General features: G+C 39.4%; 3 protein-coding genes and 1 non-coding gene across 14 annotated transcripts in view; 1 reads left to right on the top strand and 3 right to left on the bottom strand.

The window, feature by feature from the left end:
• ENPP2 (ectonucleotide pyrophosphatase/phosphodiesterase 2) overlaps positions 1–103421 on the bottom strand; it is a 125177-nt gene extending 21756 nt beyond the window's left edge. For 2 of the 10 annotated variants that reach the window (XM_050802092.1, XM_050802094.1), the window contains exons 1-20: positions 103224–103421; positions 66246–66348; positions 55188–55343; positions 43493–43618; positions 41284–41344; positions 39481–39578; positions 39179–39258; positions 38287–38406; positions 29738–29793; positions 23144–23209; positions 22428–22500; positions 17664–17819; positions 15557–15665; positions 12318–12443; positions 8248–8279; positions 7392–7519; positions 5159–5246; positions 4914–5001; positions 3619–3803; positions 1306–1357 (exon numbers count right to left, since the gene is read on the bottom strand). In XM_050802092.1, coding sequence (XP_050658049.1) covers positions 1306–1357; positions 3619–3803; positions 4914–5001; positions 5159–5246; positions 7392–7519; positions 8248–8279; positions 12318–12443; positions 15557–15665; positions 17664–17819; positions 22428–22500; positions 23144–23209; positions 29738–29793; positions 38287–38406; positions 39179–39258; positions 39481–39578; positions 41284–41344; positions 43493–43618; positions 55188–55343; positions 66246–66348; positions 103224–103244 — 1924 coding nt within the window. In that variant the 5' untranslated portion in view covers positions 103245–103421. Of the gene's footprint in view, positions 1–1305; positions 1358–3618; positions 3804–4913; positions 5002–5158; positions 5247–7391; positions 7520–8247; positions 8280–12317; positions 12444–15556; positions 15666–17663; positions 17820–22427; positions 22501–23143; positions 23210–29737; positions 29794–38286; positions 38407–39178; positions 39259–39480; positions 39579–41283; positions 41345–43492; positions 43619–55187; positions 55344–66245; positions 66349–66568; positions 66720–103223 lie in introns of those variants that run through there. The other 8 variants (XM_050802093.1, XM_050802095.1, XM_050802096.1 and 5 more) reach the window with 6 other exon arrangements.
• On the top strand, positions 59345–59422 carry LOC126961916 (small nucleolar RNA SNORD55/SNORD39). The gene has a single exon (XR_007728496.1). It is a non-coding gene; the product is annotated as a small nucleolar RNA SNORD55/SNORD39 (small nucleolar RNA).
• Positions 103422–161237: 57816 nt separating the features above from the next.
• TAF2 (TATA-box binding protein associated factor 2) lies at positions 161238–264721 on the bottom strand. Of its 2 annotated transcripts, XM_050802381.1 has the most exons (27): positions 264339–264721; positions 263542–263596; positions 253129–253289; positions 241022–241140; positions 238619–238760; positions 236562–236793; positions 232656–232840; positions 231971–232084; positions 230618–230717; positions 227292–227377; positions 225266–225401; positions 222506–222660; positions 221711–221825; positions 221255–221364; positions 218311–218376; positions 216392–216644; positions 213721–213861; positions 210605–210715; positions 195112–195305; positions 193288–193427; positions 190807–190876; positions 188742–188851; positions 179228–179457; positions 177413–177568; positions 176828–176933; positions 173493–173615; positions 161238–162650 (listed from the first exon to the last, which is right to left on the bottom strand). In XM_050802381.1, exons 1-27 carry the CDS (start codon positions 264419–264421, stop codon positions 162388–162390), a joined length of 3756 nt encoding a protein of 1251 aa, XP_050658338.1. In that variant the 5' UTR covers positions 264422–264721; the 3' UTR covers positions 161238–162387. The 2 variants fall into 2 exon arrangements, with proteins under 2 accessions (XP_050658338.1, XP_050658339.1); XM_050802382.1 differs by lacking the exon at positions 177413–177568.
• Positions 264722–265827: 1106 nt separating this feature from the next.
• DSCC1 (DNA replication and sister chromatid cohesion 1) lies at positions 265828–288064 on the bottom strand. The gene is made up of 9 exons (XM_050802383.1): positions 287739–288064; positions 285187–285355; positions 282212–282346; positions 278843–278933; positions 275483–275621; positions 274655–274707; positions 273657–273811; positions 270165–270313; positions 265828–266880 (listed from the first exon to the last, which is right to left on the bottom strand). The coding sequence occupies exons 1-9, from the start codon at positions 287918–287920 to the stop codon at positions 266772–266774; spliced, it is 1182 nt and encodes a 393-aa protein (XP_050658340.1). The 5' UTR covers positions 287921–288064; the 3' UTR covers positions 265828–266771.
• Positions 288065–288358: the final 294 nt, after the last annotated feature.

The following is a 288358-nucleotide window of genomic DNA, read 5'->3' as shown; positions in this document are numbered from 1 at the left end:
TCAAAGGGAGAAGTGGGATGGAGATACAGAAAAGGAAGAAGGAGGCAGATGAAGATCTTTAAAAGAGGAAAAATAAGTCAAGTAAATCAAATCTTCTACTGGTTTCCTCAACTCTACTTAATCAGATTGGAAAGAGCGTATATGATAAACAGAACCATATGTAAGCTAATAACCCAAGCGATGCTCTCAGGAGAATTTGACCATGTGCATCTTTGCTGCATGACTTGTGGCTGCTATACTTGAGTTCTTTCTGCATTTTACATACACTTTTAGTCATTTCCTGGCTGTTTCAACATGCTGTCCCATCTACTCTAGTAACATGTATAGGAGGCTTCCGCTCCCCTTCTGTTTTCCTCCAATTTTGTGAAACTTCACAATCAGATAAAAAGAGACTGCATGGTAGATTGTGTTCTTGTTCCTCATTATTTACTGCCTCCACCCATTGCCATATGACTTGCAGGATAGAGTCCCCATGGAAAAAATACACTTCCCTACACCATTGGTTTCATGTGCTCAGCTTTGGCCAGCAAACTGTGAATGGAGTGACATATACCTCATAAAAGCAGAAGCACTGAGACCCAGTGCACAGTTCTGCCACTCTTTTCCCTCTGCCAAGAGCAAGACATGTCTCTGATGGAGGCTACTCCTTCAGCCTGGATTCCAGAATAAAGAACACACATGGGGCAAAGCTGCCCTTGGCCTACAGCCAGCATACTAAAATGTAAAATGGGAGCAAGAAACCATTTTAAAGTCACTGGGTTTTGTTTTGCTTTTTTTTGGTCATATCATAAGCTTGCAAAAGTTCACTAATATGTGCTTGTTATCACTGTACATAAAGTAAGAGTTAGGGCTCGAGATGATCTTTCATGTGGGAGGGAGTTCTGATTTGATTCCTTCTGTGTATCTCTCCCTTTCACAATATACACACTGACTCTTGAGGTAGATCGTTTTGGAATGGGCACCAGCTGCTATTATTTATCATTGTGACTATCATTCCCTTTAGAGGAGTGCCCCATAGCACCTTAACTTAGGACCCATCAGATACAAACCGCTTGTGTATTTTTCAGAGGGCTTGAAAGCTATTGAAGGGGGAGAAAAGCTATTGGAATTTTTCTATTACACAGCTGGCATCCTGTGTACATGGAATAAACCAATATCCTTTGCCAGACAGGTATAAAAGTCACTTTGCAATATAAATTTTAATTTTAAACAGTATCGTGCTTACACTATAATGTAAATAAGAAGCCTCTTAGATTTTTGAAAACTAGAAAAACCTTATCTGATTGTTTTGCATCAACCCCTTACCTTCTGTAGACCCTTTCGTATGAAGTCGTTTGTTGAGTTCATCCAACTTGTTCTTCATGTGTGAAAACCAGTTAAGGAAAAAAGAAAGCAAATCAGAAATGTTCTTTCTCTCCTATGCCCTGCTGTCTACTTAGCACCCTGCTAAATTCAAAAGCGAACTCTAAACTCCATCTATGTCATACATTCTTTTGAGGAATTACTCTTTTCTCTCAAACTGACATTCTGGGCTTCACTTCTAGCAGTTCTACGTTTGTAAGCACCTTCTTCAATCTCTGTTTCCTTTCCTTAAAACTATGGATAATCACGGTGCCAATTTCCCATGTCGGTACTGATGATGCTTTGGGCATATGTATGTATGTTAATTAGGATAATGCCTAAATGTTTCAGATTAATCTCTAGGCACACTGAAGTGATTCCCAAACTAACTTATGAAATCACTTTTCACCAAAGCTAAAAAGTAATGACTCAGCAATTCTGAAACATCATGAGTCAGCAACTCTACCCTTCACTATATATCCTAGCCTATGTGTACAAGAAGACATTTCCAGTAATGTCTGTGGTAACATCGTTGTAAGAGCTAATGTGTGCAAATTACTAAATGTTCTTAAGTAGGAAAATGAAAAAAAAATTCTTATGGTATATTTATACAATTAAACATTAACCACTGTATTAGTGGTAAAAATAAGTGAGCTAAAACTTCATGTATTAATATACATGTCTCAAAAACATAATGATAAACAAAATAATTGCAAGATACATATAAGAATATTTTTTAAAATTTTACAACATGCAAAACTATAGTATAGGTTATTTTAGGAAACTATACAAAAGATTACTTAATACATTATTTAATAGATATATACTGCCGGGCATGGAGGCTCACGCCTATAATCCCAGCACTTTGGGAGGCCAAGGAAAGCAGATCACCTGAGGTCAGGAGTTCAAGATCAGCCTGGCCAACATGGTGAAACCCTGTCTCTACTAAAACTACAAAAATTAGCTGGGAGTGATGGTGGGTGCCTGTAATCCCAGCTACTCTGGAGGCTGAGGCAGGAGAATCGCTTGAACTCAGGAGGCGGATGTTGCAGTGAGCCGAGATCGCGCCACTGCACTCCAGCCTCGGCAACGGAGCAAGACTCCATCTAAAAGAAAAAAAGAAAAACTGTCCAAACATAGTATGCAGGAGTAGTCTCTGTTTGCACCACTACCACATCCCTGTTGCACCCTCCCACACCCTGCTCTGTGTCCTGGGAGGCTGACCTCTAGGGATGGCATCAAAGAGCAAACTTGCCCTGTGGCTCGCTGTTGGGCGCTATCAAGGGGAAACATGTGAAAGGAAGTACAGGGGAGGAAGATGAGGGTAGTATTCCCCTTGCTGGGAGTGCTCCCTGCTGGGTTGCAATGCACAAGCTGCACTCATTGGCCAAAGACAATGGTTCCTTTCTATTCAGCTCTCTTTCCATATTCTGGAAATTTACTCCTTCCCCTCACCCTTCAAGCTTTGGAGGGTACCACGCAAACCCCAGGGCACTTCACCACTCCTCATTGACTTCTATCCATCTCGCTGCTCAGCCCTTGTAAATTACCCATTAAATATGACTGAAACAATTCCTTTAAAGTCTCTTTCTTTTTTTTTCCTTTTTTCTTTTTTATTGAGATAGAGTCTCGCTCTGTCACCCAGGCTGGAGTGCAGTGACACGATCCCAGTTCACTGCAACCTCTGCCTCCTGGGTTCAAGTGATTCTCCCGCCTCAGCCTCCCGAGTAGCTGGGATCAGAGGCGTGCGTCACTGTGCCTGGCTAATTGTTTTGTATTTTTAGTAGAGATAGATGTTGGCCAAGCTGGTCTAGAACTCCTGACCTCAAGTGATCCGCCTGCCTCGGCCTCCCAAAGTGCTGGGATTACAGGCATGAGCCACTGTACCAGGCCTAAACTCTTTTTCAAAATCTCTTCTATATGGGCCACCTGTTTCCCATTGGGACCATGACTAACGGACATGTGATCCACAGTTGAAGAAAATAGAAAAAGATTTTGGTTGAGAACTGTGACTCCACAGATTAGCAACATGAATTCTACTTTTTGTTTTTCATGGTCTATACCTGTTCTTTTCAATATGGTACCCACAAGCCACATAGGGCTCTTTAATTATAAAGTAATAAAATAAAAATTTAGTTCCTCAGTCACACTAGCCAGTAGCTACCATTTTGGACAGCACAATTATAGACCATGTCCATTGTCACAGAAAGTTCTACTGACCAGTACTGTTAGCCACCCAACACATTCCTCCATAATAAACATAAAGATTATTTCTACCTTTGGCTCTACCTTATCATCACAAGTGCAGCCCAGGTCAAAATCAGACTGAAGGTACATAATCCCTGGATAACTGGGTCTGGTAACTTCCTCTGGCATGGTTGGCCTGAAGGTATTAGTACGCAGGAGATGATTCAAACTTCCATGGGTCCCATTATTAGGAGCTGGCTTCAATCCCAGGAGATCTAATGAAAAGTAAGAAAAGGAGGCAGGTGCTTCTTACATCTTTTTGATGAGATATGGTAAGGTTTAAAAGCCTTCACCTTCTATGGGGTCTGAAAACTCTGAACACAAATCAGAATTGGACAAAACCCAATGTAGATGGCAGGCACCCCCTCCTTACCTCCTGAACAATTCTGGACTGAGTACATCTTGCCACAGCTTTCTGAAATAGCCAAGTTCATTGCTTGACCATGAATAGAGAGAGAGATTCCCAAAAGAAAGAGTGAAGGAACAAGACCTTGATTAACTATTGCCCGTATCTGTGATAGTTACAACCCAAGGACCATACATGTCAGTATCACTTTTTTCTGCACTTCTCTGGGACTGTTTAATTCCACCTTTTGAAATGAGAATTATAATCAATAGCTAACTAGAAGTCTGCCCTCTAATGACTCCACAGAAGTGTGGGGACGTGAGGAGGCTTTGGCCCTGTCCCCTGAAGTGCCACTGAGCCATGAACAGGCTGATTTCATAGCAAATGAATGGTTGCCAAGTGCATATTCAGTGACTTGCTTGAGCTCAGAGGCAGGACAGGGGAGAGCTAGCAGCCAAGATGGGAAAAGAACCCAGGAGACCCGACTTGCAGACTCCCCCTCTAACCACCAGACTGGCACTCCCTTACTAAATAGGAAAAGTTGTCCTCATTCAGCAACTAGAAGCTCAAGGAAGAAAAATAATTAAGAGCACATAAATAGCTGGCCAGGATGCAAGCTGGCAACATTTTTAACTGGGCTGCAATGCGAGAGATGGAGGTGGAGAGGGCTCTGTGCAGAACTCTTGCTTCATCAGGTCTCTGACCAGAGGTGTCAAACTGTAATGCTATGTTAGACCAGCCAGAGGCTGCCAACAGCAACACTATGAAAACGCCCCATTAGTCAACTGTTGAAGGAAGACAAAGAAGCCTTAGAAGGGGATAATATTCTGTCTTTGAACCAATGGGCAAGTTATAACCTTTTGTGGGGAAGAGGAGGTGGTCCCAGAAAATAGACACCTCATTTCTTTCTCTGACATTGAGAAAGATCGTATACTAACTAAAGATTGTTTCAATGGTTTTGATTAAATAAGTGACTTACCACACATAACATTGTAAAGTTCAATGTTTTCAAATGGAGGTACTTTAGTCTTGTACTTAAATGTTGGGCCATAACCTACAAAAACAGTCTTCCAAAAGAAAAGAAAAACAAAAACAGTTAAGTATTGTTGGGTAGGAACCCTTCCTCTATTTATGACTACCATACAACTTCACTCACACCATCATTACTTATTCTTTCAAAGAATCACTAAAACACAACTTCAATTCACAGTAGTGCCATCATACCTGCATACTGTTGACCTTGTTATCAAATCCGTGGTCTCCCTGGAAAAAGCATTTTCCTGATGGTTTCTTATAAACATCCAAAGGTTTCCTAAATTGAAACAATTTCATGATCAGTTAGGATTTCTAATGAAATTACTCTGCTAGAAAGGTAATTTCAGGGTACAAAGAAACTCTAAGAAGGGGCTTTTGAAAGTCTATTTGTCTCTATTTTAATTGCATCCTTCTTGTGACGATGAAAAGAGGATCCTATTCTTTTCTCCAAGTGACTTTCTTTGACAGTTATTGCAGGATAAATGGAGACCTGTGAACAGAAGTCATGATGCTTTCCTTGAACCTCGTGCTTATACCAAGTAGGACACCAAGTAGGGCGCTTGTCAAAAGTCATGCTCTGCCTGTCTAGGTGCTTCACTAGCTCCAAGACTGTAAGATTCTCGACTCTAGGACCATGTTTGTCTGTTTCATTTCTATGTACCCCTCCCTAGGCTCAGTGTCAAGACGTAGTAGGCACTTTAAAAAAATGTGATGTCTCACCTATTATATACTCATAATAATTTAAAATTTAAAATAAAATAAATATGTGATGTTTAAACAATGAATGGAGATCTATATTCTTTAAAAATGTTTGCATGCAACTTTATCTATCAATATACAATACAACTAGAGTACAACTAAGCAGCCAACTTAACGGTAATCGTGACATATCTGACAAAAGCATGGCTCACCTAGACAACATCTTCATTTAGAAACAGAAAACAGAAATACTCTAGACATCAAGACCATCTGATCTTTCCTTTTGTGACAGAAGACACCTTTTGCAAAAGTGTCATGTGACCCTTTTCCAAAATAACTTTCATGTTTATTTAATACAAACATTTCCTAGGTACCTATGTGTGCATAGCACTGAAAGTGCTTTGGGAAAACAAAAAATCTAACACATGGGTCTCCAACCTTGGAATAATAAGGGCTTGGGATAATAAGACATACGCATATAATACCTCAACAATGCAAGAAGAGTTCAATTTAAAAGATGTATTGTTAACCAACATGCCTGCTTTTGGGCTACAGTAATTTGCCCAACTGTCATCATCTTTCACTTAACTTCTACTCAGCTCCCATGTTTTTGCCATTTGAACCTACTACCTGCACCAGTGTGACCCCTTCCAAGCTGCCCCACACATAAAAGGGAGCACATACTCAGCCAATTAATTCTTCAGGAGCACATACTTAGCCAATTAATTTCAGTCACATCCCTGTAAATTCTCCATGAGGATTTCCCACAACTGTTTTAAAAGACTCCAATAATTCCTGTTCTTCATACATCTTTCTTCATAATCCCACATAGTTAACTCTAAGTACACCCCAGAAAATTACAGCATGATATTTATATATCTGTCCCATGCGTCTCTCTAAGCGTCCCATACTGATACACATTTCTAGAGTTCTAAGTTCTTCTTAGAACTTAGAGTTTTTAAATATTTTCTTGTTATCTTCTCTCTCTTGCAAACTAGTACCTAGCTGGAGTGCATGTGGCAGTTGTTCAATTATTGAGATAGACAAATTCACAGCACTTTTCTTAAGCAGAAAGTTGGAGTAAGAGTGAGTGGGAAACAGCTACTTCCAGGTCTCTGTGAAAATGGATAAATCCTTAATAATTAACTCATTGCAAGTTGTTAGAGCCTCCAGACATGTCCTAGACCACATTCAAAAGCAAGGAAACTTCTCTTCAGTATTGGAGAGTCTCTTGTAGTTCAATAGAAGGCAAACATCGGGAATATTTAAAGCAATGTAAAAAGTGCCCACAATAACAGAGTTTTTAACGTTAACATTTTCTGAAGTCCTCTATAAATACTGCTACAAGCAAAGTCTCAACAACTGAGATCAAATCAACCCAATATACTAGGGCAAGGTCCCATTTATACTTTTGACTTACCCAAGTAGTAAGAATAGAGGTTAGAATGTAAATTCAAAGAAAGAAAGACACACACACACACACACACACACACACACACAGATGCACTGACAGACCACAAAGACACACCACGACGCTGAGACCCAGAACATAGAGATATGTTGTCTCATCACTGATGGTTTACGTAGCCCACAAAATCTTTGGAAACAGTGAGATTTCCAACTGATATTTCTTTCAGCGATGACTAAGGATGATAAAATAGTTCCAGTTGCCAAAAGGGTGGTTGTGGAAATGAGAAACAGAAATAGCCCATATACCAGATACCTTGCAACATGCCATCTGCGTTCCACCAATAAATGGATATCCTCAATTCTTCTGTTGTTGGCATAGTGCAAACGTTTGGGAAGGTGCTGTTTCAAGTAAGGCTTAAAGTGCTGATCCGGTTTTTTACACTGAAATAGAAATGGAAATCAGACTTTAGATGGAATGCCTTTTGGAAAAATTCTCACAAATTCTTTCTCTAGAAAGCTGAAGGAGATTTTAAGCCTAACTAAAGGTTAGTTAGTGAATAAATGAAATTTGTTTCTATCAAATAATGTACGCTGAAAACAAATAGATTCGAAAGAGATTAAGTAACCTTGGAGATGATATGACAGGCTATCCGAGGAGAGTTAGGAATTTTAAGATGCATTCCTGGCTTGTGAGACCATCGCTAAGAGCAATTCACACTCCTAGGCCTTTCCCAACTCCTTCAAGTCAAGTGGTTGAGGGCAGGGTGTCAGTGGGAGGCGAGGAGCACATAGGTTTAGGCTTATCTGGTTAGATGCTCTTGAGCTATTAAGGTTGCTACCCAGCATCCGGGAACAATGGAGCAGAGTGGGTGGGCAGTTCTGGTTCAGAGAAAGTAAAGATTTGTTTAATCATGAATGAATACTTTTCAGTTCTAATGGAAGGATCAGATAGTCTCCGTTTGTATCATTGCCAAGACCATTAGGGAGCCTGCAGCTGACCACAGGCCAGAAGTTTTGAAAGCTCTTAAGGAAACAAATATACAGGATGGCAGGGCAGTGAGGAAAGTGTTCCTCCTGCCCCCCGCTGGGGGGAGTCACACACGGGAGGGAGGCTGCTCCAGGGGCAGAGGCCTGGGGAGGGCAGAGGCGGGACAACTGGCAACACTTACCGTGAGATTGGCAATAATGGCTTTGGGGTCATCTGTTCAAAGAGAGGAGAAAGATTTCAGAAGAAATAACAATCTTTACCAAGAGAAATCGTTTATGCAGCAAGATACTCAGTTCTTTCTCCTTCCATCCCACAGAAGACTAACACTTTAGTGTTTTGTTTGAAAGATAAATAATTGTGTGTGGGTATTCAACATTTCAGTTATTGGAATGCAGCTAAGCAAGTGGAACAAATCCTACAGTAAACTGCCCTCCTAGGTCCAGTTCAGCTCTTCTGGAGGGAATTCCTCCTTCCATAGCACCAGGATACTGCTAGGTAAATTGCTTCTTATTTTAAGTTCCCCTTAATGGTTCCCCTCAAGACATAGTTTATTTGCAGTTTGACCTCAGGAACTAAACTGGGCATTTGGGGCTTTTAATGTAACTTATTATTTATCTGCAGATTTTTGAAACAAGTCTTCACCCACTTTAAGAATAAACTTCTAATCCATTGAGTTATTTTTTAAAGGAGAGTTTTGTTTCCCTAGTTATATCCCGGGCGTAATTACATAGGTAGCCGCACCTCTCCAGTCATAGACGCACACGTGCGTGCACCTCCTTTGTTTTCTTTTTTTTTTTTTTTTTTTTTTTTTAATTTATTTATTATTATTATACTTTAAGTTGTAGGGTACATGTGCATAACGTGCAGGTTTGTTACATATGTATACTTGTGCCATGTTGCTGTGCTGCACCCATCAACTCGTCATTTACATCAGGTATAACTCCCAATGCAATCCCTCCCCCCTCCCCCCTCCCCATGATAGGCCCCGGTGTGTGATGTTCCCCTTCCTGAGTCCGAGTGATCTCATTGTTCAGTTCCCACCTATGAGTGAGAACATGCGGTGTTTGGTTTTCTGTTCTTGTGATAGTTTGCTAAGAATGATGGATTCCAGCTGCATCCAAGTCCCTACAAAGGACTCAAACTCATCCTTTTTTATGGCTGCATAGTATTCCATGGTGTATATGTGCCACATTTTCTTAATCCAATCTGTCACTGATGGACATTCGGGTTGATTCCAAGTCTTTGCTATTGTGAATAGTGCTGCAATAAACATACGTGTGCATGTGTCTTTATAGCAGCATAATTTATAATCCTTTGGGTATATACCCAGTAATGGGATGGCTGGGTTTTCAATAGCATCAAGTAAAAGATTTTAGTCAATACTCGGAACTAGCTGAAAGCAAAACTATGTAAATGATGGCTGTGCATAAACTGTGGACAGGATTATATTATCTGAAGCTCCCCTTTTGGGCGGAATGTGGGGAGAAAGAGGAGATTGTAGGTTGCTTGGATTTTGTTTTGTTTTCAGGAAGTTTGCTTCAGTATGTTATTACAGAATCAGCAGAAAACGAAAGTTGTGTTCAGAAGAGATAGCAACTATCACGAGGCAGCCCTCCCTGGCATCTAAATACCAGAGGAGTGGGCCTTATCTGTATCACGTGCTGCTGCATCCCTGGGCCTGTGCAGAGCAGACACTCAACACACATTTGTTAATAAATATTTGTTCATATTCATCAAAAATGCATGAATAAACTTGCCTTGGGGTATACATATACAGACTCCAAAGAGTATTTTCAGAATCTTAGTTCTAAAGCTTGAAAACCAAAACTAAAATGTGTATTCCATTGGCCTTAATTGCATCTCTTACTGGAAACCAAATAAGTAATAATGAAATAAAAATAGCCCAGATAGATTTCATACTATGTACCTGTCTTTCTATAAGAGCTTTGCAGGTACCCGGACGCAGTGGCTCACACCTGTAATCCCAGCACTTTGAGAGGCTGAGGTGGGCAGATCACAAGGTCAGGAGATGGAGACCATCCTGGCTAACACAGTGAAATTCCGTCTCTACTAAAAATACAAAAAAATTAGCCAGGCGTGGTGGCGGGCGCCTGTAGTCCCAGCTACTTGGGAAGCTGAGGCAGGAGAATTGCTTGAACCAGGGAGGCAGAGGTTGCAGTGAACCAAGATGGAGCCACTGCACTCTAGCCTGGGCAACTCAGCAAAACTCCGTCTCAAAAAAAAAAAAAGAGAGAGCTTTGCAGGCACTTTCTCTCTGGTCATTCACAGTAACCCTGGGAGGTAAACGCTGTTCAAATTCTCACTAAGCCAATGGGCTTTCAGAAGGAGGAGGAGTTGGCACTCTGGCACTCAAGCAATCTGACTGAGCAAGCCAGGCCTCATAAATCATATTCCTCAAAGGGACGAGACAGAGTAAGTTCATGGTCTTTGATAATGAAGAAAAGTAAATAGCATGTACTCAGATAAGTCCCAGAGAATTACTAGGAAATATCCAATGCCGGAGTCCATGCTGGGGACATCAATCCTTCAGTTCTGAAGAACTCATTCTTTTCAGGCTAACAGTCTTCATTTTGTGTGAACAAAGGGCAGTGGTTCAGCTATTCTGGCTTCAAATCTCAGACCTGCAACTTACTAACCACCATCCTTGAAGCTAGTACCTTCACCCCTCTCTGAGCCTTGATTTCTACTGTCTATAAAAGGGATAGTGACACTTATCACACAATGCTATTAAAATGATTAAATAAGTGTGTGTGTGTGTGTGTGTGTGTGTGTGTGTGTGTGTGTGTGTAAAGCTTACACTTTCCCATCTGGGATCAGCAGAGTCTCAGAAATAGTGGTATGACTAAGACACCATCATCATATCCAACCTTTATATAGCTTTGACTATGTGCTAAGCACTGATCTAAATTATGTAAACACAATCTCTTATTTAATCTTCCTAACAATCCTTACATTGTAAATGAGGAAGCAGAGGTACAGGGCGCTCACATGGTGAGTACCGAGCAGAGCTGAGATACGAGCCCAGACATCTGTGCCTGTCACCACCCCATGCTACTGTCTCCCACAAAATGAAACCACATTGGAAAGTGTCCTTGTAAGGTTCAAAGCTTTTCATCATTGATAGGTATGATTTCATGGGCCATGGGAAGTTTTTTTTTTCCCCCTCCAAACCAACCTCCCTATTACATGTACTAATGTCAGAAATACTGTTAAAAATAGAGAAAATCTTTTTTGCATAGCCCTGAAGTGCAAATACTAAAATCAAGGGGCGCCATAGTGACTGTGTCCTGTCTAAGTGAGGGCAGAAAACGGAGAACACAGGAGCAGGAAAGGTCATGGAGGAGAGAGGGCAGAAACACCCACATTTTGTTTATTTCACAACATTGCCTGGAGCTGACCTTGGAACAGTTCCATTTGTGTTGACTCAGGAACATAGTTAGGGAAAAACTTAATTTTCCAAAGCTGTAAGGTTGGTGTCAATGGTTTCTTAATCCCAAGGCTAAAAACCTTAAAGAATTTTTTTTTCAAAGTGTGACATAACCCCAAGAAAACTATGGACTTCTCAAAAGCTGGGTAGACAGCACCTAAAAATCTTAGTCCACAAATTAAGTTTGTATCAGTGGTAGATCATAACCGGAACATGTAAAACATAAGTGACAAGATTATTCCTGTTCATTTTTATTTCTAATCTTTCATCTGCCATTTCCCAAGGGCTTAATATATTTTCCTACTAGGTTCTACCGGTCATTTTTACAAAGAGAATGGGCTCTGTTCCACAAGGCTCCTAGGAACCCTCACAGTCCAAATGTGGTTCTTCCAACCCCTACACAGATCCTCTAGTTTTGGCTATAAAGGACCAGCCTGAACTTCTTATTGAAAAAATTCTTACCTTATAAACAGAAGTTTGCGGTCATGAACATGCTTCAAACTAAGTGCAATTTCCACATGATAAGAATAAGAGCAAATATTTATATAATGCTACTATGTGCCAGGAACCACTCTAAGCAATATGCATAGATTAATTTCTACAGATAGCTGCAGCATTTATCATTCCCATTTTTCAGAAGAAAAAACCGAGGCTTAGAGTTTAAATGACTTATTCAAGGTCACTCAGCTAAGTGGTAGCAGAGCCAGAATTTTTACCTAAGTATTTCAGCTTTAGAAAACAAGCCTTTACCTATTCCATTGTATTACCACTCTAACCACTTAATGTTTTAAGAATCAACTTACATTTAGCATTATTGCTAAATTTGGGTCGAATTCTTCCCAGAGTTCCAGGCACTAAAGTAATATCATCCACATTAGTTAAGTAATTACTCAAGAACTCAGTTCTATCACATGTGACATCTTCCATTCCTATAGGGAGGGAGAAAAGAGAGTATTTTCAGGTAATATTGAAATGAAAATCTTAACATAGACACTAAAGATAACATCAGGCATCTCTTTAGTTAGTTTTCAATAACTTAGTGGGAAGAGCCCTGACTTTTGAGATTTTTGTATTTGACTTTAAATGTTTTAAGGCTTCTCTGTATAATCTTTTCTCTAGACTTTTACTTAGCCATGTCATCTTGCAAGCACAGAAGGGTGAAAATGCATTACCTCAATTACATTTTAAGTCATGCAGCCAGAACAGCAAGACAAAGGAAGTCACCATGATTTAAACAACAACAACAACAATAAACACAACTATTTACAGAGTCTTTATGAAAAATATCTATTCTTTAAAAAAAAAAAAAAAAAAAAAAAAAACCCTAGATTGCTTCAAACTCTTCCCAGTTGGGGGAGGCATAAATGGAATATACAGTTCTGTGTCTCTCACAAAATGGCATTTTCCAACTCTCTAATATATCTCCTGTCTTGAGTACATAATCACCAGTCCTCACTGTCTCCACTGGTGGCCTTGGATGTTACTGACAAAACAATACTGGCAACAAGAGATGAGAAAGAAAAATGTCAGTTCCAATGACCACCCAAACTGAAAAACAAAATAACATTGAAAACAAGTTGTAAACAATGTAATTAGTCAGAACTGAAAGCTAGCAACTAAAGCACAAGAAGGTTCTAGGTAGGGAATTTTTTAAAACAACAAATATTTCTCCTCCACCCCAAGATTTGTTGCGTGTCCCCACCAAGGAAAATTCCTTTATCAAAATGCTTTTATTTAAAACATTGTTGTAAACTCAAATCTTAGCATCATAGACTATGGAGGCTACTAGAGACCTTATTGAAATGTATGAGATGACCTGGAACGTTTTAATATATTGCTCAGTACAATTCAACATATGAATATTCTCTAACAGGGAAAATAATCCTGTTGGAGAATATTCATATATTCATATCCTGTAAAGGATGCCCTAAGCTTTTAAAATAAGGAAATACAACCCAGAGTACCCCAGATCTGGTAAAATTCAAATAATCACCTCCTGGGATCCCAGATCCAGAACCTTCCCTTGTTTAATACAAATTGGAATGAAAAGCAAGAAAAAACACATAGCATAAAGATTATATATCTTGCACTTTAACGGTTAAACCCTTAGGAAGAAAAATAGAGCAACGAAGAGCTGCTATGTTTTAGTACAATGTTCGCCCAGGAAGGGAAAGTCCCCAAATACATATTAATAGAGGGCTGAAAGCCTCTCCCATTTGTTTTATTTCTAGGCAGTCCCTTATGGCACCCCAAATGTGAAAAATCTCCCTTACTTTTGAAGTCCATCAGGCACTGTGCTAAGTGCTCCTTAAGCATCATCAGTCTTCACTCTGCAGACTAACTTTGTGGAGGGGTGTTAATGTTCTCGCCTGACAGATGAGGAAACTGAGACTTGGAGAGGCCACAAAAGGTGTACAGTGTCATGTAGATGTTAAGTGACACAGTGCAATTTGAACTCCACTAAAATTCATTCTGACTCCAAAGACCATGCCCTAAAACACTAAACCATACCACCTTTTAAGAAAGAGGTGCTGTACACTTTGGGAGGCCAAGGTGGGCAGATCACCTGAGGCCAGGAGTTCGAGACCAGCCTGGCTAACATGGTGAAACCCCATCTCTACTAAAAATACAAAAATTAGCTGGGCCTGGTGGCAGGTGCCTGTAATCCCAGCTACTCAGGAGGCTGAGGCAGGAGAATCACTTGAACCCAGGAGGTGGAGGTTGCAGTGAGCCGAGATGGTACCATTGCACTCTACCTTGGACGATGAGAGTGAAACTCCATCTCAAAAAAAAAAAAAAAAAAAAGAAGTGCTGTAGTTGTCCCAAACCAAATGGATCTGCTCATCTTGGAAGCCTGCACACTGATAAGCCAAGGTTTTAACCTACCCATGACCTTTACAATGCCTCAGCACATGACTCATTGGGACCCTTCTACTAAGACATCTGGCTTCAGCATGTGAGCAAATGCTCTTGACACCTCTGGGCAACTTAAATTGGATCAGCTTTGAGGCATGCTCCAACTTCTCTGACCTGTGTGTAGCTCTCCACCAAGCCAAACGCATGGAGCGTGACTTTGCAAAGGGTTACATCTAGCCCACTCAAGAGGAGAAAGTTAATCCTTTTAGCTTTTTTTTTTTTTTTTTTTTTCCTAATTTCTCATAGATCTTCTAGGACATTCTAGAAAGACCTTCAGGACCAGAGCTAGGAAGATTTGCCTGCCATTCTTAATAGAACTGCCAAAGAGTCAGCCAATTTTCATCTTCCAAACTCCGCTAGAAGGGAGAAGCCCCAAATTCCAACGTTATTGTTTCAATCTAATAGTTCCGGAATACAGGAGACACTCTCTAGAACTGAGTCTGCATGTCTCTGAGTCCCACCCCCCACCCAGCTCTATAGTCACATAATGTTTATGATGCTCTTGATCTCCTCAAAGAATTGGTCATAAATTTTTCTACTTCATAAAGTGATTTAGAAGAACTACTTCCTATAATGCTTCTTCCTCTCTTTATCACTCATCTGAATCACAGCAGGGCCTTCTGGTTTGGAGCTTGACTTCCCTCGGTGGATTCAGGGAAATCATTTGACTTACATGCCACTTCTCTGACAAGAATCCTATGTCTCTGCTTCTTTATCATATTTGGATGTATTTTTTAACCATATAAACTCCATGGGCTCCTTTTGGGGATGTGGCTGGCAGGGATGGGGATTATCACCTGATATGTCACATTCACAGAAGAAGCTATTAATATCACAAGGAAACTGTCTGCATCACTTTAATAAGAGACAGATTTTTGTAGAAAGGTCTTTCCTGCAAATAACAGAAATATATAAGAAGTCCCAGCTTTTGATCAAAATGAACCCAGGGATCTCTCAGGTCATCTCATACTTTTGAATCATGACCTGATTTCTATCCCCATCTTAAAGAAAGGGGAAAGGAGGTTAAGAATGGAATCTCGGCTTCTAAGGGCAAGGATTCTTTTCCTCAATATGATCAGAAACATTATCCATCTATCCTATTAGCAAAGAAAAAACAAAGCTTTACCATGGTCTCCTACAAAGATGACATTGACACACCGATGCAGTTTTAGTTGTTTCAGTCCATCCATTAATTGCCCCACAATTTTGTCAATTTCCCTCAGAGGATTTGTCATCTGGGAAAAAGAAGCAAGTTAGTCCCCACAGGGTTTTCTTTCTTTCCCTTTCAGTCTCTCATAGATCTTCTACCCCTAGAACATTTTGGAAAGAAAACTTCCGGCCCAGAGGCAGAGCTTTGTCTGGGGAGATTTACCTGCCATTCTTAATGGAAATCTGATCTAAGCACATTATATTTGTATTCTTTTGAGAGAATTAAAACCTCTCCTCATCCAATCCCTTTAAAGATTCTTTGATATAAAAATGTCAAAAATATTGTTAATGAAAATTCTGTAAGAGATAAAATCACTTTCTAAAATGTGACAGCATCCTTTAAATCCAAGAGTTTTGATGACAGAAAGTCAGATGGACAGTTCCCTAAGTGAAATCACATTAGATTTTGAACCATGGCAAGAAGATAGACACTAAGTGAATGCAAAGCTGTCCTGAGGTTAAAATCATCACCTTCCACTGGATAATAAATTAGAATATCACTAATACAATGAGATCTATCTTGTTCTAAGTAATTTAAATGTTGGCGTCTGAAAGCAATAGATTCTTAACAAAAGAACCTATTCTAAGAAATAAATTATTACTTCTCACTTTAGTTCTTTTAAAGCTGATTTTGAGTGAAACAAGAATCTATAAGAGTCCTAACTTAAACAGAAATGAACCATGAGTTTGTTCTAGAAGGTTTCTTCTTTTTAACAAAATACGAAAACCCAATTCTTTCCTGAAGACCATTTCCAAAGCCTAAGAAACATTATCCATCTCTCATTTTCTTACTTCAAATGGAAGTTTCTAACAGCATGAATGTTCTCACATATTAGAGGCTCTCCGTCTCCCTTTCATCTTTAGCTGTGCAATGGAAAGATTTTTAAGAAACATCTCATCAGACAAAGAATAGAAAGATACAGGGAGTATATTTAGATGAAATTTTATAGCTTAGCTCACAGTCACATACATATACCCAAGATGATTAAGATAAGAACAGAAGGGATGTGAATATCATTTTTACTCAGACACATATCATCTTCCACTAGCATCTTCTCAGATGAATCAAGACCTTTCCTCTTATTATTTCATTAGGGAAATCAGGTGTAAACTTTTGTTTTATTCTTCATGACAGGAGTCAGTATTTCAAGTCCTATCCCAAGGAGGAAGTCACAGTTGAAAGTTTCAGAAAGAGATGTGTAATATAATCGGAAGGGACTAATAGGTGTGGAACAAAGTGGTATTTGCTTCCAAGAAAATCATGCTCTCCTCGAAGATCTCTGTCTAGATAAAGAAATAACAAATGCACAACATGTTTTGATCTTTGGCAATGACTTATTTTCCTTTACTCAGCAGGATGACTCAGGTAAAATCCAGAACCTACTTCTTAGGGATCAGTTCAGAGGATCACAAATAAGATACTGCCTCAGAGGTATTCAAAGGTTTTAGTAAAAGCAACAACTCTTCTGAACATACTGGGAAGAGTAGACATTACTTGTGGAAATTACATACAACTCTATCCGCCCATTATTTTCTCTTTCTTTCTGTCTTAGCTATTTCCTTCTCTACAATCTACACCTTTTCTGATCTCTGAAGTTGCAGACCCCTAATCTAAGCCAACTTCCTATTGAGTTCTAATCCACATTGGCTTTGAGAATACTCCCTTTTACCTTGCAGGGTTGTTCTCAAGAACCAGGGCCACAAACCATGTGACTGATTCTGTGAATAAGCACAAACAAAACCGATCTTAATAGTCACTCCAGCCTAAATGTTAATACTAGTTTTAGGGCAACTAACTCTTTAAAAAAAAGGATAAGACTTCTTTTTTTCTGTCATGTTGAGTTCAGGCAGTCTTCACATCACTGTTAACCTCTGAAGTACCACATTCTTCTGGACTCAAAGCCAAGGTCAACGCACCAGAGTTTTCTAAAACTTGCTCAGCCGATTTTCCAACCAAGGCACTGAAGGCAACCTTCAACTCAGACCTGCCCGCCACAAAGCTTTGGAACAATAGATAAACTTACTTTGTCCTGACGAGTTTCCGCAGCATAATGATCCATCCTATGTATTTTTCTTCTTCTTTTCTTTGGAGGAGCAACTGGTCTTTCCTGTCTCCTCTTAGGGGCAACTTTCCTCTTAGGTCTCTTAGCCGGAGTAAAAGGTGAGCCATAACTACTCTCCTGTACTGGCGGATAGAGATGGCTGGACTCAGAAGTCGTCTGTCCCTCTGAGTCAGATATAAAGCTTACACTTTCCCATCTGGGATGAGCAGAGTCTCAGTTAGAATAACTAAGTCTCCTTAAGTGAGAAAAAATTGGAATGAGGGATGGATGCTTAGAGGAACTCCATGGAGAGAAGCCTCCTAAATTGATGTTGATGCTGCTGTCACAGCTTCTTCGCTGAGAACAAGAATCCAATTCAAGAAAATCTAGTCATGTGGGTTTCTTTTGGCTGATATTTGTGGATGTATGTGAAGGTGACATTAGACAAGCTCTGTATTCCATAGCTCCTGCATTAGGGAGAGACTGGTTTTTGGTTATGAAAAGCTCTCCATTTATAAAGAACTAACTTAAAAGTAGGCCAGATACTAGCCACTTGGTCATTTCAAGATGACAATGAGGTTCATGTAAGTGTTTCCAATTCAGAATCTGACAGGCATCTTTCTGTTCACGCCAGCAAATATGTCAAAGCAACTGTCACCTTCATTGGCAAGGATCCAGTGAAAAATTTTAAAACCAAGGATGGAATGAAACATAAATAATAAGCAATCCTCCTTAATCATAAACGTACTCCCACAAATCAGGATTTTCAGCAGGAGAGAACTCACTGACAACTGAGGTTTTTAGTACAGAGGAACTTTAAGTTAAAGTCTCTTTTAAAATTAGGTAAAATCTAAAAAGTCATCAAAAAGTCATCTCTTTTTTGTCTTGGTATATACAGACCAAGAAAGAGTCTACTTATGCTCTTGCTATCAGAAACCTGCTTTTAAGGGGAGTTGCATGCTATGGATTTTGTTTTGAAAATCCAGAGAGCAGTAAAGTCGACACATAAACTGAAGATAACCTTTTGGGATTTCCAAATGCTGGAGGAAAAACAGGCCCCTGATTTGCTGATGGTGCAAAGGTGAATTAAAGCAGCAAGCCTTGCTGTCTACCTCACTGACTTCTCTCGGGAGGACTGTCTTGAGAGCCATTCAGATGCAGGAAGGGGCAGGAGGAGGAACAATGTTAGTGTATCCAAGAAGGGGAACATCTGCCATGCGATTTCACTGTTTCCAGGGCAAGCCACGGCAAAGGCACTTCTGTTTCTGTCTCATCCTCTCTCTCCGCTAGAGCGATCAAAAGACAGCCCCAAAGACTTTGGTTTTGTTTGTTTGTTTTTTAATGCTCCTAGTTTTAGGCAAATCTCCATAAGAAAAGCAGCAAAAGTAAAAGAAGATTTTCCATTTCATGGTCACTGAATACATTCTGCTAGCGTTCAAGTCGGCCCATCAAACTCTATGCCATTTGCAAGAGACCTCAACATTCCAAAGACTCCAAAGGTGAGCCCTTCCGATTGCAGCAGGTTAGAGGAGCAGAAGAGTAGGGTTTAGTCAAACTGGGTTTTCATCCAGTGATTATATTGCATGTATTTCCTTCTTCAAATGTTAGAGGTAGATGAGAGCTAAGTTTTCACTGACCAGCCATACTTTAGCCTGAATTTAGAAATTTTAGCCTGAGGTTATTAAGAGGATGGGAGGTACAGGTGCAAATTTCCCTGCATTTCAGGATACTTTGCCATCTGAAGGTAGAGACTAGCCAGCCAAAGCTCTGACTCTAGGCCCGGAAGAGCAGCCGAACAAGGGGTCACAGAAAAAGCATAGAAGGTCAAAAAGAAAAAGATTGCGCCAATAATCAAAAGCAAGCATATTTTTTAACATTCACCATTACACTCTGAAACCAGGAGCAATACACCATTTCTTGAAGCTATTAGCTCAATGTTTGGTCATCTCATTTAATAGCTTTTGAGAATCATCCTGAAAAAATGTGTACTCAAATATTTAGCAAATAAAGCACAAATTTCAACAGAATTCATCTTATTGTAGCATATAACATTTTGCTAGTGAAAATCATTTCAATGAAATTTCAAATATGTTATTTTCTTACATGTAAAAGATATGTTACTGATTTTAAAATAATCTTTCAACCAGTATGTTATAATCTTTTCATGTATAATAAGTGTAAATAATGATATATAGGTAGGCATATAGGATACATAGGTATATAAAACAATTAGCTTACAATAGAAGAGAACTTTTGCTGACTTGCTTTGGTTTCATGTTTTAAAAGTGTAAACAATTTTGTTTTTCTTTCAGTTAAAATAAGATTCCTAGAACTAGATGAGAAATAATTGAAATCTGAAAATATCCTTTCCCTTATGAGAAGAAAATGACCAGGTTATCAGATTACCATTACTGAAGATATACTCCAAGATACCCAATTGGAATGAGGGATGGATGAGTTTACCCAGTAGACATATGAAAATACCCTAGCTGCAAGAAGTAGTAATACTGAAAAAAAACATAACATGAGTACTTTCAACTCTTAATTCAAAGGTACTATAGGAAAAATCTCTGTTTATATATTTATGAGCAACCCTGGGCATAGAAAAATTATTATAGGAAATTAAAGCATCCTGTATCCTGCTTCATTTAGTGCTACTCAGTACTTTCAAAAAAACGTGTTTCTTAATTCACACAAACATATACTTTCATGCATGTAATTGTAACTGAACTACACGTATTAGAAACCTAAAGATGTTTATTGATTAAGAACATTTATCATCAAGCCATATAACTTTTAAAGTTTGAGTTATACCTCACTTGTATTATTAAAAGCCAACTTTTGCCATAAATAAAATGTTCTGTATAATTTGAACATAGTTATTAACTGACCACTTTGCTTATCTCCTGGACTGAAGGAGGGTTAAATGGTTCCATAGAAGGGACTGTGGTCTGGGAGTCAAAAGTTCTGTGGTGCTGTCTTCAAATTCTCTACTTAGCAGTCAAGCGAAAGTACCAGAGTCCTACTTTTAAAAGAATGGCTATACCAATCCCTGTTTTGCTTACCCCACAGGTTCTTTGACGGGATATTATTACCCAAGAAGTCAAACTTTTAAGTAGGGAACATGGAACTGCTTAGGTGTTTTGTTTTGTTTTGTGAACATTTTGATAAAATGTGGTTCCTTTTGTTCCCTTTAGGTGAATCTCCAAGAAAGTCATCCTAAAGATAAAACAGCCATTCTTCCTTAGGTGTTGTTTACTGGCATCGTGCATGCAGATGTTTATCTCATTTTATCATTTGTGTTTCACAATCATACAAGACGAGTTAAACTTCAAACGGACAGAAAAAGAGCATCTGACTTATATAAGTTTAATGATTTAAGACAAACTAAGAATGGTTTTACATAGCTATTAGTTACTAGTGCTTAAATAAATCACCTCTGTATTGATGTCAAAGCATTTAGAAACACTTATGACTCCTTGGTTACATGCTGCAATTTGTCAAAAATACTTAAAGCAAGATATGTTTACCTTATCTCTAATTCATCTGAAAACAATGAACGTAATTATAGTCAGCAGTATGCTATGGGTTACTAGGCTACTTAAATATTTAAAAATACGTAAAAGTTTAGATTTGCAAACTCCATCGTATTTTTTACTATCTATGCTGAAATGTGGGAACGTTTCTAGCCATTCCTTTCCCACCTTCTGAATTTGAAATTATACTGGATACTACCTTACAGATTGCCTTCCACGATGATGGCTGAGTCTTTGATAAAAATATGTCACCCTTGGCTGGGTGTGGTGGCTCATGCTTATAATCCCAGCACTTTGGGATGCCAAGGCAGGTGGATCACCTGAGGTCAGGAGTTCGAGACCAGCCTGGCCAACATGGCAGAAACCTGGCTCTACTGAAAATACAAAAATTAGCCGGGTATGGTGGTGCACGCCTGTAATCCCAGTTACTTGAGAGGCTGAGACAGGAGAATCACTTGAACCTGGGAGGCAGAGGTTGCAGTGAGTCAAGATCGCACCACTGCACTCCAGCCTAGGTGGTAGAGCAATACTCCATCTCAAAAAAAAATTAAAAAAAACTCACCCTGCTCTGAATAAGCAGATTCATTTAGCGGTATATTTCTCTCGAGAATTTACGTTACTTTGGGGGATGATGAATATGTTCATATCTCTTGAGTGTGGTGACAATTTCACAGTATATATATCTCTGCCAAAATGTATTAAATTCAAAAGAGTCCATTACCATAACTTATGCCAGATTGACTGGATTATATCTGCTAAGGTTATTGGAGCCGCTGAGCTGATCTACCCTCTCTAAATTGCCTAATCATTTAAGGGTGCTGAAATTCATTTACAATGTTCTGTATTGCAGGTTTCATCTCAAGATTTTTTTCCATGCCTATCCCATTGAAGGCAAATGCCAACCCTTCCTGACTGTTCACCCTCCAACTGACGCCCACAAGACTAGAATATACCCCATTTCCTGTTAACATCAAGTTCAGGATATATTATTATTTAAATATCAAAGCAATCTGAAATGAAGCTCCTATAAGAGAAACGGGTAGTTTTAAGATTTTCAAAAAATTATTTTTAGTCCTGTAGTTATTTGACTTTGCGTAAACCTTGTAGATACAAACATCAGTCCAGACTTTATACAAATCCTGAAATAAGGTCAGTAGGTCAGGTAGCCCAGGGCCAAAGGTTCTTCTCAGGCAGATGCTAAACCACTAACCTCAGGGCCGAAAGGGCCATATTTGTGTCCAGAGAAATCAGGTTGTTCAGAATAGAAGGCATAGACCGAAGGCCTATAAGAAAATTGGAAGGTTCAGAATCTCTCCTAAACCACATGTAACAAAAAATATCACATATTTTTAAAAAACACACTTTTAAAAAATGTTCTCAAATTTAATTTATCCTTTAACTACTATTCATATTAGCATGGAAAACTTTTTTTTTTCCTATTGCTTCTATGACCACCACCCCATCTGTGGTAACTGCCTGGAACCACCTTCAGGACTCAAAAGTCACAAAGGAAAACTTGAACATGTACTCGGGTCCTTGACCCTCAAGGTAACAGAGCCTGGTGGTAATTCACATGGGCTGTGCAATCCGAAGCCTGAAAGAACAACTAACTCCATTACAGACAAGCGTCTCTCTCGATACTTCTGCAATCCTTGGGATGCTGCTGGTTCATTTATCAAAGCCAGAAACTTCCTTCGGCTCTGCTGTAGTGGACAGAATTAATAGCTGCAGTAATCCAGTAATTAAATGGACCCAATAACCAAAGTCTATTGTATCCTTCTTAGGGAAGTAACACTTAAGGCTAAGAACCACAAAACTTTTAATTCCAAACATTGGGTGTGCTTCTATTCCACAGTCTAGTGTTTCATGCAATTCTAAGTTAAGATGGAAATGTACTGAAGAAAGAAGAAAGAGAGAAGCAAATACCTCTCACTGTCTGGCAGGGTGAGCCACTGCAATATGGTTAATATTCTCCGCTCGTGAGGGATGACACTGGAGGGTAAAAGCAAGCAAAGCATGTTGTTAGGTTTCATTTCCACAAATTCAAGCCTGATGAGTGCTTGCTCTTGCACCCAGGCCAAATGCTCTCTATTTACCACCATCTGTTTTCACTTCATTTGTAGTAAAAGGCCCTCTTTCGAATTAGCGTTTAAACTACTATTTCCATTTGCAACATATTACGTTGCTCAACCTCTTCCACAGAAGACTACACTGGAAACTCTGATTCACAGTCAAAATGAGGAACCTGTCTTGCTAATCAGAAACTCCACTACAAGCAGAGAGGACCCTGGTTTCAGAATCATTGTCATTTATTCTGTCGAGCCTTCAGCTGTGGCCATAAAGGGGTCAGTACTTACATCCCCAATCCGCCTCTTGTTGGCAGTGTGACCTCTCTTGACCTCTTGGTCTCAGTTTACTCATCGGTAAGATAAAGCTAACAACAAAGGATACTGTACAGCTTGGTTGTAAGGATGAAATGAAACAAGACAAGGAAAGGGCATGTCCAGTGCCTAAGACACAGTAAGTTCTTTAAAAACATATTTTTATTAATGATCATAATTGGTCATCATTCTCCCCCTAAATAACAGTATGACTTTAGAAATATTACCTAACCTGAAACTTGAAGTTCTTCCTCTATAAAATAATGGGTTAGGGAAGGTATTCTTGCCATTTTCTTGCAGCCCTATAAAAATCTACCAAGAATAGGCTGGGTGCAGTGGCTCATGCCTGTAATCCCAGCACTTTGGGAAGCCGAGGCAGGCAGATCACCTGAGGTCAGGAGTTCAAGACCTGCCTGACCAACATGGCAAAACCCCATCTCTACTAAAAATACAAAATTAACCAGGCATGATGACACATGCCTGTAATCCCAGCTACTTGGGAGGCTGAGGCAAGAGAATCGCTTGAATCTGGGAGGCAGAGGTTGCAGTGAGCCAATATTGCACCATTGCACTCCAGCCTGGGCAACAAGAGTGAAATTCTGTCTCAAAAAAAAAAAAAAAAAAAAAAAAGAATAGGCACATATAATTAAGAGACTGACAAAAAGGGTATAATCTTCATCCACAATGACTTTTGTGTTTAAGTTTCTTTCCTCTGTTGAAATATAATTACCCTAAGTCTGGCACTAGCTTTAAGGGCTCTAAGGGCTCGCAGCTAACATGACAGTACTGCATCCCAGGCTGAGTTATATTAAGATGCTCACAAGCTGAGAGATAGCTTTAGTCAGGGGAAATTCATCCACTCTTTCCCAACAGGGACCTCAAAATGCATTTTCACTCCCCCATCCAAGACCAGGCTTTAGAGGCATGTTTGTGATGAATTCAAACTAAAGCACAAGTTTAAATGTGGTCAGGAAAAATTATTGTGGAACATTGGTGAGCCATTTAAACTTTTACTCTCAGTGGACATGAGCAGTGAGAGAGCTGGGAGAACGATAAATCCTCAAGCAGGGGCTCTCATCAAGTGGTCTCTCTGCCTCCCCCATCACCATCCAGCTTACAGGGATTTGTCATTCCCCAGGCATCCTCTCTTTCTGGAACTATCACACAAGACCAGAAAATCATGTGTGCCATAAAATGAGTCCAAATTTAAACATATCCCAATGCTATTGGATAAATGTGACCCTGTCCATTATATCCTGTAATTGAATTAGAAATAGGCAGAGCAAAGCTAGGTTAATCACTTAAGGAATTTAATTCTTCAGCTTTAGAAATCCTTTGTATCTAAGCAAAATAATTGCATACTTTGAATTCTTTCCTAAGTTAAAAAAAAAAAAAAAGAGGGAATGCCAGAGCCTTTTCATTTTACCTTATTTCACTACCTGCCTAAAACCTGCTTTATTTTACGTAATTGGTGTTAAGCCACAGAAATGGGGCCCTAATGAATCCACTTTTAATACTAATGGAAAAATACAAACTAACAGAATCTGTGTCAAGCTCAGAATGCTCACCCCTGAATGCCCTCGTTGGATGGGGTACTTGAACAATGGTAGACAGGGAATTAAAAGCGCCAGCTATGAGGCCAGAGTGCTTGGGTTTGAATCCTGACTCCAGCAAATGCTGGTGATAAGACTAGGCAAGTTATCTAAACTTTTGATACCTCTGGAAAACGAGGACAATAATAGTAGTACCTATCTCATAAAGTTGTTGTGAAGTTGAAAAGAGAATACATCTAAAGCATTTAGAATAGTGCTGGGCACATAGAAAGGGTTTAGAAAAATGTTAGCTTTTATTGTTATATACTGAATTTATAGGTCCACGGAGATGATATCGTCATTCACAAAATATTTGTTAAGGGTATATTGGGTTTAAGGCATTTGTGTAAACATAAATAAAGATATTCCTACCAAAAACACTATTATGGAGGAGTCGCCGTTTTGCTTGGAGAAAGATAAGCAAGCTATTATTCTTTTCTGGGCAGGGGCTGATTGTGTTTGTGTTAAGAGAATACGATGAGGATGCTGGAGGTCTGAGTAGCCATTCTACCTCTGACCTTAGGTGCAACATTTAACGTCTCTAGGCCTTAGTGTTCTAATCTCTCTCTCTCTCTTTTTCTTTTTCTTTTTCTTTTTTTTTTTTTTTTTTTGTTGTTGTTGTTGTTGAGATAGAGTCTTGCTCTCTCGGCTCATTGCAACCTCCACCTCTCCGGTTCAAGTGATTCTCCTGCCTCAGCCTCCAAGTAGCTGGGATTAAAGGTGCCTGCCACCACGCCCGTCTAATTGTTATATTTTTAGTAGAGACAGGGTTTCAGCATGTTGGCCAGGCTGGTTTTGAACTCCAGACCTCAAGTGATCCACCCGCCTAGGTCTCCCAAAGTGCTGGGATTACAGGCATGAGCCACTACACCCGGCCTCTAATCTCTTAAATGAGGAGTTGGGCAAGGTCGTCCCTAAGTTTCCTAGGAGTTCTAGGTTATCTTTATGAAATAGCCTCAGAGACCAAAAGGACATGGCCCTTAGCCAACAGTGTTTCAAATATTCAAATACCATACACAGACAGCACAAATAAATCTGACCAAGAAAGAGCAAAAAAAGAAATAGGGTACATGTTGCTGTCTTCACCACCACTGATTGATGGAGAATTTGTCGTGAGACCAAGTATATTAGACATGGTCAAAAAAAAAAAAGACTAAATTAAGTATTTACTAGTAAAGGGGAGCAAATTACCTTAAGACACATATAGCCTTTGTCTAGTCAATGTTGAAAGACAGAATGTGAATAAGAAAACAAATACCATTTATTAGTTATTCTCTATGTACCAGTACCCTAATAAGCATTTTATTTGTTTTATTTATTTATTTATTTTTTGAGACGGAGTCTCGCTCTGTCGCCCAGGCTGGAGTGCAGTGGTGTGGTCTCGGCTCACTGCAAGCTCCGCATCCCGGGTTCACGCCATTCTCCCGCCTCAGCCTCCTCAGTAGCTGGGATTACAGGCACCCACCACCACCGGCTAATTTTTTGTATTTTTAGTAGAGACCGGATTTCACTGTGTCAGCCAAGAGGGTCTCAATCTTCTGACCTCGTGATCTACCCACCTCGGCCTCCCAAAGTACTTGGATTACAGGCGTGAGCCACCGCACCCAGCCTGTTTTATTTTTGAGACAGGGTCTCACTCTGTTGCCCAGGCTGGAGTGCAGTGGTGCCATCTCAGCTCACTGCAGCCTCAACCTCCTCGGGCTTGGTGATCCTCCCACCTCAGCCTCCCAAGTAGCTGGGACTATAGGCATGTGCCACCATGCCTGGCTAATTATCGTATATTTTGTAGAGACAGGGTTTTGCCATGTTACCCAGCTTGTTCTCAAACTCCTGTGCTCAAGCGATCCACCTGCCTCAGCCTTCCAAAGTGCTGAGACTACAGGCATGAGCCACCATGCCTGGCATAAGCATTTTAAATATGTTAGCTCATTGCATCTTTGCAACATCCCATGATGAAGATACTATATATATATATGTATTTTATATATACATATATAAATATATATACTATATATAATATGCATATATAAATATATATACTATATATATAAATATACATATATATATATATATATTTTTTTTTTTTTTTTGAGACAGAGTTTCACTTTTGTTGCCCAGGCTGGATTGCAATGGCATGATCTCAGCTCACCAAAACCTCTGCCTCCCAGGTTCAAGCCATTCTCCTGCCTCAGCCTCCCGAGTAGCTGGGATTACAGACATGCGCCCCAACACCGGGCTAATTTTTTTTTTTTTTTTAGGAGAGACTAGGTTTCTCCATGTTGGTCAGGCTGGTCTCGACTCCTAACCTCAGGTGATCTGCCTGCCTCAGCCTCCCAAAGTGCTGGGATTACAGGTGTGAGCCACCACACCCGGCCGAAGATACTATAACTTTTATTTGAAGATGAGGACATGGATTTGTTGAGAGATTAAATCACTAGTCCAAGGTCACCAATCTAATAAGCAGCCAAGCTGGGATGAGAATCAACGTAAACAATCATACATAGTGGGAATTACTGTCTTTGAACATGAATTGGCACAAAAGAATGGAGCATCAGCCGAAGATTATTTCGGAATGAAATACTATCATTAAAAAGCAAGACTAATTCTAGGTTGCAGTACAGAACCATGTTAAAAATATGGCCTTCAAAGTCTAAGTCTATGGTTTGAATCAGGTTCTAAATTTTTTTAAGTTTTCAGAATATACACTGTGTAGATTTCCTTGACATATATATTCTCCTAACTGAAAGTGTGATCTTATTTTTTAAAGTTGTAAAATGCTTCAAAAAAAAAGGGAAAAAAAATGAATCCAAGTCACTTTCAGGATACAGAGATAAAATAATAGTCTGAGAAGCAAATGAAAGCTACAGACATCTTTGGAGCATACAAAAGCCACCTTCTTATAAGTGGTTTCAGATGGGTGGAGAAAATTGCCATTCAAAACCAGAACACTGGACCTTTTCAATGAGGCTTTGCAGCAGTTTCAGGGGGGGCAAAGGTGGGGACTCAGTATTAATTATGTTGTTGGCTACTCTCCATTCTGCCAGGCAAATATGTTACAGAGCAGAAGAAATTACTTCTATAAGCATCTATGACAGTCAAGAGTTAAAGAAATGTCAGGCATAGGATAACATTGGTAAATCAACATGCTGTTTATATTAAGCAGTATCATTTCTAACCTACCTACACTTACTTTTCAACTCAGAAACCTCTTTAGAAAAAAAAAAAAAAAGAAAGAAATCTTTTAAAGAGACGCTCTGTGCTAGATTCAAATCACCAAATCCGATTTCAGTTTAGCCCTTCAAATCTGAAAAAGCTACTTTTATTTCTGATTTTAGAGAATATAGACAGTACCGTTCTGGATTAATTTGAGCCTGCGATGGCTCTCAGCACACTGCTATTATAGAATAGTCAGATTTTTGTTAGGCATAGAGGCAAATATGGAAACAGCTTTAGGTGGTTTAAAAAAAAAAAAAGATGGAAAGAACATCTCAGTGGGAACAAAATCCCCGTGAAAGTTGAAACAGATTCCTTTTCTTACTAAGGAACCTTAAAAATCATCAACATGTTGATACTTTTATTAGGTAAGATTCATCTTAAGGCTTATGAACATTAACTCCTTAATCCCCCATCACTTCTTTAGGGATGGGAAGGAGCCCCATTTTCTTATTAGAAAAATCCTGGAGTTCAGTGGGAAAATGAAGTGAAAATAGAGGCTTCCCCTCAGTCTCCTGTCTGGAACTTTCAATCTCTAGACCAGAGATTGAAAGGCTCCCCAGAGGCCTGAGATCGTCTAGATTTTTTTAAGTTGTGAACCAAAATAAATATAATATGTTCTCATATATTTATAGAAAATGATAAGGAAAGCCACTGCCATAAACAGTCTAAGAGAAATATGCATGTCCTAGATGGCAAGTTACCAAAAACCTACAGACAGGAATAGAAAAATCTAAAGGACATCCAGAAGGAGGAGAGACCATCTTACTTACATTCTGTTAAGAGAGGATGGGGCCGGGCACGGTGGCTCATGCCTATAATCCCAGCACTTTGGGAGACAGAGGCGGGCGGATCATGAGGTCAGGAGTTTGAGACCAGCCTGGCCAACATGGTGAAACCCTGTCTCTACTAAAGATACAAAAAATTAGCTGGGAGTGGTAGCAGGCACCTGTAATTCCAGTTACTCAGGAGGCTGAGGGGAGACCCGTTTGAACCCGGGAGGCCGAGGTTGCAATGAGCCGAAATCACGCCACTGCACTCCAGCCTGGGCAACAGGGCAAGACTCTGTCTCAAAAAAAAAAAAAAAGAGAGAGAGAGAGAGACAGGATGGAAAAAAGGAGAGCTAGAGGAGAAAGAGAAGGTAGGATGAGGCACAGAGAGAGGACCTCAGGGAAAAAAAAAAAAAAAACCTGGAAGGTTATTTTGAATTAGTAAATATTCAAAAATTCTATATTTTCACATTTAACTGAAACAAAATAAAAACTAAATTGATGTTTTATAAATGGAGTCACAGCTGTCATTTTACAAACATTGACAAAATAAAGGTAACTTACACAGACCAAAAGAATGTTCCAGCTTTCACCCCTTGCTTGGTGGCTGTAATCCATAGCTAATGAGGAAAATATAAGCGGCTTAAAATGTGTTCTGAGTTTTGGTCAAAAAAGAAAAAGTTTTTAAAACACATTAGATCAGATATCTTATACTCCACTCACACCCCAACATAAATTTCCCATTCTTTGCAACCATTTATTTTCACATCTGGAAGTCAGAATCATTATTTCCACAAATATTATTCAATATATTCTCTGCAAAAGCTCTCAAAAGCTCCTGCTATGATTCTAGTGACATATTTTTAAAACTCTTATTTTATCTCAAAAGCCTCTCTCCTGTACCTGTCTTTTCTGATCATCGTTTTGAACAATTAACTGACGCAGCAGAATTCTGCTCATCAAAGGACCCAAGAATGAGCCATATGTTTCCTTTACTATTGAAAGACTCAGGGACTGCCCCAATTTGGCACCCAGATGTCAGAATTTTGGAACCCTCTTTGTCTTGTTTTAGTTTAAACTAGATGAATGAGAAGGGGGAAGAAGGCTAATTTTTAATTTTGATTTTTCCTGTATCTTTTACCTAGCCTTTTAGTAAATATTATTTTAGACGAGAGTTCCTAGAATAAGTTAAGTGAACCAAGCACTTCATTAAGGTTTTTAAAATATTCTTTACACCGTGTGCTATTGGGGAGGCATAAGATATAGGAGTTTAGAACCGGGGCTCTGCAACCAGACAGCTTGGATTTTAAGCCTTGTTTCTGTCACTTACCAGCCATGTAGTCCTTTAGCAAGTTACTTAATATCTTTGTGTTTCTGTTTCCTTTACAATGTAAATAATATTATCTAGCACATAGGATTATTCTAAGCTTTAATGAGTTAATACATTTAAAGTCCTTAAACCAGTGTCTTAACATCTGGCAAACACTCGATAAATTTCCGTCTTTATTGTTATGCAATAATGGAAATAAATAATCCAGTTATTCTAGTAACATTAAAAACAGCCTAAGATGGCAAGTGTCCCACTGAACAGAAGTCTATGAGAAGAAACCCCCTCACTTAAGGAAAGAGAATAGAAGCAAATAAGAGAGAGAACTGTGGTTTGCCTCAAACCAAAACAAAAATGATTTGGGAACTATAGCCAATCCCTTTTCTGGTTTCATTGTCTCCAGCCTTTCAGAGTATCCTTAAAGAGTGACAACGTATTTTTTCAGGAAATGGGTAACTGGGAGGTGGAGAACATCCAGGAGCTTAGCCATTGTTTCACAATCATCTGGGATACCTGCCCTGGGAAAGCTTGAAAAGGGTTCCAGACCCCTTGGAGCCTCTAGAAATCCTCAGCCCCAAACTCACAGCTACTGTAGCTGGCAAATGAGGGATGGGGCAGGAGAATGTACAGAGCACTCTTCAGTCTGTGGGTTCTGAGCTGCTGGTAAATTTCATCAGCCTGGGAGAGGTAGGGACCTCATCCTATTCACATGGCTCTGAGGGACCAGACCTTCTTGGCCAGACTTTTGGTTCCCTGGGATGTTCGGAGATGTAAGAATCTCAGATTGCTCTGACAGCCCTTCACTCCATTTAGTCCAAAGCTCTTTCTACTTTAAAGACAAATTCTGGCATCCTCCAGGAACCCCAGCCCAACCAGGGTTCAGAATGTGTCCTGGACTTTCATTCATTCTTGTTCCAGCACCTCCACCAGCAAGAAGATGAGCTCAAATGAAATGCTGGACACACTGTAAAACCATGCCGGTTCCCAAAGAGGCCAGTTCCTTATATTAAGCGATCTATTTTCATACTTATTTTAATTGCACATACACAATCTTAGCACATTCAATATCCAAACAACTTCCTAGATGTACTGCCTTGCTATTTCCAAGGAGATTGTACTAGGCAATACTTGGCATCTATGAAATTTAAGATTAATGTGGAGTTTCCTAAAGGAAAACAATTGTTTAATACAAATTTGTCAAATAATGACCCTGCACTTTCAAATATTATACTGTAGAATACATGCTGATGGTGGCATTATCAGGGCGACAGGAAGCTCTGAGAGTTAATTTAACTCAGTAATCCTCAGGGAAAAAAGATCACTGAAGAGGTCTTAATAGTGTCAAAAGGAAGGAGCATTCAGAGTGAAAATGACAGGGTATGTTAAAATTATTATGATGGCAAAATTAAGATCATTTGTTCTTTATATTTTTCTGTACTTTCCAACAATTTTACAGTGACAATCAACTTATTTGTAATCAGAAAAAAAAAACTAACCAATTTTAAAAAGCAGTGTGTCTTAGAAGCATACAGTGTAAACCATGGAGGCAATTTAAAGGTAAAATTTGTATTTCTTCTAAAAAAAATCAAAAAGCAGAAAAATTCTGCCTGATTCCTGGTAAAAGTCAGGTTGACCACATTTTCAAAAAGAAAATTGAGAGCATGATCAGAAAAGTATAAAAAGTGAACAAAAAAGATAAAATACTTAAAATGAAAAGCACATTTTCTTCCCAAGGGGAGGAAAAAAAAAGGCACTAAAATATTGGTCCAGAAAAGAAAAGTGAATACAAGCCAATAAGGTTATGAAAAAGAGAGAGAGAAGCTTCCCGGTTCCTTGTTAATTCAGAGATATAAGTGTTAAAATTTCTCGAATTTGAATGCAATATAAATTTCTTCAAAGGGTGGTTTAAAAAAAAAAAAAAAAATCAGGCCAGGTGCAGTGGCTCATGCCTATAATCCCAGCACTTTGGGAGGCGGAGGAGGGTGGATCGCCTGAGGCCAGGAGTTTGAGACCAGCCTGGCCAACATGGTGAAATCTGTCTCTACTAAAGATACAAAAATCAGCCAGGCCTTGTGATGGGCACCTGTAATCCCAGCTACTCAGGAGACTGAGGCAGGAGAATCGCTTAAACCTGGGAGGCAGAGGTTGTAGTGAACTGAGATCGTACCACTGCACTCCAGCCTGGATGACAGAGCGAGATTCTGTCTTTAAAAAATAATAATAATAATAATCACACAGCTAAAAAAATAAGCTTAAGTAAACACTGGGTTTGGGCTTTCTCCCTCTAATCCCAAAACTCCCTGCATTGCTTTCCTTTATCAGGAGGCCCAGCTTTCGACATTTGTGTCCTAGATGCTGCTTTGTGAAAAGGGGACAAATGGGAATGATATTGTATCTTCTGATACGCTATTTATCAGGAATCAAAAAAGCTTCCTCTACAGGAACCAAGTGGGTTAAATATGAAATTCAACACTTTCTCAGATTCAGCATGTAGCTTTGGGAGAAAAGGAGAAGTTTGGAAAAAGAAAAATATTAGCCAAAAACATTTTTTCAAAAAACATAAACTACTAGTGTAGTCTTTCTAGCAGTTCCTCGAGGGAAAATCATTCCTTTGCATTCAAAAGCATTGAGCTAGGATAAACAGAATTCTAGGAGACCAGGGGATGGGTGGGGCACTTGGTTCAGCAGATCAATTGCTGAGAATCAGAACACATTAAGGATGTGAGGGTTGGGGGAAGCAGCAGAAGAGACTGGGGCCCGATGCAGCTGCTTTCCACGTGATTAGGGCCAGAAGGAGGTGAGTGAGGAAGCTGTTGGCATATGGCCAGGAGCTGCTGAGGCTGAGATGGAGGGCTGTCCTTAAGCCCACCTACCCTAGGGGAAGCATGGGCAAAACATGCCCCTGAAGGAAGCAAAGAACATTTCCATCCAAAACACAACAGCAGAGCCAGGCTCTGGATTGGGTCTTCAGAACAGAAATACACCAAGTCCCTATCTGCATGGGACCCACAGGGTAAAGCAGACCTGTGAGTAACCAACTTCAAAAGGAGGTGGTCAGGCCGGGCATGGTGGCTCACACCTGTAATCCCAGCACTTTGGGAGGCCAAGGCAGGCAGATCACTTGAGGCCGGGAGTTCGAGACCAGCCTGGCTGACATAGTGAAACCCCATCTCTACTAAAAACACAAAAAAATGTATCTGGGCATGATGGCACGTGCCTGTAATCCCAGCTACTCAGGAGGTTGAGGTATGAGAATCACCTGAACCCGGGAGGTGGAGGTTGCTGTGAACCAAGACTGTGCCACTGCCCTCCAGCCTCGGCAACAGAGCAAAACTCTGTCTCAAAAAAAAAAAAAAATAATAAGAGGTTGTCAAATTTATGATAGAAAAAATATAAAAGCCCAAAAGAGAGTCACTTTGCTTAGCCAGAGCTGGAAATGCTGAGGGAAGGAAGGCCTCCTGGGGACAGACACTTCAGCTGAAATTTGGAAGAAAAATAAGAGGCTGGTAAGCAAAGGCTCCAGGTAAGCAGATCTCGCCCTAACTAGGGACATTAGGATACAGTACAAGGAGAAAAAAACTGCAGGTCTACAGTAGTATATGGAAAAGAAACGACAGAATAAAGAATAGGTTAAATGTTCCTGAAAAGAAATGTCCCTTTATCAGGACAATAAAACAGATAAAAAGAGGTTAGCAATGACTTGTACTTTCCATCAAGTCAATCCCTTTTGGCCTGGAAAGTCACCCCTATTCTGTGTCATTCTTCTTCTCCTTGCTGTCTCTGTCTTAAACACACATTTCTTGCATTTTTACACTGCAGTCATTTACTAAAATGGTTTCTGTTCCAACTCATTGTATCACCGATACTGACAGAGAGCAATTCTAGAGGTCAAGCAACTTAAGTAATAAGAATGCATCTGCTGGACAGTTGCAGTTGGGATCACGCCTATAATCCCAAGACTTTGGGAGGCTGAGGCAGGCAGCTCGTTTGAGCTCAGAAGTTGGAAACAATCCTGGGCAACAAGGCGAAATGCTGTCTCTACCAAAGATACAAAAATTAGCCAGGCGTGGCAGTGTGAGCCTATAGTCCCAGCTGCTCAGGAGGCTGAGGTGGGAGAGTTGCTTGAGCCCAGGAGGCTGAGACTGCAGTGAGCCAAAATCATGCCACTGCACTCCAGCCTGGGTAACTATACTGAGACCTTGTCTCATTAAAAATAATAATAATACATTTAAAAAAATAACAATCTGCTTCTCTTAGAAACATCTTACTCCAGAAATGCTGACTTCAGAGGACTTGGATCATGATGGAGTATTAGACTTGTTTCTCAAATCTCCACATTTAGTCAGCTCCTAGGAATCCCATTCATTCCTCCCATTGCTGAGAATCCCGATTAAACTGAACAGGGAACAACCCCATGGAAGCATCTTTGTATTAGAAATTGCAGGACCGTAGCAGAGAGAATTTCCAAAGAAACCAAGCCACTTAAGGAACTGCATTAAACTACATATGAGAAATGTAGGGTCCTACAGCAAATGACTGCTTCTAGCAATGCATGCTGAGTATTAGCAAATTAAAAGCAGACTAGACTTTGCTTAATTGGCTATATCAAGGATAAAAAAAAGATTAAATCAAATTATGAAAGATTAAATTATTTTTGGAAGATGCCTGGTGAGATTCGAATTTTCAAATGGCCATTGTACAAATGCCTCATCCCATCTACTAGAGTTTATGCTAGGACAAGAAGTGGCTCTTATTCACAATGTAATCTGACCCCTATGCCATTTGGCTAAATGTCTTGCATGGTTTAGTCCCTCAGTAAAAATAAATTGAGTTTAATTTAATTATCAGTCTAAGATTTGTATAAATATTTTCTCTTATATGTATAAAATTTTGTAAGACTTTTATAAATATTTTTTCACTGGTGATTTTAAAATATAGAAGCCTCTGAGAGGATGGTATACATGCTTATAGAATATTCATTAATTATTTTCCTTATAGTACTTTTAGTTGCTTATATTCTTATACTTTGACTAAAGTTTCTTTTTAATTATTTTGTATTTATAACTGATATATAATAATTGTGTATATTTATGGGATACAGTGTGATGTTTCAATGTATGTGTACATTATATAATGATCAAATCAGGGTAATCACCATACCCATAACTTTAAACATTTATCATTTCTTTTCAGTAACATTTAAAATCTTCTACATTGTTATTTGCTATAGTCACCCTACTGTATAATAGAACACCCTACTGTATAATAGAAAACAATAATACTTTGTCTATATGTTTTTCCAATATGCCAAATTTCAATAAAATGTGCTTTTAAATTGTAGTTACTATGCTCCTGGGAATTCCATTTTTTTTTTTTTTTTTTTTTCTGAGACTGAGTCTTGCTCAGTCCCCAGGCTGGAGTGCAGTGGCACGATCTCGGCTCACTGCAAGCTCCACCTCCCAGGTTCACGCCATTCTCCTGCCTCAGCCTCCTGAGTAGCTGGGACTACAGGTGCCCACCACCTCACCCAGCTAATTTTTTTTGGATTTTTAGTAGAGACGGGGTTTCACCATGTTAGCCAGGATGGTCTCGATCTCCTGACCTTGTGATCCATCTGCCTTGGGAGATGGAATCTCGCACTGTCTCCCGGGCTAGAGTGCAATGGTGCGATCTCAACTCACTGCAACCTCCACCTCCCAGTTCAAGCAATTTTCCTGCCTCAGCTTCCCGAGTAGCTAGGATTACAGGCGTCCGCCACCACAACTGGATAATTTTTTGTATTTTTAGTAGAGATGGGGTTACACTATGTTGGCCAGGTTGGTCTCAAACTCCTGACTTCATGATCCACCCGCCTCAGCCTCCCAAAGTGCTGGGATTACAAGCATAAGCACCATGCCCGGCCCCTCCTAGGAATTCTTATGGTGGCCATCTTGCCCAAGATGACAGAAACATAAGTCAATTTCACCACAAATCTTGGTCAGCATGAGGAGAGTACTAAACTTGGTCAGATGCGTCAACTTTGGGAGTTAGTGAGGAAACAGGTAAACAGAGCTGAAACAGAGACTTCACTTCATTGGGCAGGTTAACAGCATTTCCTCTGCTCTGCTTTTGCAGAAGTTAATGAATATGTGGCCTCATCTTCTTCTGAGTCATCCTAACCCAGGGCAAACCTTATGTCAACAGTTGATGTAAGGTGATCCAATTTGATAAAATTACTATTTATCTCTAATCCGTTAAGGTTCTTCAGGTAAGTTTGTTTCCATGATCAAATTAATATAAAAGACCCACTAGTGAAATCTTAATGGAGCTCTAATTTCAATCATTTTGTTTACTCATAAAATATTCCCCTATCATAAACTTTGAAAAATCCAGCCTGTCAACAAATTTCACTATGATCACACCCTAGGCCATTATGGACTTCTGGGAGTCCAGCCTGAATAAAGACAGCAGAATCAGAACATCTATTATAAAGAAACTTTTCTGCAGATGTACAAGAAGTCTTCCAATGTTTATTTTTTTAATAAAAAGCTCATATTTATCCTTGCATACTGATTTACCTATTATGCAATATAAATATTTTGATCACAAATGACCTTTTCTTAAAGTGAGATACCTTAAGAAAAAATTTCTATTTGTAGTCCTTATTTTGTCCATAAATTGCAGCAAACATTTCCAGGTACAAGATCATTGAGGCATGGTGGATACATGGATGTGTGCAGACACTGCCCACCAGTCACGCCACGGTTGAGTGCACAAAGTTCTCCCAGCCCTCTTCTCTAACCAGTGCTCCAGGAAGCCACCGTCTCCAGTCAGAACTGGCATGAGATGGGACCACTTACCATCTTACTTCTACATGTTTCTGATTGCCTGTGTGCCCTGGGATATGTTCCGAGGTGATTCTGATCCTTCTGGCCAGAAGCTTGTACACTTCAGCCCAGCTCTGCACATTCAACAACTGTGGCTTTATGTTGCTTTGCTCATGTCTGACCAAAGCAAGTTGCGTAACCATACACACGGTCACAGGAAAAACATTAAGTAGAAAGCCACCTACAACCCTTTTTATTTTCTGCCCAGTCATTTGATCCGAAGTAAACAGGGTGATTTCTTTTCAAAGTATTAATTTGCTATTTCAGTATCAAGGTAGGATTCTGCTTTTTATATTTAACTTCCATGATTTTTAAAAAATAGATTAAATAAAAGAATTCATGAATTTACTGTGGATTTCAGGGAGTTCCCTTTTTTCAGCAAGTTTCCCTGTTTCTGTTATTATAGCATCGGGGCTAACATATTGGGGAAGTCATAGTCATGCACTTCTCTTTTTCATTATACCCTTCAATCTGGGAAATCAACGAGATCTATTCTTTGTCAAAATGGTTCTGAAATTCACCTCATCACCATTGTCACCACCATAATCCTAGGGAAGACATTCATCATCTCACACTTTTATAATCATAGCCTCACACACATGCATGCATATATACACACAGTGACACATACACATATGTATACATACATGTATATTCTATATGCACATGTGTATGTATACATACATATATAAATATACCATATATTCACATATATCCAGATACATATATACATATATAATGCATATATACACATATTTCATGTTTATATGTATATTAAAAGTATCAAAAGATGGAAACATTGCCAAGTATGAGGAAATTATATGCATTTTTTCCACATCTAACAAATTTGAGGATGAAATGTTTCAATACATGAACACACAAACACACACACACACACACAAAATAAATGCAAAACTTACCGGTTGACCTCCCCACCATCTATGATTAAATTTCTCTCGCCCTCGCAGATGAAAAGTGGCATCAAATACAGGATCATACATTGAATTGCCAACAATTCCATGTGATTCTGGATACAGCCCCTTTTTGTAAAAGCAAATTTATTGTTAAAATAACAATACAATAATCCACATACATTAGTTCTAGTATAAATTTTCTTAGCATAGAAGGTTTTATAGCAATACTTAATTTCCAAAATTATATAAGACATATATAACCTTCACTGTGTATCTGTTTGAGCAAATGTGAATAATATCTATGGGACAAATTATAAGCCATCTGAGAAACTTGATATAAGAAACTTAATATTGGGGTTTTTTACTGCTATAATTTAATAAAATGACAATAATTTTCATTATTATAAATTAACCTTTAGTTTGGAATGTATACATGTGCCTCCAAAGAAGCTTCTATTTCTAAATACACTTTTCCTTCTTTCTAAATTCTATTCCTCTCCAAATCAATTTTTAAAAAGATAAATAAATTATGTTTTAAAGAACGAGTGATAGAATTTGAAGTACCTGAAAACTAAAACATAGCCCTGAAGTCAACATTTTTATTTGCAAATTCAGAAAATAAACAATAGACCCTGTGGTATTTGAGAGAAGTTTAATGTATATGTTCAGATAGAACTGCACCTGAAAAAAGGTTTCAGCTTTAAAGTTGGAATGAAGTTCAATCGCCCACAAAGCTGTAAAAGGCATTTGCTGTGAACAAACGACCCAGATAAGATGGAAAACAGAAAGATTTTCTTTGAACACTAAGGAACACATTTTAAAAGTAAAGTCTCCCCTTTAAAGTCATTCCAGGATGAAATCAGCCCTTTGAACATATATCATTTGAAGAAATACTTACAGTGGCCAAAGTGTATAAGTTAGGAAAGGTTTTAGTTGGGTACACCGGCCTCATGTAGGGCGAATGTGTGCCACAAGACCCTGGAAAGAGAATTGCAAATATTAGAACAAGAGAACCAACAGGAATTGCTTATAGAAAATCCATTTTATAAACACTCAGACACGTGTTGCCTTCGCTTTTGTATTTCAAATAATAAAACACATTTAAAACTACGGGCTCATAGATCTCAAAGCCCACAGCCCACTGGTTACTGTGGAGATCCTGGATTACAGATGAGAACACAGAGTATGGAAATTACTTACTTAGTTTTTCAATATTAGGCATGACTTTGCTGCCTTTCTTCATGTATGATGCACGGAAGCCGTCCACAGAGAATATGATTAATGGAGGGCGCACAAACCTTAAACAGTAACACATTAAGCTTTTAGAAACGTTATTGCCACAGAGTTGCCATTACGCCTAGTGATTCTCAATAATGGGAGCAATCATTTCCAAGAAAAAATTTCGGCCGGGTGCAGTGGCTTACGCCTATAATCCCAGCACTTTGAGAGGCCGAGGCGGGCCGATCACCTGAGTTCAAGAGTTTGAGACCGGCCCCGTCTCTATTACAAATACAAAAATTAGCTGGGTGTGGTGGCGGGCACCTGTAATCCCAGCTACTTGGGATGCTGAAGCAGGAGAATCACTTGAACAGGGGAGACAGATATTGCAGTGAGCTGAGATCGCACCATTGCACTCCAGCCTGGGCAACAAGAGTGAAACTCCATCTCAAAAAAATAAAATTAAATTTAAAAACCGAACATATTCATTTAACCATTTAACCACAAGCCAGTCGTGGTTAAATCTAGACTGCCCAACAAAAATATTCTGTCAGTCATTCATTATCTGAATTCTTGTGTATGAGATCTGTGAAGTTATGGTACGAATTAAAAAGTCTTGAAACATTTCTGTTTTGTAACAAATAACACAGTGACCTGTTATTATTCATTGGTAGCTTTTTCTGAGATGAACTCTCAAGGCTGCCCTTTCTGCCTTGTTCTTCGTGTCTGTGAAGATCATTTGTATGCCAGGGATGTGCTTCTTGGGATTCTCTAAATACCCCATGAGTGTATTCTCTCCCCAGGTGATGCTTTTGTTCTTAGGGGCCTCTGTATAAGATAATCCAATGGCCTGATCTATCTTCCCTGCAAGCAGACCACAGAGATTTGACCCAGCCATGTGTTTGCCTCCCTTTTCAACAGTGTGGAAACTGGGCACACTTCTGAACAAAAATTCTCTTGCCTTTTTCAACATCACCCATATTTAATTCTCTCTTTGGTCATTGGTGCTATAAAGGTTCCCATTTGGAAGCCGGATGTTCCACTGTCTCAGATGACTTCTTTTTTTGAGAGGGGGTCTCTTTCATCCAGGCTGGAGTCCAGTGGCACTACCTTGGCTCACTGCAACCCCCGCCTCCTGGGTTCAAGCAATTCTCATGCCTCTGTCTCCCAAGTAGCTGGAATTACAAATGCGCTCCACCATGCCTGGCTAATTTTTGTGTGTGTGTTTTTTTTTTTTTTTTTTTTTTTTTTTTTTTTTTAGTAGAGACGGGGTGTTGCCATGTTGGCCAGGCTGGTCTCAAACTCCTGACCTCAAGTGATCTGCCCACCTCGGCCTCCCAAAGTGCTGGGATTACAGGTGTGTAATCAAAAAGTAATAATTACTTATTGGATAACATAGTTTTAAAGGTTCTCTAGACTTCCTGTTTCATTCCCCACTCCCCCCAAAATAGGCAAAACAAGAACTCCAGAAAAAACAATACTGAAAAAAGTCTTAGCCAGAATATTCAGATGCACTTTGTAAAATCTTCAGCTGAGGTGGAATATAGGGGATATTCAGACCCCATAGTATGTGCAGAGATGATTGGAGAAAACTGGGGGAAAGAAAACTGTCACCATTTCAAGACGTACCTTCAACCTTTCGACTGATGAATTCCTCCTAAGTACTCATAAGTTTGCCTGTTTAAGAGGATTTCAGCTTCACGTTGTTTCTAAACACTTTTCATTTCCTGTGAGAGTTTATCAGCTAATACATAAAACTTCAAAATAGTCATAAAATACACTTACCCTGCCGGACATTCTGGAGCTTTTATTTCCTCGCAGTCATCATCAACCCAATGGGACTCTCCTATAAGGAAAAACAGGTAAATGTATTGTTGAATCTAATTACAAATGCCATGCCTTGAAGCTCGCAATTCTGGGATCTGTGTCCTGTTTGATACTTTCTTTATGGGATATCACCAAAAAAAAAAAAAAAAAAAAAAAAAAAAAAAACTGAAAAAAACTCTAGTTTCTGGTTTGGCTTATAAAGTACACCCATACATGATGGGAAAGCTAAGATTTAATAACCGCAAGTGGTGAGGTGTTTATTTGAGCCTTCCGAGTCTAAATGGTTTGTAGATTAAAAAAACCAGTGGCGTCAGTGAACAAAATTTCATGTTTGTATCCCTCCAGAAATAAACTGTTTGGTCATTAGATGGAACATTCTTTTCTCCACCACTGGAGATCTCAAAGACATAGAAAGCATGGCAAAACATCCCTTTAGATGCAAAAAAAAAAAAAAAGAAAGAAAGAAAAAGAAAAAAAAGCTTAGAATCTACAGAGATAATAAATGGAACATTACAATAGAAAGATTATTTGCCAATAAATCTGCATACAGCCCTTGAATTTAGAAAGGAAAAAAAATGCTGAATTTCACTTTTTATCTTCCACCAAGATCTAAGAGCATACACCTGTCTTTCCTGAGTTACCACTATCGAGAATAGAGAACAGAAAAGGCCTCCAATAAAAAATACGCTTTCCTTTGAAGAAAATAAAAATTATCAAAAAGAATTTGCCTTAAATTATTTTAAGACAAACAAAAGTTACATGTCCTGAACAGAAGTAAAATTCGTAACCAACACATTGGAGAAATTGGTCCCATGTAGAGAGAACTGGAAATCTTCTCTGGTCAGTAAGACTCTAACTACTAGACAATGGGGTAACAACTATACTCCTTAAAATAAAGAATATTTAGTGCACATGTAGTAACCCAGAGCACACATGTGGGCCTCACAAAAGTACTGAAACTAGAATTTTACACCAGTAAAAGCCAATGCTTAATGATTCAATGATCAATGATACCAAGGGCTTCTTTTTAAAAAAAAAAAAAAATTATTTCTAATAGCCTTTGTGGCTTCCTAGTACACTTACTGCACAGGAAAATTAAAAAGGAAAGGGAAATAAATTCTCAACCAATGTTATGCTTCAAAATAAAAGCATAATTATTGGGTAGGGGAAATTAACAATACAATAATTGTTTGTATGGGGAAATTCTTCAAATATATTAATATAATACCCTCTTGCCACAGCTAAACACCTTACATATTGCAGAACTGACTTGATTTTTTTCCTGAAATCTTTTAACGAACTTCTTCTTAAAAGTTCCACATCAGAGATAATGAAAAGGACTTGATTTAGAAATTTAAAAAGTGACTTACGAACAATAGGTAAAGATTATTGGATCTTCCTATCAACTTCTATAAGTGGGTTGCATGGCAACTTAAACCCGTTAAAGAGAGTAAGTGCATCTTTTATATTTTCTGTAGTCCATTGACTATTGTTAATTATTGGAATAAAAGCATCATATTCCACAATCAACCAGACAAAGCCAACACTCATGCATATATGGCTTTGGGGTATAACAGGAAATGCTGGTCCCCTCATCCCCTTTACCAGCAAGTACCCCCATCCCTGGGCCGTTGCCAATGCCTTGGTGAACAACTTACATCCAATGGATGAAAAAGCCCTGGCCCCTTGCCTCAAGAGTAGCGACTTGGATTTACTCTTCAGAGCAAGCAATAGAGGGAGGTGAGGCTAACCAAAAGCACGTCCTCACTTGCCTCTCCACACTCCTACTTCCCTATCCTGTTTCCCTTTCCTCCGACATGGTTTTCTGCAGTATATCCATTTCCTCAATTAACTGCACGTACCAAATTCCTGTCCCAGACTCTGCTTCTAGAAAACTTGACCTAAAACCAAGACAGGAAATTTAGAAATCTCTTCATTATTATGGTTCTGTCTAATTAAGAAATTCTGGTTTCTTTCCTTTTTACTTCAGATCAGTGAAAGGCAGAGTAGCAAAACTAATGAAGAAGCATGAGAAATTAAAAAGGACAATTCATTCCTTCCTCCCACACTCATATCCAGTGTGGTCTATTCCTAGCATCCAGGATCTCCTGGAGCACCTCCAGTTTTTATTCTTTTAAAGCTCAGGCCAATCCAAAGAAACACGTACCTTTGCAAACCACTTGGTAATTGGTACAGCAGTCTCCCCTGGCCAAGCAGTCCTCTGAGCAGTGACAGGCATTTTCTTCATTTCTGACTTCTCCACATCTGTCCTTAGTACACTCCCAGCCACGGGCTAAAATCATCCCAATAAAACATTTTCACTGCTGCACACTAACCAAATGAAAGAAGCCACAATTGCTTACAGGATTTCCAATGAAGAGAGATAAAATCTCACATCATTTACTCTGCTTGTGAAATTTGAGTTGGCTTGAGGCCCAGATGACATTTGGAGAACTTACAGATAAAATGAATTTCTAAGTTTTCAAATCAGAGAACAACATCACAATGCAATTGGGTTCCTTTGGAAAAATGGAGCCCTGAAAGGCAAGCAAGTATCCTTACCATTCTCCAATTGTCCTAAAGGATCCAACACATTTATGGCATCGAAAGTTTGTGATAGGGTTACCTATTATTGTAGGGACAGCCTCTACAGCTTGGCTCTTTTACTTTCTGAAGTGGATATGCTTAGCTTTATTTTTATTTGATGTATGTATTTATTTTTGACAGAGTCTTGCTTTCTTGCCCAGTCTGGAGTGCCATGGCGCAATCTTGGCTCACCGTAACCTCCGCCTCCCTGCTTCAAGCCATTATCCCGCCTCAGCCTCCTGAGTAGCTGAGATTACAAACATATGCCACCACGCCTAGCTAATTTTTGTATTTTTAATAGAAACGGGGTTTTACCATGTTGGCCAGGCTGGCCTCAAACTCCTGACCTCAGGTGATCCTCCTGCCTTGGCCTCCCAATGTGCTAGGATTACAGGCATGAGCCACCGCGCCCTGCCTAAAGTAGCTGTGCTTAGCCTTAATCAGTGTGATTCAAACACAAATCACAGGACAACTACATGGTTTCTATCTGCACCTGGAGGTTAAAGTCCTAAATAGGATGTGAAGAGTATAAAGGGGGCATTACGATGTTTGCTCAAGATTCTAACCACTGACCAAGTGTGGTCCTACCTACAAAGACAGGTCAGAGTTCCTCCTTTCAACAAGCCAAGTAAATGGGTTACAGATTTCCCTCTGATTGAGGGCTCACTGCTTAATTCTTACATTCAGCAAAACAACCTTTCCATTTTAAAAGGAGTGCTGTGTTTTCTGACTTTTTCATCTGCTAGAGTGTAAGCTCCATGGCAGGAAAAGTAACACCTCTCTCTTTGCTCTTCTATTTCCAGTGGCAGACTGTACACCTGGGAGGCTGTGCCTGGCCTTGCTGTACCTGCTAGGTGTTCAATGAATATGTATTAAATTGAATTGGAAATGACTATGGAGATAAAATATAACTCTTTAAATTCAGAACTACTGTATTGAGAACTTTCATAGTTAATTCATTTACTCATTGACTCTTATATCATGTTTTCCATGTTCTTGGTGCTAGGATGTCATAAAGAACAGGAGAGACTAGGTCTGTCTTCATGGAGCTTACACTCCCATTGGAAAAGACAGATCATAGGCAAGTAAACAAGTAAGCAAGGTCATTTCAGCTTGTGCCAAGTGTTGTGAAGGAAGTAACAGGTGGCACTGATACAGAAAGACAGGGTGAAACAGGGGTGCTACTCCAGGAAGTAGAATGGTCAAGAAAGGTGTCATTGAGCTAAAATACATACAAACACTTCAGGTCTTTATCTCTTAAAATATGTCATAAGTGGAAAGGAATGATTTTGAAAGCAATCCTGCCTCTTAGTAATATTCTACCAAGAGAAACTATTGTTAGGTGAATACATTAATAAAGAGATATTATGGGCCAGGCGCAATGGCTCATGCCTGTAATCCCAACACTTTAGGAGGCCAAGGCGGGCAGATCATGAGGTCAGGAGTTCGAGACCAGCCTAGCCAACATGGTGAAACCCCATCTCTACTAAAGATACAAAAAAATTAGCCAGGCATGGTGGCGCATGCCTGTAATACCAGCTACTCAGGAGGCTGAGACAGGAGAATCGCTTGAACCCGAGAGGCGGAGGTCGCAGTGAGCCAAGACCGCGCCATTGCACTCGAGCCTGGGCGATGGGGAGACTCTGTCTCAAAAGAAAAAAAAAAAGAGATATTAGTTGTTTGGCATAAGTGCTACCCCTGCCCCTTTTGGTCAATCATTAGCCAGAAAACTATGCAACTTCTATTTAATTTTTATTCTTTTAGAATTACCCTTGCATCCTGATTCTGTTCTCTGATATTTTTTGTTGTTTTGTTTTGTTTTGTTTTGTTTTGTTGAGACAGAGTCTCACTCTGTTAGCCAGGCTGGAGTGCAGTGGCACAATCTCAATTCACTGCAACCTCTACCTTTCAGGTTCAAGTGGTTCTCCTGACTCAGCCTCCCAAGAAACTGGGATTATAGGAGCCTCCCACCATGCCTGGGTAATTTTTGTATTTTTGGTAGAGATGGGGTTTCATCATGTTGGCCAGGCTGGTCTCAAACTCCTGACCTCCAGTGATCCGCTTCCTTCAGCCTCCCAAAGTGCTGAGATTACAGATGTGAGCCACTATGCCCAGCCATTCTGATTTTTCAATATCCCGTTTCCATTCCCTTCTCTTCTCGAGCAGATTAAGTGCTTAGAATTGCTTTTCCCATGACCTCCTCTTCCCAAATGATGAGCAATTTTCTAAGGTTGCTTTGACTAGAGATATTGTGGGTTTTTTTCAATTCAAGGTGATTCTACCCACCAATAAACTTTTATTCTAATCCTAATTCCATAAGAAAATCATGTCTACATCACTTACAAAAGAATATCATTATTAATAAGCTATGTTTATTGAGGAACTATTATGTACGAATGAAATCAAAAATAATTCCAGAGTTTAAAGTGAACTATACACAAAGGACAAGTCAGTCATCTGTGTAATTTTCAAACATGGGAATAAACATAAAAAATATTTAACCTTATTGGAAAATAAGGAGGAGGTCACCTACCAGATTATTTTAAAAATATTTTTAAAAATAAGAATATTCAATGCTTAAAAGGAAGTGATGAAAGTCCCTTGTGTCATTTGGTAGAAACATAAACTTTCAGAAGTATAATTCTGTAATGTATATTTAAATTTTAAAAATGCATATATACTTTGACCCCAAAATCCCACTTCCAAAAATTTATCTTAAGGAAAATAGGCAAAAGTATGAATATGCATAAATTATGTTCATTGATACACCATTCATAATAGCAAAACTCAGGGAAATGTTCATTTAATTACTCAATGAATTAGGTTGCAACAGTTCAATGGAATACTACGTAGCCATTCAAAATGATTATGTGTATAAAGATTTATTAATACAGATACTTTCCCACACATGCATATATATACATACAGTTGGAAAAATATACATACATACATAGATATATACTGAAAACACACACAGAGTTATCAAAGTTTCACTGAAACACTGTGGTTGTTTCTAGGCAGTGCTCCCTCAGCAAAAGAGAATCTCAGAGACTTTTGTTTTTCTCTTCATCCTTTTATTATTATTTGATATTTGATTCCTTCACATTCAGGATATGTTATCTTTGTACACAGGGAAATGGACTATAAGATATTATTATATCCCATCCTTAAAACATTGAGGAACAAAGGCATGAACTACATTCAAAAGAGAGCTAAGCTAGAGTCAGGGATTCATTACATTTTGCAAAGAATTCTCAGACCAGGAATCCAGAAGTTTGATTTTACATGCCACAGACAAGATACTCAAGGTAAGGAGGAAACATAAAACATTAGTAAATTCCTTAGTGCCAAGCAAACACAGATTGCTGGCTTGAAATAATGTTTTAGAGCCAAAAATCTCTGCTGGAACATCTGTTCCATCTATACATTCAGCTTACAATAGTCCCAGCAATTTAGTTTGCAGACCCACAACTAAAAGAAACTGGGAGAAGTTCCAAAGGAAAGCAACCCCCAAAAAAGTGGTTAAATGGTTGGAAAATGTATTCTGCAAAAAACAGCCTAATGAAGCTGTTCTTATTGCAGGATCGCAGGAGGAAAACCAATTAGAACTAGTAAGGAAGTTTATGTTGGATTTCATATAAATCAAGAGTTACCACTTAAGCAAAACACGGTAATATCTGTTTCTAATGATAACATTTGAAAGATCAAGCTAACAGCAATGATAGTAAGAGTTAGGCCTTTGAAAGAATTGTCTAAGCTTAAAAGTCCAAAAACAAGAAATATCTGGCCAAGGAAATTGTGGAAACTGCTTCTGGTGATGTCAAGAACAGGATTGACTGTTGTCTTTCTCAGAGAGTTTGAATATGGTATTGTCCAGAAGCATGGTGGATAGCTTACAAGATATCTAAAAAATCCTATCTGAAATACTGGGCTTTGAAAACTTAGTAGGTGGGATGGCAGAAGTCCCCAGAGGTGTTTTTCTCAACTTATGTGCATTCATATAGAAGCCTGTATATCCTAATAACTGTTCCAGTACAAAAGAAATGTAAAGAAACTCGGGGGGCGGAGCAAGATGGCCGAATAGGAACAGCTCCAGTCTCCAACTCCCAGCGCGAGTGACACAGAAGACCGGTGATTTCTGCATTTTCAACTGAGGTACTGAGTTCATCTCACTGGGGAGTGCCGGACGATCGGTGCTGGTCAGCTGCTGCAGCCCGACCAGCGAGAGCTGAAGCAGGGCGAGGCATTGCCTCACCTGGGAAGCGCAAGGGGAAAGGGAATCCCTTTTCCTAGCCAGGGGAACTGAGACACACAACACCGGGAAAATCGGGTAACTCCCACCCCAATACTGCGCTTTAAGCAAACAGGCACACCAGGAGATCATATCCCACACCTGGCCGGGAGGGTCCCACACCCACGGAGCCTCCCTCATTGCTAGCACAGCAGTCTGTGATCTACTGGCAAGGCAGCAGCGAGGCTGGGGGAGGGGCGCCCGCCATCACTGAGGCTTAAGTAGGTAAACAAAGCTGCTGGGAAGCTCGAACTGGGTGGAGCTCACAGCAGCTCAAGGAAACCTGCCTGTCTCTGTAGACTCCACCTCTGAGGACAGGGCACAGTAAACAATAACAAACACAGCCGAAACCTCAGCAGACGCAAACGACTCTGTCTGACAGCTTTGAAGAGAGCAGTGGATCTCCCAACACGGAGGTTGAGATCTGAGAAGGGACAGACTCCCTGCTCAAGTGGGTCCCTGACCCCTGAGTAGCCTAACTGGGAGACATCCCCCACTAGGGGCAGTCTGACACCCCACACCTCACAGGGTGGAGTACACCCCTGAGAGGAAGCTTCCAAAGCAAGAATCAGACAGGTACACTCGCTGTTCAGAAATATTCTATCTTCTGCAGCCTCTGCTGCTGACACCCAGGCAAACAGGGTCTGGAGTGGACCTCAAGCAATCTCCAACAGACCTACAGCTGAGGGTCCTGACTGTTAGAAGGAAAACTATCAAACAGGAAGGACACCTACACCAAAACCCCATCAGTACATCACCATCATCAAAGACCAGAGGCAGATAAAACCACAGAGATGGGGAAAAAGCAGGGCAGAAAAGCTGGAAATTCAAAAAATAAGAGCGCATCTCCCCCGGCAAAGGAGCGCAGCTCATCGCCAGCAACGGATCAAAGCTGGACGGAGAATGACTTTGACGACATGAGAGAAGAAGGCTTCAGTCCATCAAATTTCTCAGAGCTAAAGGAGGAATTACGTACCCAGCGCAAAGAAACTAAAAATCTTGAAAAAAAAGTGGAAGAATTGATGGCTAGAGTAATTAATGCAGAGAAGGTCATAAACGAAATGAAAGAGATGAAAACCATGACACGAGAAATACGTGACAAATGCACAAGCTTCAGTAACCAACTTGATCAACTGGAAGAAAGAGTATCTGCGATTGAGGATCAAATGAATGAAATGAAGCGAGAAGAGAAACCAAAAGAAAAAAGAAGAAAAAGAAATGAACAAAGCCTGCAAGAAGTATGGGATTATGTAAAAAGACCAAATCTACGTCTGATTGGGGTGCCTGAAAGTGAGGGGGAAAATGGAACCAAGTTGGAAAACACTCTTCAGGATATCATCCAGGAGAACTTCCCCAACCTAGTAGGGCAGGCCAACATTCAAATCCAGGAAATACAGAGAACGCCACAAAGATACTCCTCGAGAAGAGCAACTCCAAGACACGTAATTGCCAGATTCACCAAAGTTGAAATGAAGGAAAAAATCTTAAGGGCAGCCAGAGAGAAAGGTCAGGTTACCCACAAAGGGAAGCCCATCAGACTAACAGCAGATCTCTCAGCAGAAACTCTCCAAGCCAGAAGAGAGTGGGGGCCAATATTCAACATTCTTAAAGAAAAGAATTTTAAACCCAGAATTTCATATCCAGCCAAACTAAGTTTCATAAGTGAAGGAGAAATAAAATCCTTTACAGATAAGCAAATGCTTAGAGATTTTGTCACCACTAGGCCTGCCTTACAAGAGACCCTGAAGGAAGCACTAAACATGGAAAGGAACAACCGGTACCAGCCATTGCAAAAACATGCCAAAATGTAAAGACCATTGATGCTAGGAAGAAACTGCATCAACTAACGAGCAAAATAACCAGTTAATATCATAATGGCAGGATCAAGTTCACACATAACAATCTTAACCTTAAATGTAAATGGACTAAATGCTCCAATTAAAAGACACAGACTGGCAAACTGGATAAAGAGTCAAGACCCATCAGTCTGCTGTATTCAGGAGACCCATCTCACACGCAGAGACATACATAGGCTCAAAATAAAGGGATGGAGGAAGATTTACCAAGCAAATGGAGAACAAAAAAAAGCGGGGGTTGCAATACTAGTCTCTGATAAAACAGATTTTAAACCATCAAAGATCAAAAGAGACAAAGAAGGCCATTACATAATGGTAAAGGGATCAATTCAACAGGAAGAGCTAACTATCCTAAATATATATGCACCCAATACAGGAGCACCCAGATTCATAAAGCAAGTCCTTAGAGACTTACAAAGAGACTTAGACTCCAATACAATAATAATGGGAGACTTCAACACTCCACTGTCAACATTAGACAGATCAACAAGACAGAAAGTTAACAAGGATATCCAGGAATTGAACTCATCTCTGCAGCAAGCAGACCTAATAGACATCTATAGAACTCTCCACCCCAAATCAACAGAATATACATTCTTCTCAGCACCACATCGTACTTACTCCAAAATCGACCACGTAATTGGAAGTAAAGCACTCCTCAGCAAATGTACAAGAACAGAAATTATAACAAACTGTCTCTCAGACCACAGTGCAATCAAACTAGAACTCAGGACCAAGAAACTCAATCAAAACTGCTCAACTACATGGAAACTGAACAACCTGCTCCTGAATGACTACTGGGTACATAACGAAATGAAGGCAGAAATAAAGATGTTCTTTGAAACCAATGAGAACAAAGATACAACATACCAGAATCTCTGGGACACATTTAAAGCAGTGTGTAGAGGGAAATTTATAGCACTAAATGCCCACAAGAGAAAGCAGGAAAGACCTAAAATTGACACTCTAACATCGCAATTAAAAGAACTAGAGAAGCAAGAGCAAACACATTTGAAAGCTAGCAGAAGGCAAGAAATAACTAAGATCAGAGCAGAACTGAAGGAGATAGAGACACAAAAAACTCTCCAAAAAATCAATGAATCCAGGAGTTGGGTTTTTGAAAAGATCAACAAAATTGACAGACCACTAGCAAGACTAATAAAGAAGAAAAGAGAGAAGAATCAAATCGACGCAATTAAAAATGATAAAGGGGATATCACCACCGACCCCACAGAAATACAAACTACCATCAGAGAATACTATAAACACCTCTACGCAAATAAACTGGAAAATCTAGAAGAAATGAATAATTTCCTGGACACTTACACTCTTCCAAGACTAAACCAGGAAGAAGTTGAATCCCTGAATAGACCAATAGCAGGCTCTGAAATTGAGGCAATAATTAATAGCCTACCAACCAAAAAAAGTCCAGGACCAGATGGATTCACAGCTGAATTCTACCAGAGGTACAAGGAGGAGTTGGTACCATTCTTTCTGAAACTATTCCAATCAATAGAAAAAGAGGGAATCCTCCCTAACTCATTTTATGAGGCCAACATCATCCTGATACCAAAGCCTGGCAGAGACACAACAAAAAAAGAGAATTTTAGACCAATATCCCTGATGAACATCGATGCAAAAATCCTCAATAAAATACTGGCAAACCGGATTCAGCAACACATCAAAAAGCTTATCCACCATGATCAAGTGGGCTTCATCCCTGGGATGCAAGGCTGGTTCAACATTCGCAAATCAATAAACATAATCCAGCATATAAACAGAACCAAAGACAAGAACCACATGATTATCTCAATAGATGCAGAAAAGGCTTTTGACAAAATTCAACAGCCCTTAATGCTAAAAACGCTCAATAAATTCGGTATTGATGGAACGTACCTCAAAATAATAAGAGCTATTTATGACAAACCCACAGCCAATATCATACTGAATGGGCAAAAACTGGAAAAATTCCCTTTGAAAACTGGCACAAGACAGGGATGCCCTCTCTCACCACTCCTATTCAACATAGTGTTGGAAGTTCTGGCTAGGGCAATTAGGCAAGAGAAAGAAATCAAGGGTATTCAGTTAGGAAAAGAAGAAGTCAAATTGTCCCTGTTTGCAGATGACATGATTGTATATTTAGAAAACCCCATTGTCTCAGCCCAAAATCTCCTTAAGCTGATAAGCAACTTCAGCAAAGTCTCAGGATACAAAATTAATGTGCAAAAATCACAAGCATTCTTATACACCAGTAACAGACAAACAGAGAGCCAAATCAGGAATGAACTTCCATTCACAATTGCTTCAAAGAGAATAAAATACCTAGGAATCCAACTGACAAGGGATGTAAAGGACCTCTTCAAGGAGAACTACAAACCACTGCTCAGTGAAATAAAAGAGGACACAAACAAATGGAAGAACACACCATGCTCATGGATAGGAAGAATCAATATCGTGAAAATGGCCATACTGCCCAAGGTAATTTATAGATTCAATGCCATCCCCATCAAGCTACCAATGAGTTTCTTCACAGAATTGGAAAAAACTGCTTTAAAGTTCATATGGAACCAAAAAAGAGCCCACATCTCCAAGACAATCCTAAGTCAAAAGAACAAAGCTGGAGGCATCACGCTACCTGACTTCAAACTATACTACAAGGCTACAGTAACCAAAACAGCATGGTACTGGTACCAAAACAGAGATATAGACCAATGGAACAGAACAGAGTCCTCAGAAATAATACCACACATCTACAGCCATCTGATCTTTGACAAACCTGAGAGAAACAAGAAATGGGGAAAGGATTCCCTATTTAATAAATGGTGCTGGGAAAATTGGCTAGCCATAAGTAGAAAGCTGAAACTGGATCCTTTCCTTACTCCTTATACGAAAATTAATTCAAGATGGATTAGAGACTTAAATGTTAGACCTAATACCATAAAAATCCTAGAGGAAAACCTAGGTAGTACCATTCAGGACATAGGCATGGGCAAAGACTTCATGTCTAAAACACCAAAAGCAACGGCAGCAAAAGCCAAAATTGACAAATGGGATCTCATTAAACTAAAGAGCTTCTGCACAGCAAAAGAAACTACCATCAGAGTGAACAGGCAACCTACAGAATGGGAGAACATTTTTGCAATCTACTCATCTGACAAAGGGCTAATATCCAGGACCTACAAAGAACTCAAACAAATTTACAAGAAAAAAACAAACAACCCCATCAAAAAGTGGGCAAAGGATATGAACAGACACTTCTCAAAAGAAGACATTCATATAGCCAACAGACACATGAAAAAAATGCTCATCATCATTCGCCATCAGAGAAATGCAAATCAAAACCACAATGAGATACCATCTCACACCAGTTAGAATGGCGATCATTAAAAAGTCAGGAAACAACAGATGCTGGAGAGGATGTGGAGAAATAGGAACACTTTTACACTGTTGGTGGGATTGTAAACTAGTTCAACCATTATGGAAAACAGTATGGCGATTCCTCAAGGATCTAGAACTAGATGTACCATATGACCCAGCCATCCCATTACTGGGTATATACCCAAAGGATTATAAATTATGCTGCTATAAAGACACATGCACACGTATGTTTATTGCAGCACTATTCACAATAGCAAAGACTTGGAATCAACCCAAATGTCCATCAGTGACAGATTGGATTAAGAAAATGTGGCACATATACACCATGGAATACTATGCAGCCATCAAAAAGGATGAGTTTGTGTCCTTTGTAGGGACATGGATGCAGCTGGAAACCATCATTCTTAGCAAACTATCACAAGAACAGAAAACCAAACAGCGCATGTTCTCACTCATAGGTGGGAACTGAACAATGAGATCACTTGGACTCAGGAAGGGGAACATCACACACCGGGGCCTATCATGGGGAGGGGGGAGGGGGGAGGGATTGCACTGGGAGTTATACCTGATGTAAATGACGAGTTGATGGGTGCAGCACACCAACATGGCACAAGTATACATATGTAACAAACCTGCACGTTATGCATATGTACCCTACAACTTAAAGTATAATAATAATAAATAAATTTAAAAAAAAAAAAACCTTTTTTAAAAAAAAAAAAAAAAAAAAAAAAATGTAAAGAAAGTCATAAAAAGTGTGGAGGAAGATTTTAGAGCTACCCAGAGCATGAAACTCCAAACAGAATTCCATAACAATTTTCCATTTGCACAGACAGTAGGGAATGACAGGCAGACTAACAGTTACTATACAATAAGATGAAGTAAAACAAATGCTAGAAGCTGGCTAAGCAAGAAAAAAAATTTTTTTAAAGAATATACACAGGCCAGGCGCAGTGGCTCACGCCTGTAATCCCAGCACTTTGGGAGGCTGAGGTGGGAGGATCACGAGGTCAGGAGATGAAGACCGTCCTGGCTAACATAGTGAAACCCCATCTCTACTAAAAATACAAAAAAATTAGCTGGGCGTGGTGGTGTGCGCCTATAGTCCCAGCTACTCGGGAGGCTGAGGCAGGAGAATGACGTGAACCTGGGAGGTGGAGCTTGCAGTGAGCTGAGACCATGCCACTGTATTCCAGCCTGGGTGACAGAGCGAGACTCTGTCTCAAAAAAAAGAAAAGAAAAGAAAAGAATGTACACAATTAGGCTGGGCACAGTGGCTCATTCCTATAATCCTAGCACTTTGGGAGGCCAAGGTGGGAAGACTGCTTGAAGCCAGGAGTTCAAGACCAACCTGACCAACACAGTGAGACGCTGTCGCTTAATAAATAAATAATAAAAAAGAACATACGCAATTTGAGCTCACACGCCCTAGCAGTGAATGTGGGAATTGACAGCAAGAGATAGAAAGGAAGACGGTGAAGACACAAAAACGAAAACAAAAAAAAACCATTTCCAAAACCAGTACATCATGACTGCAGCTGCAAAGAACCTCGCTCTGCTGGATCTTGTGTGGAAACAATGGTCATTGGCACAGGGTATGCTCTTCATACAACCAATGATCATTCAACAAACGAAACTGAAACCCACAATCTGGATAGATCAAAGCAGGGTGGCCACTCCAGGATGCATACAATAGCAGGCAGCCTTTCAGCCATCTACTTGAAGGTAGAGAGGACTCATTAGTTACATACCTGTCTTCAAACAGAGCTCATCAAAGTCATGGCAGCAACTGGTGTAGCTCTTACACAAGTTGTCACAGCGACAATCAGGAGGTCCAGCTTCTTGAAGTTCAAAGCACCTGCCCTTGCAAGATCCGGAGATGTTAGTCCAGGGGGAGTCTGATAGCACTGCAAAGAACAAGAGGCAAAGACAATGGATTGGAGAGTGGTCGTGTCACCACGGAGAGGTGGCACTGGGAAGCTGCGTGGTGTGATGCTGCAGTGGACTCTGGAGGAGAAGACTGGCTCCATTACTTGCTAGCCACGTACCCTGGGCAGGCTGCCCAACTTCCTTGTTCTACGATTTCCTCATCTGTAAAGTGGGGGACTCATAAAAGTAACTCTATGTTGAAATAAGAATTAAATGAATCAATCCATGGAAAACACTTAACCGCATGTCAGACATATAGAAAGAGTAACAAGTGTTGGCGATTGGTTCAATTACTATTTATAATTATTATTACTGCAAATCTGTGATGGTTAGTGCCCCATGGGTGCTAACGATGACCACAGAGAACGTACCTTGATCTATATCCTTAGAAACAAGAGAGCATGTCCCTATTTAAAAATCCAAAACTTTTTGCAAGGAAAATTCAGCTCAAATGTTCCAAGAACAGACCGAATATATGAGATTGAAATAGAAGACTTTTACAGTTTCAGCTGGTGTTTTACAAATATAAGCTCTACAATCTCGGCTTCTCAAAAAAATCTTCCATCAATATTTTCACATGATATAAGTGTATGTAAAAATCAAAAGAATCAACTAAAATTTGGGAGAAAAAAGGATTCAGTGAGATAAAAATTCCACAAATTTGTAATATGCACACAATATAGTTTCAAAATTAAATGGAAGTTTCATTCTCAGTACTGCCTAAATGATAAAATAGCTAGGTATTTTATTTGGTATAAATTTAATCATATGTATGTAGAACCTACATGAAGAACATAAGAAAACTCTACCAAAAAAAAAATTGTAAGATCTAATTAAGGTGGGGGAAGGTGCCTCATGTCTGTAATCCCAGCACTTTGGGAGGCTGAGGTTGGTGGACCATCTGAGGCCAGGAGTTTGAGACCAGCCTGGCCAAAACAGTAAAACCTGGTCTCTACTAAAAATACAAAAATTAGCCCGGCGTGGTAGCAGGTGCCTGTAATACCAGTTACTCAGGAGCTGAGACAGGAGAATTGCCCAAACCTGCGAGGCAGAGATTGCAGTGAGCCGAGATATCTCTCTTTCTCTTTCTCTCTCTCTCTCTCTCTCTCTCTCTCTCACACACACACACACACATATATATGATCTAATTAAAATGAAAGACATACTACCTTAAAGGTAAAAAAATCAATATTATAAAAATACTAATTATTCCCAAACAAACCTGAAGACAATGCAATCACAGCCAAAAATATTGAGAGTTCATGAAACTTGAAAAAATATTAAACGTTTATTTAAAAATAAAATATTTTAAAATAGAAAACCTCTTGAAAGGAAAAGTAATTTGATAAAGACTAGATAGCAAAGTATATTCTAAAGTTAAATAATCAAAGCAGTTTGATACTAGAAAATAAGTAGATTGGCCGGGCGCGGTGGCTGAAGCCTGTAATCCCAGCACTTTGGGAGGCCAAGACGGGCGGATCACGAGGTCAGGACATCGAGACCATCCTGGCTAACCCGGTGAAACCTCGTCTCTACTAAAAAATACAAAAAAACTAGCCGGGCGAGGTGGCGGGCGCCTGTAGTCCCAGCTACTCAGGAGGCTGAGGCAAGAGAATGGCCTGAACCCGGGAGGCGGAGCTTGCAGTGAGCTGAGATCCCGCCACTGCACTCCTGCCTGGGCGACAGAGGGAGATTCCGTCTCAAAAAAAAAAAAAAAAGAAAAGAAAATATGTAGATTAATGTTGTGGATGGGGCCCCATCAGTAAGTAGGGACTAGAAATAATTAAGTTAGAGTCTCATCTCAATATACAAAACAATTTCTGATAAATGGAAAATATAAACAGTCTCATAAATGTTTCTAGGAATTAAAATTTTTGTAAAGTAGAACGTAATTTAGAAAGACCTATCAATATTTTAAAATGCTTATAAATGTTTCACCCAGAAATTCTATTACTAGAAATTTACCATTTACACATATTTGCAAAATTTGCCAAGCTACATGTACAAAAAAATGTCCATTGTTCATTGCAGCCCTTTTGTTACAGGTAGAGACCCTGAAATCAACCAAAGTTGTTTTTCCCATCAAGAAAGAAAGAATCACTATATCCATAAGTGGGCTATTGCACACCCCTTAAAAAGAATGAGTCAGATCTGTGTAGGCTAATATGAAGAGATCTACAAAAGATATAAATAAGTTGTTTAAAGAATAAATACAGGGTAGAGTGCTATATATTAGACTTTGTGTTTAAAAATAGAGATAAACAGGACAATAAGGATAGAAACGAAGATAGAACTAAAAACAGAGCCAGAACTAGAGACGAGTGAGTGACAGAGTGGGGCAGAAGGAGGGAGAAAATGTCCAAGTTTGTGTCACATTTTTAAAATGCAGGTGTGAATAAATTTTTTCCTTCTGTAAGAAACAGGTTATGGAATTACATTTAGGAAAAATGAGAAAGAGAGGAAGAAGATTTTTACCTTCCTGTTTGAAATTTCTAACATTCTACAAATTTGCATGGTCTTTTGTTTGCTTACTTACCTTCTCTTTCCTTCTCTCTCATTATATATACATACCATACAATATATGTGTGTGTGGGTACGTATACTTATGTACAAAATATATAGTGTATAATATATGTCTGTGTGGGTATATGTACATATGTATGAAATACATGCCATATATGTGTGTGTGGGTATGTATATATGTACAAAATATATATCATATAATAGATGTGTGTCTGGATATGTGTATATATGTACAAAATATATACCATATATGTGCATGTGGGCTTGTGTATCTATGTATAAAATATATACCACATAATATATGTAAATATCCTAACAAATATTATTGACATGCGATTTATAATTTTTCTTATTTACATGCTTATGAATTTTTCATTTTTATAATTCATATGTCTTACTTTTAAAATCAAGAAAAAGCAAGAAGCAGGAGGAGAACAGATGTTAAATATCACTTCTAGGTTCGCCCAAGCCATTTATCTGAACATTCTTTGTCCTTTGTCCTCATTAAAGTCAGAGTCATCCAATCCCAGGCTTTAAGGCATCAGATCAGTTCAACTAAAGCAAACAGATTGACCAGACCATGAGATGTGAAACACTTTTGCATGGTTGCTCCTAGGATGTTGAAAGACATACAAACCATACCAGTTCAGTTTAGAAAATAATATTCATTTCCAATGCAGAGGTCCATAAACCACATTTTTCTATTGTCTTTGACCAACCTATCAACAGTGCATGCTGAACCATAAGAAACCATGGAGGCAGGAGGGGTTGAGAAGTAAAAAAAAAAAAATGAAAAAAAATAGAGAAAGTCCTACAGTAAAAATAAATATAAGGAAAGTACTTACAATAGAATATTCCTTAAGGATACCGCTTAGATAGACTCATTTCAACATCTATCTAGTAAATTTTCAGTAGAATTCATTCCCATGAGCTGCTTAAATAAATAAGCTTAAATAAATAAGCTTAGCTATGCTGATAGCTGAGATACTTCAAAGAGATCTAAAGGCAATTTGTTTACAGATGTGCGGTTTTCCTGTATGCATTTGAAATTGTCCTGCAACCACGCGCCTTGCTTTCCTTCATCATAATCATCTCTTCCCTGTGTCTTTCATTCCTTTTTTTTTTTTGAGATGGAGTTTTGCTCTTGTTGCCCAGGCTGGAGTACAATGGTGCAATCTCAGCTCACTGTAAGCTCTGCCTCCCAGGTTCAAAGGATTCTCCTTCCTCAGCCTCCTGAGTAGCTGGGATTACAGGCACTCACCACCACACCCAGCAATTTTTGTATTTTTAGTAAAGACAGCTAATTTTTTGTATTTTTAGTAGAGACAGGGTTTCACCATGTTAGCCAGGATGGTCTCCATCTCCTGACCTCGTGATCCGCCCGCCTCGGCGTCCCGAAGTGCTGGGACTACAGGCTTGAGCCACCATGCCTGGCCTAACTCTTTTAAACAGAGCGAGTGTATGGTAACACCTCAGTAATGCCACACACTGCTGTGTGCAATGGAAAAGACAATCTTGATGAGTTGAGTGTACAAAAAATAAATAAATAAAATGATTAAATTAACAAATAAATAAAATAGAACAATAGAGTGGAATATTCACTCTGCCTTTCCAGGGTCTATTCCATCCCAGCCATCTTCTTTCATGACAAGCTCTAGTCCCAACTGTTTTCCTAGGAGTTCTGCAATCCACCTTTATATTCTTTTTTTAATCATTTTTTTATGGATGAATAATAGAGGTACATAGTTTTGGGGTGATAATACATTCATGTAGTTGATAAAAATCAAGTCAGTATACTTGGAGTGTCCACGTTCCCTGTCCTTCTCCCTGCACCCAGGCTAAGGTGTTTAAAATCAAGAAAAAGCAAGAAGCAGGAGAATGATGTTAAATCTCATTTCTAGGCTCACCCAAGCCATCTATCTGAACATTCTGCTCATCCCTTAGTCCTTTGTTCCTGCATGCATTTGAAGTTTTTAGGACTTCTCTCTTTATTGTACCTGATGTAAGGTCAAATAGGGAAAGATTATCTGATTTATTAGAAGTCTGAGCTTTAAAATCTGTTGTCTTCCTTTACTTGACCTAAATCAAGAGAACATTGATATAAGCACTTCAGATGCATAACTTATTGAGAGGTGGGATGAAAACTGAAACATCAATGAACCTGTGGTATCCCAAACTTTTCATCATTACTGAGATCACCATAAAAACTCAGAAAACAACTAAAACAAACAAACAAACAAACAAAAAGTACTCTCAAATGTATCAAGGCAGAAATATGTGATAAGTATGAGACTTGGAATTTCTTATGAGGTATTTGCTAATACCTTTATGAGATTCAAATTCTGTTGCTGTCTTATAAATTACATGTTTAACTAATTAACACCATTAAAAATGATATTATTTTACTTCAAAGATGCAAGTCAATTCCAGAATCTTGAAAAACAAATGTTTATAGTTTTATATAGTGTTCTTTTTAAAAATAGAGACCTCAAATTTTAAAATACACATATGTACATATATGACATGTATAACAACAATGCAATGCATTTCTTATTTTTCACAAAAGCATAATTTCATGATTTAAAGAAACACCAAGGTAAAACGTACTTTATTTCATTCAAATTCATAATTCTGACAGAAACAGGTACAATTACTTTTACTTAAGTCAACTTAATGTCTAAAATATTCCATCTTACAATATGTATAAAGAGGTAGGGTTGTAGAATTCTTGTGCCAGCCGGGCACGGTTGCTCATGTCTGTAATCCCAGCACTTGGGGAGGCCAAGGCAGGCCGATCACCTGTGGTCGGGAGTTCGAGACCAGCCTGACAAACATGGAGAAAACCTGTCTCTACTAAAAATACAAAATTAGCCGGGCATGGGGGTGCATGCCTGTAATCCCAGCTAGGGCTGAGGCAGGAGAATCGCTTGAGGCAGAAGTTGCGGTGAGACGAGATCATGCCATTGCACTCCAGCCTGGGCAACAAGAGTGAAACTCCATCTCAAAAAACAACCACGAAAAAAGAATTCTAGTGCCATTTGTTCCATAATATACAAATAATAATAATAATAATGATTTAAATTATTGGAAGGAGCCTAACCGATGACAAAAGTTATAGCCAAAACACTACTTCATCTTAGGCTCAATCATATTTCCCTCTAAATCCCCCCCACAAGATGCAAATACTCAAATCTGGATGATGGCCAATAGAAGAGGCAGTATTTAAGTCTGGAAACATTTAGCTTAGCCTAAAGCTGGAAGGTTCTTCTAAGCTTTGTCTGCTCCTGTTTATGATACTGCTGTCTATCTGTTCCTCCCATTCTCCTTGGTTCTTAGCCCAGGTGTTTCCTGAAAGTGAGAGTAAAACCTTAAAATGTGTTACCAGCTGTGGTTATACCACCTCCTTTTCTCAAGAGCGTTAAAACAGGACAAGTTCCCCTGTGTCTGCTGCCCCGTTTGAAGCATAACCCACAGGGCAAGGCAGAGGACAGTGTGCGTGGCATTCAAGATGCTGCCCAGCTCTAGAATTAATACTGTATTATGTCTCTTCTGGAGTATATGGTTCATTCTTTCTGGTCATACTTTTTCTGTATTGAATTTGCCATTTTTTCTTGATGCTTCTGACCTCACTTGTAGTAAATAAAGCTTACATACAGGCCTACATGTCAGTATCTTTGCTTCCTAAAGACATCACTTTTTATAAACATCCATTACTGCAACATCACTGTACTCTTCTCTTCACAGCTGCTAGGCCAGATTTCATAAACTTTTTTTTTTTTAATAAATAGGTCCACCTGGGAAGTTTTTAAACACCCGTGCTTTCAAAACATTTATAAATACAATGTCCTGACCAGGCTCAGTGGCTCATGCCTATAATCCTAGCAGTCTGGGAGGCCGGGGCAAGTGGATCACCTGAGGTCAGGAGTTTGAGACCAGCCTGGCTAACATGGTGAAACCTCATCTCTACTAAATATACAAAAATTAGCCGGGTGTGGTGACGGGCGCCTGTAATCCCAGCTACTCGGGAGGCTGAGGCAGAAGAAGCGCTTGAACCTCGGAGGTGGAGGCTGCAGTGAGCTGAGATCACGCCACCGCACTCCGATCTGGGTGACAGAATGAGACTGTCTCTCTCAAAAAATAAATGCATACATACATACATACATACATACATACATACAATGTCCTCATATAGAGCTCACAAACTAGAAGGAAAAAAAAAGATTTCTATGTAATTGAAGTTAAAAGTGAAAAACTTTAATTCAACATCTAAACCACTTAAATAGAATTGAATGGTCATCAGTAGCATAAATCTGAATGATTTGCACATCTGCTACCAAACAATGAAATGTTGTCATTTAAAATTAAAGGTATTGTTATCTCAATAAGGTATAAGTTTAAACACTGGTCTTCAAACCTAATTGAAGATTAATTAAATGCATTATCATACACTTAACACCTTACAGTTCTCATCAGCCTTAAAGGCATTTTCAAAAACTTTTTCAGATAAATAAAAGCAACTTTATCCCCGTTTTCCTGGTTGGAAAATTAGATCTCTAGGCCTTGTATAAGTTAGCAAAGGCCTGGATAAAATTTTAGATCATCTTACTGTAACTACAGTATGTTTTTCATTAACAAACGATTTTTTCAAATTTTTGTACATAGGTTTCAAATTTTAGAAGTTCTTTTCAAAATATAATTTTGGGGAATATTTGCTGATTTTATTGATTCAAAAATCTAGGCTGAATTTCATGGAAGACTGAGGTTTCTGAGTATGTAAACTAGATAGAGGAGTCTCTATAGTTTTCAGATAAATGAAAAATCACTACACTACAGCTCCATTTAACCAAGCACTGAAAAATCTGTACCCTCCTTAGCTTCCAGTTCAGATAATTTCATTCCATTGACTTAAACTCCCTAATTTCTACGTGAAATTTCACATAAAGCCCCATGAGAGGATATTCCTCACGACAGAGTTTTGCTCACCGAGCAAATGGCTGATCTATGTCCCCTTTACAGTTTCCTACATTCTCCTGTGCCAACATTTAAACAGCTTTTCATTGTAGAGCAAAATTTCTAAAATTATCAAATGAACATAAACCTTCTCACTCCTAGTACCATTTTCTGATTTCCCTATGAGTCTCAAAGAAAAGGTTTACCCATAAAGTTGTTAGAGACAGTCTACATTTCATATGAACCTATGAATTTCATTCACATACTTTTCAACTTTCCTTTCAAGCCACTAAAAACAAGGATGAATTAAACTGAGCTTTTAAGTCTCTGTTAGCCAGCTATTCACAAGCTCACAAATTTTCTTTTGTCTTTTAATAATTAAAGTACTTACATATCAAAGAGGATATTCTATTTCCACCTGGAGACAGTTTCTAAATCACAAGTTTCAATGAAATAGACTCCTGCATAACACCACAAACATACACACTGCAAGCACACATGAGTACGCAGACACCTGTAGACAAATAAATTCTCTTGCAGTCTTAAAGGCAAATCAAGTGGGCCACCTCAGACATATAAGACAAAGATGTCAAACTAAATCGCAGGTTTATATTTTCTTTGAAAATTTATTCTAGCCATCTCACTATCTCATTCACCTGAATGCCCATTGTATTTACCCAACAGAATTATAAGTAGCTTTTCCCATTTCATGTCTCCTAATAAATCTATAAATCTTTTATGACCTGGTATAAAAAATCCTGTTCAGCCATTATTTCCTATCCTAACAATAAATCCAGATAACAAGTGTGTTAGTTAATTAATTATAACAGTCTGTTTGCACTGCCACAGCCTTGAAACTAACACCCCAGTCCATAGTACAGCAGCGAGGGTATCCATGTGTGCAGAACATTCTCAGCTATTGTTGAGGACTCTGAGAAGCTATGGTTACTAAACAACTGCATGCTTTTGAATGGTGAATCTCACTCTGATCAATCCAAAGCTAGCCATATATCAATACCCTTTGTGTTCCTTCTATTTGTTGCACTCTTGGAGCACTGAGCTTCCCAGGATTTCTTTGGCGCCTAAAAGTGTTGTTGGAAATGGGCATGGCTGCCTCCCCTCCTAGTGTCTTCTTCTTACAGGCTTATAAAATTCACCCAGTATTTTCTGATGGGAAGGCTTTTCTAATTGTCAGAATAACCAGTCACATGTATCAACTGAGAGAGAGCCTTTCTAAGCATATGCAGCATTTAAAAAGATAAAGATATTTCCACTGTCTACAGTATGCTTTTACCTAGTTTACTAAGTACATCTTTGATTTTTAGTCAGGAGAAATCAACCACAGTTCCTAAAAAGCAGATGAGCTACATCAAAAGAAAAATTAAAAAGTGTTCAGGCATACCCAAACCATACAATTCAGAGTTAAGTTGCATTGTATTCTAAGACTAAGCTTCACATAGTTAAAAGTTTAATAAATTATTTTAGATGATATCATAAAGGCCTAAAATAACCAATGACATAATTAAATAATTCAAGGAGCAAATTCGTGTGCATACTTAAGACCCTTTAGGTTTACAAATTATAATATAGACTATATTATTTTTCTAGAAGTGGCATTTATTCATTAGTTCGTATAGCTGTTCTTATAACATGTGGAAATAATTTACTATACACAAAATATTTTCAAAGACTAATAAATCCAATCTATACTTTTCAAGTTTTCCAGTAGTGAGCACACACATTCAAGAGGCAATGAAACAGAATAATTCCTGGGATTTTTTTTTAATCCAGAAAGAAAAGTAGAAATCATCTAAGTCTGCTCCTCATTGTACCGCTAAGGCAACAGACTTCACAAGTGACTTCCCCACCACCACACAGCAAGTTACAGGACTCCAGGGGACCAGTCTAGGATTTTAATGACCATTTTCCAAAAGAAGTCAATTTTAAAAATAATGAGTGACTCAATTTTGCATTCATTAAGGAAACAGCATTTAATTCTTTCAATCTCAGTTTTAGCCAGAGTAATATATTAAGAGGAAACAGAAAAAAAAAAAAATCCCTTTAGTGTTCATTGAAAAGAACCAGAAGTTGGCTCTCAAGTTGTTAGCTTTCCCACATGACGATGCTAAGGATCTGATTCCCCTGTCAGTTCAGTCACAGTCAGTGTTAATGGGAGTGAAAAAGAGGCCTTTGAAGAGAGCATTTGCTACTAATAAAAACAGCATTCTCTAGCTCAGTGATCCACTGTCCTCTGCCTCCCCAACAGAAGACGGCTCATTTTGTCCATTTGGCTCCCTGGGGCTGCAAGTTTTATGATCTATTTTCTCACTCTTCACCCCAGCCACACCCCACTTCAATTCACTAACTCACTTCTAATATTATTCTTTCAACCTACTGGCATGATTCAAAAGTCACTTAATTGATGTAAGGAAGATTTAGTATTCCATCAATGTATGTGTCCTAACTTGGTTAATAATAAAATTTCAAGCTGGCTAAACAGAGGCACGTGATGGTTAACAGTCAGATCAAGAAATACAGAGAAACACAAAATTCACAGGAAGACAGACAAACATGCTGGGATGTCAGGAAAAGTCCAGAAAATATTGCTCCCTAGAGTGCCCACTACTTAAAATGTAATTTTTTATTTCTAAAACCATCACGAGCTCCAATTTCCAGGAAATTAACCAACTCATTACTTAAGACCTGGTCAGTTAAGCCCCCTCTGTCTGCACAAGGAGCTCCTTTATGAGAACACTATATGGGAACACTACTTACCGTGTAGTGTATTGTAAAAAGAAACTCTTTCACTTTGGTTCTATTAAGTCAAGGTACACTATTAAAACTTATCTTTCCTTTGCCAAAAGAAAACACAATGAGGACAAATCAATCTTGAAAACTCTTTAAGCACCTCCTGTCTTTTATGGTTTTTCAATTTTAAGTAAATCTTAAAGTCCTCAATTTCTGAAGTTTCATAAAGATAGCTCACTGCCTTTTGTACTTCCATTCCTTTTTCCTATGTCAGAACTTTCTGGTGGCAAATACAACATCCTATATTATGTGACAGCAAATCAGACTTGGGTAGCTCCAATATTAAACCAACACCTGTTCTCACCACTTCTACTTTAGCCTTGTCTGTGAACAAGAGCTTTAATTGTATCCTAACATTTACAAATTTGAGTACAAAAATGGAAACAGCCAGTTACGAGACAATCATAAATGTTCTCTAATGAAAACCACACTCTTCCACCTGAATTATACACATAAGTGGTTTTACTCAGAGAAATTTAGGACTAACTTAGTTATACTGCAAGACTGTATTAAAGATAAATATTTTAATAAGCTTACATTGATTACACGGTATGCAATATTTTTAAAGAATTGAAAATGCAAATCATTTCGACACTTACCTGTAGGAGGGCCTTCCTCCCATCCTTCTGCTCTCTTAATTCTATGTGCAGTGAATCCTAAGCAGATATTGACTCCAATGGCAAAAGTGAACAGGGATATTATCTAAGAGAATAAAGAGATCAAGTTGTCAAATACAGCTGGACAAGACTAAATCAAATTACACGAAGGCGATTCAAATGGCTTCAATATCACCACCCAATCCTACCACTTCCAAATTGCATAATAAGGTGCTATCTTAATTTGCACAACAAAAAGGAGAATGCCAGTCAGTCACTGATTCTGAAGATCAAGCATGTCCCCTGTCATTCCTCCGTTCTCCCACCTGACACGACTGGAACGAGCTCCTCCTTGCCATGTCGAGGATTCTTGGAAAGCCCTTTGCAGCGTGTTCTCTTTGCCTTCACGGAGTGCACTGGCTTGGGGCTCCGGGTTTAGTCTATTAACTGTAAGCAATCCCACCTGGGAGGTTGACAGACTTCTCTGATTTGTCCAGAGCTTGATTACATCACAGGGTGTTCACAAATCGCAGCTCTGAGCATAAGAGGTTTAAGCTCTCATCCCACCCCCCCCATCCCCGCCCCCTTACAGGTCCCTCCCCTAACCCACAGACACTTTCATGTGGTATCCTCTGGCAACAGGAGGGTTTCTTACATTGCCGTGGCCCATAACAGTGCATGTTCATTTTCCTTTCCTCACAAAAACATGATTTGTCAAAAAGAAACCAAATGCATTTCATCCGATAAAAAGGAAACAGAGCAGTGCATGGGCTTTCCAAACCAGCTTTAAGCTTTTAAGGTTTACAATGCAGTCATTCAATGGCGTCAACCTCACCGCTTTATTTTTTTAAGCAAGGAAAGTTTTATCCTTTATAAACCTAATAACGTTCCTGTCTTTCCTATCTATTTATTTTGCTGCCAGTTTGAGCGACCCTGTCCCTAGTATCATATTCTCAGCTACTTCTGCCTCCTTGAAAGTTTCTCATGATGAAATTTCGCAAAATTGTAACTAGCATAAAAGATAACATTATTTTCCCCATGCTGTCGTTCAAGTTTAGAGAAGTAACTTTTATCAAAATACTGGAAATGCCAGCCACGCAGCATAAAGTCCTTCTGCCCTGGGAGGACGGACAAAATAACTTCAGTCTCTGCTTCTTCTTCTTCCCGAAAAGACTGTCAGCTTGTTTGGGGCGGGAGGTGGGGGGGTGGGGGGTGGCAGGGGGGGTGAGGGGGTGGGGGGGTGGCGGGGGGCGGGAGGAGCGGCGGGGCACGGTGGGGAGGGGGGCGGTTTTTGAGACGCGGATGTGTGGGGGGAAGGGGATGGCCTGGGAAGCTTTATTAGCAATTGAATTTAGGAAGGAAATCTCAATGGCAGCAATAATTGAAATGTAAAGAATTGTTTCCCTAGTTATTTCTTGGTTAAATGTAGCCACCAAGTACTGTGTCCTTTGAGGCTATTGTGGCTACTAAAGTTTCTTTACTAAGCAATTTGGCAACCAGCACACTTTCAAAAGAAAAAATCAAGGCCTCTAAATCGGAAAGTTGTTTAAATATTACATGCCTTCAGGATTCAAATGAGGGAAGATTTGTTTTTGGCCTCTTCCTCAGCAGGTCCAGAGACCATCTTTCTTGCACAGCGCATGTGTTCGTGTGTAAACAAATACGAGACTTACCATGCAACAAATTACTAACAGAGTAGTGGCTCTGCTCAAATAAAACATGATAGCACAAAAGCAAAAACTTGTTTATAGGGGGTTGTATAGTAGGCCTGGGTTTCATTATAGATTCTTAGAATCTAGTAATACCTAATTGAAAAGAAGAAAACATATATACTGCCAAACTGTTCATTGCCTTTCTAAAATCCTTTTAGTTTTGCACTCTTGCAAAGAGGACAGGCTTATACATTTTTATATGTCAGCGTCTTGCTTTTGTCTGTATGCCATACTGAACAAATCTGGAGCAGGGTATTTAGCAAGGCTTATAAAAGATGTCAACTCCATGTAAGATTTTTCTATAATTTATGTTAAATTTCAAGATGCAAGCCTGCCATGATAGAGGAAAACAATAAACCCCAAAGAAAAATATCAAGGCAATCCTGTTATTTCATGACATGCCACAGTGCTCTAAATGTTCAAAAAACAAAAACAAAAACAGCCTCTTCTTTTCCCTCGCCAGAGTCTAACAACTTTTGACTTTGTCTGATTATATTGTATAAACCTAGCTAGAAGACAATGAGGGTTCCCTTGGGAAAAAAGAGTTCAGAAGCTGAATATCATCCATTTATTTTTCTCTTATATGCAGACTATCTGTGCAGGGGGAAAAGCTGTAATAGCCAAGTTCATCTGCTTGTTACCCATTATCCAAAAGAGTTGACCTCAGCCACTATTTCTTTGTTTTTTGTTTTTGTTTGTTTGTTTGTTTTGAGATGGAGTTTCACTCTTGTTGCCCAGGCTGGAGTGCAATGGCTCCATCTCGGCTCACTGCAACCTCCACTCCTGGGTTCACATGATTCCTGTCTCAGCCTCCCGAGTAGCTGGGATAACAGGTGCATGACAACACGCCCAGCTAATTTTTGTATCTTTAGTAGAGACAGGGTTTCACCATGTTGGTCAGGCTGGTCTCGAACTCCTGATCTCAGGTGATCCGCCCACCTCAGCCTCCTAAAGTGCTGGGATTACAGGTATGAACCACCGTTCCCAGCCCTCAGCCACTATTTCTGTTAACCGTTCTGCCAAAGAACTTTGTCTTTTACCAGCTTGTCGTGCATAAGGAACGTGTTAACATACATACATGCACATACACAAGCACACATGTGCATACACACATCATTTTGCCACAGTTAAACAGATTTTTACTGCAAGATTATTGTTATAAATTAACTGTCAGGAGAATGACCAAGATGACCAAAGTCCCTACCTCGACTATCAAATTAACTACAAAATAAAATTATCCCTCATTACCTAAAACTGAAAAAAACAAAAAAGCCTGATAATGCATAAAGTAGGTTGAGAAATTCAATTAAAATGACTGGAATTTGTCCAAAACCTTTTGTAAGAAAACTAAATTACCAGAGGTTCACTTGCTACGATGTTTAAGATTTTGTAATAAGGACCCATGTGGCTGGCTCAGTAAACAAGAAGTGCATAAGAAAGACTGAAAAATTAGCTTCCAACATGGTTTATTAACCCAGCCATATTTCAGAGAACACTGCCCCCTGGCAGAAAAAAACCTAGAACTAGAAACAAATCTTTCAACAGTCTCAGTCCCTACAAATCATTCTGTGGTTTTCAAACTTTATTGGGCATCAGAATCACCCTGGAGGCTTGTTTAAAATGCTGAGGTTTATGCCCTGCTTATCAAGATCCTGATTCATTAGGTCTGGCAGGTGGAGAGAAGAAAGAGGAGTTTAGAGGTCAGACAAGAACTGGCACAATAGGTTATTTTGATGGAAGTCGGATAAGAACCACATTTATGGAGATAAGACCTGGTTCCTGCAGCAGATGTGATTGACTGGCTTCAACAATTGTGGTCTGGCAGGAAAATTCAACCTAGGGATAAACAAAAACTATGTTTCCCAGATAGGAAAAACTGACAGCTAGAGGATCATATCCACTGAGAGGAGGAACTGGCAGTTAGATCATCTGAGGTCCTCCTGATTTCAGACATCCAGGCAGCACATAATATAGAGCTTTAATTTTAGGCCATGCTCCACTTGATGCCTTGAACTATTTATAACTGCATGATGACCTGAGACTTCTAGGAAATCTAGAAGTTTTGCTTCTCAATTTCTCCATTACTTCCTTCTTTGGGGTTTAAATGACTTTTTGGTATACTTTTTTGAATATCCATTTTCAAGCTCACCACTTCTTTCTTCTGCCTGCTCAAATGTACTGTTAAATCACTCTAGTAAAATTTTTTATTGAAGTTAGTGTACTTTTCTGCTCCAGAATTTCTATTTGTTTATTTTTTGAATTATTTGTTTACTGACATACTTTGTTTAGGGAAACTGTTCTCTTCATTTGCTTTACTTTTTGTTCATGTTTTTATTTCTAGCTTTTTAAATATGCTGATGATGGTTGACATAAAGCCTTTGTCTAATAAATACAATATCCATGTTTCCTCAAAAAAAATGATAAGTACCACATTTAGAGAAGTAGAGCATTATAATAAATTACTTTGAATTAATTTATTTATGCCTTGCATATTGAATTGTTTGGTCTAATTCATAGTGGAATTTTAATGTTATTAATAGCATTCACTATTAATTGGACAATAAAGTTTAGATCTCTTAAAGACAAACTATGGCTTTTCCTCCAGGGGACTCATCTCCGAACTGTAAGAAGCAGAGTAGTATTTTATTTGCTTTGCTGGTGACACAAAGCAGCAGTGTGTGTATTGCTTAATTGTAATACAGTAGTTACATTTATATAAATGTACAATCTATCTTTTCATGAAATTATTCTATGAGTCCTTGTTCCCTAGCCCTGATGAAGATAAGAGGGCTTGAGGTTAACAGTGAGATTTGAAAGATAAGTGATAGAGGGTTATCATTCTTGCTTCCTGAAGTAATTAATTATCAAGAACTGATTGAAACTGTATGTACATCCAGAGTTTCTCATTATGCAGAATTGGCATCACTCAATTTAACATTATTCCCAGAATAATCCTAAGATTATGTATGATATTAGACAATTATTAACCATGTCATTTTCTGTAGTATCATTTAGCAATAACTATAGCACATACACTACAAAAGTAAGAAAACACCATAGATAGTCTTCTTATTCTATCTTAAAAGTCTGTTGTCTTGTTTTTAAGTTTTGCTGTGGTTGAAAGCTATTAGAAAATTCAGATTAAAACTGGACAACAGCCGGGCGCGGTGGCTCACGCCTGTAATCCCAGCACTTTGGGAGGCCGAGGCGGGAGGATCACAAGGTCAGGAGATCGAGACCACGGTGAAACCCCGTCTCTACTAAAAATACAAAAAAATTAGCCGGGCGCGGTTGTGGGCGCCTGTAGTCCCAGCTACTCGGGAGGCTGAGGCAGGAGAATGGCGTGAACCCGGGAGGCGGAGCTTGCAGTGAGCCGAGATCGCGCCACTGCACTCCAGCCTGGGCGACAGAGCGAGACTCCGTCTCAAAAAAAAATAAAAAATAAAAATAAAAATAAATAAAAAAAATAAAACTGGACAACAATCTTTGCAAAAGAATTGACTAGTCTAAACTGAGCAGAAAATTTTGATGGCTAATAGAGGGACAAGCTGGCTCAATTGCTCCCACAATCCAGGGCTGCAAATATGTATAAGTCTTACAATTACAATTCTAAACCACAGAAGCAAAGTTTTATGGGTAGTCTATGGTCCCACAGGATTCTCCAGCAGAAGAACGGCATATACCTGTCCAAATGCAAATTAGCCTGTGCTATTAATTGTTACACAATCGAAAGCTGACATCAACACTGTTGCATCTTTCAATGATTTTAACTTACGGCATAAATTTTATGCATTACATTTACTCCCTATGGAATCTAAGTATGATCCCCGACACCAGAACAATCTCTGCCCTGTATGAATATTGCACAAATATTCATTAGCTTCTACAATGTACCAAGCACTCTTCTGGGAACCAGTTGTACTATGTAGGGAGCTGGCCCACACATAGCTCCTACTCTCCACATTCATCAAGTAGGCACAGAAATAAATGTAAAGTTACAACTCTGGAAAATGAAGAAATATAGAGGTAAATCACTATTTGGGCAAATATCATTCAGATTACCTAGTCAAGAGAGTCAGAGAAGAATTTGTGGAGTAAGTGTTCATTGAGCTGTGATTGGAAGGGTGTGTGGGAGTCAGTAACCAGATTAGGAGAGGAGCAAAGAATTCCAGACAGAGGAGAGAGAACCGACAAAGATTCTGCGTAAGATGGAGGCATGGCACATCCACAAGACAAAAAGGCAGCCAGTCTGACTAGCGCAGGGAGAGCAAAAGTTAGTATAAGAGAAGTGAGACTGGAGAGGTTAACAGAGGCCAGTCATGTGGGGCCTCTGAGGTCATGTTAGGTGATACTGTCTTTATCCTAAAGGCAACAAAAAGCCCTTAAAAGGCTTAAGCAGGGGGAGGCTTAATCAGATTTTGAAGCATTAATCTCTGTACGGTGTAGATATGAATCAGAGGAAGTCAAGAATGGATATAGTAGATCAGTTTGGAAACTTTGGCAGTAAGCCAGACAAAAGATCACGACAGCTTGCACCAAGGAGGCTATGGCAGCGTGGAGAGGAAGACAAGTGGGGGAGTTAGGAAAAAAGACTTGTTAATGAACTGGATATGGGAGTTGAGGGGCAGAAAGGTATTAAGTGTGACTCCTGAATTAATAGATACTTAATGATTATGATAACCATATATATACGCAGTGAAGTCACTTCTTTTCAATTAGATCATAAGAAAGATATGGAGATAGGTATCCATTTGCTAACATCCTAGAATTAAATAGTTAAAATAAGGCACAGAGCTAATAGCTTTAAAACACTTTCTGCTGTGACTGGAGATTACTAAAATATATATGTGTGTGTATATATATATATATACACACTCACACATATATATACATATATACACACACATATATACATATATACACACACATATATATACATATATACACATATACACACACATATATATACATATATACACATATACACACACACACACACATATATACTGGACTTTAAACACTAAAAATGCATTTATTCATATTGAGGTTTTAAAAAGCATTCCCCCCCAGGAAATAACTCAGCTTTGTTCCTAACTCTAGCTCATAATAAAACATTTTTAAAAACTCAAAACTCAACGTAACTATTTCTTTTCAGCTACTCTAAACCCTGCATGCTAAGTGTCCAGATGAATGGAGAACATTTCCCCCTTGCAGAAGGGCTGAGTCGCCAGCAGGCTTGTAAGCCACAGGAAGTTTTTCATTTATGAGCCTAGTTTGTAATGTGTCTATGTGATATATGAACACAAATGAGTGACAGGATAATTAGGAAAAACAACTGTATTACCGAAAGTTTTACCCTAGGGTTGGCGACTCCCATATTTTACCCTCCAGTCTCACTCACATAGGCAGGCTACAAACTCCACTTGCAGATAAAGAAATGGAGGTTCGAAGAGTATGGGACATCTCCAAAATGGTCAAATAATTGACTGAGCCAGTTCTAAAACCCAGGTCTCCTATGCCAGCTCAGTCCTCTTTCCATTGCAGCGTGACGCCTCTCTACTACACCACACGAGGGCCTCCACTCAACATGTCCAAAATGCAGATACCTACACAACCAGTTCACCCTCCCGATTTCACTTCTTTTCAGGAAAACCTTAAATTCAATTCACTTTTTGTTCATTTCAATCCTTTCCTCCCTTTTTTCTTGCCAGACACCATGTCTACAGATTCTAGTTAATAATGACAACTACTGCCATCCATTATCAGGTGCTGTTAGTTACTAAATTATCTTCCTATGTGATAACGTTCAGGTTCATCCCTTCAGCTTCATTATTCTGGACACACATTAGAAGGTTCTCTCACAGCCAGGCGCGGTGGCTCACGCCTGTAATCCCAGTACTTTTGGAGGCCAAGGCAGGTGGACCTGAGGTTGGGAGTTCGAGACGACCCTGACCAACATGGAGAAACCCCATCTCTACTAAAAATACAAAATTAGCCGGACGTGGTGGCACATGCCTGTCATCCCAGCTACTCGGGAGGCTGAGGCAGGAGAATCACTTGAACCCAGGGGGCAGAGGTTGCGGTGAGCTGAGATTGCACCATTGCACTCCAGCTAGGCAACAGGAGCGATATTCCATCTCAAAAAAAAAAAAAAAGGTCCTTCATAACTGCTCTTCCTGTTTGTACTCTCTGTCCCTCTGACCACCATTTCATTAAGTTCTCTTTTATAATTTATTCCCATTCATCACCCAGAGAGCCCTAAACAATATGCAAATCTAATGATTATCCTCCCAAACTTAAAACTTTTCTGTTTGGCTGCCTATCAAAGCAGTTCTCAAAGTATGGTCCCTGGACCAGCAAGGTTAGAATCACCTGGAAACTTGTTAGAAGTGCAAATACTTGGAGCCTGCCTCTTACCTACTGAATCAGAAACTCTGGGGTAAAGTCCAGAATCTGGTTTCACAACTCCACCAGGTGCTTCTGATGCGATTTTAAGGACCACTGACCTAGAGGGTAAGTTCAAGCTGCTTAACCAGGCCCATAGGACCCTAGCTCCAAAACTAAACTCCCTGAATTCAAATCCCAGCAAGACCACAGTTTAACTGTGAGACCTTATATGACCCTTAGGCAAATGACTTCTCCATCCTAAAACTCAGTTTTCTTGTCTGTTTCCATCTCATAGGATTCTTGAGAGTATTACATGAAATAATCCATGTAAATCACCTAGCACAATGCCCAGCATAGAATAGTGTTCATAAATGTTAAGTTTTCTTAATTAGAGAACTATTTTCTGTTCCTTGATCAAGTTGTACTCTTTCATACCTCCATTCCTTAACATACGTTGTTGCTTTGGCCTAGAATGCCCTTCTCCACCTAATTTCCCTGGCAAACACCAACATATTTATGAAAATTCAAGTCAGGTGTCACTCTGCTGTGAGCCTCCCCAGTTTTGCCCTCCTGTTCACACAGAACAACAATGGGCTGTGTTACCATATTGTTTGTAATCTCCTTTTTGTTTGTTTGTTTTTTGAGACGGAGTCTCACTCTGTCGCCCAGGCTGGAGTGCAGTGGCATGATCTTGGCTCACTGCAAGCTCCGCCTCCTGGGTTCAAGCAATTCTCTGCCTCAGCCTCCCAAGTAGCTGGGATTACCGGCGCCCGCCACCATGCCTGGCTAATTTTTGTATTTTTAGTAGAGACGGGGTTTCACCATCTTGGCCAGGCTGGTTTTGAACTCTTGACCTCGTGATCCACCCACCTCAGCCTCCCAAAGTGCTAAGATTACAGGGGTGAGCCACTGCGTCCAGCCTGTCTGCAATCTCTTTTAAGACAGCTCTATCCCTTTTGATCTCTCCAAATGCAGGGACCAGTTATCCTTGCACTTCACAGAGCTTTGCACCCTGCCTGGAATATAATAGGAACACAATAAATATTTCCCAAGTAAACTACTTGGCACAAAGAAATTTGACTTGTAGTCCTTCCTCTGTTACTAGCTTTGTCACTGCAAACCCAAGTCTCTTCACTTGTAAAGGAGAGTTAGCAGGCTAAGCGACTTTTAGCCATTTTTTTAACATTAAAATTTTGTTTCCAAATAAAATCTTAAAATGAATACTTTTCTCTCTTAGGGTTCCCTGTTTTTTCAGTATTTCTTGTCTCCGCAATGAGAGCGTAAATTCTTAGAGAGCAGGGGAAAAAAGCAATGTGCTATGGAGAATAAGGGTTTGGATTCTGTGGCCAGGCACAGTGGCTCAAACCTGCAATCCCAGCACTTTGGGAGGCAGAGGCAGGTGGATCACCTGAGGTCAGGAGATCGATGCCAGCCTGGCCAACATGGCGAAATCCCATCTCTACTAAAAATACAAAAATTAGCTGGGCATGGTGGCGGGTGCCTATAATCCCAGCTACTTGGAAGGCTGAGGCAGGAGAATCACTTGAACCCAGGAGGGAGAGGTTGCAGTGAGCCGAGATTATGCCACTGCACTCCAGCCTGGGCAACAAGAACAAAACTCCATCTTGGGGGAAAAAAAAAAAAAAAAAAGTTTGAATTCTGGAGTCCAACTGCCTTGAGTCTGCCCATTTCAAGCATGAGACCTTGCTTAACTTCTCTAAAACATGAGTTTCTTTTTAAAAATAATTGTTCTTAATGAGAATACTTGGACACAGGAAGAGGAACATCACACACCGGGGCCTGTTGTGGGGTTGGGGGAGTGGGGAGGGACAGCATTAGGAGATATACCTAATGTAAATGACGAGTTAATGGGTGCAGCACACCAACATGGCACATGTATACATATGTGACAAACCTGCATGTTGTATACATGTACCCTAGAACTTAAAGTATAATAAAAAATTTAAAAATAAAAAAATAAAAAGATAATAATTATTCTTTTCACACAGGGTTGATATGAAGACCAAATGATATAATGCATGTTAAGCAAGTATCTCAGTGCTAAAACACCGAAAACAAACAAATATTCCCCATTACTCTATATATAAGAGAGTAAGGTCTGCGTCATCTGCTGTCATGCGCTCAGCATCTTCCAAAGTGCTGGGCATAGAGTGCTTAGTAGTGACATAGGTTCTAAGAAAATCGCTTTATTTTATGGAGAGATTATATGTAAGTAAAGTTAATAATGTTTCAATCCACCTTTTTCACATTCTTTTTAACCTCATGAGAAAATGAGCAGCTCTTATTTGGCAAAGGGTTGGGTGATTCTGGAAACAGCTTTGAAGGACACATTTCAACCACAATCATAAAGCCCCTCCATTTGGATTGGAAAGCCCCAAAAAGTTGAGCTTTAACTCAATGAATGTGTTTGGATTCAAACCTAAAAGGAAGTCTACACTTGCCGCTGCAAAGGTGTCATCACGTGCTTACCAGCACAGTGGAACTGTCTCAGGGAGGAAGCAAAACTGCCATTTCTGTGATTCCCCTTCCCAACAGTGAAGGGCATTCAACAAATTAGGAAGAGAAGACAACTTCCTCTGCCTGATAAAAGGCTTCTACAAAAAATCCAGAGCTAACATCATCATATTTAATGGTGAAAGACTGAATGCTTTCCCCTAAGATCAGGAGCAAGACAAAAATATCTGGTTTTACCACTTCTAGTCAACTTTGTACTTCCAGCCTGAGGAATTAGGCAAATAAGTAAATAAATGAACGCCATCCAAATTGGGAAGGAAGAAATCAAGCTATCTCCATTCACAGATCTTGTATATAGAAAATCCTAAAGAATCTACCACAAATAAAAAGTGAAACTAGTAAAAATGAGTTCATGAATGTTGCTTGAAATAAGACAAAAATACAAAAATCAGTTGTATTTTTATACACTAACAATAGACAATCTAAAAGTTAAGAAGAAAATTACATTTATAATAGTATCAAAGGTCTACAATACTTAGAAATCAATTTGACAAAGTAAGTGAGATTTGCACACTAACCATTAGAGAAAATCATCGAGATATATTAAAGAAGACCTAAATTTGGGAAGATCTGCTTTTTTGTAATTGGAATACATTATTGTCAATATGGCAAGAAAGTGAAAAGATGACCTACAGGATGGAAGAAAATATTTACAAATCATATAACTAATAATGTTCAAATACCTAGAACATACAAAGAACCCTTAGAACTCAACAATAAAAAGACACATAATCCATTTTTTTAAAAATGATCAATGGATTAGCATAGACATTTATCCAAAGAAGATATACAAATGGACAATAAGCAAATGAAAGTTTGTTCAACATCATTAGAAAATGCAAGTCAAAACTGTGAGATATCACTTTACCCCCACTAGGATGCTAAAATTTAAAAGACAGTTAATACAAACTGTTAGAAAGGATGTGGAAAAATAGATTGTAAAATTGTGCAGTCACTTTGGAAAGCAGTTTGGCAGTTCCTTAAAATGTTAAATATAGAGTTACCCATATAACTCAAAAGTTCCACTCTTATATATATACCCAAGAGAAAGTAAACATACTTCCACACCAAACTTTAACACAAATGTTCACAGCAGCATTACCAACTGATGAATGAATAAAAGAAATGGGGTATATCCATACGGTGAAATATTACTCAGCAATGAAAAGGAATGAAGCCTTTATATGTGCTTCAACATCACAAACCTTGAAAACATCACATCACGCTGGGTGAAAGAAGCTAGCCACAAAAGCCACACATTTTATGATTCCATTTATATAAAACATCTAGAACAGGCAAACCCACAGGGGAAAAAAATCGATTGGCAGCTGTCAGATGATGGGGTATTGACCGCTATCAGGAATGAGTTTTTGTTTTGGAGTGATGAAATGTCCTAAAATTGCATAATGGTGATGTTTACACATCTCTGTAAATATATTTAAAACCACTGAAATGTACAGTTTAAAAGAGTGAATTGTATAATATATAAATTATATCCCCAAAAAAGCTGCTATTTTAAAAAAGAACTAATGAGATTATACCAGAAGAGAAGCAAATTCCAAAGCATCTGGATGCACAGAAAAGGAACATTAATCCTGATTTTCAGTTCTCAGGTTCATGCATTCAACGTTGTCCCCAGAGTCAACCCGGCTATCCTCTGAACCTGATGATTAACAGGAGGACTGATGCATTTGAGTCATGGTGTGGACTGCTCTTAATGAGCCCCTGTGTGTGTGATGAAACCCTCTGCATCCCCCAAAATTAGAAGAATTACTGGGACTTTGTCAGAGCAACTTGGCCCTCTGCCATATCTCTTCCACCAGGTTTTCTGTTTCGTTTTACTTTTAAACAAAACAGCCTAGAAGAGACCCTAGTTCTTGCATACACATCTCAAGTATCCTGAAACTTAATGGCAACAAACTGTAAACAGAGTTTGTGAGGCAGTTGTGAGAATTTAAGAACAATAATACCCTTCATTTGAAGAAAACTTCTTTAAAAAAAAAAAAAAAAAAAAAAAGCCCTATGAACCAGAGTTAATGTTAGATAGATCAAGGCTCACTCACTCTTCCAGCTTTGCAATCAATAAAACAGAAAGGCTGTCCATAGATATGTCACAGAGCTAAAGGACCTCTGACAGGGAGATCAGGACAGCTCATATGGCAGATGGGCATGTGTTATAATGGTTGAATTATAGACAGGGGATTCTTATGTAGATAAAGAGGGAAAGGGCATTGCACGCAAAGGAAATTCCAGGAGCAAAGACTCAAAAATTTCAGAAAGGGAGAAGAGAAAGGAAAAAGTAAATATGTATACGTAGTACCACATTTGACACAGAACATTCTTTTAAGTGGTAGCTAGTATTCAGTAAGTGTTTGCACTTTGCCAGGCAACCTACTGGGGACATTTACATAGTGCATAATTTAATATTTACAAAACCTTCACAGTATTATCACTGTCAATAGATAAGAAAACAACTTCAAATATATCAAACAACTTGCCCAAGTTCAAGTGCCTATTAAGTGGGGGAATCATCTTTTCTCTTAATTTCCCAATAAGAATTACAAACCTGGGAAGACCTCAAAGGAATGGAAATTTCAACTGTGCGCTGAAAGAAACCTGAGTCTACTAAAGGCAGAGGATCCGATAAATGTTTGATGAGTCTTGATACTTGATAATGTTTCCTAATTCAGAAGATAATAGAAGCCACAGATTAACCTTTATGGTAGGCTGACCTTCTTGTGACTCCCAAAAAGAATAGGTTGCAAATGAAAAAGTGACCAGAACCTTGGGCATCCTGGACGTGTCATTTCAAAATCCTAAGAACTCGGAGAGAAGGCTGGTCATTATCAGACAATCGCCTAAATTTTTGAAACCAGAGTTTTCCAAATTCAAATAATAGTGGTTCAACACAGATTTAGTAAGCATCCACTGCAGTATTAGCTAATGCTTATTGAAAGCTTACTCTGTGTCAAGTACCATTTGATATCAAGGATAGTGAGATAAAAGGCATGTTTTAATTGGGAGATGGTAAAGTGTCTTAGTCCATTCATGCTTCTATAATAAAATACCATAAATTGGGTGGCATATATATATAACATAAATGTATTTTTCACAGTTCTGGAGGCTGGGAAGTTTACAATCAAGGCACCAGCAGATTCTGTGTCTGGTGAGGACCCCACTTCCTCATAGAAGGCTGTCTTCTCACTGTAATCTCACATTATGGAAGGGTAAGGGTCTCTGTGGGGTCTTTTATATAAGAACATTGACCCATTCATGGGTCAAGGGTAGAAGGCTCTACCCTCATGATTTAATCACCTCCCCAAGTCCCCACCTCCTTATATCATCACTTGGGAGTTAGGATGTCAGTGTATGAATTTGGGAAGGACATAAACATTCAGACCATAGCAGGAAGTCAGCAGTTTGTTAAGATGCCATATCCTGAGAATTGGCTCCCTCAATCCATTCATCCCACATCCAGGCTGCCTTGGTCTCCTGCAGATTTTTTGCAGAAAAGGTTATAGAAACAGTTTATAGACTCTGCCAACTATGCTCCTGAGACTGTCGTTATGCACATGAGATTTGGACAGCAGAATTGAGATACCGCTTCCTGTCCCTTTCAGCGAGTTATCCGTGCAAACAAGATCAGAAATGTTAGGTTTCCTGCAATGTTGTTTCAGTATCTATTCTTCAGCTTCCTAAGCATCAAGACACACCTGTGGAGGTGACAGAGATGGTAGCCTCCTGATTCCTGAACCACAGATCTAAGATATGTTCTAGAACTCAATATTCCAGTGATAGGTAGCTGCCACATACAATGTACCATGGACTGAATCAAAATTCAAAAGTATATCGACAGGTTGAAATCAAGAGTTTAAAAAACAAGATCTGAGAGAGACAGCCAGATCAATCTATCTGGGACAACTTTCTTGAAACAGAATACAAAATTTAGTTATACAACCTTGCACCGGGAGAGAGCAGCACTAACAGCAATTCTTGTAAAAGAAACCTAGGCATTTGTGTTACCTGCAAGCTCTATAGAAGCCCATGTTTGGCTACGACCCTAAATGACTTCATTTTGTCCTAGGCTTCTTTTTTTTTTTTTTGAGACGGTGTCTCACTCTCTCACCCAGGCTGGAGTGCAGTGGGGCGATCTCGGCTCACTACAAGCTCCGCCTCCCGGCTTCACGCCATTCTCCTGCCTCAGCCTCCCGAGTAGCTGGGACTACAGGCGCCCACCACCATGTCCAGCTAATTTTTTGTATTTTTAGTAGAGACGGGGTTTCACCATGTTAGCCAGGCTGGTCTCGATCTCCTGACCTCGTGATCCGCCCGCCTCGGCCTCCCAAATTGCTGGGATTACAGGCGTGAGCCACCGTGCCTGGCCCCTAGGCCTCTTTAATAATGATTACTGCCCACATCCAGGAGGGGAAAGTTTCAGATGAGCCTAGCCAGACTCCATCTAGATTGCGTTCACCTCTGGATAGCTCCTTTTAAGAGGTCACTACAAAACTAGACAGCATTAAGAAAGGCATGACCAGGATGAGGAGAGGTCCTTATCGTCCAATCGATTCATTAATTCACTCATTCATTTGTTTATTTACTCAGCAAACTTCTATTGAGCACCTAGTATAGGTCAAGCATTGAGGATGCAGCCTCTGCCCCAGCAATCCCACATTTTAGTAGGAGAGGAAAATAATGTCAAGTAGCTGATAAACGATAAAGAAAAAAGAGCTCCAGAGCAAGAAAACAGAGGAGTAACGGGTGGAGCTATTTTCAGTTAGGCAGTAACAAAGATCTCTCCAAAGGGATGACATTTGAACAGAGACCTGGGTGACGTGAGGGGGAAGCCAGGTGTCTTGGAAAAAATAGCAAGTGCAAAGGCCCTGAGGTAGGAGCAGCCCAGTGTGCTCAGTCAGGCCAGTGTGGCTGGAGTGGAGTGAGAGATGGGGCAGCAGTAAGAGACAATGTCAAAGAAGTAATCAGGTGCTAGTTTATGCAGGACCTCACAGGCTTCATGTTTCATGTTGGATGTGATGAAATGCCACTGGAGGGATTTAATCAGACAATGACATGGTCCAATTTATGTTTCTCACTCTTACTGCTGTTCAGGAAATGGATATTTAATGAGCATGCTTGTGACTGTGCAGCCTGAACGTATGGCATACATGAGGGGAGAAGGTGGGTGTGCATTGCTCTTCCTCAAACATTCGAAGGTTAATGCAAAATGCACAGGTTTTATTATGCATCTCTCTCTATATATTTTTATCTCTCTATAAAATATGTTATATAATAGAGTACATAGATTATATATCTATATAAAATATAATTATATATTATATATCTTTATATATTTTATAATATTTTATTATATGTTATATTATCTAGAGATATATAATATATTATATATTATGTATTATATATCTATAAATATATACAGAGATATATTATATATTATATATAGAGAGACATATAATATAAATATCTATATATAATATTAGGTATTCTACATATATTACATTCATGATAACATAATATAGATATATAGAGATATCTTTTATATCTATACACAATAGTTATATATCTAGATTATATTATGTGTTATATTATAATACTATTATATTATATTATATATATTATAATATAATATTATATTATTATATTATAATACTAATATAGATGTATCTGTATAAAATACTTAATATATAATTATATTATTTGAGATATATATCTCTATATAATATTTAATATATAATTATATAGAGAGATACATCTATATATTTAATATCTAGATATATAATATAAAATATTTATGGTATAAATTTATATTGTTATATTCATAAATTTAATAATATAAATCTATATTATTATATTATATATAATGTTATATATTTATTCTATATAATAAATATCAGAGAGAGAGAGAGAGAGAGAGGGTCTTGCTATGTTGTCCAGGCTGGTCTACACCTCCTGGCCTCAAGCAATGTTCCCACCTCAAGCAATGTTCCCACCTCAGCCACCATACCCAGGCTCCCATGCATGCTTTTTCTAGGCAAAACTAGAAGTTACAGAGAAGCGTACTTCGTCTCGTAAGAGAGATAATGAAACAGTTATAAAAATGAACTAACACTCACTATTCAGCAAAGGCTAGGTGGTGGTAGTCAGGATTTCTTACAAAGTATCTAAATTCAGAAGCAGTTTGGCTATATAACATCTAAGCTTCTTTCCAACTCTAAGCATCTACTATTTTTCTCTCTTCTTTAAACTGTCTCAGAGAGCTGAGTCCTCTACCTATAATAACTGAAAAAGAATTACTCAAATTAAATTAAATTAAATAATCAGAATTTCATTTTACTTTTTCCTGGATAAATCAAAAGGAAAGGTAAGGATCTTTATACATACCTCGTTCTTACTATTTCACCTCCTGAAGGAAACAGAGAGAGAAAGAAAATATTGGTATGCACAATTTAATGTATGCCAAATACAGAGAACACTTGTCAAGGGTAAGCTAAGAAAACAAAAAAGAAACACATTTCACAAAATCCTATGATGGACTTAAGCAAGAGATGAAGCAATGTTTTTTTGGATTGATCAAGAAGACAGACATACAATAAGCTGACCAAGTTGACCTTACATTGCCTTTCCGACACGTCTGTGTCTCTCATAATCCTTTGTAAACAGAGAGTCACTGCATATTTGAAATACAATCACCTCAGATTGCCACCAGAGTGTTATGCAAGAGAATGCCAGAAGTTCTGGACCTTATGTTGCCCTGCTAAGCTTCCATTGCTCTTATGAAAGATGCTGTACAACTTGTTAATTGCTGAAAATCTGGACTGTATGGTTTGATTAGAATCATGACTTGGATGCTCACTAGCTCTATGGACTCGACTGAGTTAGGAACCCTCTCTAGACCTTCATTTCTTCATATGTGAATGAGACTGAGTATAGTCCCTTCCTCATAGGGTTGCTGTGGGAATTAAATACAATAATCCATGTAACATTAATTGCTAATAACAGTAGCCACCATATATTGAAGAACTGAAATGTCACAGATGTTGTACAGAGATTAGCTCACTGAATTTTCTCCGTGATCTTGCAAAATACATACTGGTTTCTCTTTTTTGCATAGGCTCACAGAAGTTTAAGTAACTGGCCCAAATTTACATACCCAGCAAGGGACAGATTCAGCTCATTCAAATTCAGGTCCGTCCAGCCAGAGCCCAGTTTCTAGGCATTTCTTGCAACAGCACACTATGCAATGGGACGTTTAGTTTTATTACTTTTAAAAGAAACTCCTCGGCCAGGCGCGGTGGCTCACGCCTGTAATCCCAGCACTTTGGGAGGCCGAGGCGGGCAGATCACGAGGTCAGGAGATGCAGACTATCCTGGCTAACACAGTGAAACCCCGTCTCTACTAAAAAATAAAAATAAAAATAAAGATTTAGCCGGGCGTGGTGGCGGGCGCCTGTAGTCCCAGCCACTCAGGAGGCTGAGGCAGGAGAAGGGCGTGAAGCCGGGAGGCGGAGCTTGCAGTGAGCCGAGATCGCGCCACTGCACTCCAGCGTGGGCGACACAGCGAGACTCCGTCCCTCAAAAAAAAAAAAAAAAAGGAAAAAGAAAAAAAGAAAGAAACTCCTCCTATCTCTCACGTGAGGGGCAGCTGAGAAGTTTTTCCCTAGTCCCTTTAACAGTTCAGAAGCAGAACTGATTCTATCATGGGCAGTTTCTCATTTTGCTCCCAGCTGCAGGTTGGAGCACTACACCAATACTCTCTTTGTGTCATCTGACTGATGCAGCTGGTTTTGCATGCCTTTTAAGTTTGGGGCTGGGTAAATGCTGATCACAGACTTGTAGCCTATGGTCTCATGTGATAAAATATTTTGCAAAAGGTGTTGTTTTTCTCCTTTTTTCAATCTTCCCTCCCTTTCTGCAGCTATTTCCCTTTCCTCCTAAGAATTGATAAAAATTCAGAAACCCTTATTTTCGCAATTCATCTCATGTGACCTTACTATTGACAATGGCCTGGTTGTTTCTCCCAACTACAACACAATTGATGACATGCCAGTGCTAAGAACAAGGATCGCCGACTGACAGAGCTGGGGGCGATCTCTCTGTATTGGTTCCTCTCACGGCACCCACCATATTCTAATCATAATAATGATACTAAACGCAGTAACAACTACCATGTACCAAGAGCCTACCATTTGCTGAAGTTTTCTTTTTTTTTTTTTTTTTTTTTTTTTTTTTTTTTGAGACGGAGTCTCGCTCTGTCGCCCAGGCTGGAGTGCAGTGGCCGGATCTCAGCTCACTGCAAGCTCCGCCTCCCGGGTTCACGTCATTCTCCTGCCTCAGCCTCCCAAGTAGCTGGGACTACAGGCGCCCGCCACCTCGCCTGGCTAATTTTTTGTATTTTTAGTAGAGACAGGGTTTCACCGTGTTAGTCATGATGGTCTCAATCTCCTGACCTCGTGACCCACCCGCCTCGGCCTCCCAAAGTGCTGGGATTACAGGTGTGAGCCACCGCCCCTGGCCTTGCTGAACATTTAACGTAAGATCGACCATTCATTTATTTCCTTGTTCACTTATTTGCACAGCAGCATATTTTATTGAGAATCTACTATGGTCTAGGCACTGATCTAGGCACAAAAGAGTCCAGCAACTAACACAAGAATCCAAGTCTCTGGTCACAAAGCTTACATTTTATTGGTTGGAATAAAACAGAAACTATATAAATATATTAATTGGTTATGACAGAATACAGTTACCGCCTGCATTACACAAATAAGGCAGTTAGAATTATCATATTTTATAGATGAAGAGTTTGAGTAATTTGTGCAGTCACCACATCAGTTATACAGCAGGAATTTGCTATATTCTGATAATAACAGTAGTCAATATCACAGCAATGATTATAATAGTTGCGATCTATCAAGGTAGTTATAGAATCGCATGAAGTATTTATATAATACCATTTTATTTTATTTTATTTTATTTATTTATTTATTTATTTATTTTTATTTATTTTTTTTTTTTGAGACGGAGTCTCGCTCTGTCGCCCAGACTGGAGTGCAGTGGCGCGATCTCGGCTCAGTGCAAGCTCCGCCTCCTGGGTTCACGCCATTCTCCTGCCTCAGCCTCCGGAGTAGCTGGGACTACAGGCGCCCGCCACCACGCCCAGCTAATTTCTTTTTTTTGTATTTTTAGTAGAGACGGGGTTTCACCGTGTTAGCCAGGATGGTCTCGATCTCCTGACCTCGTGATCCGCCCGCCTCGGCCTCCCAAAGTGCTGGGATTACAGGCTTGAGCCACCGCGCCCGGCCTTATTTTATTTATTTTTTGAGATGGAGTCTCATTCCATTGCCCAGGCTGGAGTACAATGGCACTATCTTAGCTCACTGAAACCTCTGCCTCCCGGTTTCAAGTGATTCTCCTGCTTCAGCTGCCCGAGTAGCTGGGATTACAGGCACCCACATGTCCAGCTAAATTTCTGCATTTTTAGTAGAGCCAGGGTTTCACCATGTTGGCCAGTCTGGTCTCGAACTCCTGACTGCAGGTGATCCACCCTCCTCGGCCTCCCAAAATGCTGGGATTACAGGCATGAGCCACCACTGCTAGACTATAATCTCATTTTATGAATGAAGAAACCAAGACTCAGAAAGATGAAATAATTTGGTCAAGGCCACATGGTTAGTCTGTGGTTGAGAAATGATTTAAACCCAGTCTGCATGGTTCAAAGTCCATGATTTTTACACCATACCATGCCTCCTCTATTGAGTTTGTTCTACTGGAAATTCTTGTTACTAAATTGAAAGTTTCTTAAGAACAGAGATTTCATCTCCATCATCTCCCAAAAGTTCTACAACATCTGGCTTAGAAAGTGTTGAACTTTGTATGTCGAAGTCTGCCAATTCTAATTTCCAGATCTTCTCATCGTCCCTTAGCCGTGGGTTGCAGCACGTAATTAGCAGTGCAGTCAACGTGACTTTTGAACACCAGAGTGCTAAAGGACTTTCAAAGTTCAGGATGCAATGGCACCATGCTAGCATCAGCCTAACCTCTCCGAAATACCCACATTCCCAACCAGGCTTGTGACCTGGACAGACATGTGTGCCTCTTTATTAGACTTGTGTTTGTCTAGGAATGAAAGGAATCAACAAGTGGGATGTACATGCCCTGCATTTCAATGAGAGCTGTCATCCTATGGCGTGAAGGGAGCATTGTGATGAATTGGAAGAGTGTGTGGACTCTTGCTGTCTTGCCCCAACCACAGGCTAACAATGCTTTTCTCAGCATTCCTCAGCATTGGTGCTCACAGCTGCACAATAGGATTTTGCCTTGTGCATTTACACACACAAAGCGGCTACGCCATAGTAAATGATTAGAATGGGTGAATGAATGATTTTTTGTCTTGTTGCTGTTCAAGTTCCTTCACGGTAACACAATACAGTTACATATAGATGCTTGGAGAGCAAGTTTAACGTTTTTGTTAAGATTTAGTGAAACGTAGACAGTTTTTAAAATAATAACATATAATATTGATTATGTGTTTACTATGTGCCAGGCATTGTTTTAAATACTTTACATTTCTTTTTTCAAAAATTGTATTTCAGATTCAGGGAGTCCATGTGCTTGTTTGTTATATGGATATTGCATGTATAATGGTAGGGACTGGGGCTTCTGTTTTTGTTGTTTTTTCAAACAGCTCTGTCACGCAAGCTGGAGTGCAGTGGTGCAATCATAGCTCACTTCAGCCTCAAACTTCTGGGCTCAAGGGATCCTCCTGCCTTAGCCCTCTGAGTAGCTAGGTCTACAGACATGTGCCACCATGGCAGCTAATTTTTAAATATTTTGTAGAGAAGAGGTTTCACTGTGTTGCCCGGGCTAAAAGCAGACAGTTCCTAGAGTCAGGCACATCTAGGTTCAAACTTCAGCACTGCCACTTTACTAGCTGGTTAAGTTTGGAAAATGTAACTCCTCCTATTTCTCCACCCCTGTTTTCACTGGATCCTTTGTTCTCAGCTCAGACAGAGACCTTCCCTGACCACCTTGTCCCCTCCCATTCATCCTTCTCTCCCCTATGCTTATGCCTTGAGCACTTACCCAACTCCTGAATTGTCCACCCCCGACCATAGGACTATGAGTTCCACCAGTGTAGATGCCAAGTCTATGTCCCTCCCGTTAAGTCCCCAGATCCCAGCACTGTCCCTGGCACATAGGGATGTTCAACTAACATTGGTTGAATGATTTGACAAAGGAAGAGAATGCTGAAGAAAGGGGAAGGAAAATATAACTGGAGTTTGGAGGTTTGAGGCAGAGGAGAAGAGGGATCAGGCAACTGTCCTGCAGCTTTGTCCTCTGTCAATGGCAGCAGGGTTGCTGGGCCCTTCTACCTCCATCCCTCCCCAACCTGGGCACCCAAGACCAGACTTCTTGACTGGGCACAGTGGCTCACACCTGTAGTCCCAGCACTTCGGTAAGCCAAGGCAGGCAGATTGCTTGAGGCCAGGAGTTCAAGACCAGCCTGGGCAACATGGAAAAACCCCATCTCTACAAAAAAATACAAAAATTAGCCAGACGTGGTAGTGTGCACCTGTAATCCCAGCTACTCAGGAGGCTGAGACATGAGAATTGCTTGAACCTAGGAAAGGGAGATTGCAGAGAGCCGAGATGGTGCCACTGCACCCCAGCCTGGGCTACAGGGCAAGACTCTGTCTCAATTAAAAAAAAAAAAAAAAAAAAAAAAAAAAACAGAGTTCTCAAGAATTTTCTCACTTCCTAGTGCGGTACTAATCCCCAACCCTAGAATAAATAACACCATTTTCTTACCCCCTTTCCAAGGCACCCAAAACGTGCTGGAAAAATTGCAAACCCCTGCTGATGTTATCCACACACATTCATGACGCTTCACTTCAGCAAAGCCTCCAGGCTTCCCTGCCAGGACATTGACTACATCATATCATCTATCCATTGACTAGTTCATGGACAATGTCTCAAGCCTTCCATTCCCATCCCTTTCAGGGAACGACTTTATCTCCTAATCTCGTCAGACGATCAAGGCCATTCTAATATGCTTAACAAACCACACACAGATTTTATTCCTAGTGATTCCATAAGAAAATATGCTTCAAAGGATGAAGGATATCGGTGAAAAAACTGATAGATTTTCTTGCTTTTGCCTAAGGATCAAATTGAGGTGTTTCTGAGGAAAATTGCTTGTCTTGTATTATTTAAGAAGGCCATTCTCTGGCAGCTCTGACTACATTTTTAATCAATCTGGAGCCACCGGGAATAGATATTGGAACTATAAATATCAGGGGTAACAATAATAAGAGGTTCAGCGTCCAGGAATCACTGGATAAACATCTTATCTCACCACAGGCCTTTTCAAGGCAACCCTGACTGGCCAAGGGACTAAGAAATGTGGTCAGGCCAAAGTATTAAGTATAAACATAAATATTGAGAAACTGAAAAAGCATCTCTCCTAGCTATCTTCTGAAAAGGAGGGGCCACTGTGCTCTAGAAACTTCCTGATGGAAATGTTCTAACAACCAGCCACAGGAGATGCTTTGGTTGACAACCTTTCCACGCTCTTTGTTTTCATTTCCATAGGCTCCCTACTTTGAAAAAATAGTTATTTGAAATTAAAATAACAAATGTCTTGTGGACCACATGTTAAGTGCTTTTATAATTTCTTTTCAGACGTGATCTCATTTAAACCTGGCAACAATCATGCAAATAGGTACTATCATTATCTGTAATTTATAGGGTTAGAAGCTGAAATACAGAGGAATGAATTGGGGGAGCTGGGATGTAAACAGTGTGGCCCCAGAGCCTGAGAACTTCACCACTACACTATACCATCTGTCTTGTCTTTGAAAAGGACAGTATTTAACAAGAAGTCACAAATCAGTTTCCCCTTTGTTTATCAATTTAGGACAAAGGTAACAAACAACCAGCCCCTCTTGGGTTAGCTTCTGAGCAGAAGCTTTGGAATTCAAACAGATCTTGGTTTGAATTCTAAGAACTGTGAGACCTTTCTCAAGTTTCAGCTTTCCATTTGTTTCATTCTAGAAATAAGAATAACAGTACTGTTTCAAAGAGAGTTTTGAGCAGTTGTAGGCAAAGTTTCTGTAAAGGGCCAGAAAAACATTTTAGGTCTTGTGTGCCATACAGCAATCTCTGTCACAACGACTCAACTTGCTGTTGTAGCGTGAAAGTGGTCACGAACTGTATGGAAACAAATGGGGTAGCTACGTTCCATTAAAAATTTATTTACACAAACAGAAGGCAGCTGCACAACAAAGGAAACCGTGAACAGAGTGAGGAGACAACCTACGGAAATATTCACAGAAAATATTTATAAGCCATCCATCTGATAAGGGGCTAAGATCCAAAATATACAATAGCAAGAAAACAACCTGATATAAAGATGAAGCTGGAAACCATCATCCTTAGCAAACTACCACAGGAACAGAAAACCAAACACCGCATGTTCTCACTCATAAGTGGGAGTTGAACAATGAGAACACATGGACACAGGGAGGGGAACATCACACACCAGGGATCGTGGGGGGCTGAGGGGCAAGGGGAGGGAGAGCATTAGGACATATACCTAATGCTTGTGGGGCTTAAAACCTAGATGACGGGTTGACAGGTGCAGCAAACCACCATGACACATGTATACCTATGTAACAAACCTGCACATTCAGCACATGTATCCCAGAACTTAAAGTAAAATAAAAAATAATGAATGAAGAACCTGAACAGACACTTCTCAAAAGAAGATACACAAAAGGCCAACAGGTACAGGAAAGGTGCTCAACATCACTAATCATCAGGGAAATGCAAAGCAAAACCACAATGAAATATCATCTCGGACCTGTTAGAATAGCTACGATCAAAAACATGAAAGACAGTAAGTGTTGGCTAGGGTGTGGAGAAAAGGAAACCCTTATGCACTGTTCGTGGAATTGTAAATCAGTGCAATCATTAAGTAAAACAGTGTAGGGACTTCTCAAACCATTAAAAATAGAACTGCCATATGATCTAGCAATCCCACTACCAGGTGTACGTCCAAAGGAAATGAAATCAGCACGTTGAAGAGATATCTGCTCTCCTATGTTTATTGCAGCATTATTCACGATAGCCAAAATATGGAATCAACTTAAGTGTCCATCAGCAGATGAATTGATAAAGAAAATGTGGTATATATACACAATGGAATACGATGCAGCCCTAAACAAGAATGAGAGCGTGTCATTTGCAACAATCTGGATGAACCTGGGGGACATTATGCTTAATGAAATAAGCCAGGCACAGAAAGACAAATACCACGTGATTGCATTTATATGTGGAATCTAAAAAAATCAAACTTATACAAGCAGAGAATAGGACAGTGGTTACAGAGGCTAGGGGTGGGAGAAATGGGAAGGTGGTGGTCAAAGGGTATAAAGTTTTAGTTAGAAAAGATATCTTATTCCTCCAGGAGGAATAGGTTCTGGAGATCTATTATACAGCATGGTGACTAAGGCATAATAATGTTTTATATACTTGAAAATTGCTAAGGGAACAGATTTTAAACATTCTCATCATCAATGATAAGGATGTGAGGTGATAAACCAATGTTAATTAGTTTTAAATGTATACATTCACCAGTGTATACGTGTATCAAAACATCACATTGTATCTCATGCATACGATTTGTCAATTAAATAAACAATAAAGCAAATTGCATAGATATATAAACAAATAATTTTATTTAGAATCTAGACCAATGGGTTTCAAAGTGTGATCCCAAACCAGTCAAAATAGCATTACCTGGGAACTAGTTAGAAATGTAAATCCTCTGGCCACACCAGACCTACTGGATCAGAAACTTTAGGGGTGGGGCTCAGCAGCAGGTGTTCAAACAAGCCCTCCAGGTGACTCTGATGCAGCTGAAATTTGAGATTGATCTACATATTTCTATTCCTAATAGCGCCCTTTCCTAAGACTGTTTTTGTGAAACAGCTTTTTCTTTTCACTCTCTTTTGCTTTGCAAGTGTGAAATAAAACTTTGACATGTGCTGGAGAAAACAACAAAAACAGGCAGGACAATATCTGGCCTGCAGGCCATAGTTAACCAACCCCTGATTTTGAGCATTGCAAGAGATAACATATGGGCTTTGCATGATCCCTAGAATACAAGTCACTGAAAATGGGTAGTATAGGCCAGGCATGGTGCCTCACACCTGTAATCCCAGGACTTTGAGAGGCCAAGGCGGGAGGATCACTTGAGGTCAGGAGTTCGAAATCAGCCTGGCCAACATCGTGAAACCCTGTCTCTACCAAACATGTTTTTTTAAAAAATTGGCGAGGTGTGGTGGCACACACCTGTAATCCCAGCTGCTCAGGGGGCTGAGGCAGGAGAATCAGTTGAATCTGGGAGTTAGAGGTTCCAGCGAGCTGAGATTGCGCCGCTGTACTCCAGCCTATGCAACAGAGTGAGAGACTCTGTCAAAAAAAAAAAAATGAAAGAAAGAAAAGAGAAAGAAAGAAAGAAAGAAAGGGCGGTGGAAGGGAAGGGAAGGGAAGGGGGGGAGGGGAGGGGAGGGGGGGAGGGGGGGGGAGGGGAGGGGAGGGGAAGGGAAGGGAAGGGAAGGGAAGGGAAGGGAAGGGAAGGGAAGGGAAGGGAAGGGAAGGAAGGGGAGGGGAAAAAGGAAAAGAAAAAAAGAAAAAGAAAAAGAAAAGAAAAAAGAAAAGAAAACGGGTAGTATAATTGTTGTGGTTCCCACATGAGATGAGCAGTGCTTTTTCAAGTTAGGTCAAAAAAAAAAAAAAAAAAATTCCCAACCAAACTCAAGGAAATTTAACACATTGTCAATAACCTCTGGAGTCTTCCTTGGGTACATGCATAATTTTCATAGACTTTTAAAATATTGAAGAATTATTAACACTCCACCCACAAAATTGTCTTATAGATAGAGTTGCCAGATACAATACTTTTTTAGTATTTTCAATATTGGGGATGTATTTATCCTAAAACAGTATACATTGTTTATCTGAAATTGAAATTTAACTGGGGCATCCTGGGATTTTGTTGTTTTTGTCTTTTTTGAGTTTTGCTAAATCTAACAACCCCTACCTATAGATCTCTTAGATAAGTTTCACCATCTGGGAACCACTGGTTTTATTGCATAACAGGGATAACCTAAGATAAGCAATATTTTGTTCTTTCAGGGAGGAAAAGAATTGCATTCTTATGGAATTATCCCCAAGGTTAAAAACTAATAACTCCCCTGTGTAGAAGCCACTGAAACACTCTGAGACATCCCCGCGCTCTACACTCACGGATGCCAAGAACAAGCTTAGGTCACCCAAGGAAAAAGTACGATAATCTTGCATTTGTTCCTACTGATTAAAGTCGAGCAGCTTCCAGGAAAATGTAGGCGTCCCTCGCACCACTATGTTGAATTAATATCTGAACAGTATTAATGATGGAAAAACTCAAATATATCCAACATATCCAAAGTTTTGCAGTTGGATTTGTGGGTAATGAAACTGTGTACTGAGAAAGCCTATTTTGTCAGTAAACAAAGCTCCAAAGTGGAGACGAAATATTCTTTGCAAGTAAACACAGGGGCCTAAATCAAGGATTCCTGGTAAATATTTGATAATAATGACGCAGGCACACTAGGTGCCTTCAGGCTTCAGATATATTCCAACAAGAAGGCTTAAAAAATCATTCTCACGAAAGTTATAAAAATGGGGAAATGTGGCTCAGCATGCTACAATCTATGTCTTTTCAAACTTCAGAGAAGGAAGATGATATTTGACATGTCCATGAAGATGAATGCATTGAGTTTTACTTAAAAGAGCACAGTATTTACCATCAGAAGACCCATGTTTGAGTTTCCGCACTACCACTTCCAAGCTGTGCAGCCTTGAAAAATTCCCTTAGTCTCTCTGAACTTCTGTTTTCTCTCTCTAAAACAGAGAGGAAGAGAATTCCCATCTCACACGCTTTGGTCAGGGTCAAGGAGATAATAGAAATGAAAATCCTTTGCAAGCTGTGAAACTGCAAAGCACTGTCCCGATCATTTCTATGAAGAAAGGCAAACTCTCTGGTGACTGGAAAGTGAAATAATGTTGTACTGAGTGTTACCAGCTAAAACCATGCTAAGGACATTATGCTTTCAAGAAATGTGTGTTAGTTAGCTCAGGCTGCCATATTAGAAAGTAGCGGGTGGCTTAAACAATGAAATGTATCAGCCGGGCTCAGTAGCTCACACCTGTTATCCCAGCACTGTGGGAGAAAGAGGTAGGTGGATCACGTGAGGTCAGAGTTTGAGACAAACATGGCCAACATGGTAAAACTCCATCTCTACTAAAAATACAAAAATTAGCCGGGTGTGGTGGAACATGCCTGTAGTCTCAGCTACTTGGAAGGCTGAGGCAGGAGAATCACTTAAGTCTGGAAGTGGAGGTTGCAGTGAGTCAAAACAAAAACAAAACAACAACAACAACAAAAGGCAATGAAACACATCATCTCACATTCTGGAGATGAGAAGTCTGAGATCAAGGTGTCGGTCGGCAGGGTTGGCTTCTTCCGAGGCTTCACTCCATGGCTTGTAGATGACCATCTATTCCCTGTGTCTGCTCCTGTGTCTAAATCTCTCCTTTGTATACAGACATCAGTCATATTGGGTTAGGACCCATCCTCATGACCTCCTTTAATCTGAATACCGTTCTGAAGACTCTGTCTCTAAATAAGGTCACCTTCTAAGGAACTGGGGATTATGACTTCAACATTTGCATTGCGAGAGGATACAATTCGACCCATAACAACATCTTTCATCTATTCTATTAAAAAGCGGTCAAATGGGTTCAGAGTGTGTCCCAAAGCCTGCTTCTCCTCAGATAAAAACATTCCACTCTACAATGGACACCTTCTGCTTTAAGATGATAAATTATTTACTTTGGAATAAGGATTCAAGTCTGTAATACCTTCTCCAAACACCAAAACACTAGACAGTGCCCCTCTTTTCACGAAAATATCTTTATTCTGTAGCAAACATGTCACTTTCCCTTATATTTAGCTTATGAACAAAATTATGTCTCACACTGATACAAAAACACTGAAGTTTTTAGATTTCAGACTCAATTTTCTGTTCAAGACATTTACTTATCAGTTTTCAATCCCTCCTGTACTAAGCCTACGGATTGTTGACACATTTCCAAATCAGACAAGGTACCTTCATTAACTTATAGGACTAATAAGTATATATACACACATATAAAAATCTCATATATAATCGATATATGTAACATAAAATAAAAATGATGTTTTTAAATCATCATTTAAAATCATAAGGCAAAGTTAGCCCTTTTTGTTTTTAACTCATGCTTTCTTAGCGACTCAATATTCTTCTTTCCATCAATAATTGTCTTGCCATCTTAGAAAAATATAAATGTCCCAGACCAAATGGATGCATGAATATTTCTCTTGGGCGTTGGTCATTATAGTTCTTTTCGCAACATCAAAAATGTGGAAATAGCCTGATATCGAGCAGGAGTTTGCCAGACAAATCATGAGGCAGCTACATCTAGAATATAAGGCACCCATTGAAGATTATGTTTTTGAAAAATATATAATGAAATGGGGCGATATTCATGGTATGCTGTTAAAGACAAGCAGGTTACAGAAGGCTATGGACAATTCCAATTTTAAGGCTACATACACATAAAAGAATATAGAAGGGATATTCATTAATGTGCTAATATGCTTATCTCTAAATAGTGAGATTGTAGATAATTTGTGTTTCTTTTTTGTACTTTCCCTTTTTGATTTTTTTCCCACAAAATGCATGCATCACTCATATAATGATAATATGACCTTTTTTAATAAATGAAAATTTCCCTCTGAAAGTTTATTGCTTCAAACAAAGCACCATTCATCACCATTCATTCCAATGGGTTACTGTATTTTTGAAAGATCTTAGTACCTTACTTCTAGGAGATGATAACTTAGGGAAAGGGCTCAAAAAAGTATAAAAATAATTATATATTCAGCAATATAATGCAACCTATCACATTATAAAAAGACAATTTAAAAAGAAAAAAGACTGGGCATGGTGGCTCACACCTGTCATCCTAGCACTTTGGGAGGCCGAGGTGGGCGGATCACCTGAGGTCAGGAGTTCAAGACCAGCCTGACCAAGATGGAGAAACCCCATCTCTACTAAAAATACAAAATTAGCCAGGCATGGTGGCACATGCCTGTAATCCCAGCTACTTGGGAGGCTGAGGCAGGAGAATTGCTTGAACCCAGGAGGCGGAGGTTGTGATGAGCCGAGATCAGGCCATTGCAATTGCATTCCAGCCTGGACAACAAGAGCAAAACTGTCTTACAAAAAAAAAAAAAAGCGCTTAATGAAGGACTTACCTTTTGATTTAGATTAGGACTTAATGAAAATGTATATTTTCCAGGAGGTACATAGACAATGGAGAGGAAGGGTATTCCTGACACAGGAAATGGCATAAGTAAACCGACTTGTAGTAAAATGCCTGGTCTACTCTGAGAGTAACAAATAGTTTAGTATGAGTAGTTCATGGGAGTTCTAAAAGAATGTCAGTGGTCGAGGGAGGAAAATCAAGTCATAGAGCTGGATGGTCATAAAATTCATTGTTCAAACTAAGATCTCTTCAAGCATGAAAAAAGTTGCTGTTAATAGCTGCAGGAAACAAAAGCATACACTAGGACCGTACCAGGAAACCAGGACATATGGCCACCTAACAAAGGACTGGATCCCAGGACACCTTAAATGCCAAGCTCAGATATGTGAACTTTATACACAGAATCTTGAAATCCTAGGGTTGAAAAGAAATGTCAATGCCCTCCAGCCTGGCTAACCATATTCCTGCCTCTCCAACTTTTCCAAGAATTGCTATCAAGCCTCTGTTTAAATTTCTCTGTGACAAAGAACTCGTTGCCTTGGGATGCCTGTTAGAAAATTCTTTATTGTATTGAGCTGAAATGTATCTCCTTGTGTCTCTTATTCATTTGGCTCATTTATTCATTCATCCTGCCCTCTCAAAGACAAACACAATGATTATCTCCCTTCCACATTAGAGGGAAAGACAGACATTGTGACCCTCTAAATCTTCTCTTCTCTTCTCCTACACCCACCCTTCCTACAGCATTCCTGCAGTCTGTCACCATACTCTTATAACTCCTAATTAGCTTTTGAATTCATCCACTCTTGTCACCTTCCCTGCTGCCCTTTTGTTTAGGGCCACCGTCTTTTCTTGCTTATATGACACAGCGCCTCCTAGGTGGTCTCTCTCTTACCAGCCATCCTTCCAACTCATTGTTCACATTGCAGCAAGATTGATCTTTCCAAGACCCCAAACCGATTGTGACACTGCCCTGCTTACAAACTCCATGGGCTCCCCATTTTCGTAAAGATCAACTACAGCTTCAAGAAGGACAGTGTCATGTCATTCTGGCCTCAGCCACCATTCCAGTCTCATTTCTCTCATCCCCTCCCCTCTCTTGCATTCCTTCTTTAGTCCCTTGCACAGCCCACTGAAGGTACTGACACCTCTGCTTGCAGCCCTCTTCCCTCCATCACCTTCACCCTCATCTGTACTCAGCCTTTGGGTCTCAATGTAGACATCACTTCCTATAGAATGTTTACCCTGGTCCCATTAAGTCTAGATTAAATATCCCTTCTCAGGTGGTCTCATGGGGACCTAAGCTTCCCCTATCAAAGCAAGTAGAATATTGAATTAAAGTCACCTGGTTCCTCATCGAACACCTCTGCTCCGTTGTAAATACCATGAGAGCAGGTCTTCTTCAGCACTGTTGTCTTCAACATCTAGCAGAGTGGTTGACACATAGTAGGTGCTCAGATAATAATAGACAATACAGTTGCTAATAAATTTATGTTTGGCACCCAGAACTAGATACAATTGTTCTGAATATGTTCTGAACAATACAGAGTACAATGACTATCATGTCTCATGTTCTATACTCTAGACCTCTTTTTGTTTCTCTTTTTTTTTTTTTTTTTTTGAGACAGAGTCTCACTCTGTCACCCAAGCTAGAGTGCAGTGATGCAACCTCAGTTCACTGCACCCTCCACCTCTCCTGCCTCAGCCTCCCGAGTACCTGGGACTACAGGCACCTACCACCACGCCCAGCTAATTTTTGTATTTTTAGCAGAGACAGGGTTTCACCATGTTGGCCAGGATGGTCTCCATCTCTTGCCCTCGTGATCCACCCGCCTCCGCCTCCCAAAGTGCTGGGATTACAGGTGTGAGCCACCACACCTGGCCTCTAGACCTCTTTTAATACGACAAAACTCTGTTTTAAAAGAAACATATCACTACTGATTTTATTATCAGTTTAAATCTCTAAACCTTAACTATATGAAACTGCCACTTCTCTCTAACTTTCTGTCTCTTCCTCTCTCTGTCTCTTCCTTTCTCAATCTCCCTTTCCCTCCCCCTCTCCTTCCTATCCCCTCTGTCATACACATACAAACATACCTAATAATTTGCAATTGACTTTTGGGATCCATGCACAAGACTTTTTATATCCCTCTCTGCACACATACCCCAAAAGTTAAAAGTCAAAACAGATTATAACTTATTGATAACTTTTGGACTCCTAATCCTTATGCCTTTTCTCTTAGCAAATGGGAGCCTTATATTATGCCTTTATAGGTATCAGTGATGCTGAATAAACACGAATGAAGACAGAGCCCAGTAGCATGCCACTAAAGACATTCACATGTCAATCCATAGTTTAATCAGCTCTCCTTTAACAAATGCATTCAACCAGTCATTAATCCAATCCATATGCACTTTTCTTTTTATTATTATTATTATTATACTTTAAGTTCTAGGGTACATGTGCACAACGTGCAGGTTTGTTACTTATGTATACATGTGCCATGCTGGTGTGCTGCACCCATTAACTTGTCATTCACATTAGGTATATCTCATAATGTTATCCCTCCCCACTCCCCCCACTCCACGACAGGCCCTGGTGTGTGATATTCCCTGCCCTGTGTCCAAGTGATCTCATTCTTCAATTCCCACCTATGAGTGAGAACACGCGGTGTTAGGTTTTTTGTCCTTGTGATAGTTTGCTGAGAATGATGGTTTCCAGCTTCATCCATGTCCCTGCAAAGGACATGAACTCATCCTTTTTATGGCTGCATAGTATTCCATGGTGTATATGTGTCACATTTTCTTAATCCAGTCTATCATTGATAGACTGATAACATTTGGGTTGGTTCCAAGTCTTTGCTATTGTGACATATGCACTTTTCTAATCCAGAAGAAGATGACAGAATCTGTGCCTTCCTGAAATCAATGTTGTCAACTGATTACAGTTTATTGAGTATAACCATGTTCCAGGTGCATTCACATACTTTATTTTAGTTAAATCTTCCAGTACCTATTATTCTTTTTTAATAGATAATAAAACCATCTCTCAGAAAATTACACAAGTAGCAAGTGCCAGAACAGGGATGTGGGCCCAGGTCCTGTGACTCCAAGTTCATGGTCATTAGCACACATGATATTGGGATTATCTCAAAAAAGAAAACATGCATAATTTGATTTATGCTGGCTCCACTATTCGCCACCTACTTCACTCTCCCAAATATCTGTGGAATTAATTAATTCCTTTGATTAGAGATTCCTAACCGGAGGTTCATTACAACTCAAAGGAGTCTCAGAGTTGACTTGTAATGAACCCACTGAAAGTTCATACAAAGTGCAATATGTGGTGTATCCTGCATTTTTTTCTACTTAGTGTATGGATACACTAAGTAGTGTGTATCTATATCTGAAAAGGACCTTCTCAAACAGTTTGAGAACAACTTCAAGTTTAAATAACTCCCTATCAAAGTTAATCACCATTCACCTTTCTGTCTGAAGGTTTAGATTGCACGCATCTCTTTCTTTAGGAAATCAAAACTGCATTTACTTATCTCTAGCATCCCAAATTCTCCATCACTTTCTAAAGAGTTTTTAGAGGGCTTGCCCACGGGCCCATTCTGAGGTCCTGGATGCCTTCTCTGGATCAAGCTTATCAAAGGACTCTTACAAGCCCACCTATCTAGGCCTTTAGTGTCCTTGTCCCAAGCCAGGTTCCAGCCTAAAGAAGACTCCTTTGCCTTCACAAAGTCAACAGAGCCAAAACTGCAAGAGGCCTTTCTTGCAGCTCTTCCTTGGGGAAGGTTAGGATAGGTGCAATAGCAATAGGAGAAGCCCACCCGTTGAGATGTGAATTAGAAAGGGAACTGATAGACCCAGAGACTCGAGACATTATTCTCAAATATCCAGAAAGTCTAAACTCTTCCATTGCTAAATAAGTAGAAAACTATGTTTTCCCTGATAATCATACTTAATCTTTATTCCTTAGCATATTATAGATGATAATTTCCTGAAAGCTTCTGTATCTCTGTCATCTAATTCAATGCTTAAACATAAATAGTCATTCACAAAAATTGCACAGAAATTCATTGAGCATCCGAGCTAGGTCTAAGCACTAACTGTAATGATACTAAGACAAAAAGAGTTGATCCTTAAGGACTGGTGTGGGATGGACAAGTAAATAGATAGTTATAATAAAGAATGGTAAGTGCTCTGATCCACAGGAACAAAGGAAGCTCTGGGAGAACAAGAGGGGGCCACGTAACTCATTGGGAAGGATGATCTGCATAGTTTCCAAGAGAAAGGGGCTTTCAGCTGGGTCTAAATAAAAATAGAGGTTAGACACAGACCTCATAGATGTACAGAAAGAAAGTCTTATTTAATAAATTGTTTAACATACCTAAATTCATATATGATATGGACAAAATGTATATAAAATATACAAAAATGGTGCATAAAATCTGGAGGAGTGAGTAGTAAGATATAAAAATGAAGAGGAAGGTAAAAGGCAAGTTGTGGAGAACATGTATCCACCAAAATTATTCTTGAAAGAAAATAAAAATGGGAATCTGCTGAAGACTTTTCGAAAAAGAACTGCATGATCCTATTACATTTTAGAAAGATCATTTGACACAGTCTGGGCACGGTGGCTCACGCCTGTAATCCTAGCACTTTGGGAGGCCGAGGTGGGTGAATCACTTGAGGTCAAGAGTTCGAAACCAGCCTGGCCAACATGGTGAAACCCCGTCTCTACTAAAAATGCAAAAAAAAAAGAAAAAGAAAAAGAAAAAAAATTTACCTGGGCATGGTGGCAGGCACCTGTAATCCCAGCTACTTGGGAGGCTGAGGCAGGAGAATTGCTTGAATCTGGGAAATGGAGGTTGTAGTGAGCTGAGGTGGCACCACTGTGCTCCAGTCTGGGCAACAGAGCAAGACTCTATCTCAAAAAATAAGAAAGAAAGATCATTTGACACAGTGTGGAGACAAAATGTAGGTATGCGCTGGGCAAGACTGACCCCAAATGAGACTAATGGGAAGTTGTGGCCAGAATGGAATTTGAGGGAATACTCGCCATAACTATAACAGTGGTGGGGAGGTGGAGACACGAGTATGTGTATGAATTATACTCAGCAATGAGAGTAGACAGGGCTTGGTGATGATTGTCATGAATGAAAGGTAAGAAGTCACCTAGGGTGATTCCGGTGTGTCTGACTTGGACAACTTGAGGAATGCCATTTAAGCAGTGGCAAAGAGAAGAGGAAGAGCAGGCCTGGGAGAAGAAGGGAGAAGACAGATCCAGGTCCTAACTCGCTGATTTTAAGGTGCTCTATGGGACATCAAAGTAGAGACTGGAATTTTAGGGGAAAGATTAGGCTAGGTTTGGGAGACATCATGTATGTGTAGTGGTTGAAGCCATTGGAGTGAACGAGATTATCCAGAGAGACTGCAGGATGAGAAGCGAAGAGAGTTAAGAAGAAAGAGCAGTGCACACGAACATTTATGAAGTGAAGCCCTTTAAGTATTAAATTGTAACTCAAAAGGTCAGAAGGGAGCCAGGGAAGCACGAGATTGCAGCATCCAGGACACAGTCAAAAACAGAGAGAGGAAAGGACCAATAGTTCAAAATGACACAGAGGCTGTGTGTGTACGTGGGGGTGCGGGGGAGTTGAAAATGCTCTATGGTTTTGCTACAAGGAGGTCTTCCGCGGCCTTGCCAAAGGTTGGCCCTCAGAGGTGAGGGTGGACGCCAGGTGACTGGGTGTGAAGGAGCAAAAGGGTAGTGAGGACAAGGAGACAGCAAATGCCACCCACTCTTTCAAGGAGTTTAGTGGGAAGAGGAGCAGAAAACTGAGGTGACAGCCAGAGGTGACCACTGCAGGGGAAACCAGAAGTTCCATTAAATACCTGATGAGCAGAAGTGCAGAAAAGCTCCTGCGCCCCGTGGAACTGGGTGTGTGATAAATACATAAGCAATACCATCATTGGCTTCCCTCTCCATCCTGCTGGGCACTAGAGTGGCTTTTGTTTCCATTCCCCCTATCAGTGAGAAGTGGCTCGTGCTTCACTTGTTAAAAAGAAACAAGAGTGTGGAAGCTCAGCAATCATCGCTGGAACCCTTTGACCCCCGCTCCGCACCTGAAGACCGGCTGTGCCCGCTGCCCCTGCGGACGCTCCCCAGTGTTCGCCCTTGGAGATTTCCAAGTCCAGATCAAAAGCACCCATAATCAGTTGAAACCCAGGGCTCCCTCTAGTCTTATCCAAAATTAGCCAGATCCTTTTGAAAGGCTTGTTCAAAAAGAAGAGGACAAAGAGCCAAGAGACTGGCTGTGCCGAATTGTGCACGTCAATCAACATCTTTGTGGAGCCTGCGAGGGGCGCGTTGTGGGGAAGGGGCTCCCTCCTTCAGTGAGATGATTCTGTTTCCTGGAGGCAAGTGTGGGAGTCCAGAGGACCTTACTAAACATATTGTTTTAAAAATCCCCGTCCTTCTTGCCAAGCCACTGTCCCACAGGTAATAAACAAGAAGCCCGGCCGTCTCGCCGCCCAGGACAGAACTCGCTGTGCCCTGCAGCTGGTAAGGCTGAGGGTCGCCCGCTTGCACAGTGTGGAGCCGTGGTGAACCGAGAGTCCTCCACAGTCCCCCTCTGCAAGTCGGACCGGCTCGCCTTCCAGAAACCAGAGACAAACTCGATATTTACAAACTCATTCTCTGGCAACGAAAACTCGAAATGAGTTGAGCTCCGCATTTGCGCGCCTGCAAATTGCTCCAGCTGAGTGCACGGGAACGCAGCCCAACAGGGACCGTTTTCCGGCAAACCTGGAGGCCCTTTGCAAGGTTTCTCTGCTTGACAGAATGGCAGCTGTGACCCGGGAGCCCAAGCAATGGAGGACGGGTAGAGAGAGGCGCATACCGTACCCGATCGGCGTGGCGGGTCATGCTGCGGGAGTCTCGGCGCCTGTTCCTGCCCGGGCGCTGCGGACGCGGCCTGGGTTGCAGCCCCGCGACCTGGGAGCTGTGCTCTGGACGGCTGCTGCGGACTGCTCTTGTTTGCACTGGGCCGTTTGCTTTTGGGATTTCTCCAATGCAGATGTAGTCAGGGGGCCGCTGTCCCGAGGGACAATGATTCCATTGGAAGCTGGCCTTTGACAAGACACACACATGACCTTTGACTAAAATGGCTTTGGGGAAGGAAAGTGTCGGGAGGCTGAAGACGGGGGCCGTCGTGCACATTCTCACCCCCGACAGTGCCTAAGTTAATTTTTCACCTTTCAAGGAGAACCTCTGTGAGGTTTGGGTTGCCATTTCTCTTTCATTCTGTAGGATTCAGTCTCTTGTTTCCAGAAGGATTTCGCTGCAGAAGTTTCCTGCTGTGTTGTTAATGCATTCCCTGAACTAGCATTTCCAGGTCAAACAGGGGCAGGCCTGTGTTGTATACGTTCCTCTGACACTCTGGAAAATATCACCACCATTTTTTTTTTTTTTTCCTAAAACACGCTACAGTTTACAAAGGGCTTTTCACAATCATGCTGTCATTTGGCCTCCCAAACAATGCGGGGGAGGCTCTCCTACTACTGCCATTTCACACATAAGGAATTAGAAGCTCAGAAAAATATTTGCCCAATCACCCAACCAGAAAGTGAAATCAAGGTCTTCTTAATTGGCATCCCGTCCACATCCACGAAACCACCCACCACCCTGCTGAGTGACCCACACTACTAATGAAAACACAATATAAAGCAACAGTAGCTACTGTTATTTTAATTTTTGAATTACAAAAGTGAGCATCAGAAATTGTTTTATTAGATAATAGATGCTTTGTTCCTTGATATTCACAGATATCTTGAATTGATTGGCTACATTTAAAAAAAAAAATAGTTTACTGCTATAAGGATGCTGTGGTAACCAGACTAGCCACTTAGCTGTACAAGCCAGGTGTCCCCAGGGCTGCTACCAAAGTCCATCACTAACCACTATCAGTACTTCTTTCTATCTTATTTCTGGGTCCTTTCAGACAGTGACATACTAAACAAAAGGGAAGGGGCTGTGAGCTTGTGAAATAAACACTGGACAACCAGTCAGCATCACAGAATTTTAATGTGATGGAGACCGGGTTGGGAGCAATGGAGAGTTATGGTGGAGGTCTGCAGAGAAGCCCCAGACCTAGACCTGCCCAGTGTGAAAGGCAATAGTACCTTCACTGTTTTCAGTTCAGAAAAGGGGAAAGGGGGTGACACTCACTCTCAATTTTGAAGGATTTGCAGGAGCCAACCAGGAGAAGAAGAGGGGGAAGGACATCACCGACCCAGACAGCACCAGGTACAAAGCTGCCGTGGTGCGTTCAGCGAACTTGAAAATAGTCGGGGCAAGCAGGAGCAGACGGTGTGAGAGGGTGAATCTAGAGAAAAGGGTGTGGGATGGACTCTGACCGGCCTCCTGTGTCACTCTAGGGGATGTGGACTTCATCTTGCAAGGCTGAATGTGTTAATATAACTGGCTCTGGGGTATCAACTCACAAGAAAAGGATACAGGAGTCACGCATGCATTGTTCTCCAACAACAACAAAAAGATACAGGTCAACATCACTTAGCTTGGTAGTTAGCAGCATTTGCCTCATCAGATAGATGCAGTTTCTTCTTCCTAGCTGCAAAAATGTGAGCAATACATTTAACCTCACCAAGCCTCAGTCTTCTCATCAGTAAAACTGGAATTGTGATATATACTATGAGGATTAAATGAAGTTATGTAGATAAAACCCTTAGCCTTTCTTCAGGCATTGAGTTATACTCAATAAAAGATAGCTATTAAATTTTAAAGTACTTTAAAATGTGCAGTGCTTACCGTGGAATAACAAGGCACTCTCTTTCTTCCAGTTCTCTCGCTGCCTTATTCTCATCATACTTCTGGCTTTGGACTCATTAGAAGTTTATCCCTTGTTCCTTCCTCTTCTTATATTCAGGGTTTTCTTCTGTTTGTTTGTTTGTTTTCAGATGGAGTCTTGCTCTATCACCCAGGCTGAAGTGCAGTGGCACAATCTCGGCTCACTGCAACCTTCACCTCCCAAATTCAAGCGATTCTCCTGTCTCAGCCTCCACGTAGCTGAGATTACAAGCGCCCTCTACTACGCCTGGGTAATTTTTGTATTTTTAGTAGAGGTGGAGTTTCACTATGTTGACCGGGCTGGTCTCGAACTCCTGACCTTAAGTGATCCACTTGCCTTGGCCTCCCAAAGTGCTGGGATTACAGGCATGAGCCACTGCGTCTGACCTCAGCTCCTTCTTGACAATACTACTTCTATGTCTTAGACTAGTCTTTATATCAATTTCAATCTGTCTCTCCTTCCACTTCAATTTGTTCATTTATTTGTCCTACCATTGCCATACCCATCTGCAAATTCTCCACCCAAGATGTAGCTATCTGCTAGAGCTAGACATCATTCCAAAATCATGACCATTGGCACCACCATTGATGTCTGGCCTACCCCTGGCTGGGCACTCAGCACCACCTCAACTCTTACAAATGTCCCCAGCCATCTCACTTCTCTAAGTATGCAAAGTAACTCTTTCCACCTCTTTAGAACCCTGATCCCACTCCCACCTGGCTTCCTTTCAGCAAAAAAACTCTTTTCTCCCAATAAAGAACACAGTAGCTATCAGAAGGAAATTCTATTTCCTGTCCCTGCACCAGAAAAATATATCGATTCTCCACTCCTCCCCTCCTACCTCAGAGATACCTCTTTTTCTGTGCACTATAGATTCCCTCTCTTCCCACTTCCTTTGGAAAACTCTTTCATCAACCATTGCCTTTCCTTTCAACTTCTTCTCTACTGATATCATCAGTTCATTTATTCAGTAGGCATTTATAAAACAACTATAATCAAGCATCTTTGATTCCGGACATACACGGATAAATAAAACATCACAGCCTATAAACACATTAAAGTCCCTCCCACAGACCACGTTTCCTCATGGAGTCTGAATATGTGCCAGTTCCTTGCAACAGTAACAACAACAACAGCACATGCACCCAGCATGTGCCCATTTCCAGGAACATTCTTCCATAGATCTTTCAAGGCCAGTTTCTACTCATACTTTAGGTGCTGACTTAATGTCACGTGCTCAAAGAGTTCTTCCTAGGATATGAACAGACACTTCTCAAAAAAAAAAAAAAGACATTTGTGCAGCCAAAAAACATGAAAAAAAGCTCATCACCACTGGTTATTAGAGAAATGAACATCAAAACCACAATGAGATACCATCTCACGCCAGTTAGAATGGTGATCATTAAAAAGTCAGGATACAACAGATGCTGGTGAGGATGTGGAGAAATAAGAACGCTTTTACACTCTTGGTGGGAGTGTAAATTAGTTCAACCATTGTGAAAGACAGTGTAGCAATTCCTCAAGGATCTAGACCCAGAAATACCATCTGACCCAGCAATCCCATTACTGGGCATATACCCAAAGGATTATAAATCATTCTACTATAAAGACACATGCACATGTATGTTTATTGCAGCACTATTTACAATAGCAAAGACTTGGAACCAATCCAAATGTCCATCAATGGTAAACTGGATAAAGAAAATATAGCACATATACACCATGGAATACTATGCAGGCATAAAAAGAATAAGTTCATGTCCTTTGCAGGGACATGGATGAAGCTGGAAGCCATCATTCTCAGCAAATTAACACAGGAACAGAAAATCAAACAGTGCATTTTCTCACTCATAAGTGAGAGGTGAACAATGAGAACACATGGACACAGGGAGGGGAAGATCACACACCGGGGCCTGTCGGGGGGTGGGAGACAAGTGGAGGGAGAGCAGTAAGGCAAATACCTAATGCATGTGGTTTAAAACCTAAATGACGGGTTGACGGGTGCAGCAAACCACCATGGCACATGTATACCTGTGTAACAAACCTGTATGTTCAGCACACATATCCTAGAACGTAAAGTAAATTTAAAAAAAAATCACAGTGGGGCATGAGGAACTTTTGGAGATGGTAGCTCGTGTTGATGATTGTACATACATATGTATGCATTTATATGTACATATGTAAGTAAATGTTAAAAAAAGCAAGAGTTCTTCCTTGACCAGCCAGTCTAATGTGCCATCTTTTTCTTCATTATTGGCTATCCTTTAACCTTTCCTGTTTCCTTCATATCATTTACCTCATGTTGTAATGAAAAGCTCCTCAGTCCGCTCGCTTGCTTATTTTCTGTTGTTGCCACTAGTCTGAACCTTCACGAGGGCTGAGACTCTTACGTTTTATTCAGCACGGTATCTCATACCTACTAGGCAACTCAGAAAGCATTGTTGATTGTACACGCCAGGTGCCAGGACCATATTTGCCTTAATCTTTTTTTAAAATGTTTTCTTTGTCTCCATCATACAGCCTACTGAATTTCAACATCAAGTAAAATTAGAATCTCCCAGGCTGTTAACAATCTTGATGCCCAAAGCACACTCAGACCAGCTATCACTGAAGTGAGATTCAGGTAATTCCAAAAGCCAAGCTTGAGAACCACTGACTTAACCTCTGCATGACACAGGTGAGGCTCAATAAAGAAGTGAAGACATGAGTGAATGATTCAGGGAATGGGGTCATTCAGCTTCTGGTTATCTTTAGTCCTCTTCTCCTTGATCTCTCCTCACATAATCTGTTACCTAGGCATACGAACCCCCAAACAAGCCCTGCCCTCTCATTTTCCCAATCTTTCAAGTGGTTCTAACTCTACTAAAACATCCATGCCCCAGCCTGGCTCCCTAAGGAGTTTCCCTACTGGTAAAACCCGGGTTTGGGCTCAACACAAGCTCCTCCGCCAGGCTCTGGGCCTCTTCTCTGCTTGCTCATGACATGCTATTAGTGCAGTCAAGGCTGCTTCCTGCTGCTGTGTCATGATTATTCTTGACCAAGAGCTCTTTTCTACTGTGCCCCATGTGTGGCAGGCTGCCTAGTCAGCAATGGCATTCCACAGATGTTGTAGAAGGAAATGAAGCAACACGCTTAATGAACTTTAGACGCGATGCTCTACTTTCATTTTTGGGTGATTTTGTTGTTGTTGTTGTTGTTGTTGTTGTTAACAGCATTATTGAGACCTAGTCACATAATGTACAACTCACCAATTTAAATGGTACCATTCCATGGTTTTTAGGATAGTCACAAAAGTATATAACCATCACCACAATCAATTTTAGAACACTTCATCATTCCAAGTCAAAAAGGAACCCCATACTTATTAACAGTCATTCCCCACGTGTCCCTCGTTCTCTCAGGCCTCAGTAACCATTCATAGAGACAGAATTCTGTTTCTAGTTTGCCTATTCTGGTCATTTCATACAAATAGAATCATACAACACCTGGTCTGTTGTGATTGGCATTAACTTCCACTTTTGAAGACCCATTTGGCCATAGCATCCCTTTCCCATTGCGTGTACACGATGGAATATGGACTTTGGTAGAGATCTTGAAGGATGAACCAAGGCAATATTTCTTAGACCATATTTCACAGCAGCCTGATAAATCATCCAAATTCCCAAGCTCCAAGGTAAGAGAGTGTAAGGAGGAAGGAGAATGGAGACATTTAGCTACACCTGTTACCCCAGAAAAGCGGGAAGGAGCGATGGATTCCAACAGGGCTCAGCTGTGCCTCCTGCCTCCCCAGCCCGTCCCAGCTGGGCCATATGAACAGGACCTCCTGCGCTGTCAGGACCCCGCATTGAGGGCAAACTTCCAGAGTCAAAATCTAGATTTGCCACACATTAGCTGTAACTTTTTATGTCCTGCTTCCCCATCTCTTAAAAAAGGATAGAAGTAATTCCTACTTTATAGATACCACATCATAGAATTGTGAAGATTAAATGAAAAAGCACACATACAAGGGCATAGCAGGGGCACCTGGGACATTGTAAATACCAATGCACGATTACACTTGTTGCTTGACCACAGCTGTTTATATATTGTTCTTCTAAGTACTATTTAATATCAAATGGGGGTTCTGATGCTTTAAAAAAAGTACTGCAAACCATTAGTCTAGGAAAACTTCACACACCATGCAGGATTCTACCACCAGATGATCGCCTGTGTTCTGCTTGCTGTGAGCTGGGACAGTGGAAAAATTTAGGTGAAGTTGAAGAGTAATTCATAAAGAGTGAAGGGAGAGATGGGTTAGGTTTATTCCTAGCACAAAAAGTTGATGAAGGCTGGGTAGGGTGGCTCATACCTGTAATCTCAGCACTTTGGGAGGCCGAAGTGGGTGGCTTGCCTGAGGCCAGGAGTTTGATACCAGCCTGGCCAACATGGCAAAACCTCATCTCTACTAAAAATACAAAATACAAAAAAAAAAAAAAAAAATAGCCAGGTGTGGTGGTGAGCACCTGTAGTCCCAGCTACTTGGGAGGCTGAGGCACAAGAATTGCATGAACCCAGGAGGTGGAGGTTGTAGTGAGCCAAGATTGTGCCGGTGCACGCCAGCCCGGGTGACAGAGTGAGACTCTGTCTAAATACATTTTTTTTTAAGTTGATGGAAAGGATCTAGTTCTTCCTACCATATATTCAGCAGTGCCACTAGTAGGCAGAGTCTGTTGGCTTTACAGAACTTGGGTCTGTTCACCAACGGCAGATGGTCTATTCACCTGCACCCCTCTCCCACAATTTCTTTATTTTCTTCGTACTATTCTTATGTGCCAGACCTGTATGTAGTGTCTCCTAAATATATCTGAATACAAGCCCTCAGGAAGTGTCTCCAAAATACACTTGAAATCAGCACTTGGGGTGCTGACCCTCGGTGGGCTATCTACTGGTCAGACACAACCATCTGTCTGCATCAGACACTGCAGCAAGGAGCCACAGGGTGTCTTCATTTTGCTGTCAACTGGTCAGACAATTATCCTGCAAGGTCCAGGGGAGCTGTTCTTGCATGTAAGCATCGCATGTCTATTTCAAGTTGTGTAGCATAATTAGTGAACCTTTGTCTCACTTCCACTGCTTTGAACGGGCTTGCCTGCACATCTGGCAAACCTTTGCTCAGATTCAGCTCCACCATCCCTCTTGTCATTCCCTCCTCTATGATTTTCCAGCTAGGACAGCGCCTACCACAGTGCCCGATTATCACCTGTGTATGTGACCATCTCGGCTGCTGCGCTGTGAGCAACTAATTAATAAGGACCTTTTTCTTTTATCTTTATGTCTCCCAGTCTAGCCTTGGGTCTAGCACAAAAAAAAATGCTCATTCCTCCCTTTGACAGATATGCATTGAGATCCTATTGTGTGCTGAAACTTGAAAATGCAAACATTTCATGAAAGCATGGAATTTTAACTCTGAAAGGAATTTTGAGAGGACAAAAGGAGGCCCCAGAGAAGGTAGGTCTTATTGAGCATCCCAATGTCTAGGTGGGGAAAACTCTAGGAATATACTTTGCTCTTTTGTGGCAGGGATTTTTCCATTGGTCAAAATAACAGAATTTTTATAACTTGGTTAGAAAACTAGAGAAACATCTAAAGGCCGGATGCAGTGGCTGACACCTGTAATTCCAGCACTTTGAGAGGCCGAGGTGGGTGGATCATTTGAGGTCAGGAATTTGAGACCAGCCTGGCCAACATGGCAAAACCCTGTCTCTACTAAAAATAGAAAAATTAGCCAGGTGTGGTGGTGTGTGCCTGTAATCCCAGCTCCTCGGGAGGCTGAGGCAGGAGAATCACTTGAACCCAAGAGGTGGAGGTTGCAGTGACCTGAGATTGTACCACTGTGATTCAGCCTGGGCAACAGAGCAAGACTCTGTCTCAAAAAAAAAAAAAAAAAAAAAAAAAAAAAGAGAAAACTAGAGAAAAATCTGAGTGACTGTGTTCATTAGCGGTTTTTCCAGGTCAAGGACTAGCCCTCCAAACACCCCTGGGCTGGTAACTGAGGATATTTACACACACCAACCCAAATTCTCCCCATGGCTAATCGCACTGTTGCCTGACTCTCTGCACTTCTCACACCCTTGTCTTGCAGTTTCATGTCTCACCCACGCCAGGGCCTGTAAAAATTTAACTCGGTGCAATTGCACAATCCTGAAAGCATGAATTGCTTTTTGAGGCAATGAATGAAAGTCTTCAATAGCCCCGTGGAAGGAAAAAATGGAATAAGTTGTCACAGACATAAATGTTTTTGTCAGGCTCAAGCGAGGTTATTACACAGCTGAAGGAAGCAAGGGGATGCTCCTTTGGGCCAGCTTAGGAGACAGATGAAATCTCGTTCTGTTTCTCTTCCTACTGCTCTGTGTAATTTCTATTGTTAGGAATCTATTTCCAGGCCAGTCACGGTGTGTCATTTCTGTAATCCCAGCACTTTGGGAAGATCACTTGAGCCCAGGAGTTCCAGACCAGTCTGGGCAACAAAGTGAGACTCTGTCTCTACAAAAAAAAAAAAAAAAAAAATTAAAAATTAGCCAGGTGTGGTGGTGCATACCTGTACTCCCAGCTACTCAGGAGGCTGAGGTGGGAGGATCCCTTGAGCCCAGGAGGTCAAGGCTGCAGTGAGCTGTGATGGCGCCAGTGCACTCCAGCCTGGGTGACAGAGCCAGGCCCTGTCTCAAAAAAGAAGTAGAACCTATTTCCCTTTGGATAGAGGTGATGGATACGTTCATTACTTTGATTGTATTGATGGTTTTACGGATATTTGCATATGTCTAAACACATCAATTGTATACATTCAATAAGTGTAGTTTTTGTATATTATTTATACCTCAGTAAAGTTGTTTTTAAAAAATAGAAGAATCTATTTTCTCATTGAGTCTAAATCATGGTTCAGCAAATCCATTATTGTGCGTCTCTCACCAAGACAGGCTTTGGTGAGAAAGAGTAACACTTTTGCCTCTTGAAGGCTGCTGATACACTTCTCTTAATTAGTCATGATGGCACTGATGCCAGTGAATGCCACAACTTTAGGTCAGGCCACCATCATCTCTCATCTGGACCACCGAGTAGGTCTCCTAACCATTCTCCCTGACTCCAGTTTGAAATCTTCTAAGAAACCTCCCATGATGCAGCCAGAGAGATCATCCTAAAATTCTAATCTTACCACCTAGTTCCTCTGAGTCATGCCCTGCAGGGTTTCCCACTGTCCTGAAGAGAAAGCATCAACTCCTTAATATAGGTTAGCAATGATCTGGCCAAGAGTGCTGCCTACAGACACAGGCACCTAGCTAAGAAGTTGAGTAGGGTTGGAACCCACATGCTAAGCCATGAACCTGGGCAATGGCCTACTTTTGCCTAAGATCCAGTGAGAACTAGAGGTGCCCCAGAGGGTCTATTACTTACTGTTGTAAACTCAGATCTAGTCGTCCCTACGCTTGCTTCCATCCTAACCTCAGCACTATAATCCCACCATATTAGCTTCTCAAAATTTCTCTCTCTATCTTCTTTCTGAGCCTTTACCCATGTTCTCCTCCATTTTAACTTCTCTTTCTTTCTCTCTTCACCTGGGTAAATCACATTCTTCTTCCTGCTCTCCACTTAAACATTATCCTCCCTGACGCTCTTGGAATAGGTTAGGTGCCTCAAATATGTGTTCTCAAAGCACCAAGTGTTTTTCATACAGAAAGATCATTCTATAGTCTTTTTTTTTTTTTTTTTTTTTTTTTTTTTTTTTGAGATGGAGTTTAGCTCTGTCACCAGGCTGGAGTGCAGTGGCGCAATCTCAACTCACTGCCACCTCTGCCTCCTGGGTTCAAGCAATTCTCCTGCCTCAGCTTCCTGAGTAGCTGGGATTACAGGCGCACGGCGCCACACCCAGCTAATTTTTGTATTTTTAGTAGAGACGGGGTTTCACCATGTTCGCCACGATGGTCTCGATCTCCTGACCACGTGATCCACCCGCCTTGGCATCCCAAAGTGCTGGGATTGCAGGCATGAGCCACCGCACCCAGCCTCTATAGTCTTTTAATTGCCTATTTATCTGTCTTCCTTTGAGAGCAGGTCTGTACCATGTTCTTTTGTAATCTCTTTGTCTAGGTATTCAACAGATATCTGTTGATCAAAGGAATGAATGAATAAATGGATGGATGCATAAATATATTAAACATTTTGAACTTCTGTTTCTTCTTACCTACTGTCCAACATTCATCTTAAGCATTTTTTTCTCTGCCTTTACAGAACGCCCTTGTAGAGGTGCAGTTCTAAGGATTGAGAATCTATCTTAGCTCATCCAAAACCACAACTTTCAGATTTTACAGATGAAAAAATGTCAAGTTTCTTTCCTTTGAGTCTTGACATTTTTATATGAAAAGGTAACAGTCTTTCTAAGATGTCTCACTCACAGGTCTCCCCACCCTTCCCCAACATGGCAGCCAAAGCAATATCGTAGAAGGCCTTAAATGTCTTGCTGAGGAGTTTGGTTTTCACCCTATGGGGGATAGGGAGTTCATGAAGCATTTTAAGCAGGGGAGTGACATGCTCATACTTGTGATTTGAGTAATCACTCTGGCAGAGTAAGGAATGCGAGAGCCTGAGGCCAGGGAAGTCAGAGAGAAAGCCACTGGAACAGTCCAGGCAAGACATGATAAAGGCCTGGACCAGGGAAGGGATCATGGCAGTGAACATGAAAATGCAGAATCAAGAAACATTTAGGAGGTCAAAATCTCTTGGACTTGATGGATGTAAGGGGAGGAGAAAAATTGGAAACGATTCCAGAGTTTCTAGTTTCAGCACTGGGTCCCTGGTGGTGCTATCATCCAAGCTCAGAACTGTGCAAAAGATATTGAGTTCTCTTTAAGATGTGTTCAGTTTAAGTTGTGAACTTTCATAAGAAACAAAGGTAGTAACCGTGTCTGTATACTCCTCTTTGGTATGCCTTACATTCATGGAGGTGAATTTATACATAGGAGGTGTTCAAAATGTTCCTTGAATTGAATTGAAGGTGCAGTTCATCCTACTTAGAAAATTTTCAGTACATTTAATTCCTACTGTCAGTGTTGTGTCTTTTGTAAAACATGCAAAGACCCATCCAACCATACTGCTCTAATATAATGTTTATCCATAGGACAAGTAAAGAAATTGCAACCCCCTGGAAAGTATGACTAAAAAATTTTCCTGCAATAATAATTTTCACTAAGTGGTTGAAGAAGTCAGGAAAAGGGACGGTTATTACAGCAACCACAAATTGGCTCAGAGCTACACTTGGCTTCCAGTTCCACTACAAATTTCAGGGAAGCCATAAAAGATTCAAGTGAAATCTGGTTGGTTGATTAGAAACATGTGAAGGGACCTCACAAACAGGCACGTGTTTCATAATTCCTAGGCCAAAGTTTGCCAAGTATTAATAATCATACACCCTATGATATTTCAGAAAACAGTATTACCCCAGCTGGCCCTTGGAAGGACAGAACCAGGGTCAGGAGAGCATCCAACAAATCCAGGACTTTCATGGAGAGAAAATTAACAAACAAATGGCATGCAGAATGGAGATCACCACACCTACTTCCTCCAGCTTCCCCCACCCTGCTGCCAATGCTGCCTCCATGCCCCTGCCCTCAGCCTGGTCTCTGCTCACCTTCGTATCAGAAGAAAAGAGAAAACTGGAGGATGGAGCCTCTGACGTGAGAGCACTGTTGCCTCCTATCCAAACACAAATTCCAGAGTGGAACAGACACAGGTTTTGGAAACCGAAAGTCTCATATTTGAGACCAAATTTCCCCACTGACTTTGAGTAACTCACTTAGCCTCTTTGAGCCTCAGGTTTTTCCATTGCGAAACAAGGATAAGACCTACTTTGAAGGGGTGCTATAAAAACTGAACACAATAGTTTATGTAAAACACATACGCTTACGTGATGTTAACATATGTGTTTGACCCTTCCTCTTTCTGTCTGATGACCTGCCAAAGCAAGTTTAAAGCCAAACTCTCACTGAATGCAAATCTCATGCCCAGAAGTCCCAAGGAACTGGAGCCAATTTACACAGCAACTGGTGACCTGGTCAGGGTGCTCTGTAGAGGACTTAGTGTCATCCAGTTGTCCTTTGACTCCGAGTGCATGAGACAACAATTCTGGTCTCCCCTACAGGAGCAAGGACAATGGAATAGTCTCGAATAATTGGCTCAGACCTCATAGATGAGTTATCATTTGAACTGGGATTTAATGGATGAGTAACATTTTCCGGGGAGGAATAAGAGAAATTTTATACAAAAGAGGTAGATGAATAAATACATGGAGGCCATGGTGTGCTCAAGAAACAATAACTGGTTAAGAATGGTAAGAAGACAACAAATGAGAGAAACGCTGAGAGATGGGGCTGGCATGGTGAACTGGGCTAGTTTACCAAGCTCTTATCATGCAGAGCACCTAGACTGAGTTCTATAAATAATGCAGGTTCAAGGCAAATCTCATTAAAGAGCTTTGAAATTTTCTCTTTTGTATTTTATTATATTTTATTTTTAGTATTTTCTATCCTTGTTATAAAAACCATGATGTAGTAAAAGAAAATTCAAGTGGTACAGAAAGATATAATTTAAAAAATCGATCCCTCTCTTTATCCCAGACTATGGGGTCTATGGCTCAGAGGTAACCAGTGTCAAATCTTTATTCCTTCTCCTTCAAGAAATTGTCCATGTATAATAAATACTGTTATAAGTCTTTTAAGTGAATAAATATTTACACACTATCACACTTGCTTCTTTTCCACTTTACAATATAGCATAGAGATCTTTCCATTTCAGTATGCATAATTTCACCTCATTATTTTAAATAGCTAGCTATATGGTATTCCATACATTAGATTGTTACATCATCTTTTCAGTAGGCCCCAGTTGGCAGATTTTTACGTTGTCCCCAATTGTTTATTATTACAAACAAGGCTTCAATCCATTCTTGCACTATCTACCCTTTGCAACCATGTGGGAGTATCCCTGCAGAAAAAAACTCCTAAAAGCAGAATTGCTGGATCAAAGGGTATGTGCTTTTTAAATCTGAGAGCTATTTTCAACTTGCCCATTAAAAAAAAATACCTATTCATATTCCCACCACTAGAATATGACTGTGTCTACTTCTGTATACGCTTTACATAACTCTGCTATCAAACTTTAAGTCATGGCCAATCTGATAACTGAACATTGTTTATTTCCTTGTTTTGACTTACATTTCTTTAACTGAGTGAAGATAGCCAATGGCTTCTATGTTTATAAACCATTTGCACTTCTTTGTCTAAGAACAACTTTTTAAATTTTTCCTTGCCAATTTTTCTATTAGTTTGTTATATTTTCCTCTCTGATTTATAAGAGCTATTTATATATTACGGAAATAAGAAAATTGACCATTTCATTTATGGCTTCTGGGCTCTATCCAATGCTTAGAAAGATCTCTTCCACGCCAAGGTTATTTTTAAATCCACTCATGTTTTCTTTCACACTTTTATGACTTCCTAGTTCATGTTTATGTTTTTGATAAATTAAGATCTTGTTTTGCTGTATGGTATGAGATCTGGATTTTATTTTATCATTCCTTCTTTATGTCTTTCTTTTAATAGATGATTTTACCCTCACTAAACTTGTCATAATATGTATGCTTGTTCTTAGTTCTGCTCTCTTATTTGTTTTCTTTTTTTTTTTTTAATTCTTTCTCGGCTTTTCATTTTTTGATTACATGGTCTGTTTTTGTCTTCTTTGATCTATCTGCAGTTTGTTTTTCTTTATGGAGAATTATTTGATGGAAGAACAGGAGCTCTGCCTGGCACACAGTAAAGCCTCCTCTGTCACAAGTGTTGGGTGTTTATGCATCTGCCTGCGTTGTTCAGTTGGCTCTGATATGATGCCATCCACCCTCTGAGAGGGTTATGGTGTTCTCTCTCACTGAGAATTCCTGTAGGAGTGGCGTGGTAGTAGGATTCTCTGTTGACTCTGCTGCCCATGATGCTCTGCAGTACGGAACAGGGACAAGGATGCTCTCCCAGTCTACGCACAACCACATGTGTTGCTGTTTCAGGCACAATTGACTTTTCGGGGATGTGCTGCCTCCTTTTGGAGACCTCTGTGGAAATGTGGATTTACGATGTGAAAGTTGATTATACAAACTGGGTCAGCCTTGTCACACCCAACTAAATCAGAGTCGAAGGATCAGGAGGAAAAAGTACTCAGGGTACATAACGTTGCTCAAAGAATGTAATTCTCTGTGAGCTTGGCTGCCGAAACAGCTATAAGCTGAAAGCAGTTTTATCTAATAGCTGATGAAACAACCTGCTGTGACTCAGAATCGTCTTACTCATTGCCATCACCTACCAATCAAAACTTGCAAAGCTTACAAAAACCTTACCAGTGCCAATGAACTTTGTCAAAGAGAAATACATAACACTTATCTTTTTAAAAAAATAAAACTTCTGACCTTCTCTTTATTCTTTCAACATACCGAAAACCACCTGGTCTGCATGTTTGTCTGGAATTAAAATTCTATTTTTTTTTTTTTTTTGAGACAGAGTCTCACTCTGCCACCCAGGCTGAAGTGCAGTGGCACAATCTCGGCTCACTGCAACCTCCACCTCCAGGTTCAAGCAATTCTCCTGCTTCAACCTCCCAAGTAGCTGGGATTACAGGCATGCACCACCACTCCTGGCTAATTTTTACATTTTTAGTAGAGTTTCACCATGTTAGCCAGGCTGGTCTTAAACTCCTGACCTCAGGTGATCCACCTCCCTTAGCCTCTCAAAGTGCTGGAATTATAGGTGTGAGCCACCAGGCCTGGCCTTAGAATTGAAATTCTTTCTTCCCAAATAAAATGTTTAAATTTCAAAGACTCATCTCTCTCTTTTATTCGACTTCAACAACTGTAAGTGTCTTCCTCCCCTTAGATCCAAATTTGACTGTGTTTAGCAATTATTCTTCAGAGTTTGGGGACTATAGGTATTTTCTAAGTTATCTGAAGATGAAATGCTCTTTTCTTTTGTTCAGTTCATTTTAGAAGGTAGAATTGGGGTGGAAATGGCTTTAATTCTTTGTTTCTAACCAGCATTTTAAATTTAAACTTTAGCTTTAAAACAGCTAAGCAGGAGAAAATATATTGATGTAAAACTAATCAACAGAGAGACTAGAAGGGGAAAGAGAATTGAGGCAGGGAAATCAATTAGGAAGCGAATGTAGTCATCAAAAACAAGAACAGAGATGAAGCAAAACTGAACTGAGGGGGATGGGGGTAGCAGTAATGACAGGAAGAAAAGTCTGGAAAAAATTTTGCAGACCAAATTGACAAGACTTTGTGACAGATTGAAAGGGAAGTTTAGGGTTAGTGGAAAAGAAGAAGTAACTTAGTAAATGCCATGCATTAACTGAGACAGGAAATACAGCACAGGGAACGAATTCATTTTTTAATATGTTGAAGGGCCTGGGACCTTCAGAGGAAGATATCAATCAGGCTGTTGGGAACATGGAACTGGGATTCAAGAAGGAGTCAGGGCAGCAGGTATGGATTTCGAAGTCACCAGTAGATTGAAAGTTGTGGCGGCTAGAACCATGATTAATTTGACAAGAAAGACAGTATAAAGTGAGAGGAAGGTTATGATGTAAGCTAAAGAACACCAGTCTTTAAAGCACTTGTGGGGAAAGCTGAGTTCACTAAGGGTAGAATTGCAAAGGTGGGAAGAAAACGCAGAGATAGTCACGTTGTGAAAAATCAACAGGAGAAAGAGTACCAAGAAGGGATTTGTAGGCCAGGCATAGTGGCTCATGCCTGTAAACCCAGTACTCTGGGAGGCAGAGGTGGGCAGATCACCTGAGGTCAGGAGTTCAAGACCAGCCTGGCCAACATGGTGAAATCCCCTCTCTACTAAAAATACAAAAATAAGCCGGGCATGGTGGTGGGCTCCTGTAATCCCAGCTACTCGGGAGGCTGAGGCAGGAGAATTGCTTGAACCTGGGAGGCAGAGGCTGCAGTGAGCCAAGATCGCACCACTGCACTCCAGCCTGGGTCACAAAGTAGGACTCCTTCTCCAAAAAAAAAAAAAAAGAAAGGAAGGATTTGTAGTCTGCAGGGTCAAATGTTGAAAAGTGTCAAAACAGGCACTAAAAATCGCCCACTGAATTTGACAATTGGCAACAGCAATTTGGGGAGTAAGAAATGAGAGTGGAGGGGAAGACGACAAACAAATATTAAGTAAGAATCTAATACATACCGGGAAGTACACTACTGTTTTGCATATTCCATTTCACTTAATCTTCAGAAAAATCCTCCAGAAGAGGAAATAGAGGCTAAGAGACTTTCAGTAACCCTTGCACAATCATGCTGCAGATAATAGCGAAAGCTAGATTTACATACAATCCTATCCTGGATTCAAAGCGCCAACCTATTTCCATTATGCTAACTTTCAAGTCAGGTTATATTAAATTAACAAATGCCTTAACCTAAAAAAAAGGTCATGTTTTCAGATAATAGTTTATTAGGGACTCCTATTAGAAAACTGTGACTGGATTCCTTTCACAAATTCTGGCTGCCATGCAAAACATAATTATTCTACCTAGGACTGTTTTGGTATAATGTTAGCTTATCAGCCTCTGTCCTGCAAATTAGCCACACTGCGCTGGTAGCATTCTTGGCCATGGTAAGTACCAATGAATGGAAATTAAACTAATAGAAGTCACAAAATTGGTACCAAAAGAAGGGCAACAATGAAAATCTCTTTATGCTTCCCCTGTACTTTCTTTAACAGAAATTTTTCTATACCGAGTTGTGTTTATTCATTTCCAACTTCTGTATGTTGATGTATACCCAAATTCCTTGATCTGGGAGATGATATCATAAGTACTCTTTCTGAGGGTATCATCTAATCTCTTAGATTATTTTTTCAGCTCTAGTCTCTCCCACAAGACATCAGTGCTTTTTGCTGCTCAGTAAAATGCCTATCACATAACATATAGTCAATGAATGTTCATTCTACCAGGCTGTTTTTTCCAGGCTGAGGTCACTGCAGGTGGATCCACAACACATGTGCCTCTTTAAAAAAGAGCCCAAGAACACACCAAGGCTGGAGTACAGAACTGATGCTCAATTTCAGGGCTCGATTGATTCAAAACTAACCAACCAGTGATATTGGTGGAAAGGGGTCCAGTGACTTTCCAATTTTCCTAAATAGGAGAAAAAGTTATGTTTTATGAATGTACAATGGGAAGATATTTAAAGATTCTGGAATTTCTTTATGCTATTTTTATCCAGGGCACCTAGCCTCTCTTCACAGAGAATTTTAAGAGGAAAATGTTATTCCATGGGGCCACAGGACCAGGATTTATATACACAGAATATTCACAGCCATGTGTCCCCAAACCAACTTAATTCGAAGCAAAGAGTATCTCCTTGTTTTGGCACTGTAGTGACTGTAGCTTGCAAGGTACGCATTCTCCTCCAGCTGATCCTATGGTGATATGGTTTGGCTGTGTCCCCACCCAAATCTCATCTTGAATTGTAGTTCCCATAATCCCCATGTGTCATAAGAGGGACTTGGTGGGAGGTAACTGAATCATGGGGGCAGTTACCCCCATGCTGCTCTTCTCTTGATCGTGAGTTCTCACGAGATCTGATGGTTTTATAAGGGACTTTTCCCTCTTTGCTTGACACTTCTCTCTCCTGCTGCCATGTGAAGAAGGACGTGTTTGCTTCCCCTTCCACCATGATTGTAAATTTCCTGAGGCCTCTCCAGCCATGTGCAAATGTGAGTCAATAAAACCTCTTTCTTTTTTAAATTACCCAGTCTCAGGCAGTTATTTATAGCAGCATGAGAATGAACTAATACAGTAAATTGGCACCATTAGTGGGGTGCTGCTATAAGGATATCTGAAAATGTGGAAGCAACTTTGGAACTGGGTAACAGGCAGAAGTTGGAACAGCGTGGAAGGCTCAGAAGATAGGAAAATGTGGGAAAGATTAGAACTTCCTGGAGACTTGTTGAATGGTTTTGACCAAAATGCTGTGGACACTGAAGTACAGCCTGAGGAGGTCTCAGATAGAGATGAGGAACTTGTTGGGAACTTGAAAAAAGGTGACTCTTGACTCTTACTATGCTTTAGCAAAGAGACTGGCAGCTTTTTGCCCCTGCCCTAGAGATTTATGGAACTTTGAACTTGAGAGAGATGATTTAGGATATCTAGCAGAAGAAATTTATAAGCAGCAAAGCATTCAAGAGGTAACAGAGAATAAAAGGGGAAAATTTGCAGCCTGATGATGCAGTAGAAAAGAAAAACCCATTTTCTAGGGAGAAATTCAAGCCAGCTACAGAAATTTGCATAAGTAATGAGGAGCCAAAGACCAATTACCAAGACAATGAGGAAAATGTCTCCAGGGTATGTCAGAGACATGATGGGTAGTGGGAGGTCCTAGGAGGGAAAAATGGTCCAGGGACCCCCTGCTGTGTGCAGCCTTGGGACTTGGTGCCCAGGATCCCAGCTGTTTCAGTTCCAGCTGTGGCTAAAAGGAGCCAACATACAGCTCAGGACATTGCTTCAGAGGGTGCAAGCCCCAAAGCCTTGGCAGTTTCCACTTGTTGTTGGTCTTGTGGGTACTAGAAGGCAAGAGTTGAGGTTTGGGAACCACCGCCTACATTTCAGAGCATGTATGAAAACACCTGCATGTCCAGGCAGAAGTTTGCTGCAGGGACAAGCCCTCATGGAGAGCCACTCCTAGGGCAGTGTGGGAGGGAAATGTGGGGTAGGAGCTCCCACACAAAGTCCCCACTGGGACACTGCCTAGTGGAGCTATGAGAAGAGGGCCACTGTCCTCCAGACTCCAGAACGGTAGATCCACCAACAGCTTGCACTGTGTGCTTGGAAAATCTGCACTCAATGCCAGCCCATGCAAGCAGCCAGGAAGGGGGCTGGACCATGCAAACCCATGGGGGTGGAGCTGCCCAAAGCTGTAGGAGCCCACTTCTTGCATCAGTGTGACCTGGTTGTGAGACATGGAGTCAAAGGAGATCATGTTGGAACTTTAAGGTTTAATGACTGCCCGATAGGATTTCAGACTTGCACGGGGCATATAGCCCCTTTGTTTTGGCCAATTTTTCCCATTTAGAATAGGTGTATTTACCCAATTCCTATATCCACATTGTGTGTAGGAAGTAACTAACTTACTTTTGATTTTACTGACTTATAGGAAGAAGGGACTTGCCTTGTCTCAGATGAGACTTTGAACTTAGACTTTTGGGTTAATGCTGGAATGAGTTAAAACTTTGGGAGACTGTTGGGGAGGCATGATTGTGTTTTGAAATGTGAGTACATGAGATTTGATTTCCTATAATTCCCATGTGCCATGGGAGGGACTTAATGGGAGGTAATTGAATCATGGGGGAAGTTACCCCTATGCTGCTGCTCTCTCGATAGTGAGTTCTCATGAGATCTGATGGCTTTATAAGGGGCTTTCCCCCTTTTGCTCAGCACTTCTCTCTCCTGCTACCATGTGAAGAAGAATGTGTTTGCTTCCCCTTCTGCCATGATTGTAAGTTTCCTGAGGCCTCCCCAGCCCTGTGGATCTGTGAGTCAATTAAACCTCTTTCCTTTATAAATTACCCAGTCTCAGGCAGTTATTTATAGCAGTAGGAGAATGAACTGATGCAGATGGCATATCTTTTTTTTTTTTTTTTTTTTTTTTTGAGACAGAGTCTCATTCTGTCGCAAGGCTGGAGTGCAGTGGTGCAATCTCAGCTCACTGCAACCTCCACCTCCTGGGTTCAAGAGATTCTCCTGCCTCAGCCTCCCAAGTAGCTGAGACTACAGGCACATGCCACCACATCCAGCTAATTTTTTGGATTTTTAGTAGAGATGGAGTTTCACCACGTTGGTCAGGATAGTCTTGATCTCTTGACCTTGTGATGTGCCTGCCTCGGGCCTCTCAAAGTGCTGGGATTACAGATGTGAGCCACCATGCCCAGCCCAAATGGCATATCTTTTATTAGACATGTTTTGGGGTATACATTTTATCAATAGGGAAATTAAAAAGAACAACAATAACAATAAACACCACCAATTGTTGCATACTGCACATGTGCCAGGGACTGTGGCTTAACTCGTCCAGTACCCCATGCATTATGTGCCTTAATCACTCCATGTGTGTGCCAAACTCACACATGGAGTAATTTGCAGTGCCAGTGCACAATCAGGTATGTTTATTATAAAGTCTGCAATTGTAATCATAAGATCAGAGACCAGTGGATTGCGCCCCACCCCACACCTTGTATTTTTTTTAAAAAATACCTACTGAAATATCAGCAGTGAAATTTGTTTTTAGGAGCTTGGAGTTGTGTTAGTTCCTGCCCGTTTTCTCCCTGATTTTTCCTCTTCATCAGTAATTGAAACCCTCATATTTAGGGAGGCCAGTGGCTCCCCAGAAAAAAGTCTGCATTCCCCAGCCTCCCTTGCAGCTATCTAGGCCTACAACTAAATTTTGGCAATGTGATATAAGCAAAAGTGGCATATAAAATTTCCGGGAAGTGTTCTTCACAGGAGGAGACCCATTATTCTTCATTATATTTTCCTTCCTGCTGGTTAGAGTTTACATGTAACCACTATGGTTCCAGAGGTCATTTTGGAATAGAAGCTGTACTCAGCATTACAATCAGTAAAAAAAAGCTGTTTAGGCCACTTGCACCATGGACCACTGGCTCCTGCCCACAGACCTCTTGAATGTGTGGTAGACATGCATTTCTACTTGTTTAAGCTATTGCCTTTATTTCCTGTTTCCCACAGTTCAGTTTAATTCCAACCAATACAAGAGCCTCATGACATCTCTTATATTGTTGTTGAGTTCAAAAATGGAATTGTCCTCTATGGGAACAGAAGTGACTTTAACAAGCATGTAGGTTCCTGTTGATAAGCACAACCAACAATATTAATGTCACATTGTTCCCCTTAATTCCAAATAACAATGTTTTCTCTTATCCAAGTCCAAACAATTAATCTGTGCCCATTGGAAGGGAATTTTTCAGCATCATGTATCCCCTTTCTTAATACCCTTGAAGTCCTCCTTTATAGTAAATCTTAAACTAAGGCCAGCAAAGTATCATGGTTTTTTTTTTTTCCTCTTTTAGGGCTTGTACAATGTGTACACATTTCCAGAGCAAGACATTCTACGTCAACCCCAAGCTGTAACTAAGGACTTAGTAAACAAAACAGTCAGGGCTGGTTAACACTGCCTGGTGCCAAAAAATGGAAAAATGACCATCTTTATCAAACAGCAAAATCCTGAGTGAATGGAAAATGTTAAATGTTAATGCTTTGAATGTTTTGAATTGGTTTTTAATTTTTGAGAAGAACATATATTTATTTACCTTTTAAAGCTAGAAAAAAACAACTTGAATAAAATTGAAAGCCCCAAGCTCTTCCCCTTCTGGAATTGGGACAGGATGTTTGAAGCTTTAGTATTATGGGCTGAATTGTATCTCCCTAAAATTCATATGTTGAAACCCTAACCCCTAGTACCGCAGAACATGATGGGATTTGGAGTTAGGGACTTTAAAGAGGTCATTAAGGTAAAATGAGGTCACACAGGTGGGCCCTAAGCCAAGATGCCTGGCATTCTTCTAAGAAGAGGAAATTAGGACACAGACAACATACAGAGGAAATGTAGGTGAAGATAGAAGGGGAAAATGGCCATGGAAAAGCCAAAGAGAAAGGCCTCAGAAGAAACTGACCCTGCCGCCATCTTGATCTCAGGCATCTAGCTTCCAGTGCTGTGAGAAAACAACTGCTCTTATCTAAGCCATCTAGTCTGTGACACTTTGTTATGACCATTCGAGCACATTTATACACTTTGTATATTCTGTCTCAGATTTACACAGATGTTGAGTCTCTGGGTTGGGTCTCTGAAAGCTTAGTATAGTGCCTTGGACACGATGTAAGCACACCATTTGTGTTGGTAATAAAATGAGTGGATTAATTTTAAAATGAAACCATCACTTACCTAGACTTCCTATGCTTTAACTCTCTATGAAGTGACAAATGGAAATTAAAACACCAACCCATTTTTCCTTCAGCCTCCTCTCTCCTTTTCCTCCCAATCTCAAGGCCAGCATTTGCATTCAAGTTTTTTTTTCCAGTCAATGATGGGAAGCAATGCTTATTGCATTGCTTTTATATACATTCTGCATTCTTCTAGAATTAAATACACTTCTACCAAAAAGTCAGAACATGATTGTTAGTCTCTTGTTTATAGCCTTACAAGATGCTGGAATAGTAGAGGAAATTTACGAGTCAATATGCAAGAACTGAGCAAACGAATCTACCCTGAAAATAGAGAAATGAGACCAAAAAATTAGCTGTTCCGGATTGTATTTGCCTGTTCTCTCTTCTCTTTAGGCATTAGGAGTTGAAAAGTTACTTGAACTCTTCCTTCTGGTCCATCCAAATTGGCAGGGTTTCAATCACAAAATTTCCCTCGAGGCATTCTTCCCATCTTACTTCACATTTCAGATATTTATGAATGGGATTATGAAGAAATGTGAGGACAGGACCAATTTTGCTTAAACCTTTGCATGGTATACCTAACCCACAAAATGCTCAATAGAGTTGTCTTCTTTTAATGAATGAATAAACATCTCCAACTGGTGCCAACATTCTTTCAATCAGTTATTTATTTAAGTGCATCATCAGTGCAGGTGCTGTGCCAAGTATGGAGATAGAGAAGTATTGACAGAGAGCTCCAGACTAAACAAAGGGACCATAAGTAGATGGTGATGATACGGTGTGATGTTAGATAAACACATATGAAATATTAATGGGAACATGTAAAATGAAAAAACTATCCTATATTAGGGCAAGGGCTTCCCTGCAGACCTTTGTTCTCATCTTTTTCCCTACCTATTTAGTTCTTCTTCAATTTCACCTACTCCTATAGTATTTTATTTATTAGACAGTATGTATCCATCTTCTAAATTTTTTAAAGTTCCAAATTGGGCTGAACATTTTTGAAGCCCAGTTTATGTTTTATCCCTTTGGAGAAATTTTTCTGATGACAGTACTCTTGTCATCTCTCAGTGTTATGCCTTCCTTAGTTTTTACAAATCATTTAGCAATGACTCCAAGACCACCTTAAGAGAGCTTTCAATTATTACCCTGAACTTCTATTTGCATCATGCATTGCTAGCATCTTTGTATCTTTTTACCTACCTAGAGACTTTTTCTTTCTCTTTTCTTTCTTTCTTTTCTTTCTTTCTTTCTTTCTTTCTTTCTTTCTTTCTTTCTTTCTTTCTTTCTTTCTTTCTTTTTCTTTCTTTCTTTCTTTCTTTCTTTCTTTCTTTCTTTCTTTCTTTCTTTCTTTCTTTCTTTCTTTCTTTCTTTCTTTCTTTTTCTTTTTCTTTCTTTCTTTTTTTCTTTCTTTTTCTTTCTTTTCCCTCTCTCTCTCTCTCTCTTTTTCTTTTTCTTTTCTTTCTCCACTAAAAATACACTCTGTCACCCAGGCTGGAGTACAGTGGCGTGATTTTGGCTCACTGCAACCTCCACCTGCCAAGTTCAAGCAATTCTCCTGCCTCAGCCTCTTGAGCAGCTGGGATTACAGGCATGCACCACCACACCCTGCTAATTTTTGTATTTTTAGTAGAGATGGGGTTTTGCCATGATGGCCAGGCTGGTCTCAAGCTCCTGGCCTCAAGTGATCTGTCTGCCTCGGCCTCCCAAAGTGCTGGGATTACAGGCCTGAGCCACTGCTCCTGACCTGAGTTGGCAGATTTCTTGAAGGCAGGGACCATGTATTCTTACAGCATGTAGGAAACTGAAAGAATTTAATGTTCATTTCGTCCAACTCCATCTTTTATAGGTAAGAAAACCCAGAGTCAAGTACATTGTACTTTGCCCTTCAGAACATACACAGTTAGGGAAAGAACACAACTAAAACGCAGAGCTAAAATGACTCAAAAAGAGGCATCAGAGGCTAACAGTCCCCGCCCATTTTTTCAAGTGACACCTTTTTTATTTTTTGTCTCCTTCCTTTAATATTCTCTATCTCAGCCAGGCATGGTGGCTCACCCCAGTAATCCCAGCACTTTGGGAGGCCAAGGCAGGTGGATCACCTGAGGTCAGGAGTTCGAGACCAGCCTGGTCAACACGGTGAAACCCTGTCTCCACTAAAAACACAACAATTAGCCAGGTGTGGTGGCACATGCCTGTAATCCCAGCTACTCAGGAGCCTGAGGCAGGAGAATCACTTGAAACTGGGAGGTTGCAATGAGTTGAGATTGCGCCACTGCACTCCAGCCTGGACAACAGAGTGGGACTATGTCAAAACAAAACAAAAATAAAAAACTCTATCTCTCTTTATCTTAGTCCCTATAAAATAAAGAAGTATTTTATCCCTAAGGAAACTATAGGGTTAAAGTTGTCTCAACTTGGCCAGGCGCGGTGGCTCAAGCCTGTAATCCCAGCACTTTGGGAGGCCGAGACGGGCGGATCATGAGGTCAGGAGATCGAGACCATCCTGGCTAACACGGTGAAACCCTGTCTCTATTAAAAAATACAAAAAACTAGCCGGGCGAGGTGGTGGGCGCCTGTAGTCCCAGCTACTTGGGAGGCTGAGGCAGGAGAATGGCGTAAACCCCAGAGGCAGAGCTTGCAGTGAGCTGAGATCCGGCCACTGCACTCCAGCCTGGGCGACAGAGCAAGACTCCGTCTCAAAAAAACAAAACAAAACAAAAGTTGTCTCAACTCTACAGACTTTGGAATTAGGTGGTTTGGCTTCAAATCACAAATCTTCTACTTACTTTTTTTTTCCTTTGGGCATCTCCAAATCTCAGTTTCCTCTTGTCTGTAAAATAAAAATTAGAATACCCATTTCTTTGGATCTCTTGTGAAGTGTTAGTACAATGCCTGACACAAAGTCAATGCTCCATGTATGAAATTATGACTATTATGAAATAAAATGCACAGACTTTAATGCAATCTTGATTTGACTAACATGAAAAGTGGAGATAAAAACTGTAAGAAAGCTCACAACGTATACAAGCCATCATTAAATTCTTCATGTGCAGCTGCAGTTATACTATTCAAACCTTAGCATATATATTACCACTTTTCTTTTTTTTGTTGTTTAGATTGTGCCATTCCTATTGAATATTACTACTTTTCTAAAAAAAAAAAAAAAGTACAAAATCCTTGCCTTCTGATTAGAAATTAAGACCACCAGAGGTATCTCTCTTCACTTATTTGAACTAGTTCTCTCAGAAGATACTTCAGGACATTTATTACTGTTTGCAAATCTGAGGACGAGTGGCAAGGTAAAAGCAGCTATTCATTATTTCTAATCCCCTTTCCACTCTAACACAAAAACAGGAATCAATTAATTTCCTTCAGATACCTTCTCAGTTGAGTCCCATTGGCAGCGCTGACAGTTTCTAAGGACTTTCTTAGTAAATGATGTCATTAGGGCCTTGTGAGTTTCCTTCCTCTCTGCATGAGTCTCTCTTAAGACCAGAACATTCAATTTACTGCTTTATTTCTTTCCTAGTGGATAGTTAAAAATTTATGGTAAAAATATGGAAAATTACCCCCACTGTAGTTTTCCTTCAGCTCTGCCAAGACAAAACAAAGAAAAGGTTGCCACAGAACTTACGGAATACCCAAACCATTCCTGCAAAATTGGAAAGGAATTCAGTGAGTCTCTGAGTTGCAGTCCATTGTGCTAATGCTCTGGCTGGAGATCTTTCTGCCTTGTACTGATGACCTTGAGGGAAGCTGCTAACTGCCTTTTCTCTTCTCCTTGAATCTCCAAACAACAGGATTCAGATGTGTTCACAGCAGGGCTCTACAGAATGCAATCAGGGTCAAAGAGTCTGTAGGTTTCCACCTGGGAGTAACTAGTGCCTTTGTTAGGGTAGAATAAGAAGTGGGCGCGGAGGAAGTGAGAAAGGACATCCTCCTTTCTGTTTCTGCCTCTCCATCTCAGTCAGTTACGGCAGGACCTCGTTACCTGGTGGAGACAAGTGGTAGCAGGATGTCTCTAGCAAAGTGGTGAAGTACAACAGAGGAATTTTGTCTTCAGGGGCAACCATGTAAGCAAAAGTATCCTATATTTACCTGCTTAAAACTGCACGTGTGAGCTGAGATCGTGCCACAGAACTCCAGCCTGGGTGACAGGGCTAGACTCCGTCTAAAAAAAAAAAAAAAACCCTGCACGTGGTTCACCCCCAGGGCCCCTCCACGGGGACAGAGGCCCTCAAACACTACTGCAATGAGATCACCCTAAGAGCTTGTTAAACAGGCACATTCCCAAATTTTGCCTCTGAGAGGTTGTTTAGGGAGTGCAGGATGACGTCCAGAAATTTGAATGTGTAGTAAGCAGTCCAGGTGGGATTGTGATGTAGATGTTCAGACCACACCTCCTGAAGCACTTCCCCGGAGAGTGTGTTGGGCGCCAGGCACCTCCTCCTTCAGAACTCACCAGCCCCATGTCTTCATCTTCACCCTGGAGCTGTCTCCCTGGAAACCTCAAATCTGACATACGAGGTAATAACTGGAAAACTTTTCCCTCCCAGAAATGTCTTTTTTTTTTTTAATTTTTATTTTTTAATTTTGGTGAGGGAGAAGAAGAAAGTGGTTAGTTTAGACAAATACTTTCAGGTTGGGTGCAGTGCCTCATGCCTATAATCCCAGCACTTTGGGAGGCCGAGATAAGCAGATCACTTGAGGCCAGGAGTTCAAAACCAACCTGGGCAACATGGTGAAAACCCGTCTCTACAAAAAATACAAACATTAGGTGCAGTGGCATGCGCCTATAATCCCAGCTACTCAGGAGGCTGAGGCAGGAGAATCACTGGAACCCAGGAGGCGGAGGTTGCAGTGAACCAAGATTACACCACTGCACTCCAGCCTGGGCAACAGAGCAAGCTGTTTCAAAAAAATTTTTTTTAAAGTGCTTTCACATAAAGAAAAGATAGACACTGAGGCAATTATGAGTATTTCAGGAGGTGAGGAAAGGTGAGGACAATTTGTGCCTGAGCTCAGTAGTTAGTGGGTATCTGCTTTCAAATCACTGCAGGCTCAGCTCCATCTAGCAGAATAGGTGAACACAGAAAGCCCACGCCAGGATCTCTCAGTGGAGTCTGGGACTTGTGACCCTCCCAGGCAGCCTGGGTCCCAGGAACCCCAAGGGAGTCATCGTGCCTGACTCTTTGGAATTTCTCCACATCTGGCCAGGAATCTCAAACTTACCTTTCTTGATTCTCAATAGAAGTTCCTTAACAGACTTAAGCCAACTCTGAAGTTTGTCCCATCTGACTTTCTACCTGCTAGAATTGTGAATCTATCCTCATGTGTTTGGCGTCATCAGATCAGTTACTGACTGTCTTTGCAGCTTTTTAAATTTTTTGCACTTTTCCAAAGCAGACTATCATTGATCACTGGAAAGCCTGGAAAGTTAAAAAGGTTCCTCAGATCTCTGTAGGACTCACTTCTCAGTACTTGCAATGTTATAGAAAAACTAATGACAGTTGCTCCTTCTCAACTGAAGAAACCTAATGCATGTATTGCTGCTTCAAGCTGTATAAATGTGACTCATTATTTTTGTTCATCAGGGCATTGGAGAGTAGAGGATGGTAAGATGGTGTTCAGAACACCTACCAAGTCCCAGACATGGAGCTGGGTCCTCAGCACACTTTATGCAGTTGAAACCTCCTAACAGCCCTGCCTGGGAGATGTTGCTTACAACCATTTAATAGATACAGAAAGAGAAACTTAAATGACGTGGTGAAGTCACACACCTAGAAAGCAGAGAGCTGGGATTTGCCCTTCTAATTTCAATGCCCTCACTGTATTACACCACACCGTCTCCCTCCATTGAGCACATTGCAAATTATTTAATTATAAGTGATTAATCGTTAAGTGTCCACACCCTGAATTGATTGAGTGGGTACTCGGTAAAAGCATGCCCTTTTAGAAACCAAAAACCCACACTGTATGAATACTTATGGGACATTTCCCCGGAATTGTGAATAGGATTTAATCAAAGCCATATCATACCCAAACAACCAACAGATATTCCATAAAGTGCTTAACACTCTAGAGAAGGGTATGCTGCAACAGAAAACCTATCTGGGCAGCATGCTGAACACTGCATTTCAGAACTGCATTCTCTATTCAGCCAGAGACAGGATGGCTTTTTAATTCCAGGGCATTAGTTCAAATCTGTTCTAGGTTTGAATTGACGGAACATTGTTCCCTCCTGGCAGCCATGCAGCCATCCATGCTTATTCTCAGTAAATTGGTGTTCCCAAGAGGCAGAGGTGCCTGTGCACAAACTCTGAATGCCACTGGCCTCTGCCTAATCACATGGCAGAGCTGGGGGAAACCTGAGGAAAAGATCGGCTTCCTTTAAAAACATTTCCCAAAGGGACCCCACGCTTAAGGCAAAACAGATGTTCCTGAGAAACATCAGGCTAAAGGGAACCATGTGCCCTGCCATAGCCATCCCACATTCAGATCATCCCCTTGGTCATGTCCTCTCTTTTTCCAATCTTCTTCATTTTTATATCTTAAAAGCAGCATCCAGACACGTGCACGTGTGTACATATGTGTGCAGACACACACACACACACACACACACACACACACACACACACACACAGTGGTCAGAAGTCCAGTGGTAGACTTACTCAATGTATAATAAAATCTCAGAATAACGGAAAATCTTCCAGCTTTGCCACAAACAATTCGTGTGTGACCCTATCCAATGACCCTATCCAATAACAGCAAACACACCTGCCATTACTGAACACTTAACTCTAGCAGGCCCTGGGCAAGCTGCTTCCTGTAGATGTGTATATGAGGAAATGGAGGTTTACAGAAGTTCCAAGATTATGTACCTAGCCAACTATGGTCCTAAGATACAAACCAGATCAGTTTGACTCTAAAATCTCAGCTCTAAAGCCCCAAACTGCATAACCTTCCAAGTCACGGCACCTCTATGAGAAGGATCCTTAAAATAGGTATGTTGAACCAGTTTGAGATTTTAGAGGGTCGAAAAAGAGCCCATAGGTATTGTGGAATATTTTGTTTGTTTCTTTGAGTTATTGTAATTATTTGCCAAAAATTTTTTTTGTTTAAAGTTTGAACTTGAATATCATTAGCCAAGACATCTGTCCCCCAGTTAATCCAGGGCTCACCTCTCTTCCCACGTTAGACTCTGCTCTTTGCCTGCTGCCTGTTTGTTTTCTGAAAGCATTTGAGTTTTCAACCCCTGAACACTCTACAAATATTTCTTTATCTTGACCATTTATAATCTCTACATCACTGAAAGATCTATAGTCATAAAAGCAGGTTGGGTATAAAGTAGAAACTAGTGAAATCAAAGTGAGAGACATTGAAATTAATGACATGATAAGATACCAAGTTTGGGCTTATATGAGAAATGGCAAATATTATTCATCTGAAATGCCCATTCTGATCCATGTTTAGAACATAAATGGAATAAGGTGTTTAAAAGGATTCTGAGGCTGTACCTTGACCCAGTGGAATGCCGACTGAGTCATGAGGTCATTTTAACAACAGAATGTTTTTCTTCCTTTCCTTTCCCTTTCTTCTTCTTCTTTTTTTTTATTTTTTTTTAATTTTTTGGTTGTATTGTGTTTAGAGACAGCATCTCGTCATGTTGCCCAAGCTGGATTCAAACTCCTGGGCTCAAGCCATCCGCCTGCCTCAGCCTTGCAAGTAGCTGAGACTATAGGTGCATGCCACTGCATCTGGCTCCAGATCCCTTTTCTTAAACAAAAGCTTTTAAAGATCCCATTAATAAAACAGATGAAAGTGGAGTTACTGCGTCCCCTGATGCACTATCCTGCTTTAATCCACTATAATTATTGATGTGCTACCTTCATTGAGATCCTATGGCTCCCTAGAGTAAAATTTTTAAATTATTGACAAAGATGTTCTCAGAGGTTCTGTTATACTCTGACATACTCTGATTTGTTGAGACGTCAAGAACCTTTGTAGATAATCAGGTCTGGGTGCAGTGGCTCAAGCCTGTAATCCCAGCACTTTGGGAGGCCAAGGCAGGCAGATCACCTGAGGTCAGGTGTTCAAGACCAGCCTGGCCAAAACACGGTGAAACCCCATCTCTACTAAAAATACAAAAATTAGCCAGGTGTGGTGGTGCATGTCTGTAATCCCAGCTACTCAGGAGGCTGAGGCAGGAGAATCCCTTGACCCCCCCCCCCCCCCCCCCCCCCCCCCCCCCCCCCCCCCCCCCCCCCCCCCCCCCCCCCCCCCCACTGGGGAGGCAGAAGTTGCAGTGAACTGAGATCGCACCACTGCACTCCAGCAGGGGCAACAGAGCCATACTCCATCTCAGAAAAAAAGAATAGACAATCAGGAGCATCACAAAGGAAAATAGGCCAAGCACTGTGGCTCAGGCCTGTAATCCCAGCACTTGGGGAGGCCGAGGCAGGCAGATCACTCGAGGTCAGGAGTTTGAGACCAGCCTGGCCAACGTGGTGAAACATCTACTAAAAATAAAAAATTAGCTGGGTGTGGTGGTGCTCACCTGTAATCTCAGGAGGCTGAGGTACGAGAATTGCCTGAACCGAGGAAGCGGAGGTTGCAGTGAGCCATGATTGCACCACCGCACTTTAACCTTGGCGACAGTGAGACCCTGTTCCAAAAAAAAAAAGGGAAGTTGAGGCTTTTGCTTAAATTATTGAATCAACTTTAACACAGGGTCAAACCCACCTCAGGCAAAGATACATTTCCATTTCTATCATTTCACGGATGTTTATCTGGCAAGTGAGACCACCTCTGCCATGTTCTCTGTAGTCCAAGCTGCCATCATCTCTCAACTGGATTACTGCAAGTGCCTCCTGGCTGGCCTCTCTGCTTTGTAAGGACCCCCCATTATCTATCCACCAGATGAATAAGGACACAGAGAGTGGACCCTCTCCATGTTAGATCAACTCACTTCTCTGCTCAAACCCTACAATGACTTCCCATTTTATTCAGAATAAATCCCCAAGTCCTCATTACAACCCGCAAGTCCCTGCAGATATTTACTGGAACTGTCCTCTCTGATAACATCTTTATTCACTCTTTCCTCACTATGCTCTAGGGCAGTGGTTTGCAAAGTGCAATTTCTGATGACCTTTCAGGGATCTGGGAGGTCAAAATTACTTTTATTCTAATACTAAGATGTTGCTTTCATGCTCGTTTTCTCAGAGCACAAACAGTTTATCAATATAGTTTTAGATTCCACACTGCATTTACTCTACAAAAGACTGCCACTTGTTGAGTTTTGAGGTAGTATTAAAGGGAAGAATAACTACAAAGATCTAAAAAGGCTGTTAAAAGATTCTTCCATTTTTCCAGCCATGAATCTGTGTGAAGCCATATTTTTAAAAATATGCTAAAACCAAAACAAAATCCTAAAACAGATTGGATACAGAAGCAGCTATGAGAATCGAAATGTCCTCCAATAAGTCAGACATTGAAGAGGTTTGCAAAAATGAAAGACAATGTTAGTCTTCTCATTATTTTTATTTTGGAAAATATAATTTAATTTAAATAAAAAGATTACTTATATGAACATGTATTATGTCTATTATACTAATTTAAAGTGAATCAGTAACTATTTTCTAATTTTCTGAGTTTTAATTTCTAATATGCCTTCAGAATTGACTAGAGCAAGAAAAAGAGAAAAATAAATTTTTTTCTGATAAATATCAACAGAATCCATATGACCAATGCTCTTCAAGGTCTTCAACAATTTATAGGAGTGTAAAGGGGGCCTGTTAGCAACAAATTTGAGAACTACTGCTCTAAACTCATTGGCCTTCTAATTGTTTTTCTCCATGCCAAAAAGAGATCAAGTAATTGTCTCATGTAATTATGGAGGGCTAAGAAGTCCAAGATCTTCAGCTGGCAATCTGGAGACTCGGGAGAGCTGACAGTGTAAGTTTCAGTTCACATCTGAAGGCAGGAGAAGACTGATGTCCCAGCTAAAACACAGGCAGAGAGAAAGCATTCTTTCTTCCTCAGCCGTTTATTGTACTCAGGCCTTCAATGGATTAGATGAGGCCCACCTACATTGGAAAGGGAAATCTGCTTTACTCCCTCTACCAACTCAAATGTTATTCTCACCCAGAAACAACCTCATGGGTACACCCAGAAGAAAGGTTTAACCAAATATCTGGCACCTCATGGTCCAGTCAAGTTGACACACAAAACTAACTATCACATCCTCCATTCATTTAGGTCACTACTCAAATATTATTTTATCAGAGAGAGGTTTTCCTATAGCATCCTGTATAAAATAACACCAAACACTCCATATCCCCTCTGTTTCCCTAACCACGCTTCAGTTTTCTTTGCATGTATCACCATTTATAAATTATATATCTATCATTTTGTTTCTTCTTCCCTACTATAATATTAGCTTCCTTTTTTTTTTTTTTTTTTTTTTGAGATGGAGTCTCACTCTGTTACCCAGGCTGGAGTCCAGTGGCGCGATCTCAGCTCACTGCAGCTCCACCTCCCGGGTTCACGCCATTCTCCTGCCTCAGCCTCCTGAGTAGCTGGGACTACAGGCGTCTGCCACCACGCCCGGCTAATTTTTTGTAGACGGGGTTTCACTGTGTTAGCCAGTATGGTCTCGATCTCCTGACCTCATGATCCACCCGCCTTGGCCTCCCAAAGTGCTGGGATTACAGGCGTGAGCCACCGTGCCGGGCCCAATATTAGCTTCTTGGGCTGCTTGAACAGTTTAGTTCCTTGTTGTAGTCCCAGTGCCTAGAACTGGCACATAGTAGGTCTTAATACATTTTTATTAATGAATGCATCATACTATTTATGTAGACTTAATACTACAATTAAGGTTTGAGGAAAGAATATTAACAGGGAGAAAGGATCGAATTGCCCTGAGGTGAATTGTAATGTGTATATATCAAACACAGTAATTTAAACAAGACAGACATTTCTTTCTTTCAACTAAAAGTCTAGAGCTAGACAGTACAGGAAAGGTATGGTGACTGGTTTACAAAGTTCTCAGAAACTCTATGGTGTGACCCTTTCTTCATGGTTCAATATGTCAGGTAGAGAGCCAGACATCATATCCTTCTTCTTAAAGGAAAGGACTAAGAAAAAAAGCGAGGTAAAGGGTGTATAATCATTATTTTTAAAAAATGATTTTCAGAAGCTGCCACTCAGCAATCCTGCCACTCAACAATTCTGCCTACATTCATTGGCCAGATTTAATCAAATTACCATACCTGGTTGCAAGTGAGTCTGAGAAATATGCTTTTAATCTGAGTGGACACACACATAACTAAAATGTTGAGGATGGTTCCATAGAGGAAAGGAGGAGCAGACGTTGGGAGGCCATCAGCAGTCTCTGCTATAGATAGGACTGCACAATTCTGGTGATGGAATTCCTTTTCCATTAAGGAACTCTTCCCCACTCTATACCATTTCGTGCGGTCCTGGCGATATCTGCACAGTACTTCCTCTACTAGACGTGAAAAAGTGACCCAGGCTAGGTGAGTTATCATATCCTATCCTCTCGACCCATTGATCAATCCAGAGATGACTACATGACCCAAGCAAGGCCTGGAAAGGGCAGACATGGCCACACAGATCTGCCTGTAAGATTTCCATATAAAAGGATGAAAGATCAAACCTTTTTGTCTTGGGGTTGCTAAGCTGGGAATTCATGAACCCAAGACCACTGACATTCATCTCACCTCAGCTTCATGAAATATGTTATATCTGCAATAGAAGAGAATGAGGCTAACACACAAAGACAAACAGATCCATAGAGTGGAGAAATAACAATGTTATGTTATAAATTCTTGGATCCAAGTGTGCCTGAAGCCTGATGTCTCAGGTATGAGATCCAGTAAATTCTTTATGTTTTATTTTTTGCTTAAGTTGGACTTTCTTTCTTTCTTTGCTTTTCTTTTTTTCCTTCCTTCCTTCCTTCCTTCCTTCCTCTTTCTTTCCTTCCTTCCTTCTGTCCTTCTTTCTTTTCTTCTTTCCTCTCTATTTCTTTCCCTCCCTCCCTCCTTTTCTTCCTTCCTTCCTTCCTTCCTTCCTTCCTCCCTCTCTCCCTCCCTCCCTCCCTCCCTCCCTCCCTCCCTCCCTCCCTCCTTCCTTCCTTCCTTCCTTCCTTCCTTCCTTCCTTCCTTCCTTCCTTCCTCTCTCTCTTTCTTTTTCTTTCTTCTCTCTCTCTCTTTCTTTGAGATGGGGCCTTACTCTGTCACCTAGGCTGGAGTGCAGTGGTGACCTCTCAGACTCAAGCGATCTTTCCACCTCAGCCTCCTGAGCAGCTGGGCCCACAGGCATGCACTACCATACCTGATTAATTTTTAAATGTTTTGTAGAGATGGGGTCTTCCTATGTTGCCCAGGTTGGTCTTGCAACCTGGGCTTAAACAATCCTCCCACCTTGGCCTCCCAAATTGCTGGGATTATGTAAACCACCATTCCTGGCCTTCAGTTGGTTTTTGTTGCATTTGAAATTCCCAACTAAAATTTGTATCACTGTCTCTTTAAAACATTGTCACTGTTTTCTTTAAAATTGTTAAAAATATTATTTACCACTTAATAAAGATTAATGTCTGATGTTGAAAAGAGAGAATGTGTGCCTATTTCTGCCTCAGACACATAATTTCAAAGTCTGGGTTATCTCCTCTGAAAAGCTCTCCCTGACAAATCTTTTTTCCCCACTACCTCTGTCCACCATTGCCTGCTTGATGCCCTTCTCTTGGTTAGAGTGTCCAGCACCTTTCTAACATAATACTTACCATACTGTATTGAAATGACCTGTTTCTAGGAGTGCCTGTCCCTTTAGATCACAATTTCCTTAAGGACAATGGACTATCCTTGTCCTACCTTTAACCCTCATGTCTCCAGTACTTACCTCCCTGCTAGGTGAATAAAAATGATTGCATTAAATCTAGTGCTACAAATATGCACCTACAACCTTTTATCACCACCTCGTGGTAGAGGGTTAAATTACTCTTCTGTTTCCTTTGGAATATAGCAAACAAATCAAGTCGTCCTCTTGGAAGAGGAAACTACGAAACTAAAGTGATGATAAATGAAAGCATCACCATCCAGTTGACTAAACTAGAGTAAATTTCTCAAAAACGGAATGGCTGAAAGGGTGCCAAGTCCAAACTACCCTAAAATAGCAGACCAATGTCATTAATTTTAAGTAACTCTCAAGAAAGTTCAAATTATAAGAGCATATTCTGGCAAATAAATCTTAATTTATGGTTGTGAAATTTTGTAATATTGCATCAAAAGATTTTTTAAAATCTGGTTCATTTTTGCATGAAATGGTTTGAGGTCAGTACATTTCCAGCAGTTGTTCTCCTTGAGGAGAAAACCAAGCTCTGGTGCAATCCAGACCCTGAGTGACCATTGATTCCAACTGGCTGCATTTCAATGTCAAAAAAATGTTTGTCTTCGGGGACACAAGCAGATATTAAATCAAATATGACATTTTCCAATTTGCAAAGAGGAAAACAAGCAATTAAAATCATTGCAAGCAGGTGATCATTGGCAAACACTGTATGGGAATATTTTGCATTTCCTCAAATCCTTAACATTTTCATTGTCCTCCCCCATCACTCAACTCTCTTTGGATACTTGTGAAATTCCCAGTCCTATTGCTTCTCTAGCAAAATCCTGTCACTCTCTAGATTACCAGACTTCTTCCTTTTCTAGTTTATAATCCCACTTCTTGACGAAGGCTTCCCTAGCTCTTCCCCATAATTGTCTCTGCCATCTGACAGCCATGTATCTCTTAGCAATGCCCCCTTTTAATAATCTCTTTATTGAGATATATTTATTATTTTATTTTTTGACAGTGAGTCTCGTTTTGTTGCCCAGGCTGGAGTGCAGTGGTGCAATCATAGCTCACTGCTGCCTCAGATTCCTGGGCTCAAGCAATCCTCCCACCTCAACCTCGGGAGTAACTGGGACTACAGGCACATGCCACCATACTCAGCTAATTTTAGAATTTTTTGTAGACATGAGGTCTCACTGTGTTGCCCAGCCTGGTCTCGAACTCCTAGGCTCAAGTAATCCTCCCACCTCAGCCTCCCAAAGTGCTGAGATTACAGATGTGAGGCACCATGCCTGGCTGAGATATATTCATATAACATACAATGCACCCAATTAAACTGTAAAATTCAATGGTTCTTAGTATATATATTCAAAAAGTTGTGCAACTATCACAATTTTGAAGTTTTATTACACCAAAAAAACAAAAACAAAAACAAAAAACAAAAAAAAAACAACCAAACAAACCAAAAACCCTGCACCCATTAGCAGTGAACCCTCATCTCCTTCCCTGACACCCCAACCATCCCTAGGCAACTACTAATCAACTTTCTCTCTTTATAGATTTGCCTCTCCTGGGCATTTAATTTAAATGGAATTACACAATGTGAGGTCCTTTGTAACTGGCCTCTTTCATTTAGCATGATGTTTTCAGGTGTATCCATGTTGTAGCATGCATCAGGATTTTCTTTTTCTTGCTAAATAATATTCCACCATATTTATATATGCCATATTTTATTTATCCATTCATAAGTTGATAGACATTTGGGTTGTATCCACTTTTGTTTGGGTCATTATAAATAAAGGTGTTACGAACATTTTCATACAAGAGTGATAGATTTTCACTTCTCTTGGATATATTACTGAGGATTGTAACCGCTGGGTCATGTAGTAACTCTATGTTTAATCTTTTTTTTCTTTTTTTTTTTTTGAGACAGAGTCTTGCTCTGTTGCTCAGGCTTGGAGTACGGTGGTGCGATCGCAGCACACTGCAGCCTCAACTTCCTGGGCTCAGATGGTTCTCCTACCTCAGTGTCCCAAATAGGTGGGACCACAGGCGCATGGCCCCATGCCCAGCTAATTTTTGTATTTTTTGTAGAGACAGGGTTTTGCCATGTTGCCCAGGCTGGTCTTGAAATCCTGGGGTCAAGCAATCTGCCCATCTCAGCCTCCCAAAGTGCTGGGATTGCAGGCATGAGCCATCGCGCCCAGCCTATGTTTAATCTTTTGATGAACTGACAAGCTTTTCCAAAGTGGCTGCCCTGTTTTACATTTCCACCAGTAATGTATGAGGGTTCCATTTTCTCCTCATCCTTGTCTACACTCATTATTGTCTGTCTTTTTAATTTTAGTCATCCTAGTGGGTGTGAAGGGCTATCTCATTATGACTGTGGTTTGTATTTCCTGATGGTTAATGATATTGAGCATCTTTTCCTGTGCTTATTGGCCATTTGTATATTTCCTTTGGGAAAATGCCTCTTCACATACTTTGCCCATTTTATAATCAGGTTATTTGTCTTTTTTATTATGTAGTTGTAAGAGTTCTTTACATATTTTAGATATATCCCATTTGTAAAACTTTTCTCCCATTCTGTAGGTTGTTTTTTCATTTTCTTGAAGTGTCTTTTGAAGCATAAAAGTTTTAAATTTTGATCAAGTCCAGTTCATTTTTTTTTTTTTTTTGGCTTCTTGTGATTTTGTTGTGATATTATTGTCAAATCCAAGGACGTGAAGATTTAATCTTCCACTATTCTTCTATGGGTTTTATAGTTACAGCTCTTATATTTAAGTCTTTGATCCAATTTAAGTTTTGTATGTGGTGAGAGGTAGAGGCCAAACTTCATTACTTTGCATGTGGCTATCCAATTATCCCAGCCCATTTGTTGAAAAGACTACTCTCCACTCTTGTTGAAAATCAATTGCCTGTAAATGTGAGGGTTTATTTCTGGACTCTTGACTCTCTTACATTGAACTATATGTCTATACTTATAATACTATCACATTGCCTTATTATAGTTTTATGTTTTGAAATCAGAGTCCTTCAACTTCATTCTTTATACTTGAAAAAATATATATTCTGGGTCCCTTGCATTTTCCATGAGAATATTTGGATCAGCTTGTCAATTTCTGCAAAGAATTCAGCTAGAATTTTGATAGGGAGTATATTGAATCTGTAGGTCGATTCAGAAGATACTGTTAACAATATTAACCTTTCAACTTAACTTCCTTCAACATTTTGTAGTTTTCAGAGTGTGTTTCACACTTACTTTGTTAAATTAATACATTTTTAGTGACATTATAAATAGAATTTGGCCGGGCGCAGTGGCTGATGCCAGTAATCTCAGCACTTTGGGAGGCTGAGGTGGGTGGATCACGTGAAGTCAGGAGTTCGAGACCAGTCTGGCTAACATGGTGAAACCCCATCTCTACCAAAAATAGAAAAATTAGCCAGGCATGGTGGCAGGCGCCTGTAATCCCAGCTATTTATGAGGCTGAGGCATGAGAATTGCTTGAACCTGGAAGGCAGAGGTTGCAGTGAGCCGAGACCATGCCACTGCACTCCAGCCTTGGTGACAGAGCGAGACTCTGTCTCATAAATAAATAAATAAATGGAATTTCAAAAATATATTCAGATTGTTCATTGCAAGCATATACAATTGAATTTTGTATATGATCTTATATCCTACAATATCGTTTAGTAATTTCAATAGTATTTAGTGAATTCCTTTTAATTTCCTATATATATACAAGATCATGTCATCTGCAAATGGAGATAGTTTTACTTCTTTCTTTCCAATTTGAATGTCTTTTATTTTATTTTCTTGCCTAATGATCTTGGCTAGAGCCTCCACAAAATGCTGAGCTTAAATAGAAAGAGCGGACACCTTTTCTTTTTCTGAATCTTAGGAGGAAACACTTTTAGTTTTTAACCATTAAGTATGATGCAAGTTATTGATTTTTCACAAATATTCTTTATTGGATCAACTAGTTCCCATTGATTTCTGGTTTCCTAGGTGTTTTTATTATGAAAAAGTGCTGAATGTTGTTAAATATTTTACATATATTTAATGACCATGTGTTTTTTGTTCTTCCGTTGATGTGGTGTATTACATTGATTGGTCCTGAGATGTTAAACAAGCCTTGCATTCTACTTGGTCTTGATGTGGAATATATTTTATACATTGCCAGATTTAGTTTACAAGTATTTTGCTGAGGATTTTTGCATTTCTATTTATAGGAGATATTGGCGGATGGTTCTGTGAAGTCTTTGTGTGTTTCTTTGTGTTAGGGAAATACTGGCCTCAAAGAATAAGTTGTGAAGTGTTCCCTCTTCTATTTTTTTGGAAGAGTTTTTGAAGATTGGTCTTCATTCCTCTTTAAGAGCTTGTTTGGGGGTTCCAGCAGGGGAGCGCAGCTACTCGTATACCCTTGATGGAAGACTGGTCCTCCTCTACTGGGGATGGTTGTCCTCTTCCACTGAGCGTACAGTCTTTGAGAGGGATGCACATGGAGCAGTGAGGGAGGAAGAGGATACCCGCCTAGCCAGCCAGATCAGGCGAATCAACCCTGGTGATTAATGGGGTAACAGATGTTGCAGCGAGATCACTCTCACATCCAGGACTGGTCTTCATTACTCTTTACAAAATGTTTGCTAGATATCACCTATAAAGTCATCTGGGACTGGGCGTCTATGTGTGTGTGTGTGTGTGTGTGTGTGTGTAGTGTTTTGGTTGCTAATTCAATCTCTTGTTATAGTCTATTCAGATTTCCATTTCTTTTGGGTCAGTTTTGATAGTTTTGAGACAGTGGTGGCTCATGTCTGTAATTCCAGCTACTCAGAAGGGTGAGGTGGGAGGATTGCTTGATTTGAGGAGTCAGAGACCAGCCTGAGCGACATAACAAGACTCCACCTGAAGAAAAAAAAAAAGTTTTGATAATTTGTGTCTTTTAGGAATCTTCCATTTCTTTTAGGTTACTTTGTTGACATACAATTGTTCATTGTCTTTCCTTACAATCCTTTTTATTTCTGTAACATTTGTAGAGCTGTCTCCTCTTTTTATTTCTGATTTTAGTAACTGAGTCTTTTTATTTGCTTGGTCAATCTAGCTAAAGGTTTGAGAATTTTGTTGAACTTTTCAAAGAAACAACTTTCGATTTTGTTGATTTTCTCTATTGTTTTTCTATGTTCCATTTCATTAATTTCTACTCTAATCTTTATATCTTTATTCTTGCCTTACTTGTGCTTGAATTGGGTTTAGTTTTTCTTTTTTCTCCAATGTCTTAAGTTGGAAAGTTATTAATTTGAGATCTTTCTTCTTTTGAGGTGGATACTTACAGATATAAATTTTCATCCAGGCAATGTTTAGCTCTATCCCAAAAGTTTTACATGTGAGTCTTCAGTTTCATTCATTTCACAGTATTTATTTTTTTTTTATTTTTATTTTTTGAGACCGACTCTTGCTCTGTTGCCCAGGTTGGAGTGTGAGGTGCTATCTCAGCTCACTGCAACCCCCGCCTCCTAGGTTAAAGTGATTCTCCTGCCTCAGCCTCCTAAGTAGCTGGGATTACAGGTGCACGCAACTGCTCCCAGCTAATTTTTGTATTTTTCATAGAGATGGGGCTTCACTGTGTTGGCCAGGCTGGTCTTGAACTCCTGAACTCAGGTCATCCACCTGCCTCAGTCTCCCAAAGTGCTGGGATTACAGGCATGAGTCACCATGCCTGGCGTTTCACAGTATTTCTAACTTTCTTTGTACTTTCTTCTTTGACCAATTGGTTATTTAGGTGGGTGTTATTTCATTTTTACCTATTTGCGAATTTTCCAAATTTCTTTCTATTATTAAATTTTCATTTCATTTCACTGTATTAGAGAATATACTTTGTATAATTTCAATCCTTATACATTTATTGAGGCTGCTTTATGGTCTAACATATAGTCTATCCTGGAGAATGTTACAAGTGCACTTGAGAAGAATGCATATTCTGCTTTTGTTGGGTAGAGTGTTCTAAAGATGTCTGTGGCTGGGTGCACAGACATGTGCTCATGCCTGTAATCCTGGTGTTTTGGGAGGCCAAGACAGGCAAATTGCTTGAGCCTGGGAGTTTGAGACCAGCCTTGGGCAACATGGTGAAGCCCCATCTCTACTAAAAATACAAAAATTAGCTGGGCATAGTGGCACATGCCTGTAGTCCCAGCTACTTGGGAGGCTGAGGCAGGAAAATTGCCTGAGCCTGGGAGGTGGAGATTGCAGTGAGCCAAGATCACACAACTGCACTCCAGCCGGGGTGACAGAACAAGACCCTGTCTCAAAACTAAATAAATAAATAAAAAAAAATAAAGATGTCTGTTAGCTCTAGATGGCTATAGTACTGTTCAGTCTTTTATTACCTACTGATCTTCTGCCTAGTGGTTCTATCCATTATTGGAAGTGGGCTATTTATAGCTCCAACTATTACTGTTGAATTGTCTTTTCAATTCTGTCAATTTTTGCTTTATGTATTTTGAAGTTCTATTGTTAGGTACATACATGTTTATAATTATTATATTTTCCCAATACATTGAAAAATCTACTAGAGATAAAGAGGGACCTTGTATATCTAATAACTTTTTGTCTATTTTCAAGCCTCTTTTGCTACAGGAGACAGAGTTTCAATTCAAAGATACAGGCTGGGTGCAGTGGCTCACTCCTGTAGTCTTAGCACTTTGGGAGCACAAGGCAGGCAGATCACTTGAGGTCAGGAGTTTGAGACCAGCCTGGCCAACTAAAAACACAAAAAGTAGCCAGGCATAGTGGTGGATGCCTGTAATCCCAGCTGCTTGGGAGGCTGAGGCAGGAGAATCGCTTGAACCTGGGATGCAGAGGTTGCAGTAAGCCGAAATCACACCATAGAACTCCAGCCTGGGTGACAAGAGCAAAACTTTGTCTCAAAAAAAAAAAAAAGATACAAACAGATATAAAGTAAAAGAATGAAAGAAGATACATAGCGCAAAGAGCAACGATAAAAAAAAAAAAGCTGCAGTGTCTCAAACCTTTAAGCGTTGTTTCTTTACTTTTTTAAACATATTTATTATGACCGCTTTGAAGTCTTTATCTGTTAAATTTGACATCTAGACCCCTCATAGGCAGTCTTGTTGCCTGCTTTTTTTCCTATGTATGAGTTATTATTTTTTTTTTTTTGCCCTCTTTTCTTTTAATAAACAGTACATTTTAGGTAATATACAGCAGCAATTCTCAATACTGATTTCTCCCTCTCTCTCCCCTGCCCTTTTTTTTTTTTTGCTTGTTTGGTGACTCGGTTACACTATTTTAATAACATCTAATTTCCCCCATATGGGATGACACCCTGGGATACAAGTGGCCTTACCAGAGCTCTCTTTGACTATCTCTTTCCCTGATTCTCTGTTTAGTTGTCTGTCCCTATTACATCACACCCAGCTGTTAGGCTCCACCAAATGACTGCTGATTGTTCTAATCTTTCCAACAATGCCCTGGGACATAAATTGTGACACAGTTTGATCTAATTAAATTCAAGCAAAATTTTTTATTTTTTCTTCCCTCATTTCAGGAGGGCTCTTAGCAGCTCTTTTTCTGGTTCTCTCTCATAAATATGGCCTATAGTTTAGATTGTTCTCAAAGAGCTACCAGCTCCCTCTTAATCTCTTCTTACCAAATCACCATTATTTTAGAGAGAGCCCTTAGGCTTGAACTTCCCCTCTGTTTCAAATAAAGCCAACTCCTTTGGGAGAGAGCATTCTTTATGACTACCTCTCCTACCTTGAACAAAGTCACTGAGCCATTGATCCAGGTGCTGAACAGTGACAAGTGGCCTGCCTCTCTTGGAATGACACCTCTGCTTTTTGAGCAGAGTCCTAGATGGGGTGGAGGAAATAGCCCCTGAGCTATGAGTTGGGGCCGGATTGAGGAAGGGAGCCCCCACTCTCTTGGCTGCACTTCTCAGGAGATGGTGAACCTGTGTCAACTGAAGTTAGAGGAGATTAAAAATGCTCTTGGCCTGTCCCTCCTTGTGAGGTACTATATCTCTTGACTGGGAACCAATCAAGTGATATAGTGTCTTTTTTGGCCACATTTGCCTGGAGTGGAGCTTCCATCAAACTCAGCTGGTAGGAGAGGAAGGGAGAGAGCAGGTCATGGTTCAAATGTCACTGACTCTTGCTGCTTTACATATTTAGTAGATTTTGTTGAATAAATATTGCTTCATTTGCTGTATGTTCTTAGGACAGTTTTCAGGGACTTTAAATTGTTGTGTTTGTATAATGTTTACCAGCATGGTTGTTTCACTGGAGAATGGGGCTGTAGATCTCTTTACACCTTTCTAGAAGTCTTAGTCCCTTCTTAAAAATTGAATTCCATAAGTTAACATTATAATTGCTAATTTTTGTTGTGTCATTTTTAAGTTGTAATAATAATTGCCAATAAGGCAGAGTGACATTATTTCTTCCTGATCAAGATGACTTGACTCCTCTCAAATAAATTTATATGCAAATATAAAAACAGAATGGGGAGAGGAAACCAGATGGGAAAGACATGTTATAATTTGTCAAGGTAAGAGTATACATTTTTTTTCTTTTTGGTTTTAAAAGGCAACCACCGGCCTGGCGTAGTGACTCATGCCTGTAATCCCAGCACTTTGGAGGCCTAGGTGGGTGGATTGGTTGAGCCCAGGGATTTCAGACAAACCTGGGCAACATAGTTAGACCCTGTCTCTACCAAAAAAAAAAAAAGGGCAACCACCAAGACTCAAAGTGAATTTATATTTTATAATGGGAAGCAAGCATGTAGGTACTAACACCAAGCTGAGATACATGAGTTTTTATTTTGACCCCGCTATATTTGAATATGGGTAAGGTATCATAAATTCACATTTGAATTACTACACCTATACATGAGGATCTTATTTTCAACTTGTCTTCATTCAGTGGAACCACTTTTGGTAGTATCCATACGAATCCGCAAAAACAATAATTGGCTGGGTGTGGTGGCTCACGCCTGTAATCCCAGCACTTTGGGAGGCCGAGGTGGGCGGATCACGAGGTCAGGAGTTCAAGACCAGCCTGGCCAAGATGGTGAAACCCCATCTCTACAAAAAATACAAAGAAAAAATTAGCCGGTTGTGTTGGCGGGCACCTGTAATCCCAGATACTCGGGAGGCTGAGGCAGAGAATTGCTTGAACCCGGGAGGCGGAGGTTGCAGTGAGCCAAGATTGTGCCACTGCACTCCAGCCTGGGCCACAGAGCAAGACTCTGTCTCACAAAAAAAAAAAAAAAAAAAAGAGAGAAAACAATTAATAATTACTGTTATAACAGCTAATATTTATTGAGTGCTTTGCCAGGCCCTTTTAATATTTTTGAATGTATTATTTAAATTAATTCTAACAATACTACTATGAGGCAATTCAGATGATTTTCTCCATCTCACAGGTAAAGAAACAGGCACTGAGAGGTAAGCTATTTGTCCAATGTCACACAGTTCTTTAGTCAGTGGTGGAGGCTGGATTTGAACCGGAGTTACTCTAGCTTCCAGAGCTTTCACCTGTGAAAGAAAAATAAATCTTGGCCCCAAATCACTAAAGCTAAGATCAAGCTGGGAACTGCTGAGGGCAAAACTGCCTCCCATTCTATTCAAAGTCACCCCTCTGCTCACTGAGATAAAGGCATATCAGATTGCCTCCCTTGGAGAGGCTAATCAGAAACTCAAAACAATGCAACCATTTGTCTCTTTACCTATGACCTGGAAGCCTCTTACCCACTTAGCTTCGAGTTCTCCTGCCTTTACTTGAGTTGTCCCGCCTTTACTTGAGTTGTCCCGCCTTTCCAGACTGAACCAATTTCCATCTCAATATGTTGATTGATGTCTCATGTCTCCCTAAAATGTATAAAACCAAACTGTGCTCTGACCACCTTGGGCACATGTCGTCAGGACCTCCTGAGGCTGTGCACCAGGACCTCCTGAGGCTGTGTTATGGGTGCACATCCTCAACCTTGGCAAAATAAACTTTCTAAATTAATTGAGACCTATCTCGGATATTCAGGGTTCACACACCGAACTTCTGATCTATGCTAATATGTAACAACATTTTAGCAACCTCATAAAAGATGCATACAGTAACCTCCTAAGGGTGATGCTTAGAAAATTTTCTTTAAGAGAATTACTCATTTACTCACTCAGCAAACATACTGAGCACCTACTATAGCCATTAAGCTTGATTGTTTAAGCATGGGCAGCTCTGGTTTGATGCTCATTGTTTCCCATGGGAAACGCATTGTTAAGCACTAACACAAAGCTGTGACTGTGGGAAAGGTCTTAACATTTTCATAAGCATGTACCACATTCCAGATACCACGCTAATGCCGAAGTGCTTCATAGAAGTAATTTTATTGCATCCTACCAAACACCACAAGGTGAGTGGTTAATAATGCAGGATCTGAAGTCAGCCTTGTGGGGCTGACATCCAATTCCATCGCTGACCTGCTGTGTCAATCAGACAAATTATTTAAAATCTCTGGGCCTCATTTTCTTCACCTGGAGATGGGTAATTCCGGTAGCAGCTAGGAATGTGTTCAACTACAAGTAAACGAATACCTGGCCAAAGTGTCAAAGGCGTGTGAACCGTCTTGAATAGGAGCTGGGTAAAATGAGGCTGAGTCCTACTGGGCTGCATTCCCAGATGGTTAAGGCATTCTAAGTCACAGGATGCGACAGGGGTCAGCACAAGATACAGGTCATAAAGATCTTGCTGATAAAACAGGTCACAGTAAAGAAGCTGGCCAAAACCCACCAAAAACAGGGACCAGAGAGTGACCTCTGGTCGACCCCACTGCTACACTCCCACCAGCGCCATGACAGTTTAAAAATGCCATAGCAACACCAGAAAGTTACCCTATATTGTCTAAAAAGGGGAGGCATGAATAGCCCACCCCTTGTTTAGCATATAATCAAGAAATAACCATAAAACTGAGCAACCAGCAGCCCTCGGGGCTGCTCTCTCTATGGAGTAGCCATTCTTTTATTCCTTTACTTTCTTAATAAATTTGCTTTCACTTTATGGATGTGCCCTGAATTCTTTCTTGCATGAGATCCAAGAACCCTCTCTGAGGGTCTGGATTAGGACCCCTTTCCTGTAACAATAGTGGTGTAAACAAATGAGAGTTTATTCTTCTTATATAATCAAAAGTCTGGAGAACAGTGACTGTAAATGTTGGTTTAGCATTTCAACAATGTCAGGGATGATATCTATGATTCCTTCTGCCCTTTCTTTGGGAGCACAAGACAGCAGATGCATCTTGGGCATCATGTCAGTGTTTAGGGCAGCAAGAGGAGCAGAATTGCTTACCAGGCTCCAGGAGCCCTCTTCTGATTGGGAAAGCCAAGGCAGAACCCCTGCAGATTTCTGCTTATGTCTCCATAGCCAGTACTATCATATACAGCCACCCAAGCTGGAAGTATGTAGGAGACACATTTTGCCCACACAAAACTGGGGTTCTGTCAGGAAGGGAGAGAAGAATGAATATTGTTGGGTAAGCATCTAAACAGCGTCTCTCACATTACCTCATGGCATTGTGAGAACTGACAGCATTCATGCCAGGCTTTTAACACAGACCATGTCCTCATCCACTGCCAATAAATATTAGCTGTTTTCCTCTGCAAATGAAGCAGTTAAACAACTTACCCTGAATCACGTAGTTTCTATTCAAGAAAGACAAGATTCAAAGGCAGTCCTGTGGACTCCAAAACTTAAGCATTAATAATATAAAAATTCATTAGGAGCTCTGGGGAGAGGCTGTTAAAGGGTTCAATTGTTCCTGAATTCCCTTTTTTACACTTAAGATTCACACATTTTTTTCCTTCATAGATATACTAAGGTATGGCTCAGCTGGAGCCCCTGCAGCTGAATTAGGGCAATAAGAAGTGGACAAATGGCCAACTCTGGGGCTAAGTCTTCTGAATCACCAGGAAACCACTTAAGATACAACAAAAAAAAAATTTGTATTTAAGAGAAAACTGTATTCAACAGAAAAATAGCCATAAAGCACGATTGTTCAATTAATCATGAAAATGGAATATTGACCTTTCAGGACAATACTTGGCTCCTCTCAGAATGGAAATAACTGAACGAGAATCAAAACCTGATGTGTGAACTGTCCCTTCAAAGCAAGATATTCTAAAGATGTTAGAAGTTTTTGCCAGGAAAATAGACATCTCTACTTTTCACTTAAAACAACTTATCATTACTAATGAAAACCACAACGTTTAGAGAATGATGCCTCCCTTCATGCCCACTACTACGTGAAAGGACTTAGCTCTGCATTTGCAAGGTGTGAGAAACATGTGAGTTGGTGACTTCATGTAGAATAACTCTATGGATCTAATTACTGTGTACAGAAGTGTCTGGAGAGCAGATTTTTAATCAATGCCAGGAAAAGCCTGTATTACATTAATAGAAAATGTAGAACACATGGTTCCAAGTCTATTTGCTCAACCATAAAATGAGCAGAGTATTACTGACTTAACTTCTTCCCAGAGGGTAAAAAAAAACAGGAGATAAGCTCCATGAAGACACCAGCTATGTCGACAAAGCCTGAAAGCATTAGTTGCTAGACTTAGGCAATTTGAAGATGATCAACTTTGTAGCTAGGCGTGGTGGCAGATGCCTGTAATCCCAGCTACTCGGGAGGCTAAGGCAGGAGAATTTGCTTAAACCCAGGAGGTGGAGGTTGCAGTGAGCCGAGATTGCGCCATTGCACTCCAGCGTGGGTGACAGAGGAAAACTCCATCTCAAAAATATTTTAAAAAACAAAATAAAATGAAGATGATCAACTTTGACCTTGCCAAGAAGGAACACTGAAGTAACAATCATAATGACCAACCACCCAACCACCTACCACTGATGTAACTTCATAAAAGGACTTCTTAACACCAAGCAAGGACGATGAAATATTTATTTTCAGTGTAAACAGCACTATTTAAGTGGAATGAGTTTTATCAAAATCTCCCTCCCTTATCCTAATTTTTCTCACTTGCTATGGACAGATTAGCATCTGGGATTCACAGGGTCAGTCTTGGCATTGTTCTCTGAGTCCTGGATTCGCTTTCTGGGCACTGGATTTCAAGGACAAGAAGGTTCTCTGGTATAGGATTACAGGCAGGGCCCAAGAGTTTCAAGAGGCATGCAATGAAAAATCTTCACCAGAAATTCTAGAGCATACTTACAACTGGAGCAGAGAACTTGGCAAGGCTTCCCTCTTCATCCCCATGGTTTGATTTGAAGTCTCTCATTCCTTTATGATTAGTTTAAGATTAGACTACAGATTCACGTTTCCATGATTGCCACTTATGTATACATCTTAACTCTACAATAGAACCTAGCCTCCTTGCAGGCAGGGGCTATATTCTCCACAGGATCTGCCTCTCAGCAGGAATTTAGGGTATGAGCCTTGATGACTCTGCAGTCTGTAAAAGTTCTAAAAGCCACAGATGAACATCACTGTGAGTAGATCCTGGGGGTGGAAATGGACCTGTCCAAAGAGGCAAGAAAAAACAGTATGGCTGGGCGCGGTGCCTCACGCCTGTAATCCCAGCACTTCGGGAGGTTGAGGCAGGCGGATCACGAGGTCAGGAGATCGAGACTATCCTGGCTAACACGGTGAAACCCTGTCTCTATTAAAAATACAAAAAAAAAAAAATAGCAGGGTGTGGTGGTGGGCGCCTGTAGTCCCAGCTACTTGGGAGGCTGAGGCAGGAGAATGGCTTGAACCCGGGAGGCGGAGCTTGCAGTGAGCCGAGATCGAACCACTGCACTCCAGGCTACACTGCACTCCAGGGCAGCAGAGCGAGACTCCATCTCAAAAACAAACAAACAAACAAAAAAAAGAATAGAAAAAACAGTTTACAGTTCATTGGAAGTGTTCATGTTCATATATCTAACTACATAGTACCTCGTGCCTATGCTCAGAGTATACGAAGGTGGTCTGCAGCTAAAATATGTCTTTTAACAAAGCTCAAATAAAAGCAGTCAAGGCTGTCTATCTTGAAGTCCTGAAATAAGGACTTTATAACCTAGATTTTCTTATGCAATATGTAGTCTTCTCTATGTATTTACTACCTAGTGTCAAAAGTATAATCACAAGAGTTTGGCAACTAGCAAGAAACTTTAAGACAATCTTGTTTTATATTTTTCAAGGAAACTGGCTCTAGTGAGGCTGAGTAATCTATTCAGGACACAGCACTGAGTGCTCACAGAGTTGGGCATAGAACACAGGTTTCCTGTTTTCCAGAGCCATGATCTCTCCACAACATTGTTTACTCCTCTGGCTGATAAAGTCACCTTTTGCTTTCATATTCAATTCAAAAGTGCAAACAGTGACTGGCAGTGGCACCAGATGGTGAAGAGAGAATAAACATCATAAACAGGATAATGACATGACCCCTGTCCTCAGTGACTCATAATTGAATGGAAAAGGGCACTCACACATTCAAATAACATGTTTTGGGGTAAAAGTTTATCCTGAGAAATAACAACATTTTTTCAACCTTTTTGATCTACCCAATTTGCTGAGGCTTTTCCTTTTTTTTTTTCCTACTGTATTCTTAATATCTAATATGCATATTACATAGAATATCTGGTATAGGCAACTAGATATCCTTGTTCAAAAATCAAAAAAGGCTTTTAGAGGCTGATCTTCAATGTTTGAGAGAAGGAAAATAAAATATTTTATCAAATTGTCTGCTGCACAAAACCCTGCTTATTAGCTTATACACTAGCATGCAGACTTAGAATTATCACACCAATCAAGATAAGGATGTCATTTAAGTCAATGTACATCAGTGTTAATCTAAATAATGTTCCAAACAAATATCACGGTAAAAGCACTGAAAGACACACTATGGTGAATACTAGGAGAGTTATACATACACTGAAAAAGGAGTGAGAGGGTTAATTCTGAGCGGTGTGATCCTTGAGGAAAGGGACTGTATGTTTTATTGAATATTTTATCATTTTCCTAGAACATGGAAAAACAGTGGGCATTCCAAAATATCGTATGCATGAGTGGAGGGAATGAAGGAAGGAAAAATGGGAGCAGGGAAGGAGGGAAAAGAGAGGGATGGAGGAAGAAATGATGGCTGGTTGGTTAGAACCTGAAAACCCCATGTGTCAGAGCAGGTATTTGAGTGGTCACTATACAAAGCATGACACTGAGAGTAGAGAAAGTATTCTAGGCAGAGACTGGGCTCTTTCTTATTTATGGCCACTCAGGATATGCACTGTGCTACTCTAGAGGGGCCTGTTTATATATATAGACTACAGCAGCCCTGAGGAGGGGAAAGACTAGAAAAATTACTACATAGTTGTAGATGTCTTCTTCTAAATCTATTTACAGTTCAATTATGATTAATTTGGCTAAATTTCTCTTCAAGATAATTTAGGTGGAGGTAGTGGTAGAAATAGGAAGCAGTATGCTGTTCTAGAAATGACAGACCTGGGTTAAAATTTTGGCCTTTCCACTTAGCTGTGCAACTTCAAGCTCCTTGAGGACAAAATCTGCCTACCTCGTTCTGAATTTATCTCAGTATTGTGCACACAGAATGTACTTAATAAATATTGGGTGATAAATTTTAATCACGTATGGTGCACTTGATAGTTTTCTCGTCTGTAAAATGAGGATGCTGGCACTCATTTTACAAGGTACAATGAGCATATGAGAATATGCATATGAAGTGTGTAGCACAGCACCAGGCACACGGTGAATGCTTATGAATCAGAGTGATTATTAGAAACAGAAAGACTTTTGTTTTTTGGAATGAAAGTGTTTAATCCAATTTTATAATTGTATAATCCTCTGTATTATAAGCTGAGAGGCAGTAATGAGAGTCGGAAGAGAATGTGGTTAGCCCAGTATTTCTCAACTCGAGCAGTACCCATCACTAGGAGGGGCATTTGAAGACAGGTGAGGAGTCTATGGTTGTCTAATGACTGGATATGTTCATGATGATTGGGGGGAGGGACCAGACCAGAGATATTAACTGTCCAGTAAAGTGTGGGACAGACAGTTCTACACAAAATACCTAAGCCAGTTTCCTTGAAAAATATAAAATGAGATTGTCTCAAGGCAATTTAAAATGCCCAGTTGTGCTCTCACTGAAAAGCACAACATTGTTGGGCACGGTGGCTCATGTTCCTAATCCTAGTACTTTAGGAGGCTGAAGAAGGCAGATTGCTTGAGCCCAGGAGTTCGAGACCAGCCTGGGCAACATGGCAAAACCCTGTCTCTATAAAAAATACAAAAATTAGCCAGGTGTGGTGGCATGCACCTGTAGTGTTAGCTACTTGGGAGGCTGAGGCAGGAGGATCACTTGAGCTGGAGATGCAGTGAGTCGTGTTTGTGCCACTGCATTCCAGCCTGGGAAGCAAAGCAAAGACCTTGCCTAAAAAAAAAAAAAAAAAAAAAAAAAAGGACAGCATTGTCTTACAGGGCATGACATCTATTACTTTCCTGCCATCTTTCACTTTAACACAAACATATAAAACTGCATGGCTGTTTGAAAAGTACTTGCACAAGAAATTACACTTACCTCCATTCCGTTGTCTCACATACATGAACAACTGGATAGATATCAGGTCTTATCTTGTTTAAGAAAAAAATCAATTAAAATGCAATTTTTATAAATGCATACATTTTTTAAAGTTCTAAAGAAAATGGTACAGAAAATGTGGCACTACATGCAGAAAATATGTTTGCAAAAACCATTACAAAGAATTTTACCTGGTCACAGAAGCAGTCAAGACAATATTTTAAGGAAATCAAACAAAGCAACTTGAGAACTATTTTCATCCTTTCTTTATGGTCTCCTGGCCGTGTATTTCACATAGTAAACATCTGTGTCCCTGTAAGATTTCCGTTCCCCTGCTGAGCAATAGTTCTGCTGAGTTTGATAGAAGACTTGCTTATTCCTTTGCAAAGATGAAGACAGACAAATGATAAAATGGCAAAACACTGAAGAGGTAAATAAATAGGTCAGGAATGTAAGAAAAAGGATTTAGAATAGTGACCTCCAAAGTAGGGTGCTTACATACTCCGAGAAGCATCCAGGAGACAAAGGGAGACTATAGTAGAACCTCTGCTTTTATTTATTTCTGAAAATTGACACTTATTTATTTCTGAAAATGACCTGAATCATGCATCAGACTATGTATTTCCCAGTATCAAGGGGTTGGTGACAGTGTTCTCACCCATTTTTGTATTTAGCATATTGCAGTTTATATGTGTCCAGCTAAATGAACTTAAATATATCATCTGGTTTTTGTTTTCTCTTTACTATTTACATTTTTTAATTCATTTATTTATTTTAGGTATTTCCCAGTATCAAGGGGTTGGTGACAGTGGTGCTCTCACCCATTCCAGTATTTGGCATATTGCAGTTTATATGTGTCCAGCTAGATAAACTTATAGATATCATCTGGTTAATATTTATATTTAATTAATGAATTAATTAAAGTTCTGTGGCATGATCATAGCTCTCTACAGACTTGATCTCCTAGGTTCAAGCAATCCTTCCACCTCAGTCTCCCGAGTAGCTGGAACCACAGCCATGTGCCATCACGCTTGGCTAATTTTTTTTTTCTTTGAGACTGAGTCTTGCTCTGTTACCCAGGCTGGAGTGCGGTGGCCCAATCTTGGCTCACTGCAACCTCTGCCTCCTGGGTTCAAGTGATTCTCCTGCCTCAGCCTCCTGAGTAGCTGGGATTACAGGCGTGTGCCACCACGCCCAGCTAATTTTTTTCTTTTTTTTCTTTTTAGTAGAGATGGGGTTTCACCATGTTGGCCAGGTTGGTCTCGAACTCCTGACCTCAGGTAATCCGCCTGCCTCGGCCTCCCAAAGTGTTACAGGCGTGAGCCACCGTGCCCGGCCATGCTTGGCTAATTTTTTAAAAAAACTTTTTGTAGAGACAAATAGTCTCTACGTTGCCCAGACTGCTCTTGAACTCCTGGACTCAAGCAATCCTGCGTTGGCCTTGGAAAGTGCTGGGATTACAGGCATGAGCCACTGCACTTGGCCTATCATCTAGTTTTCTTTCTTTTTTTTGAGAGAGTCTCACTCTGTCACCCAGGCTGGAGTGCAGTGGTGTGATCTTGGCTCACTTGCAACCTCCACCTCCCAGGTTCAAGTGATTCTCCTGCCTCGGCCTCCCAAGTAGCTGGGACTACAGGTGCATGCCACCATGCCCAGCTAATTTCTGAATTTTTAGTAGAGATGAGTTTTGCCATGTTGGCCAGGCTGGTCTCTCCTGACCTCAAGTGATCTGCCCGCCTCAGCCTCCCACAGTGTTGGGATTACAGGCGTGAGCCACCACATCTGGCCCGTATCATCTGTTTTAATTAAACACTACAAAATAGATAACTGTCCTTCAAAGATTCCTACAAACAGTGGATTGAAAATAATAACAATCATGCACGCATGGACAAATAACTGAAAAAAGTTAAACTAACGCTCATCTCATAGGATGAGCTCTTCCAAAGCTACATTAAAAGATAAAACATGGTAACCAATTGTTTCACTCAATAGAACTTACTGTGATGCTGGAAATGTTCTAGATTGGCACTATCCACATGATAGTCACTAGGTTTATCTTGTTTCTGAACACTTGAAATATAGCTAAGTGGACTAAAGTTTTATTTTAAAAATATAATTATTTAAATAGCCACATAGGCTAGTGGCTACCACATTGGGCAGCACATATCTAGGAAACACAAATAGAGCCAGGCCCTTGGGTTTGAATCCAAATGCGATCACATACAAACTCTGTGACCTTTGGCTTAACTTTCCCGTGCCTCAAAGTCTTTATCATAATCATAATACCTATCTCATATGGCTGTTGCTAAAATTATTATTATTATTTTTTTAAGACAGAGTTTCGCTCTTGTTGCCCAGGCTGGAGTGCAGCAGCACGATCTCGGCTCACTGCAACCTCTGCCTCCCAGGTTCAAGCGATTCTCCTGCCTCAGCCTCCTGAGAAGCTGGGATTACAGGCGCATGCCACCACGCCTGGCTAATTTTGTATTTTTAGTAGAGATGGGGTTTCTCCATGTTGGCCAGGCTGGTCTCAAACTCTTGACCTTAGGTGATTGCCCGCCTCAGCCTCCCAAAGTGCTGGGATTATAGGTGTGAGACACCGCGCCTGGCCTAAAATTAAATAGTTAAGGCATAAAAAGTACTTAAATATTGCAAGATAAATGGTAAGTTTTTAATCTCATAGTCAGATTTGAGGAAAAAAAGCAAAAAAAATTAAAATAATTTGAATTATGAATTGACAAACTTTTGTTACTAATGAACCTTGAACTAAGTTTACATTGGGGCTTCATAAATTCAGTACTTAGTATGAAGCTATCACAAACTGCAGGACATTAACAAATAATTTATTAGGTTGGTGCAAACATATTTGTGGTTTTTGCCATTGAAAGTAATGCAAAAACCACAATTACGTTTGCACCAACCTAATACTTCATCTTTATCCTATCGTGACACTTTCTTCTTTTTTTTTTTTTTTAATTATAATTTCACTGGGCATTGTGGCTCACACCTGTAATCCCAGCACCCTGGGAGGCTGAGGCGGGTGGATTGCTTGAGCTCAGGAGTTCAAGACCAGCTCTGGAGTTCGAGACCATAGACAACATGGCAAAATCCCATCTCTACAAAAAAATACAAATTAGCCAGGTGTGATGGTGGGTGCCTATAGTCCCAGCTACTTGGGTTGCAGAGGCGGGAGGATTGCTTGAGCCCAGGAGGTTGAGGCTGCAGTGAGCTGTGATTGTGCTACTGCACTTCAGTCTGGGTGACAAAGGAAGACCCTGCCTCAAAAGTAAACACATGAAAATGAAAAATATAATTTTTTTTTTTTTTGGCCGGGCCCAGTGGCTCACACCTATAATCCCAGCACTTTGGGAGGCTGAGGTGAGAGGATCACCTGAGGTCAGGAGTTTTGAGACCAGCCTGGACAACATGGTGAAACCCTGTCTCTACTATAAATACAAAAATTAGTTTGGCATAGTGGTGCATGCCTGTAGTCTCAGCTACTCGGGAGGCGGATGTACGAGAATTGCTTAACTCTGGGAAGTAGAGGATGCAGTGAGCTGAGATCATACCACTGCACTCCATCCTGAGCAACAGAGTGAGACTTTGTCTCAAGAAAAAAATAAAAATTTTAAGACTGGGTCTTGTGCTATCGCCCAGAATGGAATGCACTGGCATGATCATAGCTCACTACAACCTCAAACTTCTGGGCACAAGCGAAGCTCCCACCTCAATCTCCTGAGTAGCTGAGACTATAGGCTCATGCCACCATGCCTGGTTGTCTTCATTTTCATTTTTTGTAGAAATGGGGTCTTGCTATGTTGCCCAGGCTGATATTGAACTCCTGGCATCAGCCGTCCTCCCACCTCAGCCTCCCAAGGTGCTGGAATTACAGGCATGAGCCACCATGCTCAGCTTTACATATACTTTATAATGAACATACTATATTAATACATATATATTTACATATAATAAATATACATGCATTAGATATGTACACTCATTTTTTAAAGAAAATGAATGGAATAAAAAAGCAAAAATGTTTAGAGATTACTGGGCTAAACCAAATAAAGCGAGTTTGTTTCAGAAAGAAACAATGCTGAGTGGACTGACCTTCAATTACTGTGGTTAAGTTACACAGGTAATAAGTTTAAAAATTTGTATATGGAACAGCAGTTGCTCAGAAATTTTATAAAGCCACAATATTCTAGTATGATAAACAAAGGAGGTCTCATTAATTATGTGTCATTTTACTACAGTAAATATATATATATATATACACACACACATATATATATATATATTTTTTTTGAGATGGAGTCTCACTCTGTCGCCCAGGCCAGAGCACAGTGGCACAATCTCAGCTCACTGTAACCTCTGCCTCCCGGGTTCAAGCAATTTTCGTGCCTCAGCCTCCTGAGTAGCTGAGATTACAGGCGCGTGCCACCATGCCCAGCTAATTTTTGTATTTTTAGTAGAGACGGGGTTTCACCATGTTGGTCAGGCTGGTCTCAAACTCCTGACCCTGTGATCTGCCCTCCTCGGCCTCCCAAAGTGCTGGGATTACAGGCGTAAGCCACTGTGCCCGGGACAGTAAAAATACTTTTAAGCCCCGATTTTTAAGTAGTAATAAAATTTTTAGAATAATATATAATTGTAAAGGAAACCATACTTTGATGATAAAAATAGTCCAAATAGTATACGTATCAGGGTGACATTAAAAATTGTATCAGACAAAATAGAATTTAAGCCAAAAACTATAAAAAAGAGGCAAAGGACAAAATGACAAAAGGGCCAATTCATTCAGAGGGTATAACAATTGTAAATATATATGCACTCAAAATCAAAGCATCTTAATAAAGGATCTGAAGGAGAGATAGACTGTAATATAGTATTGCAGGAGATACTGAAGGAGGCTTCAATACCCCACTTTCAACAATGGACAGATCATTCAGACATATTAACAAGGAAACACTGAACTTTAACACTTTAGACCAAATGTACCTAACAGACTTAAGCAAAACATTCAATCCAACAGCAATAGAGTACACATTCTTCTGGAGCACATATGAACCATTCTCCAGAATCTAACATGCTGGGGCACAAAACAAGCTTCAGTGAATTTAAGAAGACTGAAATCTTCTTGATTTCTGTCAATTCAATTACATTTCAGTCCATTTCAAAATTCTGAAAATCCTACTTGAAATCATATTTTTCTGACCACAATTACGAAACTAGAAGTCAAAACGAGAACTTCAGAAAATTCATAAGTATATGGAAATTAAACAACATGCTCTTGAATGCATGAACCACCAATGAGTCAATGAAGAAATTAAAAGGGAACTTAAAAAATATGTTGAGGCAAGGCTGGGTGTGGTGGTTCATGCCTGTAATCCCAATGCTTTGGGAGGTTGAGGTGGGAGGATGGCCCGTGGCCAGAAGTTCAAGACCAGCCTGCACAACATGGTGAGACTCTGTCCCTATCAAAACAAAAAAAAAAAAAGAAAGAAAGAAAAAAGAAAAAATTAAATAGAAGGAAAAAAAAGTTGAGCCCCTCTTTTTTTATTAAAATAAATTGCAGATGGATTCAAGTTGGATGAAGAATGTAAACCTGAAACATAAAATTTTAAGAACATTTAAAAAAAGTGAAAGAATTATATAATCATAAAATAAGGAAGTTCTTTGTAACTATGCAATAATATGCAAAAGCCATAAAAGATAAAGCATAATTAAAACAATTTCTGCAAGTCTGTATTATATGCTACTGCTTGTTTTAAAAAATCTGTACATACTGTAAAAATATATGGAAATATATATATAGACGAGTGCTGGAAAGATATATATAATACTGTCAAAAAGTACTGCCTCTGGGAAAAGAGACTGGAGACTTAGATTGAAACTGCATTGTGTTTAATTATCTATTTCAAAAATGTGAATAAAATACCTTTGCATTGTCTGCTCCCAACTAAAAGCTTAAATAATCGAGACTTCACCATAAAAAATGTTCCTTGGAAGAAACATCTAATATAAACATCTGATTAAGAAATAATATACATAACACAAACTTCCTGGTACAATGCCTAGCATACAAGAGGTGCTTGAATTATAATAGGTAGCTATTATTTATCAATGTCTTCCTATAACACAAGTAATTATTTTGAAATGTGTGCTTAGAATTTTCAAAGTTGGGAATTCTATACATGGTATCACTATACACTCTAAAATATCCTATTTTCCAAAAATAATTTCAGCTGGACAACATTCAATTAATTGAAACTTTAAATAACTGTCATTTAGGCGCTTCAGTATCTGATCATATTCCCTTTGCACTTAAACTCCAGGCCAACCGCACAGCCTTCTAATTCCTGAACACACCCATGCTTTGCTACATACCATTGAAGATACTGTTTCTTCTGCTGAGAGAACTTTACTCCATCTCCGCCTACTGAAATCATTCCTCCTAGTGAGGCCAGCTAAAAATCCCACCTATTCACAAAGCTCTCTGCAAAGTATGTGGAGAGGTTTATTACATATACACACACAAGAAGGTAACACAAGATATAAAAAGCTACAAAGACAGAATGATCAACTTAAAAAGTTATTTATTAAACAAGTTAAACACAACTAAAAGTATATTTAGAGAACCAATATTCAAGTATTTTTGTCAAACTTTCTAACGATAAGGGAAATGATAAAAATGGAACAGATATAAAAATATTCTTAAACAAGTATTAAAGCATATGGAAAATTCAGAAATAAAAATAAAAACACACCACCATACAATGAAATCAAAACGTTTCATATGTGTTTTAAAATGCTTATGGTATGAGAGCCAAATTGTCTATTTCTATGTTAATAAACAATATATAAGGTCACCTTTTTAAAGGTATACTTTGTGTCCCACAGAAATAATTTTGGAAAAAGTAAATGTTGGGTGTGTAAATTGTCCAAATTTAGCAAAACATATTTTACATATGAATATTTTCATTCATACTTACTGGAAAACAAAACAACTTATAATTTAAACATCTTGATTTGAAAACAATTTTGGATTTGATAGTTCTGCTAAATTCCAACATCATAACCGCCGAATGTGTTATCAAAAGATAGTTATTCAAAATTTTTTTAAAAAAGAATTGCTTCCCCAAATCTCAGTATTTCAGAGCAAAAGGAAAAATAACATATTCTTTGTACATAAATTCTGATGCTTAGTTTCTATGGTTAATACAAAAATGGTGCAATAAGGAAGAGCCCTGTAGAAAAGCCTCTGTCTTTTCAGTAGTTCCAAATGGTGTTATATAATATTTCACTGGAGATAGTGGTTGCACCACGGATTTGGCAGTTGCTTCTGTGTAAATCATACTTTGCCCCATAACATCCACCAAAGGCTTTCAAACATAATTGACTCTGGCAGTACACATGGAGAGCATGATGCGAATGGGGACTGCCAGTGGATATGAGGGCTTTTATGAAAAGGAGTTTGCTCTGTGTGTATGTTTTGAGGAGGAAACAGCGGAAGAAATAGTCTATCCAGAACTACAAAACACATTTTCCTAATTAGATCCCAACTGTATAAATAATGTAAATCAAATGCTTAGTACTTAAATGAATTCAGAATTTCTGTAGGAGAGGCAAATCCTTTCCCCCCCTCCCTTTTATCATTCATCAGAGAGGACAAAGCTTTAGTTACATACATTCTTCTGGACATGGAAGGAAAGGTCTCTTTGTCCCCTTCTCAGTCTGAAAGGGAAGGAGAACGAATAGACCTGCCACTGGCAGGGCTGGAGAAAGTGAAAGGCTCCTTGTCCTTTTCTTTACTGTCATGCTTATGCTTGTGTTTGTGCTTATGTTTGTGCTTCTTCTTCTTTTTCTTGTGCTCATGGTGATGATGGTGATGGTGGTCACTGTGTTTGGAGGCTGTAGATTCCTTAGTAAAGACTGAGAGTGGAGCGCTTGCCACTGGATGCATACCCATCTCCAAAGGTGATTGTTCTTTACCTTCAAGATTAAAAATACCCAAATGAATTCCTGTTGATAATAGGGAAAGCCAGAATAAAGAAGGAGGAAGGTGATGACAGTATGTAAAGAGGGATTCCTAAATTTTTATCACTTCTATTAGGAATGAGAGAAGTATCTAAATAAGACATGTAATTAGTTACACACAGTTTTCAGCATTGTGGCCAGGAAGTTGAATATATAGTCCCTTATAGTCTACCGATTCAGCCATATACCAGTGTGTTACCAAATAATCTTTTAAAAATTAATATTTTCTAAGTATTATGAAAAAACAATATTACACATGGTGTTATAAGTTAAGACTCACACTGGGGCTGGGCGCAGTGGCTCACTCCTGTAATCCCGGTACTTTGGGAGGCCAAGGCGGGTGGATCACTTGAGGTCAGGAGTTCAAAACCAGCCTGGCCAATGTGGTGAAATTCCATCTTTACCAAAAATACAAAAATTAGCCAGGAATGGTGGCGGGCGCCTGTAATCCCAGGTACTCGAGAGGCTGAGGTAGGAGAATCACTTGAACCTGGGAGGCCAAGGTTGCAGTGAGCTGAGATCATGCCACTGCACTCCAGCCTGGGTGATAGAGTGAGATTCCATCTTAATAAACAAACAACAAACGACCAACACTGGTCAATGAAAACATAACTCACTCAACTACATTTCTGCTCTAAGGTATTGGGGAGGGGGAGATGACAATATAGTTGACCCTTGATCAACATGGGTTTGAACTGCATGAGCCCATTTATATGTGGACTTTTTTTGGTTTTAACCAAACGCAGATTGAAAATACAGATTTGAAGGATGCAAACCTGCATAGAGATAGAAAAGCTGGTTTCTCATATGGGCCGACTGCAGGGCTTGAGTATGCATGGATTTTCGTACACCGGGGAGGGGTCTTGGAACTAATCCCCCTGTGTATAGCAAGGGATGACTCTATTTTCTTTGTGCCATCTGGAGAACAACTGATATACACATAAACATGATATTCTAGCTACTGATAATGGTATCTCAGTGAAAATCAAACATTTGTATAGCTCCTTAAGACAATTTCTAGGGATAGACAACATGAACTCTAAGAAGATTCAGAACACACAGCTTAAGAAACCCAGAAAAGGTGGGGAGTCTATAAAGGAAACATCTGTCTCTCTACACAGATGAGAGTAGTGTCACTACAAAGAAAGAAACAGAATTAGCAGGCCCATACTCTAGACTAGGTTGTCCTGTTAGCCTTTAGCTATACTTCATCTCTCTGGGCCTAGTTTATCATCTAAAAATCTAGATCAAATGTCCTCAAAGGTTCTCTACAGTTTTAACATTCTATCAGTCTAGGAATCTATCATAGTAGTTCTCCAACTCTAGTGTACAGATTTGCTTTTTCCTCCAGACCCACAGGCCTATAATCCTTGGGCCATACTCTGAGAAACAAATCTCTATTACTATAGGTTAATGGCATTGCTTTATATGCAGCCAACTTAAGCCCAAGATTCATCTCAGATTCCCTCCCTTCCAGAGCTACCTGGTTACCAAATCTTGTTGATTCTCATAAGTATCTCTTAAATCCACCCCCCATCCTAATCCAGTCTGCAACTGTATTAATTCAGACCACCTCACCTCATCGGGGTTATGGGTACTAGTATTATAGGTACTTGGTACTAGTCTCCTCCTAGTCACTAAGGTTTCTCTGCGTGAAGTATCTTATGGGTTAAGTGTCTAATGTATATGTAGTTCACAGCAGTGGTTCTCAGATCACCAGGGGTGATTCTGCCCCCAAAGGGACAAAATTGGCAATTGGCAACGTTCAGAGATATTTTGTTACTGACATCCTACGAGTAGAGGCCAGAATGCTGGCAAACATCTTAAAATGCACAACACACCCCTATACCTCCAACAAAGAATTATGCCTAAAATGTCAACAGTGTCCAGGCTGGGAAACCCTGCTGCATCATGGTCTTCCTAAACAAAGCTGCTTTTTATCTGCTTAAAAACCCAGTTGGTTATACTGACAGGACAAAAGACAAACTCCTTGGACTTCAGTGCAGGAATTTCTGAAAATATATATTATATATATTAATCCAAACTAACTTAAAAAAAAAAAGACTTTTCACTAAAATAGATTTCAATGTAGTTTCTTTTTTTTAAAAAGTAAATTTCTCAGCACTAATTTTGATCCAAACCTGTCCCCAAATCATGGTTTTCACCCAAACAGATATCACCATAGAAGCTTTCTAAAAATTACATTGCAGTACTAATTTTACTTATTGACAGTTCATAATCTGTCCTGAAGTTACCTTTCCAGCCTCCCATTCTTCCTTTCTATATACTACTCTAGGCTAAACCTTTCATAACACTGTGTATTTCTAAATGCTATTCCCTATGCTTCGGATGTCCTTCTTTCCTTATTCTTTGTTTAACTGATATACTCATTTAACAAACATCAGAAACTAATTGGAACTGGGGAAAATATGGATAAACTAGACAGATATCAGCCCTCCTCCCTCCTAGGAGATAGCAGACTAGCAAATAAGAAATAAATTGAGTAAGTGAACCTGAGTAAATAAAAAGGTAAAACATAAAGTGAAACAGGAGCACAATAGGAGACTTAAATTAGTTGGGGGAAGGGGGGATCAGAGAGGCAAAGTTCTCCAGGAAAGTAATGGTTAAGCTGCAACCTAAAGGAAGAGATAACGAAACAAAGAACATTTTAGTCTCTTCAATAATTTAAAACCTAACTCAAATGTTTCTTTGAAAGGTTTTCTTCAAATTTCCCAAAGGAACTGGTTCCTTCATGTTTCCACAGCATAATACAGATAAGGGAATTAAGTCAAAGAGAGATTTAAGTAATTTGCCCAAGGTGGTACTGGCGGGTCTGAGCTACAAATCTGAAGAGCCTGACTCCAGGGTCTTAATCTTAACCACGATGCTACAGTGTCCATCTACACAAACATGGACTGCTGTATTTCTGTTGTCTTTGAGTCTCTTCCATTAAACTGATAGCCTCTTGAGGACAGGAAGTCTGTCTTTTTCATCTTTGTGTCCCAACATATAGCACAGTTTCTATCATCCCCTAGCACGCCCCCTTAACAAAGCTTGTTAAATGAATGAATTAATTAATATAACAGAATTATACAGTTGTGTTTCTTTTTAAATGTCAAGTGAGCTTAGTCCAACTAAATACAACCTGAAGGTCACTGATTTTGAGGAGAGAAGAATAATGCACAAAAACTATTATAGCTCATCCATTCAAGTGGTATTTGACTCCTGTACTTCCTCTGTGTTAGGCACTGCTCTAATATTTTAGAACATGTGAACAAATTAAAGTTTCTGTTCTCACAGATTATTCACATTTTAGTATCCTCAAATTCTATTTCTTATACTAATGATCTTTGTAATAAAGCCAAAACTAATACTAAAGTAAAAGCTAAATATCTTATTTATATATAGAGGCAAGTTTGGGGAACTATATCTTCTGTAATAATTGGCACCCAGATATTCTTTAAAAGAACAAAAATATTGAGGATTATCTGATTTAGTTTCAGCCATATATGCTACCATATTTTAATTCAGATTTTAATACATAAATTGCATGAATATGTTCCTGATTCTATAAATATGGGAAAATAGGCCAACACCTAACAGAATACACAGGTGGGTGATAAGAAGTAATAAGAAGCTTTAAAGTCTCGTGAACAAATTCCTTTAGCTTCCATCTCATTATTTAATCATTCTATATCAACAGACTTTGCAGCTTTCTCGTTGGCTGTCTGCACTCTTGGGAGCTTGAGGTTCTCTTCTGAATTTCAGAGAAGAGAGAAGTTTTACCATTTAATCCTAAATACCTACCAAACTACTTGGATTGCAGAAAGCCAATCATTATGTTGGAACCTGTACTTCTCAGTTGCCTAATGGGCAAATGAGCATTTGTAGGTATAATCTTTCCAAAGAATACTTAAAACCACTTCAAAAGTGAATCCAATTTTTTTGTCTAGACAGTGGCCTTACACTTTGCATCAAAGAAATATTGGTAATAAATCTTGCATTTTTCTTGAGATACATGAAGTCTACTAAGAAGACAATGGATTAGTTAGCACCAAGGACAAAGGAGTTAGAAACCAGGGCTCCTAGGACAAATGGCTAATCTCAGGTCTATGGCAGAATATTTACAAGATGAGCTTGAAACACAGGGTGTAACTGCAAAGAAGTTAAAGTCTTATCAAATGAATTCAGTCCAAAGATGGAACAAACTGAATATGATAAGGACAATAATTGTGACAGACTGAAAATGACTGATCAGCATTGGAGATTGCTAGTCAATAACTCATTATTTTGAAAATTATTAAGTACATAGAATAATTAAGCTTTGTTTTCCTATAGACTTATACCACTGGGTAATAGTAAACGAGGAGAAATTTAGCTTTACAGAAGCAATCCAGCTTATAAATAAAAATGAAAGTATAAATTGAAATATCACTATCTTGCAACTTAATGAATTAAGGAATCTAGGTTGAACATCTATAGTGGTTAACCTCAAAGAGTCAACCAGACATTGTATGCTTCCAGACTAAAGAACACACACCCTTTATAAACCTGAATCCAATAAGAATTCTAGATACAACTACAAATTGACAGAAACTAGAGAACTTAACATGCTAATTATATCATGGGTATAAAATTAATAAAATACAGACTTGAAAAGTACAGAACAAAACCTAGTTTCTTTAACAAATACATGGCAAGAGAGGAAAAGAAAAGAGGTATGAGTTGGAAACATTAGAATAAAAAGTACAGAACAAAACTCTGGCTTCTTTAACAAATACATTGTAAGGGAGGAAAAGAAAAAAGGTATGAACTAGAAATGTTAGATTAAAAAAGATACAAAGGCTGTATCAGCCAACTGGAATGTGGACCTTATGTGGACACTGATTTAAACAAATAAATTGTAAAAAATAAAAATAAATAATGGTATTTAGAGTCAACTGAAATTTAAACAGTGACTGGATATTTAATGACATAAAAGAATTAGTACTTTTTTTAGGTATAACATTACTGTGGTTATGACTTTTTAAAGTGCTACCTTTTAGAGATACATACTAAATAATTTATGAATAAAATTATATGATATTTGGGATTCACTTCAAAATATTCAGAAGGGTAGAAATGGGTAAGATTAAATAAGACTGACCATGAACCAATTATTGTTGAAGCTGAGTAATACATACAGGGGCCTCATTATACTTGTCTGACTACTTTACAGTTCTCTATAATAAAGCTTTTTTCTTTTTCTTTCCTTTCTTTTTTTTGGAGACAGAGTCTCGCTCTGTCGCCCAGGCTGGAGTGCAGTGGTGTGCTTTCAGCTCACTGCAACCTCCGCCTCCCAGAGATTCTCCTGCCTCAGCCTCCCGAGTAGCTGGGATTACAGGTGCGTACCACCACGCCCGGCTAATTTTTGTATTTTTAGTAGAAGCGGGATTTCACCATGTTGGTCAGGCTGGTCTTGAACTCCTGACCTCAAATGATCCACCTACCTTGGCCTCCCAAAGTGCGGGAATTACAGGCATGAGCCACTGTGCCTGGCCCAAAGCTTTTTTTTAAAGGAGAAATTAAAGCAATCTGGCAATACCATGAAAGTGTTACATGCTTATATTCCTTTAGAAAGTTTTCTAGAAATTTAATCCCGTTAATATGCTCATGCATATGTGAAAAGACACATATACAAATATATTAATTGGCAGTAACAGGAGAACAAATGATCTGTGCTACCCTATCATCACCAACAACCTTTAGCTCTTAAGTTTTCATTTATACTATTTACTATAATTGTATACTATATACTATAATTGTATGAAGTATATATATTATATATACAATTGTATATATGTTTTATTTATTCCCTCTCTATATAGACAATATATGTTTATATATTCTTTTACTCTCTATATATATGTACATATATATGTTTTGCTTATTATCTATCTTTCCTAAATAATGTTTACCAGGTCTAATCTAGGGTGGTAAGAAAGTGTAATTTCCTTATAATTAGATTTGGGACACACAAAAGTTTACTTTCACAGGAGCATAATGAAGTCATCTATAGAACTCTATCAAGACAATACATATATTACCATCCCTTGATACAAACATTTACACACATAATTTCACATATCCTTTCAGGGGTTTACAAGACGCCTGCTAACTTGTCCATCCACAGGCACCACTCATCTTTAGGCTAATGAAAGTCCTTTTACTAAAGTGAAATACACATAACTCTTCTAAATAGCAAATACATCAGAGAAAGGAGATACATTTAGTTCACAATAAAAAAATTTTTCCTATTTCATGTTATATGGAAAGAACAAAAGAGATGTTCAGAGTTGTATTGTTCTACTAATGTAAAATCTTTCCTGGAGACCAAATAAAACGCACCATGGATAAGGGTTAGCTGCAGTCGAGTTAACAAATGTAAAACAAACAGAAAGAGGTACTTAATGTAAGTCTAATGTGGAAGCTTTTCAGCCCATGTGATGAAAGTGCTGATAAGAAACCGTGAATAATCTGCTAATTCCAGTAAATTCATTCACCTTAGGTATACATTTAAATTTAACACAAAACCTGCAGTTTTCATTAGGAAAGGTGTAAGTTCTGTTCTTCAGATTGTTTAGATCACTGTAAAAAAATGTAGAATTATATCATTATAATTTAAGGATAAAAAAATCAAAGTCTGTTTTTCATATTAGTTTCAAAAGAAAGACCTCTAGGGCAAGCTCTCAAGCTTTAAAAAAGTTGTGTGTGTTTTTTTTTAAATTAAAAAATTTACCAGAATTGTGTTCTTCTGACTTATGCAAGAAGGCATTACATAATACTGCAGCCCTAGCGAGGCAGCTGCAGAAACTCTCCGCTTCCTTCCCACAAAACCACTAGGGAATTCCCTTGCTCCTTGTTCCCCTTGCCTGGCCTCTCCTCTCCAGCACTGCAATCCCTACAGCAACCTGGCAGACAGTCCAGTCACCTCAGGCTCTGCAGTAGTAGACAGGGAGCTGCTGTGGTGAAAAGGGAGAGAATATTGTATGTTCATCCCTAAAACCATGGGAACCATAATGGCCATTTCTCTGTATCCCCTTCCTTACCTCAGGAAAAGGAAAATAAATAATAAAGTAATGAAGGAAAATACTCTTGCCATTTCTCCCTTCTCATCCCAATGGCTTAATCTAATACCCACATATGATCCTGCCCTAAAATATTCTACTATCAAATGCAAGGAAAGGGAAAACTGGGGAAGCAAGGTTAAAAAGTAAACCATAACGTGTCCTCTACTTAACAGTTTCCGTCTCTTCTTTAAATCCACATTCTTTTTCTATCCCTCCTAGACAAGGTCTGTAACACATTCCAGTTCTCAATTATCATCTGGCTCCTTGGCTCTAAGGGGGCCATTTACGACTTCATCTCAACTCACAAATAATAAATAAAATTAAAATTAAATTAAATTAAATTAAAATAAAATAAAAAGCAGAGGCTGGAAACTCAAAAGCCTTTGCCTGAGGAACAGCATAAATGAGTAAACAGACTACTGGGTGCAGCGTAAGAGATGAATATGCCTTACTAAAAGGGCCTCTCACTCTTTTTCAAGAAAAGCTATAAATCCAGAATTTCTTTTTTCTTTGTTTCCCGAATGTCTTCCATCAGAGTAAAAGGAAATCCATATTTTTATGTGTAACCTCTTTATTTTTAGTTATCTAGTTAAAAAACTTTTGTGAGACTTACAGGAAGATGCCTCAGCTTGATGAACTGCATATGGGCCAAAAAACCTCATTTGTGACCTCTAATCTAGAATCCCTAGAGACTGAAGAGAGGTCACAGCTTCCCTCACCAGTGCTGTCTCCCTCCTAAACCCGCAACTCTCAACTCCAAGAAACGGCAACTCTCAACCCCAAGAAAGTCGGCTGCCATGGTAAGAGATCTTCAGCTCCTGCTGGGAGGCAGGAAGAGAAGAAATTCCTTTTTCACTGTCATTTTGACTTGACTTGGGTCAGGCTAAAGTTGTGCTTCCCGTATGCCAAAAGTTGGAGCTCTGAGTGAATCTTCTCACAGAAACGTCAATACACACAAGGGCTAGGTTTGATATTTGTATTCTTGATGTATGGTAGGAGTTGTAAGGTTTTTGTCCAGCTATTTTGGGAAAGTTACTTAACAAATACAACAATGTTGCCAGGCCTGGTGGCTCACACCTGTGATCCTAGCACTTTGGGAGGCTGAGGCTGGTGATCACTTGAGGCCAGTGGTTTGAGACTAGCCTAGCCAATATAGTGAAATCCTGTCTCTACTAAAAAAAAAAAAAAAAAAAAAAATTAGCCGGGTGTGGTGATGCACGCCTGTAATCCCAGCTACTCAGGAAGCTGAGGCATGAGAATCACTTGAACCCAGGAGGCAGAGGTTGCAGTGAGCCAAGATCGCATCACTGCATTCCAGCCTAGGTGATAGAGCAAGATTGTCTCAAAAAAAAAAAAAGAAAAAGAAAAGAAAAAACTATAGAAAAACTGCATTCAAAATTCTAAAATAAATATATTTACAAATAAACCTTCAAAACACTGTTATTTGTAAAATGAAGGTTTTCTACATTCTTATAGTATCACTGTTGAATTTTAAGACTTGCTCAGTGGCCTCAGAGTACTGAATAGCAAAAGGACATTTAAAGGAAATTATAGTCACATTAAAGAATATATTCAAAGTTATGATTACTAGATCAGTCCATCTAACTGGTATACATTTTTGCCTCATGCCAAGAAAGGACCCTACACTAATAGCAGCCAAAATTAAAATGTTAATGCATTCCTATTCCCCACCATTAGGGCTGTGTTTCTTTCTCCCCAGTCTTCCCATATGATGTCATGAGAACTAAAAGCCTATAAAGAAAGACCTGAAAAAAAGTGAAAATGTATTTTTTAAAGCAATAAGGAACAATGATAAAAAAGGCACACTGGTGGGCACAAAAAAAGTGTTCAGATTTGCTTCTACATAGGTTAATGTGCCACACTGCTAAGAAAAACCAAACGTATTCTGACTCTTTTTGGAACAGAAATTGATTAGACTCTTGGAAATTCAGAGAGAATTTTTTCTTTTAAAGGTAAGCAGAAGCATCCTCCTCAAACTGTGTCAAGGAGTTTGAAATTCTCTAAGCTTTATAATATTTAAAAATGTAGAAAATTCTTTACATCTAGTACAATTTCAATAAGCATAATGATAATAAAGCAAAATTATACCAAAACCAAAACCAAAAGAATACAAAAATTCTGGAAGGGCCAAGAAATATCAAAATTCACTCATTAAAGTAAGGGCTAAAGTCCCCAGCTGATTTCCTTCTGAAACATATTTTGGGTGAATCTATTCCAATAAATGCACAGAACACACAAAGAACGGTAAGTAATCAACAGTCTGGGGGGTCTCAACATCAAAACAGTTTAACGTGCTGCTTTTGCTTGTGAAACTAGGCCTCATAAAACTTAGAAACTAGGCCTCATATAGAAAAAAATTAACACCAGGTGGCTCTGGATAGGGTCCCACCCTGCCTCGATAAGGACCCAACCTCATGGGGTCCCACCCTGCCTCGAAGTTCCCGGAATCAACAACTCCAGGAAAAAAACCTCATAAGGTCCTGCTCTAACCAATTAGCATAAGACACCTTGCTCAGGCCATAGCTAGACCCAATCATTTTGCGCCTTAAGCTTTGTTTGAATTTCGCGCCATAAGCTGTGTTTGAACTTGTGTTTGCCTATATAAACAGCCTGTAACAAGCAGTCGGGGTCCCAGGGCCAACTTAGAGCTTGGGACCCTAGCGCGCTAGTAATAAATAACTCTCTGCTGTGAATCTCGTGTCAGTGATCCTTCGCGGCGACCCCTGCCCAGGAGGGAATCGACAGTTCGGTTCCAACACTTGAAGTCCCCTATTAATAACAGTTGATTCATAAGTTCCTCAAAGCAATAAACAGCACTCTTTAAAATATTAGATAAAAACATAATTTATATAACCAAAATCCATCAACTGGAATATAATCAGAAGTTCACAGACTGTAAAGTCTGTCTACTTCTGGAAAAACTATTCTTTAAAAATGATTTTGTTTATGTATCTTGTTTTTTCACTCCCTGTTCCTTCAGATTTTGAGGACTGAATCTTTGTTTCACGGTAGTTCATCTGCATCAAATGTTTGCACTTCATTTGGATTATAATCCTCTCTTTGTAAGTGATGAAACAGAATAAGCAGAAAACAATGTGAAACAGAATAGGTAACAAACACATCTGAATTAAATTACATTCCACAAACTTAAGCCCAATTACTGTGAAATGATATAAGGGAATATAGCATCAAGTCTTCATGAATGAATCACCAATTATATGAGTGGGGGATAAGTGGTTGATTTTTTATTTCATGCCTTTATTTTTTTTTTTATAAAGGTACAAATTAAATGGTTTCTATTGAAGTTGACATTTGTCATAATATTCTTAGAAAAAGCATGGCAAAGAAAGAGCAAAATGTTCATAATAATTAAATGGCATTATCTTTTAAATTATCTTTAAATGGCATATGGGGGATTTTTTTTTCTCACTTAATTTTCTGTTATTTCCAAGTTTTCTATAATAGGAATACATTACTTTTGAAAAAGAAAAGTCTATTTTAAAATAGTCTTTAAAGTTAGATAATATAAGCTCAATGTATTACAAAAAAAGCCATATCCTAAGATCTGTAATTTTAAAGGGTTTTTTAAAGTTGATGAAGTAACTCTATTACATTTATAGATTTGTTCTTCAACAAAATAATATTAATTCTGATTAATTATTTTTACCTGTTCCCTTCCGTGCAAGTTCCAAACTCCACTGGGGTTTTGTGGTGGGTGTGCTGTCACAGCCTGTTGAGTGCTGGGGTATTAAAGCAGATCGGGAGCTAGCTGGCCGATATTTCGAGAGCCCTAAAATGCCAAACGAGAAAAAAGAGGGATTTATTTCTTTGTTTCCCAAAAGAAAAAAAAGGCTGACAGGTTTTTATAAACTAGCCTTAAAGACAAACAGTTCATCCACAGTAAAATTCTGACAGTTGAAAGAATACTAGCTGGGTGGAGTGGCTCACACCTTTAATGGCAATGCTTTGGGAGGCTGAGGAGGGAGGATCGCTTGAGGCCAGGAGTTCAAGACCAGCCTAGCCATCACAGTGAGACCACATCTCTACTACAGAAAATAAATAAATAAATAAAATCAGCCAGGTATGGTGGCATGTACCTGTGGTCCTAGTTACTTGGGAGGCTGAGGTGGGAGGATGTATTGAGCCCAGGAGTTCGAGGTTGGAGTGAGCTATGATCATGTCACTGTAATCTAGCCTGGGCCACAGAGTGCGACTCTGTGCCTTTAGAAGAAAAAAAAAAACTATTTTAAAACTACTAAAAATCTCATTTAATTTAATCCTTTGTCATGGTTCTTGTAAGCTTAAGTCTGAGTAGAATAAGCATTCAAGAGAGGCAATAAGCTTGAATGACTTGCTGAACATATAAATTAAACCCTGTATTCTGGGGCAGGAACCATTTCATATTTTTTATTATTTATGTGGAACTCTGTATAGAGTAGTTTGCCCAGCCCCCCAAATTTTGGTAACAAATACCATTATAAAATTTACTCAACAAATAGATCCAAGATAGTTTAGGGACTATAGAAGACATTTAAAACAGAAAATGGTCTAATTGCATAATGTGAACAGCACTGTAGTGGAATCTGGAGATTGAGGTTTTGATTCCAAACTTATCAAAAAAATCAGAAATACATTCTGAGTAAGATATTTTATCTCTTTATGTCTTAAATCCTTCACTTGTCACATTCCTTCACTTGTCCTAAGATTTAGCCCTTAGTTGGCCACTACCTGGGTATGTCATCCAGGGCAAGTCACTTAGCATCTCTCTACTTGTCTACTTAAATGGACAGAATAGATAAAATAACTGTTAAGCTTCAACTATAAAACCCAAAGAATTCATGACCTATCAGTCTTCAAATGTATCTTAGATTCATGTCCTACCTGCAGCAAGTTCTCAAATTCTAGTAGCTCATCTTAGATTACTAGATAATGAAAAAATAATTTAGGTCTCATAAATAAAATTAAAACGCCAAATAAAAAGCAAAGCAATAGGAGTAATAAAGTCTTTAGCACAAATGTAACATGTTAAAAACGAAAGAGAAAAAAAATCTCATTCATATGTAAACATCCTAAAATACAACAACCATGGGCAATGAAAAAGATTTCCAAACAAAAAAATAGAAACATTACCCAGAAAAAAAGAGACAAACAGTCATACCCATAATAGAAGAAATGCATTAAAAAGTAAACCTGGAAGGGCACAGTGGCTCACGCCTATAATCCCCACAATTCGGGAGGCCAAAGCAGGCGAATCACTTGAGGTCAGGAGTTTGAGTCCAGCCTGGCCAACATGGCAAAAGCCCGTCTCTACTAAAAATACAAAAATTAGCCGGGCATGGTGGTGCGCGCCTGTAGTCCCAGCTACTTGGGAGGCTGAGGCAAGAGAATCACTTGAACCCGGAAGGCAAAGGCTGCAGTCAGCAGAGACGGCACTACTGCACTCTAGCCTGGGCGACAGAGTGAGACTCCATCTTAAAAAAAAAAAAAAAAAAAAAAACTCCAAAAGCAAAAACAGTAAACATGTGTTATTTTACAGTTACTCTAAAAGTTCCGAATTATTACACTGATGACAAGTGCTATGACAGATAATGATCATAAAGAAAATTAATGAATTACAATTTATATACCAATAAGAATTTTAGAAACATAATGCCGAGTAAAAAAAAGCAAGTCATGTTATACCATTTCTTAAAAAATTCAAAAAACAAGTGCAACTAAACATACAGGATCACATACCTATGTGGAACACTATAAAGAAAAGCAACAGAATGAAATTAAGGAAAAAGAAAAAAAAAGAAAATGTGAGATAGTAGTTACTTGTAGTGGAAAGGCAGAACAGGACCAGGGATAAAGCAGATAGGAAACATCCGTGCATGATATATTGTGTACATGTTAACTTGGGTGGCACGTACGCAGATATTTGTATGTCGTAACTTTAATCAAAGGCTTTTATTTCTTAAAAATTAGAAAAAGCTTATGATATGAACTGGTATAATCTCTCAAAAAACATGGCAATAAGTATCAAGAGCTATGAAAATCTAAAGACATGTATCTCACAATATAGCTAACATTAATCTTTTCACTAAAAATACATTTTGGGGAATTTATCCAAGAAACATAATTTAACAAAAAGATAAAGTGCAGAATTACCAACAATATATAAAAATGAAAAACAACCTAATGCCTATCAACAAGGAAATGACAAGGTAAATTTTAATATATTGACTCTCTATGTTGTCTTAGGAATTTTTTTTTTTTTTTTTGCGATGGAGTCTCGCTCTGTTGCCCAGGCTGGAGTGCAGTAGCATGATTTTGGCTCACTGCAACCTCTGCTCCTCCAGGTTTAAGCAATTCTCTGCCTCAGCCTCCGGAGTAGCTGGGATTACAGGTGCGTGCCACCACGCCCGGCTAATTTTTTTGTATTTTTAGTAGAGACGGGGTTTCACCATCTGGGCCAGGCTGGTCTTGAACTCCTGACCTCGTGATCCACCTGCCTCGGCCTCCCAAAGTGCTGGGATTACAGGCGTGAGCCACCATGCGCGGCCCTTAGGTAGTATTTTCAAAAGAAAACATGATGCTTTTTGAATGACCTATGAAAATGACTGACATAATATCCTATATGAGATAGGCAGGCAAAAAGAGAAAGTGGTGCTACAAGCAGCATTAACTGCAGTTAAAAAAAATTAATCTAACTATGGTTACATGAAGTCAAGTCTACAACATACACACACAAAAAAGAAATCAGAGCTACTAGAAAGAATCTGAATGATGGATTTTATACAAGCAAATACTTAAAAAAGACCAAAATAAAACAGCCAAAAGAAGCACTTTTTCTATTTGTTATTTTGCTAATTTATGTTACAACCTGATACAATTTAATATTTTAAGCTGGCTAATTTTAAACTTTATATTTGTTCATTTGAAAATAAAGTAACACACATTAAAAAACTGGTATCAATCAATGTCTCCATCTCCTCAATGACTGCAGAATACTAATCTTACCCGGAGTTGACGGCCTTTCAAGCATGTTTAAATGATGGGAAATGAAGGCCTGGCTATCATGAACAGTATCCATATCAATCTCCTCCTCATCTTGAGAACTTGAAAACTAAAACACACACACACATAAAACAGAGGAACAAAAGAACCATTACATCACGTTATGTTTGGATCTTAGCTCTTAGGAAAAGTAGCAGAGAGGCCATAGGATATACCCCCATATAATCTTAAAGTAAAAAGTAGTTTCTTTCTTCAAAGATATTAAGAGAAAGAAAATTTTTGTGGTCCAGCCTCCAATTAGAAATTACTGGAAATGTAATAGCAACTAAAATCTACTCCTATTTTGTGGGAAAAAGTGATGAGTTGTGGTGAAACGTGCACACATAGTTCCTCCCCCAAATAGAGAAGAATTATGCGATAATATAAGTTAAATGCTTGGTTCGAATGTCTCAGAAGGACATTTGAGTTTTATAATGCAGTCTGTCGCATGTGTTCCTGCTAAGGAAAAACCACTGCAAGTATTCAAAAAGATTTACAAGAAGGTGAATATCCTACACTGTTAATACAGGTTTAACCTGTATTTCTTACTCTGATTTTGAGTTTGACTTTACTGCTATCCTCATTCTTCTCCAGTATTTGACCAGGTTCTAGTGGGAACCCCAGTGGTGTATCAGACTTCCTCTTCACTCCCTGCTGATGAGCTGATATATTACATGATGCTTCCTTGGCAAGGTGATCATCTTCCTGCGGCAATATTCAAGATGAAAATTAGATTTCTGAAAACGAGTAGCTCATATTACAGCTGAAAACTAATAGCTATAGCAACCATGCAGATTAGAGCATGCCCAGTGGCTAGAAATTATCAGCAATGGGCTTAAAATAAATGTAATCTTTTCTTGTCTGTTGGTCTTTTTTAGGGGGAGAAGGGAGGTATTTAAGTGAACTTTCAGAGCTTTCCCCAAAGAACATGTCCTTTGATGCATTTTCTCCTCTTAACCTGCAGTGTGAATGTGGATTAATTAACATATATGAGCAAGAATTATAAATATATCCATTTTCACAGGTTGATAAATATGTAGATCTGAAAGAGCTCTTTAATGAGACTTTTTTTTTCTATGTAAGTATTTGTCTTACTTCTTCATAACCCAAACTCTAGGACATATTTTAAATCGACAACAAATAAGTATGATGATACTTCAGAAAATTTAGGTGAGTAAGCAAATTTAACATGAACTATTACTAACTAGCATAGAGAGAATCTGCAATTTAAAGTGTCAAAACACCAGTAGGGAATTGCCAGGCAAGTAATCTGGTCTAAATATTGGTGAAAAATGAAGCTTGAAGTATTGGAGACATTTTGTCATCAATAAAAAAACATTTCAGGAAAAATTCCTTTAAATTACAGTAAAATGATTAATATGTATCTTATAAGTCTTTCTACAAAATGGTAATTTTATAATACAGAGGCAGAAATAAAAGCTTCTCTGAAGGCAAACAAACATATATATATCTCTGTGTGTGTGTGTGTGTCTGTGTGTATATATAAAAAACGTTTTAAAATGTAACACACAGTCTCCTCCCAAATCAGCAGATTATTAATTTACCTAGTCATTCATTCATTCATTCTTTATTTCATTCAACAAGCATTTGCCAGGCATTTATCTTATGTTTAGAACTGTGCTAGGCATTACACAGAGCAACAATTTTAAAAAGACAAGGCCCCTGTTTTCACATGGCTTGCCATTAACACATATGGGACAAGATGGGTTAATATGTAATAGGTTAAATATTCAGCTGGGTGTGGTGGCTCATGCCTATAATCCTAGCACTTTGGGAGGCCAAGGTGGGTGGATCACCTGAAGTCAGGTGTTTGGGACCAGTCTGGACAACATGGTGAAACTCCGTCTCTTCCAAAAATACAAAAACTTAGCCAGGCATGGTGGCAATCACCCGTAATCCCAGCTACTCAGGAGGCTAAGGCAGGAGAATTGCTTGAACCCAGGAGGCAGAGGTCGCAGTGAGCTGAGATTGAGCCATTGCACTCCAGCCTGGGGAACAAGAATGGAACTCTGTCTCAAAAAAAAAAAAAAAGGTTAAATATTCATTTCTATCTTTTGCTACTCAGAGAAGAAATTCTATGTTCAAGTATAAAAAAAATCATTAGATTATCACAATAGGAGTAAAGGGACCAGGAGCACATCATTTGTTATGTGCAGTTTTATAGTTGCCAGTAGCATTTTATAATTTGCACAGTGCTAATCAAATGTCAGCCAGCATGTTTTCAAAGGACACAATAAACTGTGTTAGTGGCTATAAAATTCACTAGTTCACAGGAAACAATTCTCTTCTCTAGATGGCTCTATATAATGAAACTACATCTTCTGTAATACATGTGATTCTTACAGGGTTCTGAAATCCAACTAGCTGTGGGTGACTGCTTGGATTATTTGCAGCTTCTTGGTTGCCGGCTACTGCCTCTGGAATTATGGTAGGATTCAAGACAGCTTTTTTCTCCTTTAGATTAAGAACCAACCCAAGCTCTGGCAAGGGTAAACAGGAAGGTCTACTGAGGCCAAAAAGTGTGAAGTACAAGTCCACAGCACCACACCGTAACCTCCAGTCATGTGAAGTACCTAAAAAGTACGTAATAAAGAATTAAGTCAACATGCACATTGATTCATACATTTTAACTGTTCCAGAACCTGTACAACAAAAGGAACTTTATAACTGGAAAAACCTTTATCACACCTTTCATCTTACAAAATGAATACTAGACATGAACCAAAAATCTAACATTCCAAAAATTGTCTTTTTTTGTTGTTGTTGTTGAGACAGAGTCTCGCTCTGCCGCCCAGGCTGGAGTGCAGTGGCCGGATCTCAGCTCACTGCAAGCTCCGCCTCCCGGGTTCACGCCATTCTCCTGCCTCAGCCTCCCGAGTAGCTGGGACTATAGGCGCCCGCCACCTCGCCCGGCTAGTTTTTTGTATTTTTAAAGTAGAGACGGGGTTTCACCATGTCAGCCAGGATGGTCTCGATCTCCTGACCTCGTGATCCGCCCGTCTCGGCCTCCCAAAGTGCTGGGATTACAGGCTTGAGCCACCGCGCCCGGCCCCAAAAATCGTATTTTTTGTAGCCTTAAATCTTCCTTTTTATTCTCTCTCCTCAGTAATTATCCCACATTCACTCATTCTCTATTCATCTTGTCTGATTCTCTTCATTAACAGCCTGTTAGGAAGACAGCCTCCATGAGCCTTTACATTCCCTATCATGGAAACAAATTTTCTGATCTCTAGAACTTACTACTTTCAGGTTTTACATATAGTAAGAAACCATGCAACTACTATTGGACTTATTGAAGAGGAGGAAAATATTTTGCTAAACACCTTTATATTTGTGTTACTGTAGTGAGAACTTATTTCTGATTTTTAAATAACAGAAATAAGCAAACCACAAGCATGACAACGGGCAGTAGACATGGGCTTGACTAGAAAATAACTGCCTGGGTAGAAGTTCGGTTTCTCCTAGTTCAGACACTAGAGGCAAGTTCTTTCCATTTCTCTGAGTCTCAGTTTTTTCATCTCCAAAATAGGAGTTTTGGTCTCAAGTCATACCTTACCCCATAGCAATGACAGATCACAGCACATTGATACCAGGGTTTTTTCACCTTCCTTTTCTCCCCAGTAGAACACTCCAGTAGATATTGTCATCAAATAGACTGAAAAGATGAAATTTGTCAACTAGGATTACACAACCTCTATGGTTTCTAGTCAGAATTTTAAATGACTTGAAGAGTATAGAATAAGTGAAAAGAAGAAAAGTGGATATTCTTCTTGAGAAGAAAAATAAGCCCGGCCGGGCATGGCGGCTCATGCCTGTAATCCCAGCACCTTGGGAGGCCGAGGTGGGCAGATCGCTTGAGCTCAGAAGTTAAAAACAAGCCTGGGCAACATGGCGAAGCCCTCTCTCTACTAAAAAACACAAAAATTAGCTGGGTGTGGTGGCGCATGACTGTAATCCCAGCTACCTGGGTGGGGGAGGCAGGAGAATCGCTTAAACCCAGGAGGCGGAGGCTGCAGTGAGCCAAGATTGCACCACTGCACTCAAACCTGGGCAACAGAGTGAGACCTTGTCTCAAAAAATAAAGAAAGAAAGGAAGGGAGAGACGGAAGGGGGGAAGGAAGGCCCTATAAATACCTAATTTTTACCAAGAACTGTTGTTTCAAAAGAGTACCACATTTAAAAAGGAGAAACAAAAAGGAAAAAATTTGGATATCATAAATATTAAACTTTGTGGTTGTCAACAACAAATATTAGTATAAGTAAATACATTATCAACTAATAGTAATTCTCATCACATTTACTCTAACAGGTAGCTATTAATTGTATGCAAATCTGCAACAGGAAAAATTGTAAATTCACTTTCATACTAGAGAGTGCATTGTACTAGGCCACTGTGCATGCTATAATGTTGTGAAACAGCTCTCATCATTCCTACTTGAGACATTTTCAGTTTTGCTGCTGTGTGACATATAACACTGGCAGAAGCAAGAGAGAGGCAAGAGCTACAGAGAACCAAGTAATGGAAAAAACATGACACAGTAAAAGCAAGAATTTTACATTGGAAACCCATTTTCTCTTCCTGGAATATGCATATGTGGACACTTCAACAGCTTGAGGTAGTATTATTTTGTAGGCATTCATTTCTCCTCCTCAAAGCATTTTACATATATAGACGCTCCACAGAGAGGAGGTTATCAGATTCCTGGGGGCTTCTATTAGCAAAGGCTAGACGGTCTCAACCCTCTGAGGGAAAGGAAGAAATGCCAGGAGTAAGCAATCCAGAGCAGCTGTATCTCTCTATCCACGGGTATAACAAGAAAAGGAGTGAATCTTAGCCATTTTATCAGTTAAAAGAAAAAAAAAAATAGAACAGTTTAGAGTATATTTGCTGTTTGGAAGAAAATTAAACCTTGAAGATCAATATTGCTTAATCATGTGTGTGCAAAAACCAGCCTGAACTTTTATATGCTGTCGAAGATCTCAAAATGAGTCATTCAATTGTGAATTCCTTAACATTTAAAAATATATATGTTAATTTTAAAAGACAAATTGAGTATGTGTATTTTGATGAGCTAGGGCTTTTATTTGGTTTTGGAACATCAGCTTAAGGATGATTAGGCAGCACAGTAAAGGCTGCTAAGTGCACTGAAGCCCTCCAATATGATTTTGGTTACTTTTTATTTCTATGTGGGTTTTTGGTTTTGCTAGACTTCTAATTTGGACAAAGGAATGGACACCACTGTTTTGTTCCTGAGGGAGGTTCTTGATAGTGTTTTCTGTCTCCTAAAAATGAACTTACATATTAAAATTGGGGACTACAAGGGAGCTAAAAAATGAATAGCAGTACTTTTGTTAAAATTACAAGAGAGAGCAAAAAAATAGAGATAAAAGCCAAAATTTCATTGTATTTCAAAATCATGGAATAAAATCTTAAGGTGGTTGTCACGTTAGTACGTTAGTATATTTCAATTAAGTTGAGAGACAGAATGGGAGAAAAACACTTCTAATTAATTGCCTGTTAGCTCTGTGACCTTGGGCAAGTCAGCTGTCTGGGCTATAACTGAGATGATTAGAGTAGTTCACTCAGATGATCTTTAAGACCCCCTCATCAGGTCTAAAATTCGATGATTCCAAGTCAATCAATCCCATTAGAGAGAGGCCCTGAAACAGCCTCTGATTTCTGCCTTCAGTTACAGTATTCTGAAGACCCATCTTTAATCTTCCAGCTACCTCCCCTCTCCCCATCACTTATGGCAGCGAATGATCACATACGACAAAATAACAGTCACTAGTCTCTCCTCCCAGGAAAATTGCTATTCATCCTGTCTTCATTAGCAGTTATACTCTGAGACCAACCCTGTTTATCTGAATCAGAACAACAACATTCAAGAAGTAAGAAACCCAGTATTAATGTTGTCTATTCAAATCAGAAAGTGCCTTGAGACAAACACCACCAAAATAGTAAATCTGATCCTACCGAAAAATCATCTCTTCATTTTCTGAGGTAACTGCTATTAAAATTGATCAACTAGGCCGAGGCGGGAGGATCACGAGGTCAGGAGATCGAGACCATCCTGGTTAACACAGTGAAACTCAGTCTCTACTAAAAATACAAAAATTAGCTGGACGTGGTGGTGGGTGCCTGTAGTCCCAGCTACTCAGAGGCTGAGGCATGAGAATGGCGTGAACCCGGGAGGCGGAGCTTGCAGTGAGCCGAGATCGTACCACTGCACAACAGCCTGGATGACAGAGTGAGATTCCATCTCAAAAACAAACAAACAAACAACTGATCAACTAAAAAAGCTGCTAAGAAGAAAACTCACTTTGAAAGCCACTGTTTTCAGGACACTTCTGAATAAATCCAGCACTCTTTATTGACGACTGAAGCTTAGAAATTTGTACACAGTTAAGCCAGAAATACAATTTCCACTGGGTATTACTATCCTGACTGTTCTGTCCATCTTACAATTAAAAAAACAGCAAATTCATTTCTATTTATGTGTGTGTGTATACATATATAATTTCCTAAGCAGATGAATCAATATGTTTTAATTTTCTTCCACCATTTCCATTCCTAAGAAGGAAGGTATTAGGGAGAGAGAGATGGTGGGACAGAACTTTGAAACCTTTTGATGTTAATATCAAAACTGTTTATTTTCTTACTCTGAAACCTAGCAAATCCTATCAAACCGAATTAGAAGTTGTCCCTCATTCTACCCCCTTGAGTGTAGCTGTAAATTTCCAAACACTAAAAATTATGATGTAAATAAACAGCATTCAATGACTTGAACAATTCATGTTTTCATGTCATTCTTATAGTAATATGCCAGACACTAAAGGTCAATGTGGAAGCAACAGTTAAAATTTCCTTCATAATGATAAAGAGTCAAAGATACTATCTCCTCAATGAAGATCTGTTTCTTCAGATATTAAAAAAACACCCAATTAGGCAAGACCAGCAAAAGTATTTATGTCTTAAATTAAATATGAAGCACCAATAAAAATCTCCAATTCTTAGGTTTTAATTTTTTAATGTATTTTAAAATTACTGTTATTTTGGCCTGTAATTCAGTATCTTACTTAATAAAGGCAGGATCATATATGTTCTGAATTTTGATACATATTCCTTTGGAAGAGGAAAATCATTTCTTTGTGTGGAAAAAAGCTACCACACACAGCTAACCAAAGTCAGCCTGGTTCTAACAACACCTGTTCCTCATTGCCCAGAGCATAAAACCTAAACTCCCCAGTCCCTTCGCATTTAGATTCTAATCTATCTTTCCAGATAATACTATTTTCTCAACACTCCTTCAGAACATGAGGCTTTTATATATATAATTCTACCACCTCAAAATGTATTTATCCTGCTGGAAAACTCCTTTCCATTCATTAAGAGCTAGTTCAAATACTACCTCTCCATGAACTTTTTAGTATTCCAGACAGGGTTCATGGCTCCTTTCTTTGGGTTCCCCAAATAGTTTGTTCTCTTTAGCAACTATCTCTTCATATTATAATTTATCTGTTCCTATGTCTCTCTTTCCATTATACTTAGTTAATACACAGAAAACGTAGCATAGTGGCAAATAGAAAGTGCTCAAGAAAAAACTAGTGAATTAATATGTGAAACCTTTAAAAATGACTGCCCCTGGCAAATATTTTCAATTAAACATAAACCTATTTATTTAAGAATCTTAAGCAACCATGGACAAAGACCATATAATGTAAAAGATCCTTGTCTTTAAAAATGTTTACTATATTTCTGTGGAGCATTAATTTAAAAGCTGTCATGGGAATTGCAAGGAGCATTTTTGGAAACAACTTGGGAACTGTGAATATGGGCTATATACTGGGTGGGGTTTGATGATCATATTGTGGATATGTACAATGACCTTATTCTCAGGAGTATATACTATTGGGAAGAGGATCATGATGCCATTTATTTTCAAATGATTCAGAAAAAAACAGGGTATAAATATAATATAAAGAAACAGAAGGAAAGGAGATAAAGTAAATGGTAAAATTTTAACTGGTGAATCAAGCTGAAAGTATATGATTATGCATTGTATTATTCTTTAAACTTTTAAGCTTTAAAAATTTTAAAAACAAAATGCCGAAGATAAACATGTATATGAAAAATTAAACTACATACAGAATGGGTTAAGATATCTGACATGTGTATGAGTGAATATACACATATATAGGTCGGTGTGTGTATATATTTACAAAGCAAAAACTGTTGGAAAGATACTAGAGTACCTCCCAGAATTTAAGGCTAAGTGGAGTTACTACACACCAAGAAACACGCAGAAACCAGGCAGCCCTGAGATGTCAAAAAGTTTAAGTCTGACAGCCTTCCCTCTGGGGTATGGTCACTAAAGTGATTCAGCTACCAAGAGTCCTCAGTTTCTGTACCAGTCTCTCAGCTCCAAATTCCCCTAGAATATTTCTAAAATGAGTACTAGTATTAACTGAATGGCATATGAATTTTTAAAAGTCATGAGTATCATTCTGTCTCACTCTCAAATTGATTTCAATGTTTGAAATCCTGCTTCTGTAAGCCCAACCACAATTTCTCTCTCTTGTTGAAAAGTTTCTGATTCTTCAGAATAAGAAAACAAACTCTAATTCTTCAAAAGCACATGATAAGATGATCCTTCTGAACAGCCATGATATTCTCTCCTATATATTTTAAATTGGTTCAGTAAATTTTGTAACTAGGTGAAGTCAATATACCTCAAATCCACTTTGTAGAAAGAGAGAAATAAATGAATATAATTACATCTGCATTGTTCACAGTTTTTGTTTCCCAGATAATGCTTATCTCAAGTGACTAGATAGCCCAGAAGCCCCAAAATGAGGAGCAGGCAGGGTTCCACTGGATTTGGGGACCTAGATGATGTTCTAGTTCCTTTTGTTATTGATGAACCCTCACTACCATTTCTTAAAACAATAACCATTAAGAATATAGCAATGTGAAAAATTCTCATGGTAAAATGCTGTTTTAAAACTTTTATTTCAACTATAACTATGTAACACAACACACACACACAATTATTTTTTCCTAAAGGCCAAATATACCCAAATCTTAATAGTGTTGATGTAACAGAATTATGTAATATTTCCTTTCTTTGTAGTTTTTTCAGATAAACTCTGTAACATGATTATATTACTTTTACCATTAATGATTTTTTAATCAAATAAAAGAAGGATTTCTTAGATCAGATTCATTCATTTATCCCAAAGGTTCAGACTTGGAAAGGAAATGACAATTCTCTCTTGTCCATCTTCACTATCTACTGTCCAGTGTTCTAGAAAAACATTTTTTTAACCCTCCCAATTATTCATGCCACTCCCATTGTTCATACTATTCCATTTATAAATCTGAAAAACTGAGTAATAAACTGTTTATGACTATAGCCTCACTGATCTCACTGGTTTAGATACTGGCAGAGAATTTTAAACCAAAGCAGAACTGTACTACACTGCACACTATTAAAATTAAATACTAAACATCAGCCAGAACTTGCATTCATATAATCAAACCTTCCAATGAGCTTCAAATGTTTTATAAAAATTGTCTCATTAATCTTGAACACATATTTATTTTGTCCAAAACATCTTCTTTAGAAAATAATAAAAGAATTCTTCATATTTCACTATGCTTTCTTTAAATTTGTAACTTATCATGATCAAGGAATCATGTATTCTGGTTAAGAAGATATTCAATACAGCAGAGTTACTGCCACATATGAACTGCTGAATGAACCTTTGTAAGTTCCTGAACTTACGTGTTAATACCCTGGGTCTAAATAGCACAAATAATAATATCTTTTAAGGTAGCCAAAGGTAGCAAATATAAAACATTATGTAAAAAGCAGCAATTATTCTTTCAGAGATTAAAGAAAACATTAGGAAAAAAATAAGCAATATTTTAGTATAAACTGGTTTTATGTGTTGTTTTCTAAAGACCTTGAGGACAAGGTTCATCCTATTTTCAATTTTATTATATTTCACATAAATATCTACTATGGTGTCTTTACTTGGTGGTATTGCACTATTATTATGAAACCGAAAAACAGAAGTTATACAACCACTTAACATCTCAATATTAGTGAACTAAGTAATAAAATAAAAGAATTAAAATTTGGTATTTAATTGTGAGTCAGTGAAGTAGCTACTAATGAGACAGGCAGGACAAGTTATTTTCCAATATTATAAAGAGCAAATAAAGTGACGTACTCAAAACTTTTAAATATTTGGATAGGCCAGGTATGGTGGCTCACGCCTGTAATCCCAGCATTTCCGGAGGCTGAGGCGGTGGATCACAAGGTCAGGAGTTCGAGACCAGCCTGGCCAACATGGTGAAATCCCGTCTCTACTAAAAATACAGAAATTAGCTGGGCACTGTGGTGGGCGCCTGTAATCCCAGCAACTCGGAAGGCTGAGGCAGGACAATCGCCTGAACTTGGGAGGCAGAGGCTGCAGCGAGCTGAGATCGTGCCATTGCACTCCAGCCTGGGCAACAGAGCAAGACTGTCTCAAAAAAAAAAAAAAAAAATGCATAAATATCCACTGCTTTCCCACTATCTATCTGCAACAACTCTTGCTATCTTTAAGCAAAACACATTTCAGCCTAGCTTTTGATTGAATCTTTAAACCAAAGCCATTATTACAATTTCAACCTATCACAGACATAAGGCAATTTTTCTTTAAATATACACATTTATAAATCAATAGAAAAGAATCAATAATTCAATTAAATAAAATGGCAAAGAATATGAATAACCTGCAAAAATAGAAATACAAATAGCTCAAATATATGAGAAGCATAACTATCATTATACTAGTATAACATTTTTGAGTATTCAGTATGAGCCAGACACTGTGTTTTACAAATACTAATTTAATTCGATTTGAAGTAGGTATCATTATCACCTACATTTTACAAATGACAACAGTTCAGACCAATCACACAATAAATAAATTCAACCCTTTGCAAAGTGGTTCCAGAGCTAGCACTCCTAAGCACTGTTTCTTAGCTCTTGACCTCACTCAAGTAATGTAAATTAAAACTGTGACAAGGTTGGGTGCAGTGGCTCATGCCTGTAATCCCACCACTTTGGAAGGCCAAGGAGGGTGGGTCACCTGAGGTCAGGAGTTTGAAACCAGCCTGGCCAACATAGTAAAACTCTGTCTCTACTAAAAATACAAAAAGTAGTCAGGCATAGTGGCGCATGCCTGTAATCCCAGCTACTTAGGAGGGTGAGGCAGAAGAATCACTTGAACCTGGGAGGTGGAGGTTACACCACTGCACTCCAGCCTGGGCGACAGAGACTCTATCTCAAAAAAATAAAAATAAATTAAAAAATAAAAACTGTGATGAGATATCATGATCTCCACAGTACAGAACAATAACAGTAAGTACTTTGAAAAAATACAGTCTGTATGTTATTCTATATGCACTGACTGCCTCTGGAAGGATACACAAAAAATTGGTTACCTCTGGAAAAGGCCACTAGATGGTCAGGGAAAGACGTGAGAAGACATTTTTCACTCCTTTGTAACTTTCTGAAATAATAATAATACTTTGCAGGCTGATGTTTATAGCACCTTAACCATTTGACACTTTCATATAAATAAATATTTTTGTTTCCTCAACCACCCTATGGAGTAAAGTGAGTATCCTTAATAAATGTTATCACAGCCACCACTGTGAAGGTGTGATAGTCTACCTAAAAGAAAAAAAAAATCTCAACTTTTACCTTTAGTTCTAAATGCTACTGAATTGAAAACCTGTTGTAAAATCAAACTACTCTAATAACAATAATAAAAAAAATTTAAATCACTGCTCTCTCACCAGAATTCATAAGTTTCCAAAGTTGATCTACCAGGGCTTCATTGCATAAGGGAGACTCCATGTTCTTAGTAAATGGTGGGTTCTTAGTCAACATGTTGAGAATCTTATGCCTGAAAGATTAAAAAAAAAAATCAAATTTTCGCTGACCATTTACTGACAGATGCTATGAGTAGGAGACACCATGAACACTGAAAAATTATCTGTAGTTTCTCCTTCCTATTTTATCACTTTCTCTCTTAAATCTTGCTTTGCGTTTATTTAGTTTAATTTCCAAAGACACCATGTCACATCCTGAATATTTACTACTTGTTTTTTCACTGAAACACTCTGGGGTTTGGATAAGAGAGTAATTTAAAAAAATTCTGGTGGATTTGGTCTTTCTAAAATCACCTTACTGTGTGATGAGATCTTCTAAAACCTGACTCCACATAATCCTAACCAATCTTTCCCATCCCACTTTCTAAAATGAACATTCCACTCTGCTTAGATATATGTACAATGATTGGTAAGTATAAAAATCTTAACATAGAGCAAAAAAATCTATATATAGACCAATAAGTCTATATTCGAGATAATAAAATGAACATATATGTGATTACTATAGTATATTTGTAAAACATGGAAATGTGCAGAAGTATTTTAAATATAAAGACTGTAAAAAGTTTTCCTTAAAACAAGCTGAGGTTGAGAAGAGTATCCTACTAGAGGGTAACATTTAAACTCTACTACTGGGAGCTTTTATCTCATATGAGAGGCTACCTGAACATATTATGGAGTTCTCTAAAATATAGGGCAATGCAATGAAAACAAAATTTGGAAAAGAAAACATCCACTGCTATGAGTAGAAGACACCATCAAAGGCTAGAGAAAAGAAAGGAGAAGAAACCTACTGCAGTAGTCTAGCATTTAATGAAAGCATCAACATCAGCTCTAGGACCAAGTTTGAGAAATTACTAAGAGTAACTGCAATGCTTGGATATAAGTGAGGGAGAAAGAAATTGGGTTGTAATTCTTATGGAGGTTGGCAAAACTTTAAAGAAGGTGAATTGGGGAAATTTTTACATTTAATTGATGGTAGTAAGACATCAAATTGGATTTGTAATTGAGAAAGAGATGGGAGAAAAGTGAAACTGCCAGATTGTAAATAATTTAACCCCTTTTGGCTGCAATTTAATGTCTATAAACCTAAAAGATGTAGATTCTGTTAACATCCTCTTGTGCTTTGAAATTTAAGACTGTGTAAAATAAGACTACTGAAAGGTTTTAAGAATAAAAGTGAAATGTAATTACAGAATGCAATTTACAGATAGGTAATATAAATGGCGATATAAATCTTTATGGATATTTCATATCCATATTTTCATCTTTATATATAAACACAATTCCTCTCCTTCAGGCCTCATACTCTATTTGTAAGAGCCGATCAGTAATATAGGTAAATAACATATTTCAAAATGTGAGTTTATTCTTTATTGCATTTTAAGTTGTTATACTTTTAATTTGCTTGAAGAAGAAAAGTGAAGTTTCTGTCTGGCTGCTTTCCAAGTCACCCAAATTACTCTAAATGCCAAGTAAGGTCTGCTAATAATTATTTTATTTTATTATTTTATTTTTTTTTTTAGCTGAGTGCAGTGGCTCACGCCTGTAATCCTAGCACTTTGGGAGGCCCAAGGGGGTGGATAACTTGAGGCCAGGAGTTCGAGACCAGCCTGGCCAACATGGCAAAACTCCGTCTCTATTAAAAATACAAAAATTAGCCAGGTGTGGTGGTGCATGCCTGTAATCCCAGCTACCGGAGAGGCTAAAGCAGAAGAATCGCTTGAACCCGGGAGGCGGAGGTTGCAGTGAGCCGAGATCACGCCACTGCACTCCAGCCTGGGCCAGGATGAGACTCCATCTCAAAAAAATTTATGTTGAAAATCAAATTAAAAAAGGACATGAATAAATGCAAAAGATATTTCCATATTTTCAAAAATCATAAACAAGCATTTTATGCTTAATCTGAAATTACTCAGTTCATTATAGGACTTACAAAATATCATAGCCTCATAGCACATAAACTAACCTTACATAGGGTACAGGGTCATTCTGAATCATACTAAGTAGCCATTGCAGTTCTTCATAACTTCTGTCCACTGAAAATAAAAGAAAATATATTTGTTGTTAATTATGCCAAATAAAATAATGAATAATGAGTGATAAGCAGGGAGTTTACATTTAATATTTAGGACTCTGCCTTAGCTGAGTTTTCAATCAGAGTTGAAGGTTACAGGTAAGCTCTTACATTTTTATGCAATGGGCCACTTTGTAAGTTTTATAAGTATCAAGCTATATATTAGAGCCAAGACATAAAGTTGCATCAAGAATATATTTTTTTACTAAAGTTCAAACCAGTGGCAAGCATAACATAAAGCAAGTTGTAATTAAGAACCCTAAATTACAGATGATTAACTGGACAAAATCTGTTTAAATACAATTGTTTTCCTAGATGCCTAAATGATGGAGAGGTTTGACACTCAATGGTATCTCAACTATATTATATAGTATAGTCCACTGTTTTTGCCCAAGTGGTTTCTTCCATTTAAGACTAAAGAACAGTTTTACTTTTCAAGCATAATATAAAAGGCAGTTACAAAAATAGTGCTACGAATATAGTTGACATAAAATGACTAGCTATTTCCATTCACCTTTTCAAACAAGTTTTGCTTTCATAATTTGAAAAGCTGCGTCTTCAGAATTTTATTCGCAATACTTTTCATTTCTTCCATTTTCTAACTTGAGTATCAATATTTAAATTTACAATTTAACAAAACATGAAGTCTAAAGTCAGAGTTCACATTTAGACATGAACAAAAGTGAAATGTAGATTCACATTTCACAATTAAATTATATCTAAGTTTAGCATTCTTTTGAAATCCTAATATTAGTATTCTATTTCATTTCAGGTAGTACAAGTTCATAAAATCTTACTCATATTTACGAGACATTAAAAACCATTCATACATCTTGGGAAAGACTGGCAACAATGGCATATTTGGTGGATCTCAAAACTTGTCAAAACAGAAATGCAGACGGATATAGGATTACATTTTCTTTCATGCCAAAAAATACATTTAACAACAAAATCACTGATTTCATAATTATTTCTAACAGGAAAGGATATTTTAAACCTTCAATAAAAACGAAGCACAAATGACAGTCCTTTTCGAAGTTAGATCAACACATAAGAATATACACATTATGTTATTACTCTTTATTTTCTGACTGTAAACAAGTATTTCTACAGAAATTTACCAAAAATTACAAAGATTTGAGTATACTTTTCCCTACTTAAAAATGGACCAGTATCTACTGAAGAACTTCTCTCAGCCCTTCTTCTCCTTCCACAGTCAGACGAAAGTTTAGCATATTTTAAGTTTTTTACTCCTCTCATATTTTAGTGCTAGAATCTGGAATTTTAGACTTAGATTACATTTACATGTTTCTTCTATTTTCATAATTTTTTAAAATTATTTTTGAAATACACATTAAATTTTACAATCAGTTTAACAAATACTTAAGCTTAAGTATTTGACAGGCATAGTTATTCATCACCAGTTCTTTCATTTCACATTTTCACCAGTCTTGAGTTATTATTTTGACTCACATCCAGGTCAGCTGAAAATTATCTTTGGGAGTTATGTTTTTAAGAATGTTACATAAGAGATGCAGTTCTAATTCTCCAAGGCTACATGAGCAACACAACTTTGGCAAGGCAGAAAATCTTGGGGCATAATTTTCCCTAATAATGACATAGCCATTTGTTCACTGTCTTTTGATTCTTCATATTCTAAAGAATTCAGAGGCCATACTATTCTTTTGCCTTGTACAATAATCTGGTTCTGATAGTCCTAGAAACTCACACATTTTCCCTTAGCCTTAAAAATTAAAATTTCATCAGAAACTACTATAGGTCTGCTTCATTTACACAGTCCCAGAGTATTCTGTTATTTCTTAGATTACTGCTCGTCTTCTACCTGCTCTATTCTTCATGACTTTTTAACATTTCCATCTCTGTATCCTTCTCCCCTAAATAAAAAAATATATATATATATGTGTATTCTTCTCTTAGCGATTTTTTGGCCTTATGTTTTTTCCATATTCATGATGCCTTGCCTAATTCCTCTACTGAAGTTTGTGTTTATGTCTAATCCTCTACCTTCACAGACACAAATTTTTACACAGGTGTGAGATGTTTTCTTGAATCCTTCATAGAAATTTCCCCAAAATCTTCTATTTCCTAAAATAACATCCAATTAAAGCTACAGGATGAACACTGACTTCTTGGAAAGGCTAAAGATGCCTATAATTTTATTCCTTTCCCTCATTTATTAACCGTTATGTGAATTCTACATTTATCAAAGATGATTTCTAAATCACTGAGTCAAGAATTTAAAATTAAAATATCTGTACTGTACTATTATGAAAACCCCAATAAGTAACACAGGCTTTAAAAAGTAAATATTTCTTTCTAAAATGATAAAAGCATGTATTTCTAAAGTATTACCTTTAGTATAATCAACAACTGCTTCCAAAGCTGCTATCCTAATGTCCACAAAGTGGCCATATTCAGCATAAGATTTAAAAAGAGCTGGATCACTTGGCACATGTCCGTTTTTCTGAAGTACCCGTATGGCTCTCAAACAACTAGGGAAAAAAATACGTATGTTAACTACTTTCACTGAGGTATTATGAATCAATTTGTTTCCTAGACATTAGAGATTCCTTTGTGGCAATCAATTTAAAAACTGATGTGATTTTAATCCACCTTCAATTTTGTAATAGAGTCACATGCCACATAAAAGACATCTTAGTCAATGATGAACTGCATATACAATGGCGGTTTAGTAAGCTAAAATTAATTTATCACTGAAGAAAAAATGTTTTTAATATATTTAGTGTAGTCTAAGTCCACAGTGTTTATTATGTCCACTGTAGTATACAATAATTATGCCCTACACCTTCACATTCACTCACTACTCACTCACTGATAAATCCACAGCAGCTTCCAGGCCTGCAAGCTCCATTTATCTTATGATAAATGTCCTATACGGGGGTACCATTTATTATCTTTTATACCATATTTTTACCATACCTTTCATATGTTTGGATATGTTTAAATATGTAAGTACTTACCATTGTGTTATCAATTACCTACGACAGTCAGTATAGTAACATGCTATACAGCTTTATAGCCTAAGAGCAACAGAGCAATAGGCTATACCATAAAGCCCAGGTATACAGCAGGCTACACCATTTGGTTTGTGTAAATATACTCTATGACATTTGCATAAACAACAAAATTGCCTAATGACTCATTTCTCAGAACATACGCCTGTTGTTAAGTGACATATAACTATAATAAATTTTTGCAATGATAAAAATTCAAAATTAATATCTAAATTCTGTTAAAAGAAAACAAATTCCAGCCGGGTGTGGTGGCTCACGACTGTAATCCCAGCACTTTGGGAGGCCAAGGTGGGTGGATCACCTGAGGTTGGAAGTTCGAGACAAACCTGACTAACACGGTGAAACCCCATCTCTACTGAAAATACAAAAATTAGCCAGGCATGGTAGTGCATGGCTGTAATCCCAGCTATTCGGAAGGCTGAGGCAGGAGAATCACTTGAACACGGGAGGCGGAGGTTGTGGTGAGCCATTGCACTCCAGCCTGGGGAACAGGAGCAAAACTCGGTCTCGAAAAAAAAAAAAAAAAAACCAGAAAGAAAAAAAGAAAACAAATTCCCAAACTCAAAGTTTCAAGTGTCATTATACTTGTAACAGGAATAGTTTTCAGAAAAAGAAGTATTTAACATAAAATATAATTTAAATATTTTCTCCAAATGTTTTAGTAATATATTCGCTATATGGAAAGTTAAAATTGTTTATGTTTGAATCAACTTTGAGCAAACTCTTAAATTGGCAGAACTTCTTGACAGCCATATAAAGCTGGTAAAAGTGAAAAGTCATCTTAAAAAAAGGCTAACAACAGAGAATGTTTATACAAAATCCAACGGGAAAAAAAGAGTATGCAGACATCAAAGCAATGCTTATGAAGAATTTGTGATGACATGAGAAAATATTTATGATATAAACAATACAAAAACTACATATACAGTATAATCTCAAGTAATTAAAAATTTATGTAATTAAAGAGAGAAAAAATTTATAAGGACATTCTCCAAATACTAATAATTTATCTGTGGGTGGTAGAATCATACAGAATTTTAGTTTTCTCCTTTACTTTACTATATTTCCCAATTTTCTACAATGAAAATAAATTTCTTTTATAGTTATAAGAATAAGTTTAAAGTAAGGAATTTAATCCTACCTGACAGTGATGGTATGTCTATAACTCGGAAGAAGTTTTTCCATATTCAAAAATCTGGTGATTTCTTCAAGAATGAGTCGCACATCAGGATTTAAGTTATCCAAAGTTCTAACTTCATTATTCACACTGACTGCAGGTGTAACAGAGTTGGCCAGGGCATCAATCATTTCTGCACGATAATAGTTATCTGAAAACTAGGCCAAAGAAAAATTAAGCGAAGATAACAAAATTAACTCTTCTGATCAAAATTAACAAAATAAAATTTGTACAATTATATTTTAGATAAAATAAAATTTTTCCCAAAACACAAGCAAGTCCTCTGGTAAATATTCAACTCCACCCTTTGCATACAGTCACTCTGAAAACAGTGAAAGAGATTCACTATAACGATACATTAGCTTACTGAATAAATACTCACTACTTCTCAGGTACTCTTACAGTAACTTAGCCAGATACTTCTAAAAGGAGACTACAGTATTGCTATAACACAGTTTCAAATTCGATGCTATACTTTAACATATTAACACACAAGCAATGATCATCAGATATTTGAAGGAAGCATCAAAATAAAAAATAGACACCAGAGCAAAGACCAAAAAAAAAAAAAAAATCCAAAAACAAAAAACAAAAAACCAACACGGAAGAAACAGAGAATTCAAGGAAAAGAAAACCAGTAGGGAACAAAAAAATTTAAAAGCTATCATTAATATTGTCTGAGAAATAATCAATTAAGTTATGCCTTCCAATAGCATAACATTATTTTAAAAAGAAAGAAACATGCAGGAAATAAGGATCAAAATTAAATTGGAATATAAAACAGAAAAAAGAATCCCAAAGTTTTCAGCAAAAAAAAAAAAAAAAAGAGATAGAAAATAGGAGGGAAAGCATAAGGAAACTGGAGGGTTGATGTGGGAGTTCCAGTCAGAGAAGCAGAAAAGAGAAGGAAGCCATTAAAAAAAAAAAAATCCTAATCTATATGGCAGTCAATTCTCACAGAAGCAATTTATTGAAAAGTGACCTGGATGTGGCTTGATTTATACTCAGCAAATCAGATGCTGTGGCCTGGGAAATTCAACACGGAGCAAGCAAATGAATTCTATCAGCATGCTGAGAATATTTTGTGCTAACACAAACTGCCAAGGGACTGGAAGAAGAATACCTGCCCCCTTTTGATTTCTACTGTGGAGGCAGAAGCTCACATTGACACACATATTGCACAGTCCCTAAACATTTTTATGTTCAAATACGGGGCAGGAAAAAAAAAGAAGGCACATACAAACAAACACCACCAAAGAAAAAATACCCCAAAAGTATTCACTATAAAGTTTTGCTTTCAGACCACTATAATGATTGAAATTTTAATTTCTATAGCTTCAGTTTACTGGAACCACAGAAAACAATCATGTGACTTTGGGTAACTCAAGATCTTAACTTTTATAAGCCTCAATCTTCTCACATGAAAACTGGGACAATAATAGTATTTAAGGCTGGAAGTGGTGGCTCACGTCTGTAATCCCAGCACTTTGGGAGGCAGAGGTAGGCGGAATACTTAAGGTCAGAGGTAGGTGGAACACTTAAGATGGGAGTTAGAGACCAGCCTGGCTAACAGGGTGAAACTCCATCTCTACTAAAAATACAAAAATTAGCCAGGTGTGGTGGCAGGCGCCTGTAGTCCCAGCTACTCGGGAGGCTGAGGCATGGGAATCACTTGAACCCAGGAGACAGAGGTTGTAGTGAGCCGAGATTGCACCACTGTACTCCAGCCTGGGTGACAGAGCAAGACTCCATCTCAAGTGAGCCAAGACTGCACCACCGCACTCCAGCCTGGGTGACAGAGCAAGAATCTGCCTCAAAAAATAATAATAATAGGCCAGGTGTGGTGGCTCACACCTGTAATCTCAGCACTTTGGGAGGCTGAAGCAGGCAGATCACATCAGGAGTTTGAGACCAGCCTGACCAACATGGTAAAACTCTGTCTCTACTAAATACAAAAATTAGCAGGGTGTGGTAGCACATGCCTGTAATCCCAGATACTTGGGAGGCTGAGGCAGGAGAATTGCTTGAACCTGAGAGGCGGAGGTTGCCGTGAGCTGAGATTGCACCACTGCACTCCAGCCTGGGCAGCAGAGCGAGACTCCGTCTCAAAAAAATTAAAATAAAATAAATAAATAAATATAGTATTTATTTCAGCGGTCTGGTGGGGATATTAGATCATCTATGTTTTGGCATAAGACATGGAACACACAAGAACTTAGTAACTATTAGTGTTACCTATTGTAGTTATTATTTGCATTTATGTTATCCTTAGTATTCTGAGGTACTAAGTCATATAAAACTACTTAATTTACAGCATCTGACTATAAAAACTGATAAGCCTTCTTTTCAAAATGAAAACATAATGAGCCTTACAACAATACTGAAGTATAAAATTTAATAATATACCAGTGTGTGCCACACAAAATCATAAATGATGACAAGCATAATGGCATGCTGTAAGGTAGCATGGTAATACTAAAAACATCACCACACAAATGGGTAGCAGGGCCTTACAGCACCATTCCCAGATTACATTCCCTGTGTAATTTTAGACTCTCAATTTCTGTGTCTTACTTTTGTCAAACAAGGGTTGACAAACACCTTAAACCACAGGAATAGGCACATTTCAAAGAATTTAAGGTGAGTAAAATCACTATACAAATTAGAAAGTAGTATAAAGGAATTAAATTATATAAACACTCCACAAAAAAAATGACATAATGTATAAAACATTTTCCTTTTCCATTTGACTATAATGTGATTTGCCACCATCCTAAATTCTAATTTCTTCAAGTAAAAGAAATTCAAGTATTGGGGAAAAAAGGAACACTAAAAATTAAGGCCAAAATAAACTAGCAGACTAGGAAGGAAAGAATCTTACCAAAATGCTTTTAATTAATGTTTTTATTTAAAAAATACATATTTTAAATCCAGAAGGCAGAAGGTCAGGTATAACAGTTCTCAAAGGAAATAAAACATCTGGTTATTGAGAGGAAATTTAAATCTAATTATCTCCCTTGTTGTGTTTTTGCCATTATACAATGTAATAAGTTCTGTGGGCTTTCTGACTAAAGGAGAGAAATTAAATACTTCCTAAATAGTAGCCAGATATGATTGAGAAAGTGACTGTGACACACAGACACAATTAAATGAATACATAAATATAGGCATCTAGTACTTGTTAAGTGTTCTGGAGGCACAGAGATAAGACGACTTCTTCAAGACAAGAACTAGTTTATTTGCAAGCAAAATAGAAAACAAGAGTAAAAAGTAATCAAATTGTTCCAGGAGTCAAGAAAACGAAACAAAATGAAACAATGCATCCTATCAGGAGGATATACTGATCTTAGAAAAATAAGGAGTTTTTCAATAGGTAGAGGAAGGAGAAAGGCGCCCTTGCGTTAAGGAGACAACATTAACAAAAGGACAAGAGGCATGAAAATGCAGTGTGTTAAAGGAAGAGAAAAGTTACTGATGCAACTTCACAGAAAAGATGTGCAAAGCTGGAGACGTGGACTGGGACCACCAACATTCAAAATGTTTTTGAATGCCATGCATAAATTTACTTATAAGCACTGCACAGTCTTTGAAGGTTTTTAAGGAGGGAATTTTTATAAGGAGGAAAGAAACTCAGGTGGGCTCCATCACAAAGACTACTCTGATTTAACTACAACAATATTTTAAGAGGAAAGGTATTGGGATATTAAGCTAGGAATGATGATAATGTTGCAATTGCTAATGATAGGCAAAATAACTGGAGGGATTCTTCTAAGTGCTATATATGTATTATCTTGTGTAATCTCCATAAAAATCTTATGAGATAGAGGTACTATTAATAACACCCTTTTTCTTAATAGATGAAGAAACTAAGACACTGAGATTAAGTAATTTGCTCAAGATGACAGAGTTTTTTCTGGAGTCCAGAGAATAACAAAGGCCTGAACTAGGTCACTGAAATAGAAAAGATGATGCAGGTATCACAGCTGCTGAAAGGAAGAATGAAGTCTTATGCTTGGTGATATACACTACAACCACGATATTACATTCAATTTAACTTCACAAATAAATTCATTGTTACAACTTTATCTCAGCTAACCTACTTAGTGATTTAGGAATCTGTTCTAATAAACTATTTATATATTTCTTAATATTATCCCTACACATCAGTGGTTCTCAACACAATTCTGCCCCTCAGACTTTCTGGCAATGTCTAGAGAGATTTCTGGATATCATAACTGAGGTAAGGGGTGCTAAGAGCGTTTAATGGGTAGAGGCCAGGGATACTACTAAACATGCTGCTGGGTACAGGACACCCCCACAACAATTATCCAACCCGAAATGTTAGAAGTGCCATGGTTGAGAAAACCTGTTAGACATGAAAGGGTATAAATATTTTACATCATAAAGCTACAGCATGAATAAGGCTGGATAGTCTATGGAAGCTTTGCTTACCAGTGAAGACTTACGGTGGCTCATACCTGTAATGCCAGGACTTTGGGAGGCTGAGGTGGGCAGATCACTTGAGGTCAGGAGTTCAAGACTACCCTGGCCAATATAGTGAAACCCTATCTCCACTAAACATACAAAAAGTAGCTGAGTGTGGTGGTAGATGCCTATAATCCCAGCTACTCAGGAGGCTGAGACAGGAGAATCTCTTGAACCCAGGAGGCAGAGGTTGCTGTGGGCTAAGATCGCACCACTGCACTCCAGCCTGGGCAACAGAGCAAGACTCTCTCTCAAAAAAATAACAAAAAAAGTTGCTGATGGAAGATACATGATATATGTAGGTACATATAACCTCTTCCGGAAAAGTATATAAATAGGGTAGAGAAGAGCTCTCAGAATCATTAAAAAAAGTGTTACGCATGCTTTCTGATTTACACGCCTACACATATTTACACACACCTGCATATATCTTCTGGTTCAGTAAGCCTCCACAAATTTAATTCATATGAGACAGAACTGACAGCCACTGACAACAGGGGGATATAGGACTACCTTCCAATCTCATCAATTCTTATAATGTGACTGATAAAACTTTGTGGAGGAAAAGTATCTAAAATGAAATAAAAATATAGAAATAGTGATATAAAATATTAACACTGAGGTTCTGGTTCAAGATGGTTGGTTAGAAGCAACTAGTGGGAGCCTCTCTCACAGACAGGAATCAAAGTAGCAAGTAAATATGAACATTTCAACTATTATCATCTTAAGAGGGCATGCTGGAATTCATCAGAGAAGCAACGGGAATCATGGAAAGCAGAGGAGAGCAAAGCCTGGCAGCCAGCTGAACCAGGGCAAGTGTGGAGCTGGAAGAAGCTCCCTGATGTGGGGAAAGGATGAGTGAGTGAGAGATCCCTGGGGTTCCACACTTCTACTAAGAACTTTTACAATCCTAGCCACAGGGAGCCAAGTCCTCTTGGCCCCTCAGGCCTCCAGTCTAATACAGAGAGCTGCCTGGAGACTGTAGAGAGACTGCTGGAGTCTACGTGGAATCCCACAGGCTTTGGTCCTTGAGCAGTCAGGTGCCAGCTGCTACTGCCCCACCAGGGAAGGAGGAGGCAGGCCCGGTATTTTCACACAACCCAAAGACAGATACGGCAGCACAGTAGAGAGGAGCAGGCAGGAAGTCTGCTTCAGCTACTCTTTGCTAAACAGGTTCCCACTTCTTCAGCGCTGGGTCCACAGCACAGCCGCCCTGCCGCTGCATGTATATTTTGGCTGTGGTCCAGTGTTGTGAGAGCCAAGCCCCAAGAAGCCAGGGATCTGCCCTTTGGCTCCTGCCACAGCAGTTGTCACCACCATAGGCCACCACAGATGCCACACTGCCACCCCAAGGCCAGGGAGAGAGGGGGAGGCTGAGCATGTTTGCATGTCCCCAACAGCAAAACACACCACCACTCCTGTAAAAGGGAAGTGCAAGCAGGTCACGCATCCCACAGCAGCCAGCCTCCATTGCTCCAGCTGAGGGAGTCTGCCTTCCTCAGCAAAAGAACAGCAGCGTGGCCACCCTGCTCCCACCCAACTGTTTCAGCTGCCAGCCAGAGCCCTTCTGAGAGCCTATGCTGACAGGCCTGTGATCAACCCTGGGGTTCCCACCACCTGTGTATTCTGTCACCAACTCAGTTGTTACTGCCTGAGGATTCCCATACACCATCAAGCAGGCCATTTACAGGCTCTGGGCTTGGAGGTTTGCCTTGTCCAGTCCACTACCTCCAGCTTTGTACCCCTTTACCATGAAGGTGCATCACTAACTTTTCTCTTTCTTTAACACACTGCATTTTCATGCCTCTTGTACTTTTGTTAATATGTTCTTAACCCCAGGGCACCTTTCTCCTTCCTCTACCTATTGAAAAACTCCTTATTTTTTCCTCTTGGTATTGATTTCTAATTTTATTCCACTGTGGTCTGAGAAGATACTTGATATGATTTTGATTTTTTTGAATGTACTGAGATTTGCTTTCTGGCCAAGCATATGGTCAATTTGGGGGAATGTTCTATGTGCAGAGGAGAAATACATATTCTGCAGTTGTTGGATAGAATAATCTGTAAATGTCTATTAGGTCCATCGAGTCTGGACTTAAGCTGACCCAGTCAGCTGACAGCACCACAGCTGACACCCACCTGCTTGTGCCAAAAGATGGAGCGCTTTCCCCTCTCTGCTCAAAGCAGCAGCATTACCACACTGGAGAACAGGCGAGAGCCACAAAGCTGTCTGTACTGGGCTGAGTGAGGAGTTCCAGCATGAAACCACTCCAGCGGAGAGCGGGGGGAGAGGTGCCTTCTGCGATTCTCACTCACACTATGGCCTGGAGACAGATGACAGTGTGTATCTGCATGGAGAGCTATGAGCCCCAGAACAAGAGTGTGACAGGGAAAGAGATCACGTTCCTGCCTAAGACTTGGAGCTAGTGCAGCCCTCCTGCAGAGACTTCAGTGCATTCACTAGGAACTTCACCAGCCACCCCCATCAGGGCTAAAACAAAAAAAAGAGTACCACACAGTAAACAAAGATCAAGTACACACCCATCTGCTTTTACCACAGCTGGCTCTTACCTGTAAGCACCACCTACTGGCTTGTAGGCTGAACTGCATAACCCAATACAATAGAAACCCAGCCAAAAAAAATACCCTACCCAATATACTCTACAGTCGCACCCTCAAGGTGGGAGGGGAGAGGGAGTCCCATCCAAATGAAAGTAAATTCAAAAATCAGAAGTGACAACAGCTACAGATGAGAAGGAATGAGCACAACTCCAGCATCATGAAGAAACAATATTGTGACACACTAGCTCACTTATCAGTGGATCCTAACCTAAATGAAAACTTTGAAATGATGGATAAAGAATTCAAAACATGGATTGCAAGGAAACCCAATGAGACACAAGAGAAAGTGGAAAACCAACACAAAGAAACTAGAAAAACAATTCAGGAGATGAAAGACCAGATAGATGTATTTTTTAAAAAGCAATAAACAGAACTTCTGGAAATGAAAAATTCACTTAAAGAATTTCAAAACACAGGTGAAAGCTTTAACAACATACTAGACCGAGCAGAAGAAAGAATTTCAGAGTTTGAAGACTGGTCTTTTGAATTAACCCAGTTAAAACTTTTTTATTTTTTATTTTTATTTTTTGAGACGGAGTCTCGCTCTTGTCCCCAAGCTGGACTGCAATGGTGCGATCTCGGCTCCCTGCAACCTCCACCTCCTGGGTTCAAGCGATTCTCCTGCCTCAGCCCCACAAGTAGCTGGGACTACAGGCACGTGCCACCATGCCTAGCTAATTTTTTGTACTTTTAGTAGAGACAGGGTATCACCGTGTAAGCCAGGATGGTCTCTGTCTCCTGACCTAGTGATCCGCCCATCTCGGCCTCCCCAAGTGCTGGGACTACAAGCATGAGCCACTGCACCCAGCCCCCAATTTTTTTTTTAAATGAACAAAGTCTTCAAGAAATATGGAATACATAAAGTGACCAAACCTATAACTTATAGGCATTCCTGGGGCAGAAAAAAAAAGTAGTAAGTTTAGAAAGCATATTTGAGGAACTAATTCAGGAAAATTTCCCCAATCTCACTACAGTGATAGATATCCAGACAAGACATCCAGATAACAACTGGGAGATAATGAAATAAGACAAATCTCACAAGAGCATATAGGGGCCAGACCACCCAAGGTCAACTTAAAAGAACAAATCTTAAAAGCAGCTAGAGAGAAGTGTCAAATCACCTATAAAGGAAATCCCATCAGACTTCTCAGCAGAAACCTTATAAACTGGAAGAGATTGGGGGTCTATTTTTCACTTCTTTAAAGAAAAAAGATGCCAGCCAAGAATTTGATATCCTGCCAAACCAAGCTTCATAAATGAAGGAAAAATAAAGTCTTTCCCAGACAAGCAAATCAAGGGGAATTCATCACCACTAGACCAGACCTATAATAAATGCTCAAAGGAGTTCTAAACATAGAAATGAAAGGATGACTGACGCTCACCAACATAAAAGCACATGCAAGCAGAAAGCTCACAGATCCTATAATTACACAATTAAGGCTCCAAGGCAACTACCTACAACAGTATGACAGGAAGAAAACCTCACTTTTCAATATTAACCTTGAACATAAATGGCATAAATGTTCCACTTAAAAGATATAGTGTGGCTGGGTACAGTGGCTTGCGCCTGTAATCCCACCACTTTGGGAGACTGAGGGCTGACTGCCTGAGCTCAGGAGTTCCGGACCAGCCTGGGCAACATGGTGAAACCCTGTCTCTACTAAAATACAAAAAATTAGCTGGGCGTGGCAGCATGCGCCTGTAGTCCCTGCTACTCAGGAGGCTGAGGCAGGAGAAATGCTTGAACCTGGGAGGTGGAAGTTGCAGTGAGCTGAGATCATGCCACTGCGCTCCAGCCTGGGCGACAGAGCGAGACTCTGTCTCTTAAAAAAAAAAAAAAAGATACACAATGGCATGTTGGATAAAAAAAAAGACACTACTATCTATTGCCTAGAAGAGACCCCCTTAATGACAAAAGACACCTACAGACTCAAAATAAAGGGATGGAAAAAGATATACTACGCAAATGAAAAATAAAAGCGAGCAGGAGTAGCCACTCTTTTTTTTTTTTTTTTTTTTTTTTGAGACAGGTTCTCGCTCTGTCGCCCAGGATGGAGTGCTGTGGTGCAACCTCAGCTCACTGCAACCTCCCTGTCCTGGGTTCAAGTGATTCTCCTGCCTCAGCCTCCTGAGTAGCTGGGATTACAAGCATGCGCCACTACACATGGCTAATTTTTATATTTTTAAGTAGAGATGAGGTTTCACCATGTTGGCCAGGCTGATCTTGTTCTCTTGACTTCAAGAGATCTGCCCTCCTCGACCTCCGAAAGCACTGGGATTACAGGATAAGCCACTGTGCCCAGACAGGAGTAGCCATTTTTATACCAGATAAAACAGACTTTAAACTGACAACAGTAAAGAAAGAAAGAAACAAAATGAAAGGCATTACATACTGACAAAGTTTAAAACAAAACCAAGATTTAATTATATACACACCCAGCACTGCAGCACCCAGATTCATAAAACAACACCTACACCTAAGAAAAGATTGACAGCAATGCAATAATAGTGGAGGACTTCAACACCCCACTGAAAACACTAGACAGGTCATTGAGGCAGAAAGTCAACAAAGAAACTCTGGACTTAAACTAGAATCTAGACCAAATGGACCTAACAGACATTTACAGATAATTTTACCCACAACTGCAGAATATACGTTTTTCTCATCTGAACTGGAACATTCCCCCAGATTGACTATATGCTTGGCCAAAATGCAAATCTCAATAAATTCAAAAAAACCAAAATCATATCAAGTATCTTCTCAGACCACAGTGGAATAAAATTACAAATCAATATCAAGAGGAACTCTCAAAACTACATGAGCAAATGGAAACGGAACAACTTGATCCCAAATGACCTTTGGGTAAGCTATAAAATCAAGACAAATAAAAAAAAATTGAATGAAATAGAGATACAACATACCAAAGCCTCTTGGATACAGCAAAAGCAATGCTAAGAGTAAAGTTGATTACGTTACATGCCTACATCAAAAAGATAGATCTCAAATTAACAACCTAATTTGGATTGAACAAAGAAAATGTAGCATATATACCGAATGGAGTACTATGCAGTCACAAAAACAACAAAATAGTATTGTGCAGCAACATGACTGCAGTTGGAAGTCATTATCGTAAGTGAAATAACTCAGAAACAGACGATCAAATAGCATATCCTCTCACTTATAAGTGGGAACTAAACAATGGGTACACATGGACATAAAGAAGGAAATAATAGGAACTGGGAATTCCAAAAGAGGGGAGGCTAGGAGGGAAGTGAGGGTTGAAAAATTACCTATTGGGTACAATGGTTACTATTTGGGTAATGGGTACGCTAGAAGTCCAAACTCAAACATTAGGTAATATATCTATGTAACAAACTGCAGATGTACCCAACTCTTCAATCTAAAACAAAATAAAATTTTAAAAGACACATAATATAAAATAATAATATTAATTAAAATAAGGCTGGGCCTGGTGGTTCACGCTTGTAATCCCATAACTTTGGGGGGCCAAGGTGGGTGATCACCTGAGGTCAGGAGTTCGAGACCAGCCAGGCCAACATAGTGAAACCCCGTCTCTACTAAAAATAAAAATTAGCTGGGTGTGGTGGCAGAAGCCTATAATCCCACTTACTCAGGAGGCTGAGGCAGGAGAATCACTTGAACCCAGGAGGTGGAGGTTGCAGTGAGCCGAGATCATGCCACTGCACTCCAGGCTGGGTGACAAGAGAGAGACTCCATCTCAAATAATAATATTACTTAAAATAAGAAAATATAGGAAAAGCACTTATGGTACTAAGAACGTATTAAGCACTCAATAAGTGGACATCAGAATCAACATCATTGTTGAAAAAGCAAGCTTGGACTTTCTCAAAAACAAACAGCAAACAAACAAAACACCAAAAAACCCTATGGTTACCTTTCTTTAAAAATTTCCTTTTTTAAAAAGATAGGAGAAGAAATAATAGCACAATTTGGCTACAAAATTAAATAGCACAATTATCTAATAAGTAGATTATTCTTTTCCAAATAGCACGGTGCTAAAGCTATTCTTATAATACACTACCATTTCTATTATGTAAAAAAAAATACAAAGAAGTCTGAAGAGCTCAGTTTGCTGATAAGTTCCAAGTTAAAAGTTGATATACTTTTAAATTTATATCTATATCCTCTTTGTACTTATATAATTTATACAATAATAGAAACTGGATTTATAGTAGGAGTTAAGATATTCACATCTTACAAAGTAAGTAAAAATATGAGGAAGATGGATCCATTTTCAAGAAATATGCCAAAAGTTATAAAAATAACTTCTAAAATAATGATCTTCTTGAAACCTCTCAAATTCAAAAAGCTCCCTCTCTATACTTTTAAGATTCTATAATTGACCATGTATTCCTCCTCTCCTGTCCTTTCACCTCATCAACTTACAGCTCTCTCTAGATTCAACCTTTCCCAGGAAGCCTTTTCTGGCTTCCCCATCCTTAATTTGGGTTAATCCTTCCAAGCACTTCCTCAGCAGGTTAGTTAACCTAATGTCATAATACTTATCTTACTAAAAATACTGTTCTTGGTCAGGCGCGGTGGCTCACGCTTGTAATCCCAGCACTTTGAGAGGCCGAGGCAGGTAGATCATGAGGTCAGGAGATTGAGACCATCCTGGCTAACACGGTGAAACCCCGTCTCTACTAAAAATACAAAATATTAGCCAGGCCTGGTGGCGGGCGCCTGTAGTCCCAGCTACTCGGGAGGCTGAGGCAGGAGAATGGCGTGAACCTGGCAGGAGGAGCTTGCAGTGACCCAAGATTGCGCCACTGCACTCCAGTCTGGGCCACAGAGCGAGACTCAGTCGCGAAAAAAAAAAATTGATCTTTTGTGTATTTCTTTCATTATAGATTAAGTACCTGGAAAGATCATAAGTTATTCATCTCAGTATCATCAAAACCTAGTAATAATGTCTATTAAATAAATGAACTTTAAGTGTCTCACTTAAAGAAAGATAACTAAAAGGCATCTACTATTAACCAGTATTTTATATATTTACTATGACATGTAGACTATCTACACATATAGACTATCTACACCAAGTTTGTTCAAGACAGCCCAGAACAGCTTTGAATGTGGCCCAACACAAATTCATAAACTTTCTTAAAATATTGTGTGTTTTTTTGCAATTTTTTTTTTTTAGCTCATCAGCTATCGTTAGTGTTAGTGTATTTTATGTGTGGCCCAACGTAAGTCTTCTTCCAGTGTGGACCAGGGAAGCCAAAAGATTGGACATCCCTGATTTACACGGAGAAAATTTCTTTACAAAACCACATACTGACTTGATTAGTAAAACTGGTCCTAAAATCCCAATCTTGGACTTCTTTAAAAGCAGCAGAGATAATTACTTCCCCTTATATGCTCTTAGTCCTGTTACAAAGCAAATAGCTGAACTAAATTACGCATTTGGCTTCTTGTAGTTGTAGTGTTCCATGAGATTTGAACCTGGTGCTATTAGAAAGACACTCCAGCATCATACGAATAAAACGGCTCATTAAAAAATTTCAATTTACTCCTAGTAGGATCCTCGGACCTATTTTAATGCAACATACATGGTAAAAACAAACAAAAAACCTCTAACAAAGCCTGACAGGACAAAAAAAGAACTTTATTAAACATTTAAAAAATTGGAGGCCAAGCGTGGTGGCTCACACCTGTAATCCCAGCACTTTGGGAGGCCAAGGAGGGTGGATCACAAGGTTGAGATCGAGACCACCCTGGCCAACATGGTGAAACCCTGTCTCTACTAAAAAAATACAAAAATTAGCCAGTTGTGGTGGCACGTGCCTGTAATCTCAGCTACTCAGGAGGCTAAGGCAGGAGAATCACTTGAACCCAGGAGGCAGAGGGTGCAGTGAGCCAGGATTGCGCCACTGTACTCCAGCCTGGTAACAAAGCCAGACCCTGCCTCAAGAAAAAAAAAAAAATTGGAAATCAAATCCCCAAATCAAGCATCAGAGAGTAATTAAAAAAAAAATAGTAATTATGTGTTTTAGGTACATTTGAGGGCTTCCTACAAGCAGGCCAACACAATTTAAAGGTTGACTGCAGCTGGTCATGGTGGCTCACACCTGTAATCCCAGCACTTTGGGAGGCCGAGGCAGGCAGATCACTTGAGGTCAGGAGTTCGAGGCCAGCCTGGCCAACATGGTGAAACCTCGTCTCTACTAAAAGTACAACAATTAGCTAGGTGTGGGGGTACATGCCTATAGTCCCAGCTACCTGGGAGGCTGAGGCAGGAGAATTGCTTGAACCTGGGAGGTGGAGGTTGCAGTGTGCCGAGATCACACCAGTGTACTCCAGTCTGGGTGACAGAGCGAGACTCTATCTCAAAAAATAATAATAAATAAATAAAAAATAAAGGTTGATTGCTGAAAAAACTTTAACATAATCATGAAATTAACTTTTAAGTGAAATAATGGGAAACAGCCTGTTATACCATCCATCAGATAAAATTTCCCTGGGAACTACTTAGCCACCTATGTATTGAGTGAAATAAAACACTAGATAACTTATGTTAATTTAATGTTACTAGTTTTAGTTACTAGTTATTAGTTTTATTATTCTAATTTAGTATTAAATTACATGAAAATCTGAGCCATTTGAGCAAAACAATAATGAAAGAATAAAAAGCACATGCTTCCTAAAATTAGTATGCATAGATGAGCTTACTACTCATTAAAAAAGGTTGGACTATCATGACAAAGGCAACTAAAAGATAACCTTGGACTCCTATGTCCCTAATATGCCTTATTCTGGGAGAGACCAATGACCATAAACCCTATCAGAGATGAAGTCAACAGTATTAAACAGTGGCAAGAAAAAATGAGTTAACATATTCTTTTAAAATGTTAATTTTTAAAGGAGTCTTTAAGCTTAAAATTATTTGAATGTTAAAGAGGCAATATTTTTTTCCTGAGTTTCATTAAAATAGTCATCTTTTAATAAACATGCCTGTGACTTTTTTTTTTTTTTACTGTTGTAATGTTTTATTAAAAGTTTCATCAATTTGACTTATCCTAACACTTACTTGTGTCTTCGTATGTGCTGTTCCTTCTGCTAGAACAATCTTCCTAGACTGGTCCTACTCAAACTCTGGGAAAATCCTATTCATCTTTATGACTCAGTTTGAGGGTCACTACTTCTATACTAAACTTCCCTGAGTCTCTCTCTACATCCTTCGAAGTAGACACTATATCTGACCCTCTCTCTGTATATGTGGCTTCCATATCCATGGATTCTGCATCTGTGAATTCCACCAACCTCAGATCAAAAATATTTGGGGGAAGAAAAAGGAAGGCTGTGCCTGCACTGAACACATATGGACTTTTTTCCTTGCCATTCTTTTCTAAACAGTACAGTATTAACAATGATATATATGGCATTTACATTGTATTAGGTATTACAAGTAATCTAGAGATGATTTAAAAGTATATGAAAGAATGTGAATAGGTTATATGCAAATATTTATATAAAGGACTTCAACATTTGTAGATTTTGGTATCCAAAAAGGGGGTCCTGGAACCAATCCCCCATGGATATTGAGAGAGGACTACACCTTGCATTCCCCTAGGGAATCATATATACTTCCATTGGATCAATTATCACATATGACTGCCAACTGTTTACTTGTCTGATTTCCCTACCAGGTTGTGTCCTTGATGGTATAAACTCAGACTAATATGGAGCAGTTGTTTAATGAATAAATAAAGTTCATTAAGACATCAACCATCTTTCCATTCCAGGTAACATGGGACACTCTCTAGCATAGCATATATTCTTAAAAACATTTGTTGATTGTTGGACTGTTAAAAAGTAGGATGAAATAATTTTTGAAGCATGACACCCAATTGCTATTTGCTAAATAAATGAATAAAGACATAATGGTAAAGAAAAGAAAAAAGAAAAAGGTCAAATGAATCAAGGAACAAGTTAATCCCAATCGAGAACTCTTTTAGGTATCACTAGGTGAACAAAAAAATAAATGTATATAAATAAAATTGTATTGTCAGGTTTTACCAAGTTTTAGCTGGCTATCCCAAATTTGATGCACTACTCCTCTCCACACTACAAGAGGTTTGAAGAACATTTAAAAACTAATCTTGTTTTTTATCCACTGGTTATTCTAATAAATCGTGTTTACATACCTCTGTCTCTAGAAATTTCAAGTACTATGGACTCAACGATGATTTTTATAGACTATTTATTCAGAAACAAATACCATTGGGTAGTTTTGTAATATTAAGAAAATTACTCTGCCTTTCTAAGAAAACTGTTGTAGAAGATAAGAAAATAAAAGTACCTCACCTTATTTTTCCTGTTGTCATTGTACTTGATTAAGTCTAAAATAAACGTTAAGACTTCTTTAGGACAAAGATTATGAACATCTCTTAATAAAGCCATTGCAACTGGCATAGTCTACAAAAGAAAAAAAAAAGAGCTTTTAAAAGCACATAACCTAACTTTTTGTTACTACAATTCATTGAACTCTAAGTAGAAAAGAGTTACTCTTGGGCTGACACAGATATCTGGACGGAGTCTAACACCTCCACATCCCAACCCCTCCCACTGACAACATATCTCAAAGCATTCTAACATAGGAGAAGAGCTGGGCAGGAAACTAAGGGAAGAGTTGCATGACTGCACATCACTCTGTAGGCTATGTGCCTTGGTCCTCATTTGCCGGAGGAAATACATGTGATGTAAATTATATAAATTCGCTTACATGTGATACAGTGGAAAAGGCATAGATTTTAGAATTACTTCTGTGTAATACAATGGAAAAGGTACAGATTTCAGCATTAGATGGACCATTATTCAATAACTAAACTCTACTACCTTCTGTGCTAGGTGTCTTTAGCTAGTTGCCTATTGAGTAGGAGCCTCATTTCCTCACAACCATTTTCAGGATTAAACGACATAAGTAGGTGGAGCCACTCAGTCTTAGAACAAACTGATTCTCCCAACACCTAATCCTCAGGAACACCCAATCCTCAACCTAGGGAAAAAATGATAAATCATCTGAAATGCAGCCTAATTTTTCTCTTTCCAAATCTTCACAGGCAACATTTTTAAGAAAGTAGAAACATGACTTACACACATTGGTTAACTCTGTCAGTAAAACAAACCTAATTAAATTCTAGGCAGGACTACAGATGACTAGACATCTTAGTCTTTAGCACATAGGGAGATATGGACTAACCCCTCTTACTCAAAATAATTATTCCTCTAAAATGGAGGTCAGAAAGGAGAATGGCTTATTTTATTGCTTGAAGAAGCAGAGATAACAAGAGCAACAATAGTCAGTGTTAGTACCATAGGAACAACTGAGGGAGAGGCTCTTTTCCATAGAAACACCTGTCTTATGCCCTTTCTGCCCTTTGAGACTCAAGTTTCATTTAGGTACCAATCTCTCTCTCTCTCCTGTCCACTAGAAGTATTATCAGAAAGGCGAATTGGAATAAAAGCATTGACTTTCCAATTTTTCTGACAGTAGCTAACAGGAAAAACTACATTTTATAACACAACCTAACACACACACACACACACACACTTTAAATGCACTATATACAAATTTAAAAGTAAACCACAAATGGCTTATACTGAATACTACCTATTCTGTTTTATTTAAAACAAACAAACAAACAAAAAAAAAACTGCACTGATTTCATGATCCCTTCACTAACGGTTCATAACTCCAGATTGAAACATTGACCTAAGCTACATGAAGGCACAGTGGCATCATGAGACAAATATAAGGTGGACACAGAAATCAACTTGCTTCCATACCATAAATTCGTGGAATGGTAATACAGAGCAGTTCTTAAAAATAAAATAACAGGATGCCACAGACTTCTTTGATCACACCATTATTACCTTTCCCAAAACCTGGATCACCCTGGATCTGTCCTGCTGATTAGATTTACTATAAATACATCCTGGCTTCCACTCTCAAAAGGCACCCCAATGCTGCTGTGCAATCTACTTCTTTTCCATCATAAATACATTTCAACTTGCCTAACATTTCCCTCAACATCTATCTTTTCACTTGTTTTTAATCTACATTCCACCTGCCTCAAAAAAAGGAATGTTCTTATCTTTTCTAAAATTTACTTCCCTACTGCGCCCCACCCTCTAACACTTCCAGAACTTGCTCAACCTTCTCTATTTACTTTCTCCACTTGACTATTTCATCTCTCCCTCTCCACTGGCTCTTTTCCCTGTGTCACACATGCATCAAGTTTGTTCTTCCTCTGTACAAAACAAACTCAAAAAGTCCTTTTCTCAACCTTGCTTCATCCTCAACATAGTATCCTTTCTTACATCTTTGACTGAAATCATGAAAGAACAGGCTTCATTAGTTCTCTCCACTTCAACTTCACTCCTCCTTTCTAGTTCAATCTAGTTAACCTGATCTCTGCCTTCATTATTATGAAATTACTAAAAAAACTCTATGTGTGATATCCAAATAGCCCAAATGCTGACCATCCTGTCATTCCCATATCCTTTCCTAAAACAATGATTCTAACTAGACCACAGCACGCCACCACTTTCTAAAAATTCCACTTATAGAAAACTTAATATAAGTGTAGTATAAAACACTTTACATACTTGATCTTAATTCTAAAAAAGATAAATTTTAAACTGAGGTGTAGAAGGTTAAGAAACTTGTACATGTGCAAACTGCTGGTGAGTAGTGGACTGGGACTAACACTAGAACTCCATGCTGTGCTGTCTCTGACTCAGATGTGCTGTCCACATTCTAGGACTGCCAACAGAAGGGCCTACTCACTTCTCCATCCCTCAGGTAACCAATCAAAAAGGCAAATTAAACATTTCTGTTTAATTTCTTTAATATTTCTTTAATTTTAATTTTAATATTTCTTTAATTTAATTTCTTAATTTATTTAACATTTCTTTAATATTAATGTGGCCAATGAGTCACTTGCACACAGATCACAAAATCAATAATCACTTAATCAGTTTGGAAAAAAGTTTAAAAGTAAAAAAAGAGGCCGGGTGCGGTGGCTCATGACTGTAATTCCAGCACTTCAGGAGGCCAAGGCAGGCAGATTGCGAGGTCAGGAGATCGAGTCCATCCTGGCTAACACGGTAAAACCCAGTCTCTACTAAAAACACAAAAAATGAGCCGGGTGTGGTGGCGGGCGCCTGTAGTCCCAGCTATTCAGGAGGCTGAGGCAGGAGAATGGCGTGAACCTGGGAGGCGGAGCTTGCAGTGAGCTGAGATCACGCCACTGCACTCCAGCCTGGGCCACAGAGCGAGACTCCATCTCAAAAAAAAAAAAAAAAAAAAAAAAAAAAAGAATAGAGGCAAAGAAAGTAAATACACCTATTATTTGAACAGTCTCCAACTTAAACTGAGATATATAAAAACCATGAGAAAATTAGAAAGTAAACTGTACCTTCTGTAGAAAATAACTTTGAAAGCTCATAAAGTTATTTGTTTTCACAATGTTTGGACAACTTTTACAACAAAACATCCTAGTAAAGAGTGACTTCATGGCTGGTGGTCCTGTCCATGTGCTCACCATTGAATTTGCAATCTGTAAATAATTAAAAAACAAAGTAATTTCCATTACCAATGCAAACATACTTTTAAATAAAACAGCTTCTTAAAAGTTATCAATACTATAACTGCATTGGTTTTTCAACAACTTCACTTCTCAGAAATTTATAACAATTTAGCATTTTATCACCATTTCCAAGAAACTATACAAACTCACCCTGCAAAAAAATTCTTTTTCCAGCCGGGCATGGTGGCTCACACCTGTAATCCCAGCACTTTGGGAGGCCGAAGAGGGTGAATCACCTGAGGTCAGGAGTTCAAAACCAGCCTGGCCAACATGGTGAAACCCCGTCTCTACAAAAATACAAAAAAAATTAGCTGGGCTTGATGGCGGGTGCCTGTAATCCCAGCTACTTGGGAGGCTGATGTGGGAGAACTGCTTCATTCAGGAGGGGGAGGTTGCAGTGAGTCAAGATGGCACCATCACACTCCACCCTGGGTGACAGACTCCATCTCCAAAAAAAAAAAATTATTTTTCCTTTTTTTTGAGATGGAGTCTTGTTCTATCGTTCAGGCTAAAGCGCAGTGGTACGATCACAGCTCACTGCAACCGCTGTGTCCTGGGCTTTCCTGGGCTCCAGAGATTCTCCTTCCTCAGCCTCCTGAGTAGCTGGGACGACAGGTGCACACAACCACACCTGGCTAATTTTTGTATTTTTGGTAGAGATGGGGTTTCACCATGTTGGCCAGGCTGGTTTTGAACTATTGACCTCAAGTAAGCCACTTGCCTCGGACTCCCAAAGTGTTAGAATTACAGGCGTGAGCCACTGCACTCGGTCAAAATAATTCTTACATGTACTTATAATTATTTTCTACAAGTTAATTTCTAAATGGCAGTATTACGTTTTAGAAAAATACGTATGCAAAAGACTCATATTTTGAATAGTCTGTCTTTATTCATTTAGACAGACATAATTGTAATATTTTAACCTCATCAGACAGAAACATCATCATGAATTTTAAATAAGGTTTTTCAATCTACCCTAACTGAACAAGAAGCCAAATGCAGTGCTACTATTTAAGCCTGCAAGCATGCTTTACAAAAGCGTATCTTGCTTTACCCTATGTCTTGCTATTGATATTTTTAGGGTATATAAAAATCATGACCCCAAAAAATGAAATTATGATTAAACAACATATTCTACAATTTTATAGACCTGCTAAGATTTTAGCATACAGGGATCACAAAGATCTTAATAGAAACAATGAAATTATATTCTCTGCAGATGGTTTTATCAAAGAAAATCACTGCTTTCTCTCACATATCTGAGAACATAGGTATTAAACTACTCACTTATTATCATTAAAAAGAAATCAAAACCATTATAAACTTGTTGAAATATAGGACAAATGGATTTAACAGTGAGGAAGGCAAGAATCACTAAATGGAAAATGAACCTACTATCAAGTTTTTTTTTTTTTTTTTTTTTGAGACAGAGTCTCGCCCTGTCGCCCAGGCTGGAATGCAGTGGCCGGATCTCAGCTCACTGCAAGCTCCGCCTCCTGGGTTTACGCCATTCTCCTGCCTCAGCCTCCCGAGTAGCTGGGACTACAGGCGCCAGCCACCTCGCCCGGCTAGCTTTTTGTATTTTTTAGTAGAGACGGGGTTTCACCGTGTTAGCCAGGATGGTCTCGAACTCCTGACCTCGTGATCCGCCCGTCTCGGCCTCCCAAAGTGCTAGGATTAAAGGCTTGAGCCGCCGCGCCCGGCCCTACTATCAAGTTTTTAAAAAATACCTGGAAAACATTATTCCTGGCCAAAATTTTGTCTGCATTTTTCTGGTTTCCATTTGTTCTACCTTCAGATAATTTGCATCTAAAGAAACATATTTGGTTTTCTTAATTAACTTTTCTAGAATATTATAGAGTCTACCATTTTAAGTTACTTATCACTAATGCCAATTTATAAACTCAAATCAATGTGAATAATTATTACAGTGGGATAATTAAGATTAATCAATCAATTGAATACAGTGGAACATGGCAGCACATGCCTGTAATCCCAGCTGTGTCGGGGGCTGAGGCAGAAGTATCACTCAAGCCCAAGAGTTTGAGACCATTCTGGGCAACATTGTGAGATCTTGTCTTTATTTAAAAAAACAAAATACATACACACACACACACACACACACACACACACACGCACACAGAGATTTCATGTACTTTAATGTAAAACATCACTCAAACCAAGAAATTGCTCACCAAATATATTCTTCACTTTAAAAACGTGGTTGACAATTCAACAAAATGGTGAAAATTCTCTTTGATTTTTAAAATCTCTAACTTTTCATTTTGACAATTATAAAATTATTCTGCATATCTGTTTTCAGGTCAAAACATGTTTCTTTCAAAATAGTCCTATTAATTTAAAAGCATTTGGCAAAAGCTTTCAAAGAATCAGCTACCAAGTAAATTTAAAGACTAGGTGAATTTTAATTTATTTTCAGAGATATAAAGAATATATACAATAGTCATCTTTATTTCCTTTATGCTATATATAATCTCACCTTTGCAAGACAGAAGCAAGCTGACATTCTTACTCTGTAGAAACACTGCTCTTGTTCTAATATATCAGTGAGTGCAAGCCGAGATGCTGGAGTAGGGAATTTTTCCAAAGCCAAAATGGATTCCTGCTGTGCAACAACATCTCTCTCATACCGGAGCTGATACTGCCACATAAAATCAGCTTGCTCAAATTCTACCTTTCTCAATACTGACATGTCTGGGTCTATCCTTATCCACAGCAAAGGGGAATCGGCACTGAAAGAAAATATAATTTTATTTTTAATTTAATTTTTAAACTTATAATCTACATATTTAGAAAATAAATACAAAGCATTTATTAACCAGGTTCCCTTTTAGATGTAGTATTCAAGACTGCCTGGAGTTTTACTGTATTCATTTTTTAAAACTGCACTGACAAATTCCTCATAATGTTTAACATATATCAACTTTCTCACAATGTCTGATCCATATCCATCTTGTTAAAAGGACATTCAAAAATAAGAAAATATTAATTGTCTTTTACAAAGGATACTGAATCTCTTACTTCCCATCTGAAATTATTTTGGTGATTTTGATTTGTAATTATATGAGGCGAAAAAAAGAATGAGACGAATTTCTTGTTCAGCTGACTTAAAACTTTTAAAAATACTAGACTCATGATTGCCTTTTTCAAACAGCAAGTTCTGAAATCTGATTTGGAGGCATATCACAAATTTATTTGCATGTATTTCTGAAAGTAACACTGTTTAAAACATCTAGTCTATGTCAACACTTCCATGAAAAAAACACCACCTGTACCTTGCAGTGAGCCGAGATCGCGCCACTGCACTCCAGCCTGGGCGACACAGCAAGACTCCGTCTCAAAAAAAAAAAAACAAAAAACAAACACCATCTGTAATATTAATTCAAATTCAGCAAATATTGCGTGCTTACTACGGGCAAAGTACTTGCTATGAAAAAATCAAATTAACACTGATCTCAGTTGGGTGCAGTGGCTCATGCCTGTAATCCCAGCACTTTGGGAGGTCGAGGCTGGTGGATCATTTGAGGTCAGGAGTTCAAGGCTAACCTGGCCAACATGGCAAAACCCCAAATCTACTAACAATACAAAAATTAGCCAGGCATGGTGGCATGCAGCCAGGCATGCAGTGAGCCAAGATGGTGCCACTGCACTTCAGCCTGGGCAATCAAGCAAGACTCTGCCTCAAAAAAAAAAAAAAAAAAAAAAAAAAATTAACACTGATCTTGAAGGGCAAATGAACATAATCTGTATATAAACAGTAGTGATAATCTGGCAATCAAGTTAGTAAATAACTACAGAGGTTTTATAAAAAATATACAGGTACAGAATGGGCAAAATCAGAAAGTCTGAGCTATATCATATTTAAAAATAAAACACTGTCAATCAATAAATATTACCACATAAAGTTTAGAACAGTGGTTTTTAAATTGTTTCGCAAGCATAGGGAGACTTAAGGCACCCCAGACCTTTGTTCTAAGGACAAAGAATCAGTATCACCAGGGAGCTCACGAGTAATGCAAACTATCAGGCCTCACTAGTGTAGTACTGGATCAGAAACTGCATTTTGGGAAGGTCCCCAACTGATTCACATGCACGTTATAGTTTGAGCACTGCTCTAGAGGCCACCAAGAGAGAACAAGAAAGCTGCCTAGTCAAAGTTATGCCCACCCCTCAACCATAATGCATTTCCTCTTAATTTCACCTAGGCTCTGCAGACTTATTTTTATCTCTTTGATTAGTTATGATTTTACATAAACTGTTTTAACATAGGGTTTCTATTAAAAAAAATTTTAAAGCACTCATCTGGAGGACAGTTACATGCTTTTACATATGCATAATGAAGTAGACAAATGAGAATGCAGAAAAATTATAACCTTATATTTAAGTTAACTAACTTACTCCATTGCAGAAAGATCCATGTCAACTTCCTCCCCATTCATCAGTGGGATTTTTTTCTTTTTATTCCTACGTTTAAGAAAAAGTAGGTTAGAAAACTGTGAGATTTCTAATTCTGAATGGAGATTAACAGCAGCTAAAGTTCAAATAAAGGATTTCACACCACATTGAAAGCTATCCTTAGGAAAAATGGCTATCAAATGTAATAAAATTTAACTAGAACAAAGTGTTTATTTAAAAGCTGGTGGGAATCAAGTAAATATCAAATTATTTTCCTGATCAAATGTTAACAAGAAGCATAAATATATAATAAAATGTCAACCTAAAACATATATTCCAAGAACTGGTAGCTGCAATTTTGTATAGAAAAGGGGATATATCAGTAAAGAAAACTCTTAAATAGAAAAAGGATCAGGCTTGAAATGGGAAACGAATAATTCTGAGTTGTCTGCTGCATATATGCAAAGTTCTGTCCTACATGAATTAACTAATAAAGTATCGTAAGAGTACTGATCATATGTAGAACCAATTAATATGCACAAGATTCAAGATAAGCAAAAACAAAAGCAACTGTTTTTATGTTAACTGGGGAAGGGCAAATAAAAACAGGCACGGAGAAAAGTTTTCCTGTGTTCCTCATACCAGAGAATACTCAAATGACATTCTGTTATTACAGAGAAAAAAACCTGAGAATAGCAATCAAATGTTACCAATTTCCAAGGCGGATAGGACAAAAAGAAATAAGTAACTCACTCTGATTTAAGGAAGAATTTTCTCAGAGTAAGAATGACTGTAAGATTTCAGAATCAAGTTCTTTAAAGGACTTCAAAGTCAACAGACACTCTCATCTATCTGAGTGAACTAAACACAGTCATGAGTATAACACTTCTGTTCCTGAAAGTTCGTATTTCTCCAGCAAAGCACAGACATGTTCTCATCTCTCACTATTCAGAGTACATACTAATTGTTGTGCCAAATAAGTGGTAACTGAAAAATATATTAAAGAAAAGTGGGAATTTGCCTTTGAAATACATCGAGAAGATTCTGAAGGGGCATGATAATATAGAGAAAAAAGCAAAAAAGACACAGCAAGATGCAGAGGCTTTTCATGACATATTGAGCTCTTTCCCTTCAATCACCATTTTTTCTAATATTTCCTGTAGGTATTGATCCAACAAGACTAGTAAGAATGAACCTATTTGTCTTGAATTTTTTTCTAGTACCAAAAACTCGAACTTCCATTCTCACCCCTCAGCCTCTACCTTCCAACAAAATGAGGATTCTTAAAGCTAAATGTTAAAAAATTGTTATTTAATTCTAAAGATAAAAATGTCATCAAGAAGGCAAGCAAACAAAGAATGTTTGGTAATACTAACTGGAAGTAAAATGAGGAAAAAAAGATATCTGATAGCATGTTCTCTACCTAAAAAAGTAGGTATACATAGGCTGGGCATGGTGGCTCATGCCCGTAATCCCAGCACTTTGGGAGGCCGAGGTGGGCGGATCATCTGAGGTCAGGAGTTCAAGACCAGCTTGGTTAACATGATGAAACCCCGTCACTACTAAAAATACAAAAAGTAGCAGGGGGTGGTGGCAGGTGCCTGTAATCCCTGCTACTCAGGAGGCTGATGCAGGAGAATTGCTTGAACCAGGAGGCGGAGATTGCAATGAGCTGAGATCACGCCACTGCACTCCAGCCTGGGCGGCAGAGCAAGACTCTGTCTAAAAAAATTAGGTATACCTAAAACCACAAAAACCCCAGAAGAAAACCTAGGTAATACCATTCAGGACATAGGCATGGGCAAAGGCTTTATGACTAAAACACCAAAAGTATTGGCAACAAAAGTCAAAATTGACAAATGGGATCTAATGAAACTAAAGAGCTTCTGCACAGGTAAAGAAGCTACCATTAGAGTGAACAGGCAACCTACAGAATGGGAGAAAATTTTTGCAATCTATCCATCTGACAAAGGGCTAATATCCAGAATCTACAAGGAACTTAAACTTACAAGAAAAAAACCAACCCCATCAAAAGTGGGTTAAGGATATGAACAGACACTTCTCAAAAGAAGACATTTATGCGGGAACAAACATGAAAAAAAGCTCATCATCACTGGTCATTAGAGAAACGCAAATCAAAACCATAATGAGATACCATCTCACGCCAGTTAGAATGGCCATCATTAAAAAGTCAGGAAACAGCAGATGCTAGAGAGGATGTGGAGAAATAGGAATGCTTTTACACTGTTGGTGGAAGTGTAAATTAGTTCGACTATTGTGGAAGGCAGTGTGGCAATTCCTCAAGGATCTAGAACCAGAAATACCATTTGACCCAGAAATCCCATTACTGGGTATTACCCAAAGGATTATAAATCATTCTCCTATAAAGACACATGGACATATGTTTATAGCAGCACTGTTCACAATAGCAAAGACTGGGAACCAACCCAAATGCCCATCAATGATAAACTGGATAAAGAAAACGTGGCACATATATACCATAGAATACTATGCAGCCATAAAAAAGAATGAGTTCATGTCCTTTGCAGGGACATGGATGAAGCTGGAAACCATCATTCTCAGCAAACTAACACAGGAACAGAAAACCAAACACCACATGTTCTCACTCATAAGTGGGAGTTGAACAATGAGAACACAAGGACACAGGCAGCGGAACATCACACACCAGGGCCTGTTGGGCGGTCGGGGTCTAGGGGAGGAATAGCATTAGGAGATATACCTAATGCAGATGACGGGTTGATGGGTGCAGCAAACCACCATGGCACGTATATACCTATGAAACAAACCTGCACGTTCTGTACATGTATCCCACAACTTAAAGTATAATTTTTAAAAATTAGGTATACAACAGAATTTTTATTTTGGCATTTTAGTCTGTGAGATTTGTAGTTTACCCTTCAATTTATAGTTATTATGTAATGCCTACCTTCTACTTTTGGAATGGCAGGGTATATCGTGTTTAAGGCTGTTTTCTTCAATTTGCAGCGTATGATTGAAGGATCCATCTAACTCCTGCACTGTCACTTTAAGTGGTCCCTTTTTAAAAAAACAACACACTGTTCAGAGATGTGATTTAAAAAATACCAATATGTATGCTTATGTGTACAGAGAAATATAAATCAAGATATAAAATGATATTACACAAAATGAGTATCTGGAGACCTAGATAGGCAATTGGTGCCAAAGAGGGCAACTGGAAGATTCTGAGTCCCCTGATATCTCTGTACCTCCACTTCCCTTCTTTGACAAAGCCAATGTTTTCACAAATTATCCTCTGCAAACAAAATCTCATTAATTTCTAAGTAGTAACCCATCCCTAAGTCCCTCTTCTATTGAAACTGAGGAGATAGCAGTACAAAGGCCATTTTGGAAAAACACTTACCACATATTTCTGAGTTCCAGGAGATGTATAGTCCTGTTTTATTTCCAATTCCAAGACATTTCGTTTTCTATTAAATGCAAAACTTCCATAAAATTTTACCACTCCACTCTGATCTCTGAAGAATTGTAAAGGAAATTTTACATACAAAAGTGAATATGTACTAAACAAAATAAATTATCCATCTTGGTATTAGTAATTTTCAAGTGCATTCCCACCAGTTCAAAGTTTGAGAGCATACTCTGCTGTAAATCAGGTCGCAAAGTATTCAAAGTACTTGTGAAAAATGCTTTCCCAGATTTAAATAAAATTTCTGAAACACTGACAAATTTGTGTTTTGAAAGAAGCAGAACCACTATACAAGGTTATTAATATAATAAAGTGAAAAATGCAAAAATTGCAAAATTCCAAGATACCACTCCAATTGTGCCAACCCCTAACTACATCCACAAGTCACCAAACTACTGCACCTCACAAGTAATTCTACAGGCCTCTCTGGCAGATTACTTACCTATCCTACCATCAAACCAGTTTTTTTACTCACATAGTCTTTACTCACTAGAAAATACTTTAAAATATGCCAAACTTTACAAATATAAACATACGTGTGTGGACCTTAATGTCTAGTAGGAATCTCAGATGAAACAATCCACAGTTCATCATTATTTCTACCACTGTTTAGAAATATAAACAGTTCATACTTCCTTTAGTCTCCCTCAAACCTCTCCTTCCATCTTCCCCTTGCACATATACCTTATTCCCTTCCCCACTTTGTTGAACTGCTATTGAAAAGGATACACCCACTGCTTTATTAATGGCTGAATATCTTTGCCAGAGACATTTGAAATGGATTTCAAAAACCCAGATGTGGAAACCAACATCTGACTCCACATATGTGACTGGAACTTCTGAGATGAAGCAGTACTAGCCAGACTTAGCAGTTTATTGAAAACCTGTAAGGATAAAATCATTTAGTAAGTTCATATAACAGATTCTTTTCAATTATATAGAATACTCACTTCGCACTATAACTTTATTATAGTCAATTATAGAAGACAATAATTTCACTATTACATAGATTATTCTAAAGACTACCAGCAACAGAAATATGCAAAGATATAAGCAGCCAGAATACAAAACCATTCTTCATATAAACATTATTGAATGTTAATGATATACTGCATAATACTGTTCATTAAGAATTACAGTAAGTATATAATACTGTGGGCGGCAAGTCACCCAGGTGCCAAAGCAAGAGACCAAGGGCACGAGCTGTTCCAGTATAATAAAGAAAATAGATAAAATAAGAATAGTTATACTAGATATAGATCATAGATACGATTATATATGAATATCATTAATCATTAGTTTGTAGCAATTACTCTTTATTCCAATATTATAATAATCCTTGCTCTACAATTATAAGCTAGGAAAAACCAGGCCATACAGAGATAGGAGCTGAAGGGGCACAGTGAGAAGTGACCAGAAGACAAGAATGTGAGCCTCTGTCATGCCCGGACAGGGCCACTAGAGAGCTCCTTGATCTAGCGGTAACACCAGTGTCTGGGAAGACGCCTACTACCAAGCAGACCATGGTCTAGCAGTGGCGTCAGTGCCAAGGAAAAGCACCCGCTACTTAGCAGACTGGGAAAGGGAGTCTCCCTTTCCCCGGGGGAGTTTAGAGAAGACTCTGCTCTACCACCTCTTGTGGAGGGCCTTGACATCCATCAGGCCCGCCCGCAGTTATCCAGCGGCCTAACCGTCTCCCTGTGATGCTGTGCTTCAGCAGTCATGCTCCTGTTTCACTTTCATGTTCCATTCCGTACACCTGGCTCCGCCCACCTGGCTCCACCCTCTAGATAGCAGTAGCAAAATTAGTGAAAGTATTAAAGTCTCTGACTTTTCTGAAAAGAGCATAGAAGAAATAATGATGTAAGCTGTCCTCTCTCTCTCCGCCTTGGCTACCTAACAGGGAAGGGACCCCTGTCTGGTGGACATGTGACTCACATGACCTTATCAATCATTGGAGATGACTCACACTCTTTACCCTGCCCCCTTTTGCTTTGTATCCAACAAATAACAGCACAGCCAGGCATTCGGGGCCACTACTGGTCTCCGTGTCTTGGTGGTAGTGGTCCCTCAGGCCCAGCTGTCTTTTATCTCTTGGTCTTGTGTCTTTATTTCTATGATCTCTTGTCTCTGCACACGGAGAGAAAAACCCACCAACCCTGTGGGGCTGGTGCCTACATAATACCAATAATTTATTGTGTTACGAGTTTACATAGAAGCTAGAAATTAAGAAGTTAATGATACTCATCAGGATTTATACTACTCCAAAGCCTGAGTGGCTCTTTATGGACCATCTCTCATTTAATGTTTCTGTTCTTCATTCTAAAGGCTGGGTGCGGTGGCTCATGCCTGTAATCCCAGCACTTTGACAGACCAAAGTAGGTGGGTAGCTTGAGCCCAGGAGTTTGAAACCAGACTGGGCAACATGGTGAAACCCCATCTCTACAAACAATACAAAAATTAGCCAGGGGTGATGGTGCATGCTTATAGTCCCAGCAACTCAGGAGGCTGAGAAAGATGAGAGGATCCCTTGAGCCTGGGAGATCAAGGCTGCAGTGGGCCGTGACTGCACCACTGCACTCCAGCCTGGGCAACAGAGTAAGACCCTATCTCAAAAAACAAACAAAACAAACCAAAAAAAAGGCAAGGTGAAAGAAAGATTAAAGAAACTGAACTTTATAGCAAACTTAAAATGCTTTAAAAAAATTATTTTTTACCTGCCTCTAAGAATGTTATCAATGAAAAAAAATGGCTGAACATTTGGTTTCCACTCTCAACTACTAAATCACAACTATTTACACTGAAACTTGCTTAAAATATATGGCAAAATTTAGCAATAGCAAAAACAAACATTTTTTATATTGGTTTACATTTTTCTATTGAAAACAGTTTAAAGTGGCATTTCATCCTTAATATAATGCAGAACACAAATTCATATGCATAGATATGTTTTACTTTCATCCCGACAATTCTAATTTTTTTTTTCTCTTGAGACAGAGTCTCGCTCTGTCACCCAGGCTGGTGTGAAGTGGCACAGTCATAGCTCACTGCCGCTTCAACCTCCTGGACTCAAGCAATCCTCCTGCCTCCACCTCCCAAGAAGGTGGGACTACAGAATCATGCCACTATGCCTGACTTTGTAATATAAATTTTTTTTAGATGGGGTCTTATTACATTGCCCAGGCTAGTCTCGAACACCTGGCCTCAAGCAATCATCCCACCTCAGCCTCCCAAAGTGCTGGGATTATAGGCATGAGATGCCATGCCCAACCACTACATTCTGTCTTCATAAAAATCATGTGCTAAGTTGTTCTGGTATTGATATCCATTCTACATCTGAGGAAATGCAAATATAAAGCACAGGTTGCTTAGTGGGCAGACAAAACTATATATCCAGATGTCCTGACTCCTATTCTACAGAAACATATTCAGGTTGCACACATACAGATATTTATTTACCATTGTTAAGTTCTTAACTTTAATACTTACCTGTAGCATAAATTCCATACTGATCCTATTTTCAATCAATCTCATCACAAGGTGGGCTTTACACTGAAACATAGTGTAGTATTCCCAGGACAGCGTATGTGGATGCTTTATTGAAAAGTGTAGATGGGAAGCTGGACTAAAAAAAATAAACACATTTACCTAATACAGCAAATTTGACTATTAATAAACAATAAATTTCATGACCACATCAAGAAAATACCCAAAAAAACCTCATGGGAATATATAAACAATTTCCTTAGTACTAAGAAACATTTAAAAATAAACTTAACTGGAAGAAAATTATGAAGTTTTACTTAAGGACATAAAGGAAAATCTGAATAAAAAGAAACAAATAGCAAGCTCCTAGATGGGAAGATACAATACTGTAAATACTTGCATTCTCCCCAAATTTGTCAATACGATCAATGCAATTCCAATAAATATCCCAACACTGAAGCATGCACAAATGTATATTAAGGATTGATTATATATATAAAACAAAAACCATTAAAAAAGTACTAAAAGAAATGAAGGAAAAAATTTCTCTTTATAATTTTGGAATGGGAAAAACTTTCCTAAGAAAAAATATAAAATCTGGAAGATATAAAGACCACAATGACTATGTAAAAATAAAAATTTTTGACATAATGAAAAGGATCATACATTTAGAGAAAGATAGTCTAGAAAATATTTATGACATACATGAACATTTAAGTTGTTTACAAATTATCACTAGACAAAATAATGCTATGGTGAATATCTATTTACACATGTGCAAATATTTCTGTATGATAAATGCCTAGAAGAAGAATTTCTTTTTGGGGGGGGAGCGGATAGAGTCTCCCTCTTGTCCCCAGGTCGAAGTGCAGTGGCACAATCTAGGCTCACTGCAACCTCTGCCTCCTGGGTTCAAGCGATTCTCTTGCCTCAGCCTCCGGAGTAGTTCGGACCAGGCACCCGCCACCATGCCTGGCTAATTTTTGTATTTTTTGGTAGAGATGGGGTTTTGTCATGTTGGCCAGGCTGGTGTCAAACTCCTGAACTCTGGTGGTCCACCTGCCCAGCCTCCCAAAGTGCTGGGGTTACAGGTATAAGCTCCCATGCTGGGCCACAAGAATATCTACATGATCACATACCTAGAAGAATTGCTGCATCTAAAAATTACCCATTGTACAATTCTGATTAGTACCACACTAAATTCCCCATCAGAAACACTGTATTGAACTATACTCTCACAGTGTACGAGTGGTGCTATGGTTTGTTTGAATGATGGTGCCCCCTCCAAAATTCATATTGAAACTTAAACCCCAATGCAACAGTTTTAAGAGGGGTGGCCTTTGGGATGTGATTAAGTCATCAGGGATCTACCCTCATAAATGGGATTAGCGCCCTCATAAAAAGGCTCCAGGCTGAAGGGAGTGTTCTCTTGCCCTGCCATCCCTTCCACCTTGTGAGGACACAACATTCTTCCCCGCTGGAGGACGCAGCGACTAGGTGCCAACTAGGTGCGGAGAGCAGCCCTCACCAGACACCAATCCTCCCAGTGCCTCAATCTGGAACTTCCCAGCCTTCAGAACAAGAAGTAAATTTCTATTGTTTATATTATTGCCCAGTCTGTGGTACTTTGTTATAGTAGCATAAACAAACTATGGCAAGTGGTATCACACATCTCCTTCAAAATGTAGCATATTGGTTAAGGCAGGAGGATTGCTTGAGCCCAAGAGTTTGAGATCAGCCTGGGTAACAATGTGAGATCTCACTTAAAAAAACAATAAATTTTTTTTTTAAATGTGGCATATTAAAACTTAAAATACTTTAATCAATCTGACATTTTAAAAATTATTTTTATATTTTACTTATTACTTCCAACCTTAAGAGCTTTATGAGTTTGTAAGCTTTAGCAAAGGACAGCAATAAACAAAAAGGTTAAATTCTGAGGTACAATGAAATACTATTTAGCTCTTAAATGAAATAATTTTCATATATAGTCAAGATTTATAATATCATCTCTGAACAATAAACATACTTATCCTTCTCTTTTCCTCCACCAAATATGGGATGTAGTAAAACTCCACCAGTTTTCAGTTCATATGCCACAATTCTGTCTAGCTCCTAAAAAATATATAAAAATAGGAGTCAGTAAAATTTGTAAAGTAACATTTTTTTACATACCAAATTTTAGAATTAAACTGAATTCTCATTTCCTAAAATCAGATGTAAATTTCTTAAAATAAGTGAAATGTATTTAAAGAGTAGTTTATGTTCTTATAAATAAAGCAGCCCATGTAGCTGGCAGAATGACAAAAGCCAAAGACTTCCCTACTTTGTGACTTCAGGGCTGGACAGCAGCCTGGCAACTTTTTCTTATGGCTGCTCTCAATCTCTCTGAGCTGTCTCCAAGTTTATTTTTTCCTTCTCTGTATTTTGCTTCAAGGAATTCAGGCGAGTAAAAAGGAATGGGAATAAATTATGTCAGGAATCCATCATTTTAAACTTCTCCAGTCTTCTCTAACATGACATAAATCGAACTTTAAAAAAAGGGATTTTTTTTTTAAACAGAAAAAAAAAAAAGCAGGGTGCAGGGGGTTGTTTTTTGTTTTGTTTTGAGACAGGGTTTTACTCTGTAACCCAGGCTGGAGTTCAGTAGCTGATTATGGCTTACCGCAGCCTTAACCACCTTGGCATAGGTGATCCTCCCACCTCGGCTTAGGTGATCCTCCCACCTCAGCCTTCCAAGAAGCTGGAACTACAGGCACATGCCACCATGCCTGGTTAATTAAAATAAAAAAAAACATAAGTGAAGGTGGGCACAGTGGCTCACACCTGTAATCCATCCCAGCACTTCGGGAAGCTGAGGCGAGTGGATCATGAGGTCCGGAGTTTGAGACCATCCTGGCCAACATGGTAAAACCACGTCTCTACTAAAAATACAAACAATTAGCCGGGCATGATGGCAGGTGCCTATAATTCCAGCTCTCAGGAGGCTAAGGTAGAAGAATCACTTAAACCCAGACGCAGAGGTTGCAGTGAGCCAAGATTGTGCCACTGCACTACAGCCTGGGCAACAGAGTGAGACTCCGTCTCAAAAAAAAAGAAAAGCATAAGTGAAAAAAAAACACTACCACAATTGTGCTGGAATATTGGGGGAACCCGCCTTCAATATTTCAACATAGGTTCTTTCTATTTTCCGTAAGTGTCGGCCGGCTGAGAAATAAAGAGAGACAGTATAAAGAGAAGAATTTTACAGCTGGGCCGCCGAGGGTGACATCACGTATCAGTAGGACTATGATGCCGACCTGAGTCTCAGACCAGCAAGTTTTTATTAAGGGTTTTAAAAGGGGAGGGAGTGTAAGAACAGGGAGTAGGTACAAAGATCACATGCGTCAAAGGGCAAAAGGCTAGTAAGGGTCTAACAAAGATCATATGCTTCTGAGGGAATAGCACAAAAGGCAAAAGCAGAACTACTGATAAGGGTCCAACAAAGGTCACAAGGCAAAGGGCAAAAGCAGAACTACTGATAAGGGTCTACGCTCAGCAGTGCATGTATTGTCTTGATAAACATCTTAAATAAGAGAAAACAGGGTCCGAGAACAGAGAACCAGTTTGACCACAAATTTACCAGGGCGGAATTTTTCCCCACCCTAGTAAGCCTGGGGGTCCTGCAGGAGACCAGGGCATATCCCAGTCCTTATCTCAACCACATAAGACAGACGTTCCCAGAGTGGCCGTTTATAGACCTCCCCCCACAGGAATGCATTCCTTTCCCAGGGTATTAATATTAATATTCCTTGCTACAAAAAGAATTTAGCGATATCTTCCCTACTTGCATGTCTGTTTATAGGCTCTCTGCAAGAATAAAAATATGGCTCTTTTTGCCCGACCCCACAGGCAGTCACACCTCATGGTTGTCTTCCCTTGTTCCCTAAAAAATCACTGTTATTCTGTTCTTTTTCAAGGTGCACTGATTTCATTTTGTTCAAACACAGGTTTCACAATCAATTTGTACAGTTAACACAATTATCACAGTGGTCCTGAGGTGACGTACATCCTCAGCTTATGAAGATAACAGGATTAACAGATTAAAGTAAAGACAGGCATAAGAAATTATAAAAGTATTATTTGGGAACTGATAAATGTCCATATTAAAATGAAATCTTCACAATTTATGTTCCTCTGCTGCAGCTCCAGTTGGTCCCTCCATTCGGGGTCCCTGACTTCCTGCAACATTGGAAACTCATAACTGCTTTAAATAATATAGATGTAGTATAGAAAAGTGGCAAACAGCATAGGGAAGAAACTAAAAGCCAAGCTAGAATCCTGGGCCTACTACTTACTAGCTGTATACTTTGACCACATAATTTAACCTTTCTTTCTGTGCCTCAGTTTCTTCATCTATAAAATGGGAATAATAGCAAGGTAGTTAGGAGAATTAGGTTCATTAATATTTATAAAACATTGGTAACAGTGCCTGAAACATTTTAAGTGTTGTGTTATTCTGTTGTTCTTCTTTAATAGTTTCTGAAATAAAGAAGAGACTCCTTCAGTTATAGATGTACAAATACCTTAATAGCTCTAGATGTTTAAAGTATTCAAAAATTAACTTTTTGGCTTGAGTTTACTCTTGGATGATAATAATATGTAAAATGAGAATAAGGGGAAGATGATAAGGTTTGTTTAATAAAGATATTAAAGGCTGCAATTTTTCCATCTGAGAAGGAAGACACTAAGCATGATATGATTAAAATGTTTATGTATATGACCAGAATGTGCTAAGTAAAATACAATTGATGTTATATTTTTGGCCAAATCTTTAAATTGTTAAAAAAAAAAAAAAAAAAAAAAAGACATGAAATGACAACACAAATGCATTCAAGGCCTAGCCAGAATATAAGCAGTTAATATGTGCAAAGCATCATGCACATTACATGTATAATGTCTAATAATCTCTGCCCATGGGCAGACACTACGACTGCCCTCAAGAAACAGATGAGACTTGGAAAGATTAAGGTCACAAAGCTAAACAAATTTAGGAAGCACAATTACAAATGACTACTAAAAGGAGCTGGGACATACCTAACAACCAATCTGATGTTTAAGGAACTTAAATATTCTCTTCCATAGAGGAAAAAATGTTTTTAGGGGCCAATGTTGACAATGGAGATTAGATAAAATAGACCATTAGTCTTTCTCAGTAAATCGATTCCCATTTTGCTGGGAAAAATTAGGGATTTTCAAGTAGTATTTTGAAGTATTTTACAGTCATTAAACATGGAGGACATGAGACCTGGAAATCAGGAGAACATTAACAGTCTTACTGACTTGTAAGTGGATGAGGGATCTAGCTGTCATTACCTCTTTAATCCAATGGCGGTATTCATTAACACCAAAAGTTTTTTTCATCCAAAGTCCATAGATATAGCCTGAAATTCCCTTCAGCACCCATTCATCAGACCTGAGCAAAAAGTCAAAGTACAGATTACTTTTAATCATAAAAACTCCTCAGAAAATGTCGAAGAGGATAATGGAATAAGTGTAGTGTGTATTTCCCTGCCTTCATAAAGAAAATGAAAATTATTAACAAATCATTAGGTTCCCCAACTTCCTCTGGCTGAGTTCTGCTTGCCCATTCATTATACCTTATTCACACCTGCCTTTACCATTAATTATGAGACTGCTTTACAGTCTTGCTTCAGGTATAAATTACTAGAGTATATGTTCTACTCTGACAGTGCTGCTTCCCTCCTGCCCAACTCTGTTCTTACTGTCTTTGCCTCTAGGGAAATACTTGCTCATAGTCAGGACTATACTGTTGAATTCTAAAAGTCCACATGCTATTATTGCCAATCCCATGCATTATGCCATTAATAATGACATTCTAAAACCTAAAGTTTAATTGCTTCATTCATTTTTGTTGCTTTCTCTAGAAAAATGGCAATTAACATCACTCACTCATTTAGTCATTTGTATACTCATCCATCTATCCATCCACCCACCCCATCCATCCATCCATACATCCAGCCAGCCACCCATATTTTGCCTACTACGTTCCAAGCACTATTCTTTAATGAAACTTCTACATGTGGATTTAGGAAAATTACAAATCAAGAGATCTATGTTTAGCCTCTGCCCTCTCCACTCCAGCAGGCGAAAAAAGAAAACCAAGATTTATATACTCTATATAGTATAGAATGTTCACAATTATAATCTTAATTTTTCTGTTATCTTCTAAATCATCCTCAAGTTAATAAAAAAGAAAAGAAAGAGCATTTATACCTTTCATTTCTTTCAACAAACTGGTACAAAGCTGAGCAATAGTAGGCAAATCCCTAAATAATTATTAATACTGCAGAGGAGCACTATTTTACATTAAATATTAAGTTATTTCCAATTGCTTTGAACACTGACATCAAAATTCTAACAACAGTTTTCTGTACATTTATGTTCTTTTATTTACAGAATTCATTTGGTTCTTTAAAACACCGTCTTACCAAAATCTTACCTTATAAACCACAGAAGTGATTATATTGATTTCATGTCCAAAAAGTTAGGATGAAACTTACAATCATTTTTCTTTAAATACATCTAGAACAGTGTCTCTTAAACTAGCTATCTACAATTAGGGCAAAGGTCAGCTTAAATGCAGGAAAAGAAAAGAAAAATAAACTTGATTCTTTTCTCAGTAGTATGAACTTTCAGGTTACTCACCAAGACATTCTAGATATGAAACATCCAAAAAACTGCTGGGCCAAGGACTGGGCTAAACACCTTCTAGTCAAAGGTGTCTCATCTATAATCATGGCACTGTGTAAAAGATTCGTGCTGGAATTTAAAAGAGAAGAAAGCTCATTATAACCAAGAAATAAATACTTATTCAGTGAAAATAAAATAATTCCACTTTTAAAACAACAGAAGTTAGATATAAAATAGAAAAAAAAATTATCCCAGCTTTCTAATCTTTTCAAAATTTAGTTAAAATTCCTCATCTTAGTAACTTTTGCTCAAAACAAAGAACACAACATTTTCCACTGATGATATCAGTAAATTTCTGACAATATCAGTACATTTTTAAATAGTGCTAGAAAAAAATTCATACTAGTCATACAATAATTTGTACAATTTTTAAAGAATTCACGAAAACAAGACTAAAATGGGGAAAATATTAATATTAGTTAATTCTGGATGAAGATGAGCCTTTTGAGTTATCTCAAAATTCTTGTCTTCATGTTTTTCTACATTTACAAATTTGAAAAACCAAATTTTCTACAAAGCCAATCACATTTAAATTGGAGAAAAAAGGTCAAAGCTCGTCTTAAAATTGACCACAAAATCAGTAACTTTTCTTCATATCATTACCTTAATTTAGGCATTTCAAATATGAAGAGATACCAACCTAAAAATGCTCATGGAAGCATAAGCAGCCACTTCAACATAAGCCTCATCAATGAAGACAGTCTTAAAACAGGAGTATGGGTATCGACACGTAAGAATTTCTTCATAAAATTCAAAGACTTCATGAAGGTATGATGTGGTATGTTTCAGCAATGGAAGAAGTTGGGGCAAACAAAAATGAGTAACCTGAAAAGAAGAAGCAAGGAAGATCATCTAAATGAAACAGTTACCTTTAATATTGTAAATTTCCTAAATATCTCAATTATAAATAAATGTTCTCATAAATCTATTCTTTAATAATTTCAAGATGCTGAAAGAAAATGTGAAAATAGTGATTACTTTTACTGATCACATTTATAAAATATTAATTGTACTTAAAAATTAAATTCATGGTGTATTATAAGTCTGTGGAATGCTTAGACCAACTAAAATATAACTCTGGTTCCAAATTCAATTAAAATTTTTTCTCCTATGTACACATAATAAGAAAGATTTAAATTTCAAAGGCTTATTATAAACATACTTCTTATTCATAAATATCTAATCTAGTGAATAATGCATGTTATAATAATGCATCTTATCAACTGTTAATGTTAATCATATTATCTGCATATAAAAAATAATTACTGTAGTCCCCCTCTAATATTTCAATTACATACCAAAAACTGCAGAAAAACTTAATGGCAGTTAGGAGATTAAAAAATGCCTGCAACAGAAATAGTAACTCTGGTTTTTTTCATTAGGTTACATCTCACTTTGGTCACACAATTATTGTATGCTATCTCTTACTGTGATCTGTGCTGTTGCAGGAAGTCAGGGACCCTGAACGGACAGACTGGCTGAAGCCACGGCAGAAGAACATAAATTGTGAAGATTTCATGGACATTTATTAGTTCCCCAAATTAATACTTTTATAATTTCTTACGCCTGTCTTTACTGCAATCTCTGAACATAAACTGTGAAGATTTCGTGGACATTTATCACTTCCTCAATCAATACTCTTAAATTTCCTATGCCTGTCTTTAATCTCTTAATCCCGTCATCTTCGTAAGCTGAGGATGTATGTCGCCTCAGGACCCTGTGATGATTGCATTATCTGCACAGATTGTTTGTAAAACATGTGTGTTTGAACAATATGAAATCTTGGTATCCTAAAAAGGAACAGGGTAACAGCAATTTCCAGGGAACAAGGGAGATAACCATAAAGTCTGACCGCCTGTGGGGCCGGGCAGAACAAAGTCATATTTCTCTTCTTGCAGAAAGCAAATAAGAGAAATATCGCGGAATTCTTTCCCCAGTAAGGAATAACCCTGGGAAAGGAATGCATTCCCAGGGAGAGGCCTCTAAATGGCCACTCTAGGAGTGTCTGTCTTATGCGGTTGATGATAAGGGATGAAATACGCCCTAGTCTCCTGCAGTACCCTCAGGCTTGCTAGGATTAGGAAATTCCAGCCTGGCAAATTCTAGTCAGACCAGTTGTCTGCTCTCGAACCCTGTTTCCTGTTAAGATGTTTATCAGTGCCAATGCGTGCCCAACAGGACATGGAACCTCATCAGTAATTCTAATTTCACCCTGGCCTTGTGATCTTGCTCTGTCCTTCTACCCTTGTGATCTTTTATTGCCCTTTGAAGCATGTCATCTTTGTGACTTACTCCCTGTTTGTACCCCCTTCCCCTTTTGAAATCCCTAATAAAAACTTCCTGGTTTTGCAGCTCAAGGGGCATCATGGAACCTACCAATAGGTGATGTCATCCCCAGAGGCCCAGTTGTAAAATTTGTCTCTTTTGTACGCTTTCTCTTTATTTCTCAGACCAGCTGACACTTAGGGAAAATAGAAAAGAACCTACACTGAAATACTGGGGGCTGGTTCCCCCGATACTATGCCACATGAGTGCCATCAACAATGACACAGATCACTGACTAGAACAACCATGTAAGGTTTCACGCAGGAGTGTGAAGCCGTTGTAATCTTTTTGAGTTCAACAGAAGTTTAATAGGGAATTTTTGGTATAGGAAAAGGGAACATCCCAGAGTCAAAGATGGGAAGAAAAAAGGTACGATCAGAGAAGTCTAAGTAAACTATTTTGACTATAACATCTATTAGGGTCAAATTACAGAAGATCTTGAAAGCCATGCTAAAGAGTTCTAATTACTGCAGAATTATAAAGGCAAGGGAAGTTTTTAATTTATCATAAAAATTATTCTTCTAATAACATTTAAAAGAACAGATTAGAGGCTACCATAAGAGTGGAGAAAAGTATCTATGTATTATTAATGATCAGGGCCCAAAACAGTATCATGATTAACATTCCCTTTGTATTAATCATGATATTTAATCATAATTTTATTTGTGTATGCAAATAAAAAATACTATTCCTCAGAAAAAGGACTCATTTTTAGACAAACCTACAAGACAGCAAATTTACTGATAATGCAGGTAACAACTTATGTATTTGACACAGAGAAAGACTAAGTCAGGAAAAACAATTCTTGACTATCATTTGCCTTGTTCCTATTCAATAACTCAGAGTAGGAAAAAATTCTTCTGAAATACAAAATAGGTACTAATCAAACATTGATTTTAAAGTTACCAAAGACAATAAAGTTCAATGCCAATCTTATCAGTGGATAAACCTTTCAAAAGAGTCATTGTTTTTTTTTTTTTTTTTTAATTTATTTATTATTATTATACTTTAAGTTGTAGGGTACATGTGCATAACGTGCAGGTTTGTTACATATGTATACTTGTGCCATGTTGCTGTGCTGCACCCATCAACTCGTCATTTACATCAGGTATAACTCCCAATGCAATCCCTCCCCCTTCCCCAAAAGAGTCATTGTTAAGACAACATAAGCAAAACCAACACAAAATATCCTGAATCTTTTCCATGAGTGATTTTACAAATCCTGTGAATTTCAGCAAAGAAAATATAAAAGGCAAACTGAGGTGCTCGTTGAAAGCCTGCTGCCCTCAATTTTTATTCACATGACTAAAAGAAATGCTGTTGAGATATACATGGTCAAATTACATGTTTATATATTTCTTTAAAAAAAAAAAAAAAAAAAACCTAAGTTGAGACTAAAGAAGAGAGGTAACAACTAATAAATCATTTTCTAATCAGCAGAAGTCTCATGCTTGGGGAGGCCTAAAACTGCTATTTGGCCTGTCAACTGATAAGTGAATTATGATAAGATATGTGCTGGGAAGAAACTAGAAGTCTTCCTGAGTATGCTAACTGGGTTTCTAACTGTCTATTTTCCTCTGTATAGGTTGAAGAGAGAATAAATCTTCCTCTTTAATTTTGAATTTACAATATTTTACATACCAGAGATGGGACCACAACATTCAAAAACATGATAAACAAAAAGATGACATTAGTAATGAACAGAATTAGTTACAGAAATCAACCTATACTCTAAATAACTGAAGCTCTTTTGAAATGCTAAGACTCTGTTGGAAAATAATCTGAAATTTAAATACAACATTTTAAAAGAAATTCATTCAAGAATTCACATCATTATATATATCAGATAAGGAAACTTATTTATTTATTTATTTTTTGAGACAGAGTCTCAGGCTGTTGCCCAGGCTGGAGTGCAGTGGCGCAATCTTAGCTCAATGCAAGCTCCGCCTCCCGGGTTCAAGCCATTCTCCTGCCTCAGCCTCCCAAGTAGTTAGGACTACAGGTGCCCACCACCATGCCTGGCTAAGTTTTTGTATTTTTAGTAATGATCGGGTTTTGCTGTGTTGGCCAGGATCGATCTCCCGACCTCGTGATCCGCATGCCTTGGCCTCCCAAAGTGCTGGGATTACAGGCGTGAGCCACTGCACCCAGTCAATATCCATCTTTTTAAAAGCAGTAAAAGGCCAGGAGAAGAGTAAGAGGGGAGAGCTCTCTGACTTACCTCATGCATGTATGGATCTACAAGTATTTCAAATGGTCCAATGGCCAAGGAGATATTTGACGCTGCTGTAGGAATGGTAAGCATATAATGGAAAGTTTTCTTCCTCATATCATGGGTATACACTGTCTCCACCAAATCGCCATTAGAAACAGCAACCATTGCAGCATCTACTGTAAATTCTAATTTCCATGTACACAATTCAGAGTATGAATCAACACAAGGGAACCAAAATCTAGAAAAAAGATTGACAGTATAGAAAATGTATTCAAAGTGTCCCCTACATTGCTTTCCCAACATGCAAGTTATTTTAGCATTTCTAGAAAATGAACAAACAAAACCTTTAGCTATTTGGCTACTGAAGCTTTTTACTGTACAACCTAAAAAAAATCTGATAAAATAAAATCTGTTTCCAAATACTATTTGGCAACATTAAAAAAAAAATTATGTGTTACCATCAGTTCAAACCCTAAAAAGAGTTAAGCAATTCTTAGTTTCCAATGTTTTAAAAAATAATTTTAACTTGTATATGCACATTAGTCAGTTTTTATGCAGCATTCATTTCTAGAAACTAAAAAAGGCTTACAGTAAAAAGTTTTATAAAGCATAACGAATATTCAGAATTTATTTGATTAAATTATAAAACTGCTTTTTTGAAGTATGTAACGCATTGTATAAATTCAAACTGAGTGCTGGTAAAGCCAGATATAAAATTTATAGTCAGCTTTCATCAATTCGGGTAAGGTGTTATGTGACAGGGTAGGTACTTAGTATTGAGGCATAAAAGTGTATAAGACATTATACCTGGTTTAGAGGAGTTATTATAATAATCTGAGGAGAGGCTGGGCGCAGTGGCTGACGCCTGTAATCCCAGCACTATGGGAGGCTGAGGCCAGTGGATTACCTGAGGTCAGGAGTTTGAAACCAGCCTGGCCAACATGGTGAAACCTGTCTCTACTAAAAATGCAAAAATCAGCCAGGAATGATGCATCTGCTTGTAATCCCAGCTACTCCAGAGGCTGAGGCAGGAGGATCACTTGAACCTGGAAGGTGGAGGCTGTATGAGCCCAGATTGCGCCACTGCACTCCAGCCTGTGCGACAGGCTGTCTCTACTAAAGACATGAGGAAACCCCGTCTCTACTAAAAATACAATAATTAGCCAGGTGTGGTGGCACATGCCTGTAGTCCCAGCTACTTGGGAGGCTAGGCAGGAGAATCACTGCAATCCAGGAGGTGGGGGTTGCAGTGAGCCAAGATTATGCCACTGTACTCCAGCCTGGCCAACAGAATGAGACTCTGTTTCAAAAAATAAATGAATAAATAAATAAGCAGAGTTGAGAAGTAGAATGTGAAGTGGGGAAGTAGAGAATGAAAGCAGGTGAGAGGAGGTCTCTGTAATGCTTGTAATATTGTGTCTAAGTGTAAATTATGTGGGCTTGTTCACTTGTGAAAATTCATCGAAGTTTACATTCTGTGCAATTTTCTATATGTATGTTTTACTTCAATATAAAGTTTTTAAAAAAGAAGGAATCAAGTGAGATGATTATTTTAGAAAGGTAAACATGAAAATGAGAGAGAATAAGGGAGATGTAACATTAAGGAGGGCTGGGTGCCGTGGCTCATGCCTGTAATCCCAGCACTTTGGGAGGCCAAGGTGGGCGGATCACTTGAGGTCAGGAGTTAAAGGCCAGCCTAGCCAACATGGTGAAATCCCATCTCTACTAAAAATATAAAAAATTAGGCAGGTGTAGTGGTGAATACCTGTAATACCAGCTACTTGGGAGGCTGAGGCATGAGAATCACTTGAACCTAGGAGGTAGAGGTTGCAGTGAGCAGAGATAGCACCCCAGCGCACCCCAACAAGGGTGACAGAGCAAGACTGTCTCAAAAAAAAAAAATTATTTTTAGGAGGAATGACTAACAAAGTAATTTGAAAGAACTCTGAATTTGGGAGGGAATAAAACTAGTATTTCTTGTTTTACACCAAATGTATGCCTTGCTTATACATAAAAAATGCAATTTAAAAATTAATTGAAATATTTAAGAATCTATAATCTACCTTGTAGAATTTTGATACCCACAAGAGAAAACATGAGCACCTCTCTCTGCCATACTTCCCTCTACACTGGGTACCACAAAATGAAGACCTCCTTTGGGCTGATCCAGAGAAAAATTGATGTGTATCTTCAGGACCTTTAACTCTGCAACAAATAAACATACACACACATTGATACATAAATAAGTACAGTGGTCTATATAATAAAGACAAAGATTTAATGCTGAACATGAAATGGAATTGAGGACTGAGATTTATATGAAAAACCACACTACTTACCCTAGTTTAGACTTTTACCATATGTCTGCCTATATTAACTCAACAGGCTGCTACTATTGGTATTTCTACCTCCAATCAATTATAACTATTGCTTGTATTATTTTCCCAAAATACACCTTTGGTTACGCCATATCCTCCTCTCAACATTTCTGACAACGTACAATACCTAAAAAGTCCAAAACTCCCACACTGCACACTTACACCTTCCAAATCCAATCCCAAACTTACTGATACAGTTTGGCTCTGTGTTCCCACCCAAATCTTGTAGCTCCCATAACTCCCACATGGTATGGGAGGGACCCGGTAGGAGGTAATTGAATCACGGGGGCAAGTCTTTCCCGTGCTATTCTCATGATAGTGAATAAGTGTCACAAGATCTGATGGTTTTCAAAATGGGAGTTTCCCTGCACAAGCTCTCTCTCTCTTTTTGCTGGCCACCATCTGCAGAAGACATGACTTGCTCCTACTTGCCTTCTGCCAAGATTGTGAGGTCTCCCCAGCCATGCGGAACTGTAAGTTCATTAAACCTCTTTTTCTTCCTAGTCTGAGGTATGTCTTTTATCAGCAGCATGAAAACGGACTAACACACTTACTTTTCAAGTTCTTTCTCCTATTACATTCTCCTGCAAAATTAACCCTAGGTGACTTTGGGGAGTACAAGGATGAGAGGTAGAGTAGGGAACACTACTCGAGAATTTGCATTATTATCATGTATTTTGTTACGCTTGATTTCTTCACTGTAAACTGCATTGCTTTTGTAAGATTCTAATTTCCCTCCAAGCATTACAATCATATGCACTATCTCCAAACACTAAAAGGCAATGACGACTTCCACGTCTGTCCCCTAAATTAGGGTAAGTTCCTCCACAAACCCTATCCCACCCCCAGCACCCACAACATAAAGCAATAAACAAAACAAGAAGTCTTTTACTTCCTTATCTTGATTTTTATAAGGCTAAATAAGCAAGGCAGAAGCTAATGTACAATATTACAGTGGCTAAAACTTTATACAAGACACAAAGAAGGTTTAAAAAGTCTGCAGACTGAGTATCAGGAACCCTGTGTTTTAGCTTTAACTCCACCAATAATTTGCTAAGTGAAGTTCAGCAGGTTACTCACTCTCATTAGACTTCAGATTACTCTTCTGTAAAAAGAAGGAATTGAACCAGATTTTTCAGGATCTTTCCTGCTACAAAATGCTATAATTCTAAACTAATTTGATATTGTGCGGGTTCTCAAATCTTGACAAATGGTTCTATCTACATGATTTTTTAAAAATATTTTTCACCGCCAGGTGCAGTGGCTCACCCCTGTAATCCCAGCACTTTGGGAGGCCAAAGCGGGCGGATCACCTGAGGTGAGGAGTTCGAGACTAGTCTGGCCAACATGGTAAAACCCCGTCTCCTCTAAAAATACAAAAATTAGCCAGGCGTGGTGGCAGGAGCCTGTAATCCCAGTTACTCAGTGGCTGCGGCAGGAGAATCGCTTGAACTTGGGAGGCGGAGGTTGCAGTGAGCCAAGATTGCACCATTACACTCCACCCTGGGTGAGGAGAGCAAAACTCCGTCTCAAAAAAAAAAAAAAAATTTTTTTTTGCTTTAAAAAACGGTGAAATAAATTGCTTTTTTCACAGCTCTGAACTGATATTATCCTGTTAGCCAGTGATCCTTAAAAAGAAAAAGGGCTTCCAACCCATTCTGTATATTTCAACTGGTTAATTTACAATTTTGACATCATTGGTGTTTGTTTTTTTTTTTATTAGACGGAGTCTCACTCTGTTGCACAGGCTTGAGTGCAGGGGTGTGATCTCAGCTTACTGCAATCTCCACCTCCTGGGTTCAAGCAATTCTCCTGCCTCAGCCTCCTGAGTAGCTGGGATTACAGGCGCCCACCACCATGCCTGGCTAATTTTTGTATTTTTAGTAGAGACGGGGTTTTGCCACGTTGGCCAGGCTGGTCTTGAACTCCTAATCTTAGGTGATCTGCCCACCTTGGCCTCCCAAAGTGCTGGGATTACGGGTATGAGGCACCGTGCCTGGCCAGCATCATTAGTCTTCATGTAAAATTCTCTAGTCTCTGAATCTAACATGATTTTAGTATACAGTCAATATATTCTTGGTGCTTTACCATCAACGTGTTTCCACAGCTCTGATGGAACCTTAATGCAAAGTTCTCCATTTCCTGCATCAGGGTCCACCGCACTAACTGCAGCTGCATAAGCATTGGAAAAATAATTGAGGTTTCTCCTGGGGAAAAAAAAGAGCCAACTTTTAATAATAAGATAATAAGACATATATCTTACCAAGCATTTTCTTTTTCCTTTTTTTTTTTTGAGATGAAGTCTCACTCTGTTACCCAGGCCAGAGTTCAGTGGCACCATCTCAACTCACTGCAACCTCCACCTCCCAGGTTCAAGCATTCTCGTCCCTCAGCCTCCCGAGTAGCTGGGATTACAGGCACCCACCACCACAACCGGCTAATTTTTGTATTTTTAGTAGAGACGGTGTTTCACCATGTTGGTCAGGCTGGTCTCGAACTCTTAACCTCTAGTGACCCATTCTCCTTGGCCTCCCAAAGTGCCTCTGATTACAGGCATGAGCCACCACACCCAGCCTCTGAGCATTTTCTTAAATATCAGTTGATACCAATTGTTTGTAAGCATTTTATCTTCTTATATAATTCCTAAAAACACTCTTTAGCCAAGTAATGGTTTGTTCTACTCACCATGTCAAAAACTATTAAACTATGAATACAACAGAATATATGTTCTACTCACCAAGTTACATGACTATTACTATGACTATCACATTCTTTGTTAATTTTGGAATGCCAAAGCCACTATACTATTTTGATATAAATGTAAAGAATACGTGAAGAATTGAATAAATAATTATTCCCTATCAATCTGGCAAAAAAATTGAATGGATTCAACAAGCTTTATAATTTGACAAAAATTAAGACGTCGAAAACAAATCAGGATGGGACTCAATTCCTCACAATGTAATAGCACCTACCTCCACCCATTACTGCATCACAATGTAAGCTTAATGAAGCAGAGAATTTTCAGCAGACTCACTGTTATATTCACTATGTCAGGAGAGACTACTACATAAATATTTGTTCCACAGTTATCTGACCTTATTTCCCATTTGATGAAAACAATACGATGAAGTCTTATGGAAATGTGAAAATGTTGTTCTCAACTGGTTTTTAAACTGTACCCCATAAAAGCAACTTATATGTGTATATATACACATATTACATTTCCTCGCTGAAATCAGTTAAAAAAAATACAAAAGAAATGAAAGACAGAAAAAAGATATGGAATGGGAAGGGCAAGAATACAAGATGAAATACACAAACACCATGAGCCACATCCTTATTGTACACCTTTGTGTCTGCCATCCTGTCATTAGGTGTAGCCACAAGGTGAAATTAGTGACATTCCCATAGCTTAATAATTTTTTCATCTAGTTAAAAGACAAGTTTGAGCTGGGCACGGGGGCTCACGCCTATAATCCCAGCACTTTGGGAGGCAGAGGTGGTGAGTCACCTGAGGCCAGGAGTTCGAGTCCAGCCCAGCCAATATGACAAAACCCTGTCTCTACTAAAAATACAAAAATTAGCCAGGCATGGTGGTGCATGCCTGTAATCCCAGTTACTCGGGAGGCTGAGGCACGAGACTCGCTGGAGCCCAGGAGGCAGAAGTTGCAGTGAGCTGAGACTGCACCACTCCACTCCAACCTGGGCAACAGAGTGAGACTCTGTCTCAAAAAAATTAAAAAATAAAAATAAAAAGACAAGTTCCAAATACTCTACGGAATAATCAAAGGAAAAATAAAATGGGAAAAGCCATTAAAGAAACATTAAGGCTATAGACTCTTAACTTGACAGAGGTCATTCCTTCTCCATCTTCATCCATCTCTCTACCAATTAGAAAGGATATAACATAACTATGGCTTTAACAACTATTCAAGGTAACAACTACAAAGCATAGAGTTCTGAAAGTGAAAAGACTTCTCAATATATTTTAATAATTTATTTCTGTTAAGTAAATATTGTTGACAATGAACACTGACATTCCAAAAATGTTCAGAGCATCTTCACCAGTAGATCCCATCTCAAGAAACCAGTTTCTTTGCTCATCCATAAGCAGCAACCCCTCCATCCATTAAAGTTGTATCATAAGATTGCAGCAATTCAGTCTTCCCTTCAGGCTCCACTTCTAATTCTAGTTTCATTGCTATTTCTACCACAACTGCAGTTACTTCCTTCTCTAAATCCCTCAAAGTCATCCATGAGGTTTGGAAGCTACTTCTTCCAAACATGTTGATGTTTTGATCTCCTCCCTAAATCATCAATGTCCTTAATGGCATCTAGAATGGTGAATCCTTTTCAGGGTTTCAACTGACTTTGTCCAGATGCCTCAGAGGAATCACTACCTATGGCAGCTATAGCCTTATGAAATGCATTTCTTAAATAATAAGACTTGAAAGTAGAAATTACTCCTTAATCTACAGGCTGCAGAATAGATGTTACGTTAGCACACATAAAAACAGTATTAATCTCCTAGTACATCTCCATCAGAGCTCTTGGGTAACCAGGTGTCTTGTCAATAAGCAGTACCATACTAAAAGGACTCTTGTTCTGACCAGAAATCTCAACAGTGGGCTTAAAATATTCAATTCAGTAAGCCATACTGTGAACACCTGTTGTCATCCAGGCTTTGTTGCTTCATTTACAGAGAACAGGCAGAATAGATTTAGCATCATTGTTAAGGGCTGCAGGATTTTTTGGAATGGTAAATGAGCATTGGCTTTAACTTAAAAGTCCCCAGCTGCATTAGCCCCTAATAAAAGAGTCAGCCTGTCCTTTGAAGCCAGGCACTGACTTCTTTTTAGCTGGGAAAGTTCTAGATAGCATCTTCTTCTAGTAGAAGGTTGTTTCATCTACATTGAAAATCTGTTGCTTAGTGTAGCAACCTTCATCAAAAACCTTAGCTAAATCTTCTAGATAACTTGCTGTAGCTTCTATATCAGCACTTGTTGCTTCACCTTGCACTTTCATGTTATGGACAAAGTTTCTTTTCTTAAACCTCATGAACCAGCCTCTCCTAGCTTCAAAATGTTCTTCTGCAGCTTCCTCACCTCTCAGCATTCACAGAACTGAAGAGAGTTAGGGTCTTGCTCTGGATTAGGCTTGGCCTTAAGGGATGGTGTGGCTGTTTGATCTTCTATCCAGATCTTTAAAACCTTCTCCACATCAGCAATAAGGCTGTTCCATTTTCTTATCATTTGTGTATTCATTGGAGCAGTACTTTTAATTTCCTTTAAGAACTTTTCCTTTGCAGTCACAACTTAGCTAACTGGCGCCAAGAGGCCCAGCTTTTGGCCTTCCTCCCTAAGCTTCACCATTTCTATAGCTTTTGGTTCAAGGTGAGAGATATGAGGCTCTTCCTTTCACTTGCATGTTCAGAGGCCATTGTAGGGTTATTAATTGACCTAATTTCAATATTGTGTGTCTCAGCAAATAGGGAGGCCCGAGGAGGGGGACAGAGACAGGGAACAGCTGGTCCACAGAGTAGTCAGAACACACACACAATGTTTATCATTTAAGTTTGCCATCTGATACGGATGCCATGTGTGGCATCCCCAAAACAATTACAATTGTAATATCAAAGATCTCTGATCACAGATTACCTTAACAGATATAATAATGAAAAAGTTTGAAATATTGCAAGAATTACAAAAATGTGACATGGAGACATGAAATGAGCATGTGTTGTTGGAAAAACGGCACTGATAAACTTTCTTGATGCAAGGTTATCACAAACCTTCAATTTGTGAAAAAACGGTATCTGCGAGGCACAATAGAGCAAAGCACAATAAAAGGAGGTACACCTGTGGGTTTTTTTAAAATTATCATACAAAAAAAAAACAAACCTTTTCTGGGGGTCTACAGTTGTATAAAATTCAACATATGTACAGATTCAGTTAACCACCAAAATCAGGATATAGAACAGTTCTGTCATCCCCAAAAAGTCCCTTATGCTATCCTTTTGTCAAATAAATGGAATCACATAGAATGCTACCTTTTGAGACTGGCTTGTGTCACTAGGTTTTTGAAATTCATCCAAGTTGTTACATATATTAATAATTTGATCCTTTTGCCATTGAGTGGTATTATATTGTAGAGACTGTAGCAGTTTGTTGATCCATTGACCAGCTGAAGGGCATTTAGGTTATTTTCCGCTTTGGAAGTATGAAATAAAACTGTTATGAACACTTGTGTACAGGTTTTTGTGTGAATATAAGCTTCATCTCTGTAGTACAAATACCTAACAGTGGGACTACTGAGTCATATGGTAAACACATTTAACTTTCTAAAAATCTACAAAACTCTCAGAAGAGTAGTACCATTCTGCATTGCTAGCAGCAAGATCTGAACGTGCCAGTTGCTCCAAATCCTTGTCAGCACTTAACGCACGCACCATCTAATTTAACGACTGTTTTATCTACAGAGTATAATTTATTTTCAATAAAATTTCAAAAACATAAAATTTGATGATTGTAAAACCTGTATTCCCCCCCAAGTTATCAGGGAAATGCAAAAATAAAATAACTATTATATAAAAAGAAAGCCAGATTTAAACATTACATATTAGAGTTATTAGTTTTTTTATGGGAAATTATTTTCATTTAATCTCCTCATTTCCTGAGAAAAGGTGAAGTGGTCCAAATAAAATGAGTTATTATAAATGGAATCAACTGGGAAGTCAGTCTCAAATAATCTGATGGTTTACATTTCAATATACAAATCAAATGTTTTCTTTCATAACTTCACAGAAGTCAAAAATTACAGTATAAAATTATAATGTGTTTTCAATCTTCAGAATAATAATGACTACAAAGTATTTAATATGTCCTTGCCCTATAACCCCTACCATCCCCACCTCTCAATCCTCCTTACAGGAATGCAACTTAAAGAGAAGAAACGCTATAGATATTGAAAAATTAGTAAATTAAGGGAATAGATATAATTTTCTCTAAGAATTTTAAATATCCATATTAAATTAATATAATCTGATAATCCTTTATCAAATAAAGAACATTTGCCTCTTAAAACTATAGGTGCAGATTTTATAAAACTTCAGTTTCAATTATTTGTAAACTTTCCCTCTATTTAAAAATTTTTTTATAGAAGTAAACTTTTATGGAAGTAAATCAGAAAGCTACATATACCCTAGCAAACAGCTCGATACATTTTCACAAACTGAAAAATGCAAGTAATAAGCCAAAACCACAATGAATAAGGATGACTCTAAAAATAAGCAAAACAAAATTTAACCTGGAACCGTGACATAAGGCTGCTGAGTGAAAAATCTACCTTACCAGGTTTTCCTATGAAAAAACCTAAGGGTTTCACTGCTTACAAGTTCAAATTTGATCCAACTACTAATGCAACTTTTTTTTTTTTTTTAAATTTAGAGAGTTTATGTGAGCCAAAGTGACAACAGCTGCTCAGAAGACTTACCCAAGTAACCTTGGATATGACCTCCATTTAAATTCTGTTGCATCCAAGTTTTTAAAGACAAAAAAGAGGGACAGGAAGTGGGTTGACACAAAACAGTCTGTCAGGGATTCTCACGGGTTTAAAGAAATAACATTGATTAGTGATTGGTTACACATTTTTAAGCTATACGGTCTGGGTTATAGTATCCTATGTGACACTGTTAGGTTAACTAACTACCTGGGCCATAACAAGAAGTTTCAAGGCATGAATAGATAGCTCAAGGCAGGAAGCAGAATGTGATTGCTGCCTCATTTTTTTTTTTTTTAATTTCAATAGCTTTTTGTGTACAAGTGGTTTTTGGTTACACAGATGAATTATACAAAGGAAAGTCTGAGATTTTAGTGTACCTGTTGCCCAACTAGTGTACATTGTACCCAATATGTCATTTTAAAAATCTCTCCCTCCTCCCTGCTTCTGAGTCTCCAATATCCAGATATATCACTCTGTATGTCTTCACATACCCATAGCTTAGTCTCGAATACTCTGATGGTTTAGATTTCAACATACAAATAAAAAATGAGAACATATGGTATTTGATTTTCCATTTCCGAGTTACTTCACTCAGAATAGTGGCCTCCAGTTCCAGCCATGTTGCTACAAAAGACATTTCATTACTTTTTTATGGCTGAGTAGTATCCCATGGGGGGTGTGTGTGTGTGTGTATGTATGTATATATGTGTGTATGTGTGTGTCTATATATGTGGTGTGTGTGTATGTATACACATGTGTATACACACCACATTTCCTTTATCCACTCATCAGTTAATGTGGACTTAGACTGGTTCCATATCTTTGCAATTGTGAATCGTGCTGCAATAAACATAGACATGTAGATGTCTTTTTTGACATAGGGACTTATTTTCCTTTGAATAGATAGCCAGTAGTGAGAACGCCAGATCAAATGGTAGATCTACTTGAACTCTCCGTACTGTTTTCCACACAGGTTGTACTCATTTACACTCTCACCAGCAGTGTATAAGCATTCCCTTTTCATCATATCCATGCCAACATCTATGGGTTTTTTTCTTTGTTTTTACTTTTTCATAATGGCCATTCTGGCTGGGATAAGGGGTATGTCATTGTGGTTTTAATTTGCATTTCCCTGATCATTAGTGATGTTGAGAATTTTTTTAATATGTGTTGGCTATTTGTATATCTTCTTTTAACAAAAGTCTATTCATGTTGCTTTAATGTGTTTTATCTGATATAAAAGAACAGCTACTCCTGCTTGATTTTGGTTTCTATTTGCATGGTATATGTTTTTCCACCCCTTTACCGTGAGTCTGCAAGAATCCTTGTGGGTGTTAGGTGTCTCTTGAGGACAGTGGATATTTGGTTTGTGATTTTTAATTCTAAAACAACTTTTAAAAGGCGAATGAGTTTCAAGCTACTAGAAATACTTTATCTAGATAAAGGACAAAATGGATCTACTGAAATGTATATACTGATCTAGTCCAAATAGGAAGAACCATATCTAGAGTTCAGGGATTACCACATTTAGGAAAACACAGTATCAAATCTGAGATTATCCAGAGAAGGACAAAAAGGATGGAAATAAATTGAGAAAGAGTTTCTAACATGAGGAATGGTTGAGAATAATCTCAATAATTCTGTAGCCTGAAGAAAAGAAAACTTAGGGGAAAGGTATTTATTTAGTTAGGATTAAGTTTGTGACTATTAAGACAAAACAAACTGTAGCTCAATGTAATAAAGAACTTTCCAGCATTTAGAAATAATGAAAGGGGTGCTTTAAAATATAATGAGGACCAGGCATGGTGGCTCACACCTGTAACTGCGGCACTTTGGGAGACCAAGGCAGAAGGACCACTTGAGGCCAGGAGTTCAAAACCAGTTTAGGCAACATAGTGAGACCATGCATCCAGTAAATAATAAAAAAAAAATTAATTAACCAAACGTGGTGGTGGGCACATATTGTCCCAGCTACTTGAGAAGCTAAGGCAGAGGATGGCTTGAGTGCAGGAGTTCAAGGCTGTAGTAAGCTATGATCGCACCACTGCATTCCAGCCTGGGTGACAGAGCAAGGCTCTGTCTTTAAAAATATAAAAATAAAAAAATTAAGAAAAATACATTATGAGCCCTGCCGAACTGGAAGTATTCAAGCAGAAAATGAAATATAGTAAGCCTTCATGTTGAATTTTAGACTAAATGAACTCTAATGTCCCTCCAACTCTAAGATAACTTAATTCTAATACTAATAAACCAACTGGCAGTGCATCATTGTAGCTGAGTTAAAATATTGATATTACTTAACCATAATCAATAAGGGAATTACCAATTTATATTACATGACATTAATGAAATAATGTTAAAGCTCCATGTAGAAGTCTGCATTAAAATATAGAATCTACAAAATATTAAAAAAACCAAACCCAGCAATTTAAAAAAAAAATTATAACTGGATAATTACTTCATTTATATACTAAAATAGGTAATTTCATTTCCGCTGCCACTCCTTGGTGGAAATTAAACTCATTTTTGACACTGAAAAGTTGGGACATTTCAAGTAAAATAAAAAGGGGCTTCTCGGCTGGACGTGGTGGCTCACGCCTGTAATCCCAGCACTTTGGGAGGCTGAGGCGGGCAGATCATGAGGTCAGGAGTTCGAGACCAGCCTGGCCAATGGGCTGAAACCCTGTCTCTACCAAAAATACAAAAACAAAAACAAAAAACAAACAAAAAATTAGCTGGGTGTGCTGGCGCGCACCCGTAGTACCAGCTACTAGGGAAGCTGAGGCAGGAGAATCGCTTGAATCCAGGAGGCGGAAGTTGCAGTGAGCCGAGATTGTGCCACTGCATTCCAGCCTGGACAACAGAATAAGACTCTGTCTTAAAAAACAAACAAACAAACAAAAAAAAGGTTGGGGGCTTCTCAAAGTGGAAAAGCCTGGCCAGATGCAGTGGCTCACGCCTGTAATCCCAGAACTTTGGGAAGCCAAGGCAAGCAGATCACAAGGTCACAAGTTCGAGATCAACCTGACCAACATGGTGAAACCCTGTCTCTACTAAAAATACAAAAATTAGCCAGGTGTGGTAGCACGTGCCTATAATCCCAGTTACTCAGGAGGGTGAGGCAGGAGAATCACTTGAACCTAGAGGCGAAGGTTGCAGTGAGCAGAGATAGCACCATCGCACTCCAGCTTGGACGATAGAGCGAGACTTGGTCTTAAATAAAAAAAGAAAAAGAAAAAGAAAAAGTGGCAAAGCCTATCTAGGAATAAAACAAAGAGGAAAAAGAGCTATCAGTCACGGTAGGTTAAAGTCTCCCTGACAAAGTCTACATTTAACTTTTTCTAAGAAAAGAGAAGTACAGCAAAAACAAAAACACTGAAGCGCTGTAGCTCCTGTGGAGACAATCTACAATCCATAAGATTCACACACAAAATATATGTAGGAAAATTTCAAGTGCTGAATTATTTTACTGAGAAACTGTAAAGCAAAAAGACAGCTGCTTATACATATTACATAACCAATATGTTTTTAAATTGTTAGTATACGTAATGTAACATGTCAGCTAACAGTTGGATAAAATAGATAGAAATGCCTTTCAGCCTCTTATTCAAATGTTTCTTTTCCTTACATTCCCCTACAGTTCAAAGGAGCTGAATCTCAACCATTGTAAACACACACTTTCAATCAAAAATAGGGAGGGCATGGCACCTTAACTTTAAAATAATAAAATGTGATTAAATAGTATAGTACATTACTTCTCTCAGTGTTAAGACATACTTGTATGTAAAATCGATGGTAAAATCAAATTTACTACTGAATTTGAAGTTTCACTTTTAATTTCAAAACTGCTATATTTAATTTCTGTTTTAGCTTTACTGGTTCATTAAAGAAGGAAAGTTATTTCAGAAATAAGTAACAGAAGCATCTAGGAGCATGCTAAAGGCCTTAGCTATCTGCCTTTCCCAAAGTTCTCTTTAAAAGTAACGTCTTTCACAGGTCTTTTTCACATCTAACTGCCAATAAACATAATATTTCTTCTGAATAATTGGTGTGTTTTTGTCATGTCTTATGAATCTTAAAAACCCTCTTTGCTATGGCAATCAGAAATATAAGACACAAATATGCAGTTTTCCTCTAGGAATTGTGCAGTAACTTAATAGTGAATATCCACCACCATCCTATACTTGCTTACCCTTCATGCTAATTTCATTAGCTACTTTCTAAAACTTATGTCTAATAAAACTCTAAAATCAATTTCTTTTTGAATAATTCAGAGGATAAACAGAAGCAAAAATACGAAAATCACCTCTCTTAAAGAGTAATAAAGATTCTAAAGCTAAGCAAAAAAGCAGGGATAGTCACGCATACTAGTCAATTCTTAGTCAAGCATTTACTAAGTGGCCATGGCCAACAGAGCTATGGTTCTAGTTGAATGAAAAATTTTAAATACATTCCATCTTTCCCAATTTCCTAGCCTAACCTTTGAAAAGATTCTCTTTTAGAACTTCCTCTTCATTCTTTAAATTATAAATATATACAGGTCTGTGGCGTGTTAGGAACCAGGCCACACAGCAGGAGGTGAGTAGCGGGTGAGCAAGCATTACCTTCTGAGCTCTGCCTCCTGTCGGATCACCAGCAGCACCAGATTCTCATAGGAGCCCAAACTCTATTGTGAACTGCACATGCAAGAGATATAGGTCACACGCTACTTATGAGAATCTAATGCCTGATGATCTCAGGTGGAAGTTTCATCCAAAATGCCCTCTGCCCCCTGGTCCGTGGAAAAACTGTCTTCCATGAAACCACTGACTTAGAACACTAAAAGTAATGAGGCATCTTCCATTATCGCTAGAGAAAAAATTTAGGGAATATCACTAGAGAAAAATTTTAGGGAAAATGTTTAGGGAATATCATCAAAATAAAAAGAGCAAAGTAAAGCTTGCTTCCTTAACGGACCAAGAGTCCTGTCATTACACTTAACAGATTATCTTGAGACCTGGGCAGCAACAACAAATTATTAGTAAAAAAGATGTAAAGACACTGTGTTTTGTGACCGACAAACAGGTACCTTGCCCTATTATCAAATGCAGAGTTCTAGGCTGGATAGGGTGGATATTTTGACCTTCCGGCAAGGTAATTGGTCCTCTATCTGCTCTTCATCAGGTGATCTTTCCATTTATTAGTGGTGTATACTAACCTCCTCAAAGGCAGAAGTTTTTGTTTTTGTTTTCTGGGGGAAAAGGGATGCAGATAATTTTGTAATAAGTCTTTTTATGTCAGTTCTACAAATGTGGCTTTAAAAGCAATGTAATTTCAACAACTCACCTTTGTGAAATGGAAAGTTACAGGAGTAAATCAGGGATTCCCTGAATTTTTCCAATCCCATTTGTGTATCTCCTCTCTAAATGTGAAAGATTTTAAACCAATGATTATTGGGACCATAAATACGTCTAAAAACAAGCCGCCCTTGTAAACCTTTGCAATTCCTTATGGCAGTGGTTCTCAAGTTTTGGTCTGTATCAGAATTACCTGGCAAGCTTGTTAAAACACAAACTGTAGGAGCCTATCCACAATTTCTGATTCAGGTCTAGGGTATTGTTTGAGAACTGGTCAGTCGAACAAGTTCCCAGTTGATGCTTGTCTGGGAATCACACTTTAAGAACTGCTGCCTTAAGGCATTATACATCTAGACTAGTTAAAACATCATCTCGACTAAAAAGTTTATGATAAAGTTTTGGCATCCTACCCCTAAACACAAGGAATCACAGAAATAACATAACCCAATGTTATCAAAGCTTTGAAAAAGTAAGTGTCCTCACATGTATTGATAGTATTTAAAGTTATGCTAATTAAATTAGCATAAATTTAAATACTAGGGCACAATCAGGTAAAATACTGAAAAGAGCCATTAGAAATGACAAGTAAAATAATCAAAGGGAAAAAATTTGTATGTGCCAAAACATTCACTCACCACTTACGACTGCAAAATGCCAAACAACTGGAGAATAATTATACAAACTATAGTACACTGAGCAAATGGAGTATTATTTAACCATAAAGATGACAAAAAATGAAGCACACAAACACACAGAAAATGGAAACAAACTATGAAATACAAAAAGTAGAACATAAAACTGATAACAGCAATACATATTTAATGATAAAAACTAGAAGTAGCCTCAACAGATGTAGTATTTATTTAAGGTGAAGAAATAAGCTACTTTAGACCTAATATAAGATAGTTTAAGGCAGTCAATTTCATTAGCTACTTTCTAAAACTTTTCAATAGAATATTTCACAGAATATTTTGAAGTAGCCTCTGGTCTACAGATTACAGTGACCATCTAACCCACTGAAAATTACTTTCAATATTTATGAAGTAAATAGTTAAGAAAAACAGTAAAAGTAAAAAAAAAAAAAAAAAAAAACTAAGAAAATCTACTTACAGTTCCCAGATAATACTTCCTTAGAGTTTTAACATGCAGAAGGGAAACTTAGTAACTACGTTGGGCACAGCTAGCAAAATCACTTGAACCAAATGTACAGAGTGGTAAAACAGATCAAAAAGACTGGGATTCAAAGCCTAATAACAATGTTAAAAAAAAAAAATACTTCGAGAAAAACTAATCCAATCATTAAAAACATTTTTTCAAAACTGTTAAAAATAATGACTTTTAAAGTGCATAACTTACTGTTTTGATTCACTGTGACAAACTTCCAAGGTTGGGTCATTATAAATAAAGGCAGCCTCTAAATCATTGATCCTTACTCGGTATATTCTACACTGTTTACTGTTCAACTTGATTCTATTCAAGTTTGCAACTGTGGGAAATACAGTCAGTTCCACAAATCCCTGCAAAGATAGAGAATAACAACTTCATTACAAAGACTGGTATGTTTTTTTTTACAGACTTATATATGTTTCAGAATATATTTTTTTTTTTACCACTTACATACAAAAAATTATCCGGGCGAGGTGGCAGGCGCCTGTAGTCCCAGTTACTCGGGAGGCTGAGGCAGGAGAATGGCGTAAACCCGGGAGGCGGAGCTTGCAGTGAGCTGAGATCCGGCCACTGCACTCCAGCCTGGGTGACAGAGCGAGACTCCGTCTCAAAAAAAAAAAAAAAAAAAAAAAAAGAAATCCTAGCTCTACCACTTAGTAACTGTATGATCTTGGGCTAGTGACTCCAGCTCACTGTGCCTCAGTTTCTTCATAAAAAATAATGACATTACTGGCCTATTAGTGTTATTATGACAACCGAACAGCCAGGCATGGGCTCACTCCTGTAATCCTAGCACTTTGGGAGGCTGAGGCAGGAGGATTGCTTGAGTCCAGGAGTTCAGAACCAGCCTGGTCAATATAGCAAGACCCTACCTCTACAAACTACTAAAAAATTAGCCAGGCATGGTGGCTGCAGTTCCAGCTACTGGGGAGGCTGAGGTAGAAGGATTGCTTGAGCCTGGGAGGTTGAGGCTGCAGCGAGTCGTGATTGCGACACGGGTGACAGAGCAGGATCATATCTCAAAAACAAAACAAAACAAAAACAAAGACAACTGAAAAACTTACTACATGGAAAACACTTAAAATTATAGCTGGCATCTAGTATATGCTTAATAAATGCTTTTGTTATTCTTTTCTGTTTATCCTTTGTGTTCATGCTCTACAGGTACACTATCCTCTATGCTTCTTCATTAATGTCTATGAAATTCCCCAACATTTGCTGAAGGCTCATACTCTTTTTTTTTCTTTTCAGAGACAAGGTCTTGTTCTGTCACCCAGGCTGGAGTGCGGTGTAGCAATCATGGCACACTACAGCCTCAACCTCCCAGGCTCAAGTGATCCTCTCACCTCAGCCTCCAGAATAGCTGGGGACTACAGGCATGCACTACTACTTCTGGTTAATTAAAAATTTTTTTCTCTAGAGATGGGTCTTATCATGTTGCCCAAGCCGGTCTGGAACTTCTGGCCTCAAGGACCCTCCTATCTCAGCCTCCCAGAGCACTGGGATTACAGGTATAAATACTGCACCTGGTCACATACTCTTCTTTTGTAACACACGTCTCCCATCACTCTAAGTGACTTGAATATAGATGTGTCTGATCCAACCAATAAAACTGCCTCAAAGTTCTCTGACCTCAATTCCTACAATCTTCACTTCCATCCAGGAAGAATCAAGATCACACTCTGAAAAGCACTTCATCACTGCTTAGAACTGCTCTGATGCTGACATGAACTCAAATGTCCACAATGCCTCTCCTCACCCTTCTCATTACTTCTCTACCAGTCCTCCTGTTCAACTGCCTGAAATCCTCCTGTCCTTGACTTCTTCCAGTTTCTCACCACAATCTTCTTGGCACTCCCTTCACCCTAAATCCTTAAATTCAACCACTCCTCTGCCAACTACCAATTATCTTGCCCCTCTGTTTCATGTATCCATCTTTCCCTTCTGTTTAAGAATGATATATCCAGCCGGGCGCGGTGGCTCAAGCCTCTAATCCCAGCACTTTGGGAGGCCGAGACGGGCGGATCACGAGGTCAGGAGATCAAGACCATCCTGGCTAACACGGTGAAACCCCGTCTCTACTAAAAAATACAAAAAACTAGCCGGGCGAGGTGGCAGGCGCCTGTAGTCCCAGCTACTTGGGAGGCTGAGGCAGGAGAATGGCGTAAACCCGGGAGGCGGAGCTTGCAGTGAGCTGAGATCCGGCCACTGTACTCCAGCCTGGGCGACAGAGCGAGACTCCGTCTCAAAAAAAAAAGAATGATACATCCAAAGGTCCTTCAGCACCCACTCCCCACAGTATCCTCAGAAATATCAGTTTGTCTCTCTCCTATAATTACAATCTTTCCTTTCTGTAGAATGTTTTTCCTATGCCTATAAATATGTTCAAGACTCAAGGTTTTAAAAGTCTTTAGATCTATGCTACCCTCAAATGAATGTTTTGCCATCTTTCTCTCGTACCTTCAAAAGAGAAATTCTTGAAAAAGTAGAATGTGTTCACTGTTCCAACTCTCTCTTCCATTCAGTACAATATGACTTACGCAGTCATCATTCCACTGAAGTTACCTGATATGGTCTGGCTGTGTCCCCACCCAAATCTCATCTTGAATTCTCATGTGTTGTGGGTGAGACATGGTGAGGGGTAACTGAATCATGAGGGTCAGTCTTTCCGTGCTGTTCTCGTAAAGTGAATAAATCTCATGAAATCTGACGGTTTGAAAAACGGGAATTTTTCTGCACAAGCTCTTTTTGCCTGCCGCCATCCATGTAAGAGATGACTTGCTCCTCCTTGCCTTCTGCCATGATTGTGAGGCTTCCCCAGCCACGTGGAACTGTAAGATCTCCATTAAACCTATTTCCTTTGTAAACTGCCCAGTCTCAGGTACGTCTTTACCAGCAGCATGAAGATGAACCAATACAGTAAACTGCTACCAGTAGAGTGGGGTGCTGCTAAAAAGTTACCTGAAAATGTGGAAGCAACTTTGGAACTGGGTAACAGGCAGAGGCTGGAACAGTTTGGAGGGCTCAGAAGAAGACAAGAAAATACGGGAAAGTTTGGAACTTCCTAGAGACTTGTTGAATGGCTTTGACCAAAATGCTGATAGTGATATGGACAATAAGGTCCAGGCTGAGGTGGTCTCAGATGGAGATGAGGAACTTGTTGGGAACTAAAGCAAAGGTGACTCTTGTTATTTTTAGCATAGAGACTGGCAATATTTTGCCCTGCCCTAGAGATCTGTGGAACTTTGAACTTGCGAAAGATGATTTAGGGTATCTGGTAGAAGAAATGTCTAAGCAGCAAAGCATTCAAGAGGTGACTTGGGTACTGTTAAAGGCATTCCATTTTATAATGAAAGTACAGCATAAAAGTGTGGAAAATTTCCAGTCTGACAATGATAGAAAAGAAAATCCCGACTGGGGATGGTGGCTCACACCTGTAATCCCAGGACATTTGGAGGCCAAGGCAGGTGGATCACGAGGTCAGGAGCTCAAGACCAGCCTGGCCAAGATGATGAAACCCCATCTCTACTAAAAACACAAAAAAATTAGCTTGGCATGGTGGTGGGCGCCTGTAATCCCAGCTACTCAGGAGGCTGAGATAGAGAATTGCTTGAACCCGGGAGGCGGAGGTTGCAGCGAGCTGAGATCGAGCCACTGCACTCCAGCCTGGGGAACAAAGCGAGACTCCGTCTCAAAAAAAAAAAAAAAAAAAAAAAAAGAAAATCCCATTTTCTGAGGAGAAATCCAAGCCGGCTATAGAAATTTGCATAAGTAATTGGGAGCTAAATGTTAATCCCCAAGAAAATGAGGAAAATGATGTCTCCAGGGCACATCAGAGGTCTTCACACAGCCCCTCCCATCATAGACCGGGAGGCCTAGGAGGAAAAAGTGGTTTTGTGGGCCAGGCCCGGGGTCCCCACGCTGTGTGCAGCCTAGGGACTTGGTGCCCTGCATCCTAGCCACTCCAGTCAGGGCTGAAAGGGGCCAACTTAGAGCTTGAGCCGTAGGTTCAGAGGGTACAAGCCTCAAGTCTTGGCAGCTTCCATGTAGTGGTGAGCCTGTGAGTACACAAAAGTCAAGAATTGAGGTTTGGGAACCTCCATCTAGATTTCAGAAGATGTATGGAAACGCCTGGATGCCCAGGCAGAAATTTGCTGCAGGGGAAGGATCCTCACGGAGAACCTCTCCTAGGCCAGTGCAGAAGAGATATGTGGTGTCAGAGCCCCCACAGGGTCCCTACTGAGGCACCGCCTAGTGGAGCTGTGAGAAGACGGCCACCATCCTCCAGACCCCAGAATGGTCCGCTGACAACATGCACCGTGCACCTGGAAAACCTGCAGACACTCAATGACATCCAGTCACGGGAGCGGGAGGCTGCAACCTGCAAAGTCACAGGGGCAGAGCTGCCCAAAACTATGGGAACCTACCTCTTACATCAGCATGACCTGGATGTGACATAGAGTCAACGGAGATCATTTTGGAGCTTTAAGATTTGACTGCCCTGCTCGATCTCAGACTTGCATGGGGCCTGTAGCCCCCTTGTTTTGGCTAATTTCTGCCATTTGGAATGGCTGTAGTCACCCATTGCCTGTACTCTCATTGTATCTAGGAAGTAACTAACTTGCTTTTGATTTTACAGGGTCATAGGCAGAAGGGACTTGCCTTGTCTCGGATAAGACTTTGGACTGTGGACTTTTGAGTTAATGCTAAAATGAGTTAAGATTTGGGGGGACTTTGGGAAGGAATGATTGGTTTTGAAATGTGAGGACGTAAGAACTGGGAGGGGCCAGGGGCACAATGATACAATTTGGCTGTGTCCCCACCCAAATCTCATCTTGAATTTCCATGTGTTGTGGGAGGGACCCAGTGGGAGGTAACTGAATCATGGGGGCAAGTCTTTCCTGCGCTGTTCTCATGATCATAAGTCTCACGAGATCTGATGGTTTGTTTGTTTGTTGTTGAGATAAAGTCTCGCTCTGTCACCCAGGCTGGAGTGCAATGGCACAATCTTGGCTCACTGCAACCTCCATCTCCCAGGTTCAAGAGATTCTCCGGTCTCAGCCTCCCAAGCAGCTGGGATTACAGGCACCCACCATCAGGCCCGGCTAATTTTTGTATTTTTGTAGAGATGGGGTTTCACCACGTTGGCCAAGCTGGTCTTGAACTCCTGACCTCAGGGGATCCGCCCATCTCGGCCTCCCAAAGCACTGCGATTACAGGCGTGAGCCACTGCGCCTGGCAATCTGATGGTTTTAAAAACAGGAGTTTTTCCAAATACCACACGTTCTCACTCATAAGTGGGAATTGAATAACGAGAACACATGGACACAGGGAGGGGAACATCAAACACCAGGGCCTGTTGGGGGGTGGGTGACTAGGGGAGGGATAACATTAGAAAAAATACCTAATGTAGGTGACAAGTTTATGGGTGCAGCTAATTACCAGGGCACGTGTATACCTATGTAGCAAAACTGCACGATCTGCACATGTAACCCAGAACTTAAAGTATAATTAAAAAACAAACAAAAAGCAACAACAACAAAAAAAAAAAACCGGGAGTTTTTCTGCACAAGCTCTCTTTTTGCCTGCTGCCATCCATGTAAGAGGTGGCTTGCTACTCCTTGCGTTCTGCCATGATTGTGAGGCGTCCCCAGCCACATGGAACTATGAGTTCTCCACTAAACTGCTTTCCTTTGTAAATTGCCCAGTTTCAGGTATGTCTTTATTAGCAGCATGAACATGGACTAATACATTACCCTTGCTGTGGTCACTAATGACCAAGAATTACTTTCAGTTTTCAAGTTTATATTTACTGTTTACATTTAAAATTAATAACCATTTCTTTTTTTTTTTTTTTTTTTTTTTTTGAGATGGAGCTTCACTCTTGTTGCCCAGGCTGGAGTGCAGTGGTGCAATTTCGGCTCACTGGAACCTCTACCTCCTGGGTTCAAGCGACTCTCCTGCCTCAGCCTCCCAAGTAGCTGGGATTACAGGCGTCTGCCACCACACACAGCTAATTTTTTTGTATTCTTAGTAGAGGCGGGGTTTCACCATGTTGGCCAGTCTGGTTTCAAACTCCTCACCTCATGATCCACCGGCCTCGGCCTCCCAAAGTGCTGGGATTACAGGTATGAGCCACCACGCCCAGCCTCCTCCTTCTTAAAATATGTTTTTCAGCCAGGTGCAGTGGCTCACACCTGTAATCCCAGCACTTTGGAAAGCCGAAGTAGGGTGGATCGCTTGAGCCCAGGAGTTTGAGACCAGCCTAAGCAAAATGGCAAAACTCCATCTCTACAAAAAATACAAAAATTAGCCAGGCTGGTGGTATGTGCCTGTGGTCCCAGCTAGTCAGGAGGCTGAGGTAGGATAAGCACCTGAGGCCAGGGAGGTTGAGGCTGCAGTGAGATCCTGTCTCAAAAAAAAGGTTTTCGCTGGTTTCTACAGGCCAAGTGTCAGTTTTCTCAAATATCATATTCTTCAGATATTTCTCCCTGATGCTCACTTCCTGCTAGATACTCTAAGTGAGCTTTTCCACACCCTTTATGAACAATTGTATATCAAAGGCTCCCAAATCTCTCTCACCATCCTTTATCTGCACAGACATGTAGCCAACTACCCACTATTCATCTCAATAACCCCACAGTGCATGAAATGTAACATTTTCTAATCTGACCTATGAATCTTTCCTCTCAAACCTGCTGCCCTTCCCTTCCATACACAGAGTAACCATTTGTTTAAACTTATGCATTTTATCTTGTACTCTATCACACAGAAGTAGATGGCATGATCAATTGCTGAAGGCTCAGTTACAGCAACAACTGAGAAACCTCCCACAGGATGCTGCCTTAAATTAGTGGACAATATATAGGATTATCTCTCCTAGCCAAAACAGAACTGAGAACCAAAGGTTGAAAGTTGGAGTGACTACTCTCACTATTACACCAAAAAGGTCATGGAAGGAATTTTCTTGGTTTTTTTTGGGACAGAGTTTTGTCTTGTTGCCCAGGCTGGAGTGCAATGGCACAATCTTGGCTCACTGCAACCTCTGCCTCCCGTATTCAAGTGATTCTCCTGCCTCAGCCTCCCAAGTAGCTGGGATTACAGGTGCCTGCCACCATGCTCAGCTAATTTTATTTTTAGTGGAGATAGGGTTTCATTATGTTGGCCAGGCTGGTCTCAAACTCCTGACCTCGTGATGTGCCCGCGTCGGCCTCCCAAAGTGCTAGGATTACAAGCATGAGCCACTGCGTCTGGCCAATTTTTGTAATTTTAGTAGAGATGGGGTTTCACCATGTTGGTCAGACTGGTCTCGAACTCCTGACCTCAGGTGATCCACCCACCTCAGTCTCCCAAAGTGCTGGGATTACAGGTGTGAGCCACCGTGCCCAGCCATGGAAGGAATTTTTGCCTCCTGTCTCTGACCCTGGGTTCAGTGTGTTGAGAGGTCCTAGTGCCCAAGTGAAGAATGCATCCAGGAGGGCATATACTCATGATTCCATTCCATTGGAAGTTGAGGTTACCTCTTGACCACCTTGAGCTCCTCATCCCAAAGAACCAAAAAGCAGCAAAAGGGGTCCTCTTCTGGCTGGAATGAATCATTTCAACTACCAAAGAGAAAATTAAAGCTTTGCTATACAATACCGACAAGAATCACATCTGAAATCTAGGGGATTTCCTGAGATGCCTCTCAGATCCCCCCTAACAGTCCTAGGCAACAGAAACTGCAACAACCCAATAAAGACATGAACAGCACTGAACGTCCTAAAGAAACAAGGGTCTAGGTCATCCCAATAGAAATGTCAGCAGAAGGAAAAGGAAACACCAAAGGAGTGGAGAAATAAAGCAGTGTATATCAGCTTCCCCTAACAGTCCTAGGCAACAGAAACTGCAACAACCCAATAAAGACATGAACAGCACTGAACGTCCTAAAGAAACAAGGGTCTAGGTCATCCCAATAGAAATGTCAGCAGAAGGAAAAGGAAACACCAAAGGAGTGGAGAAATAAAGCAGTGTATATCAGCTTCGGCCATGCTACCAGCTAAGGGAAGCAGGGACTGTTACAATTTAGTTTTATACTATTTCTTTCAACCACTTTTCTTTCCACTATCTTGCATAAAAGACGCTAGAGGTGACTAATATTTTAGGTGGGAACAGGGCTGAACTGTCATCTCTCACACTAACAGAATAGCTCAGGGGTTAGCAAACTCTCTCTTAAAGGGCCAGATAGAAATATTTTAGGCTTTGTGGGTCACACAGTCTGTCTCAGCTACTCACCTCTGCCAGTGTAGCTCCAAAACCTCCATAGTCAATATATAACTAAATGGGGATGGCTGTGTTCAGGTAACAGTTCACTTAAAAAATAAGTAGTCAGCCATTGCCAACTCTTTCAGTGGCTCATAGAACTTTGTAAGTTCCCCATGTTAGGAGCATTAGCTTTTCATCTCAATCAAAGACAATAGTGGATGTGTTGGGGTTAAAAAGATAGACTCTTCTGATTATTCTCCTTTTGCCCCTCCTGATCTGCTCTCTACGCTACTCAATACCCTAGGAGTTTCATTAACTGGGCTCTACCCTTCTAGATGGGTTGGTCCAACAGTTTCCACAGAAAGGAAACTGGAAAGCAGAAGGAAAGCAAGTTTATATTAATTACCCCAGATTCCTTTCTGCCAGGCTGCAGGTAAGCAGTAGCTTCATTCTTCTATTAAAAGACACAGTTCCTACAAGGTAACTCTTTCCATGGCTACAGTAGGTTCTAGTAACTTCCCCTTCCCTTTGTTGTTTCAGGCCTGGAAGTGGCAACTGTTCCTCACTGTTAATAGCTCAGAGGGTTCCTCCACCTCATGTTGGTTTCTGTTAACTCTGTTCTAAATAGTCCATTCATTTCCCTCAATTAGCACATATATATATATATATATATGCCATTTACTTCCTGCCAAGATCCTAACCCACACAACATCCAACCAAAGTTTCCAGTGGGAAACTTAAGTCATCCACAACCCCTTTATAGCAGTCCTGAAAAAGTCATGTGCAACTTCTGTCTATTGATTCCTGTGGGACAACACAGGTGGAAGGGGGAATGACAGATGTAAAGAAAGTGCATCGAACTCTTATCATTTGCCAACTTTATGCCCTTAAGAAAGTTACTTAACCTCCATTCTTTTAGCTGCCTCAATTATGCCTTAATCCTAATATGAGGATTAAAATATTATCTACCTCATAAGGTAATTATGAAGATTGAGTTAATACACATAAACCTTAGAAGATACCTTACATATATTAATGGCTAAATATATGTTCACTAATTCAATCATGTCAACTCTATTTCAATTCCATTTTCACAAAGGCTATCTTCATTTAGGACTTCACCATTTCTCCCCTAGATTACTGCAGTAACCTCTGAACGAGACTCCCTAATTCCCTTGTGTTTCCTACCCAATTCATACAACATAATACAACTCAAGTATCCTACTATAAGATACAAGGTACATAACTTAGAGAAGACTGCATGAGAAATTCCATAAATGAGGAGACTAGATTTAATAAACCTTTTAGGAATATTACAAATCTAAGATTCTATGACTCTTATGAAAAGTGACATTTTTCTATCTATTCAGCTTATCCTAAGTAAACATGTCCATACATGGGTAACAAATCTGACAGAGAAGTTGATACCATCACTCAAGGAAAACCAGCTCTCATTAACATTTTAGTCTATGTAATAAAGGTAGCCCTAAGAAAGTAAATTAAATAAATACTTGAGTTTTCAGCCAGGTGCAGTGGTTCATGCCTGTAATCCCAGCATTTTGGGAGGCAGAGGCAGGTGAATCACTTAAGGTCAGGAGTTCGAGACCAGCCTGGCCAACACGGAGAAACTCTGACTCCACTAAAAATAAAAAAATAAGTCGGGCGTGGTCGTGCACACCTGTAATTCAAGCTACTTGGGAGGTTGAGGTAGGAGAACTACTTGAACCCAGGAGGTGGAGGTTGCAGTAAGCCAAGATCACAGCACTGCACTCCAGCCTGGGTGACAGAGCGAGACTCTGTCTCAAACAAACAAACAAACAAAAAACTTGAGTGTTCAAGCTTTTTCCTAAAATTGATTATATCAGCAATTCATACATCTAAATTGTGTTGGGGGGTGGGGGGAGGTAGAGGGTTTCTAGATCTCAAATTCTCTGTCTAAAACTTCATTACAAAGCAACATCACCTAGTCAAGAAGCAAAAGTAGCCTCTTAGAAGCCAAGTCAGTGAGTGTATTAATCTTAATCTTTTTCATAGAAGAAATGTCGCTATGGTCTTATACTTGTTTCATGCACAATTATAAAATGCTTGGCTATACAGGCTTTCACACTATATACCAGATAAAGAGTAATAAAATTTTAATTAGGAAATTGAAAAAAAAGGAAAGGGAGAATTTGGGAGGCGATAGGTATTAGTAGAAGGACCATGGAACTTGTAATCATACAAACCCTAATTTTAATTCTTACCTATTCTCGAAACAATTATCTGGAAGACTATAAACTTTCTAAGTACTGTGAGGGGTGGATTGTTACTCTTTATAGTGGACTTGTTACTGTTTATAATTGTTGAGAATAAACTTACCACAACAGATTTTCTCTGGAAATTTATGTTGTTGATGCAGACGACCTGATGGGTTGTATATTAATAAATATAAAAAGAAAATAAGGAAGAAATAATTTTTCTTATTAAAGTATAATTATATCCAAGTATAAATTAGGACTATGTTCTAAGTAATTCAAACTTGCATGTCAATATTTCATTTTAAAACTCTACAAATCGGGGCCTGGTGCGGTGGCTCACACGCCTGTAATCCCAGCACTTTGGGAGGCCGAGGCAAGCAGATCACGAGGTCAGGAGTTCGAGCCCAGCCTGGCCAACAGAGTGAAACCCAGTCTCTACTGAAAATACAAAAGTCAGCCGGGCATCGTGGCACATGCCTGTAATCCCGGCTACTCAGGAGGCTGAGCTAGTAGAAAAGCTTGAGCCCGGCAGGTGGTGGCTGCAGTGAGCCGAGATCGCGTCGCTGCACTCCAGCCTGGGCGACAGAGAGAGACTCCATCTAAAAAAATAAAAAATTAAAAAAAAAAAAAAAAACCTCTACCAATTGGGATGATTTTTACAAATCTAGCTACAGTCACGAAAACAGATTTTACAGAAATACAATCTAGTACTTAGAAAAAAACTTAAGTGACCTGCAACGGGAATTAAATTTGCTGAATAACACTGTCATTCAAAACATTTTTACCTTACAAACACCATTTCCATCCAACTAGTAAATTCTAGTTTCCCGGGCCCACCAAGTCAATTTCAAGCAATCACAAAATGTAATTAATGGCAACAAAACCAAAAGGAAGGAAGGGAAATGAAAAAATACTTATAATTTATATGGCCTTGGGCTTTCAAAGCCCTTGTCTCCTTTCTTCCTGTTCATTCTGGCGGGCTCTACACCAGTCAGCGGCATGAAGTGGTCCCGCGGAGCTTGGCTTCCCGGCTTCCCGGTGGGATACAGGGCATTACTGGTCTTTGGCACCTCACACTCCCCGCTCCCCTGCGGTCCCCAAAAGTCACGTCTCGCAGCCGGCCAGTCCCCAGGGGAGCGAACTGAAGGGTGCTGCCCGTCTCAACCTCGATCCTTCGACTAGCTCCTAGAAGCCGCCGTCAACAAGCCTCTGTCACAGAGATGCTCCTCTCCGCAAATGCTCAAAGCGACCATCGGCCGACATCTTGTCTGAAACCTCTGACCTCCGACGTCAGCGGAAGTGGAACGGCGGCGGGGGTAGAACTAGGAAGTCTTGTCAATGGGCAGGGCTTGCGATTTTCGCCTGTGCCTTATCGTAAAAAATTGTTAAAATTTAGGAAAGCGAAGAAACTATTTGGTGGATGAGGCGAGAACAGCAGCAACAAAAGGAGGAAAGGTAGTTTTCTAGTACAAGCATATTAAGAAGAATGGAGGACAAAGTTTGCGAAGAGCCAGGTATAAATAGGCTGGGGCAGGGTGCTAGTAACCGGGCGGGGTGGGGTGGTGGGAAGTCTCCCTAAATCAGAAGGTGCGTGCCTCTGGCTTGCTGTGTCAACAGACACACTGGGTCCGGTGATTTAAGCTCTAAAATATGTGATTAGACTGCAGATAGTCTAAATGTCAAAACTCCAGCACTCCAGAGCTCTCACTAGGCACTGCTGCCTCAGTATTTATTTTAAAATATAGATTACAAGGCCAGGCGCAGTGGCTCACTCCTGTAATCCCAACACTTTGGGGGGCCGAGGCGGGCCGATAATTTGAGGTCAGGAGTTCGAGACCAGCCTGACCAACATGGTGAAACCCCGTCTTTACTAAAAATTATACAAAATTAGCTGGGCGTGGTGCACGCCTGTAATCCCAGCTACTTGGGAGGCTGAGGCATGAGAATTGCTTGAACCCTGGAGACGTAAGTTGCAGTGAGCTGAGATCGTTCCACTGCACTCCAGCCTAGGCGACAGAGCCGAGACTGTCTCAGGAAAAAAAAAAGAAAAAGAATAAAATATAGACCAGAGGCCAGGCGTGGTGGCTTACGCCTGTAATCCCAGCACTTTGGGAAGCCGAGGCAGGCGTATCACTTGGGGTCAGGAGTTCAAGACCAGCCTGGCCAATATGGTGAAAACCTGTCTGTACTAAAAATACACAAATTAGCCCTGCGTCGTGGCGTGCGCCTGTATTCCCAGCCACTCAGGAGGGTGAGGCATCAGAATCACCTGAACTCGGGAAGTTGAGTTTGCAGTGAGCTGAGATCATGCCACTGCACTCCAGCCTGGGCGACAAAGCGAGACTCCATCTCAAAATAAATAAATAAATAGACTACACATCGATATACTGTGTATGTATATATATCATATAATCCATATAAATGCAGAAACGTTTATTAAAAGACATTTCAAAGCCATTGTGTTTGTATTTCATGTTCGTGACAATAAAAACTTGTAAACTTCAGTAACAGTTAAACCTTGTTTAATTAATTATGGATTATCCATTAACATTTTTGAAACTTGGACCATTTAACCTTGGCCTGTACCCCCTCCAACTGTCCTGGTGACCAGTTCATTAGCTAAGTTAAAATTAATTTGCACTTTGATCTAAACCAAAACAAATCAGGAAAATAAAGCTATAAAGGAACTTTAACAAGCATTCCAAAACCAACTAGAAATTACTTGAAGTTTTCGAGTGAGCACTGCCTGTGCCAGTATTCTTCATTATAGGAATGATAAACCCATTTTTTCCCCAAAGTGCATGTCTACGCCAGGCAGAGGAGTAATTATTCAGCCAATTTCATGGATGTAAACAACGAATATAAATAATTGATAGCACCTAGTGGCTTCCAGTTTGGGTAGAAGGGTAAAAGTAGAGGGGAACTCACTCACTTGAGAAATGATATTTAAGTGAATAAAGAATTCTCTTCTATGAAACTATTACTATTTAGTTCTCTGGAAAACTTAAAATGTATTAATGATTAGAACATCAAATCCTAAATAAAGAAATGACACTTTAAAAATAAAAAGCCAAACTTTAAATAAATCACAGAGACCTCAGACATAACATAGGAAACAATACTTTCTTTTGTCCTTGTTTACACTGTGTACATAGTACAAATATAATTTGAAAGCTACATCCTATAACATTTAAGAAATAACAACAGTAGTTTCAAAATGCTTAACATGAGGAGGAAAAGGCCTTAGAAAACTAGGTTTTTAAAAGTCAGATATAAAAGTACAAGTTATTTTTCTTGTATCCAGCAACTTTATAAAGCAACTTGAGTCCCGAAGGAAAAACTGTTGTTCTTTTAAGAAATGGGTCTTCTCGAATTATATACTTTAACACCATTTTGCATCGAAGAACGAGAATATTTAGTGAGTAATGCACCTATGGTCTGCTTCTCTCCACACAAATCTCTGTAGGAACAATAAAAAAAAAAAAAATGAATATTTTAGGCAACATATTATGATACAGTATTATGTACATATTTTATCTCTCTCCCCCGAATCTGTCTTCTCAACAAACATAAGTGTAGATGTTTGTGGGAGAGATAGGGTGGGAAGTGGTTCTAAGTTTTAATTAAATTAAGTACATTACATGTATTATCTCATTTAACCCACACAATAAAAGTAGGAGTAGGCCAGGTGGGTGGCTCATGCCTGTAATCCCAGCACTTTGGGAGGCCGATGTGGGCAGATCACAAGGTCAGGAGTTCAAGAACAGCCTGGCCAACATAGTGAAACCCTGTCTCTACTAAAAAGAGAAAAAAAAATAGCAGGGCGTGGTGGTGGGTGCCTGTAATTCCAGCTACTTGGGAGGCTGGGGCAGGAGAATTGCTTCAACCCAGGAGGCGGAGGTTGCAGTGAGCGGAGATCGCGCCACTACACTCCAGCCTGGGCGACGCTGTGAGACTCCGTCTCAAAAAACCAAAAAAAAGCAAAAAACAAAAACTAGGAGTAATGTATTATTTCACCATATGTTAGATATAAGGAACTATGGCTCAGACAAGTAATAAATGACAGAGTCAAATTCTGCCACCAGGTTTGTATAACTTCAAAGTCTATGCTATTTCTATTATATCACACAGCCTGTAAATTAGAAATACAAGCAGTAGTGAGGCCTATACAGCAGGGCCTAGAGTCAGAGAACCTGGATACAGGGTACCTGTGTGAACTTGTCTAGGTTACCAATGCTTCCTGAACTTTGGTTTCCTCTTCTGTACCTCAAAGAGAAGAAGATTATGACTGAAACATAACGAGGAGAGGGAGGAATAGGAGGACATGAGCTGGAGAAGGGGCAATAGCTAGATCATGTAGAACCTTGAAGCACAGGGAAAAAGAATTGTGACTTAATTCTACATGTAATGGGAAGATTACATAATTAAAACACTAAGAGTGTTTTAATTAATGGAAAAGTACAACATGATGTAAGTTTTAAATAATGGAGGTGGCCGGGCACGGTAGCTCACGCCTGTAATCCCAGCACTTTAGGAGGCCAAAGTAGGCAGATTACTTGAGGTCAGGAGTTTGAGACCAGCCGGGCCAACATAGTGAAACCCTGTCTCTACTAAAAACACAAAAATTAGCCGGGTACGGTAGTGCACGCCAGTAGTCCCAGCTACTCGGGAGGCTAAGGCAGGAGAATCGCTTGAACTCAGGAGGCAGAGTTTGCAGTGAGCCAAGATCACACCACTGCACTCCAACCTGGGCAACAGAGTGAGGCGCCGTCTCAAATAAATAAATAAATAAATAAATAAATAAAGGAGCCAATGAGTTGATTATGGAAGCTGAGCAGTAGATATATGGAGGTTTCATTATATTGTCACTTGAATATTTAAACAGTATAAGAAGGAAAAAGGGGAAGGGGGCAAAAATAGAACAGGGAGAGCAATTCAGAGGCAGGTACAAGATGATCCATCAGGGTTTGCTCATAGTTTGAACCAGAAGGTAGGGGAAGGAAAGGATAGGGATGATTCCTAGACTTTGGTTTAAGTAACTGGATTAGTAGTGGTGCTGTTAACTGTATTGATGAAGCGGGGTAAGGCCGAGGGAGAAGCAACGATTCTGTTATGAACATGTTAAGCTTGAAATTCCTATTGGATATCCAACTGGAAAGGTGAATTAGGCAACTAGATATAGGAATCTGGACTTCAGGGAAAAGGGCAAGTATGAAGATGAAATTAGGAAGTCGTTAAATTTGTTTCCAGGCCTAGATGAGGGCACCAAAGGAAAAGTATAAACAGAAGAGAAGATGGCCGAAAAATAGACCCGGAGCACTCCAACATTTAAAGATTGAGAAGAAAAGGGAGACATCAACAAAAGAGATGGTTTTCTCCCCTCTCATCCAAGGAAGAGGGGAGAAACTTGTGTTTCAAGTAGGAGGAAGCAGACACTGTCAAATAGTGCTAAGTCAAGTAATCAAGGACAAATGATTAAGCATTGAGTGTAGAAAGACGGATGTCATTGGGTTAAGAAGATGTCATTGAGTAAAGGAAAGAATGGGAGGTGAAAAGCATAGAGTGAGTATAGGAAACTTGTAAAAGACATTTTCTTATGAAGGAGAGCAAAGGACATGGGGTCCAATAGGTTGCTATTGTTGTCTTTCAAGATGGGCAATATTACAGAATTTTGTATGCTGGTGGGGTTGATCCAGAAGAGGGAGACATAATAACACAAGGGGTGAAAGGGGTAACTCGAGGATCCAAGTCTTTAAGAAGGCAGAGGAGATGGACCTACTGCAGAAGGACTGGCCTTAGGAGCATGGAAAATTCATACACTACACAGGACTGCAAAGGAAGTAGGTGTACACATGAGGAGGTTGGCTGATTTGGCAGTGAGAAAGAAGGTTGTTCTGGAAGCACTGCTTCTATGTTCTGAAACAAATAAGATCATAAAAGGAAACAGAGGGTACTGCTGGTATGAAAAAGGAAAAGAAGATGTAGAAGAAGCTCCAAGGGTAGAGAAGTTCCATGAGGAAATCATGCCTGGCGAGGGGCTGTTCTAAGTACCACTAGGTTCTTAAGCAAGACTGGCAGCTTCATTGTGTAGTATTCTCCAGAAAGTTTTAGCTGGCCATGTGTAGGCACAGAGTAAGCAGAAAGTTGGGTTTAATCTTTTTAGCTTTTTGCCAGACAAATATGGCAAGAGGGAGAGAGGGCCACAGGAGTAAAGTGTAGACAGTAAGAGCTAAGAAGATTGGCCACGGGATTCGAGCTGGGTAAAGAGAAGAAAGAACACCTGAGAGGTGTGACACAGTGACAAAGTTGTAGTGTTAGTTGATTTCAAGCATTAGGGGACTCAAGATTTTGTAAGAAGTAACTTTGGGGCTAACGTGTTCTACTGCAATCTGGCCTCTCCCAAAATGTTAAATAAAGTAAGGCATGAGGTGGCAATCAGAGAGGGGTGTTGGCCTTAGAGTCATAGTGGGATATATATTTTGTCCCTCAAAGGGGACAGTTTTCCAGGAATGAGAGCAAAGAAGTGGTTTTAGAAGCAATAGTGAGGAGCAGAGATAACACATACTCCACCTCCAGAAGCAATAATTGTGGAGGACAGAGAAGACAGCCACCACCTAAGAGTTTCTAGGGAAGCAGTATCCTCAGGGAATACTCAAGAAAATTGTGTTCCAATCATAAATCTAAAATGCTGTGCCACTCACCGTAAAAACAACCCTCAAAATCCGTCTTTAATAAATTACTTACTGAATATATGGGGCAATATCTTCTTCTGTCCACTTCTCCCTTAGAGAGAAAAGGCTATTAAAACGTTCCTGATTATCCTCAGGTAAATCATCTACTTTCAGCAAAGATATGATTTCCGGTCTCGAGTGTCTATCCACCAGCGCTAAACCCTACAAGAAATGAGAAGAAACACAGCAGTTAAAGTAATGTTGTAATGTTTAAACATGACTCATTCTTTTACCTTTAGGTTTAGCTTAGCTCAAGATATTCAAAATGTCAGCTACATGGAACTTAAACTATCCAGAGATTTACAACAGCCTTTTTCATACAAAGAGCTCCTTTAAGCAGTGACTTCTTTCCTCCTCTGCAATCTGGCTTCTACCACCAGTAGTTTATCAAGATAGCTCTGGTTCTAAAGGTCACCAGTAACCTGTCATTGCCAAATCCAGTGGGCCCTTTTCTTGGATTCATCGTGTTAGCCTTCTATTTTCTTTTTGAGACAGAGTCTTGCTCTGTCACCCAGGCTGGAGTACAGTGGTGCAGTCTTGGCTCACTGCAACCTCTGCCTCCTGGGTTCAAGACAGTCTCCTGACTCCACCTCCTGAGTAGCTGTGACTACAGGTACAGGCCACCACGTCCAGCTAATTTTTATATTTTTAGTAGAGAAGGGGTTTCACCATGTAGGTCAGGCTGGTCTTGAACTCCTGGCCTCAAGTGATCCACCCTCCTCAGCCTCCCAAAGTGCTGGGATTACAGGTGTGAGCCACTTTGCCCAGTCCCTAGCCCTCTATTTTCTTCGTTACTGTTGATTACTCCTTCTTCTTTAAATCTCTCTCCATCCCTGACATCACAGTCTTATTTTCCTCATAACTTGATGTTGTAGCTCCCTGAGGCTTCCATCCCAACCACTCTACTTGCTTCACTGTCACTCTACTGAGTAACCTCATCTAAACCTGTAGCCTAAGCCACCACTTACTTGCTAATGACTATAATATTTATATCTTCAGCTCAGATGTCTCTTTTGAGTCCCAGTCCTCTGTATCCAAATCTATACATGAACTCGTTTATCATCCAAACCTGCTCTAGTTCCACTATCCTAGGAAAACAGGAAACCTAGGCATCAGCTTTGATTCCGTTAGTCAAACACCATACCTATGTGGTCACTGAAGTCTATGTAATAGATGTTAAGACTTCAGGATTCCTCTATCCATTCCCCCATTACCTATCTCTTTGACCAGTACTCTCTTAGTTGGGAACATATGTGTTGACAGCCTGCACAGTAATCCTTTTTCAAATCTAACCAACCTTCCATCTGTCCATCTTCTTTACTGTCATAGTATTCTTTTCAAAAGGCCAAACTGATGCGTTTCTAATGAGGTAACCCCTCTAATTAATGTCACTCAGTGGCCTCAAAGAGCTTTCTAGATAGAGCTGAAATTCCTTAGCGCAGTCCATAGTGTCCTTACCTCACAAGCATCCTTTACTCCAGCCCATGCATCCCTACAACAGTGCCTCAGTTTTTATTTGCCCCCCAACTTTGCTATGCTGTCCCAGATTTCCACCTCTGGCCTTCCTGCCATCTAGAGAGCAACAGTTCATCTTTCCACTCAGCAGCTAAAACGTCTGTTCCTTCAGAAAGTCACCCATGATTGACCAGTCTGATAGCTAAGCCCCTTTTCTTTGCTCTCATAACATCGTGTGCACGCCTTTCCCGTGGCGTAGATCACTCTGCATTGTAAGAACAGATTTATGCATGTAATATGTGTCCATACCCCATTGCGAGTCCCCAGGCTAAGCACCATGATGACACCTTGTATGACATTTTCTCCTGAGCACCTAGCATGGTGCCTCGACATAGAACTCCATAAATACCAAGAAAATCTTTACATTTAACTAACGGTATATTTACCAAGTATACGCCACATGCCAAGCAGTATGCTACATACTAGCAAGCAACAGCAAACAAAATGCCATCAAAGTAGAGAGCGGTGAACCACATAAACATTTTTCCAAGCTAAGGGGAGAGTGCCGTGAAGGAAAGCATAGCGTGCTATCGAACAGTAAAACCAGAGGCCTTTGCTTCAAGCGGAGAATGAAGGAAGGCCTCCTTGATGAAGTGACTCAGATGAGCAGGAGGTGACCAGATGAAATTAGAGTATCATTCTAGAACAAAAAGCTTTGTTTGAAGGTCCTAAGGTAGGTGAGAGCTTGATGATCTTGAAAACCTGAAAGAGGGCTGGTATGCAGTGAGCAGAAGGGAAAGTAGCCAGAGATGAAGCTATGAGGGTGATCCTGAAGGGCCTTTATAGGCCAAGACATGAATTCTGAGTTTTTTCAATCCTGAGTGCAATAGGCAACCATTAAACTGATTTAAGGCCAGGTGCAGTGGCTCACACCTATAATCCCAGCACTTTGGGAGGCCAAGGTGGGCGAACCTCCTGAGGTCAGGAGTTCAAGACCAGCCTGACCAACATGGCGAAACCCTCTCTACCAAACATACAAAAATTAGCTGGGTGTGGTGGTGGGTGCCTGTAATCCCAGCTACTTGGGAGCCTGAGGCAGGAGAATCCCTGGAACCCAGGAGGCGGGGGTTGCAGTGAGCTGAGATTGAGCCACTGAATGAGACTCAGTATCAAAACTAACTAACTAAATAAATAAATAAAGTGATTTAAGCAGGACATTCATCTGATCTGACTGGCATTTATTTATTTATTACTTTTTTTTTTTTTTTTTTGAGACAGTCTCGCTGTCACCCAGGCTAGAGCACACTGGCATAAACTCGGATCACTGCAGCCCCCGCCTCCCAGGTTCAAGGGATTCTCCTGCCTCAGCCTCTCGAGTAACTGGGATTACAAGTGCCCGCCACCACACCTGGCTAATTTTTATATGCTTAGTAGAGACGGGCTTTGGCCATGTTGACCAGGCTGGTCTTGAACTCCTGACCTCAGGTGGTCTGCCTGCCTTGGCCTCTCAAAGTGCTGGGATTACAGGCGTGAGCCACCACACTTGGTCTGACTGGCATTTTTAAAAGATCATTCTAGTAGCACCACAGAGAACGGATTGGAAGGGAGCAAAAGTAAAAGTGCAAGGGGCCTGCCTAGGGATGCTATTGCTGTTTAGAGGCAGAAAATCAAGGTAGTCTGGACTAGGAGAGGGGTGCTACAAATAGTGAGAAATGGAACAAAATAAGATACCTGAGTAGGAAGAGGGATTAAGAGGAAATGGACCCAAGCAATCTTACAGAGGTGATAGATATGTTCTAAAACTGTATTGTAGTGAGAGCAACTTACTAAAATTATTAAAAATATTTTAAAGGTGTAGTTTATAATATGTTAAGTATACTCCAATACTTTATTGGGTTTTAAGGACTATGTGATGGATTGGATGTACATGCACTCCTAATGGGTGTCTAGGAAAAGAAATTGGTTCCAAATTCAGCTCCAACTCAAGTATCATTCACCTAGTAATTTTAATCAACTGTTGAAGTAAGGTGGAAATGTCTATTGCTATTACCTTAAGCTGATCAAGACTAGTTATCATTCCTTCAGGAACACTCTGCTGCCATACTTCTTGAAACTCAGCGAGATTGAATTTCACTGCATTCTGAAGTAGCATTTGTGCTGTTGCTCTGCATATTTTATCAGCATCCAACTCAAAATAAACTTCGCCTAAGGAAAAGGTATCAGATAGTTTCAAATTATCATCTTATAATTAAATACTATACTAACATTTCCTTTTTTTACTGCAGTTTCTTGAAAGGAATTATACACCTAAACTCACTTCCACAACCCTGTAGTTCGTTTTTTTTTGTTTTTTTGTTTTTGAGATAGAGTCTCACTCTATCTATCACGCCAATGCACTCCAGCCTGGGTGTGATCTCGGCTCACTGCAACCTCCACCTCCTGGGTTCAAGTGATTATCCTGTCCCAGCCTCCCAAGAAGCTGGGATTACAGGTGTGTGCCACCACGCCTGGCTAATTTTTTTTATTTTTAGTAGAGATGGGTTTTCACCATGTTGGCCAGGCTTGTCTCGAACTTCTCACACCTCAGGTGATCTGCCCACCTTGGCCTTCCAAAGTGCTGGGATTACAGGCGTGAGCCACTGTGCCGGCCTTTTTTTTTTTTTTTTTTTTTTTTTTGAGAAGGTCTCACTCTGTCGCCCAGGCCAGAGAGCAGTGGCACAATCAAGGCTCACTGTAGCCTCGACCTTCCCAGGCTCAGGTGATCCTCCCACCTCAGATTCCTGAGTAGCTGGGACTACAGGCCTGTGCTGCCACACCCAGCTAATTTTTGTATTTTTTTGTGGAGACAGCGTTTTATCATGTTCTCCAAGCTGGTGTCGAAATCCTGGGCTCAAGTGATCCACCCACCTCAGCCTCCCAAAGTGCTGGGATTATAGGTGTGAGCCACTGCACCCAGCCAGAGTTCTTATTTTTAACACCAACAGGTTTTAGAAAGGTATGCCAGTTTTAACATATAAGAGTTAAATGAGAATATTTTCCAAATCTTACCTTCATCTACATATTTCTTCCCATAACATTTAAGACAGTGTTCTATCATTTCCCTGAAAAATTTAAAACACCCATTTGAAAAGTTATAAGTATTTTTATGCACTATATTTTAACTCCACTGCCAACTCAAAATTAAGAAAGAAATTTGATATTTCAAATACTAAGTGATTTTGGTTGCCAAATAATATTTTATTTAAAGTAGGAACTAAAATATACTGAGTAGCTACTATGTGCCAGGCCCCATGCTAAACATTTTAACATCAATTATGTAAGCATACATTTATTATTATAAAATAGCTCAAACATATTATTTCCTTACTTTATTTATTATTATTTATTTTTATTTATTTTTTTTGAGAGTGCAGTAGTACGATCTCGGCTCACTGCAACCTCCACTTCTGGAGTTCAAGCAATTATCCTGCCTCGGCCTCCCAAGCACCTGGGACTACAGGCAAGCACCAGCACGCCCAGCTAATTTTTGTATTTTTTAGTAGAGACTGGGTGTCACGATGTTGGCCAGGACAGTCTCGATCTCCCGACCTCGTGATCCACCCACCTTGTCCTTCCAAAGTGCTGGAATTACAGGCATAAGCCACTGCGCCTGGCCTATTTCTTTATATTTTTATGGCCAAAAACAAACAAGATAATGCATATGTATTCACCCCAGTGACCAAAATTCCCAAATCTTCTTTGGTTGTAATTTTAAACATTTCTCAAAGATATCAAAATATAACTATTGTAGTTTATGCCCTGGGTTTAATTCCAATCTATAAAAGAACTCCCTTCCCCTTAAGGAAATCTGGATAGACAAGAAATTAAAATACTTACTCTGGCTCCAATGGTCCAAGTTCCTGAAGGCATGTATTCAAAGGAACTTTGCTAAAAGACCATGATTCAGAATCCACAAGCTGAGTTACATGATTCAGAAGTTTCATCTCATAATCAAATTCAAGAATCCTCCAATAACCTACAAATTGCATAAGTTATATTTACCAAAGAACTTTTTTTTTTAAGGCAGGGTCTCAACTCTGTCACCCAAGCTGGAGTACAGTAGCGTGATCTCAGCTCATTACAACCTCCGCCTCCTGAGTTCAAGCAATTCTCCCATCTCAACCTCCGAAGTAGCTGGGACTACAGGCATGCACTATCATGCCTGGCTAATTTTTGTATTTTTAGTACAAACAGGGGTCTACCATGTTGGCCAGACTGGTCTTGAACTTTCGACCTCACATGAGCAGCCCACCTCGGCCTCCCAAAATGCTGGGATTACAGGCATGAGCCACTGTGCCTGGCCCAAAGAACATTTTATGTAAACTAGCTAATAGATTGATAAAGTCACAGCATACTCTTGCCTACTGCAAAAATGAGACAATAGGCTGGGTGTGCTGGCTCACTCCTGTAATCCCAGCACTTTGGGATCCTGAGGCCAGGAGTTTGAGACCAGCCTGGCCAACACAGTGAAACCCCATCTCTACTAAAAATACAAAAACTTAGCTGGGCACGGTGGCACACACCTATAATCCCAGCTGCTCAGGAGGCTGAGGTATGAGAATTGCTTGAACCTGGGAGGCCAAGGTTGCAGTGAGCCACGATTACACCACTGCACTCCAGCCTGGGCAATGGTGAGACTGTCTCAAAAAAAAAAAAAACTATTCACTTTCTGTAAACAGTGCTTCTTCTTAAGCTTTTCTCCCAATCATTTTAAATTGTATCTTCAGGGAGATCAAGTTGTTTTTCAAGAGTACTTTACATATGACTAGCTTTTCTCAAGTGCTTTCTTTCTTCTTCTTTTTTTTTTTTTTTTTTTTTTCCTTAGAGATGGGGTCTTACTCTTGCCCAAGCTGGTCTTAAACTCCTGTGCTCAAATGATCCTCCTGCCTCAGCCTACAGAGTAGCTGGGATATTAAAGGCACATAGCATGGCACCCTTCTCTCCAGTGCTTTGACATTCAACTATCTCACAATAATCTTGTCATTCTAAACAGAAATTAGGAAATCTGCAGTTGGTACAGTCATTTCATTAGAGTATCATACAAATGAGGTAAAGGTCATAGGTTCACTATTCATGATCATCTCTGCTGTGCTGCACTACCATGGTTATAACTCTCATCACAGCTATCTTGCAGAGGCATTTCTATACTCATAAAGAAGTCCAGCTCACCAAAGAGATGATAGACTCTGAGGTACAAGGTGGATGAGGGCCAAGTTAAGGGCTGGGCATCATAAAGATCCCTTTCCTATTCCTGTGAGAGATTATGACATGCCATTTTATTTATTTATTATTTATTTGTGATGGAGTCTCACTCTGTTGCCCAGCGTGGAGTGTAGTGGCATGATCTCAGCTCACTGCAACCTCCACCTCCCGGGTTCAAGTGATTCTCCTGCCTTAGCCTCCTGAGTAGCTGGGACTATAGGCATGCGCCAACATGCCCAGCCAAGTTTTTTGTATTTTTACTAGACAGGGTTTTGCCATGTTGGCCAGGCTGGTCTCGAATTCCTGACCTCAGGTGGTCCACTTGCCTCGGCCTCAAAAGGGCTGGGACTACAGGCATGAGCCACTATGCCTGGCCATGAAATGCCGTTTTATAACTGATGGCAGGACCACCACCCCAGAGAAAGAAAAGTATACATCCACCATTTCTAAGGGAGAATGTTTCTAGTCTTACTCTGAAAACATAAAGGCAACATTTAAAAAATGGATTGTGTGATGTAAAACTGAGGAAGAAAGCGAGAAGTAATCTATGCATCCCCCTACAGAAATTGTATCCATCCCCATGCTGTTAATAATGCAAAGGGCTGCATTAAAATGCATAGTTTCATCTGCCTTTTTTTTTTTAAAAAAAAAAAAAAAAAAAAGCTTTAGGGCCGGGCACCATGGCTCACACCTGTAATTCCAGCACGTTGGAAGGCCAAGGCAGGAGGATTACCTGAAGTGAGGGGTTCAAGACCAGCCTGGCCAACATGGCAAAACCCCATCTCTACCAAAAACACAAAAATTAGCTGGATGTGGTGGCACGTGCCTGTAACCCCAGCTACTCAGGAGGTTGAGGCATGAGAATCACTTGAACCCACGAGGCGGAGGCTGCAGTGAGCCGAGATCACGCCACTTTACTCCAGCCTGGGTGACAGAGTGAGACTCCATCCAAAAAAAAAAAAAAATTAATTTTGCTAGTTCAAGGACTTGGGTTATATGCCATATGCTGTCACTAACTCCACATGTACCCTGGACAAGTTAGTTGCCCTTCCTAGGCCTTAGTTTCCTTACCATTTATAAAAAATAAAAGATTAGACTATTTGATGTCTAAGGACTTTATTTATTTATTTATTTGACAGAGTTTCACTCTTTCACCCAGGCTGGAGGGCAGTGATGCAATCTCCACTCATTACAACCTCCGCCTTCCAGTTTCAAGGGATTCTCCTGCCTCAGCCTCCCGAGTAGCTGGGATTACAGGCGCCCACCAACACGCCTGGTTAATTTTTGTATTTTTAGTAGAGATGGAGTTTCACCATGTTGGCTAGGCTGGTCTCGAACTCCTGACCTTGTGATCGGCCAGCCTCGGCCTCCCAAAGTGCTGGGATTACAGGTTTGAGCCACCGCGCCCAGCCTGGACCTTTCTTAATCAAACATGGTTCTTCCTTTACCATTTAATTCAAAAAAATTGGAAGGAGTCAAAGTGTGATTAAAGTCACTGGTAGCAGACTGACCTCATGTAAAGATGATCACATGTAGTCTCTATCCCACAACGAGAAAGACAAATATTACCATCTTTTCTTTTTTTAGACAGAGTTTCACTCTGATGCCCAAGCTAAAGTACAGTGGTACCATCTCAGCTCTCTGCAACCTTTGCCTCCCAGGTTCAAGCAACTCTCGTGCCTCAGCCTCCCAAGTAGCTGGAATTACAGGCATGCACCACCACACCCAGCTAATTTTGTATTTTCATGGAGACAGGGTTTCACCACGTTGGCCAGGCTGGTCTCAAACTCCTGGCCTCAAGTGATCCACCCGCCTCAGCTTCCCAAAGTGCTAGGATTACAGGCGTAAGCCACTGCGCCCGGCCCAAATGACACCATCCTTAAACCCAAAAGAATATTAAATAAACTATATGCAGTAGGGTGAAGATGTCCAAAAACTTCTCTCCCTTATGATGGCCAATGTCATCATTGTTATAATAGTAGTAAGTAACACTACCTCCAATCTCACAGGCATTTAGAACTTGTAATTGGGTCATTATTTCTTCCTCACTTGCCTGAATTTGATCAAGCAAATCTTCAGTCGTATACTGCAAAAAGAAAAAAATATTTTAAGACCTTTGAAGAATATTTTTAGATTTCTTGCTGAATATTGGGGAATAAATACATGAACAGATTAAGGCAATATTTATGCAGTAGCTCAGTTTCTTTTCTTAATGTATAATGATTTCTACACAAAATCAATGTATATCTTAGAAAACAAAGAGGTAAATCTTCATGACACTGGATTTGGTGATGGCTTGTTAAATGACACCAAAAACCAAGCAACAAAAGAAAAAGTAGATCAACTGAACATCACCGAAATAATAAACTTTTGTACTTCAAAACATTATCACCACAAAAGGACAAATACTGTATGATTCCCCTTATCTGAGGTATTAAAAGCAGTGAAATTCATAGAGACAGGAAGTAGAATGGTGGTTGCCAGGGGCTGAGGGGACGCAGAAACAGGAGTTATTGTTTAACAAGCACAGAGTTGCAGTTTGAGAAAATGAAAAAGTTATAGAGATGGATGGTGCTAAAGACTGCATACCACTATGAATGTACTTGATGCTACTGAACTGTATACTTTAAAATGGTAAATTTTATTTTTTCTTTCTTTTTTTTTTTGAGATGGAGTTTTGCTCTTGTTGCCCAGGCTGGAGTGGAATGGCACGATCTCAGCTCACTGCAACCTGCACCTCCCAGGTTCAAGTGATTCTCCTGCCTCAGCCTCCCGAGTAGCTGGGATTATAGGCGTGCGCCACCACGCCCGGCAAATTTTGTATTTTTAGTAGAGACGGGGTTTCTACATGTTGGTCAGGCTGGTCTCGAACTGCCGGCCTCAGGTGATCTGCCTGCCTTGGTCCCCCAAAGTGCTGGGACTACAGGCGTGAACCACCCCGCCCGGCCTCTTTTTTTTTTTTTAATACAAGGTCTCATGCTGTCACCAGGCTGGACTGCAGTGGTGTGATCATGGCTCACTTGCAGCCCCAACCTCCTAGGCTCAGGTGATTCTCTCACCTCATCCTGGGACTAGAGGTATGCAACTATGCCCAGCTAATTTTTAAATTTTTTGTAGAGACAGGTTCTTGCTGTGTTGCCCAGAATGGTCCCAAACTCCTGGGCTCAAGCAATACTCCCACCCTGGCCTCCTAAATTGCTGGGATTACAGGTGTGAACCACTGCCCCCAACCCCAAAAATGTTAAATTTTATGTTATGTATATTTTACTGCAATAAAAAAAAGCAAGAAAGTCAAAAGACAGCCCACAAAATGGGAGAAAATATTTGCGAATAATATATCTGATAAAGGACTAGTATCTAGACTATCTAAAGAATTTGCTTACAACTCAGTAATAAAAAGACAAATAACTAAAAATCAGGCAAAGAAACTGAATAGGCATTTCTCCAAAGATATACAAATCGTCAATAAGCCCGTGAGGTGTTCAACATCAATGGAAACTAGTGCAGCCACTCTGGAAGACAGTATGGCAGCTTGAAAGCTTATACAGAGTCACCACATGACCCATCAATTCCACTCCTAGGTACATACCCAAGAAAAATGAAAACATAGGTCCACATAAAAACTTGTACATGAATGTTCACAAAAGCATTATTCATAATAACCAAGAAGTAGAAGTTACACAAATGTCTATTAGCTGACAAGTGAATGAATAAAATATGGGTATGTCCATAAAATGAGATATTATTCAGCAAGAAAAGGAATAAAACACTGCAGCCGGGCGTGGTGGCTCATGCCTGTTATCCCACCACTTTGGGAGGCTGAGGCGGGCAGATCACCTGAGGTCAGGAGTCCCAAGACTAGCCTGGCCAACATGGTGAAACCTCATCTCTACTAAAAGTAAAAAATTAGCTGGGCATGGTGGCGTGCACCTGTAATCCCAGCTATTCGGAAGGCTGAGGCAGGAAAATCACTTGAACCCAGGAGATGGAGGTTGCAGTGAGCCAAGATTGTGCCATTGCACTCCAGCCTGGACAAGAAGAGCAAAACTCCACCTGCAAACAAAACAAAACAAAACAAAACACTGATACATGCTACAACATAAATGAACCTTGAAATGATTAGGCTAAGTGAAAGAAGCCGGTCAGAAAAGGCCACATATTATATGATTCCATTTATATGAAATGTCCAGAATAGGCATATATATAGACAAAGTTTATTAGTGGTAGCCTAGAGCTAAGGGGAAAGGGGAAAGAAGAAAGTGGTACTGGAAGGTGACAGCTAAAGGCTACAGGGTTTCTTTCTGGGGTTATAAAAATGTTCTAAACGTGATGGTGGTAATGGTTTCACAACTCTGTGAATGTACTAAAAAGTATTCAATTGCACACTTTAAAATTGGTGAATTGTTTGGTATGTGAATTCTATATCTCAATAAAGCTGTTACCAAAAAAAGTTTTAGAAAGAGCCCATTGGAAAAAAAGGGAACTTCTAGTATAAACATGGTCTTCATATACCAGCAGAATTCTGTCATTTTTACTTTAAAAACTTTAAAACTGGCCGGGCACAGTGGCTCACGCCTGTAATCCCAGCACTTTGGGAGGCCGAGGCGGGCGGATCACGAGGTCAGGAGATGGAGACCATCCTGGCGAACACGGTGAAACCCCATCTCTACCGAAAATACAAAAAAATTAGCCGGGCGTGATGGCGGGCGCCTGTAGTCCCAGCTACACGGGAGGCTGAGGCAGGAGAATGGCCTAAACCCGGGAGGCGGAGCTTGCAGTGAGCCGAGATCGCACCACTGCACTCCAGCCTGGGCAACAAAGCAAGACTCCGTCTCAAAAAAAAAAAAAAAAAAAAAAAAAACACTTTAAAACTGTTTTTTACTTTGTTTATATTTTTCCATACTTTCAGGAATTAGTTAATTTTGACACTGGAGTAAGAATATCTTCCATTATGCCCCTCTCAAGAGCATCTAGTCATATTTTTAATTAAATAAAAAAATTTTTTACCTCTAAAAAACTATTATTTCAAAGTTAAGAATATGAGAAGCTTTTAGCTATATAAATGGCATTATGATATATAGGATCTGCCTTAAAATACTCTAGAAAAATTAAAAAGATGGAAGGATAGAAAGGGGATAGAAGAAACAAGACTGACAGGACATTAATTGTTCAAGTGAATGATGAATATATGGGGGTCATTATACTACTCTGTCTGTTTTGGGGTATGCTTGAAATTTTGTAACTTTTTTTAACACAAGCATTTAACAGCTATATAACATAAATTTTAAAAAGAATGTGACCATTGAGTGCCTCTGATTATAGTTGTTAAATTCCAAATAAAAAAAGTGAAAATAAGAGTCTTACTTTTGAGCTATTTGAATCCTTCTCTTTTTGACTGTCAGGTCCTTCATACGGATTTTCCATCAAAAGTTTCTTTAGCTTCTTTAACTTAGGTCTACATCTTCTTAATTCCCAATAATTATTAGAAAAACCAAAGATCTGGAAATTGTAATATATCATAACCTTTTAGGGGCCATTCTAAAGGAAAATTTCATATAAAATTCCAACTTATTAATCTGCCCCCTCAACAAGTACTGAGAAAAGGAAGCTCCAAGGTATTCTGCTTTGTATCAGGAAGGTATTTTTCCAGCCATCTTGACTAGATGGATGGGCATCCTCAAGACCATCTTTTCAGATCCCCTTAATAAGATACTGTCAACATTGTAAGAATCAATAATTGAGTGTCACATCTCAAATATACTCTGAAAACTAGAGTATGCCCAGAAAAAATGACCAGGATGGTGACAATTCTCCAAACCAGGTGGAAACAACTAAAAATGAATATACTTAGGCAAAAAAAAAAAAAAAAAAAGCAGAAAACAGAGAAAAGGTATTATCATAGTCTTCAAATAGGGACGTTAAAGGGAAGAGGGAGTGTGTTGCTCATGTCAAAATGAGGCAAAAGCTAAAGGAGAGATTTCTGTTGAATACAAGATCTTTGTACTGTTTAGAACTGCAGCTAATTCCTCTGTTTGATTTGTGAAATAGTGAGAGCCTACCACTCAAAATCCATTTGATAAGAGGCCAGAGAATGGATGAGTATCTGTTATCCTTGCCTGCACCTACAGGACTTGCCTAGTTCCTAGCACTGAGTAGTTGCTCAATAAGTGTTTCAGGCCGGGCGCGGTGGCTCAAGCCTGTAATCCCAGCACTTTGGGAGGACGAGACAGGCGGATCACGAGGTCAGGAGATCGAGACCATCCTGGCTAACATGGTGAAACCCCGTCTCTACTAAAAAAATACAAAAAAATCTAGCCGGGCAAGGTGGCGGGCGCCTGTAGTCCCAGCTACTCGGGAGGCTGAGGCAGGAGAATGGCCTAAACCCGGGAGGCGGAGCTTGCAGTGAGCCGAGATCCGGCCACTGCACTCCAGCCTGGGCAACACAGCTAGACTCCATCTCAAAAAAAAAAAAAAAAAAAAAAAAAGTGTTTCATAAAAGAAAAAAAAAAGGCTAAACTGGATTACCTTTGGGATGCCCTCCAACTCTGAAATGGAAGGACAGGGGATGCTTCTACTTTCAAACTAGGATAAGGCTTGATTGACAAGATGAGGCCTAGAGCCTGAAGGAGATGTTGCTGAATCTAAGGCCTCCCAAAGAAGAGCTTAAGGACCAAATCTGACAGACTGATTTTATCCATAGTTAAAAGTGGTTTGCTGTTTCATGATCATCTCAGGAAAAACAAAGCAAAACAAAAAAATGGCAGCCTTCTGGCTACATCCAATACACAGATATTGTGGTATGCTTTTGTGTGCTAGGGGAGGTTTGGCATAGTGTTTCAATTAGATGCCAACATTAAAAAAATTAGATTTCACCCCAAAAATCTAAATTTCAAGAATTACTTGGAAAAAATAAGTCTAGCAATGCTGGGCCTACTTTCCCACAAGGCAGCTGAGTAGTGGCCATCCACCTACTTGGGGATTGTGCTTTGCCATTTGCTGCAGACCCAACCACTCCCTGTTACTCCTGGGTATCTACCACCATTTATCAACCCCAGCCTATTTCTTATGTAACCCTTTAAGCATCTGAGTTTCAATCACGATTATGGCTTTGGTTAGCAGATCCTGAAGTTTTAGCCAATCTCAGTACATAGAATTTCCATAACAAGCAAGAGCTCAAAGATTCTTACAGACATTATTATGCCCTCACAAAAACACCTACAGAACACATAAGTGATGGAAAAATTACTTTTTTACAATAGGATGAACTGCCAATATTTTTAGTTAATTACAATGAAAGACTTAAAACCCTATAAAAACCAACCTAGTGTATTTACTGGATGTTCCTCTGTTCTAGTAACATCACATGAATCACTGAAGCTTCCCAGCATTTTCCCTTCGTTCCTCTCCAACTCTGTATTTAAGGATATAGTTGGCCTAAAGTCATTCTCAAAGAAATAAGGGCTATGCTTGGATTGTTATATATGTAACAGACAGAATGGAGATTTGTTTGGTTACTGCCATCAATATTCTCCAAAATAATTAAAAATTTATTATACTTGGTGATGGATATTAATGAACTAAACCAACTTCAAAGCTAAGAAACACACTTCCTTCAAAAACTCAAATTTCTTCATTTCTTTTCTGGAGACAGAATCTCGCTCTATCGCCCAGGCTGGAGTGCAGTGGCATGATCTCAGCTCTCTGCAACCTCTGCCTCCTGGGTTCAAGCAATTCTCCTGCCTCAGCCTTCCAAGTAGCTTGGATTACAGGTGTATGCCACCACGCCTGGCTAATTTTTTGTATTTTAGTAGAGACAGAGTTTTACTGTGTTGCCCAGACTGCTCTCAAACTCCTGAGCTCTGGCAATCTCCCCACCTTGGCCTCCCAAAGTGCTAGGATTACAGGCGTGAGCCACCACACCTGGCTCAAATTTCTTCATTTCTCCTCCTCATAAATATTATCAAATGAACCAGTTATGGTTTGAGGGAGTCTCCTTTCAAAACATTTCCACAGCAAAATCTACTAAAAATAAGTAGGATTTTTAGAATGAGTCATTGAATAACAAACTTTGCACATTATAGAAAAAAGATCAAATTGTCTGGGACTTGAAAATCAAAATAGGAAAAATCAGACAAGTTCACAAGACTCCAACAAACCAGTTCACAAGACTCCAACAAACAAGCAACAAACAAGCAAAATGCTGAGAAATTCAAATTTCTTTAAAGAACTTCTTAGATTCTCCCTGATTATAGATTTTCCACGTAAAGTTTTTAAAGACCAAATTACCATATCTGTTTTCATTCTCAGACTTTTATAAATCAGAGTACAGAAAAGAGCACCTCAGTGTGAATAATGTTACAGTGTGAATCTTCCTTCTTCAGCTGGTCTGGAGTTTTACAACCAGGAATGAAAAGCAACATATTGGAAGTGTCTGCTATCTTCAAGTCGTATGTTTTGTCTTTACTGCACAGCACAGCTTGCTCGTCTTTGTCACCACGAATCACAAGACTGTAGCAAAATGGGGGAAAAATACATGATTTATTGACATTCCAGTAGACATTTTCATTAGAAACAGTTCTCAAACCCTCTAGGCTTACAGAACTTAGAATTAAGTTTTGATGTTGCCTCTGCCCCCTGCTAGCACAATGATGGATTCCACACAGCAAGCATTGGGCTAAGTGAGAGCCACACAGACGGCCCACCCAGAGCCTCATTAAGGAAAAATAACTAAAGATGGGCAAGACAGATCCACAGAGGCCAAGAGGACAAATGGCACTACATGGCATCTTTGTGAAAACTGCTGGAAAGAACATAAGACAAAGCATCTTGAAGCCTCAGTCAAGCTGTCAAATTTTCTACAACATGCTAAAGTGGTACTTCTCAAATGTATGCACAGGCATCTTAGAGAATGTTGTTTAAAAGCAAAGTGGGATTCAGTGGGTCTGGGATGGGACCCAGGGTCCTGTATTTCTAACAAGCTCCCCAAGAAAGGCCAAGCTGCTGCTCCTGGTACCACCCAAGTGTCGTCCTTGTTTTGTTCTGAGTATTCCCTCACAATCAAAACAGCACATCCTGGCCCAACCATAAGTTGTGTTGCCAAAAAATTGGGAACTTATGAAAAAAAGGATGCAGTGGTGAATGAAAAATATGAAAAGGATATGTTTACAAACTGGACTAAACCAAAGACTTTGACAAAGGGATTTTGTCACAGTTGAAGAAAAGCAAGGACACCGTGGCTCATGCCTGTAATCCTAGCACTTTAGGAGGCTGAGGCCAGAAGATTGCTTGAGAGCAGGAGTTTGAGACCAGCCTGAGAAACAGAGCAAGACCCCATCTCTACAAAAGAAAAATTTTAAAGTTAGCTGGGTGTGGTGGTGCACATCTGAAGTCTCAGCTACTCAGGAAGCTGGTGGGAGGATCACCTGAGCCCGAGTAGTCACGGTACCATCATGCAGTGAGCCATGATTGTGCCACTCCACTGCAGCCTGGCTGACAAGAGTGAGACCCTGTTCCCACCACCCTCTTCCCAAAAAAAAGATAAAGAAAAAAGAAGGAAGAGGGAAAGGATGAAGGTGAAGAGGAGGAAAAGGAAGGACTAAAGACAAAGATGATGGCAACCACAGGGGAGTTGGTTCTAGCAGTTTTCCTTGTCTGTAAAGTATTTAATACTCCTGTGCGCAACTCGTTTCTTTTGAATAAATAATAAGAAACCAGAAATAGCAGACTGTGTATTTATTTTTGACTAAGTCTTCATTTAAGTGAAAAGAATAAAAGGTTTTTTAGATTCCCAGCGCTAATAAATGCTTGATAGGCCTAAGTACCTAGTCTTTAACATTTATTTGTCTAACTGCACCACCCCCACTTTGAAATATTTTGTTTATACCATCCCTCCCTACACCCCAAAATTAAAAACACACGTTTCCAGGGCCTTTGTTTGTTTGTTTGTTTTTGCCAGCTGGATTAACTAGAACTGGACCGAGAGAAAGCCCTCACACCTGAGTTCCTTTCGCAACTCTCCACCAACTGAGCTGGGATGGAAACAGACGAGTGAAGTTCTTTCAGTTCCGTTAAAGGTACTTTGAGGTATATAGTAAGTATCTGAAGAATGGCCAGTTTACGCTAAAACTCTTTGGTGGGCAAAGTTCGAAAATTGAAAGACAGCCTAAAGGATTCCATTAAGAAAAAAGAGAAAAAATAGCCTAATAAAATATAGGTGTCGGAGGACCAATTGTGCAGAAGAGAATCAAGCTGGAGCTTCCTATTTTGCAGGAGTTGGGACTGCACAGGGTGGAGGGATACAACGATTCTCTAGACTTCTCAAGACTGCTTTAAAAAAACTACCTCAACTTCGACTTTTAATCAATCATCTTGCAGCAACTTTGTTTCTGACCTGGAATTAGAAACAGCTTCAGATCCCTACTGAGCAAGTTTGCTTTGGGGTGGGTGGGGGTCTCACCCAATTACCAAGTCTGTAAGCTGATTCCCAACACTTCCTATCTATCGTCTGAGTAAAATAAATATAAGTGGAAGGCAAGAATTCTATAAATAGTGGATATCACCACTGTATTTTAAGGTAGAATGACCATGACCGGTGTCCTGTAGAGTCCCTGTAATCACCGGTAACTCTTCAAAAACTTCACTGACGTTGTATTAGTATTTCCTGACCTGCTCCCGCTGACACAGGTCCCCAAAGTCAGCTGGACCAGTGCTACTCATCACCGCAGTGCAGCTAACTGGACTGCCCACCGGAGGCGTGGACTCCTCGGGAACAGGCTATGAGCCCCCCGCCAAGTCAGTGCATCTCTCTGGCCGTTTCCTCATCCCGAGTTTCCCCGATTAGAAAATAACGTGGCCGGCCCGAGGCTGGGGGCGCGGTGTGTCCAGGGCTCACCTGTGTCCATCTTCCAGCTGCTGGCACAGCGTGGGCTCCAGCTCCAGCAGGCAGAAGTCGCCGGCGGCAGCGCCGCTGGCCCCTGGGCCGAAGCCCAGGCAGTGCACCGCTGGCAGCAGTTCGGCCGCGTTCAGCTTGGCGATCTGCAGCGTCGCATCCACCTCCTCGCGGGTCCTCTTCATCGCAGCGCCGGGTCTAGGAGTCCCGCCACGCCCGGGTGGCGGCGGGCTTAGCAGGCAAGAAATAAGTTCCCAAGCAGCGGGACGCTAGGAAACCTGAACGTTTCGAAAGCCCGCCAAAGCGGCAGTGGGCGTGTTTCCGGGGCGGAGCGCGCTGCGGGCACGCCCTCGGGAAGGCCTGCGCGCTCCTGGGTACGTGAGCCGCTCGGTGCCCCACGCTGTACCGCGACTGCAGGAAGGAAACGCGGCTTCCCGGGGGGCGGTCTCGGCGGAAGCTCGCAGGGCAGAGCTGCGACCCGGCGAGTTGGGACACGGATCCCTCGCCCACCCTTTCCGCTGTGCTCTTGCCCGCCCCGCATCCTATCTTCAGCCCTGGTTTCCAGCCGATGCTCCCATTTCCTCGCCGTCCACATTGTCTCATCTTCCGCCAGTGGCGGGCAC

This window comes from Macaca thibetana, chromosome 8 (genome assembly GCF_024542745.1).
Source record: "Macaca thibetana thibetana isolate TM-01 chromosome 8, ASM2454274v1, whole genome shotgun sequence".
NCBI lineage: Eukaryota > Metazoa > Chordata > Mammalia > Primates > Cercopithecidae > Macaca > Macaca thibetana.
The sequence above is the reverse complement of the archived record's forward strand: the minus strand, read 5'-3'. Positions and strand labels throughout refer to the sequence as shown.

Excerpts from the sequence above, each read along its gene's own strand:
- TAF2 (XM_050802381.1), bottom strand. The coding sequence starts at position 264,421 with ATGCCGCTGACTGGTGTAGAGCCCGCCAGAATGAACAGGAAGAAAGGA. Across the intron at positions 238,761-241,021 it reads GCTGTGGAAACACGTTGATG|AGTTAAAGGTCCTGAAGATA; the intron begins GTAAAGCACCAA and ends TATTTGTTGCAG. Across the intron at positions 221,826-222,505 it reads CCATTAATAAAGCAGTGGGT|AGATCAGAGTGGAGTGGTAA; the intron begins GTATCCTTTTCA and ends ACAATTCTTCAG.
- DSCC1 (XM_050802383.1), bottom strand. The coding sequence starts at position 287,920 with ATGAAGAGGACCCGCGAGGAGGTGGATGCGACGCTGCAGATCGCCAAG. Across the intron at positions 282,347-285,186 it reads GTAACATTATTCACACTGAG|ATCTTTGGTTTTTCTAATAA; the intron begins GTGCTCTTTTCT and ends TACAATTTCCAG. Across the intron at positions 273,812-274,654 it reads GAAGAAATATGTAGATGAAG|GCGAAGTTTATTTTGAGTTG; the intron begins GTAAGATTTGGA and ends CCTTTTCCTTAG.